The sequence below is a fragment of the Nothobranchius furzeri genome, chromosome 18 (assembly GCF_043380555.1).
Source record: "Nothobranchius furzeri strain GRZ-AD chromosome 18, NfurGRZ-RIMD1, whole genome shotgun sequence".
NCBI classification, from domain to species: Eukaryota; Metazoa; Chordata; class Actinopteri; order Cyprinodontiformes; family Nothobranchiidae; genus Nothobranchius; species Nothobranchius furzeri.
The window spans coordinates 30,901,704-31,187,122 of NC_091758.1; the positions used below are offsets into that span (position 1 = coordinate 30,901,704).

At 42.1% G+C, this 285,419-nt stretch overlaps 16 protein-coding genes and 1 long non-coding RNA gene across 36 annotated transcripts in view; 8 read left to right on the forward strand and 9 right to left on the reverse strand.

Moving 5' to 3' along the window:
• pkdccb (protein kinase domain containing, cytoplasmic b) overlaps window positions 1–4,580 on the forward strand; it is a 16,037-nt gene extending 11,457 nt beyond the window's left edge. Inside the window, exons 8-9 of the mRNA XM_070546781.1 lie at window positions 2,228–2,404; window positions 4,178–4,580. Of these exons, the coding sequence (XP_070402882.1) occupies window positions 2,228–2,404; window positions 4,178–4,278 (278 nt within the window). The 3' untranslated portion in view covers window positions 4,279–4,580. The remainder of the gene's footprint in view (window positions 1–2,227; window positions 2,405–4,177) is intronic.
• An 8,359-nt stretch (window positions 4,581–12,939) lies between these two features.
• eml1 (EMAP like 1) lies at window positions 12,940–57,059 on the forward strand. Of its 10 annotated transcripts, none has more exons than XM_054741621.2 (25): window positions 12,940–13,083; window positions 42,507–42,689; window positions 42,819–42,872; window positions 44,642–44,780; window positions 45,380–45,400; window positions 47,926–48,054; window positions 48,184–48,212; window positions 48,822–48,848; window positions 51,435–51,564; window positions 51,695–51,844; window positions 52,237–52,306; window positions 52,394–52,501; window positions 52,608–52,703; window positions 52,795–52,932; window positions 53,026–53,125; window positions 53,458–53,609; window positions 54,716–54,841; window positions 54,914–55,045; window positions 55,163–55,230; window positions 55,317–55,405; window positions 55,523–55,620; window positions 55,707–55,794; window positions 56,239–56,334; window positions 56,408–56,538; window positions 56,624–57,059. In XM_054741621.2, the coding sequence occupies exons 1-25, from the start codon at window positions 13,056–13,058 to the stop codon at window positions 56,747–56,749; spliced, it is 2,508 nt and encodes an 835-aa protein (XP_054597596.2). In that variant the 5' UTR covers window positions 12,940–13,055; the 3' UTR covers window positions 56,750–57,059. The 10 variants fall into 10 exon arrangements, with proteins under 10 accessions (XP_054597596.2, XP_054597592.2, XP_054597594.2 ...); XM_054741617.2 differs by lacking the exon at window positions 12,940–13,083 and adding an exon at window positions 26,786–27,252; XM_054741620.2 differs by lacking the exon at window positions 12,940–13,083 and adding an exon at window positions 41,322–41,489.
• A 3,140-nt stretch (window positions 57,060–60,199) lies between these two features.
• On the forward strand, window positions 60,200–110,238 carry evla (Enah/Vasp-like a). 7 transcript variants are annotated; one of them, XM_015970026.3, is made up of 14 exons: window positions 60,200–60,409; window positions 97,491–97,659; window positions 97,823–98,030; window positions 102,171–102,228; window positions 103,499–103,560; window positions 104,426–105,307; window positions 106,908–107,155; window positions 107,225–107,340; window positions 107,535–107,562; window positions 107,718–107,760; window positions 109,453–109,513; window positions 109,683–109,740; window positions 109,844–109,901; window positions 109,978–110,238. In XM_015970026.3, exons 1-14 carry the CDS (start codon window positions 60,405–60,407, stop codon window positions 110,013–110,015), a joined length of 2,034 nt encoding a protein of 677 aa, XP_015825512.1. In that variant the 5' UTR covers window positions 60,200–60,404; the 3' UTR covers window positions 110,016–110,238. The 7 variants fall into 7 exon arrangements, with proteins under 7 accessions (XP_015825512.1, XP_015825510.1, XP_015825507.1 ...); XM_015970024.3 differs by lacking the exon at window positions 60,200–60,409 and adding an exon at window positions 75,186–75,420; XM_015970021.3 differs by lacking the exon at window positions 60,200–60,409 and adding an exon at window positions 83,213–83,500.
• Window positions 110,239–113,824: 3,586 nt separating this feature from the next.
• degs2 (delta(4)-desaturase, sphingolipid 2) lies at window positions 113,825–118,490 on the reverse strand. Its single transcript, XM_015970029.3, has 3 exons — window positions 118,321–118,490; window positions 115,041–115,783; window positions 113,825–114,763 (listed from the first exon to the last, which is right to left on the reverse strand). Exons 1-3 carry the CDS (start codon window positions 118,400–118,402, stop codon window positions 114,620–114,622), a joined length of 969 nt encoding a protein of 322 aa, XP_015825515.1. The 5' UTR covers window positions 118,403–118,490; the 3' UTR covers window positions 113,825–114,619.
• Window positions 118,491–119,463: 973 nt separating this feature from the next.
• Window positions 119,464–122,622, forward strand: yy1a (YY1 transcription factor a). The gene is made up of 5 exons (XM_015970028.3): window positions 119,464–120,062; window positions 120,958–121,108; window positions 121,193–121,253; window positions 121,390–121,548; window positions 121,653–122,622. Exons 1-5 carry the CDS (start codon window positions 119,567–119,569, stop codon window positions 121,833–121,835), a joined length of 1,050 nt encoding a protein of 349 aa, XP_015825514.1. The 5' UTR covers window positions 119,464–119,566; the 3' UTR covers window positions 121,836–122,622.
• Window positions 122,623–123,635: 1,013 nt separating this feature from the next.
• tpp1 (tripeptidyl peptidase I) lies at window positions 123,636–131,900 on the reverse strand. Its single transcript, XM_015970030.3, has 13 exons — window positions 131,804–131,900; window positions 131,410–131,484; window positions 131,199–131,338; window positions 130,888–131,038; window positions 127,863–127,984; window positions 127,609–127,778; window positions 127,330–127,528; window positions 127,052–127,240; window positions 126,631–126,703; window positions 126,399–126,519; window positions 126,099–126,260; window positions 124,145–124,270; window positions 123,636–124,019 (listed from the first exon to the last, which is right to left on the reverse strand). Exons 1-13 carry the CDS (start codon window positions 131,812–131,814, stop codon window positions 123,867–123,869), a joined length of 1,692 nt encoding a protein of 563 aa, XP_015825516.3. The 5' UTR covers window positions 131,815–131,900; the 3' UTR covers window positions 123,636–123,866.
• A 2,428-nt stretch (window positions 131,901–134,328) lies between these two features.
• Window positions 134,329–141,153, reverse strand: mis18bp1 (MIS18 binding protein 1). 2 transcript variants are annotated; one of them, XM_070546750.1, is made up of 16 exons: window positions 140,150–141,153; window positions 139,938–140,060; window positions 139,558–139,856; window positions 139,240–139,313; window positions 138,954–139,075; window positions 137,395–137,485; window positions 137,204–137,301; window positions 136,980–137,122; window positions 136,836–136,905; window positions 136,180–136,756; window positions 135,933–136,114; window positions 135,728–135,861; window positions 135,504–135,646; window positions 135,337–135,421; window positions 135,203–135,248; window positions 134,329–134,607 (listed from the first exon to the last, which is right to left on the reverse strand). In XM_070546750.1, exons 1-16 carry the CDS (start codon window positions 140,949–140,951, stop codon window positions 134,510–134,512), a joined length of 3,087 nt encoding a protein of 1,028 aa, XP_070402851.1. In that variant the 5' UTR covers window positions 140,952–141,153; the 3' UTR covers window positions 134,329–134,509. The 2 variants fall into 2 exon arrangements, with proteins under 2 accessions (XP_070402851.1, XP_070402850.1); XM_070546749.1 differs by having other exon boundaries at window positions 134,329–134,610.
• A 238-nt stretch (window positions 141,154–141,391) lies between these two features.
• Window positions 141,392–145,013, forward strand: LOC107392303 (serine protease HTRA2, mitochondrial). Of its 2 annotated transcripts, XM_015970035.3 has the most exons (8): window positions 141,392–142,019; window positions 142,886–143,090; window positions 143,590–143,784; window positions 143,896–143,928; window positions 144,126–144,234; window positions 144,322–144,391; window positions 144,478–144,573; window positions 144,648–145,013. In XM_015970035.3, the coding sequence occupies exons 1-8, from the start codon at window positions 141,586–141,588 to the stop codon at window positions 144,811–144,813; spliced, it is 1,308 nt and encodes a 435-aa protein (XP_015825521.3). In that variant the 5' UTR covers window positions 141,392–141,585; the 3' UTR covers window positions 144,814–145,013. The 2 variants fall into 2 exon arrangements, with proteins under 2 accessions (XP_015825521.3, XP_054597589.2); XM_054741614.2 differs by lacking the exon at window positions 141,392–142,019 and having other exon boundaries at window positions 142,969–143,090; window positions 143,552–143,784.
• Window positions 145,014–145,196: 183 nt separating this feature from the next.
• Window positions 145,197–158,230, reverse strand: hif1aa (hypoxia inducible factor 1 subunit alpha a). Its single transcript, XM_054741612.2, has 15 exons — window positions 157,970–158,230; window positions 149,809–149,999; window positions 149,370–149,521; window positions 149,161–149,245; window positions 148,521–148,630; window positions 148,209–148,396; window positions 148,029–148,135; window positions 147,792–147,939; window positions 147,421–147,710; window positions 147,158–147,351; window positions 146,967–147,083; window positions 146,617–146,858; window positions 146,429–146,528; window positions 146,117–146,351; window positions 145,197–146,035 (listed from the first exon to the last, which is right to left on the reverse strand). Exons 1-15 carry the CDS (start codon window positions 157,999–158,001, stop codon window positions 145,872–145,874), a joined length of 2,355 nt encoding a protein of 784 aa, XP_054597587.2. The 5' UTR covers window positions 158,002–158,230; the 3' UTR covers window positions 145,197–145,871.
• A 2,644-nt stretch (window positions 158,231–160,874) lies between these two features.
• On the reverse strand, window positions 160,875–161,488 carry LOC139063850 (uncharacterized). The gene is made up of 2 exons (XR_011517175.1): window positions 161,351–161,488; window positions 160,875–161,011 (listed from the first exon to the last, which is right to left on the reverse strand). It is a non-coding gene; the product is annotated as an uncharacterized lncRNA (long non-coding RNA).
• A 2,514-nt stretch (window positions 161,489–164,002) lies between these two features.
• prkcha (protein kinase C, eta, a) lies at window positions 164,003–194,666 on the reverse strand. Of its 2 annotated transcripts, none has more exons than XM_070546752.1 (14): window positions 194,099–194,666; window positions 189,025–189,088; window positions 185,352–185,505; window positions 185,243–185,277; window positions 185,063–185,148; window positions 183,757–183,886; window positions 183,535–183,668; window positions 183,305–183,442; window positions 182,620–182,793; window positions 181,500–181,654; window positions 177,517–177,655; window positions 174,925–175,113; window positions 165,827–165,973; window positions 164,003–164,816 (listed from the first exon to the last, which is right to left on the reverse strand). In XM_070546752.1, the coding sequence occupies exons 1-14, from the start codon at window positions 194,447–194,449 to the stop codon at window positions 164,667–164,669; spliced, it is 2,046 nt and encodes a 681-aa protein (XP_070402853.1). In that variant the 5' UTR covers window positions 194,450–194,666; the 3' UTR covers window positions 164,003–164,666. The 2 variants fall into 2 exon arrangements, with proteins under 2 accessions (XP_070402853.1, XP_070402852.1); XM_070546751.1 differs by having other exon boundaries at window positions 183,757–183,889.
• Window positions 194,667–201,798: 7,132 nt separating this feature from the next.
• Window positions 201,799–206,325, reverse strand: LOC107392305 (PWWP domain-containing DNA repair factor 3B-like). Of its 2 annotated transcripts, none has more exons than XM_070546753.1 (9): window positions 206,105–206,325; window positions 205,976–206,023; window positions 205,747–205,830; window positions 205,484–205,534; window positions 202,789–202,807; window positions 202,619–202,695; window positions 202,291–202,470; window positions 202,052–202,140; window positions 201,799–201,935 (listed from the first exon to the last, which is right to left on the reverse strand). In XM_070546753.1, the coding sequence occupies exons 1-8, from the start codon at window positions 206,123–206,125 to the stop codon at window positions 202,102–202,104; spliced, it is 519 nt and encodes a 172-aa protein (XP_070402854.1). In that variant the 5' UTR covers window positions 206,126–206,325; the 3' UTR covers window positions 201,799–201,935; window positions 202,052–202,101. The 2 variants fall into 2 exon arrangements, with proteins under 2 accessions (XP_070402854.1, XP_015825524.3); XM_015970038.3 differs by having other exon boundaries at window positions 206,118–206,261.
• Window positions 206,326–214,789: 8,464 nt separating this feature from the next.
• slc38a6 (solute carrier family 38 member 6) lies at window positions 214,790–229,060 on the reverse strand. The gene is made up of 16 exons (XM_015970042.3): window positions 228,796–229,060; window positions 227,107–227,237; window positions 226,962–227,035; window positions 226,583–226,635; window positions 226,447–226,486; window positions 224,646–224,724; window positions 219,353–219,438; window positions 219,210–219,268; window positions 218,419–218,490; window positions 216,811–216,867; window positions 216,413–216,492; window positions 216,233–216,333; window positions 216,034–216,158; window positions 215,812–215,956; window positions 215,476–215,570; window positions 214,790–215,398 (listed from the first exon to the last, which is right to left on the reverse strand). The coding sequence occupies exons 1-16, from the start codon at window positions 228,886–228,888 to the stop codon at window positions 215,315–215,317; spliced, it is 1,374 nt and encodes a 457-aa protein (XP_015825528.1). The 5' UTR covers window positions 228,889–229,060; the 3' UTR covers window positions 214,790–215,314.
• A 76-nt stretch (window positions 229,061–229,136) lies between these two features.
• Window positions 229,137–233,914, forward strand: trmt5 (tRNA methyltransferase 5). The gene is made up of 5 exons (XM_015970040.3): window positions 229,137–229,196; window positions 229,587–230,149; window positions 230,398–230,522; window positions 230,705–231,344; window positions 233,716–233,914. The coding sequence occupies exons 1-5, from the start codon at window positions 229,189–229,191 to the stop codon at window positions 233,775–233,777; spliced, it is 1,398 nt and encodes a 465-aa protein (XP_015825526.3). The 5' UTR covers window positions 229,137–229,188; the 3' UTR covers window positions 233,778–233,914.
• Window positions 233,912–269,049, reverse strand: mnat1 (MNAT1 component of CDK activating kinase). The gene is made up of 8 exons (XM_015970043.3): window positions 268,843–269,049; window positions 261,767–261,919; window positions 261,407–261,480; window positions 259,840–259,943; window positions 259,603–259,743; window positions 258,715–258,846; window positions 251,239–251,360; window positions 233,912–234,137 (listed from the first exon to the last, which is right to left on the reverse strand). Exons 1-8 carry the CDS (start codon window positions 268,929–268,931, stop codon window positions 234,017–234,019), a joined length of 936 nt encoding a protein of 311 aa, XP_015825529.3. The 5' UTR covers window positions 268,932–269,049; the 3' UTR covers window positions 233,912–234,016.
• Window positions 269,050–269,979: 930 nt separating this feature from the next.
• On the forward strand, window positions 269,980–274,475 carry six4a (SIX homeobox 4a). The gene is made up of 3 exons (XM_015970039.3): window positions 269,980–270,851; window positions 272,270–272,952; window positions 273,641–274,475. Exons 1-3 carry the CDS (start codon window positions 270,118–270,120, stop codon window positions 274,252–274,254), a joined length of 2,031 nt encoding a protein of 676 aa, XP_015825525.3. The 5' UTR covers window positions 269,980–270,117; the 3' UTR covers window positions 274,255–274,475.
• A 5,584-nt stretch (window positions 274,476–280,059) lies between these two features.
• six1a (SIX homeobox 1a) lies at window positions 280,060–282,003 on the forward strand. Its single transcript, XM_015970045.3, has 2 exons — window positions 280,060–280,962; window positions 281,393–282,003. Exons 1-2 carry the CDS (start codon window positions 280,403–280,405, stop codon window positions 281,685–281,687), a joined length of 855 nt encoding a protein of 284 aa, XP_015825531.1. The 5' UTR covers window positions 280,060–280,402; the 3' UTR covers window positions 281,688–282,003.
• Window positions 282,004–285,419: the final 3,416 nt, after the last annotated feature.

Below are 285,419 nucleotides of genomic sequence, written 5' to 3' on the forward strand. Positions count from 1 at the left end.
GAGAAGCGAAGCGTCGTCAAGAATCCAAAGAAGTCCAGTTGCCTTCATTTGAACCCTTTTGGATTACCATAACCTGGATGACTGCGAACCTTCAGCAGCACATTTTCTCCATTCATGCACAGAAATCTCTCCCCTCTCTCGCTCTCGCTCTCTGCCGTCGCTCCACTCAGCCGTATGAAATATTAATAACAGAGCGACTGGCTGCGTTCCTGCAGAGAGGTTTTTTTCCGTTCCCCCAGATGCCGGACTGTTTATATAGCAGCGCTTTGTGAATTTAATCACAGGTTCAGAGTAAAGAGGCGGCCGACGGGGAGGGAACATTTCAGCCTAACGAGGAGGTGCCGGGAGTTGTCCGCCGCCTAGGCAGTGATAAGAGTCAGAAAAATGTGTCTGTTTATTATTTGGACATATTGCACGGTTAGCTGGAACAGAGCTATTTTCCGGGGCAGGCTAGAGGACAAGCTCGGTTTGTTTTTACTTTAAATGGCAGCTTGTTAGCTATGGCCTCCTGGTTTGGCTGTTAGGATGTGTTAACATTTTGTTTAAGCCTCCTAAAAACCAGAAGTTTGTCTCGTTTTAAAAAAAAGAAGAAACGATTTTAAAGTAGCAAAACATCACTTTTAGGGTCTTGGTTAGAATTAGGAGGGAAGTGTGTGCTGTGGTTAGGTTAAGCCTAGCTTTGAGTTTGTTTTGGTTCAGCTTAGTGGAATGTCCAAATAAAGAGCGAGAGAGAGAGCGAGAGAGCGAGAACTTAATTTAAAATTGCTGACAGACGAAGAGTCTTCAGAGATGTGGATGAATGTTTCTTTTCCACAGCTGAGATCATCTGGGACGTGATGGAGAATGGAGGCCAGAAAAAAAGACGTAGTGTCTTAAGTGAATAGAACTTTTAATTAATTGAGCTTTTTAGCGCTCATAAATTTAAATACAATAATGTTTCTGTGGGATGATTTGAGAAGAAGCCACACATTTTTGTCTTTGCCACCATTTAGCTCAAAAACAGGCCTCTGTTCTCTTTACTCAGACTTGAGGGCAGAGCCTCACACACACACACACACACACACACACACACACACACACACACACACACACACACACACACACACACACACACACACACACACACACACACCCTCAAAAGGCTACCGGTTTGTAAGCGTTTGCCTCCTGCGTACGGACGCACAGACGAGGCTTTTGTCCGTTTCTCGACCACGTTTGCGTGCAGACATACGTGTGCTGATGTGGAGCAGATGATTTAACGCCAGGTTCACAGGATGTCTGACTGAAAGAAATATAATGATGAATGTAACACAAATGTTTGGAAGGAGGGAGGTGAAGCAGAGTTCGCTTTTCTTCTTTATTTGAAGGTCAAATGAAGGATTTCCTTTTAGATGAATGCTTTAAACATTACTGATCTAAAGATTACTGTAACAGGAAACGTAAAACTGTAATAACCTAATTAATGTGTTTTGGGGGAAAAATAGATTTAAGTTTAAAATAACTTTTCTCAAACTGCAAGCTAATTTATTATCAATATAAATCCTAATATTATAATAATATCATTTAGTGTAATACATAAATAATAATCTGAGAACACTTGAAGGATTCTGGACTAGATAGTAGTTTGTTCAAACAGTTGCTAAACAGGGGCGGTTCTAGATGGGGACCAGGCTGGGCCAGTGCGCCCCCCCCCCCCCCCCCCCCCCCCCCCGACAGCCAGCTTGAACCCTTTATGTTCATGTGTCTTTTAATGGAGCAGGACCTAAAGCTGGGGTCAGGGCCCCTCCGCAGGTCACGAAACACAACAGTTAGGGTCTTGAAATCAAATAAATAATTCATAAAGTAGCAAATATTTCCTATAATTGTTACGAAAGGTAAAGGCAGTGGACATATATTAAAAATATAGAATAAAATTGGAATTAATCTAGCTTAAAAAATTTAAACATTCATAAATACTTGTCAGTTTTTTTCAAGGTAAAACTTGAATGGAAATATGTGCAGGAACATAATCATGTTCAGAATCCTGTTGAAATAATGCCAACATTTCATGCATTTCTGTATTTAATTAGGTTGTATTTAATTTTTTATAGATCCTTCTGTGTGATCCGTTGTATTTGTATCCCCCGTTGGGATAATTAAACTTTCTTCTCACCCTCAGAGTCCTTTAAAGTCTTTTTAGCAGCCTTGTGTATTGAAGTGGCTTCTCCTTCTCCTCCTGTGTGGATAGATTACACCGTGATGCGAGGAATGGGGACCACTGGGAACGTGGAGTACCGCTGCTGGCCGTCCTACAGCCTGCAGGGCTGCGTTCTCTCTGTCCACAGCGCCAGAGAGGCAGCGTACATCTGTAACTCTCACTCCCAGTGCAGCAGCTTCACTCTGACGGGACAGAAGACATGGACAGGTTAGTAAAACCTGTCACGTTGAGAGCAGGAGGTTTGGACCCAAGATGCAGAATCCCCAGAACGACTCGAGGCAGGAGTGGTTTAAGAAAATATGTCCTTTATTTAAAGGAGGATGCGCCAAAAGTCCAAAGGCACAACAGAAGCTCGCTCATGAGCATGAAGTTGGAGAAACTCGAGAGGGACAGAACAACGCTGACACATACAATGGACCGACAACACTGAGAGACACCTGCAGGGCTATATACACAGAGGGAAGCAATCAGGGAAACAGGTAGCTGGTGTGTGGGAAGTGTGAGCTGAAGGGATCAGGAGAGACTAATGAACTAAATGGGGAAGGAACGCATTGTTAAAGGAAAAGACTGACTGGATAATATAACTATACAGAGAACTGAAGATACTGTAAGAGAGCTAATAAACCTGAAACTAGACACCAGAAAAAACACTAAATCTTCAGCTTGGGGAACTAAAGAGACAGGAACCAGAAGAGAGGGGATCTATGGAGAGACTAGACTAAATTGGATGGGATAACTAAGTATAAAGTGACCAGGAAGAAACATGAGGGGAACCTGGAAGGGGCTGGGGACCACAAGGAGCACAAGACCTGAGGGAACACCTGGAGGGAGAATAGGAGGGCACTGGGGACCAAAGGGACACAGAACATGACAAAACCACTAAAAACTAGTGTAAATACACCACGTGTAAGTCTTTGATGGTGTAACTGGAACTCATTAGATTGGTATTTGAGCTCAAATGCTGAGCAATGAGCTGTACAATCACAGCTGCACTCCTAAATAAACACTTTTAATCTGTTGTACAACTTTTTAAAGCTGAAGTACACTGTAAAATCTCATTAGTGAACCTTACTCGAAAAAAGTATGCAAAACTTAAAATAGCAAGCACACAAGAGTAAGTTATTATGTGTTTGAGCTACTTAAATGTACTAAGAGTAAAGACAAAAAAGTAGTAAGTACATAGACATTTGCTTACTGTTTGCTACTGCTTCAGTAGTTGCAACTCAAGTTCAGTAGTGTACTGCGTGTTTACTAGTTTGTCTTAAGCCTAGTTTATAGTACTCTTTCTGCTGAGGTGCGGAGACACGCCACACCATTATATGTTGATGCAAAGGCATGCAAAGACAGACAGAGTAGAGCCCAGTTTTTTTAAATATCCATCGAACACAATGGATAGCGCACATCTGTGATTGGACGGCCCAACAACGGTGGCAACTGCTGTCTCTGTCGCTCCCATTGAATTATTTGTAACAAACGTTTTAATCATGCAAGATCAAGCAGTTCAAGCTCGATGAAAATTCACCCTCTGTAGCTTAGTTCATGCTTCTCCGTCTGCATCGGTATGGAGACATGCAACGCCATTATCCGTCGCGAGGGCTCTCCAGCAGGCATGCAAGGACGGACGAAGTTGAGCCTAAAATTTTCATTTTAACCCATACCTCCCTCCAGAAATTTGCTTTTAAAGGCTCACGTACAAAAAATTTGTCAGCAGGCCCGCCAGAGAAGGTCTACGCCCCCTGCTGTCCTGGTGGAGAATTTCTCCACAACACTAATGGAAAAGCGTAACAGGAAAATGCCTTCGTCTATTCTTGTGCGGAGAAATACAAACTAGGCTTTAGTTGTAGTAACTTTCATTTAAGAGCATTTTACTTTGCACGCATTAGTACTTAAATAACTATTACTGTGTACTGATTATTTGAAGTGCATCGGGTGAGAACACGTTACTGTAGCATGTTGTTTTTGTGTTCTGTGCCTTTGCAGGCCGCCTCCTGGCCTCTTTCAGGAGCAGCTTTGGTCACCTGGTGGCTGATGGGATGTCGGAGGTGTACGTGAAGAAAACCAAAGTTCCTGAGAACCCTTGATGAGCCTGAATCGCAGCTCGGTGAAGCAGAAATGCTGCGTTTAGGAGAACTGAAGTCTGTCTGTGAACACACCGACCTCAGCGAGGCTTTTTAGACGAGGTGCAGCGCGTTTGAAGAGAGCGACTGAATGTGTTGTATTTATAAGGCTTCTGCTCACTGACTGTTTGATCTGCCTGCCAGCTCCCTGCCTCTGCCAGCTACTATTTAAAGGGATTTCCCTTCAGGTACAATTAAGGAGGGAGAGCCTTGTACCCTAAACTTTTTCCCCTCCTAATTTGTCTTTATTTGCCATGTGTGCTGGCTTTCGCTGCGAGGCCGAGTCCCTGTAGTCAGATTTTTTTATTTTATTATTTAAGCCAGAGCGGCATGCTGCAGCTCAGCGTTTCAGGCCTTAGGAAGAAAAAAGAATACAAGCTCTTATACAAATATACTTTGATTAAACACACCATGGTTTGGACTGTTGATAAATATATTTTTTACGGCTGTCTGGCTTTGTTGCACCAAGAAATGGAGACAGCAAATACCGTGCAGGCATTTGCACATCACCAATGCGCAAAGATTATAAAAACCTTTCCAGAGCTGTCTGTTTTTTGTAAAATTAGCAAAAAATATTTATGCAATCAAGTGAAATGTAATTCTTCTTACATGTTACTGCATTAAGTGCACCTTGTGGGTGAAACTTTTATTTTTCAATGAAAAATGAATCACTTTACTGTTTTTTTAATAACACTTCACTTGTATCTGTGTAATTTGTACTTTTACAGTTTTTTAAAAACTATTTAAAATGTAACAGGAGCTACTAGTCTGATTATTTCTCATTAGCACCTTTTGTGTGTTTTAGAGGGGGGGGGGGGGGGGTTGCTTGAGTATGCAATGTGTGTTTGTGTGCTTTTAGTCCTTTATCTACTCCCATACCCCCACATCTGCAATCTCCAGCCCGTCTGAATGGCCCAAATTGCGAAACCTGCGGATCTCCGCAGAGTTTGCACAATACCAGAGGAATGCATTCAAATGCTCCACCATGCTGTGCTCATTATGAGCCTTAATTAAGACATGTAAAGGAGCTTACTGACCAGGGCTTTCTCATGATGGGGTTAGAAGGTCAATGATGGAAGACAAAGGCAGAGATCTGGAGTTTGCACAAGAATGACCAGCCAGGAGGAACCCAGAGGAGCAGGCCTGCAGGAAGGTGATGCTGAGGATAAAACCACCACATGCACAGTGAACTCTCAAAAAGAAAACATTGGTCCTGTTCCTTCTACACACACAAAAAAAGCTTAAAATTCCAAAAAAAAAAAGGTGCAGAGCTTCCTTCACTATTCAGTTCTGCTGCTGTCTGACTTGAAAGGACATGTTTCTGTCTAAAGATGATCTTTATAGGCAACACCAGGCCTCAGGGTCCTCTTTGCCTCATGTTGGCCTCTTGTTGTCTGGACAAAGACGCTGATTAGACTCTTGATGATACAGATAAAGAGTCTGAGAGAGATTAGATAAAACCAGTTTTCAGGATCAACTCAGGCTGACTGGAGAAACCGGTGTATTTCATCTGGGTAACTATAAACTTTGGCGACACAACTCATTGTAGAACAACTAGAAACTGAGTTGACCCGTTTCATGAGTTATAACTGGTTATAATCAAACTAGTATAAGATAACAAACAGACAGACAAATGGGCTGTTTGAGATCTTTTTAAAGGGGACGTATGACTTTTTCTCAAGTTACAATAGTTCACTTGTCCACAAAGAACATTTTTATGAAGTTCTTTGCACTAAATCCCTCCCACAAAAAGCAATTTTAGCAATTTTGTTTTGGGTATTCTTAGTACCTTCCAGAATGAGCCATTTCAGGGTTTTGTCATCATCTGTGGAACACTAAAAAAACATTTTAAAATCATTATTTCTGATTGTAATTGGCCAGTCGAGGCTGAACGTGAAAAAAGTCTCCTACACATATTTCCTGCATTCGCTTCTGATAGAAAACAGACTGTCACTACGTTTACATGCAGCCAATATCTGGGTTATGATCGGGTTAAGGTCGGTATTCGGGTTTCTGAGTTGATCAGAATAACCCGTTTACAAGCATAAATAGAAAGAGTTACCCCTAACTTGCATAACCCGGTTTAAATGTGGGCATTGGGGAAGCGTCAGGACGTATGGACTACGTCCAGACGCAATATGAGTCATTTCCGGTTCTTCTTGTTCCGGTATCCGTGAAAACAACATGTTTCCCAGTTCGGAAGAGATAGCGACCGCGTTTGTTTGCGCTTTAGTTTCCTCGTCACTCCAAAAGTGTGGTGCTGTGCGGCGACTCGCCATGTTGCTCCCAACTTGTTGTTTACTTCCGGTGTTCTGGCGGATACAAGACGTCTCGCTACTCAAAAGACCAAGATTCCTTGCGAACAGAGCATGTGCAGAACACACGCTTTGATGGGATATCCCGATATGCGTTTACACGACCAAACATTCGGGTTAGAAAAGGGTTACCCCAGGTGTAGTAACCGGGTTTTTAAAAACCCGGTTATGAGCATATCCGGGTTTTTGGTGGTGTTTACATGGACCTGCGGAACTGGGTTATTGTGAATATTCGGGTTTTAAAAGGGTTACTGGCTGCATGTAAACACACTCAGTGAGACTCTAGGATTTGAAATGCCTGACAGATCTACGTCACACTTTCACTTAACATTTATGGACTCACCCATCTTGGCTTGTGAAAAGGAAGGCTGTTGTTTTAGTGAAAACAGCAGAGAACATCTTGACTAGTAAAAGCGAACCATTAGCATTAGCAATTCCACCACACAGCAGAACTCCTTCAGGCTTGTGTTATTTGTTGAGATAAAACATCAACATTGCAAAACCAACAGAGTCATATTGCCATTAGCCAATCAGAGGAGAGATTTTCAAATATCATGACATAAGAGTCCAAATCCTGTCGTCTGAAGCTCTTCTCTGATGTGGCCATTTTTTACTTCCTGAAGCAGGTGTACCGGAGCTTTGTTCTCCCAGAGTATGACTTACAAGGCATTCATGCCGCCTGAGACCATTGCAAATATATTGATTAAATGAGTGATCCACACCAAACCAAGATGGCGCTGGCCACGCCCACTCTCCCCCACTCAGACTATAAGCTGAGAAGTTCCGATATCTGGAAGGAGCTCAAAGTAGAGCTGCTGCTCCTCCAGTGTTGACACACAAGTGGTTATTTTATCATAATTTTTCAGTTTGTGACATCACAAATGGGGACTTTTTAAAACAACTTGTTGTAGGCCCAAGAGAAAACAAATGGATGGATTTTCTTCAGGTTTGGAGTATTTAGGCAGTAGAGACCCACGTGGCAGCACAAAAGAATTCAAAATTTGAGTTTTTCCTAGTATGTCCACTTTAAACTCCAAATTGTCTTTAACAATAATTAATCTTTAAAAAAAAAGATACGCTTCAGTTAATTCATTTTTGCTCTGCTCATTCTTCATATCTGTTTCGAGGACGACTGCTCTGGCCTGTGACCGGGTTTATTTTGGCAGCCTCTTTGGCAGAACTAATGAATGTTTTGGCTTTGCACGGAGATTGCATATGTTTTCTTAAAGTTCAAATGTTTTAAAATAATTAATAAATGCAGAGCAGGCCATGACAGATTGCATCCATGCTCTCCAAATGGTTTAGATGCTGTGTAAAAGTTTGTTCAAACTCCAGATTTACTTTAAAAATGCTAAAATATGAAGACAGAAAGGTCTGCTGCATGTTTTAAGAACAGACATGTTTACATCTGTGTTGCATCAGCTCGTCGTCTAGCAGCACTTTGGAAAGAAGACAAATTGCTGCTGTGAAATGTTTCTCATTCCACTCTGATGCAAGTTTCAGCTCCTGGTTTTGGGGGTCTTGAAAAGTGTTTCAGAAGTGCAAAATATTTCCATTGGATGACAAATCCAGAGAGCAGGCATGCCATTATGCACAGAATGCGTCAAACGTTGCAAAATGACGCCATATTTGCTGGATTTTGCTTTTAAATGTTGACTTTGAGATTTTTTTTTGCCTTAAAGTATTTTTGTCACATTTAATTTTCCAAATTTTTGTGACAAAAGACGTTTTTTTAAATAATTTCTGATTAAACTCATTTTTACTCATGCACCCATCCTATAAAGGCTCTTTCTCTGCTCTCAGGTCGGATGTGTCTCCTGGGGTTTGTGAATCAGCGCCCTGCTCTGTAGTTGGTCCCAACATGTTTTTTTTTTGTGTTCTCCGCTGAAAGTATCACTTTCTATCCCAGCTTTTTTTGCTCCTAAACTCCGTTTGGAGCTTTAAATGTTGTCCACAAGCTTTTTTTGTGTCTGAAACTCTTTTTTTTTTCTGAGTGTTTGATGATGTTTTTCACATTTGCCGTGTGATGAAAGATGTAAAACACAATCATGTCCTTGTGTTCATGTGTGGCACACTGTTCCTTTGTGTTTAAAGCATGAAATTGACAAGCTGGTCTTTTTTTTAGAAAGGTTCAGGGAATGAGCGGGGGAGGAGTATGATTGTTTTTCTTTTTTCTCTTTTTTTTTTTTTACTCAGCTCCATGCCGCTCCATTTCTGTTTTTTTAAGTTTCTAGTTTCAGCCGACTTGTTTCCGTCAGGTTTTATTCATGACCTCCATCTGGAAATAATATCAGCTCATGAAAACAAGCCATCAGCAATTTTAGGAAAGAGTGTGTGTGTGTGTGTGTGTGTGTGTGTGTGTGTGTGTGTGTGTGTGTGTGTGTGTGTGTGTGTGTGTGTGTGTGTGTGTGTGTGTGCGTGTGTGTGTGTGCGTGTGTGTGTGTGTGTGTGTGTGTGTGTGTGTGTGTGTGTGTGTGTGTGTGTGTGCATGTGTGCGTGTGCACTTCTTCTTCTTCCTCTGTGGGGTTCAGGCTCCGTCGATGTGTTGGTGCAGTCAAATCGACACGTATGACTAAACTCCAAAGCCTCCGCCATCCTCTCCTAAAATCCCGCTCAAATACTTTTTTGTGGTCTGGCTGGAGTCTCTGATTCAAATGCAAACGTTGGAAACTTCAGTTGCTGGGAGAAATTACGTGTCAGGCAGGTCTTTGGCAAAACGTTTGACCTTGGCTCAGACTAAAAATATGCATTAACTCAGTGAAAGCCTGCATAGTTCCACAGGAAAGAAGATCTGGCTTGTGTTAGAGCTGCTCACGGGAGCGTACGCAGCCTGAGATGGGGGAGATAGAGCAGATATTCACTCCGCTCCAGGCTCGCTGAAACACCTCTCTGATGGAAAACCCTTCGGCGTTCCATAGGCTGTTTCTGTCTGCCGCCTTGGCCGTGGCACACAGGAGACAGGCTTGGTCACACCTGAGAGCCTCTGAAGACTAGCCAGGCATTCAGCATGTCCGTCCCCAGCACAGAGGCGTCTTAGTCTGCAGGCCCGTCCAACTGTCCAAGTGGGTATTTGTCTGTCTGCCCGAGTTGATACGATCTCTTTTAGAGCCATGATGGCTTTAGCAGCCCCCAAAGGAGAGAGCAAGTAGGTGTGTGAGAAGAGAGGTTTCATTTCTGGCTGTCTGCGTCAGGCGGAGCGGCTTTTTTTTATTTAAGGCCTTGAAGTTAACCTCCAGTCGAAAGGTTTATGCATGCCTCTAAAGCCACAAGGGCATCATGTAGGTGTAACAGCTCTGCACTGTATCCTGTAACAAGTGATTACTGCTCTGTGTTCCACGCATTTCATAAACAAAACCCTAAAAAGTGTCACTTAGTTTCTGCTTTAGTAAAGAAGTCTGGAAGCATTTCAAAAACTCTCTTTGGTTATGAGATCCCCACATGTTTTCTGGCTCTGCACAATCCCCCCTCCTGAACACACACCACTACATCACAGCAGCAGTCTGGGTCATTTTTCTTTTGAAACCGACCCCTTATACCCCCTCCCCTCCCCCCTTCTTCACCAGTCCATCCATCATACAGGCCAGAGTCTGTGTGCTCCCACCCCTCTCTCCTTGAGGCCTAAACCTCCATAGCTTTGCTGTTAAGCCTCCACCGCTGCTGCTGCAGCTGCATTGTTCCACTTTGTGCGTAACTTCAACCCTCCTGACACTCTTCTTCTCTCCCAGTTGCAGCCAACAACTTCTGCAGAGCATCTGCGTTTCCCCCATCCTTCAGCCGACCGAGACCCGAGGGCAGTGGCTGCTGAGGATCAGGAACTGAGGGTCCAAGTGAGTGAGTGTGTGTGTGTGTGTGTGTGTGTGTGTGTGTGTGTGTGTGTGTGTGTGTGTGTGTGTGTGTGTGTGTGTGTGTGTGTGTGTGTGTGTGTGCTCTGGAATCCCCTCCGTCACACCTTGGCTGCTTCTAGGGAGGGGGGCTCTGCCTCCAGCTAAAGGAAGACTTCCTCCTTAAGAGTTAATCCTCCTCCAAAAATACACCACAGACACCCCCCCTACACACACACACACACACACACACACACACACACACACACACACACACACACACACACACACACACACACACACACACACACACACACACACACACACACATACACACACACACCAAATTTAATTATTTAATTGAATAAATTGTTCATTTCTTTTAGAGCAAACAGGGTTTTCCTCCTTTTTGAGAAAATTTCTGTGAGTTAATTCCAACTATTATGTTTCTTTGAGCTTTTTTAATGACCAATTTAATCCCAATTCAAAAGTCTAGCTAATTTCCTGTAAATAAATTATTTGTGCACTTCCTCTTCCGTGCAGATTGAGCTTCCGTTGGCGGTTCAACCAGTAAAAAGCTGTGAACTGCAGCTCTTTACCTCAAGTCCTCAATTAGGGCTTTTCCCACAGAGTCATAAAACAGTTAGTGGAATCATTCAAAGGCTGTTAGATTCAACACCATTAAGAGTTCATTAGTACCTGCAGACACGGCCACTGTTGCAATTGGAGGATGATTAACAGAGATCATTATAGCCCTCGCATCCCCGTTGGCCATTGGGCACAACAATAGGAATCGTGTTTTATTGTTTGTTTTTTAAAATAATGTGGAAATTTGATCTATTCTAGCACTTATTTAAAATCCCTGATTCAACACAGACAATCAGCAAATAGAACCACGTTTTTAGTGTTTAATTTTAATAAATGTGGAAATGTTTCGTAAGCTGCATTCAAGTGTTCGGGATTGGTGAGCCTCTTGCTGTGGAGGAATTTCACTTCTTTTATTTTGTTTTATTTTTGTTGCTCCCCATCTTTTTCTGATGAATGGTGAACTTTGACCTTGACAACTAGGCCTGCAGAGTTCTGGTTTCTCTTGTTTTAAATATCCTGGCATGTTGCTTTTTGATGTCGCTTAGCCTGCGCCGTGGTCTCACACTGGCTCTGTTCAGGTGAGCTGGTCTGTAAAACTCAACTCACTTTTCAATAAATTAGAAACTTTTGATTTAACAAAGAGGCTATTACTTTTTCGGATTGATTTTTAGTTTATTTCTTCTTAATAAATGAAGTTTGGCTTTAATCCTGAAGCGTTTAATGCTGAAACACTTAAATTTAACACAAAATTACCTAAAAATGTTCATCAACCTACCACAAAGTGTAATTTGACAGAATCTGTGAGCCATCTTGGATTTTGCAGACCAGGCTGCATCACACAAACACTAATCAGATGGTCCACTTTCTGTTTGCTGGAGCTCGTGGGGTCAAGAGGTCATCATAGGGTGAAGGTTTGGGTTGTGTTTGCAAGATGGCCTTCGAGCTCTTCTCCAAACAAGAGCTGGAGATCAAACATCAAAACCAGACCTGGTGTGAAAGCTGGAGTGCCGCGGGGCTCAGAGGGTGGAGGGGTTACTGACAGGTTTGCAGGAAAGATAACAGAGCAGGAACCCCTCCAACACCCTCCCTACACCAGATAACCCTGACCCCCCCAACCAAATCCTAATCTCACTGATTCCGGTTTTGCTGGACAAGTCTAGCATCTGACCCCACTTAGTCACATGCCAAACTTTTCCCTCGTGATAATCCTTCCTGCCAACTGACAAAGGGTCAGCTGAGTGAGAAGGAATTCAGGACAAGCGTGCAGAAAGTTTGGGTGAGATTAATCCAAGCTGCACAATGTTAAGTACGCTCAGGGGGACTTTTGTGTGCTCAAGTGGACCAGTAATCTGCACCGCCAGAACTTTCCGTTGTCTCTTCATTCATAAATGAATTCAGATTTTATTCACCTATAGTTCTTTCAGCTTACTTGCAACAATTTGCTGCATCAAATCACCACGTGCTTCGCTTAAAACTAGTTAATTTGTCAAAATGTGCAATGACTGTATGTGGCATCCAGATTTCTGTGGACAACTGGAGATGAAGCTGCAGCTCAGTGATGCTCTACCGCCCCCAGCAGGCAGGGTGAGATACTGCACTCGGAGACGCTGAACTCCTCTGGGACTGTGCAGGGTTCTCAAGGAAGGAGGAATTTACTCGGACTGTGTTTGTTGTCCCAAAGGGATCAGAAGAAAATTATATGAAAAAAAAGTCAGTTTGAACTTTTATGTGTATGCTGAGATATGTATTAACACAACAAGTAATCATACCCGTGAAGGTCTGTCATGTCTGGAGGAAACAGTATTCTAAGGGAGGACTGCTGGTGATAAATTTAGCATCCAATAGTATCGTGTGATGTTTGATTGACTCGGTGTCTGTCCACTGGTCAAATCTTTAGAGAGAGAGGGGACAGACAGAAAGTAAAGTAAGAAAGCCTCTGAGAGAGCCTACGTCTGACAGCTAAGGCTAAAGAGCAGAAAAGATTTGAGTAAAAACTGGATCTCCTCTCTTAGCAGCTATGTCCGACTGTGAGGGACCACCCACGGGTAAGAATGACTCCTCTAGAGAAGACCAGTTCATGTTCAATATATCTGAGGGGACACATCTATGCAGGCGTGTGTGTTGGTTGTTTAGAGTTTGCCTTGTTTGTGTGTGTTTCTGGTGAAGAAAGGGATTGTGTCTCTGCTGGTCCGTCCTGTTTTAGTCTCCTCTGGGAACGGCTCGCCCTGCAAGTATTCAGGAGTGGCAAGGCTCAGTTTGAGGCCTTTTATGGAAGTGAGTTGCTTTTGATTTCACACAAAAGCAGCGCGATGACTCAGGTTTTATTTGGAGGTTCATGAAGTAGACAACAGAAAAATATGAAGAAAGGAGTTTTTTAACGTGTCCTGCTGCAGAAGAATGGTGCTGAAGGAGAAATCTGGAGCTGTTTTGAGCATGTGTGCAGGTGTTTGCTTGTGTGTGTGCGTGCATGCATGTGTGCATGTGTGTGTGTGTCTGTGTTGGGAAGTGATGGGCTGTTTCACAGGTGCAGCCAGGCTGATAGAAGTCATTAAGCTTTCCTAACAGAATCAGTTATAAATAGAAACCTTTCACTCACTAATGTTTCCTTCTCTATTTGCCTCCTTTTCTATCTCATTGCTGCCTGTTTCCTCTCCATTCAGATGTAATCCGTCCCTGATCCCCCTCCCTGGTATAATTAAACATGACTCAGCAGTCAGAAAGCCCTTTGAAGCAGTTTCCTACAATTATGATGTTGTAATTGTGTCTGTGAGCACCCTGCTGTCACCTGATCATCTCTCCTTAAAGGAAATTGGATCAGACAGAAATGGCTGAAACCTCAGAATCTCTGTATTGCTCATTTTTTATCCTTCCTGTCTGTTAATCTCTCAAGTTTTTGAAATGACACAGTAGAAACTCTAATTTTATTCACTCCGGCCTGATCTTTATGGATCTATATGATTAGGATATGTTAGATTTAGGCTAAATAAGGCGAGTAGAAACAATAAATGGATGGAAATTATACCACAACATGATAATCTATCAAGTTTTTTGTACTCATTCCATTTAGCTCAAACATTTAGCGTGAAGCTTTAATCGTTCAGATGATGGCAGAAATGTTTGTCATATAGGTTGAACGATGTCCTGAAAGTCTGCGACTGCAGGGAATGAAGATGTGATCAGTGGGAGGAAGTGCTTCAAGGGAAAAGAGCATTTGAGACATAAACAGTTTAGAATAGCGCAGCAGCTCTAAGTATGGAGAGGATTTAGAGGATCAACTTCGGCGCTAGAGAAAATTACAACAGGGGTTTTACGTTCCACTTTCTTCAGGAGTAAATTATTAGAAAACAACTAGATTTGAAATGGAAACATCTTTTTGATTATGTGCTCACTTTTAAATGGATGGGGTGCCATTCATAAAGTCAAACAGTCATATTTTAAGTTGTTTAGCATGTCATAATAGAACAAAGATGGAAGATAATTTTTCTAAATCATGTTTTCACCATGTCCTACATCTATAAATGGTAAGATCCCAGAGTTCACAAACTAAATATTTAGGTCAAAATTAAATGTTCATTCTCCAAAATAAATATTTAGATTTTAAACTAAATAATTTTATCCAACCTAAATATTTAGTTTGGAAAATAAATATTTAGGTGTGACCTAAAGATTTAAATATTTCGGTATGTCCTAAAAATTTTGCATTTAGTTTGTAAATTAAATATTTATTTTCCAAAATACATATTCAGATCTCAGGTATTTATTTAGATTTTAAACTAAATAATTTCTAAATCTGAGAAGAAGAAAATATATTTTCTATAGCGCCTCTCAAGATAAAAATCACGAGGCGCTTCACAAAAACAAAAAAATGTAAAAATATAAAAAAGAATTTAGAAAATGATTAAAAATATATTTAAAAAGAGCAAAAAATAGGCAATTGTGATTTAAAAATGTTAAGAAAGAGAGAAAGTGAATAGGAAAGAGGGAAATCAGTGGATCCTGAGGAAGGGTATGCCTTCTCCGGGTCAGGGATGAGGTCCTGCCTCAGGTGGAGGAGTTTAAGTATCTCGGGTTCTTGTTCATGAGTGAGGGAAAACTGGAGCGTGAGATCGACAGGCAGATTGGTGCTGCATCTGCAGTGATAAGGGGTGTTGTACCGGTCTGTCGTGGTGAAGAGAGAGCTGAGTCAGAAGGCGGAGCTCTCAATGTACTAGTCGATCTACGTTCCCCTCACCTGTAGTCGTGAGCTTTGGTAGTGACCAAGAGAACGAGATTGCAGATAAAAGCGGCCGAAATGAGTTTTCTCTGCAGAGTGGCTGGGCTCTCCCTCAGAGACAGGGTGAGAAGGTTGGTCTTCCGGGAGGGACTCTGAGTAGATCCGCTGCTCCTCCACATCGAGAGGAGCCAGTTGAGGTGGCTTCCTGGACACCTCCCTGGTGAGGTTTTCCAGGCACGTCCAACCGGGAGGAGGCCTAAAGGTAGACCCAGGACATGTTGGAGGCACTATGTGTCTCATCTGGCCAGGGAACGCCTTGGGATTCCCCCAGAAGAGCTGGGCCAAGTGGCTGGGTAGAGGGAAGTCTGGGCCTCTCAACTTAGACTGCTGCCCCCGCGACTCAACTCCGGATAAGTGGAAGAAAATGGATGGATGGTTGATTTTAGCCATCCTAAATATTTAGTTTTTTGGAAAATAAATATTTAGGTCTGTCCCAAATATTAAAATAATTAGTTTGTAAAATAATTATTCATCTCCAAACAACATTTTATTCTCCAAAATTAATTCTTAGATTCCAACAACAAAAAATGTGTTTTTAAGCTAAACAGTTTTTATCCAACCCAAACATTTAGTTTGGAAAATAAACATTTATCTCCAAATGAAATATTTAGCTAGCTAACTAAATATTTAGTTGGGAACTTTGAAATTGTCATGGAGTGGTACGGAGAGAGGCAGGACCCAAATGTAGGTGGACCATAAACAGGAGGCAGTCGGACAAAACTAAAGAGTTATTAACAAGAGTGCAGCACAAAGTTAAAAAACTAACTAGACAGGACAAACCAACTAAAACACAGCTGCAGATCCGACACACACACAAGACACAGAAGAGCTGTCGGAAAAGCGACGCTCTGGCGCAGCCTGAAACAAACACTTGGTCACCCTTTGCTTTTCGGGTGTGGAGAATGTGTTGCAACCCACGGAAAGTTGTTGTAAAACTGTTAATATCCTGCAGATGGCAGCATTACCACAATGACTGAACAGGGTAAGGAAAACTATCAGGGACACAAAAGTGGTCTCACAATAAATGATGCGGAAAAGTGGAGGAAATGAAGCAGAGAAACACTAAAGAAATGGAAGGAGTTGAAAATGGAGTGAGAGAAGGGAGAAATGAAAGTGGAGGGTGAAGAGGTGAGGGGTGAGTCCTTCCTGAGAAGATCACAGAGAGACAGAAGCAGGTCTGGATCATATGAATGACACTTATGGATATTTCAGGGAGTTGACATGCATTTATGTGACAGATAAAACATCATCAGCACCAGTTTCTGTCAGAAAACCGACCGTGTGTGTGTGTGTGTGTGTGTGTGTGTGTGTGTGTGTGTGTGTGTGTGTGTGTGTGTGTGTGTGTGTGTGTGTGTGTGTGTGTGTGTGTGTGTGTGTGTGTGTGTGTGTGTGTGTGTGTGTGTGTGTGTGTGAGACAGAGACCATTCAGGAGGATAACGATGTCTGATGTCAGGCCTCCATCTGTGACCCTAATATCAGGACAAGGAGCTTTGCTGACGTTGAACTCTTCGGTTTATTTTGTTGCGCAGGTTTCAGGGCGAACCGGCTGCAGTTTCACCTCAGCTTTATCCCATTTTGGTACATATGTGACACCGTCTTCCAGGCTGCGTTTTACCACGTGTGCATTAGCTGGTGGAGCTATGAGTGTTCAGACTATGACACTTTAGAGAGGAAAAGCTGCATTGGCAAGAAAAGATAATTAAAAACAACGAATCAAAATAAATATAAGAAAGTAAATGTTGAGTTTACTTAACCAAGTTGTGTCAGCTGTTGTTTACTTTAAGTACCGTAAATCCTCTAATATTAGCCTGTATTATGCCGGGTATCATATTTTGGCCGGTGTCGGAGTCGGCGGAGGTGAATAATGGCAGTTTTTTTTATTGTGGCCAGGTGGAATGTTGTAACAAGCAAGTACGGGGGACGGTTGTGTCATCCGTCTCAATTTTGATTTGCCAGTGATAGACCGCGAAGGTAACTTTAACTGTGCGGAGACGAAGAGGAGGCGAAAATTTGATATCAAGTTCAAGGAGAACGTGCTGATGATGCTGCAGAACAATGGGGAGCAGTAGCAGGGGTTGTATGAACTAGTCGACTTCACTATAGTGACTTTTTATGCCTGTCATCGACTAGTCGCTGTCACGTGATAATGACCGGCAAGATGCAGCCCTCGGAAAAGCCAGCAGCCTGCTGTCAGCAGGTGACAAGCTCCTGCGCGTCGGGAGGCAACGCGCTGTGCCAGAGCGTCGGCACTGACACCCGCCGTAATACAGACATTTAACCAAATTGTGACGTTTACCCTCTTGCAATTTAATATTCCCCTCACCCCCATCCTAACCTTAACCAGCTTGCGCATGCAAAGCTCTGATTGTTGACGCGCTCCAGACATCTGCGTCCTGAGCACGGCCACAGTAACATTATCAAATCAGGTGTCGCCACTTCAAAAACTAATTTAACACGCGATCGTTCATGTCGGCTCATTTCCTTTTATGTTTTCTGTCTTTTATTCTTTTATTTGTGCCTGATGCGTTTCGCTGCTGTGGATCGGGGCGCATCACCTGTTTTGTTCTCGGTGACGCACCTAACTGATGTGGCCGGGAGCACTCCGCTGTTTTAGCGGTCAGTAGATCTTTTAGAACTGCAGTTCAAAGGTAACTCATAAGGTGAATATATATGAACCCAGGTAGCAGTTTTTCTTTAGGATTGAGAGGAGATGCAGGAAGATAATAAACAGGCAGGACAGGAAAATAGTCAAATAAAAACAAGTTAGTTGTTGTACCTGGTGGTTGAAACAAACAGACACCATTGAAGGTAATCAGAAGTGAGGAACAGAAAATGAAATAATTATTTTAATGTTTAGAGCAGCAGGAACTCCGAGAGGCTGCAGGCGCATCAGTGAGTTTGCGCCTCTGCGCAGGGGGAGGGGGGAGAGGGCTGAAGCAGAAACTACCGTTGTTAAAAGAAATGTGTTTAACTTTGAAAATGTGGGCGCAATTTTAATTGTCAAAAACTCCAGCGAACCATTTGTTCATTTTGCTCAAATAGAAATAGAGGCCTGCCTCTAATTCTGGTCCTCCTTTCAATTAAGGCCTGGAGCTTGATGAGCTTGAGTAAAATACAGGCCCGGGCCTGTATTAGAGGATTTCCGGTAAGTATAATTTAAGTATGCATATGTACTCTATATTTAAGCAACTGGGTTTAGAGGAAACAGCTAACATAACTTGGTCAACTAACTTGAACATTTCCTTTCTTACAGTGCAGACATCACTATTCTCATGTTTGCATGCACAGTACAAATACTAGAGTACAGGGGGCGGTTGTGTCATCCATCTCACTGAGCACCTATTTAAATGTTGTGCATGCATGAAAAAGAACCAGAGTCGATTTCTTGTTTGACCAGGAAATGGGGGAGGGGTGGACATGGACTTTTCAGCACCAAGTCAGATGTGATTAAAGTTGTCCTTGCCTGAGACATCCAACGCCGTGAAACAGAGCGTGTGTTCATGTTACACACACCTTAGCACTCCTGGGTCTTATATCTGTGCTTCTCTTAGAATTTTTACATCATTTCTAGCTTGTTAGATATCTCCTGGTCTTTATGGACCTCACACAGCAGTAGTTTCATCAGCTGTCCACCTCAAATATCACATCTGTGTCCAGGTTTGCTCTCATTAACATATAAATTAGATAAATCTGATTGGTTTATTCACTCTATTTTCATGACAAGCAGAGCCCGGGTGTTTATGGTGACACGGTGGATGCGTGTGCAGAAAGAAGCAGATGATTCCCATTATGGTCACATTTTCTCACTTCAGCTGCTTTTATATCTTCTTGTAATTTTATTTGTGCCTGTTTCTGACATTTTTAGTTTGATCTCCATGCATGTATTGATCATTTCTTTGCTTAATTTCAATATTTTTTCAATAGGTTGTCCGTGCGCCTGTGGACAGATACATCCAAAAACATAGATACAGTTTACATTTGAGTCAAGGGCTCCTCTTCTTACCAATTTCTTCATTGGGGACTTAAACATTCACTTCAAACAGTCACGTTTGAGTTTTACTCCTGCTTTAAACTGTCAGTGTTTAAATGTCTGGGGTTTGTCCTTTATCATCTACCAGTACTGGAATGCAAACATTTACTAATTTTGTAAAAGTAGTTTAGGTAACTGCCAAATGTCTGAAAACATTTTCATCCTTTGCTAGAAAGAAGATAAGATTTTCCTTTTGTTGCAGGATAATTATAATTTACATAAAAATATTCAACCTCATTGCAATCATATTATACTTAGGTATAGTATTGTATACTATATTTTATCATACTTTACTAAATGAAACTATGCGATACTATACTACAGTTCACTATACTTTACTATACTAAACTATACTATGCTATAGTATTATATGCTATAGTGCGCTATACTATACTATACTATACTATACTATACTGTACTATAACTATTCTGTACTATAATATAGTATAGTATAGTATCATATGCTACAGTATGCTATACTCTATACTGTGCGATACTATACTATACTATACTATGCTATACTATATTATACTTTTCTGTACTATAGTATACTATAGTATAGTACAGTATTATATGCTATAGTACCCTATACTCTATACTATACTGTATTATACTATACTATACTATACTATAATATAATATAATATACTATACTAGACTATACTATACTATACTATACTATACTATACTATAATACTAGAGTTTATTTTCTCTGAAGGTCAATTTAGAACCACATCTCATATATCTGCAAACTAGATAAAGAGTTTAATCCAGAAACACTAATTTATGTGACATGTCCAAATTTACACTGAACTGAAATCAGTGCAGAGGAATAGGAGCTGAACTAGGACATGTGTTCTTGTTTACAGCCTCAGGATTCAAGTTATTTTTGGTTAAAAGCAGAATCTACCCAGTCACATGTTCTCAGAACTGTTAAGATTCAGAAACCTCAAAGAACAAACAGGAAATGTGTTTTTCTTTCATTTGTTAACAAAATAAATTAATTATTTAACTATAAGAGTTAGAAATCTGCTTTATAGATAAAACAAATCACAAGAAAGACTCATTTCCGTCACTGGCTTGCTCTTATCAGAAGTTCCTCCTAAATTCTTCATTGTGCATTGATTTGAAGCCTTTGGAGGTTTGACTGTCTGATGCTGATGTCTACATGCATAATGCTGTTAGAGTCCAGGAGCAAAAGAGTGCATTAATCACAAGTGGTGACCCAGTTTTCTGAGTCGTAACATCATCACTTGGCTTTGCTGCTGCTTGTTTGGCCCACAGCAGCACACTGCAGTCTGCAGCTGCGTTTCTCCCTCCGTTTTTTCCCTCATTTCTGCATTATACCAGAAAATATTCCACTTTATCATCTCTTAGCTCCGTAAAGTTCATCAGTTTGGTCTTATTTACTGAGTTGCATAGATTTAGAATGGCAAGCAGGATCTTTGTTGCCATTGGAGGTCGGATTTTCAGCTGGGTTGCAGCTTTTCTCACACAGACAGAGCTGCTATCGCTTTGCTGGATCCTTCTTTGACTAAATCTAGGTCAGACTCCCACCAAGATAGCAACGATTCCCAGCAACGGCTCGTAGAAATGGATTCTGGCAGCTTTTCCAGGTTAAAGTGAATGTCGTGTCTCCTTCTGACACATCAGGGGCAGCAGCTTTTTTTTCTCAGCAGTCGTCACTTTTTAGTCTGCTGACAGTAACAATATATAACATGTGGGGAAAGAGAAATCTTCAGGTGATATTCTGATCAGTGTGGATTAGAAATGACAGCTTATTTTTCAGCCATGGCGGATGTGTCAGTGGGATGATTTATTCTCTTTTCACATATCCAATCAATCTTTTCCTGCTTCTGATTCCCTGATCAGAGGATTTGATGTTTCTAATATGGATATTTGCTGATTTGAGAATGCCATCCTGATAATGGAGGAAGTTTGTCATCTTGACATTACAGATACAGTCAATGTATAACTAACTTTTTGCATCCAGACAATTATTTGACACCAAACAGGGTTTAAAATTATAAAAAGTCTGAAATGAACTCATGCTTGTTTACTCAGTTAAATCTAATCCAGAGTGTGAAAATCTAAATCCACCCCATGATTCAGCAGCTCGTTAGCAGCACTAACTCTCAGTAATCGCGTTAACATCACCCGTTTCTCACATCACTATGTTGGAATTTTGTTGAATTCTCACTTCAAACCTTTGTTTAGGCGCATGATCTTAAAGCAACACTCTTCTAGAGTTTCTCTGCTGAGCGTAAAATTATCTTATTTTTGATCAAGATCTTGAATAACGGATGCAAATTTGACTCTAGAAAACTGTGAAAGGTGTCAGCGGCTGACCTTAGTCCAGGTCATGTGGCAGCAAAGACGAGCCCAAATCATCAGACTTCCACAACCGTGCTGAGAGCTGGAATGAGGGGCTAATGATGACCATTACCGTATTTCTCCTATGTTGTTGGTGTTTTTGGTTTGTTCAGATTAATTTTTACTTATGCCTGTTTTTAATTATTGCATCATGGATTATTAAATTTAGCATGCCGATTGAAGCATTGAGTCATTAATGTAGTCTCCAATATCTCTGAGCATTGCACAGCCCAGCTACTAACCTTGGTCCACCTCAGGGAAGACTGATCAATGTCATTGATGCACTTTGTGAGCTAACTCCAGACAGAAGTAAACAATTTCAGCGTAGTTAGATCATTTTTCATTTATTTAGGTAAAATTACCCACATACATCAGAACACACCTATGCAGTCATCAATGTGCTGTCCAGATGTAAAATTTATCTGTAGATCACAGAGAAGCCTGACAACCGGGACAAGCACACAGATGGAGGCCGGATCACACCGAGGATTGACCCCGTTTCCTCCTCAGCTCTGGATTTGATTGTTTTTAATCCTGACCCACTGACAGACTGACTGATCATCTGCTGATAAAACTAATGTCAGCAGTTTTTTTTCCTGCGTTAAGAAAAGAACAGTTGGATAAATGCTGGATGTGACCTTCAGGAGCTGCTGCAAAAGCAGCATCAGCAGGGCAGATGGAGAGGTAGGACAGACACTGAACCTTTATTCTTGCTGTATCGTGATGGAGATTGCATGAATCGTTTTTATTTAATATGGTTAAATAATGAAGCAGAAGCAGCCCGGACCTCCCACTCGCCGAGCTGAAGGAGGAGTTAGCCCCCTCTTGGGAGAGGGTGAAGTTGCAATAAATTGAGGTTCTGTTTTGGGGGATGTTTAAGCTGCTTCTCCTCACGTGAGCCTGGAAAAACAGAGACAGACAATGCCAGACCTAATCTGTACACCTAATCAGTCTCACAATGAGATTTACAGTAATCTCAGTCTCTCAGGCCCAAAACAAAGCAAGGCTCCCAAACTTCAGAACTGAACACAAAGGACTTTTATGCATTTGGAGTTAAACTCGTGCACGGACCAGGATGATGCATGGAATTCCTGCTTTTATCTGAATCAAAACATTGGACTTCGTGGCCTTTTGATAGCACAGACGTGCACAAACCTCGATTCGTTGTTTGTGCAAATTGCTAACACTTGTGTAATATTCCACAGGACAAGTGGTGTGCAAACTCAACACCAGAATACAAAGAGCAGCTTGTTACCTTGATAATCCTGGCTGCTCTGAGCTTAACGTGTCTGTTGTTGTGTAATGAGTGCAGGGGAGAGTGACGTTTTCCTGAGAGCCTGCTCTGAGGTCAGCGACGTGGATGGACAAGGAAGGGGGGGGGGGGGTCTTGAAGCAATCAGCTGTTTAAAATGAGCTCTGCTGCATTTCTTTTCATCCCGTAAAGGTCAAATCGAAGGACTTCACCCCTGAGCCTCACAGAAATCCCGATCTAATGACAGAAACATGCTCACAAATAACTTCATTCTACCAGATATGATCTGTTCAGATGCTGAACCAGAGGCTTTCATGTTCCTCAAGGAGCTTTTGTGCCGCCGCCTCTGTCTTGTGATAAAAGAAGAAAAGGGGGAAGTGTTTCCAACATGAATATAGGCCACAGATTCTGATTTCCTTGGGCTTATTATTTCCCCCTTTCAGGCTCATAAATTATGCAAAGAGATCCCTCCTCTTGAGCATGTACAAAAGTCTAAGCTTCAGTTTTAAAAAGCGCCCAATCCTCCTTTTTTTCCTTCAGGGTTTCCCCCCGACTAAACTCCCTCCTCACTTTTAAATTTGGGTTTTCTCTCTGCAGCCCCCTCCCCCTCTACCCTTTTTTTTTTGTCAGTCTCTAGTCCTGGTTTCCCCCTCTCTCCTCCTCGTCCTTGTTGTGAAGGATCCCTTGGTCTCAGCATCTGCAGCAGGGCAGATAAAACCGACACACAGAGGACAGAGTGATAATCATGTTTAACCACAGCTGAGATCCCCTGGCAGCTGAGATGTTTGGCGTTAGCTTCTGGAGGGATATGATGTTGGTTTATGCTATGTGACAGGAGATGATGGGTGTACTTCTGCACTGAATCCTCACATTTCAATTGTAGTTTCTGCTTTCTCTGACATATCATTCTAAAAACACACTTGCCCTTTCCTGTAAAACGTTATTTTTAAACTTTTGGTTCCAATTTAATCTCCAGCTAAATCCAGGTTACCCTAAAACTCATTTAGCAAAGATTTTAAAAACCTTTTTCTCAAAAACATTCGCAGCAGACTGTTTCTAGCACCAATTTGTTGAGTTTTAGGGTTTGTAAACTTGTAAATTAATTTAAAAACAATTAAAACTTTGATCTAAAAAGGATCTGAAAAAATGCATTGCGTCCATTAATGTGTCCATGATGATATTTTGAGAAAATAAACAGAAAACAACAGTTTTTATCTGATAAAGCACATTTTAATTCATTTGAATTATATAAACACTAAGAATTAACATAAGAGGATTTTATTTATTTCTTTTTCATCATCATCATCATCATCATCATCATCATCATCATCATCTATTTCTACAGCACCTTCCACTATCTTCGCAGAAGCCCAAGGTGCTGTACACTATACAACAGCAGACAGTGAGACAAAAACATGGTAAAAGAACTTAAAACAGCAGAAATCATACGAAAAAGTATAAAAATCATATCAACAACTGAATAAAACAAGCAGGAACAATAAAACAGATAAACGAAACAAAAGAAAGTCAGAACAAAATCAAGTTTTACTGAGAACTCAACGCTAAAATAACAATAAAAAAAATTATCCAACCATCCATCCATCCATTTTCATCCGCTTATCTGGAGTCGGGTCGCGGGGGCAGTAGCCTAAGGCGAGAGGCCCAGACTTCCCTCTCACCATCCATTTGAGCCAGCTCTTCCGGGGGAATCCCAAGGCGTTCCCTGGCCAGATGAGAGACATAGTCCCTCCACCGTGTCCTGGGTCTACCTTTAGGTCTCCTCCCGGTTGGACGTGCCCGGAAAACCTCACCAGGGAAGCGCCCAAGAGGCATCCTGACCAGATGCCTAAGCCACCTCAACTGGCTCCTCTCGATGTGGAGGAGCAGCGGGTCTACTCCGAGCCCCTCCCGCATGACCCAGCTTCTCACCCTATCTCTAAGGGAGAGCCCAGCCACTCTTCGGAGAAAACTCATTTCGGCCACTTGTATCCACGATCTCGTTCTTTCGGTCACTACCCAAAGCTCATGACCATAGGTGAGGGTAGGAACGTAGATCGACCGGTAAATCAAGAGCTTCGCCTTCTGACTCAGCTCTCTCTTCACCACGACAGACCGGTACAATGCCCGCATCACTGCAGATGCAGCACCAATCCGCCTATCGATCTCACGCTCCAGCTTTCCCTCACTCGTGAACAAGACCCCGAGATACCTAAACTCCTCCACTTGGGGCAGGACCTCATCCCTGACCCGGAGCAGGCATCCTACCCTTTTCCGAATCAAGACCATGGTCTCAGATTTAGAATAAAAAAATTAAATCGCATAAAAACATTGAGACCCAGGACACACTGGAGAGACAATGTACCTCGCCCGGCCAGGGAACGCCCCCCCCCCCCACACACACACACACACACAAAAAGAGCTGGCCCAACTAGACCAAATTCTGGCTTTGCAAAGTTTTGTCTAGGAACGCTCCATTGAAACTCAATCACAGCTATCTAGAGGGGTTTCAAACACATAGAGAGCTGTGATAGGTCCATAATGGTGGGCCACTGATAGCGCTCTATCTGCTTTGTGAACCAATCACAGCACTTTATATGCTTTATGAGCCAATCAGGGCCCTCTATTCATCTGATCGGATGATGCAACATAGTGGAACAAGATGGTGACAGCGCAATTGAAACGGTTTTTACATAAATTTTGGACAGTTAGAACTTGGGCTTTATTAGAATCAGGAGCAGATATATGTATTTAAGTTATTTTTTTAGAAAAAGGGATGTATTTTTGCCTTCTTCATCAGCAGACCGCCTCGTTTACCGACAACCGTTGCAGTGAGTACGTCACGTTGTTCATTGTCCAGTAGCATGCGGAGATTGTTTGAAAGACAGTGGTAGAATCCACCTCATGACTGAGATGGAGTGTTGCCAGACTAAATAATATATTTATTTAGTCTGGCTTGCCAGGCTAGGCCCAAGTGGCTGAGGAGAGGGAAGTCTGGGTCGCTCAACTTAGGCTGTTGCCACTGCAACCTGACTCCAGATAAGAGAAAGAGAATGAATGAATGGATGGATGGATGGATGGATGGATGGATGGATGGATGGATGGAAGGAAGGATGGACAATAAAGGCAAATATGACTTTGGACTCAAAGAGAAAAGGCCAATTGGCAGAATTGTGTCTTTAAACAAGACCTAAAAGACTGGAGGAATGGGGCTTGCCTCACAAGCAAAGCCTCCTAGATGTGTATCTAGAGCGCAGCACTTCAGTGATCAGCATAAACGTAGAATTTCACATAGTGTGTCCTATGTATAACCCCTCATGGCAGCAGATGGATCACAAACAAAGGGGTCCAAGGACAGAGCCCTGTGGGACTCTCCAACTAACCTTCTCCCATATCGAGGGTCTCCCCTTTCTGAGCCTGTAATCCCAACCCACTGCTGTAAACAATACAGAAGAATTTTGGGGATCAGTTGTTTTGAAGGATGCCAGAGAAATAAAATAAAATCATCAAAGACTTCAAAATTCCCCAACTACACATCCAAGTACATTAAACTGCAGGATATATATATTTTTTATTTTAACACGGGACTTCCTCTCTCCTGCCTTCTTTTACCAGTTCTTTCCTTCAACATTTCTTCTTTTTCTTTTGGTTTCTTTTTCTTTTCCTCCTCTCTGAGCAAAGGAGGAGGATCTACCAGGCGGGCCCAGCCCCCTGTGCTCTGACTCGTCCACGCTGCTGTGTGACAGGAGGAAGGCTGGGCTGTCCCAAGCATTATCTAAACACTCACACGGCTTTTAGCACACACACACACACACACACACCCTTACACAGACCGCCTGCTGCCGTCAGCTCTCCTAAAATTGTTTTTTGTCCAGAGATCAGAGGGACACACAAATCCTGCAGCTGCTTCTGCTGAACAAGGAGGAAGAGAGAGGAGCATCATCTTCCTCCTGTGGGTCTCTGGTGGTTGATTTCCTCAGCTTTTCTTTTTCTGCTGTACTTCAAGACTTTTTGGTCGGAGTGGGTGTTCAAGAAGAAGAAAAGGGTTCACATGACATAATCAGAGTGAATGGGTTGCCATGGTGACTCACTCAGGGAGCCTGACCCGTGCAGAGTGAATGGAGGGAGCGCCTTGTGAAGGATAAACTAAACGGAGGAGTCACCGGAGGAGAGAAGGAGCAGAAGAAGGAGCAGAAGAGGAGAGGAGGACAGCGGGCTGAGAATGGAGGACGGGTTTACCAGCTACAGCAGCCTGTATGACACCTCATCACTGCTGCAGTTCTGCAACGGTAAAACCAAACAATCCTTTACTCCTCCTGCCGCTCCTGCATGTTGTTGACATGTCACCAGCTGACTGGCTCGACTTCAACCAGAGTCAGGGTGTTTTGGTTTCAGACCGGAGCTCCTTTAGCTGCTGCTGCTTCAGTTTAGGTTAAAGATGCAGTTCAAGGATGACTTTGACATTTTCTCCTTGAGTTTAACGTCAAACAAAACATTAGCACCCTAAATGTGACTTTTACCAGATGATTCAGGCAGAATAGTAACAATCTGACAGGGTGTGTCAGTCACAGCCAGGAGGAGGCAGATGCGTTGACATCTTCGTCTTGGTTCTGTTTGATCTAGTCACTGAAATGTTTTGATTGCAATCAGAACTGAGACTGAACGCTCCCAGCAGGAGAGTCCGGCTCCTGTACCCTGCTCTCTGCATGATTTATTTCCCGGTAGAAGGATGAACCATTCTCAAGGCTGTTGTGGGTGTGAGAGGATGACTCGGGGAAATGGGAAAACAGGATGACACATCAGTATTACTTCAGATTAAATAATTATTTCCTGGAAGGTTTTGATTTATCTCAAAACCACTCAGAAATGAGTCAGTTGTCCTCTCTGTACCAGTGATGTTTTGTTTTTGAACATGACTTGCCTGCAGGTGACAGTCAGACCTCTCAGATACAAAACATGCATTTCTGAGATTCTTCCTTCTGACTAAGTTTGGCAACCCCTTTGTTTAAAATCACATTGCTGCCACTTTCAGATAATGAAGAAAAAAAATCAATGGGGTTTATTGCACCGTGCAGGCGGTGAGATGCAGGGAATACCATCATCCATAAATCAAAGGTGTGGAATCACATGGAGGATTCTCCCACTGGGTGTCAACGGGTCGCTTATGTGTGTTTCCTAAAGTAAAGGGAGGGGAATGAAAAGTTCTCATGGTGTGTAAAAGCAGACACTACCAGAAGGTCGAAAAAAATCAGTTCTTTGTAAAAATCATCCTGTGGAATGTCAGCAGAGGTGTTTGTGTGTTTGAGTGACCTAAATAACAGATGTTCAGGTGTGAAGGCTGCGTGGGATTCCCCGAGGATATGACTGGCCTTTAAATCTCCTGTAAATCATAGTTTAATGTCAGCCTTCTCTCTCTCTCTCTCTCTCTCTCTCTCTCTCTCTCTCTCTCTCTCTCTCTCTCTCTCTCTCTCTCTCTCTCTCTCTCTCTCTCTCTCTCTCTCTCTCTCTCTCTCTCTCTCTCTCTCTCTCTCTCTCTCTCTGAGTTTCACTGTCAGGTGAAGAAAATGTTGAGTTTCAACTTTCATGTTGTTAGAAACAAGTTTATCAGCTTGTGAATTTACATGACATCAGGAGTACAAACAGACAATGTGAGGTTGAAATGTTCTTTGATAAAGTGCCTTCTTGGGTTCTACAACCCTCAACACAGGCGCCACCGCTCTCTCTAAAGCACTGCAAGCAAGGCAAGGTGTCTTGTCCAAGGAAACTGCAAAAGGTGGGGTACAAACCTGCAACCTTCCAGTAAACTTAACTTCTCTACTGCCTTTGCCATAAATTATTAGTAGTTGTAAATATAAATTATTATTTGTCATATTTTTCTTTTAGAAATAAGACTTATTCTGGGGTTTCAGAAATCTTAATACACACACACACACACACACACACACACACACACACACACACACGCACACACACACACACACACACACACACACACACACACAAACACACACACAGCCAGCACTAGGAGTGTGTGTGTGGTGGTGTGTATTTTTGTGTCAAGCCTGTATAGGCCACAATGACATCATGCGTCTCTGCTGCCCAAATCCACTCAAACTATGATGTCATTCAATCCCCTCTTCCTATGCCCCTGTCAGCGTGTGTGTGTGAGTGTGTGTGTGTGTGTGTGTGTGTGTGTGTGTGTGTGTGTTCTGAAATGTGTGTTATGAAGCATCCAACCAGACTAATATTCAGAGACTGGGTCAGCTAAACTTCAGAAACACGAGCAGGCTGCATGCTTTGTCCTCTGGAGGTCAGACACACACACACACACACACACACACACACACACACACACACACACACACACACACACACACACACACGCCTCTGCTGATTACAGCTGATGAAGGGAGGCTAAATCACATTTAGCTCGTGTTGTTTCTGGAGAGCAGCTTTAATTGAGTTAGTCTGTCTTCTGTAATGAACAGAATGTTTTTTTTAATTGAACACACAGATTCTCGTCCAGTTTATGGGAAAGAACCATGGAGTAATGCTCCAGTTGTTTCCTGTTGTGTCTGCCAGCACATTACAGCTCATGTTGTGCTGCTGTAAAACATCAGATTGGTTTCTCAGTAGCGAGGTGAACTGTGATGTCTCTTCTAGTTCTAGTTGTATTTATTATTAAGCACCTGGTATTAAGAGTGATTATTTTATCCTTTGAACTCTTTTGGTTTTCTTTTTTCGTCTTTTGCACTTTTGACTCTGGGTTTTAGCCACAAAGGAGTCAGTCGGTTTAGATAGGAGCTGTTTGATGTGTTTTTTTCTTTTCTGATGCAGAGTCGATGTGACACAGCTTCCTCTGCTCTGCTCTGCTGTTTCTGCAGGTATCTCAGTCCAAACTCTGATAGATGTAGGCACGTGGAGGGGGATTAGGATTAAGATCCAGCTCACGTTCCATCTCAGATTAAAGGAGAAGGTCATGTCTGAGTTAACGTTTGGGCTCTATTTTCTTTTGTTTATAAGTGTCCACATTTACCTTATTGTTGATGTTGTATACAGGCAGCTTGGGGTGTCTAATGTAGCATACCAAAGAGTCTGCGCTGCCTCTGACCTTCTTTACTAAGTGAATTATGTTGTAATGGTGCAGCGGTTCATTCTGAGCTAAGCTTAAATACACCACCTCAAAATGTTCATGTTCCGAACCTCTTCAACCTCAACAAACTATAGACGCTGGTCGTGGTAATGCTAACAAAGCTAGCCCATGCTACTGCTAATGCTAGCTGGAGCCACTGAGCTACTAATGTCCTTGTTGGATCAAAGGAAAACAAAAAAGGCAAAGGTTAGAGTACACATGTGACATTCCAGGATGAACTGGGAACTGGTACTTTCCAGACGTTGTATGAATGACAGTTAGATTAGTGATGTGACTTTCACAAATGAATCAAATCTTTTGAGCGGATTTTCAAAGTGAAGGATGAGAGAGCCAAGTCCTTGTAGAGAACCGTTCGCCTTGTCTTTGGCGGAATGCTACCCCCACCTCACCCAACACCACAGTCTCACGGACGTCGCCTAAACGCAACACATCCCCTCAAAAGCTGTTTTTACAAAGAAACACCGTCCATTTGCCGCAATACTGAAGTGGCATCAGGGTCATTAGAAATGGTCAGCTCGTGGCTGTAATGTTGCACAATTGTGTCCTTTTTCACAATGGCAACCTAAAGGGGGAATGGGGGCAGTCTCTGCTGCTGCAGACTTCCGTTTATCTCGGACATAACTTGGTTTTTATTGCAATCAAAGCCACACTTTTTTAACAAGCCACTCGTAAAGGTGTTTCTAGAAGTTTCTAGTTTATAGAACCATTGAGGCAAACTGACCAATCAGCATGCAGCTCATTTAATGTTCATGTCCTGGCCGAGAGGGCGTGACAAGCCTAGACTTTCTGTTGTAAGACTTTGTTACAGCATTAAAATTGGCCATCTGTCATGGCCCAGTTTCATGTGCTATTTAAAGGTTCAAAGAACGGTTTCCAGCTATTAAAAAAATGAGTCGTTGTAGGACACCTTTAAAGCTGTAGAACACTGAAAAACACATTTTTAATATTTCTGATTATAATCGGGCACTCCTGAGTTTTTCATGCAGGCTGAACATGAAGAAAGACTCCTACACCTACCTCCAGCATTAGCTTCTGATAGAAAATAGATGGTGAAACTCCAGGATTAGAAAAGCCTGACAGATCCATGTCAAACTGTCACTAACGTTCATGGACTCGCCCATCCTGACTCACAACGGGGACGGCTGTTGCTGGTTTAACACCCAGGAAACAGCAGAGAATGTCTCAGCTGATGGAAGCTAACTGTTAGCATTAGCAACTTCACCACACAGCAGAACTCCTCCAGGCTTATGTTATTTGTGGAGATTCAACATCAGCATTGCAAATCAGATATAGAACCAATGGTAGAATTATGTTGTTGTTATCCAATCAGAGGCAAGATGTCCAAACATCAGGAAATAAGACACCAAACAATGTCGTTTGAAGGTACTTTCACCTCTAGCTGACCATTCTGATTCAAGCACATCTGAGATTTATTCCCCACCCCACCCCACCCCCCACCCCCCACCCAAGTATGACTCACAAGGCATTCATTCCTACTGGACACCACGCCAAATCTAAACAAGTGTTCAACCCCTTTAAAAGGCTTACTGATCATTTAAGTCAAATTATTTTATTTCATTCTTTCTCCCCTTTTCTTCATTATTGTTTATTTTAGAATTATTCCCAACCAGAAAAAAACCTTCTGCAACCTGAAAATCCGACATTAAAATGACCATCGACATTACGAGAGAGGAGCCTCGGAGCGTGACATTTTCTCTATGCACACGCCTGCAACATGTTTCAGAGCGTCGCTTTGATAAAGATACACCTGAACTCATCTGGTTCATTTAACAGCTCAAATTGATTTCCAATGCACGTCAGTGAGGAGACTCAACTCTTTCTTTTTTTATTTTGACTCTCTTTAAATGTTAAAATCCTCCTCTTTCCCCCTCCTCACCATGTGTTAGACTCGCTGGTGCTCCTTGTTTGATCTCGTTTAAACACCCTGGAGTGGAGCTCTCAGCTCCTTCTGTTTTTATTTTTAATCTCTGGTCAGTCAGATATTGAGCTGGCTGATTCTGGCGGCCCTGCCCCCCATCCTCCAACTCCTTATCTGCCTCAGTTTTCTCCTACAACTCTACTGATAAGGCTTTCTGCACTTGCTCTTCGATAGTGAGTCATTATTCGTCAAAAGAAGAAACGCTTCATTATACCGTACAAAATGCCGTCAGAATTTGTTTTTCTACAGGTAACTAAAAGTTAATATTACAAAAACCACGTAATTAACATTTTTGTTCTTTTAAACACTGGAAATGATTTATGGAACATTGAAAAACGTAGTTTAAATGATTATTTCTGATTATAATCGCTCACTCTGAGTTTTTCATGCAGGCCGTACATGAAAATAGTCTCCTACACCCATTTCCTGCATTAGCTTCTAATAGAAAATGGACGGTGAAACTCCAGGATTAGAAAAGCCTGGCAGATACGTCGCACATTCACTTAACATCCATGGACCCACCCATCTTGACTCACAACGGGGAAGGCTGTTGCTGGTTTAGCGTCCACGAGACGTCTTGGCTAGTAGAAGCTAACTGTTAGCATTAGCAACTCCACCACACAGCAGAACTCCTTCAGGCTTGTGTTATTTGTGCAGATTAAACATCAAACTTGCAGAGCAAAGAGAGTTAGTGGTAGAGTCGAATTGCTGTTGTCCAAATATCAGGAAATAAGAGTCCAAATCCTGTTGTCTGAAGCTATTTTCTCCTTCCGCTAAATGCTTCGTGCTGATACAGGCGCTTCTGGGCTTTTTCCCCAGAGTATGACTTACAAGGCATTCATTTCTACTACAGACCACTGCAAATGCATTGATTAAACCTTTAAGCTAACATGTGGACTCGAGTCACATGACTTGAACTGGAGATTTGATGACTTGACGGTAACTTGGAATGGAGCCCAAATGAGTAAAAAACAAAAACATTGACATTTCTCAATGATTAAATGACGAATTTGTTCAAATAAGTTGTTTAGGACTTGTGTTTGATTTGAGACCTGCATGTTTTGGGAGTTACTATACCATACCAACTTTATTTATAAAGCACATTTAAAAACGGCATGGCAGCCGACCAAAGTGCTGTACAGAATAAAAAGTAAAAACACAACATAAAAACAAAACATGGTCTACAATAGAATACACAACAAAGCAGATAACCACGGTCAATAAAAAACACATAGTAAAATAATAAAAGTCAGGGATTTAAAAATGCCTGGTCGTAAAAGTGAGCCTTAAGTAGTGACTTGAAACGGAAGAGGGATGGTGCCAGCCTCACTGAAAGAGGAAGAGCAGAGTGTCGGAGCAGCATAGACAAAAGCACGCTGCACCCGCGTTTTGTATTTCATTGTTGGAACGTGAAGCAGCAGGCGATCAGCAGACCTCAACGCCCGGTTTGGCACATTATGAGTCAAAAGATCAGACAGGTAATCCGGAGCCAGGCCATTCAGGGCCTTAAAAACAAAAATCAGGATTTTAAACTTGACTCTGAAGTTTACAGGAAGCCAGTGGAGCTGCGCCAGTACAGGTGTGATATGGTCTCTTCTAGGGGTGTTTGTTAAAAACCTGGCTGCCGCGTTCTGTACGACCTGAAGCCTATTAAGAGCGGAGGCAGTTGTACCAATTAAAATGGAATTTGCGTAATCTAGACGGGAGATGATAAAAGCATGAATTACGGATTCTAGGTGCGCTCGTTTCAGGATTGGTTTAAGCGACGTAATCTACGCAGCTGGTAAAAACACGATCTGACCACTGCGTTAATCTGACAGCCCATGGAAAAGTGGGTATCCATTTTCACCCCCAGGTTGGTAACACACTGCTTGAGGTCATATGGGAGAGTGTCCAAATCAGAAGATAAGTGTATGGTTTTGTTAGGGGTAATGAGGAGTGCCTCGACTCGGGGTTAGAGTGAAAAGACGTGAGTGATTGTGACTTCCAAAACAGTGACTTTGTTCCATCTCTGTTTCTGCACACTTGCATGTCTTAGTAAAAGTTAAATAATCAGGTGAATCCTGCTCCCATTTTGAGATTAAGTATTTGTTTAGCTTTAATAGAAAATATTTAAAAGTCATAATTTTGCTGTTTAAAGACAGAAAATAGTTCAGCTATTGTTTGAACTTCAGAAATTGTCATTTAGTGTCACTTTTAATTAGAATAATTTTCAAATTTCATCCCCTTCTCAGAACATCTTGGGGTTTATTCCTGCCTCTAAAATGTGTTTGGGTCTTCTGACCAAAGCGTGCATCAAAGGCTCATTTCTGACATTACATATTATTTCCCTCTTTGTGTTTCCTTACATTTCACTGACATGCATGCGTGCAGCCTCGGCTCATGACCTACTAAAACAGTCAGGCATGTAAAGCAGCAGCGTTTGAATTCCTGAGCTAAATATACAATCTGGCTCTGTTCAGGGTGCTGAACATTAAAGAGCTTATGTGCATTATTTGCTCAAGGATTTGCATAAATGACTACATCCAAATGCTCAAGTTCACCTTGTATGTGTGTATTTGCGCATCACAAGTTGAGCAGAGACAGGTAGGCAGCACGAGACCTTGTGTCAAAGATGCTTAAAAATAGCACAGAAAAGAGCCAGAAGCAGAGAGTAGGATGCTTCCACTCTGCACTGAAACATCAAATGTGTTCAACTAAGCATGGAGAGTTACCTGTGGGGGAAGGCGACCGGTAATAAATCACGCAAGTCAGCACAACCACGGGAGATGCCATTATTTTTAGTTTCTATTTGATGTTCCGTCAAGTCAGAGACACAAGATGAGCACATTATCGAACCATGCAAACGTATAAATTTACACGCAACTGTTGTCCAGAACACATCATCTGTGCACATTTCATTCAGACGTATGCAGCTCAAATGTTTGATTTAGAAGAATAAAAGAACTGTGATCGTTTTATTTGTTTGCAAACTACTTTCCTAGAGTCATCTGTTCAAATCGGTGGCTTGTTGTGTTGTTGACAAGCATGATTAACCTCTTCCTGCTCAATGTGCAACTCTCAGAAGGAGCACTGCTTCCTAATTGGCATCCTTCCATCTGCTGTTAATAGAGGAGAAGCACAAGGAAAGCCCCGGATCTCCGCCTGCGTGTTTTCATCCGCTCTGTAACAGATGGGTGGGTGGGTGGGGGGGGGACCAATCTAGTTAGGAATTCCATTAAAAATAGATTAATCAGGGAGGACAGGTGCAGAAATGAAGCAGAAGATGATGCACGCAATCATCTTGCAGGGTTTAGCTACTGGGGGTGATTATTTATCATTGTAACAACATCTACGCTTGCTTAGATCTACCTGAGATGGTAAAGGTCATAATGGAGAATCAAAAATGTTGGCCGATGAATCTGCAACTGTCTCACAGCAGCTCTTTTATTTTTTTACTTGCAAATGTGTGTTTCCTCCATCTCAAACCCTGAGGTGTATTTAATTTGTTTCCTTTTTGCATTCCTGTGGCCACTTTTGCATTCTGGTGTGTTTTACATCTTAATTATGCAAAAGAAAGAAGAAATATGACACTTCCTGTTTCACTGGAATGGCCCAAATAGATTTCTTACATCAGACTGAATATGAGGGTTACGTTCTCTCAGCCGATCTACGTAAAGATGAGATGTCTTACAGAGCTAAAACAAGCTACGCCTGCTTTTACGACATTTTAGCACTTTATGAAACAGTCTCCTTCCTTTGCATTACATCTGTAACATTTTCAAAACCAAAACTGTGGATTTTTTTCCTCTATTATAATAAACTTGTTATTTATTTATTCATTTATTTTCCTTATTTTTGTTAGCAGATGATTTGCATAAAGCTCCTACTATTTTTGTCTTTAATACATTTGGAAAGTGTTCTGCATCAGCTCTGTAGGAAAATAAAGTTTTACATATTCTTGTTTATTAAGCCTTAGAGATTTTGGAGATTTTGGAGACTTTGGAGGTGTCGCTACTGTCAGCAGAAGTTTTTTGCAAAGTCAGTTTTCTTTGACTTGATAGAATTAATGAATGCTGTTTAGTTTTAAACTTTGATAGAAAACTGTAAAAACCTCGGATTTAATCTGTTCCTTTGTTGTGTTGAGTGAATCGGACGTTTTGTGTAAAGTCCTCAAACTCTTTTTTGTTTAAAGTGGCATTTGCACAAAGTAAACATCTATGAGGAGACAGTTTAATCACGGGGTCTTGTCAGAGTCTGTAATTATTCTGTGTAAACAAGGATCAATGCGACAGTGACTACATGTAGGAACCGGATGCTTACTTCTACTAAAACCCAGAAAACCGAAGAGAATAAAGTTAAAATGTTTTAAACACAACAGCGGAAACATGTTCTCCTCCTGAGTTGTGTTGTGTAATGATCTTGTCTGCTTCCAGCTGGACTATGGTCTGTTCTCTCCCTCCAGATGGCAGAGACACAACTGGCCGGCATTCTGCATGCGTGTCTGTCGCTGTGGAAATCTGGTTTCCTATAACAACCCCGCTGCTGGATGGAACACTGGTGCACAAACAAAGCGTGTACATAGGCTGGATGGAACAAGTACCTCCATCTTGGGGGACAAAGCCCTGCTTTGTGTAGATAAAGGTTGAGACTGAGCTGCTGCCAAGCACAGCTTGGTGTTTCTGTGGTCTGTTTGGTCTCTAAAGTAACAAAGATGTCCGTCTCCAGCTGTTTAATGTTTTGTGGATAAAAAGGAGGACATTAGGACTTTTTAAAATACAATATAATCGTCCTATGGCCGATTCAAAACATGCTCATAAAGTTCTTTGCACTAAATCCCTCTCACGTGAAACATTGTAAGCAGTTTTATTCTACACATTTTCACCTTCCGGAATGAGTCGTTTCAGGGCTCTGTCGCTTTAAGAAAACAAGCTGGAGATGGCCACACCCACCCATCTCCCACTCTGGCTGCTATAAGCTGAGAAGCTCCAATACCTGGGAGTGGCTCAGAGTAGAGCCGCTGCTCCTCCTTCCTAGAGAGGTGAGCCAAAGTAAAATAAGAGAGGTCACCTTATGGAAAATGGCATTTAAAAACACAAACTACATCGATGCATCACTGATTCTGCTTATTAATAATGACTTAAGTGGTGCTTTTATCTTTGTTTACATTTTCTACAAACTTTACAATGCTCTATCCTCCTGATTATCCACTCTGATGGGGTTTTTTTCTGTTCCTTACAGGGGTTTAGCTTCAGTAAAAGATAGTTTATGAGGTACAACATCTTTTTATGAAGATTTAATGTTTTAAATCATAAAAAGCCTCTTTTACAACGCCCATAAACCTCAACATGACAAATAAACCGGTTTTAGCCATCGCTAAAAAAGACCCCATGTTAGAAGCAACAGTATTCATTTTAACTAGCTGTTATTAATCTGATTGTTAAATTTATTTCCTTCTGAACTTTATATTTTCTAATTATAAGTACACAATTCATTTAATTAGTAAATTTTAATTATTTTCAACGACCTACAGAATAATCTCATCTGTTTGAGGATTTAGCACGGATCCACAGTTTCCCCGCTTTATTTAATTTCTTCCATGCTCTTTAATTGTAACGTTTCGGCCTCTCTTTTGTCAACCACCTTTAATTTATTTCAGGCGGACGGCCAAAAAGAGAGCTGAGACAGAGCCTGCTGCTAAACCCAAACACCCTTGAGTTTAAGCATCACCAACGTTCAACAAGATCTGCTCCACATTTTCTACATAATCCCTCCGCCGTGCCTTCAACACTTCCTCTTTGACAGCAGAGTGCGTTGGGATAATGGTCCATAGTCTTTGTTCCTGAGTTCAGAATGAGCTTTTCTGCCTTTTCTTTTGGTGCCTTTTTTATATTTCTTTCTTTCCTTATTAAAGCTGCTTTTTATAATCAAATTTTACATTAAAAAGTGGTTATTTGTGAAAATAAAGCCATGAGCTTGCCTCTGTTATGACTTCCTCTTCTTTCATCTTTTGTGCAAAGTTTGTTATCTGATGATTTAGCTGACTAACACAAGCAGCACTTAGCTGAATCTATTTTTAACCTTCTGTTTTGACTGCAGCACTTTTTTTCTTGAACAATGACTTCAGTGTGAAGGAGAGCTCCCATGTAACCTGTAACTGAGGAGGCTTATGGGAGAAGTTTAATATGTCCACATGAGGGCAGGAGGAGCAGCCATGGGGGTTGTTTGACCTCTTGCTGTCTCCTCCTTGACCTCTTTCTGACCTCTGGTACACACAAACAGCTCTGTAGTTTCATTTCAGTGCTTTGACAAGAAAGGCTCTTTCCATCTTGCTGCCTGTTTTCTCCTCTTTAATCATCCCTCATGACGCGTTTGAGGATTTCCTTCCCTCTGACCTACCTCTTGTTATTTATAACCTTTGTTGACTAAAACCTGTCCGAGGTAGCATCTAATCCAGGCACTTCTTTCTTAATCTGACCGTCTGAATGGCTGAAGCACCAGTCGGGTAGTGCTCTTTGGTCTTTAAAGGTACAATATGTAGGAATTTTACAGTGAAATAATCACAAAACACTCTAATGTCTCAATCATGTTGGAAGAAGGAAGGTGACGTTTAAACAGATTTCATTCTCAGCCAGCTGGGTGGAGGCCAGTTTTTCTTCTTTCAATAAAGCTAAAGAGGGGCGTAGTTTACGAACTCTGGCCCCGCAAGGTTGCCGGGTCTTCTCCAGCTAATGCAACTGCATTTGTAATTCAGCACTGGCTGCCAAAACACAGCAATAGTGACAGGAGCGACCCAGAAGTTATTTCTTGTACCCCCAAAGAGGCCACGCATATTTTTGTTTAATTTTAACGAAGGCTAAAGACTAACGCTGAGATATTAATGCTAATGGTGAATTAGAAAAAATAGTCTAGCTACTTTTTCAATTGTGCAGGCAACAGCCATGAAACTCATGGAACAGTAGTGAGAAAGTCATTCATGTGTTGAAAATGGGCTGCAGTACTCATATTTGACCATAGGATGTCACTCTTACTTAATTCTCACATAATGCACCTTTAACTCACATGGTCTCAATAAATGACCAATACATTATCAAGAACTAAGTAGTTTAGCTAATTTTTTGTTTCAAGCAAAAACTTGAACACTCATCACACAAATTAGCACAAATGTATTTTTTATGCACGTTGTTGTTTCTGCACACCGTTCTTATTGCAAAGGTTGCAATGAAAATAATAACATATATTAGTTTATTTTTCTTGTTTGTGTTAATACATTTTAGTGTGCAGATTTGTACTTTTTATAGTGTATTTGCAAATTCTACACAGAGAAAACACAACAAAATAGCTTTTAGTACACATTTTTAAATTTTACTGTTGCAGACATTTTTGCTGTTAATCTAACAAACAGTTTCTTGTCAAATATTCATATAAAATCATATTTCCTTACGCTGTTCTGCAGTTTTATTCACTGCAACAGCATAGTTCACTTTCATCCACTCAGTCTCAACTTTGTTCAACGTTTTCTGAGTTCCCTGTTAATTTAGGTCCGTTATGCCAGTCAGTTAGGATTAGCTCCAGATATTCATGAGTGAAAACAGCAGCAGGTCAAATTCACTTTTTTATTTCAAACAAGTGTGACTGGATGGTTTTTAGGAGCCCTCGAGGAACGATCTGCATCAGCTGCATTGGCACCGTGACGGAGCACCACCTGGTCATGTGTATTCATGTTCTGAAAATGAAACCAGCTGATGTTTCTCTAACAAGGACATGGAGGAAACAGCAGTGGTCACATCACTAGAGCCTTTGTGTTAAAAGAGAAAAAACAGTCATCCGAGTGTTGTGACAGGCTGTTTCCTGCAGCCAGTCAGATCCGTGGATTTCAGAAACCTCCCGTTGTGCCGCGCAGCGCATCCTGATGACTAAACTTTCCATCAGGTCATTTGAACTTTTCTGCTCTGCTGGGTGAGGATAAAACAGTCGTTAATTGCTCTGTTTGTGTTCCAGCTGGCGTTATGATATTTGAAGGACACATTCAATGTTTTGAGTGTATTTTTACATCCTTGCAAGTTTCACATTGTAACGTCACGAAATGGACTGATTTTAACCTCCTAGGACCCTGTGTCCACATATGTGGCCATTGACTCCATGCACTTTACATTTTTATTCTTTTCTACTTAGACCTTTTTGATATAATTTATAGACACGTTATATGACTTAAATTAACAAAAAAATTGTCTCTTTTTAAAGATATTTGACATGTTTATTTAATTAATTTTTATTAAAATTACATTTTTATAACTTTCTTTCTGTTAATTACAGTCAACTAATCTGTAATAGCTAGATACGTTTTTTCTTTTAAATCAGGCCAAATACAAATTTGGGTCCCAGGAGGTTAAAAGATCCCACAGGTCATATGCAGCCAGAGCAAATAACCCTGGCTACTACATGTCCTGCTGTATCTTTCCTTGTCAGGAGTCTGTGAGTCTGCACAACTCGGTATTTTAATCAGATGACTTCATCAGCTGAGTGCAGCTTCCTCAGATAATAAAGATGAACATTAGCATTTCTTTCCCCAAGGTTCCTCACAGGAGAACTCTTTAGATAACGTTTTTATTCTCCAAAAGAAAAGAAGATTTCATAATTAAAGTAATCATTTTATAATTCAAAATAATAATAATAAGTGAGGGGGTGAGTCAGCAGGAAAACTCAGAATGTTCCCTCTGAGTTGATCCGAGTCATTTCCCAGACTGTTTTTGTTCCGTTGATTGTTATGAGAATGCAGAAGCACGTGTGCTCTCATCCTTCATTACTGTCTGCAGTGAGGTCAGAAAAGGACTCAGGAACAGGGTGAAGATGTTCTGAGGAACTGATGATGCCTGTTTCCTATTTGCTCTCCATCTAGTTAGAATGACATTGTCTTCCACGGGAAGTTAATGGGGAGCAGCGTGTCTGAGTCCATCAAGGCGAGTAGAACGATCTGTCTCAAATCTGTGACCCGGCCACACGTCGCCCAGACCTGAGAGGGAACATTGGAGAGAAACTGACAGGGAGGATGTGATTTAACCTGATGGCTGGCAGGTGTGAACGCCACACGGGGGTGGGGCTTACATTTTTAATGGTGTTTAAATGAAAATGAGGCTAATATTACATTTCTGAGTGACCCAAGCCCTGAAGAATGCACACACACACACACACACGTTTCTGTGGACGAACACAAACATCTGACCTTTTTCTGAGTTCGTAGCCGTGACCGAGGGGTTAACTCGCCTCAGATGTTGCAGGAAGCTGTGTGACAGACGGAGGATGTTAGTCAGGGCCGTGACAGCCAGTGATTGTTCCTCAGCCAGCGGTCAGTGTCAGTGTTGTGGACCAGATACTGGGCGGATAACCGAATTTCTATCTCTGGAGGTTCATACGTCTAAACATGAGCAATGATCGCTTCAAAGGGATTGTTTTAGGTGAGCAGAGAGCCATTTTTGTACATATTTATTAACGGAAGAGATTGGAGCAGAAGGAAGGTGAGACTGTTTGAGAAAACAGAAATCTGTGAAGAAGGGAGTCAGTAGGTTTATGCTGTTGTGAAGTTTTAGGCTGATTTCTTTCATTAGAAGCTTTATTATAGAAAGCAAACATTTTCTTGTCTTAAACTGAATTATCCAAAATAAAAGGTTCGCATTTCAACCTGCTATCATTTATGTTCACTTTAAAATGAACTCTGCTGTTACTGATTTAATAAAAGTAGATTTAGCTCTGAGTTAGATAAACACCATGAGATATTTCTTTGTCCTCTGGAGGAGCTGGGATCTCTTGGTTGGCCTGAATAACAGACAAACAAAGAAAAACATTATTCTGACTAATTTAGAGGCGTCTGCATCATTTTGTTGCAGCTTGCAACACTTATTTATGTTTGAGACAATTGAACTAAATCAGAACTCCTGGAGATGTAGGGTAATTATTTGAGGAGAACCTCTCTCAGGGACGCTATGAATCCTTCAGGGAGTTTCTGTTTGCAGGGCGTCTCACCAGGTTCAGCTGCATGTCTGAAATCAAGCTCTGATATGTTCGCGTTGTTTGAGAATGTAATTTAGCGAGGTCAAGAGCTCCTTCAGGTTTTCATGATGTTGTGAAGCAGTGGGGGTCTAAACGCTGACTGCAGATCAGCCCTAATCATCTGGAGCCTTCACTCTAATGCATAATGCATCGGATGGTTATTATGAGTCTGCTGGGAAAACACAACAGAGATTTACATGAATATTTCATCAAACCACATCAAAGTCCAGGTGGGGGAGACCCCACACACACGTGTGTGTTTTCATTCATGAAGTGGACCCTAGTGGTGGGTGTTAGGCCTGTGTCTGCGTGTCAGGTGGAGACACAAAAATAATCTGTTAAACAAAAAGAGATCATCAATACATTATGAGGACGTGCTCAACAATCAGCTGTTTCACTTTTAGTTTTACGCGTTCCTTCCTCAGATGACAGCGCGTCAGCAGCCAGCAGCATGGAGGTGACTGACCGCATCTCCTCGCTGGAGCAGAGAGTCCAGATGCAGGAGGACGAGATTCAGCTGCTGAAGTCCGCTCTGGCCGACGTGGTTCGCAGACTGAACCTGTCTGAGGAGCAGCAGGCCATGGGGCCCCGTAGAGGACCTACCAAAGGTATGGGTGTTCATGATGCCTCCTTCTAATTCAGCTCGACTCCTCCCCTCTGACTTGTCATCGATCTCTTCTCCTTCCTGTCCCGCCTTCACCTGGACCGCTGTTAAACACGTTGTATGTTATGTGTAGACCCCGCTATGGTGAGAAAATTTCCCTCAGCAGACAGCAATGTTGGGAAGTCAGGTAGGCTGGCTGTGTTTACAGGAATGATGTGTTCACATGCACATTTTTATTCACTCCTGCATGGCGGACACAATAATAACAGGTGTTTCGATAGATATAGTAACGGCTTAAGAACAATTAAACTTTTAACCTGGTTTATTTTTGGTCTGCTGGTTTGAAACTTCAAATAAATAATTTTAGCTCAATTTATTTGAAAAATGAAAATTTGAACATGCAGCAGGAAGGAAATGTTCCAGATGTTTCATTTACCCATAAACGAGACATCTGAATGTAACAAGGAAGTAGAAGCACCCCCTAGTGGATGGCTGCAAAGTAGGTTATAAGTCCCGCCCCCTCTTTGTAAATCATTGGGACATTTTCTTGACTTAAAAACACTTTAAAATTTTTTTCCAGGTGTTGACTTCAGTTAAATCTAGGAATGCAACGATACCACTTTTTCCAAACCGATACGATACCGATACTTGGATCTGAGTACTCGCCAATACCGATTACCGATACTTCTACCACACAAAAAATGCAACCAATAGGAATACAGGTTTAATTTTCTTGTCCACTTTCAAAAAGGAAAAGACTGTGAGATAGATAAAAAGTTAAATATTTGAATTGAAATCATTACAAAACTAAAATATTAGATCAACATAAATGACAAGTTACAGTGAAGCCATTTTCAAGCAAATGCATCGGTATCGGTTAACTTTTACCGATACCGATACTGTAACTGGTATCGGCACCACCGGTATCGGTGCATCCCTAGTTAAATCTTATTTTTTCACCTTCTTGCTGATTTTGAATGTTATTTTTTGATAGTTTTGTAATTAGTTAATTGTTTCTTTAACAATAATCCTCTGATCTTTCTGAATTTTGTGAAATCAGCCCCTCTTCATGAGTTTTATGCACCTTTAAGTGCTTTCGAGGATGGAGCAGAACCCGATCTGAGCTGCTGAGATTCATCAGTGTTAGGAGTTGACGTGTATGATTGAAACTCCCACATTCACATTGATCTGCACACACACACAACCAGGGACGCACACATTCATCTTCTTTATGCTAACAACATTACAGCTTGTTCCTGCTGTGTCATGAACACATGAGGGATAAGTGCATAGGCTTGAGAGACAGAGAGAGAGAGAGAGAGAGAGAGAGAGAGAGAGAGAGTGGGGGGGAGGGGGGGGGGTCATTTAATATTTATTACTACAGCTAGAGTCAAACCCTGCGTTTGTTACTCTGTGCTCATCTAGCTTGCATGTGTTGTGTGCATGCACTTTCTCAACGTTTTTTGTGCAAACACTTGGCATCTAACATAAGGGAATTACAAGAAGATGAGACTACAAGTTTAAAAATGTCGCTCATGAATGAGTGTGATTGCAGAAAAGAACAACAGGTCACAAACGTTCAACAAACACTTATGAGTCACATTTAGTTTTGGTGAGAAACGTTTTTTTCACTGGACACATTCAAGATTTGAAAATTTATTTTTTACTTTACCCTCCACTAAAGAACATCACATTGTAGTTTGTACTAAAATTAAGTTTTTTTAAGAATCTAAGTTTTGTTTGGATAAATGTGGATTTAAAAAAATTTGCACAAGAAGTAAAAAAAAAGAAGTGCATGGTTACATTCAGAGATAAATCGTTTCAAGATTATTTTCTCCCTCCAGGACTCCTCAGAACTTTAAATCCTCATTAGTTATGACCAATACATTTATAATTACCTCACATACCTTCCTGTCTGATTATTTATAGACGTCCTGTTGTGTTTTTCCCTTCCAGCTAGGCCAATGATTGCCACGCTGCCATTAAGGCCCACAGTGAACAACGGGACCGTCCTACCAAAGAAAAGCACTCTGCCCTCTCCATCTGGATCTGGATCTGGATCCAGGAAGGACGGCAGCACAGCAGCCAACAAAAGGTGAGTAAACCAAACACCCACCCATCTGATGGAACGCTGGTCTTTACTCTTTGTCTCAGCAGTTCAGAACATTTCATGCTTTTTATCAGCTGGAGCATTTGATGTTTTTACATAAACGATACACTCAGAGTCAGCATTCTCACTGGTGTGTGTGCATGTATATGTGCAAGTGCGTGTACACATGAAGGCTGAGTTATAAATCTGCTCTGCCAGGAGAATACTAGGACACTTTCTCACTCCTGAATGATATTACCATAATCAGATGAGGCCTGCAGACATCAGAAAGCTGCACCAGCCCAAACAGTCTTCCTCTTGTGTTTATTTGTGCTTCGGGGATTTTGTACGTGGCTCAAAAATGATAAGTTTTTCCATGTTTAGAAGATTGCTGCATGAGTTGTCCCATTTAACACTGGAGAGGATAAGTTTGAGCCTCCAGTGTTTATCCTCATGCATTGTTATTGGTTTATTCCCCATCTCCCGTCTCTCAGAAGGATTGTTCCTTTCCGATAAACAGTCCTAAACATCTCTGGTGTTTTGTCTACCTGTCCGATGGGACATCCTGCCACTCTGTTTAGTTTTCTCCTCTCTGTCTCCATTAGATTTTTCTACCTGCCCTTCAGGTGAGAGCGACTCCAAGCCAATTATAATAAAACATCGATAACAACGTAAAACCACTGCTGCGTTGCTCTGATAACCATTCATCTTAAACCTTTCACTGTCCCTTTCTCTCATCAGCATCATTCATTTCCTCATGTTGATTTATTTTTTCTTGTGTTGGATCAGTTTTAAACATATATATGTACAGTCTATGGTTTTAAACTGCAGCTTGGTTTCGATCCCATTCGCGCCGCCGAAGTCACAGCTGTCGTCAATGCCCCGTGGCCCAATTAGGACCGAACCACTCCCCATGGGAAAAACACCAAACTGTTGTATTTTTCATCTGTGCTGGCCTCCAGAGAACAGATCCCCCCCCCCCCTACACACACACACACACACACACACACACCATAGAGTGGATTAGATGACTTACAGGCCCAATGACCATCGAGCTGCTGATGGAGCTTTTTCTTTGTAGTGAGTAGTTTGGCTGCAGATGTCCACAGCTCTACTGTTGTTGCAACTATAAACATAAGGGCTAAAAAGAGTGAGAAAAATAGCCTTTTTCTTTACAATTACATGCAAGAATCAGATTTAAAGGGTCATTATGGAAGTTTGACAGCCAAAACATGTATAGAAATAATACATTTCTTCTTCATACATTCTCCTGCAATGCCCTGGTCCTGTAGAATGAGCCCTGGCATTTTTACTGTGATTGCCTGTTTTTCTGTAAAATCACAGAAAAAGAGAGCTGCTCGGGTCGAGCATTCACGCTCAGGCATTGCCCGTAGCATTTGCTATCTGTAGCTTTAGCAGCAGAGAGTGAGGTAGGGCCAACTCAGCGACTTTGTTCCTAACGCCTAGTGACAAACCTAGCTACATTTCTGAGGACCCTTAGCTACTTTCTTCTAGATATTTCCTGCAAATTAGCAACAAAATAGCCATTTTTGCTCCGAACCGTTCTTTGAACGTTGTTTCAGCTGTCATCTAGCATATAAAAGTTGCAGATACAAAAGATATTACTGGCGCTGTAGCTCACCTAGTTAGACGTCGGACTTTTGTGCTGAAGATCTGGGTTTGATTCTTGATGTGAATGTTATTTATGTAGAGTTTATTTTTTACATTAATGGTATATTTTTTTTACAGTAAGATGCCCAAATTTTGATTTGAGACTCGCCGAACTGCATTGAATTCACAGATAAAAGAAATGTGGGTTCAACTCTCATTTTGGAACAATTTTTCAAGCAAGGGAAGGGAAGCTCTGTGAAGCTGACGGACTGACCCATCTTAAACCTTTGTCGGCTGTGCTGAAGAGAAATGTACAGAACCAAATTATGTAATTAATTAGCTGCGCGTTCTCCTGTCCTCTGTCCTAAGGGCCACACACACACACACACACAGGACTGTCTCAGCTGTATTTTCGTTAAGGAGTGTGCACGTACAGCATGCGCGCCTCTTGCACAAGCCTACTATTGAAGCTGCCGTTACGCTTTTGGCCTGAGGGGGCAATCGCGAGCATAAAAATTCAAAACTCCGTAAAGTCCCTTTAAGCACACATTTTAGGATTTGAAGCTCTGTAAGCCATCTTTGTGTGGAAAAATACAAAAACACTAGTTACGTTTTCCACCCTGTTTCATGGAGATAATAATCTGGCTGATCGGTTTTTGCTACATATTTCTGTAATCTCTTTCTCAGAAAGGGGAGTCTTCTATCTTGTGTGCTGCCTCTGAAAAAACAACAATAAAAACACCAGATCTTAAAATCACTCGGCTGTTTTTCCGAATGTAATCATTTCTTTCCCTGCAGATTGATTTTAAAACAAGATGTTAGAGCAAAAATAGCAAGCATTCTTGATAATTCCCAAATTTATCAGATTAAAAGAAGGTCAGATGTGTGAAGGTCTGCAAGACATTTTTTGAAAGTTTAAAATATTTTCAGCATTTAGTCATTTACTTGAAAACATCCCGACTTCACATTTTAACAAGAATATCTGCAACAATTTAGGTCAGTGGTTGGCAGAGTTGAGACACTTTATTGTGCTTAAACCACAATTATTCACATCATACTAGTATTTAATCTATATTCACTTAGAAAAATGACAACATTGAAAATATATCTGCATCACAGGGTTTGTGTGTGTGTGTTTTGCCTTTGTTCTGCCATATTTACTTTACTTATACTGACTTTTAAACACGTCAGACTCATACAGGAGTAGAAGGAGCGAACGTGTGCATCACGCTGAAGGAGCTTGGTTGCTAAGTGACAAGTTATCTTTAATTATACTCAATGTTTTGATGATTGCATAATTTTTGTGATTGCTTGGAGCAATCAGCTGCATATGAGTGCAGGACTCCCTAAACGTTATAGTGGTTTTATTATTTGCAATGATAAAAGAAAGGTATTTGCAAAAAAAATGTTTTAGAACTTGGAAAGCTGGAGACTGAACTAATGACCTTGTTATGAGATGAAGGTCATCGGTTCAACATCAACACATAAAAACAAAATTTGTTAATTTGAAGTAAGAAAATGCTTTTGTTTTTGACCGCAGCACTGTCAGGAGAACCAGCTCTAACGAACACGTGGGGACTCTCACTCGAAAGGACTCAGGCGAGTCTAAGGGGAACCGAGCTCGGGCCGGGTCCACTGGCAGCAGCTCCAGCAGCAAACGGAGCGACAGGTACCTCGTCTGTTTTCCCTCCTCCTCAGATGTTCAATCTTCCAGTGTGATAGAGCAGAAAACAGCATTTTAAAACAATGCTTCAAATGAAACGTACGAGGTAATTCATGTGTTTGTTTACATTTGCAGCAAACAGAGAGATCCAGTATTCAACGCAGGTAAGAGACTGTGGCTCTTCAGCCAGAAAACTTTGAGTTTTCTGCTTTTGCAACATTTTACGAGCAAATAAAACATAATCAGTGATTCTTATACATCTTAAGCCTTATTACAATAATGACATCTCATGATAACAAATCCACCTCCTCCATCCCTGTCTTCATGGTCACTTAACCCCCCCTTCATATTAAATAAACCCCTTTCTTTATTGTTTACATTTTTTATGCTTTATTTTCATTTGAGATTATTGGACAAATACTTTCACAGCAGAACTATGAGTTTATCAGATTTGGGTTTTTTATCTTTTAGGCAGGTTTGGTTGATTCTTTACTCTTAAATGTCCACGCAAATAGAAACGCAGTGAAAAACTTTAATTTCTGCATTTTTGTTTCTTGTTTTCACTTGTAGTTTATTTTTAATTCGATTGTAAGACAAAGTAGTAACACGGAACGGTTGTAATCGGTTTTGGGGCTCTGTAAGGCACCAAAGGTGAGACAGGGTCGCTAAAACCATCGTGGACAGAATCAATGCCAGGAAGCAGGAAGTGCACTCACGTTAGGACAGACCAAGAGGCTTCATCTGCTGCTTGTGTGTCTCTCTGTGACCTTAAGGGATGCGACGTGTGACCCACTGCAAAGGTAGGCCACGCCCCTTCTACCCACAATGCCCTAAGCCTCCACAGCTCTCTGGGCTCTGAATCATTTGCTCTGTTTTTCTAAAATCTCAGATCCTGGTCGGAGAGTGGGGAGAACATTTTAGTAAAAGAACTTTTGAATCTAAATTTATCACAAAGAGCAGAGAACTGTCTAGACGGGGTGACGCTGGGCTGACATGTTAGAAAGTTGTCAACCCCCCCCCCCCCCCCCCCCCCAAAATATCCCCCCTAACCTCCACCGAGTGCTGCATCCGAGTGTAATTAACATGAATTTGCTCTTCACGCATTGTTTGACTTAGTATCACAGTCCGCTAACAGGAAGTTTGGTTTTGTCACTATGGCAACAGACAAAGATGTCTGACTCTTGCTGCCTGGCTTTTGGGGTTTTCTGCAAGTCCACCCCCACAGCTCCTGTCGTCACCCTGCATCACAAACACATTCTCTCTTGTTGCTGTTGGGTTTATGAGCTTTAAGTCTTCCTACATGCTTGTTGTGTCACTTGTTTGTGTGCTGAGCACTTAAAGTGTTCACAGAAAGTCAAAAATGGTTGTTTACTGTTTTACTCGGGGGATTACCCCATCTGTGAAGAAACCTAGGACGATGCTGGTGATTTGTGTCAGTTAGTGCTCAGTCTCCCAGTTTTACCCTAGACTAGTTTTTGTTTGGCGGTTTTAAAAACCAAGTTCACTGAGAATCTACTTGTACTTGTCATTTAAAAAAAATAATCAGTCTGAGTTTCACACGGTGTGGGTCTTCTACCCCTATTTCCTGCTTTAGCCGCCGATAGAAAAATAGATGGTAAAACGTTTGGATTAGATAAGCCACACGGATCTACGTCACGCTGTAAGTTAAAGAGAAAGTCACCCCCAAATAAACTTTTTTTTGCTGATAAACTAAATAAACGAGTGTCTAATCGTGCTGCAGACACGTGTCGTCAATAATTTGGCACTTCAGTGCATTTTAGCTAAAATTTAAATATTCTGCCTAAAACTGGCAGTGTTGTGCCATTGTCAGGTAAAAACTCTGCACTGTATTCTAATTTAAATCTGCCACCGCTATTGGCTAAGAGGTATGCTATGATGTAAACTGGTACATTACGATGTCACAATGCTGTCGTGAGCCTGTGTGAGTGTATTTGTTAGCAGCTCCGCCCTCTTGGTCTGCCAGGCAACAGCATTTGTTGCATTTTTCAAACATGAAGTGGGAGTGGAGTTAGAATCTGGTAGGGGTTGACTTGCTCTTTAACATTCATGGTATCACAATCTTGACTCGCGACGGAGAAAGCTGTTGTTGTTTTAGCATCCAGGCAACAGCAGAGAACGTCTCGGCTAGTAGAAGCAAACCACTAGCATTAGCAACTTCACCACACAGCAGAACTCTTCAGTGATTGTGTTATTGGTGGAGATAAAACATCAACGTTGCAGAGCGAACAGAGTCAGAGGCAGAGTTGCGTTGCTGTTGGCCAATCAGAGACGAGATGTTAGAATATCAGGAAGACTCCAAATCCTCAGTTTTCTGCTTCCCTCTGCTCAGGCTCACTTCTACTTCCTGAAGCAGGAGCGCCAGAGCTTTTTTCACCCAAGAAGATGACTCAAAGGGCATTTATTTAAACCCGAGAACACTGCAAATGTAGTGAAATAACGACTGAACTTGGTCTTTAAATTTTCGTCGCTAAAAAGCAAGCATCATACTCTCATCTAACTTTTTCTTATTCTTCTGTGCTCCTCCCAATCCTGCTCCTGCTTCATCCCGTTTTGCCTGCTCACCTCCAACCTCCATCATCATCTCCTCCTGTCTGCATCGTAGTCACAGTGCAGATTTACCTGAGCCGCTCGGCCAAACAAACGGCGAGGACCAGTGGCCCCTCGGCTTTGGTTTTAACGGCTCCTTCAGCCACCAAACGAGTCTCAGAGAGCGGCACTGTCAGGGCGTCGTCAATCAGAAAGATCCCAAACTGTAGCCTCCAGCTGAGGAGTCTGCCACCTCCTCTTGATTCTCCCAGCTACCGCAGCCCTAAGTCCCCCAGCCAGTATTTCCAGATTTGTTATTAGAATGCAACATCAGTGTTTATTCTTTAGTTTTAAAACTGCAGATAGAAATTTGTGATTTTGACCTCACCAATAAGTTTATTAAATACATGATTCATTTCTAATGAGTGTTTAAAATTCAAATGTCATTTATTTTATTATTCTTTGCATTTAACATCTTTTCTTGTCTTTTTGTTCCTTCTCTGAGCATTTTCATCTGCTTTTGTCTGCATTTTTCTGTTAATCTGCTGAACATTTAGGGGATTTGGGAGTTTTTTTTAACTGAAGTGTTTGCTGTTTCTTTTGTAACGCAATGTGTCTGAAATGAACTAATAAAAGCCAGATTGAAAGAAGATTGTTGAGTTTGCACGATCAGTCTCCTCTGTTTGGTTTTAAGTTTGTTTTCCTCTCACGTGGCTTCATTAATCATCCCAGACATTCATGGTTAACTCTCCTAATACTGTAATCATGAGATAATCTGGTTAAATTCACGTATGAATGGTGTGTTTCTGATCTAATGATGCTTCTGCTGCACTTTTCAGAGGAAGGTTATGTGAAAATGTACTTGAAGGGCCGTCCCATCACCATGTTCATGCCCAAAGAGCAGGTGGACGCCTACTGCCTGGAGTCCAGAGGCGAGCTACCCAGCAACAAACTCAAACTGGACTGGGTGTATCCTTTCACCTTTTTATTTCCAGCAAAAAAATTAGAAAGCTTTGTAAATTAAGTAAATGTGGAATTGACTGAATAAGGTAGCTTCCCACCTGTTATTTATTGAACTTCCCTGACCCTCGATGCTCAGCTACGGTTATCGTGGTCGAGACTGTCGCTCCAACCTCTACCTGCTGCCCACTGGAGAAACGGTGTATTTTATTGCCTCTGTGGTGGTTTTATTTAATGTGGACGAGCAGCTGCAGAGACATTACACCGGACACACGGACGACATCAAATGGTGAGGGAACTTCACTTTTTTTCTTTGCGTCATTGCAACATCCTGAAATTTCTGGCCCTGAAATGTTCTCAAGAGGAATTAGACTTTCAGGCAATTTCAGCGCAACTGAAATCCTGTTTTCACCCTTAGAGTGTAATAGAGTTAAACTATTTGCATCACAGATCAAAGGAGACAGACGCCTCTTGCGTTAAAGCTAAAGTGTTTGAACTTTTCTCTTCCTGGGAGGCTCCTTTCACTGCAGAGGAGGTCAATTAATTTTAGCTTGTTCTTCAAGCATCCGTGCAGACGTCTTGTGGAGCTGCGGCTCCGTCTTTCATGTTCCTCTTTTTTATTTAAGTCAAAAATGCTTCAGGTTATGTTTATTTTTTCCTTTTTTTTAATGTCTTCACCAGCCTGGCTGTCCATCCTGATAAAATCACCATAGCAACCGGTCAGGTAGCAGGCACCTCCTCAGATGGAAAGGTAAAGTCAGATCTGTTTCTTTACCACCCAGCGTTGAATTTGCTGTTTTAATACTGTCTGTTGCGTGTCTGGGTGTTTTTGTTCCAGCTGGCTCCTCACGTTCGCGTCTGGGACTCCGTCAGCCTCAACACCCTCCACGTTCTGGGCGCCGGCTACTTTGACAGGGGCCTTGTCTGCTTGGCGTTCTCTAAGTCGGTACGGGAGCACAGACCATTTCCACTCCACCTGCTGCTGGTTTTCAGCCTTTGATGTTTCCTGCGTGTGAATAAACACTCCTTCTACCTCTTCATTTTTATTTTAGAATGGAGGAAACACTCTTTGTGTCGTAGACGACTCCAACGACCACGTCCTTTCTGTCTGGGACTGGCAGAGGCAGGACAGGCTGGCTGAAGCGAAGGTGTGTGCATCTTTTTTTTTAATTCCTTTATTTGTATTTCCTCAAATGTTTCTTCCACTGTACTGAATTTTCTCTCTGTGCATCTGCTCAGTGCTCCAACGAGTCGGTGTTTGCTGCAGACTTTCACCCGACTGACAGCAATGTGGTGGTGACTTGTGGCAAGTCTCATCTCTACTTCTGGACTCTGGAGAAAGGAGGCTCACTGGTCAAGAAGCAAGGACTATTTGAGGTAAGAAAACAGCAGAATGAGGTTTGACATAAAGGATGGCATTGTGCAGGTTTAACATCTAACTCCTCTTGTCGTTTCTTGCGTTTGCTGCAGAAACAAGAGAAGCCCAAGTTTGTTTTGTGTGTGACCTTCGCGGAAAACGGAGATGCTGTCACCGGAGACTCGAGCGGAAACATCCTGGTGTGGGGAAAAGGTGACGATCATGTGTGGTGGTGATCGTATCAGTGAGTTTTAGAGGAAGTTGATTAAAGACAACAACAACAACAAAAAATAACCGTGTTTAAATCTGATCACAAGTTTGTCTCATTGTGGAGGAGCAGTCAGGACATCAGAGGTCAAACCTGGGTCAATCTAAAGATAAACCAGATCCGGATCTTGTGAGCAGGGATGCATAATCTCTGTCTCTATTTTATCTATCGATCACCCTTCTGTTTGACCACCTTCCTCTTGGTTAATCGACCTTCATTAAGCAGTCAACCTTTGCGCTCATCTGATGGAGCCGTCTCATCCATCTCTGCCGAGCAGGCACTAATCGCATCAGCCACGTCATCCAGGGAGCCCACGAGGGCAGCATCTTTGCCGTGTGTATGCTGAGGAATGGGACGCTGGTGTCTGGAGGGAAGGATCGCAGGCTTGTTTCCTGGGACAGCAGCTACCAGCAGATGCAAACATTAGAGGTAAAACCTCTGTAGTATATAAATTAAACATGATTTGTAGGATAAGATGCACTAATCATGCTGTTGGAACTGCACGGCATGCTAATGATCTATTCTAAGCTATGTTTAATGATGAAACCCTGAAAAAAATGGCAGAAATATTTTTTTGATACTGTGGTGTTGAAAATGTCACGGTGTGGAGTTCATTCTCAACATTCAAATCTAGTCAAACTTCTAACAATAAATAGATTTTTAAAAAGGAGGTTCACTGACAAATGTTTAAGACTTGTTTGTTTTGAAATGCGATTACAGGCTGAATGTAAAAATGGTCTTCCACTCCCGTTTCCTGCATTAGCCGCCGAAAGAAAATAGACAGAAAAACGCTGTGATTAGAAAATGCCACACAGTCAGTTAGCATTCATGAACTCACACATCTTGGCTCATGGCCGTGGAAGACTGTGTTGATTTTGCACCCAGGAGAGAGTAGAGCATGCCTCGGCTAGTAGAAGCTAACTGTTAGCATTAGCAACATGGCAGAACTCCTTCTGGTTTGTGTTATTTGTGGAGATAAAACTTTAATTGTTGCAGAGCAAATGGAGGCTGTGGAAGAGTTGCATTGCTCTTAGCCAATCAGAAGCAAGATGTGTGCACATCATGAAAACCAATGAGTAAGAATCCTAATCCTGCCCAACACTCTTCCGACTAACTTCTACCTCCTGAAACAGACTCACAGGACATTAATTCAGAGACCAGAACAGGTTTGTTAAAGAAACAAGCATTCGCCCTCATTATCTTTGTGTCCCATCAAAGACACAGCTTGACTTTCCTTATCTGGACTAAAGAAACATCATCGGGGGGTAATGACAATGTTTCTATTAAGAAATAAATCAGATTAGAAAGAAAGAAAATGTTATGTTATGTTTAATGAGCTGCAGACAGCAAACCAGTGATGCATTATTGAATAAATCTCACTGAGGCTGAGATAAATTTGGTTTATTTTAATGAGCTCCATGGATTTTTATGGCAACAATGCTTATGTTTTCTTAATAACTTGCTTCGTGGAAGCCAGATGATGCCGTCAAAGTCTCCCAGGTGAACAGCCGGATGTCTGATGTTTGCATCTGCAGGTGCCTGAGCTGTTTGGTCCAATCAGAACCATCGCAGAAGGCCGAGGGGAGACGGTGCTCATCGGGACCACCAAGAACTTTGTTTTACAAGGCAGTTTGGATGGAGAGTTCATGCCGATTACACAGGTGGATGCAACAGCCTAAAGGTCACAGCTTTGTTTTCCCTGTTTTCTTGTTTTTTAAAATTCTCCTCTCCAGGGTCACGTCGATGAGCTGTGGGGTCTGGCTGTGCATCCCTTGAAGTCTCAGTTTCTGACCTGTGGATACGACCGGCAGGTCTGTCTGTGGGACTCGAACACCCATCAGCTCATCTGGACTAAAAGTCTGGAAGTAAGTTGAGCCAACACCGCCCTCTGGGGTCTCTTATGGGGAATTACAGCTGATGGACCGGACTCTGGATGGGTTAGGGTGCAATTTGCCAAAGGAATATGCAAATCTGTTTTACAGGATACGGCCCAGTCAGCTGGTTTCCACCCATCAGGAGCTGTGGTTGCCGTGGGAACCCAAACTGGCCGGTACAAGAACCATTCAGCTGCTTAATCTGGACTGTTAGTATTTGTGTTAGCATGGAGCTGATAAAAGTCTGTCCCCAACTGTGCAGGTGGCTGGTCCTGGACACGGACTCTAAGGATTTAGTTACCGTCCACACAGATGGGAACGAACAGCTGTCCGTTATGAGCTACGGGCCAGGCATGTTGCACTTCTTCTGTTTGCCATCATCTAAAGCGTGTCTTCTGACACCTCTTATCTAAATCAGGAGTGGCAACGACTAAGCCATGCTGTCCTGTTGCTCCTCATCTTCTTTAGATGGTAGCTTCCTGGCTATTGGTTCCCATGACAACTACATCTATGTCTACGCTGTGGCAGAAAATGGGAGGAAGTACAGTCGAGTTGGAAAGTGTTCTGTGAGCCCCATCTTTTATTTTTATTATCATACCGTTTTAAAAAGGGATGTGAATAAATCCTCTAAACCTGTTGTTTTTATAATCAGGGGCACTCCAGTTTTATTACCCATGTGGACTGGTCCGTGGACTCTCAGTACCTGGTGTCCAACTCAGGGGACTATGAGATACTGTACTGTAAGTACAACCGCTAATCTGGGTCCGTTCACTGTGCTGATCACAGATTAAATCGTTAATAAGTAGCAGCAGGAACCAGGGTTGGTGGTGATTTTTCTTGTGAAACTGAAAGCTGAAAACCCAACATTATAAATATTATAATATTGACTGAAAATAAATATCTATAAAATAAAAACATATTACAAAAACAATAAAAATCAGCATAAATTTCATATTTTCTCCTGATTAAATCTGTTAGATTATCAAGTTAGGATTTAAAGTTGCATTAAAGTCTGGTTGACAGCTTCTGTCTCTAACAGCTCAGTTCTTGTTTGTATTTTTTATTTTAAATCTTAATCTATTATATTTTTAAATGTTTATTTTCATCATTGTTTTTATTTTGTAATTATTTCTATTGTGTTTGAAAGGCCCTAAATAAAAACGTCTTCTTCTTCTCACCTCCAGGGATCCCATCAGTGTGTAAGCAGGTAGTGAGCGTGGAGACCACCAGAGACATCGACTGGGCCACCTACACCTGCACTCTGGGCTTCCATGTCTTTGGTGAGTGACGCTTCAGTTCCTGTCCCTCTTTTGTGATCCTGTGCAAACTTCTGATGATTCTGTTTCTTCTCAGGCCTGTGGCCCGACGGCTCAGACGGAACCGACGTTAACGCAGCGTGCCGGTCCAGTGACAGGAACCTCCTGGCTACTGGAGACGACTTTGGGAAGGTCCATCTCTTCTCCTATCCCTGCGCACAGTTCAGGGTAAGAGGCCACTCATGCAAGAAGAAGAAAAAAGTTTAAATTGCAGGTTATTTATTTAAAGATCTGATTTACGTTTCCGCTCCAGGCTCCCAGCCATGTTTACAGTGGCCACAGCAGTCATGTGACCAACGTGAGCTTCCTGTTTGATGACAGCTTCCTGGTGTCGACCGGTGGGAAGGACATGAGCGTCATGCAGTGGAGGGTAGTCTGAGGGAGCGGACGCTGACACTGAAGCCCAGCAGAAGCAAAACTGTTCTGAACTGCACTAAAAAAAACCAAACTGATGTGAACTCTAACAGAAACGGATCGGAATAACTGAAGCGGTCTGAGGTTCTGCTCACAAACTAGATGAAAAGCAGGAAGTGTAAGAAGCAGCAGCTCGAAACACAACGATCCTCCTTTTGTTCATCTTACTTGTTCACACTACATGTATAGAAAAATCCTCTTCCTCTCATGTTTTATCCTCGTCATCAGCGACACAGAAGGAGTCCAACTCAACAGAACCAAAGGCAAGCCCTAACCCTCAGATCCTGGATCCAGACTGACGGAGAACCAAGAACGCTGCAACAAAAACTGAAGCACGGCACATTTTCTAACCTTTAAACTTCCTTTTAATTTTATAATGAACAACTCAGGAAAGCAGCGGTCAAGCAAAATCCCCTCCCTCTTATAAAACATGTCAGAAAAAAACACCCAAATATTCAGAAGCATCGATCACAGCTAGAATTAGACACGTTTAATAATCTATTATCACTTATTTGTTTAGGTGATCTTAACTAAAACTGCCTGTATTGTCCATAAATAGTTAAATTAATAAAGGTGTGTAATCCGGTTTTTTTTTTGTTCTTTTCTTACACAGTTTAGTAAAAGTTATTTGTTTACCTTACATGTTTGATGCCACCATCATCGACAATCTCTGATGATGGCTAGAGCTACTAGAAGAAACATGTAAGGTAAATAACTTTCACTAAACTGTGTAAGAAAAGAACAAAAATATGGAGTACGGCCAAAAACACGGGACGAACGCACAAAAGAGTATTAAAGGTGTGGTTTACCCATTCATTCAACACATTTGCAGTGTTCTCTAGTATAAACCAATCCCTTATAAGTAATTTAAAATAAAAAAGCTGTGATGCTCCTGTTCTGAGATGCAGAAGTTTGCTGGTGCTGAGGTGGGACAGGATGGCTCATTATTAATGATGTGAACGCTTCTGATTGGCTAACAGAACACGAACGTGTTCGAACGTGTTCTGTTAGCCATGTTGCAAAGTCACCATCACCCAGACACTCTCCGCTCTCTCTCCTGTGTGAGGATTTTCCAATCCTAGCAATTCATCATCTATTTTCTATCAGAAGCTAATGCAGGGGATGGGTGTAAGAGACTGTTTTCATGTTGAGCTTGCATGAAAAACTCAGAGTGACCGATTATGATCAGAAATAGTCATTAAAAATGGGTTTTCAGTCAACCACACCTTTAACACTAATCGTGTCCCCACAGCTAGACTCCATAATCATGTGGAATATTTACCTTGAGGCCTTTTTAATAAATTACATTATTTGCACCAAAATCCTCTAAACATTCAGACTTTTTGTGCTTCCAGTTCTTATTTATTATCTATAAATCAAATTCGTCACTGCCAGTTATTTCTTCCTTTGATTTTTCTTCTGCAAAATGTCCATTTAGTTTCAGATGAGCAAATGTTTCCAGAAGCATGAAACAAATCTGAGGAAGATGTGAGTGAATATCTAGAAACTGTGTTGGTTTTTTAGAATGAAATCTTTGTTTAATTTAACTTTTTTGTCTCAAATGTGTCAAAAATAAGTGAAAACTGAGCTTTTTAAGGTCTCTTTCATGTTTCTGAGACCAGCTTGTGAAGAGGAAGTACGAGACCATTGCACTGTAACTGTCTGACATGAGAATATGTAACAGAACTGAACCCTGTTGGTTTTTATTAATGCACTGCTTTCACTTGGTGAACATCCAATACTGTTTAGCTCTAGTCGGATCTTCTTATAATTCAGTAGAAACAGTTCACACTCTTCTTGTAGTCAGGTTTCCTCCCATAGATGTGATGGGGTGTGTCTAAGGTGATACTTGATCAGACCTGAGTGTGTTTAAGGTGGACATCACCTCCTAAAGGTGGTTTTTATCAGTAAAACCACAAAACAGCAGAGTTTCAACAGTCTCCAGCATGGATGCAACATAACCTGTCTTAACGCTTGAGGCTGCGGATTCAAAACCAGTAAATATTTGTCATCTGAGTTGCAGTAAATGAAACCTGAATTACTGTTTCCTGGTGTTGTTTTATTTCCACATTGATTGCTGCTTTTTTGTGTTTGAGCTTTTATTTTGGAGGGGGATTATCGTGCCCTGGGAATCAAAACAACAAACACCTAAAAAATACAATTTCTAAAGCTCAATATCATGAAAAAAAAACCCCTGCAGATTTATCATTTTACAAAATGGCAATCAAAGAAATATTAAGCAAAATAATTATAAAATTTTAAAAGCAATTTTTTTAATGTAATAATCATCCATTTGAATGATCATTTTACACAGTTCAATGCAACATCTTTAAATAAATACAACAGTTATTTCCAAAATTTTCCCTGAATCTTATGTTGAAAAGGCCGTGATACCAGGGGAAGTTCTAGACTAGCATTTAAGGGGGGCAGCTGTTTCGTTAGACAAGCTCATTTGTAAGAAAAAAAAACTTTAAGTATTTTATTATTATTATTAGAATATGGAACATTTTGATACAACGCTATATTTAAAAAGAAACATCCATGAGGCATTTAGAGGTGTGCAGAATGAATGTACAGTTTCTCCTTTAAAAGCTATATTTAAAAAAATAAATAATCACATTTTCATTTTGTCGGGCACAACACTGGGTTTATGTTTACATCTACCAGCCACTAGAGGGCACTGTTGCGCTAAAGTCCGCTCAGCAAGGCCAGGCTGGGACTGTGTAAAATGGTGGGGTCCAAGCTTGCTATCAGATTGGCACTGGCCCACCCAGGAAATGTTATTTACCATCAACCACCCTGCATGTTTTAGATGTTTCCCTTTTAAAGCAACACTAAAGACTTTCTAGCAGTTAAGCTGTTGCTTTCAAAATGGTTTCCGTGGTTCTTGAGCCAGAAACACCAGCAGCTTCGCATCGAACAGCACTCTGTAGCTTATTTGGTATCAGATGGTTCGTTAGCGTTAGTTTGGTTTTAGCACAAGCTACTGCAGGCTGCAGCAGGGTTGTCTACACCATTGCAACTCCACTTTCAATGAGAAAGAAACAGTAAAGTGTGTTTTACTGGTTGAATTACTTCTTCTGCGTGCAGCAAATAACCTGTTAATTTATATCAGATGTGTTAAATTAGTAAACCATCTAAAAGCTCACGGATATTGGACCTTCTTCACTAGGATTGGACGATTCTGTTTTAGACCATTAAGGGTGGGGGTCATCAGCGAGCTGTAGATGCGCGTCTTGACCGCAGGTGGGCAGCCTTGAGCCGGTCATGGTCCCCCTCCTCCTCCTCGCACTGAAATAGCATTTCCCCTCGGAACCTCTCTCCGTCTCACCAAAACACACCGAACGGGAGGAAAATATGGCATGAAGGAGACGGCGGCCGAGCACCAGCGTTTACCGTCCGACACCGAGCAGAACATGGACCCACGGAGCCGCAGCTGCAGCGCGTCTGGACCGCAGAGACAGCGGAGCACAAAGCGGCTGCAATAATCTCATCTAGAGACGGAGCTAAGAGGAGGCTGATCAGAACCACCCAGCGGGATTTTATTTCAGTTTTACACCGAACAGACACACCGATCTGGTGAACTTCCTCCCCGGCTGGATAAAGGAGGAGAAAGGAAAATGAGGTAAGCTGCGGCCAGCGCCACGCGCTCTGTTTGACGAGTCATGACAGATGCGCACCGACACGCGCTCTGCCTCCACACTGCATCTGCTCACACATTCAGTAAAATGCAAATAATCTCAAATTATGGCTCTATTTATCCCCATCGTTGGGGGGTTTAAAATCCAGCGCGCGCGCACACACACACTCACACACCCGGCCTCGGGCTGCTTTTGGCCTGTCCTTTCTGCCCCTTCATGTTTAAGGGCCAGTTTTTTTAATGCTCTTTTCTTTTGATTGTCATCACCGGACCCGCCCAGTCTTTGGAACCCGGACTCAGGCCTGAATTATGTTGGCATGGAAACGACAGCATCATGTATTTTCCACATGAGCGCTCCTGGTGAACTAAAGAAAGAGCTAAATATGACGCTTTGCGGCGTCATATGTGAGTTTTTGCGGGGGGGAATGGGATAAGTGAGGGCGCTTATGGCAGCAGGAGGAGGAGGGGGGTGTTTATTCTGGTGGTTGCCAGGCAGGTTAAGAGACCACCCCCACCCACCCAACACACAAATACACACCCCTCCATGATGCATCCTTTCAGTCTGAATGTTTTTTTTTTTTTTTTTTTACATTTTTTCCTCCTACTGAGCTGGTTTCTAAGGTTGCACACCACCTTAAATATTCTGCATTCTAGCCTATTTGTGCAACAGCCCTTTTTATGTGTGCATGTCACTCCTGTGTCTGCAGCCTGCACCATTCTGTTTTACAGCCTCAGATTTATTTTGACAGCTCTCCAACCTCCTCACTCAGCTTTACTTCAGCTACTGGCGTTTTGGATTCCTTTGGAAATAGCTCTACTCCATTTGTGTGAAAAGAGAAAAGAAAATCAGAAAATGTTGTTAGGACGGTTTAGAAAGAAAGAAAACCAAAGTTGTTGCCACGTAATGTAACATCAAATCCAAATAGTTCACCCTTTTCCTGCGACATCAAGTGAAAGTAGCTGAGTTGTGTATTTTTTCAGAGTCATGGTTCAGCCCAGCTGGAAGAACATGCAGTTTCCTCTCTTAGCTACTTTTGCCAGAGGCAGGTCTGGTCTCTGACTTAAATTCAGAAGGAAAGTCTTAAATCTCCATCAAGCAGCTACAGGGTGACCTTCTTTTTCAGAAAATAATGATTTTTTTTCAGCTTGGCTGCTTGCAGAGTAGCATTTGTGTCATTTGTGCACATAGAAATAATCGTGTGTATTTTTAGTCATTTGATGCTTGCACTACACAGTGCCTTTCCTCTGCTGTCAGACCAAATGCAGGCACTCGGTTGGCTGATAATGGTTACTTTTGGATATGTGTGTGTGTTTTAGTGTGTGGGAGACAGAATTCATCGGAAGCACTGAAACAACGAGGCATCTGTCCTGTGAAATCATTGCAGCGTGATTTCTGAAGCGCTTGTTTTTGGTGACTCATTGTTGCAAAGGTACGAGGCAGAGGAAGCATAGAAGTGAGGCATTCTGCTGGCTGCTGATCAGAGAGCAGCTCCACGTGAGCCGGCATCATCCGGTTTTTGACTGACGGATCCACAAGGAAAACTGGAAGTCAAGAAAAATTACACTTATTGTGTCTTCCTTTTGGTTACTATAAATGAGAGAATAATCCCAGACTAATTCTTCTTAAAATCACAAATTTGGATGAATTATCTGCCGTTTTTCTCCTTTTAGCATAAAGGATGTCAAAATTTCCTGTCAGGTCAGGAAAAACATTACAGCTAATGAAGTAATTCCTCCCAGCTTTTCACTTCTTGATCAAGTTTAAACATGCAATGACTCATATTTACTAATGTCCACATTTTTACTTCTTTTTGGATAAACACTGTCAAATACTTACTTAATAGCAGTTTTCAAGGTAAATGTGTGAAATAAAAATTTCACCAGAAAATGCTGCAAATTGTGGTATGAATTTTTGGGGGGAATGCTTTTTTTGGGACACTTAAAAGTCCAATAAGTAAGAATTGTCCAGTGAAATAATCACAAAACAGTCCTAATGTCTCAGACAGCTGGGAGGTTGTCTGATTTTCTTCTTTAAAAAAAACCAAAGAGGGATGCAGTCTTTGTTTACAATCTGTTCCAACTCCATACTTCCAGAGGGGAATTCAAGGTGGCGGAGTGAGCAGTTGGAAACTTGGCAGGTCTGATAAAATGGCGGGTTTTAAATGTCCTGAGAAGTAATTCTCTGATAAACAGTTATTCAGAATGAAACTGAAAGGTAAGCGTAACTCCTGGAACATAGTTTTTGAAGAGTTATTGGACAGATGAAGTAGCAAACGCAAAACATCAAATGACTAACATGGCGGAGCTAATAGGTAGCCTTTCCGACCATGGCTACAACCTCGCGGCAATGAAAGAAGCATGTGCAGACGAAGACATAGAGTAGATGGAGCATCAACAGATAGAAGCAAGACCCACTGGTGATCACACTCCAATAAAAGGCCCCAATCCACAAAAACTGAAAAATAAAGCTACCGGGAAACAGGTGAGCAATCAAAATATCTATGAAGCCCTGCTGGCCTTTACAGAAAGATTTGAAGAAAGATTTGATCTGCTGACAAAAATCTGAAAGCTTTTGACCTTAAGATAGAAGCAAATACAAAGGCAACTGAAGAAAACAAAAAGGAAACAGACAAGCTCAAAACAAAAATGGAGGCTTTAACGAAGGAAAACAAAGAACTGAAGGAAAGATGTCTGGAAAACTCAAGATACCGAAGAAGAAGGGACCTCAGACTACTTGGCCTGGCAGAAAAAGAGGATGAAAATACATGGGAGAGAATGATTGGCATCCTGGCGAGAGTGATTCCTGTGTCAGTGGAAAAGCTGCAGCCCATGGTGGATACAGTACATCGAATCGGGAAGAAGGGCGACGCTGCGAACAACAAGCTGCCAAGACCGATCCTCATTCAGTTTAGCATGAGGACAGTGAGGGATGAAGTGTGGAGGAAGTCCATGGAGGCCAGGGTCTGCAAAGAACTGCACACAAACTTTAAAGAGGACAAAGAGGATAGGGAAGCTCGGATCAAGCTGTGGCCCAAGGTGCTGGAGGCTCGAAACAACGGCAGAAGAGCATTCCTGAAAGATGGGTTTGCTATAACAGATGGTAAAAGAATCGACCCGTAAGGTACATGCAGAAATAATAAAAGTGGAATGGCATAGGTAAATCTGGAGGTAGAGATGGGTACCGAATTCGGTACTTTTTAAGGTACCGACCGAATTCCACGGTACCGACTGAGCACCGATTCATGTCATTTGAAACGGTGCCTTGTTTCGGTACCCGTCCTTCATAACGAGAACTTGCCTAGACAGCTGCGCATGCGCAAGAGCGTTATGTTGTCGGTCGCTGCGAGCCAGTTGTAAACAGAGCAGCATGGTAGAAAGAACGCATGCTAAAGCTTGGGTCCACTTCACTAAATGTGATGGGTAACTGGGTGATGATGAAACCAGCGACAACGATCTAAGTGAGACATCCTCATCTTAATCTGCTCCGGTTGGTAAATAAAATATTTAAGATAACGTTAGCTTAATATGTTAGCTTTTGTTCCACTAATGGTGCGTTCGCTTTCTCCTCTGAACTTCGAATTTCCGACTAGAAGAACATGAGCACGCTCTAAAGTTTGGCTTCACTTTACTAAATGCGACGGGTGAATGGGTGAAGATGAAACCAGTGACAACGATCTAAGTGTGAGGTATCATCGTTTTAATCTGCTCCAGCAGTTAAATAAACTGTTTAAGATAACGTTAGCTTGATATGTTAGTTTCCATTGCCACCATTGTTATCAGCTAATGGTGTGTTTGCTTTCTCCTCGGAAATTCTAACTTCCCAGTAGGAAAATTTTTTGAAAAAGGACGGCAAAAGGAATGAAGATAAACAATAAATGTAGTTCACAGTAAAGATGTTTGCTTCAGTTTAATTATCAGCTTATAAAACTACAAGGACGATGTTAAAATACAAACATATATATTGAGAAAATATATAGATTTAATTATAAAAGAGAATTAAAATATTAAACACTCAAAAGTATTAAAAATTGGTACCGTTAAGTACCGGTATCGATTCCTAGGTACCGGGAATTAGTACCGAATCGATTCAAATGTCAAAGGTACCATCCCTATCTGGAGGTAGATAAAAAGTTCTGGCTCCTAATTATAAAATTAAAAAAGAAAAAAAGATGTTTTTTTTTCATAACTACAATCTAAATACTGTATTTACAAGATAAGTAGGACTTTATGCTTACTCCTGCTATAAACAGTTCTTCATTTTTCTAGAGAATAAGAGTAGAAGGCCCGAGACATGGGAGGAGTTTGGTGGGGCCATGGAGAAAGACTATCGATCGGCTCCAAAGAGGTTCTGGCAAACTGTCTGGCGCCTCAGGAGAGGAAGGCAGCAACTCGCTCAAACTGTTTACAGTGGGGATGGGGAGCTGCTGACGTCAACTGGGGCAATAGTCGGACGGTGGAAGGAATATTTTGAGGAGCTCCTCAACCCCACCTATACGCATTCCGACGAGGAACCAGAGCCGGGAGACCTGGGGATGGACTGTCCAATCTCGGGGGCAGAAGTTGCTGAGGTAGTGAAACAACTACACAGCGGTGGAGCCCTGGGGGTGGATGAGGTTCGTCCTGGGTATCTCAAGGCTGTGGATATTGTAGGGCTGTCATGGTTGACACGTCTCTGCAATATTGCGTGGTCATCAGGGGCAGTTCCTGTGGAGTGGCAGACCGGGGTGGTGGTCCCCATCTTTAAGAAGGGTGACCTGAGGGTGTGTTCCAACTATAGGGGGATCACACTCCTCAGCCTTCCTGGAAAGGTCTACTCCAAGGTACTGGAGAGGAGGGTCCGATCGATAGTTGAATCTCAGATTGAGGAGGAGCATTGTGGTTTTTGTCCTGGCCGTGGAACTGTGGACCAGCTCTATGCCCTTGCAAGGGTGATGGAGGGGGCATGGGAGTTTGCCCAACCAATCCACATGTGTTTTGTGGATTTGGAGAAGGCTTATGACCGTGTCCCCAGGGGCACCCTGTGGGGGACGCTCCAGGAGTATGGGGTGGGTGGCTTTCTGTTAAGGGCCATTCAGTCCCTTTATCAGAGGAGCGTGAGTTTGGTCCGCATAGCCGATAGTAAGTCGGACCTGTTCCCGGTGAGGGTTGGACTCCGCCAGGGCTGCCCTTTGTCACCGGTTCTGTTCATTACCTTTATGGACAGAATTTCTAGGCGCAGCCGTGGTGTGGAGAGTGTCGAGATTGGTGGCAGGAGAATCTCGTCTCTGCTTTTTGCGGATGATGTGGTCCTCCTAGCTTCATCCAGCTCTGACCTTCAGCTCTTGCTGGGTAGGTTCGCGGCCGAGTGTGAAGCGGCTGGGATGAGGATCAGCACCTCCAAATCTGAGACCATGGTTCTCGACCAGAAAAGGGTGGCTTGCCAACTCCGGGTCGGGGGAGAGGTCCTACCTCAAGTGGAGGAGTTTAAGTATCTCGGGGTCTTGTTCACGAGTGAGGGTAGGAGGGATCGGGAGATCGACAGGCGGATTGGTTCAGAGCCGATCTGTCATGGTGAAGAGGGAGCTGAGCCAGAAAGCCAGACTCTCGATTTACCGGTCGATCTATGTCCCAATCCTCACCTATGGTCATGAGCTTTGGGTAATGACCGAAAGAACGAGATCGCGGATACAAGCGGCCAAATTGAGTTTCCTCCATAGGGTGGCCGGGCTCAGCCTTAGAGATAGGGTGAGGAGCTCGGATATTCGGGAGGGACTCGGAGCAGAACCGCTGCTCCTCCGGATTGAAAGGAGCCAGTTGAGGTGGTTTGGCATCTGGTCAGGATGCCTCCTGGACGCCTCCCCGAGGAGGTGTTTCGGGCATGTCCTGCCGGCAGGAGGATCCCGGGTCGACCCAGGACACGTCGGAGAGGTTACATCTCCAATCTGGTCCGGGAACGCCTTGGGGTCCTGCCGGAGGAGCTGGTGGAGGTGGCCGGGGAGAGTACAGCCTGGAGCTCCCTAGTTGGGATGCTGCCCCCGCGACCCGGACCCGGATAAGCGGAGGAAGACGACGACGATGAAGAGTAGAAGGAAAAAGCTTAATTTGTTCTTGTGTTGTGTTTTCTTGATCTTTTTTTTTACCTTTAAATGTCTGTTCAAATAAGTTCTTTAAATGTTCGAGGTTAAAAAAACAAAGTGAAACGCAAGGCCATTTTTTTACTTTGCAAATAAATAAAGGCAAACATTTTGTTTTTACAAGAGACACATTCTAGTAGTGATGATGAAACTTTCGGGAAACATCAATGGGGAGATGGTATTCTTTTTTCACATGGTACTGCTCACTCTGCGGGAGTAATGATTTTATTTAATAATTTTGCTGGCAACATTATGTAAACCCGAATAAATTCCCAGAACTAAAAAATTTTGAGGCAATCAATTGCCTCATTTTTTTTTGAGTTTTGATACTGAAAATTTTAAGTTTTCATGAATTAAATTTCCTAATAAATTTTACTCATACCTTTGAAGTTTATTAAATTAAAATTGCTCATCCAATCAACTCAAAATATTTAGTTTTGTGAACAAAAGCTCCTTCTTATCAATGTATATGGGTACAATAATAGGTCTCTAAATAGAAACATGATGACAAATTTAAGTAAATTATTAAACAGTGGAGAATTACACATAGCACTGATCAGGTTATAACAGGAGGTGATTTCAATTTGGCACTTAACTCATGGCTGGATAGGCAACCACCGAGAGAGAATCAAATGGAATATGACAGTATCCTTTGTGATTTTAGTATGTCAACTGATTTGCTTGATTACTGGTGAATGACTAACCCAAACATGAAAAAATATACTTGGTTCAGTCCAACAATCAACAGATTATGCTCAAGATTGGATTATTGGCTTGTCTCTCAAAAAATAACTACGTATATAACTAAATGTGAAAATCAAACAACCCCACTTACGGATCATTGTTTAATAAATCTTTCATTAGTTGTAATTAAACAAGAAAAGTAAATATATGGACATTTAATAACAATTTATTAAAGAAGGAGAAATTCTGTACCCAGATTAAACATATTCAATTAGAAATTAAAGATATGGAGATGTCGAACGTTAGTAAATGGGAATGGTTCAAATTTAGTGTTAAACAATTAGCTATAGAAACCGAAAAGAAAAATTGGCATAAGTAAGAAAAATTAATAGAACAAATCAATTTAATAAGCGGCAAGATTGATGTAACCACAGAAGAGGCAGAAAGCTTAAAATCTTTACAAAAACAATTAGATGATTTTTACCTGGAAAAGGCGAAAGGCGCGCATGTGAGATCTAAAGCAAAGCAGATTGAGCAAGGGGGAAAAAAATCATCATATTTTTATAGCCTAGAGAAAAGACAGAAGAAAAAAAGAACCAAATTAAACAAAGATGAAAACATAATAGAAAACTCAACCCAAATAGCTAAAGAAATTCACTTATTCTATGCTATTCTATAAAAGCAAAAAGTTTCGAAAGAGAATACGGAGATTTTTTTAGACATGATTAAAGAACAGATAAAAAAATTGAATGAGGAAGATAAAAAAAAGTGTTAGAAGAAGATTCAAATTTAGCTGAAATAGAAATTGCTCTGAAACAAATGAAAAATGGTAAATCATCTGGAATAGATGGCCTAACTATTGAATAGGATGTTCTGGCAAGATATTAAAGATATGTTATTTAATGCTTTTGTGGATTGTTTAAAAAATTTGCAATTATCTCCAACAATGAAAACAGGTCTAATAACTTTACTGCTGAAACCAAACAAAAATCTATTTTTGTTAGATAGCTGGAGTCCCGTTACACTTCTGTGTAATGATTACAAGTAGCCTTATGCAAACAGGATCAGGGACATCTTAGCAAAATTAATTGATGAAGGTCAGTCAGTGTTTATTCAGTAGACAAATTTATAACACTCTAAGACCAATATTAGACATGATTAATTACCGATCCTTTATTAACACAGAAAGTTTAATATTATGCATAGATTTTTTTTTAAAGCATTTGATTCAGGAGAACATGATTTTTTATTTATAACTATGGAACTTTTTAGATTTGGAAACAAATTTAGCAAAATAATTAAATTATTTTATAATCAGATTTATAGTTACATTTGTCTCAACCCAGGTATTACCTTTAGAATAGATGTATCCTGCGCAATTAGGCGAGGTTGCCCACTTTCTCCAAAATTATTTATTCTTTGCACGCAAATGATAGCTCACCTTATTGTGAATCATCCGGACATTGAAGGCATAAACATATTTGATACAGAATTTAAGATAAGTCAATTTGCGGATGACACAGTAATTTTTTGAAGGATAAATCAATATTGGAGAAAGCCCTAAAGGTGATTTCAGTTTTTTCAAAGGCATCTGGTTTGAACCTAAATCTGAAGAAATGTGAAATTTTACCTCTCTATGATTGTTTGGAAACCAATATGAAGACATTTCCAGTGAAAGGAGAAGTATCTAGGAATTTACTTAAACAAAGATATTAAAATTAGAGAGACAAAAAATGTGAAAGATCAAATTGATATGTCTAGAAAACTGAATCATTGGTTAACAAGAGATCTTACAATTTTTCGACAGAATTTGTTATCTAAATCAGAAGGTGTTTCAAAGATGGTCTATCCATTATATTCTTTATATGTTACCTTGCAGAGTATCAAAACGATTAATTCAATAATATATCATTTTATTTGGTGCAATAAAACTCACTTTATTAAAAAATCACAACTGGTTAAAGACTACACTAAAGGAGGAATTAAGACCATTGATTTCCCATCTATGGTAGGAGTTTTCAAAATAAATTGGCTAAAAGCTTATCTTTAAAACCTGACTCAATATGGTTCCATATCCCAAGGAATATATTTAAAAAGGTGGGAGGGTTGGAGTTCCTTTTGAAATGTGATTTTGACAAATCGAGGTTTCCTATCAAGCTGTCAGAATATCACAAACAAATGTTTTACTGGAAGATGTTGTTTAATCATAACTTCACTCCCCATAGCTCCACCTTGTGGAATAATAGAACAATTACAATAAATAGGAAATCATTATTTACGGATAAGTGGTATGAAAAAGGAATTATTGTTGTTACAGATTTACTAGATTCAAAAGGTCAGATTCAAGCTCCTCCTTGAACCGTCACCTTATCGTGGTGGAGGAGTTTGAGTGCCCTAATGATCCTAGGAGCTATGTTGTCTGGGGCACTTAGTGCCCCTGGTAGGGTCTCCCATGACAAATTGGTCTTAGGTGAAGGGTGAGACAAAGAACGGTTCGAAGGATCTTTCATGGCGGTTAAAATGAAGAGTCGGAGTACCCGGCCCGGAGGGTTACCGGGGTCCCACCCTGGAGCCAGGCCTGGGGTTGGGGCCCGTGAGCGAGCGCCTGGTGGCCGGGCTTTCGCCCATGGGGCCCGGCCGGGCCCAGCCCGAACCGGATACATGGGCTCGTCCAACTGTGGACCCACCACCCGCAGGAGGAACATGAAGGGTCCGGTGCAATGCGAATCGGGTGGCAGACCAAGGCGGGAGCCTTGGCGGTCCAATCCCCGGACAAGAAAACTAGTTTTTGGGACATGGAACGTCACCTCGCTGGCGGGGAAGGAGCCGGAGCTTGTGGCAGAGGTTGAGCGGTACCGGCTAGATATAGTCGGACTCACCTCGACACATTGCATTGGCTCTGGAACCCGAGACCTGGAGAGGGGTTGGACACTCTACTTTGCTGGAGTTGCTCCGGGTGAGAGGCGGAGGGCTGGGGTTGGCTTTTTGTTAGCTCCGAGACTCTCTGCCTGTGTGTTGGGGTTTACCCCGGGGGACAAGAGGGTAGCTTCCTTGCGCCTTCGGGTCGGGGAACGGGTCCTGACTGTTGTTTGTGCTTATGGGCCAAATATCAGTTCAGAGTACCCACCCTTTTTGGAGTCCCTGGGACGAGTGCTAGATAGTGCTCCATCAGGGGACTCCATTGTCCTGCTGGGGGACTTCAATGCTCACGTGGGCAATGACAGCTTGACCTGGAGGGGTGTGATTGGGAGGAACGGCCCACCTAATCTGAACTCGAGCGGTGTTTTGTTATTGGACTTCTGTGCAAGCCGCAGTTTGGCCATAACGAACACCATGTTCGAACATAAGGATGCCCACCGGTACACTTGGTACCAGGGCAGCCTAGGTCACAGGTCGATGATAGATTTTGTAGTCGTATCATCTGACCTGCGGCCGTATGTTTTGGACACCCGAGTGAAGAGAGGGGCGGAGCTGTCAACTGATCACCACCTGGTGGTGAGTTGGATCAGATGGCAAGGGAACATGCCGCGTAGACCTGGCAGACCCAAACGCATAGTGAGGGTCTGCTGGGAACGCCTGGCAGAAGAACCTGTCAAGACGGTCTTCAACTCCCACCTCCGGCAGAGCTTTGACCACGTCCCGAGAGCAGTGGGGGACATTGAGTCCGAGTGGGCCTTGTTCCACTCTGCGATTGTCGAGGCGGCTGTTGCTAGCTGTGGCCGTAAGGTGGCCGGTGCCAGTCGTGGTGGCAACCCCCGTACCCGCTGGTGGACACCAGAGGTTCGGGGAGCCGTCAGGCTGAAGAAGGAGGCCTACAGGGCGTGGCTGGTCTGTGGGTCTCCAGAGGCAGCAGACAGGTACCGGATAGCCAAGCGGGGTGCAGCAGTGGCAGTTGCCGAGGCAAAATCTCGGGCGTGGGAGGAGTTTGGTGAGGCCATGGAGAAAGACTATCGATCGGCTCCAAAGAGGTTCTGGCAAACTGTCCGGCGCCTCAGGAGAGGAAGGCAGCAACTCGCTCACACTGTTTACAGTGGGGATGGGGAGCTGCTGACGTCAACTGAGGCTATAGTCGGACGGTGGAAGGAATACTTTGAGGAGCTCCTCAATCCCACCAATGCGCATTCCGAGGAGGAACCAGAGCTGGGAGGCCTGGGGATGGACTGTCCGATCTCGGGGGCAGAAGTTGCTGAGGAAGTCAAACAACTACACAGCGGCGGAGCCCCGGGGGCGGATGAGGTTCGTCCTGGGTATCTCAAGGCTATGGATGTTGTAGGGCTGTCATGGTTGACACGTCTCTACAACATTGCGTGGTCATCGGGGGCAGTTCCTAGGGAGTGGCAGACCGGGGTGGTGGTCCCCATCTTTAAGAAGGGTGACCTGAGGGTGTGTTCCAACTATAGGGGGATCACACTCCTCAGCCTCCCTGGAAAGGTCTACGCCAAGGTACTGGAGAGGAGGGTCCGATCGATAGTTGAATCTCAGATAGAGGAGGAGCAATGTGGTTTTCGTCCTGGCCGTGGAACTGTGGACCAGCTCTATACCCTTGCAAGGGTGATGGAGGGGGCATGGGAGTTTGCCCAACCAATCCACATGTGTTTTGTGGATTTGGAGAAGGCTTATGACCGTGTCCCCAGGGGCACCCTGTGGGGGACACTCCAGGAGTATGGGGTGGGTGGCTTTCTGTTAAGGGCCATTCAGTCCCTTTACCAGAGGAGCGTGAGTTTGGTCCGCATAGCCGGTAGTAAGTCGGACCTGTTCCCAGTGAGGGTTGGACTCCGCCAGGGCTGCCCTTTGTCACCGGTTCTGTTCATCACTTTTATGGACAGAATTTCTAGACGCAGCCGTGGTGTGGAGTGTGTCGAGTTTGGTGGCAGGAGAATCTCGTCTCTGCTTTTTGCGGATGATGTGGTCCTCCTAGCTTCATCCAGCTCTGACCTTCAGCTCTTGCTGGGTAGGTTCGCGGCCGAATGTGAAGCGGCTGGGATGAGGATCAGCACCTCCAAATCTGAGACCATGGTTCTCGACCGGAAAAGGGTGGCTTGCCACCTCCGGGTCGGGGGAGAGGTCCTACCTCAAGTGGAGGAGTTTAAGTATCTCGGGGTCTTGTTCACGAGTGAGGGTAGGAGGGATCGGGAGATCGACAGGCGGATTGGTTCGGCGTCTGCAGTGATGCGGACGCTGAGCCGATCTGTCGTGGGGAAGAGGGAGCTGAGCCAGAAAGCCAGGCTCTCGATTTACCGGTCGATCTACGTCCCAATCCTCACCTATGGTCATGAGCTTTGGGTAATGACCGAAAGAACGAGATCGCGGATACAAGCGGCCGAAATGAGTTTCCTCCGTAGGGTGGCCGGGCTCAGCCTTAGAGATAGGGTGAGGAGCTCGGACATTCGGGAGGGACTCGGAGTAGAACCGCTGCTCCTCCGGATCGAAAGGAGCCAGTTGAGGTGGTTTGGGCATCTGGTCAGGATGCCTCCTGGACGCCTCCCCGGGGAGGTGTTTCGGGCATGTCCTGCCGGCAGAAGGCCCCCGGGTCGACCCAGGACACGTTGGAGAGGTTACATCTCCAATCTGGTCCGGGAACGCCTTGGGGTCCTGCCGGAGGAGCTGGTGGACAAGGCCGGGGAGAGGACGGCCTGGAGCTCCCTAGTTGGGATGCTGCCCCCGCGACCCGGACCCGGATAAGCGGAGGAAGACGAGACGAGACGAGACAAAAGGTCAGTGTCGTGAAATAAAGGCTTTTAATGGAACATATAATATCCAATGTTCACTTAGAGAATACAACAAAATTTGTAAAGCGATTGCTTTGCCCTTGTTGCATTGGATGCAAAATCGTTTAATATATGCTCAAAGTCAAATAAGCTTACCTTTGTTGCAGTTAAAACAGATTCCTTTAATGAATAAAAAGTGTTGTAACAAAACCATAAATAAACTGTTTAAAGAAATTTCATTTCATGAATTTAACAAAAACATAAAACTAAAGGGATGTAATATTAAGATAAATCAGAAATATATCAACTTTTTCAAATGGCCTATCCCCCAAAAATTAAGGAAATGCAGTTTAAAATAATAAATGGCTATTACCCAGCAGCTCAAATGCTGAAAAACGATTCAGTTTTGAGGTGAAACCATATGGTTTTTGTTTACAAGAAGAAGACAGTTTTGAGCATTTGTTTTTTTCTTGTTCTTTAACATCTAACTTTTGGGTGGATATGGTAAACTGGATGGGAATAACAATTAACAGAAAGAGTCTGCTGACAGTAACACAGGTTTTGTATTATGATGACAGTCTGTCAAAATAACTTGAAATGCTGAGTAATATTGTAATACTTGTTGGAAAATACCACCTTCATAAATGTAAATGGCGTAATGAAAATCCTTCCTTAAACATCCTAAAGGTTGAACTGATATCACTGTATGCATCCTTAGCTCTTTTAAAAGACTAATGCAATTATGCTGACCAGATATATGAAAATATGAACCAGTACTTATCCTTTTAAAGAATGTGTCAAAACTTTGATACCCAGAAAGCGTTTTTTTTTTATAGAATAGATTCACACTGCTTGAAAATTTTTCGAAATAAGTGAGAATATGTCCTTGAAAATGTTGGTTTTTTTTTTCTTTCTTTAGGGCAGTTTTTTTGTGTGTGACAACTTTGCTTTGTTTTGTTGAATTGTAGTTCTAAATTCTGGTTTAACACAAGCGATGTTGTACTGTCGTTTCCCTGCGAGAGTTTGTATGTATGTAAACTAATAAAAAAAAAGTCTCCATACTTCCTGGTTCCAGAGCCAATATATTCAAGTTCATGGGGTTGCCAAGTCTGCGTCGGCATGGGTAATACTACAACGCCAGCAAAAAAAACAGCAGCGTTGTTGATAGAACCGAAGGTCTTTAAATGGAGCAGCCCAGACGTTATTTCTTGTACCCCCGAAGAAGCTACGGCATCTTTTTGTTTTATTCTTATATAGGCTAAAAAAGGCTACAAGCTAACAATGAGCTAACAATGCTAACAGTGAATTAGTTAATGCGTATTACTCGTCCTCACTCGTCATCTAGAATCTTCTGGGTTACAGTTACTGCGACCAGACTCGTTTTTATTGATTCATGGACTGCAGTACCCAGATTTGACCACAGGATGTCATTCTTAATTAATCCACCTTTAAAGCAGAAATCTGGAGTTTGTTTTCAGAGGGCACCACCTAGAGGCAGAGAAATATATTGAACAGAGGGAACATTTTAAAATCGGGCTTGAATCACTCATAAAAAATCTGTTAAAAAATCTGTTTAAATACAACAAGTGACTAAATGTTAGCTCTGTGGGAAAGTTTGCTTTAGATCATGCACTTTCAGTAATGCATGGCGGGGGTTCTATCATGAAATGTAGCAGCTCTCTGCTGCTAGCTAGGATCATGAAAAATGTCTGAAATCTCCATCTCCAAAGTCTGTGCTTCCTCCCATTTGTATAAGATCACAAATCCTTTTTAATCTTTTCGGTTGCTCTCTGTTTCTTACACCTCAGCTTGTTGCAAAGCAGCTTAATAATCTGTTTACCAAAGACAGGTGGAGTCCTGGCTGGGGATAAAACCTGATGAAGCCACTCATAATGAGCATTCATTGTAAAGGAAATACAAATATATTCCACTTTTTTGCCCTCTAAATGCAGATTTCTGTAAATACTGTGGTGTTTTTCTCGCCTTCTACTTACACGTATCTATTTTTAGAATACTTCTTCATATAGAAAAGCCCGCCTGTTTTCTAAAAAGACTAACATGTAATTTCCATCCTGTGGAAAGGATTTCTCGGAGGTTGAAAGGCGGTGGTCCAATCCTTTAGCCAGAGAGAGAGGGGACTGGTCTGCAGTGATCACATGTTCTCTCCCTCTCTCTCTCTCTTCTTTACGTTCCTTTTCTTCCTCTCTTGCAACACTCATCCTCTCCCTCCTACTCTCTCTCTCTCTCTCTGGGTCACAGGCTTTGCTGGCATGTTGGATTGTTTTAAAAACTTTTTTTCTCTTTGAGAGGACATGAAAAGGGAGAGTGAGTGTGCTGCAGCAGCGTTAGACAACATGTGCAGCCCTCGGTCTTCTCAGGCTGACTCTTCCCCCTCTCCTCCATAATCTTTCCCTTCTTTTATCTCCTCTCATCCTGTGCTTAAGGACGCCGTTGTCTCCTCCGGCGACATGTATTCTCTGGATGATTTCGGGTAAGGCGTCGCTCTTCCTCATCACCCCTCTTCTTGACTCTTTCTGGAGTCATGTGAGTAAAACCATGATTGGTTATGGAATGTGAGCAAAAGATCTCAAGTGTTTTTTTTAAGGCTGGCTCAACTTTCACACCAAATAATCTGTTTTCTCATTGAATAAGTACTTATAAGGTACTTTTTCAGCTAGAAAACCTGGATTCGGCTTGTTTTTGTGTGTTTTGTCCCTGATTTTCCAGCTTTACAGGCTTGAGCTAGATAGAAACTGAGAGGGGGGGAAAATCTCCCTTTTGGAGTTTTTTCCTCGTGTCTACTTCTTTCCAGCTCTCCGCTTGTGTTTATAAAAGGTTTTGCTTTGATTGGATCACTCGAGATATTTTTTTTTCCTGCAAGTCAGTAGCTTTTGCTCACTCAAGGCAGCAATCTGACTCATTGCATTGTGTGTGTAAGAACAGAACAAAAAGGGATAGAGAGCGCTAATCTAGGATGGCTGAATGAGCCAGATGATGTTTAGACAGAGTTCAGTGCATGGTATGGTTTTGGCAGATTACAACGGGTCGTGGTGATTTGTTTCAGCTCAGATGCAGATGTGGAGCAGAGTGAGATGGAAAGGATAACACCGAAGGGTTCAAATTTGACCTCATGGACTCAGTTAATCTGCTGCAAAGGGCAGAACATCACACTGAAAACCTCAGAGCGTGGTCATAAATCATCTTTCAGATTATAATTTTACACAATTAAAACAGGGGAATCAATCCGTTTCAGACGATCGTAAGAATAATAATGAAATAGTCTTTAAGGTGTTTTTCCATGAGAGTGGAAGAGTCGGTTCCCTTTAAGGATCAGGATTAGTGACTGCAACTCTGATGAAGTTGGACTGACGAGGAAGAGGAGGAGTTGTGGGTGGAGTAACTGTAGCAAGAGGCTGCTGTCCATAACGTACAGCCTGATCCCTTTTATTTAAAGAGCTATGTGATAAAGCATTGATGTCGGAGAGTCATTTGTGCTGATTTGACTTTGTTTTGGTGTTTCTTGAAATCGATGCAGTTACTTAGCTTTAATTCTAACATTTACTCATTTCAATTAAATATTCTAAGAAAGGGTATGTTGCTTTGTTCTGATTAGACAACCAATTTTTTTTTTACGTTTTATTTTGAATACATTTTGTCACACTGAGTTTGACATGCATGCAGAACCTCAAACATTGTCTTCTAGACAGGTTTCCTGCATTAGCTGCTGAAAAGAAAACCCTTAGGTCTAAAAAAGCCAGACAGATACGTCACACACTCAAACTAACATTCATGGACTCGCCCATCTTGGCTCTGCGATGGGGAATGCTGTTGTTGCTGAGGACGTCTTGGCTAGTAGAAGCTAAACATTAGAATTAGCAACTCCACAATATCAAGTTTCAATCAATCAATCTGGCAGAACTCCTCCAGGCTTGAATTATTTGTGGAGATAAAGCATCAATGTGAAAGAGCAAACAGAGGCAGCAGAAGAGTCACATTGCTGTTATCCAATTAGAGGTGAGATGTCCAAATATCAGGAATATTAAAGGCTCACTATGCAACTTTATCATATTTTAAAATAATTTCCCTGTGCCAGTATGTGCTAAATGACCCTTTACTGAGTTAATGAATAGTCCCTGAGACCCCCCTGGCTGGTTTGTGACACTCCATAAACTATAATGGATTATGTTTGAAGCAGTGACGTTCCGTTGATGTTCCGCGCCGCTGAGGTTTCCAGTGTGCTGTAGGAGTTAGTGATGAACCGCTCCTGTAGAAGCTAATGAAGGCTGAGAAGACATTTCAGCAGTTAGATTAAGATGTTAAAAAAAAAACGCAGAGTTAAGAGATAAGTTTCACTTTCGGTTTTATGAGAGTGAATTAATAACGGACTCTAGGGGGTGCTAAAAGCAAGCTAAAACTACTAAACGTGCCCTTAACAAGTAAGATCCACCCCATGGGCTAATTTCTACTTTCTACCAGAGAATTTTTTCCACAGAAACGACTCCCAAGGCAATCATTTATAACAAAGACCACAGCAAATGTATTGAAAAAATGTGTAAATGAGAACTTTAAATAAAATAAAAAGACTCACTTATCTTCCTTCACTTTTGATTACGTAATACTGGTTTCCTCAATTGTATTAAAACGTTTTATTTTAGCTAAATAAAAAGGCTGTTTTACCTCATTTAAACCTTTTAGAATGAATGGAAAAGTGACCTTTCACACTGTTAAAGAGGCATTTGGCATGTTTGACCCTTTTTTAATAATGATTATTTAGATTCACACAGCAAATGATGGCAAATATGTCATTCTAGCTAAGAATACTTTATTTATTTAATTTTAGTAATAACAAATCGGCTGATGTCAGGTCATAGTAAAATATTTTAACCACCACAGCTTTGAATTACGAGCCAAAGGTTACAGTAGATAAACTGTAGGAAATGGAATGTGGCCAGAGATTCTTTAAAGAGCAAGTCACCCCAATTCAACTTTTTTTTCTGATAAACTATATAAATGCGTGTCTAATCATGCTGCAGACACGTGTAGTCAATAGTTAAGCATTTTTGTTAAAATTTTAATTTTCTGCCTAAAATTGTCAGTGTTGTGCCGTTGTAAGGTAAAAACTCTGCACTTCATTTGAATTTAAATCTGCCATCACTATTGGCCCTAGGACGTTAGCTGGTACCATATGATGTCACAATATCGTTGTGAGCCTGTGTGTGTGTATTTTTTAGCAGCTCTGCCCTCTCGGTCTGCTAGGCAACAGCATTTGTTGCGTTTTTCAAACAGGAAGTGGGAGCGGAGTAATACTCTGGTAGGGGGTGACTTGCTCTTTAAACTACATTGTCAAGCAGCTGAGACACAAACAGGGACACTCCCATTTTAGTGAGGCTGTAATCAAACACAACTGAAGCTGCAGCAGAGTGAGACCATCGATGTAAACCTGTCAAAGGGTTGCAGCCTGGAAATGTTTTCCAAAAATATTACTGTTCTTGAATTGCAGCCTTGAATTTAGTCTCCACTTGATAGGTTCTAGTCTTACACCCATGTCTGTCTGTGATGTCATCAGAACTTAACGTTGATGCGATCGTTTTTTCTTACATCAAAGATAAAATCAGAGCAATTCACCAGGGAGTTTCCAAAATGTTTCCAAACATTTGCGAGGGTCTCGGATCGCAGGAATGTCCGAAACATCTAAAATCTGGAACCTGTCTCAAACTCGTGGATCAGAAAGTGTGAGACTTGTTGGGGAGAGCTTGCAAAGCTGAAAACCAGAGAAAATTTCTGTGAAAACCTGCTCCGTGAATGAATAATCAGCTGAAATTTTAATGGAAACATATAATGACTTTTTTTTTGTTATAGTACGGTTGATACAAAACATGTTCATGAACCGGGAAAGGTTTAGGATTAGAGCCCTGCACGGGCCAAAAATCTGAGCCCGTGTCCGGCCCAGCCCGAGGGGGGGTGGAGCCCCAGCCCAACCCGGGCCGAAAAGGTTTTCAGGATTCTCTGGCCCGACCCGAGCCTGACTTTTTTTTTTAACCAACTAAATGAAAACAAAGTGCGTCAATCCTGACCAATGTGTTAAAAGACGTGCAGGGTCCGATCAATTTGTTTTTCCCTTGTTTACCGTCACGGAGATAACGGCGCACTGGCTCTGGTGTTAATCAAGTTAAATTTTATCTCTTTCCAACAATTTTCACAAGAAAACAAAACAGTCAAAAGCAGGGCTTGTGTTGTGTTGACCGGATAGTTCCCGTATTTGACGGTTTATTTTGACAGAGAAAGAATAGAAAGAATTACCCCGACGCAAGCAGACGAACTGACATTTTATTCATTACGCACATCGCAGATGTAGCTAAATCACCCAAGAAAAGTTTCCCATCTGAACATCTGAGCTGCTCAGCGCAGCTCGCTGTCAGCGCATATGTGCACAGTGAGCTGAAGTTGTGGAGATTGGCTTGGGGCGCGTTGCAGAACCAGAGCGCATGCGGGAAGATTCCTCCCACTCAAGCGAGTGGTTTCCAAACCCTGTCGCTCAGAGAGACTAGTCACTTAGAAAATGTTCCCTGATTATGAAACTTTGGCTGAATAGTGCTTGTTCCTGTCTCCATTGTGGCGACACATCCAGGAGCCGTCTGAGGAGAATCCCAGAATCTCATATCCTCTTCAGCTCAGAAAGCGCCTATGATTACGCACAAGCGTGACCCGTCAACCCGGTCTCACAGTAAGACTGGGTTGGGCCTGTTCAGGTTTACGCAGACAATCTTTACATAGAATTGACTTACAGATATAAAATTAATTCAGTAAAATATAAAGCATTTTATTTAAATATCCATTCATTATTTTACAAGCACAGAGAGCCGTATCAGATGGATGGAAGAGCCGTGGGTTGTGACATGTTTTCTCCAGGACCAGAGAGGACACAAACTCAATACATCTCTTTTATTGTGAGGTAATAATTTCTCCGAGTTTTGCGGTTGCGGGCGGGAGTAGACATGCACGCTACGGATGCGGGCGGGAGTGTAACACACACGTTGCAGTTGCGGGCGGTAATGGTCAGAAATTCAGCAGGAGCGGGATGAAGAAAACAGTCCCGCGCAGGGCTCTACTGCTGCATTTGTGTTTCAATTTTTTTAATAAATTCGATTAAAAATAAAGGCGCCCGGCCCGTGTCAGAGGTAATTACACAGTCGTTGGCCCGAAGCCCAGCCCGAGGGCCGTCGGGCCGTGCCGACCCGAGGGCCTAGGGATTCAGTGCAGGGCTCTATTTAGGATTGAAGACGTTCTGGGGCTCAGCCCAGAGGAGTGATGGATTTTTTTTAGCACATCCAAGAAATTGGATCTTTCTTTTTACTATGCAGAATCTTGACTTTGACATTCTGACCACCTTAAAGCAGAAAAACACTGGATTACACTTGTGATTTAATCTGATATAATAATGTCATCGTTGACAACTATGAACTATTCTGTAGAACAATTTAAACTGACTCAAGCTCATATTCTCAACAGGAAAAATCATAACATTTAAATATTTTCTAAGCGCTGAACAAACACAGCTGAGAGGTGCATCGTTACTGTGGGTGTTTCCTTTTTCGACACTTATTACCAGTGGGTGCGCAAGTGTTTTTGATCAAAGATCAAAAACCTTGAAAAGGCAGTCATTTTAGAATGTTATGCAAACATAATTATGGTTTTGTGTGTATTTGCATGTAAGTGAAAACTTCACACATTGAGTTAAATGCACATTGAAACAATGTTTGTGGGTTTGAAACTTTGACCCATTAAAATGACTCCTGGTGACATCGAGGTGGTTAAGCTGCTGGTAACATGAAAACTCCTTGTCACACACACGTTACTGCTGCTGTCGTGTGTGGATGTGTTGGTGGCGTTTCAACTCAGATAGATAACCAAAGTTCTTGTCACAGCAGTGGAGCTTCTTTGCTTTCTTGCTAGGTCCATCCAACGGTCTGACACTCAGTTTCTCTTCCATTTTCTCATCTTCTTTGCTGGTCAGGTTGTTTAAAGAAAAAGAAAACAAAAAACTATGAATCCAATTATTTCCAGAAATATCCTCTCACACACATGTTTACATTTGGGCCACTCCTCCGCTCAGGCTGCTATACGCTTAGAAGATCAGAAATCCAGGAAGGGCTTGGAGTAAAGCTGCTACTCCTCCAGCAGCAGCTCTCTCGTGCACATGAGAGGTGGTTTCAAGCTGTTTTAGCACATCTATGCAACGTAAACATGGTCACGAACACCCCCCCCCCCCCCCCCCCCCCAGGCATCTTCTGCCAGAACAGGATACCTGCAAGGTAACAAGAGAAGGCTAAACACCAGTCGTCATTTCCTGGGTCTGGTTTGTCTTAAAGTTGAAGTGCTAGCGGCCAGCTGTTTCTCCTCTGATATTACTGAGTCGAGAACGTTGCTAAATACGCAAGTGCATAAGTTTAGCGAGATCAACAACCGGATGATTCAATGGTTGCGTTTGGTCCGACCATTTTAAAGGCGGAGATGTTTAGACAAATGCAAATTATTTTCTTTTTTTATCCTCACAAATTATGTATAGCTATACTATGTTAGAACTTTGATGAAAAACATCACAATTTGCTATAACAGCTTTATATCTAAATTCCGTGTTTGTGACATCACAAACGGAGACTTTTTAAAACTGCTTGTTTTAGATACATAATTCTTAACCCTCTCAGGCGTAAAATGTCATGACTTGCGGGAGGCGTCTAACCCAAGGCACGCAGAATCAACACGACAACTCGGGGTAAGTAAAAAATAAAGTCTTTTATTATGAAAACGGGAACTAAAGATGCACTAGTAAGTCCGGTGAGTAGGGTGCCGTAAGGCGTTAGTCCAGAGTTCAAGTTCCGCAAACAGCGGGGAAGGTGGCGAGCCGAGGTGAGTAAGGATGGGGGTCCAGTTGAGTGAGGTGGGTGAGGAAGCGGAAAGAGGAAGGGCAGGAGCCATGGAGGAGGATGGGACGAAGTCCTGAAGATCCGGGGTTCTAGCGGCGAAGGTAATGGACATGGTAGCGGGTTCCTAAACAGGGCAAAGCAGACAGGGGTTCAGAGACGAATCCAAAGTCATAATCCAAAACAATCCAAGGTCAGAGATCCAAATAATCCAATCACGAATACACAAGCGAGCAAACAGGCGAATACGAGTGGCAGGGGCTAACCAAAATTGTAGCAATCATCCGGCGTCGAGTGGTGTCTCCATCCTCCCTTTATACCAGAGCCTCTGATTGTGAATCCAACTCAGCTGGTGTCCCCTCCGCTCCTCACCTGTGGAAAAGAACCTCATAGATGGTTTATTGAGGAGGAGCACTCACCTCGGCTCGTGAATCATGACACAAAATAAATTTTGATAAAAGGACGAACAACCAAGTCCTTCAGGGAGACTTCTGAGTGAAAAAATGCTCATGAAATACATATGTGGAGTAACCAGGTAGGTAGGTTTTAACGTTGCAAATCTGCAACGCCTGCCTCCAGAGGGTTAAACAAACTAATGTTTTTTTCATGTTTGTTGTGTTAATAGAGGCAGTAGAGACTCACAACACAAAAAGATGCGAAAGGGGACTTTTGCATAATACGTCCACTGTAAAAACACATTCATTAATGAAAGTAAAAACTACAGAATGAACTGATATTTAGATGGTTTACGTGAGACAAAATAATAGGAATTCCCATAAAAATGTACAGCAAAAGACTGACGGAAAACTGTCGACTAAATTGTGCCAAGAGAATTTGCACGACTGTTTAGAAAATGTAATAGTTGACTTAAAAAAAATCCCACAACTCAGTCAAATATACCAAATGTCTCTTGCTATTCGCCGACTGTTGGGTCAGAACTCTAATATTTAACCAGGAATTCCCTTCTCGGGTGCTTAGGGCATCCCGATCAAAAGCAGTTTATTACAGACTGGGCCACTGGTTGTTCAATATGGGGTCACAACAACAGATTAGTCTGGAGGTGGGGGGTGATGCCAACAAAACCCTTCAACCCACTCCCCACCCCACCCCCAAACACACACACACAAAGTGTACCACGTGTGGATTGTGAGGAGGTGGGGCTTTGAGGGTTATGAGGTAATCTCCCTTGGGTTGACATAATGACAATAGCTCTGAGGTTCAGTGACACACGCACGCGCACACACACACACACACACACACACACACACACACACACACAAACTCATCTGTGATGCAGACCAACAACTGGCCAGTCAATGACTTCATCTCTGCCCGTCTGTCACTCATCTCTTTGTTGCTGAAAGGATGGATTATTGGTCTTGTTGTGGACGCAGAAGAATTTGGAATTATGGGATGTTTTTAGGCTCTTTTCCTCTTTATTTGATTCTAAATTATTTTCTTTTTTAATCACTCAGCAATTGATTGTAATTTGTTAGTTCACTTATCGGTTTAAGTCCAACAACCTGCTTTAGAGGGAGTTTTTGCACGCCGATTTACCAAAATGGATGCGCATCGGGTCCAGGTCATGCGCTACTGCTTTCCTCAGAGTGTCAGTGACTCAGGATTGTTTTACAGCCACATCGCTGCCAGGTTTGTGCTGATTCTTCTGACTGTGAAGGAGCTCCATGAGTAAATGTCACCGCTGAGTGAAGTAAAATATCGAGCAAAGCGAAAAATCAAGTTGTGGATTTTTTATCTGTTTGATCAGCGAGGTTTGATTTTTGGAGAGCTAAGAAATCGTTGGTATTCTGGGAGCACAGATGGACAAATCTTTCTGTATTTTAATCTGAGCTAAAATACTAATCTGTAATCTTTAATCTGCCCTCTACAAACTGCTGTATAGAAGCAGAAATGGGGTTATTTTAGGATTTAGTTACTGTTCGCATAAATAACACAAATAAGTGCTTGGTTCCTATCAGAAGTTTTAACTTCGATCTTTGTGAATTTTTAACATCATCCAATCGATTTCATCTTTTCAATGAAAGCCAGAGATGCAGCCCTTTGAGTGTCTTCCGCACCGAGCTCCTTCGTTATTCTGCACACTCCTTAGCTTCACATTGAGCATTTCCAAAGAGCGGGGCTCTTTAAGGCCCTCATGCATCTTTAATTCACACATGTATTAAACACAGTTCAGCTCCTGGCTGAAGAGACAGCCTTTCAGGCCACTGCCTCTTTTTTCCCTCTTCCATCTCTCTGTGCATCCGGCTGGCATAAAGCACGATGGAAAGTGGCTGCTGCTGTCCCACATGTGAATTTGCAGAATCAAAGAGTTGGACGCCTTTTTAATCATTGATTTGGGTGTTTTGTTTAATCATTAACTGGGACATTCAGACCCCATTAATGTGGTTTTCATTAATACCATTTAAAAGCATGGACATTGATCTGTGTGTCTTGGTTGTTTGGGGCTTAGCTGTGTGCCATTCTGCTGCTTTTCCTGTTACTTGTTTAGATTATAATGGTAACGCAGAGCTTGGATTAACTCGCTGGAAACACTCAGGACAACATGTGGCATGGATGCTGGGATCTGCTTATTCTTGTAGATTTAAAAGCCCTGAGCTGAAGTGTTTGCAGGAAGGAACCTTTGATGATGGACTTGCTCGTGATCAGAGTGGAAATCTCTGAAGTGTGGTGGTGACTGTCTGCAGGTGTCCGAGCTGTTTCTCTGTCCCCACACTCGACTGCTTACTGTAAACAACTAGAGACACACTTCTCTTCTCATAGTGTAAAGCTGCGGTCAGGCATATGATCCATGGTGGGTACTATACACAGATGCTCACCTTTTTATGCTTTTAAAGATAGATTCTTAAAATTTTAATACCCTGACCTTGTGTTCACATCTTTTAGGGTATAAATGATCAATGAGGACAAGCATGTGGAGAATCCAATGTTATAAGCACGAGTCCATACTCTTTAGATGGAGTAAACCTCAGTTTTAGCTATTATATATTTTTAAATGTCTCTTTTTAGTTAAATTGTTTATATTCTGGTCATCAGTTCAACAATTTTTCTTAAAGGAATGCCTGATTTTAACTTAAAGAGATACTATGCAAATTTTTAATATTTCAAAATCCTTTTCATGAGCCAGTGTGCACTAAAATGACCCTTTAAAGCAGGGCTATTCAATTCCAGGCCTCGAGTGCAGGTATCCAGCACGTTTTAGTGGTTTCTCTAGTCCAACTCACCTGATTCAGTGGTTGAATCACCTGTGCAGCAGCTCATCAGGCTCTGCGGAAGCCTGTTAATCTCCTTCTTATTGAAACCAGGTGTGTTGAAGCCAGGTTAAAACCAAAATGTGCTGGATACCGGCCCTCAAGGCCAGGAATTGAATAGACCTGCTTTACAGAGTTAATGAAATGTAACTCGGAACACTGCATTTGCAACTTCAGAGTGGCAGACCGACACCTGAGGGCACTGCAGTCTGCTTCCAGCATGTTTCCTGCATGTTATTGATGTTGAACTCAGCTGATTTGTTTTATTTAGTGATAAATCACTCCTGTCGAAACTAATGAAGACTAAGGAGACATTTCAGCTGTTAGATTAAGGTGTTAAACGCACAGCAAGGAGATAAGCTTCACTTTTGCTTTGACCACAAATAATTAATAATGGACACTAGGGAGTGCTAAAAGCAAGCAATACTACTTAGTATCCCTTTGAAGGTAATTTTTTAGCAAGTAAATAAGACGTTTGTATGTTTGATCTAAACAAATAAACTTCCAACTAAACCTCACTAAAAACTGAACCGCCAGTCATCTGGGCCAAAGCAACCAAACAGAATAATATTTGCATCCAAGCTGAATCCTCTTCCTATCTAGATATCTCATCAAAAAGACTACATTTTACTTACTACTGGTGATAATTATGATTTAACCACAGAACTTCATGTAGAATAATCTTGCATCAACTTTTATGAGATTTTTGTCGACAGGAGCTGCTTACAAGTGACAATGTGTAGTTTTTACCACTAATCTGTGGAAATATCCATCAGAATGTTGTTGTCAATTAATTAAAAGATGCCCAGTTGCTGAAAAATATTGGCAGTTTCATAACATATAACTATAAAAATCTGTTCTAAAATACATGGGAGCGAGTCTCCGGGCGACGCCATTTTGGATGCCGTATTTCCTTCTACGGAAGCCCGTGAGGACAAAACACATTTACTGATTTGCAACAAATGGTTACAAAAGTTTCACCAACAATAAACGCTTTGTTTTACACATTTACCTCTTCACTCATTGCTAGTGATGAAAGTGATTGGGATGTTCTTGTCATCTTGCTGGAGGTTGCACTCCCAGGAATTTTTTACCCTAATGGCCATCTGTTGGTAAAGTCTACTTGAACACAATAATAATGCTTGCTTGCATTGATTTAGGTATGTACTGCTCCCATCACCAGGGAAAATACACACTGTCACTTTAAGATGGCTGCCATACACTTTGATTTTAGCTGCTTCTAAACTAGCTGTTAGCTTATCAGTCCTAATAGATTTCGGGTGTTTCTCAATGTCAAGGCGCCTTGCCTTGCGAGGCAATGTCTTGCAAGGCCAGGCGCCTTGCTTACGAGGACACTGTCCTTCCTTGGTCAAAGAAAACGGTTAAGTGGAACAGACTTGCATCACGTGACCGTGGCTTCCACGGCGGTCACGTAACGTCACGTTACACGGGAGATAACGTTATATTTTATATGTATTAGTTTCAATATAAATATATAACGAGCCTTTTACTTTTTAAATTGTGTATATGTTTATTAAATAAAAAATATAAGCAAGCTACTACCCGCTAGCCACCGAAGCTGCAACTATTAAGCAACTAACCAACAATAGATAACTTCTTTGGATCTAAAAAAAAAACATTTTAAATTAGCTGACTTACTTTTAAACTTGAAAATTGTACCCGAAGTAGCTGCCGGCTTCTGATCCACCATCTTTTTCAAAATACTGCGGCGTATTGTGGGTAAATTTTGACCAAGGCTAGGCTACAAGCCACCTCCCGTGTATCCTTGCCCCGCTAGCTAAACGGCTAACAAACGGAGAACACATGCCTCAGTAGAACGTGAACATTGGAACCGATTGGAACACATCTTGGCAGCTCCCGATGACGTATCTCCTAGGCAAGTGGGGCGGGGCCAAAACATCAAGGCAAGGTTCCTTGGCATTGAGAAACACCCTTCATCTCTGTTTTTTTTCAGTATCTATTTATAATGTACTCACTGTAAAAAATTATCTAAACTTACTGATGACTAAATCATTCAATAAACACATAATTATGGCAGAAAAATGACACTGCACACGTTTGAAGGATCTTGTGAAACTTTGTTGGGAGGCTGGTGCTAGCTGAAGTTGTAGCTGGGTGTGATATACCTTGAACTGGGTGAGTGAGCGTTGTCTGAATCACCATTTATAGCAAGATGACTGGCTGGTCTCAGAAGAGCAGATGACTATTTTTTCCTGCTGAAGAGTAGAGGTCGCTTTTCCTGCTAAAGTTATTTTCTACATCTGACATCACCACGTAAGGAAGCATGAAAGCAATGCAGAAAGTCCTTCATCCTCTTTGAATGAATATTAAATATTAGACACTAGTTTACAGCGTGTCAAGCATCATACAACCCTTTGCAGTTTAGCGTGTTTCTTTTGTAACACTCTAACATACTCTGTAGCAGATGACCTGGCTTCACTCTACTCCTCAGTAATAAAGTTGGCTTGTGCTGTTTTTAGTTCCCGGGGCCCCCTTTCCCTCCCGGTGCCTGTGAGCAGTACTTTCCCCCATGAAGCAGATTAGAGGTCTAGTACAAGACTTAAGTCCTGGTTAATTTGGGTTTAAAACTGCAGTGAGGTAATGATCCACCCGCCTTGGCTCCGTCTCTAATCCAACCTGTCAGTCAGGCCTCTTCCATGTGTCAGCCCAAGCCCCACACCCACTTGGACCCTCTGCTGTAAATAAATAGATTCACCTCCGCCCAAAAAACACAAGAGGTGGAGGCTTTGCCACTGAATTCCCAGCGAATCCTCGAAGTTACAATCCTCGTGGTGAACACAGAAATTACAGACCGCTAACTAGATCCATACGTCCTTACACATCTGATCTGTGAATACATTTGTGTTGTTTTTAGGTGTTTCTATTTTATGAAAGCTTTTATCTGTGTTTAATGTGTATGTATGTGTATTTTGAATGGCTTTTAGGTTTAACTCTGTGCAGTGCTTTGGTCAGCTGACATGCTGTTTTTAAATGCGCTATATAAATAAAAATTGGATTGGATTGGATTGTGTGAGCTAGGCTTTATTGTCTTTTGACCCTGCTTATGCTGCTGTGTTTCACTGCTTATTTACAAAACATTCCCCTGGATTTAAATCCTCCTTCACGCTGACTTTATGTCTCTATTAGCTGCAGCAGCAACCAGGGATGCATAAAACTGTGTAATTATCCCCGCTGCCTCTCAGCTGGATTCTGTTGCACTGGAGGATTGTGTTTAAGGCTACTTAATTAGCTTGAAATTAAACTTAATAACTGAACGAAATCATCTGTGTGGCCCTTGACAGTTGATAAAATTATTTAGTCTGATTTATTATGGAATGACGGCCGTAAGGTGGTTTAGATTGTATCGATTCTCTTTTCACTAATCAGATCAGCCTGGTCCTACGTGGACCCAAAAAACCCCAAATTACTTACTGGTTTTAACACACTTGCAGGCAAAGTGTTTCATGAGTCTCCCACATCATTATGGAGGACTTCAGTCCAACTTTGCTTTGCAGAATTGTTTTAATTCGGCCACATTTGAGGCTTTTCCTACATCAACAGCCTGTTTAAGGTCAAAGGTCAGATAATGTCCTTCAGGATTCTCTGCTAGAGAGACGAAATCATGGTTCCATTAATTACAGCATGTCATCCAGGTCTTGAAGCTGCAAAGCAGCCCCACACCATCACACTTCCACCACCGTGTTTGTTTGTATGAAGATCTTTTTAATTCAAAACCAGATGTAACGGGACACAGAAAGTTCCATCTTTCCACAGAAAATTACCCTAAAGGTCATGGGGTTCATCAAGATGGGTTTTTAGTGAGAGACAGGCATTGGAGTTCATTTTCGTCAGAAGAGGTGTTCTCCTATCAAGACCATTTATCCTCCATCTCTTTTTTTATTTGTTATTGACCCCTGACCTTAGCCTGAACTAAGATGTTATTTGGGTCATTGTGTTCTTGAATTTCTTTTGTGTATGCAATGATGTGTTACTCTTTTAGATCTTTTAGCCTATCTTATGGTGTTGGACTGGTTCTAATGAAACTAAATTCAGTTAATTCATGATTAGAAATTGGTCATCGATGTGTATAGTCTGGGTGGTTTGGATATCACATTTTCCTTAATAAATTAAAGGAATGCTTTGCTATTTTTTATATTTTTTTAATATTTTCCTTGAGCTTGTATGTGCTAAAATGACCCTTTACAAGGTTATTTAAAAGTTACTCAGACGCCGCTCCTGTCGCCAGAATACCGCACTTGAAACTTCAGAGTATCAGGCCAGTCCCTGTTAGTCAATAGTAAAGTGGAGCTGACATGCCAGCGCTGGAGTTTTCTGCATGTTTTAGATCATGAACACAGCTGATTTGTTTGATTTAGTGATGAACAGCTCCTCTAGAAACTAATGAAGGCTGAGGAGACATTTCAGCAGTTAGAATAAGGTTTTAAAAAGATGGGGATGAGCTCTTGCTTTTACAACAGTGATATAACTCTAGGGGGTGCTAAAAGCAAGCTGAAACTATTACAGTAAGTGTGCCTTTAGATCATAATTTGAAAAATGATTTTGTCTTTTTATGAGAATATTTTTATGTGAAAGGAGACATATTATGCAAAATGCGTGTTTTGCATCCTTTTGTGCTGCCATGTGGGTCTGTACTGCCCTTTTAAATACTCCCAACAGGGGAAAAAACTTCCATTTTCTGTCAGTGTTTGGTTTTAGGATTTGTGTCTAAAGTTCAGGCTTAAGTCTCATTACTCATAATCACACGCTGGTGAAATTACATCCCCACATTTGACCCTTCCCTGTGGGGAGGGGTGAGCTGTGGCTGTGCTCAGGAACTATTTGGTGGTTCAACCCCCAATCCAACACCTTCAAGCTGAAGCAGGGAGTCATGCGGTCCCATTTTGAAAGTCTTTGGTATGACCCTACCAGGATTTGAACCCCAATCTCCCAGTCCCGGGGCAGACACTCATACCACTAGGCCACTGAGAAGATTAATGACCTATATAAGCTGTTTGAAACAGTGACAGTGTTTGATGTCACAAATGGGGAAATTAGAAAACAACGACTTTTCATGTGCAAGAGAGAGGGCAGCAGCTCTACATCAAGCCCCTCATAGATATTGGAGCTTCTCAGCTTATAGTAGCCAGAACCTAAATGGGTGGGCGTGGCCAGTTTCAGGTTGCTTTGTTAAAGGGCCAGAGCCCTGAAATGCCATATTCTGGAAGGTATTGAAAATGCCAAGAATAAAGCTGCTAAAATGACTTTATGTGAGAGAGATTTCCTGCGAAGAACTTCATAAATTCATATCGACTGTAGAACAACTATAACTATTTTATTTTTGTAATAAAAGTCATAGTATACCCCCTTTCAGATGTTTGTTGTTCTTACAAAAATCAAAATCAGTCTTTCGTCGTCGTCGTCTTCCTCCGCTTATCCGGATCTGGGTCGCAGGGTCAGCATCCCAACTAGGGAGCTCCAGACCGTCCTCTCCCCGGCCACCTCCACCAGCTCCTCCGGCAGGACCCCAAGGTGTTCCCGGACCAGATTGGAGATGTAACCTCTCCAACGTGTCCTGGGTCGACCCGGGGGCCTCCTGCCGGCAGGACATGCCCGAAACACCTCCTCAGTGAGGCGTCCAGGAGGCACCCTGACCAGATGCCCAAACCACCTCAACTGACTCCTTTCGATCCGGAGGAGCAGCAGTCCTCCCGAATGTCCGAGCTCCTCACCCTATCTCTAAGGCTGAGCCCGGCCACCCTACGGAGGAAACTCGTTTCGGCTGCTTGTATCCGCGATCTCGTTCTTTCAGTCATTACCCAAAGCTCATGACCATAGGTGAGGATTGGGACGTAGATCAACCGGTAAATCGAGAGCCTGGCTTTCTGGCTCAGCTCCCTCTTCACCACGACAGATCGGATCAGCTTCCGCATCACTGCAGACGCTGAACCAATCCGCCTGTCGATCTCCCGATCCCTCCTACCCTCACTCGTGAACAAGACCCCAAGATACTTAAGTTCCTCCACTTGAGGTAGGACCTCTCTCCCGACCCGGAGTTGGCAAGCCACCCTTTTCTGGTCGAGAACCATGGTCTCAGATTTGGAGGTGCTGATCCTCATCCCAGCCGCTTCACACTCGGCCGCGAACCTACCCAGCAAGAGCTGAAGGTCAGAGCTGGATGAAGCTAGGAGGACCACATCATCCGCAAAAAAGCAGAGACGAGATTCTCCTGCCACCAAACTCGACACACTCCACACCACGGCTGCGCCTAGAAATTCTGTCCATAAAGGTAATGAACAGAACTGGTGACAAAGGGCAGCCCTGGCGGAGTCCAACCCTAAATCAGTCTTTCATGGACTAAATACATTTTTACAGCACTCACACATTTGGGTTCAAAATTAGATTTTGTATATTTTCCTGAACTTCTCGACTAGAGCCTAACATATTTTCTACACTTTGTTTGTTTCTTTATATCTTTGCTGTGAAAATTGTTGCATTTTTCTCATTTTAAGCACATTGCCTCAATTCAACACAGAATTTCCTGGGAATTTCTTCAATAAATAGAAGTATCAGACTGCACTGCCTTATTTTTGTCACACTGCCTGGGTTGTTGGTGTACTAAATACACACAAATGCACACGGGGATTAGTGTGTTTCATAATTCAGCCTCTAACATTGCACAAGGAATTTTAGAGCTGCAACAATTGGATTTAAAGCATGTGTCAGGGCAAAACGATCAGTAAAATTAGAAATTAAATCCCGTTCTTCAGAATTAGTACCAGTTTATGAAGCCAAAGGTGCAGTTATGCGTGTATTGAATCACATCTGAGTTTGTTTAGTGTGCCACTTTGGGTGAATGTTATTTATTGGGAGTCTGACTCACAAAGAGGAGTTTCATGTGGAAGCACGTTGTTTATGCTAAGCAATTGCATCCGATTCTGCTGAATTCCAGTTTAATTACCTTCATTGCATTTCTGCTTTCATAAAAAAGGATAATTCCCCAAAAATCCATTTTTATTCCTGCAGCCTAATTATGAGGGGAAATAACAAACTTTAAGGATTCTTTGTTCAGTTTTTTACTGAACAAGCTGGATAACAGAGACGGCTGCAGCTCACTGATGTCACTCACTGATGCTCACTAACCCTAACCCACCAACAATAAACTCCCACATCTGCAGAAGCCCTAGAGAGGACACCTCGCTGCAACCGTCTCCTCTAGTTCCTGCTGGAAACTCTTCAAAAGCAGAACAACCAGGGATTGAATCTGGGGCAGCAGTAGCTCAGGTGGTAGAGCGGATTGCCTCTCAATCTGAGGGTCATGGGTTTGATTCCAGCTCCCGCCAGGGGTATCCTGCTGTTGCGTCCTTGGGCAAGACACTTCACCCAACTTGCCTGTGTTAGTGGTGGTCAGAGGGGCCGACGGCGCCAAATGGAAGCCTCGCCTCTGTCAGACCTCCCCAGGGGGGCTGTGACTACAAGCAGCTTACCATCACTAGCAGTGTGTGAATGTGAGAGTGTGTGAAAGCGTCTTTGGGTGTCTAGAAAAGTGCTATGTAAGTTCAATGCATTATTATTATTATTATTATTATTATAAAGCTGCTCCACATCGACATAAACTGAGTTTCCTTTTGTGTGCTTGATCTTAAGAGCTCAGTCCACTTGAGGCGCTGAGATTTCTGCTAATGGACTGATCTGTTCTGGGAGGAGCAGCTCGGACACACTGACTGTGTATGTAAGGGATTTGTGTTGCAGGAGGATGGGATGGAGGAGGCACATATGTCCAACCATGTGTGCAGAGAAGTGCTTTACTTAATTCAAAAGCCTGGGAATGTGGCCTCCTTTTCAGTTCTCGCTTTGAGGCTTATTTGACATGAGGAAGTGCTCAGAGCGGCAGAAGCCTTCATATCCTCTATGCTCTTGTTTTTCTCTCGGTTATTTTCTCCTTTTTCCCTCCAAATATTCTCAGGTTGCATTTAGCTTAATTTAATTCAGCTTCCACCAAAAAGAATCTGCCTAGTCGGTAAAATATGAGATTATTCTTATAGATGGGCAACACATATGCTATACAACTCTCTTTATAAATGTAAATAAATATATATATATACATATATATATATATATATATATATATATATATATATATATATATATATATATATATACATATATATATATATATATGTATACACTCACCTAAAGGATTATTAGGAACACCATACTAATACGGTGTTTGACCCCCTTTTGCCTTCAGAACTTCCTTAATTCTATGTGGTACTGATTCAACAAGGTGCTGAAAGCAGTCTTTAGACATGTTGGCCCATATTGATAGGATAGCATCTTGCAGTTGATGGAGATTTGTGGGAAATGGTTCGAGCTTCATGACATGGTGCATTATCCTGCTGGAAGTAGCCATCAGAGGATGGGTACATGGTGGTCATGAAGGGGTGGACATGGTCAGAAACAATGCTTAGGTAGACCGTGGCATTTAAACCATGCCCAGTTGGCACTAAAGGGCCTAAAGAGTGCCAAGAAAATATCTCCCACACCATGACACCACCACCACCAGCCTGCACAGTGGTAGCAAGGCATGATGGATCCATGTTCTCATTGTGTTTACGCCAAATTCTGACTCTACCATTTGAATGTCTCAACAGAAACTGAGACTCATCAGATCAGGCAACATTTTTTCCAGTCTTCAACTGTCCCAACGTTGGTGAGCTCGTGCAAATTGTAGCCTCTTTTTCCTATTTGTAGTGGGGATGAGTGGTACCCGGTGGGGTCTTCTGCTGTTGTAGCCCATCCGCCTCAAGGTTGTGTGTTGTGGCATCACAAAAGCTTTGCTGCATTCCTCGGTTGTAACGACTGGTTATTTCAGTCAAAGTTGCTCTTCTATCAGCTTGAATCAGTCGGCCCATTCTCCTCTGACCTCTAGCACCAGCAAGGCATTTTCGCCCACAGGACTGCCGCATACTGGATGCTTTTCCCTTTTCACACCATTCTTTGTTAACCCTAGAAATGGTCGTGGGTGAAAATCTCAGGTACTGAGCAGATTGTGAAATACTCAGACCCGTCTGGCACCAACAGCCATGCCACTCTCAAAATAGCTTAAATAACCTTTCTTTCCCATTCTGACCTTCAGTTTGGAGTTCAGGAGATTGTCTTGACCAGGACCACACCCCTAAGTGCATTGAAGCAACTGCCTTGTGATTGGTTGATTAGATAATTGCATTACGGAGAAGTTGAACAGGTGTTCCTAATAATCCTTTAGGTGAGTGTATATATATATATACACTGTTTATTTCCTATCGGCAGCTAATGTAGAAAATAGGGTAGAAGACTATTCATCCAATTATTTTCTTCCGCTTATCAGGGGTCGGGTCACAGGGGCAGCAGCCTAAGCAGAGGCCCAGACTTCTCTCCCCCAGCCACTTGGGCCAGCTCCTCCGGGGGACTCCCCAGGCGTTTCCTGGCCAGTTGAAAGATAGCGTGTCCTGGGTCTTCCTTTAGGCCTCCTCCCGGTTGGACGGGCCCAGAAAACCTCACCAATGAGGCGTTCAGAAGGCATCCTAACCCAAGCCCGAGCCATTTCAGAGTGGCCGATCACGTACCATAAAAAAGTCAAAAATGGTTTCTGTTGGTCTTTAATTGTTCTTTTTGCACCTTTACCTGAATATTGATTCTAGCTTGGATATGCTGATCTAATCTATTCTAAAAGCAATCATAGCTAAGCGTCCATCATGCTGCTGCTGCATCCTTCTGGTTGATGTATTCGGATCTGAACCACCAACTTGTATCACTCTATCAAAAATGTATTTTCTTTTGTCTGCCTGTCATGTGAAGCACCATTCTGGTACCAAGTAGGAACTTTATCTCTACTTCTCAAAGAGAACCAAAACCTTTATCGTGGAGCTTGGGGGGCGTCCAGCCCTCTGGCCCAAACTTCTCCAGAAATAGGGCCTGTTTTTGTAAGGAGAGATGCATCCTCCTTCTTCTCCATTCTTTGTATTCCCAGTGAGACTCTGGTGGTCTGTCGGATCTCTGAAGTGGGGAGAAGTGTACTTTACGTGATTAGAGACTCTGTTAAACTCATTCAGAGAGGCAGGAAACATGACGTCTGGAGCCATCCCACATTGTTTTGGTTTTCCAGCAGGATCCTCTGCAGCTTGCAGACAGAAATGAAGAATACTTCCTACAAATACTTTGTTTACGTCCCATCTTTTACAGGAAATCTGTTTTTCAGAGGATGCCACTTTGCATCAGATGAAGTGTTTGTTTTGGTTTTGGAGTTCCTGTTCATCCCATTGGTGAGGAATATTTTCCAGCCTTCCCACTTGTGATATCCTCAGCTGGTCCACGACATTATTGTTTCTGATTAACTAAATGTCGTCAAACCAGCATTAAAGACTCACTGAAACATTATTAGAAAGAACGTAAGAGGGAAAAAACCTTACTAAACGTGATTGTGATGGTTCTGAAGTGTGTTTGTTATTTTCTGCATTAAGGTTTCCCACTGGGGAGGTCTCTCAGGTATCATGCTGTCCTCCTGCAGAGCTGCACGCAAAGGTTGTCAGAGAAGGGAGCAGATTTTTCACTTGTTGGCATTTTGGTTCTGCAGTTGCTTTCATAACTTTAGGCCAAAACAAACGCTGCAAAAAAGTTTATTTTTGCATGTATGTTAAGTTTTTCATGCAGCTGCACATCACCTAATGATTTACTGGTTTCTAAAGAATACACTGAACAAATTCGTAGCAAATTTCAGGAATTTTCCCTCTTTATGGGGACGCGTTTGCAGCTTGGTGGGAGTGCTTATCAGATGAACTGAACACTGATGGCTGTAAACAAAGTTATATGTGAGCTTTTGCTTAACGTGTGGCAAATATTTGAGATTTTTCTTTCTTTTTTAACAAGAAAATCAACTTTACTTACTTGGCAAAGGAATGTTTGATCAGTTTTAGCCCTCAACTTGGGGTTATCTGCAGGTGGGATTAGGGTCAGAGTTAACCCCATCTTTAAATAAGACCAATTGTATTTTGCTTTCAACAAACCTGAATAAAATTACGGGCTAATTTTAAACGTTTAGATCTGAAACATGCAAGATAGTGACCAGTATCGGACGACACTGGACTAAGAACTTCTTCTGAACAGTTTTTTTTTATTTAATTTATTTGTTTATTCTTTTTTTAACCAGGAAGGACCCATTGAGATTAAAAACCAATATTTCAGTGGAGTCCTGGCCAAAGTTTGGCTCCACTTTGCATAATTTTTTTTTCCATTGTGCAACAATGTGAAACTGTTAGACATAAAAATGATCTGATTAAAAGAGGAAAGCATCAAACTGTCAAAATATATAAGGGTAGAGTGGAACTAAAGCAACCTATAGTTAAAGCAAAAAACAGGAATGCATAGGTCGATTGTAATTAAAAATAAAATGTTTCACTTTTGAGCAGGAAATAAAATCTGATTGTTTCAGGTTTTTGCGGGTTGTGACGCTGAGATTCTGACACATCCTGGAAATGATCACAAGGAGATGCGGGGAATTATAAAACCTTGAACCCTTAGCCTTGATCCTCGGGCCTTTCCTTGGTGGTTTCTGGTGTAGGGCGGGATGCGTTGTCAGCAACAAAGGACAATATTCCCAGTACGGCATCTGGGAATTCTGCGTCTGATACACATTTCAGAGCCTTTACTATAAAATAAGAGCTCTTCAGTTGTTTTTGGGGTGCTGAGGTGTTAAAAGTAAAACCTTGAGAGGTATTGAACCATTTCCAGTCTCGTCTCGTGTTTAAAATGTTGGATTTATTCAGATTTTTTTTTTATCATTATTGATAAGAAAAACTCTAAAATGAGTGTTTTATATCACTGGTTCTCCAGCTGCTTTCTGATCAAACACTTGTGTTTTTAACACACAGTGCCATTGTCCCACACACCACACACACACCACTCTGTGCCGAGGCCTCCACACACTGCTTAATGCTGCTGCACCACAACACAAACTGGGATTTTCCAGGGTTTGGTCTGATTACAGATTTTAAAAATGGCAGCTCACCCTCAACTTTCTAATCATTACATGTGACTCTTAAAGGGACAGTCCGCCGTTGCGATTGTTTCGTTTAGATTTTTGTATCTCTGGTATGTTCGAAGCTGTGTGGGGAATTTAAAATGTCAGGGTTAAGCTGTAGGCCTCAGTATGACCCGACTTGACAGCTGAGTTTTATTGACACGCGTTCGCTCCAAAAGCAAGAATCTGAGCAAGCCTGAGTTTCATGTTTCTGCTTTGTGCCAACAGAAATAAAAGAAATGCTTTGAAATGGACAGAATTAATCTGGAGCCTTGTCTCCTCTTCCTCCCACCAGTGAACAGAGCATCTGCCAGGCGCGGGCCTCTGTCATGGTCTACGACGACGCCAGTAAGAAATGGGTGCCCATCAAGCCGGGCCAGCAGGGCTTCAGCCGCATTAACATCTACCACAACACTGCCAACAACACCTTCAGAGTGGTGGGCGTCAAGCTGCAGGACCAGCAGGTGGGAGGGAATCACTGGGATTAAACAGGAATTCTGGTGCTTTTCCTTGAGATTAGGAAAGTTTGAATTAAAAAAAACTTTATTTAAGGAGCTTCCAGTTATTTTAATTATGAAATCTTCACCCACATCATCAGAGAAACAACCTTTGTTCTCATCCTGATAGGTAGTGATCAACTACTCTATAGTGAAGGGCCTGAAGTACAACCAGGCCACCCCGACCTTCCACCAGTGGCGTGACGCTCGCCAGGTATATGGGCTGAACTTTGCCAGTAAGGAGGAGGCCACCACCTTCTCCAACGCCATGCTGTTTGCCCTCAATGTCCTCAGCTCGCCCGACAGTGGAGGTAAAGATCTGTCACCGCACAAGTCAGGTTTGTTTTTAGTAAGTACAAAATACAGGTAGATGATGGAGTCACTAAAAACAAGTGTTTTTGAAATAACTGCTGCTGAAGGGATTACTTTAAATATTTTTCTATTCATGTCAAATGCACATAATTTATAATCAGTAAAAAAGTTTAGTGACCTCTTTAACACATCAAAAAATGCTGATAGTTCATATTTTAACGACACTGCAGAGCTGAAACCTACTGGTGTCGTAAACTGAGCTCTACCGCCTCCTGCTGGTTGCTATTCTGCTCTGCTCTCCAACATAATCAGCAGCGATGTTTATTTTTTAACATGCAATATGATATTAATCAAGCAATTTTTGAATTTTAATTGTTATTTATCACGTTAGTTCTGGTGAATTAAATCATCTATAAAAGTAAAGCAGAGGGTCTGCACAAATGATTGTATTCATGTTTTATTATGTGATCGGTGTGTTGTGCATCTCTGGTTACAAGCTCCTTATATGTTTGGTGTGTGTGTGTGTGTGTGTGTGTGTGTGTGTGTGTGTGTGTGTGTGTGTGTGTGTGTGTGTGTGTGTGTGTGTGTGTGTGTGTGTGTGTGTGTGTGTGCGTGCATGTGTGAGAAAATATCCACGTTTAACTGCAGTGTCATTCCATCCCATCCTTGTGACCCTCTCTTCAGCTGCTAAAATATCCCTCATGGAGCCTGAATGTCGAAGCCCAACACGCTCCTGCAGGAACGTTTGTGGCATCTTATCACTTTCACATCTGCAGAGTTATTTCTTGTTGAGAGCAGAAACCAGTAGAGCGCGTTGTCAGTAGCTTGTTGGAATTAGGAACATTTCCTCATCATGCTGACTCTTGAGGTTCCTCCTGGTGACCTCAGACGGATCTCCTCAGCCATCATCCTCCTGAGTAAGTGTGCTGCTGCAGCACAGACCCTCATGAGTTACCAGGAACTGTCAGGAGGTGACATTTTTGCATTTAGAGCTCTTTATGCTGATGTCTTCCCTTTATTCTTACTTATTTTACATTCAAGTGGAAGAGTTCACTTCTTCGCACAAGGTACAAAGATAAGAGTATTTGCAGAGTTGATCCTTATATTTAATCCAGTTTATCGACACACTCTAATCTCAAGGTTATCTTGCAACAACAGCTGTGTTTTTTACGTTCACGTAGTCGAGATATGGGTTCATTTTAAACAGCGTTGTTAATCTGACATAACATCTGAGGTTAAACATTTCTTATAAAAGAGGATGAAGAACATGTTTGGCTGTCTGTAAAGGGGAGCTGATGTCATTCCCACCAAAGCTTGCTGGATTCTTTAATAGCTTGATGATTGTTAGAGAATTACAGTTTATTATGGAAAAATAACAGTAATCATGTCTGCCTGTTACTGTCTGACTTGTCATAGACAATACTTTTTAATCATTCACTTTCAGGCGTGGTTCAGGGGAGAGAATCAAGTGAGAATGAAAATTATTAACTGTTCTTCTGTCACAGATATGCATCACTCTCACACACACACACACACACACACACACACACACACACACACACACACACCTATTTTGGTTTCTGGGAATCGGCAAAATACTTAAAAGTGATATCAGGCCCAGTCGCCTCAGCTTCCTTCACCATGGCAACAGCCCGTATCCTGCACATGTTGTGTGCAGTAGAAACACACACACACACACATAAATAAACACATAGAAGCACAGAAGTATGAATAATGCTTTTCACATCTTAATCATTAACAGCTGCTGAGGGTTTGTTTTGAGTCTAGTAGATTTTATCGGGTTTCATGTAACAAAGATGTTTTTGCCTCTTTTTTAAATAATCAGAAAAGATTTCTGTCCGTTCACGTCGTGTTAGACTCTTTCTGTCACGTCTGAGATGTTATCAGGACTGTGGGTTTTCTAAAATTAGGCTCAGCTGGAAGAAGGATTTTTTCTGCCTTGTTTGATTCTTTGCCACTAGAACAGATAATTGGTGCGAGCTGACAGGAAGATTGTGGAGATCAAGGAAACAAGGCACTTTAGAAGCATCATGGTTTTTTTTTCTTTGCATCTTTCGTTGACAGAAACCCACCAGTGATATAAACACTGATCTAACACCGTAACAGGAGTTATGGACAAATACAAATTAAACTAGTACTTTATAGTTTTGAATATTGTCACTTTTAAGGTTAAATTGTTTTAAAAATGTTTTTAAAGATTTCTGGGAAAATGTCTTTAATTTGTCAAGAATGTCTGTTTTAAATGGTCAGAATTATGTTTCCCAGCTGGATTCAGGACATTGAGTCGATATGAATTTATTTGGCAGCAACATTTTGAACTTGATGAATATACTTACCTTCTGGTCTTTTAGAGACATTATTTAATTCATTTTTCTAAATTTAACACTCAGGCTGTTTAGTATTGATCTCTTGACTAGGCTGAGATTTCTGCAATGCATTGTGGGTAGGACGTGAACAGTACTGGATCAGTATTGCTTGAGAAGCAAGGCGATAGTTTACAACCTGTTTATTGATCTCTATGTGGAAACGATTTAGACTAAAACATTGTAGCAGGGATTTCCAGTATTTGTGGCTGAAGATGCAGCTGTAATACGATAAATTAGATCTGAACACAAAACAACACAAAAAAGTTTCTAATATTGATGTGTTGAAAAAAGTCGTTGTTACATTTTCTTTAATTTTAGCTGTTTTATAAAAAATGATTTCCTTAGATTTTTACCAAAAATTACATCAAATATATTTAAAATTTATGTCATATCAGACATTTTGGCAGAAAAGTAAAAGCAGAAGCTCTTAATGACAAAAGGTTACATAGGATGGTGTCTGCTATTGACCCTTATTGCCCCTCCCTGCTGCCCGTATTGCCCCACCCCCTGCTGCTCTCATCACCCCAGACACAGCGAACAGAAATATCAGCACACGTGTGACACTGATGTCACAGTGGGTGTAAGAGTTTAATGACCGGTATTCTAGCGATACGTGATGAGTGCTCTTAATAACCACCCCAGATTTGTGTGTGTGTGCGTGCGTGCGTGTGAGAGAGAGAGAGAGAGAGAGAGAGAGAGAGAGAGAGAGAGAGAGAGAGAGAGAGAGAGGAACCAAGCATATAATGTGACACTTTCCTCACTCAAACATTTGACACCGTCTTCGTTTAACTAGCAGAATCTTGGGTTTTCCTGGTGTTTTCTCTAGATTTCAGGCTTTTTGACTCCCTGTGCCAAGGCTAAAGTTCCATGGCTGGCAGCTTGGAGAACAATCTGCTCTACAAACTGCTTTGAGCCAAAGTCACATTATTTCACATGATTCCAGCTGCTTAGGCAACTTCTCTTCCCACATTAATTTTTTTTAACTTATTTTCTTCTATGAATCAGTTTCAGGATCACTTACTGTTGCATGTTGAGCAAGACATACTTTAAAACAACTGTTGGCAGGTTTCAAACTGTGAAGTGGCAGTGGCGGCCCCAAGGGGTGGCAAAGGCTCCCCTGGAAAACTGCATGCCACCCAAATGGCCCCCTCAGGAAAGACCTCCATCATTTTTAATAAACTCTGTTCGTGTTCACATGTATCTTCTTTAATAAGGACATGACTGTAAAACCATTTTCTTTACCCACTTATCCACGTAGGGTCGTGAGGGGGCTGGTGCCTATCTCCATCTGTCTTTGAGCAAACTGGCATACTATAAAATCTAATAAATTAATAATAAATCTATAATTAATAACGAAAAAAATAGTCATCCAACATATATTGCTACTGCTCACTGTTTTCAGAAAGAAGTATAAATATCAATAGTTTTTGTGGATGCTTTTGTTGAGACGTCAACAGGTGAATTAAAGTGTTCTAAAATGCTAAAACAGCAAATATTAAAAGAAAAATAATTGAAACAACTGAAATAGTTTTATGCTGAAATGTTTCTCAAATTTAAGGTAAATAAGTTTGATGCATTTTTTTTAAAGAACCAACCACCAACTTGGTGTCCCACCCTAAAATTTTCACTGGACCCCCTAACAAAATATTCTGAGGGCACCACTGTGTGTTGGAGAGTCCTTCAATTTTCCCACACCTCTTATTGTCTTTATGTTTATTTATTATCAAGTTTTTTATTTTTATTTTTTTGCTTTTTCTTTTTTTTCTTTTCATCTTGCAGGTCCAGTAGTTCAGCGCCAAAATGGGCCCTCCTCAGAAGAAGGTGAAGCACAGAGGAGGTACGACTAAAGCACGAGAGAAATAATAAACCAGGATTTAATACATTGAGTAATTATTTTAAATATATATTTACATTAAAAGCCTCTTTCTTTCCATTTTTATCAGCCTTTGGAGGATGGGAATAACCAGTTGTTATAGGTTTCTGCTGAAGAGTGTAGTTAGCGCTTGCTAAATGAGTCAGAGTCAGATTAATACCTCCATCTGATTTAATGGATGTTGAATCAACATTTGAACAAAATTAAACATTTATTAAGTCAATATAGACAGAACGGTACATGCAAAAGGACAAAGGTTTCAGACTTCACTTAAAACCTTGGCAAATCTCTACGTTATTGAGTCTTGTGTGGTATCATTTATTGGATTGGATGACTAAAGTCTGCGGGGCAAAAGCATATATATATATATATATATATATATATATATATATATATATATATATATATGTATATATATATATATATATATATATATATATATATATATACATATATATATATATATATATATATATATATATATATATATATATATATATATATATATATATATATATGTATATACAACAATCCAGATTCTGGCTACAGCAGATTGATTATCAGATCACAGTGTGGAGAAGATCAGGAGAACGGTGTTCTGATTGGTATGGTTTAGGAGGAGACAGTAAGATCGAACAACCCAACGAGGTACGGAGATAAGACTCAGCACTCCGTGGCATTCCCATTTCTCCACACTCCATGACCAAACTCTGTCCTCCGAAAAGGCGACGCTCTTCCCCACAGAGTGGCTTCATCATGGATTACCTCCAGGATTAATCTGCAAGCATGCACGGTTGGCTGTCCCACAGCTGTGTGTGGCCGATGACGGCACGAGGAGGAGGAGCCAAGCTGTTGTGGTTGTGTGTGGATCTCCCACAAGCTAACGAGACCCCGTTACTTCAATTAATAAACCGCTAAATTTATAATGTGTCTTGCTCCTTCAGATATTTAACAAATGACACCAAATCAGAGTCAAGTCAGAAGAAGCTTGTTTTGGACTTTGATCTTTGTGTCGTAATAAAGTCGTCGAGGTCATCTCATCCACCAGAGCTTGACTTGCTCGATCACTTTGTGTCTGCTAACCAACGAAAAGCCAACTGGTTTTGTGCCAAATACCAAAGAACTTCCATTAAACACTTTATTTAAAGGGATCATTCAACCCAACCACAGAAACCATGTGAATGTAGACACTGTAGGCCTGATTTCAGAGCAGTGACATCCTTGCACTTGATAGGATGATGGAGCAGCATCAAATGCAGGCGCACAAGGAGAGAGAGCGACGGACATCAGGATCAGGTGAGGTTTGAACAAACACACCCACACCCCGCTGTATAAACATTCACCCTCCCTGCCTCACACTCTAACACACACACACACACACACACACCCTCTGTGGACCATTGAAGACTCTGATCCTAGCTACGCAAACATCCCCTACAAAGCTAAACATCCATCCATCAATAACCAGTCTTGGCAGAAGCACATTCATATTTGCTCAGCGTTTTGTTTGATGAGGGAAGTTAACATTACCAGGTCAGGCAAACGGTTGACTTCACCAAATACCAGAAATTCCTTGATGCAACAGACTCCTCCCCCCTCACCGCTGTGGTTTGTTTTACTTTTTTCTGCCCGGTCTTTATGCCTTTTTATCCATGCACACATATAAATGTTCAAGTCTGCTTTTTAAACACACACAGAATTAAAACATCCTCCCCTGTCCCTGATGTTAAATCAGCCCCCCCCCCCCCCCCCCCCCCCCCCCCCCCCTCCCGGTCCCATCCCTGCAACATGCTCTACCGCCATCTCTTTCTTCCAGCTACTGTTGGGGAGGGGGGTGTGCCACATGCTTTCTGGTCATGGCTCAGTCATGTTGCATTCTGCTGCTTGTTCTGTTTATGATGTTTTTGATTCTTTCTTATTTGCAGTTGGCTTGTTTTTTGGATTGCTCCTGATTTTTCTCATCGTTACTTGCTTGAATTGTTCAGTTGCTTTTCATTCTTCTCACGTTTTTCTCTTTTCTGTTTTCTTTTGTTTGTTACCCTCCTTCGTCTGCATCTCCTCCTCTCTCTGTCTCCCTCTCCCCCCTCTCTCTCTCTCTCTCTCTCTCTCTCTCTCTCTCTCTCTCTCTCTCTCTCTCTCTCTCTCTCTCTGCCCGTCACAGTCGTTTCCACTCTCCAATATAAAGTGTCCAACCCTCCCGTCCACCCAGACACCCCTCCTGAGTACAGACAGTTCAGAGCTAACACTTTGCCACCCTCCTATGTCCGCGTGGCCTCCTCCTCCTCCTCTCCTCCCTCCTCCATGTCTCCCTCTCAGGAGAAAGAGGTGGGGGCTGCTAGGGACAAGGCCCAGCTCTCCTCTCAGCTCTCCACCTCGCTCGCCTCAGCCTTTTCCCCAGTCCAGGCGGGAGTGAACACCCAGGGCCGACAGGTCCGTCAGATACCCCTGTCTCCTCCCACGGCGGTCCGCCACCTTCACCAGCACCAGCAGCAACAAGACATCATGCTCCCCCCTAAACACGGCACCTGGTCTGCCTCCCACTTGCAGCAAATGTACGCCCAGTGCCCCCCATCCTCCTCCCCACCAGTAATGATGGCCATGCCTGTAAAGCAAGTTTTGCCTCCACAACCAGCCCTCCCGGTAGCTCACTCCCTCCCGCCTGTGAGCACTAGGATGAAGCCCCCACCTCTGGATTCAGGCGCTGTGACGGGCCCTCACCAGTACCCCCACCCTCACGCCAACGGACAGCCAGACGATTCCTACTCTCCTCACTCTCAGCATCTTCCACTCACCCCGCAGTACTGCGAGTCCATCCCGCTGCCTCCTCTGATAGGTCAGACAGGCCCCGCCCCCAGCCACCAGCCCCAGAACCAGTCCACCTTTCACCCTCAGCAGCATCAACAGCAGCAACAGCAGGCCCTGACCCCCTCCACCACTTCATCCTCCTCCTCCTCGCCCCCCTCTTACACCGCCGTCTCTGACGGGGGCTCTCCCAAGAAGAGCCCCTCCCCCGTTCCCCAGCAGGCCCCCGTGGCCAGCAGCAGTAAGTATAGAGGAGGAGAGAGGAGGAGGTAGTCTCTCAGCAGAGGGAGGCTACATGTGTTGGGTTTGTACCTATGGTTTGTACACAGGACTGTTTCTAGCTTCTCATGAATGCACCACACCTTCACCGCTCAGCACATAAAGAAATAAATGTGTCACCTGCTGTAAATAAGAACTCAAAGGCTGCACACGCCCTCAGTTCTCCCACACCCGGGCTGCAACCCCCATCAGAGATTCAGGGCGAGAACCAGGAAAACGGTCCGGTCGTCTGTCTTAGGCAACATCCGAAAAGTTGTTTGTGAAACTTAAGCTCAGAAAGCCTAGGAAACCTTTTATTGGTTAAACTGGTTTCTCCTGATCTGTAGATTTTCAGCTGAACCAGTTTTGTGTCAGCAGCTTATTTAATCACGGACCGTCTGCTGAAATCGTTTTTCACCTTAATAAGTTTCCACCGTGTTTTTGGTTTCTGTTAAAAAACATAATTTTACATTTTTCATGCCACAAAACAAACTATTTTGTGTTTTAAGAAGGAAGTTCTTCAGCGTAAAACCTAACCTCTACAAAGAAAATAAACTTTATAGAACTGATTAGCTGATTTTTCTTTGTTTTTGCTCATTTAAAGCGCAAATAAAACACTGTTAAAAATCCAACTTGCAATTTGTTTGGAGAATTTAAAGTTTTAAGTCAGTTGAATGTTTTAGCTTGCAAAATGTTAAGTTAATACAGAAAAGCAAGCACCTAAAACGTTGACTGAACTTAAAATTGTATTGCAACTGGTTGCTTTACTTTTTTAAGTTCACTGGACTTTTTTTTTTTACAGTGAAGTTTTAATGTAAGATTTAAAGTTGTTGTGATACACGTAGCGTTTAAAGCAGCTGCACACAAATCTGATCTGAAATTATTTAGTTGTCTTTTTTGATAAACACTCTAAAAGAAGACAAAGCTGTAGAAAGTTAAAGTCCCGTAGTCACCACACACACATCTCTGCATGTGACCCAACCCGTGGGTGTGCTCAGGAACTGATTGGTGGTTTAACCCCCCAATCCAGTGCTGAGTGTCGAGCAGGATTTGAACCCTGATTTTCCGGTCCCAAGGCAGACAATCTACCTCTAGGCCAAGGTTGATAAAGAAAAATCACCTCTAAACACATTTAGGTGATTTACAAGATAAAAGTTCTGAGAAATCAGACATAGAAGTAGCTTTTTTTGTATTTTAGGTTTGTTTTTTAAATTTTTTAATCACAATTCTTAGCAAATTGAAACAAAAATGTACAAAAAAAAAAAAGGACAAGAGCTTGCAGGGACAGGAGGCATGCACTAAATAAAACCTTTTTCACATCAGTTTTATTTATTTTATTTTTTTTGTAAAACCTAAGAAAAAAGTTAATTATGTTATTTTTACTTGTAACAAACTGCAGTTTTCTATTCAAGCTGCATCTCTTACTGTGATTCCCAGTGTCCTGCAGTTCTTAATTATGTGTTAAGTATTTAATATATTTAGATTGAATTTGATTTAAGTCATCACACAACCTTCCAAGAAATACAAATGATGCAACTCAACCCACCGACCCAGTAACAGAGCTCTAACGCGGCCCGTCCCAGGCGGTCCTGTTTCTGCAGGTCACCCATCTGTGCTTTCTGTGGCCCCTCCTCCAGCTGCAGCCCCAGCTCCCATGGCTGGTCCTCCAGCTCCACCACCTCCGCCGGGACCACCGCCCCCGATGGCAGTTCCTCCACCCATGCCCCCTCCCCTGCCCACTGGAGGTGGGCCTCCTGGAGGCCCACCTGGTGTGCAGCCCTCAGGACTGGCTGCTGCTCTGGCTGGAGCCAAGCTACGTAAAGTTCACAGGGTGAGCAGCTGATCCAGTCTCTGGTCCATTTGGCTGCTCAGTTCAAACCCGAGTCACTCTGTTCTGCAGGACGAGAGCAGCCCTCCCGGGTCTGGAGGGAAAAGTGACTCCAACCGGTCGAGTGGGGGGAGCGGCGGAGGTGGGGAGGGACTGATGCAGGAGATGAATGCCTTGCTAGCTCGCAGGTAAAAAACATTTACATGTGTGCACGCTCACACACGCACACACACATGCATGCACAACTATTAAGTTGGTGAAAGATAAATTTGTTTGAATACAATGCTTCCTGGTTCTATTATTTATCTGAAAAGGCAAAGAGTTGTCTATTAATATTTGATCCACCTCTCCTAAACTCTTCTTATTTTCTTCTCTTCTTCAGACGGAAAGCTTCAGAGAAACCTGATGAAGTAAGTTCTGCCTTTTTACAGAGGACATAAATGCATAAATCTCTTCATTTACCGCGGGGTTTTTTTTGTGTGTGTGTGTTTGTCAATGTGTGGAAATATTAAAATTAGTAAAATGAGTTTTCTTCATCGTATAAATCAAGGTGACTGTTTTGCAGGATGATTCGAGTGGTCGGGGAGCTGGACAACAGAACTCAACAGGTACACGATTTTGATGCATCTCAGTTGGTGCATGGAGACCTGCGTAAATCTTCACAGGGCTCCTATATAATAGTAAAAATAAAACCAAATTTGATAAATAAAGTTGTAGGGCATTTGTCTTTCTCTAACATAGAAAGTACTACAACTAGCTAAACTGGTTATTGTTTAGTGTATCTGCTTCTTCTTCTCAAACCCCAGCGAGTCGTGTCAGATGGCTGCTCCTACTGATCCAGGTTCCGTTGGACGTTTCTCCCTGTTAAAGGAGAGTTTTCCTCTCCACTGTCGCTACGTGCTTTCTTAGTATGGAGACACAACAAGTCAGTGATTTGATGCGATCTGCTAAGTCTCCTTACATCTGTTGGGTTTCCATACATGAATTGGCGTGATATAAATAAACAGAACTGAATCATATTGTAACAAAAATCAGTTTTCCAAAAGGTTCAGTCGTGTTTCTCAGATTAAAAAAAACTGTTTACCTTTCCTATAAAAAGTGTAAATAAAGAAACTAAACTTTTTTTTTCTACTGTTGCACCATTGAGGGAAATAGTTGTGAATTCATAAAGGATTTTAAAGGCTCCAGAACATGCTTTTTCTTTCTTTTTTTTTTTTTTTTTTTACCAATGGCACTGTTGAGATGTCATTTATCTAAAATACATGTTTTCATCAGCCTGAATTATTAATGAAACGGTTTGTTTCAGTGAAGCTCCGCCCTCCTACAAAACGCATCTACAACAACATCTTAGGCCAGCCTGCTGTTGCATTGGCCTTGGTAGTCCAATGGTAAGTGACCAGTCTGGCACTCAAACCACTGGACTACCAAGTCTGCTACATGACCCCAGCCACCTAAGTTGCATATCCTGTGCTGGCCAGGAGAGGCAGCTTTTGGGAGAGGAGCTAGCAGGGACTAGTTTCCACTGACACTTTTTTAGGATTTTCAAAATAAAACTCAAATTTTGAAACAGGAAAATTCTTGAATGTAGCCAAATACAGGGTTTATTTTTTGTTTGTTTGTTTGTTTTTGTTTTTTTTTTCCATGGTAAAAAGCTCCAAAAATGTGGATTTTCCATGATTTCCCTTTAAGTATAAACTTGTTCAAACATAACAGACGTGGCCATCTGATGGCTTAGCTGCTCTTTCAAAGCATAGATTTAGCTAAATTTTGCTTTTTAAAACAAAAAGTAACCACATTTTATTGAAAATTAAAGCAGACAAGTGATGACTGAAAGCAGTTTGGGCAGCTGTAGTAGTCTGAAAGTGCAGCTTTTCTTTAAATTTTCATTTTTTTAAAATAAAATTCATGTTTATTTGACTAATTAAAGATTTTAAATTGACTTTAGCCGTGAAACTGAAATCTATGGGCACGTTAACATATTTTCTCTTCAGTCTATTTTAATTTCAGTAAATAAAACCGTTGCCAGTTTACATTTCATAGTAGAACGCGCTTATCTTGCTTATCACAGCAACAAGCAGGCACATTGTTGTCCACCTCTGTCTTTGATCTAATCAGCTGGAGCTGCTCATGACTCCAGCTGTGTGTCACAGTCCAAATATGTGCCTGATCTGCCTGTAAGACCACATGCTGCTGCATGCAGTCACTGTGACAAAACCTTTTCAGTGTGTTAACATGCAAATATTTAATTATTCTCTTCATGTTGGCGTTTGTTTAATTGAATATGGTTTTTTGTGATCTAGATGCTGTGAAGAAGCCGTGGGAACGATCCAACTCTGCAGACAAGTCCTCACTGGTGTCCAGGTGTGCAAAAGAAATGTTTTAAAATAAAATAGTTAGCAACTTAAATAATAAATGTATGCAGCGTTTCTGGTGCTGTCTGCAATAAAATGCCCTCTAGCAGAAAAATAAGTTGAGTAAAGTAGAAGAAACTTTGTGTGTTTTAATGTGGAACTAATTTGTTTTCCTTTAGAGTGAGACCGATCGGCAGCACCAGTGAATCCGACACAGAATTTGACAGAATGAAGCAGGTCAGTTCATTTATTTTATCACCTAATTAAGATTAGATTGTTTATTTCTCCCGGCTGAGTTTACTTAACATTAACTATGTCATTCTTGGCTTTTGCGGTGCAGGAAATTTTAGATGAAGTCGTACGCGAGTTGCACAAGGTCAAAGATGAAATCATTAACGGTAAGCAATGCTTTCCATGCGCCGACAGCCTGTTCTTCCACTTTTTTAAAAAGCTGTTTTCCATTTTTTCTCGCAGCCATTAGACACGAAATCGGCAGAATCAGTACATCCTAATCTCATCTGAGCGTGCAGATGAAGGAGCTGGTGGAGGACGGAAACGCGGATGCACAGACGCGAGGACCGGGGAATGTTCTCTCAACGTTTCTGTGACCCTCGCGATGCCACAAGTTGCAGAGACGTTGTGCCAACATTTAAGTCTGCAGGACAGCACAAACGAGAGCGCAGGGCTTTGTGGGAAAGCAGGAGCGATGAACTAGAGGATGAACTAAAAGTGGATATGAACAGGCATTTATACTGAGTTCGGTGTCGTGGTCCTCTCTGTGCACCTAGACTCAGTCAGCCCAGTGTTGCAGCTTTTTGTTCTCCATTAAGTCCACGTCTTAAGAAGAAAATATTTTGGTTTTCTAAGTTTTTACTGTTTTATTATTTAAAAACTGTGGTGATAATAATGATAACGCTGTTGGTGAGTATTTTATTGATATTAGAGAAGGACAAAGGAATCTTGCACACTTTTAATGTCATCCTTTTATATTTTCTATTAATGCTTTTTTGAGTTGATCCCTGTTTCATGGTAACAAGCACAACAGGGGCACACTGGTGCAGCAGACCCACCTGCCCTCAAAAGGCTTTTTTCAGAACTTTTTTCTAATCATCCTGGTGTTTTACGTCTGACAAATGGGCCATTCCTTTCTGTACCGGGTCGGCCCAGGCCGGGTAGCCCCAGTCGGCCCCAGCCTGGCCCGGTTGATTCCACACATCCTTGTCTTAAGCCCATGTGGGCTGATTCTACCCACCAATCAGAGGCTTGCTCTAATGGAAGGTGTGAATTTGCTGTCAGCAGTGGGTGTGTTGGCCCTGGTCGGCCTGAAGCAGACCCCCTCGAGAAGAGGGCTGAGAATGAGCCTTGGTTGGCCCGGAAAAATACCAGGCCACCCAGATATGTAAACAACCTACGCTACCCGGCCCGGGCCGACCCGGTACAGATGGGAATGGCCCATTATTCTCTCCGGAGAAGATAGAAAACCACGAGCTTCAGTTGCCTCTTACCCCTATCATCCAAGGCAAAGAGCATCTCTCTACTCACTGAAATATGTCAGGTTATGGAAATTTGGGGTTCATTCAGAAAACAAGCTAAAAACTGTAAACGTGCCACCTGGTTTTACCTTCATATGGAACAATGTATTATCTATTAGTCATCCTATGCTTTGTGAACCTCTCAAGTATGCATGAAACCCCTGTCTCTATGAATTTGTTTTCTATTTGGTTCAAAACAATTAAAAACTGAAATAAAAATATATAAATGGTGGTACATTTATTAAAGTGGTTTGTTTCTGTAAGGTTTTTACTTGTGAGATGTTGATTTTAATCATGTCGGAAAGCAAAACTGGGGCCTCATTCCAGATTTCTCCTGTTTTTGCCTTTTTCTGCCATATCTGAGGAAATGACAAAAACTGATTTTAAAGAGATTAAGGGAAAGAAGCTATTCAAACCAACATGGCTCCTTTAGAAAAAATAACCCTTCCTGTGTTAAATCACAAATGAACTGATTAATCAGAGCAGAATTCTGTTCCACTTGCCACACCCAGTCCTAATTACTGCCTGACTTAAAGTGACAATGTGTAGTTTTTACTGTTAATCTCTGGAAATGTCCATCAAAATGTTGAAAATTAATTAATGATGCCCGGTGGTTGATAAATATTGGCGGCTTCATAACATCTAATCATAAAAATCTGGTCTAAAATACATGGGAGTGGTTCCAAGTCTCTGGGCGACGCCATAATGGACACTGTGTTTCTTTCTACGGGAGCCTGTGAGGATAAAATGCATTTATTGATTTGTAAACAAACATTGATAAACATTGTTTTACACTTTTACCTCTTCACTTGCTGCCAGTGATGAGAGTCTGGTGTGCTTATTTAGCTGAAAGTTGCACTCCCATTGATTTTTCACCCTAATGGCCATCCGTTGGTAAGGTCTTACTCAAACACAAAAACTGCTTGCTTGCAGTGATTTAGGTATGTACTGCCCCCTATTGCCAGAGAAAATACCCATCGTCACTTTAACAAATTATTTTAATATAACCTGTTTGACGACATGAAGTAGGCTAAAGGATCTCAAAAAGCAACAGTCTGAAATATAAGAACAGAACCCAGGACAATTAAGTACTGCAGGCTTCACAGGTTAAGGTCAAAGGTCAGAAAGAAATAGGGGGACAGATACCGCATCCGTGGGAAAGTTCCAAGGCCAATTTCCTAAAACTCATCTCACATTTACTCAGAAATCTTAATGAAAACTTAAGCGAAAATATTCAACCAACTGATAAGGTGGAACCTTTGGAAGGTCTGGTGTAACAATAGAGAACATCCTACAGCAGACAGACACAGTGGTGGTAGCGGCATGGTCTGGGGATGCTTTGCTGCTTCAGAACCTGGACGACTTGTAACTGATGATGGAACTATGAATTCTGTTTAGCGGAAAATCACAAAGGACAATGTCTGACCTTTGACCTTAAACAGGTCCTGCGTGCTGAAACCCTCTGATGTCGCTGAATTAAAACCTTTCTGTAAAGTAGAACAAAATTAATCCACAATGAAATGAGGCTTTTTACCAGTTACCAAACAGGCTTGAAGTAGATGTCAAGATTATCATAACCAGTTACTGTTTCACATGGGGCCAGTTTGGTTTGGATAACTTTATCCCCTTAACTAAATCATTTGAAATCTGAATTTTGGATTTACTCATTTTTAAAATGGTAAATTTCACAGCAATCTATAATCATACTGATTTTTGTGACTATGGGTAAATTTGTCTTTGTAGGAAGGATTTGGACAAATCAGTTGTTCTTTTCTCTCTGTACTTAGCTAAATTCTGATTGACAGCTGGAAGTAAATTTTATCAAAGACAACATGTCAAACATCTTAGCTATTTTCTAGAAAGTGCAAGGACTCAGATAGGATTAAGAAAACTACATTAGTAGATTAAACCGTGGCTTCCGTGAACTGGTGAGCATAGGTCAGAAATGGAGTCCTCTCCTTTCTATGATAACATCTCTTTTGCTCTCTCTCCAGCGACGGTGGATCGGGTGACGTTCGACGGTCCGACCGTGGTTCGCGTGGGTGTGGTGAACAGAGTGCTGCGTGAGCTGTCGTCGGATCCCGACCTTCAGTTTCGACCAGTGTCTTACTCCTGGTCCTCCGCTGACTCTGTGGTGATATTCATTATAGGCATAAACATCTGCTTAACCTGTACTATGTTCGTTTTACAACACCGTCGGTTCTTTGCCGAATTGAAACTTCTGGACACATCGATCGGTGATGTTAATGGACGCCTGGCTCAGGCTTTGGCACAGCGTCGTGAAACACCGGCTGCCCAAGCGACTGCACCGGGGCCGGTGAGTTCCTCTCCTCCTCCTCCTCCGACAACCGAGACGTAGAAGGTGGAGGATCCCGGTTGCCAGACTCGGTGGTTCCACAATTTCTATCTCAGGTTACACAAATTTGTTTGTTTGTGAGTGTGCATGGTTGTCTTTCATGTTATACGTCACGTGCAGACTTAGAGTGTGTTGAGACGGACATGCTGGCTACACAAGGCATTCATTCCTACTCAAGACCACTGCAAATGTATTGATTAAACGAGTGATCCACACCTTTAAGGTCTGATACATAAAACAAAATGGATAGCAGTATTACCAATTGAAAATTCTCCTGTAGTATGTAAATCCTCCAGCAGAGGGCAGAAGACGTGTGATCCAGACAGGTGTTGGAGGAATGTACTAATCACGTTAAGGAAGGAGAGCAGTTTGAAATAAAGGATTTATTTCTGACTCAGCTCAGTGAACAAGAGGTCCCACTTAAAACAGATGATGAAGAGGAGAATGTTTTTATTTACAAGTGCTGAATTGCTCCTGGGCGTTGACATTGTAATCTCCATGACCTGATATAGGTGCGTCTTTCATTCCTGCCAAACAACAGGTGCAACAATTCAGACATTTAATAAACATCTAAACTAAAAAGTGGGCTCCAGCAACAGAGACTCAAATATTTATGGGTGTTTTTTACGTAATGCAAAAATATTTTTTATTCCTGAGGACTTTTTAAGTGTTCTAGCAGCTACAGGGGTGTTTAAAATGATTTGCAGCACGAGGGGCTCTGGACACGCAGAACAGGGCGTCACAGAAGAAAAAGGCTCCTCTTAATTTAAAATAAGCTTCATTGCATTTTCCTCCTCAGAGCTGTTCAGCGTGATGAATGTGAAACTCCATTAAGTAATCGGAAACATCATCTGATTCTCACATTGGGAGTTTTTAATGACTTGGCCTGACGTCAGTGACATCTCATGATAATGTGTGTGACCTCTTACTCTTCACTGCTGTGGAAATGTTAAGATTTTTGTTGTTTTTTCTGCCCATGAACAAGCTTCGATAATACAACCAATGAATCACAGCGATGGGTCAGTGTTTGTTTAGAGCAGGCACACAAGCACGAAGGACAGCTTTAAGATGCCATAGAATCGTGTACGTTTGGATCCATCATGAAAGGTGAAAAGTGTTGGTGTCAACATCACAGCATGTAGTCATTTAGAAGACATTTGACATTTTAGTGTTTGAGGGATGCTTTAACAGCTGTAATTCACTTTTCTGTACAAATACGATCACAGGCTCATTCCTGCTTGCTCAGCTTGTACTCCCGTTTGATCCGAGCGTACGGACCGATGCTGTCATCAAACACAAAGTCCCATAGTACCCGGCTCCAGGAGGTGTGCTGGGGCAGGGTGTCATAATACTCTGCTGCAATCTTTTTGACCTAAAAGTCCCAAAGAAATGAGGTTAGAGATCACACCTATCAACTGTAAGTCAGGGTCAAGGAAAACAAATATCTTCCCTACAATGTCATTTAAAAGGCCTTGCTGTTATGATAAACATGGTTCATGTTGTTGGGTCTCTGGAAGATAAGAACATTTTCTGTCTGCTCTGTCACTAAAAACAACCGTTTTCATTCTAATTGGCTAAATTCTTGGAAAAAGTAATGACTGAAGTCCAAAGTTTAGACGTTCGTTACGATTTCTGGCACAAGCACTCACCTGAGGAAGTTTACTCCCAGGTATGCTGGGGAAGTCATGGTGCTCCATGTGGTACCCGACGTTGAAGGTGATGCAGTTCAGTGGTCCATAGTAGGAATACGTCTCGTGTCCTTTCAGAAACATGTAGTGCTCTGCTATGAAATGGCCGGATAAGGGATGTAGTCCCATGCACAAAATAGATCCAGCAATGAGGTAAACAACTGGCTTCAGCCCCCAGTAATAGAATAGAATCGCATCTGCTGTGAGCTGAACTAAGGTATTCTGGATTTCCAGCAGGCCGACTGGTTTTGGGTTGACCACCAGTGGTCGTAGGGCATAGAAGAGGGGCTGGAGAAACAGCCAGAGGACCTTCCTTGCAGGTGAGTTAAAGAACCATCCCTCAAAGTCCGTAGGGATGTCCACATCCAGCTTGTCATCGCCCAGATACCGGTGGTGATCGGTGTGGTACTTCTTGAAAGCAGCGGAGTAAGGCAACCCGATGGGCAAGTTGGCCCACATGGCAAACCAGCGGTTCCACTTCGCCAGCTTGTTCCCAAACGCCACATTGTGGGAGATGTCGTGAATGGCCAGAGTCAGGGAATGGTTAATGCAGCCTCCAAAAGCGTAAGCCCAGAAGAAAACCCACTTCCAGGAAAGATTGTGGACCAGATAGCAAGCCAGAAGCTGAGTAAGGACCATGCCGGATACCACCCACTTCAGCTGGGGATCTGGACCCATCAGGGACTTGATCTCTGGATACTTGGCTGGAATGAGAAAGACGGGGAAAGGTTGGATAAGCAACACCAGAGCCTGGGGAAGAAGAAAGTCCATCTGGGTGTACATTGTGCTGACTCTGGACATGGCACTCCTGAGAATTTAAAGGAACACCAAATATTTGTAATGACAGCCTTAGAGACAGCTCCTCCTTAAGAATAATTTACCAACTTTTTCAAGATCTCAAGAAACACCATGGGACACCTGTTACGGTACCCTGTCTTCTCCTGGGAAGAGCCTGCTGACAAAAGTCAAGTTTAATTGGCAGAGGTGTTGTTTTACAGATGATTACAAAGCAACAGCTTGGATTGCTTCATGAGATATAATCTCATTAGGACAAACGTGTTCCGATTTGTCCCCATGACCACACCTGCCTTACACAGATTACAAAAAAAACAACGCATTGGATACAAGGGGGTCAGACAAAAGTCAGGTTTGCAGGGGAGGTGCTGATGGCAGCAGGTGGGAGAGCATCCATTGACAGATTAGAAAAATGGCTGCAATACGTAATAAAACAAAAGGCCCATGCAAATCTGGACAGCCACTTTGTTTACAGCTTTATCGGTTAATGCACCTAAGCAAATTCAGTTTGCATTGGTAATAGAGGGCTGAAAGGCAACATTTCTGCAGCTTAATGCCTCCTCTTTAAAGACCAATCCCTCATTTTTTGGGTTAATGTTTAGCTAGGTAGAGTTCAAACTCTTTTTACAGCTGCAAATTCCAAACCGCATTTACAATTTGCAATGTATTGTATTCATTGTTTTATTCTACTGTACGATATAAACGTATCACTAAATGCTATTTGCATTAAACACGTTTTTGAACATTTTGAACAGTTGGCTCAACCCACGTGAGAGGCATAAAGTTAAATGAATAACCAGGTCCCATAAAAGGCCATTTAAGCTGCTTAATGACTCTGTGCTAATGTACAATGCAACCATTATTGGATTTCATCTTCACCATGTTAGAGGAGTAACCTTTCATTCAACTACCTGTTATAATTTATGAGGTGTCAGACTCAGATTTCATCTGAAAATATGTTGATGCTTTAACAGAAAAAATAATATTGCTTTATTTTGAGATTTGATGAAAAATTCAATAGTTGGTAGAAATGTAAAAATATCGCCAGCGTGACTGTAATGTTACAGCTTCAGTCGGACGATTTAAAGTGTATTATCTGAGAATAAAGATGTGAATCCACTCAAAAAAAAAACTAAATATCTTGACTTTTTCCTTTGGGAACGACCCGGAATCATCAAAACAAAAGACATATTCATAATTAATGACTCTAAGGTGTCAAAAAACAAACACACAGCAGATCAGATTTACATCAGCATGTCACCATCTTGAACTCTTTTCCATTTTTAACAAGAAATCAAATTAAATCAGAAATTTGTCCGTTTTTTTTCTGACAATTCAAAAATAATCCCAGTCTCTTTAAACCTCACAGTAAAGTGTCTAAAACCTAAACTTACACTCATGAAACTTTCTACTGAAATCTAAATTCTGATTTAAGGACAGACCATGAATGAACACATTCTTTTGATATCCAATTAACTTTAACTTCGATGAAAAAGGACTGCGACTATTTTCACCTTCTTTCTTTGAAGGGCTTATTTTTTACTAAACAAACGTCACTATATGTAAATATAGTTACAATATGGCGTGTCATTGGTGGCAGCACGAAGTAACCTTGAAAATTTTTAATTGATTTAGACTCCAAACAGTGTGACTTACACTTATTTTTATTTAAATGTATGTCTTATTGGGTTTAAATTGTTTTACGTTGTTTATGACCAAGCTGAAGCTGTTTACATTTCTGAAACCCTGAGCATGTTTAATCTGCTATTATAGAAAAAAACACCTAAACTCTTCAAACCTGGGCTAGATTATTTTAAATAGAGTCCATTAAACATGGTTTGTGATTTTTGAAACTTTTCTTTTTAAAAAAAATTAATAATTTATTTGAATCTGGACTCCATTTGAACTAGTCCAGCTCCCAACACTACTCTTCAAACCTGGATTTATTCTAGACTAATAGCCTTTAATTCCATAAAACATAGTTTGTGATTCATGAAATCTTTATTTGATTTTTGCATCTGGATTTTTGCATCATCTATTTTTTATACGTAAAAAATCAAACTGAGTCTGTAAAGTCGAGAATAAACCAGCCCATGTTGTTGGTGTTGTAGTTTTATAATAGGAGCAGTTTAAAGATGCTCAGGAGTGGGCACTTTGGATGGACTTGTCCATTCCTAAACGGAAACCAGGAATGAGAACCAACTTCAGTTTGGCGTGTTGTGTTTAGATTATTTAAGTCATTTAGAAGGAAAAACACCTTTCAAATTATATTTATCTATGCAACACATTATTGTTGGACTGAGAGCCCGTTAGGCAACAGCTAGTAAACAGGTTCAACCGGATATTTTTTATAGTCTACACTCACAAACACAGAAAATGTTTTTTGCCAGAACGAAAACCGCACATTCACGCATGGCACTAAGAAATAAAACTTGCGTAGTCTTACCCAAAATTTCCTTCCTTCTGGAAGTGTGGGGCTGGTCTGTGTAGACCCATTCAAAGTCCACCCTTCCACCTGTCTTCTCCATTGTTCTCCTCTAAGCGCCTGGAGCAACTGCTGCTGGAAAGTTGCTTGTCATCAAACCTTGGTAGTATCGGTGCACACCCACTGGGCCCAGGTTGCCGAAAGAGTCTACCTCATTTAAGCGCCGGCGCAGGGTGGAGACATACCGAACGGTGCATCCTCCCAACCGGACAGAAACACAGCGGTGTTTGGGGAGGTCAGCCGTTAGTTTTAGCTGCTGTTAAATCACCAAGTAAACCAACTGAACCCCTGCCATATTTTCACTTTTTTCATGAGATTTTTAAAAAATAAAATTTCTTCTCAGCATTTTTGTGCGCCAGGAGCATCAAAAGGAGCGGACTCCCTCAGAAGGTGTAAGGCGTGAACTAAAGCCCCTCCTATGAGATAAAGGAAGGAGGGAGAAAGTGAGATACACCTGTTGAAATTAGTTTAACCGTCTGTTGTGGTTTTTTCCCAGAGTTTTATCAAATTTAAAAAGCACTCCTGTTGGAAATGTTGCGGGAAATAGTTTATTTCAGAATTTAAATATTAACCAGAGGGGTTTTGACTCTTACATAAAGCGTGATGATTTCGTTAGAACATGTTTGATTACAATAAGTCCCTACTTGTTTGCTAAGACTGCTTCTTTTCTTGGAGTCTTTTCATGGAGTCTCTTCTCGGTCATTATCTGATATATTTAATTGTTAATTTCTGTATCATTTATGTGACTGAGAAATGTAACATCAGGAAGATTTTAAATGACGCAAATAATCATAACTTACACATTTTGGTAAACAATTTAAAATTTTCATTGAAACGATTGTTTTTAATTAATGATCTCCTAGGAATTATGCATATCTGTTTAAATAAATGTAACTTTTGACACATTATCACATGTCACAAATATGCAATTTCTTCACAACGTCTTTATGAATCTATGAAAAATACAAAACACAAAATTCTGACAGAAACAAACATGTTAATGGTTAATCTAAAAAAATTTCATCTAAAATCATTCAAACGGGAATTGGTTCAAATCACGCGAGACTTCAAAACTGGAGCAGAGTGGCGACGAGATTTCCGTTGTGAAGCGTTGTTGTCGACGAGGGAGGAGGAAGGCTGAGAGTAGGTTGGAGCAAAGTGTGAAAAAAAAACTTTAAAATAGGTTGAAGGAAAAATAAATACAGCCATGGCGTCGGGGGACACCCTGTATATCGCAGCGGACGGGTGCGAGATGCCAGCCGAAATAGTCGAACTGCACGAAATTGAAGTGGAAACAATCGAGACCACAGTCGTCGAAGATGACGATGAACACCAACCCATGATCGCCCTGCAGCCTTTGGACACGGATGATCCCCACTCGATCCACTCGCACCAGGAGGTGATTTTGGTGCAAACAAGAGAAGAGGTTGTGGGCGAGGATGACTCCGAGCTGCACACGGACGATGGCTTCGAGGATCAAATCCTTATCCCGGTGCCTGCCGTGGAGGAGGACTATATCGAACAGACTCTGGTTTCTGTTGGTAGAAGCTCGTCAACAGGCCGGATGAAGAAAAGTGGAAGCGGGAAAAAAGCGGGCAAAAAGAGCTACATAACCGGGGGTGACATGGGCCGAAAATGGGAACAGAAACAGGTCCAGATAAAGACTCTGGAGGGGGAATTTTCAGTGACTATGTGGGCATCGGGTAAGTTCACAGCCCTGTCTGTGGCTTTGTTTTGTGTGTGGTGCGACTGGGCCCCGGCTGGCGCCTTGTCCTCCGCTAAAGTAGGACCGTTTCCCCTGCTCCGAGCAACTTAAACTACATTTGAAATGTTTTTGTTTTTATTAGAAGCCATGTTTTATGTGTCAGTGGGCGCCGCCATATTTACCCGGTCTAGAAAGTATGGCGGCCCGAAAAAATGGCGTTTATTTGGCCGACGAACATGGCGGCGGCGACGGTGGGAGCGAAGCGCTGACAGCTTCGCTGGGCCGCTGTGGCGCAGTATTCATTTAGCCATATAGAGGCAGAGGTGCTGCCTTCAGTGGCCCCTCGGACTTTACGCCTTTATGGTGTTTTTATTCATAAACACTTAATTAACAGCTTCTGAATCCAATCTTTTTTATTCTACTGTAAAATAAGGACATGCAGCTGTAAAAATATAGTGGCTTGAAATCCGATTGTTAAAAATCCGGATTTTGTTTGTGCTATTTTAATTTGTGCACCAAGGTTCATGAATGCACCACCCATTAATTCAATCAAATTGTAAAGAAATCGAATGTTTTTATATTGATTGTTTTTCTCCTCACATCAATTAGTAATTTACCCTCAAGAATTTACAATAGACCGCATTATGGTCAATTAATTCAACCCCAAAGTTAATATGAATTTGAATATTATTGATAGATTTATATCTTGCATGATATAAGTTTTGGCATAAATAAACAGTTTATTTCATTATCTTCATTATATTTGCTACATTTAAAATTAATTTAAATAAAACATTTGTAATTGAATGTAAAAATACTGTGGGGAAAATGTTTTTTTTTTACAATCAGAAATAAAAATTGTTGATGTCTTAAACCATCCCACTTCCATTCAGATGACAAGAAGGATATCGATCACGAAGAACAGATAACAGGAGAGAATTCTCCTCCGGATTATTCTGAATACATGACTGGAAAGAAGCTTCCTCCAGGAGGCATCCCAGGCATCGACCTGTCAGATCCCAAACAGCTGGCAGAGTTTGCGCGGTAAGAAGTCGACTCAAAAGACATCTAGGGTGTTTAAAGTTAAAAGGATCCCTAAAGTGACTGCTTTTTCCTTCATTGCTGCAGAATGAAGCCGAGGAAGATAAAAGAGGACGATGCACCTAGGACGATAGCCTGTCCACACAAGGTGAGTTTAATACTAAATCTGCACAAATGCCTTGTTCCCAGTTGCAAACAGGAGTTTGAGTCACGTTTCCCAATTATTATTACAAGGCAGTGTGCTAAATGACCCCATGTTTACTTTGTTTTTCTCTCCTTTTAAGGGATGCACTAAAATGTTCAGGGACAACTCAGCTATGAGAAAACACTTGCACACTCACGGACCTCGTGTGCACGTCTGCGCGGAGTGTGGCAAAGCATTTGTGGAGAGTTCAAAACTGAAGAGGCATCAGCTCGTGCACACAGGAGAGAAACCGTTCCAGGTGGGATGCTAATGTGCTTCTGTTCATCGTTATTATCAAACATTTATGCGTCAACTGTATTTAGAGTATTTCACAAACCACTTTCCTTTCATTTTTATTTCCAGTGTACATTTGAGGGATGTGGCAAGCGCTTCTCCTTGGACTTTAACTTACGCACTCATGTGCGTATTCACACTGGAGACCGGCCCTATGTGTGCCCCTTTGATGGCTGCAACAAAAAATTTGCCCAGTCCACCAATCTCAAATCTCACATACTCACACACGCCAAAGCCAAAAACAACCAGTGACTTCTTTGTGAATGAACCAGGCTTCAAACAAGAACTGGTATGGGGTCGTGACCCCCGTCATTAGTTATACACAGACTGAATTATGGTCCTTGGCCTGCTTTGTTGTGAGAAATGCCCCCTTTGTGTTGCTTTTAGGTCAGAAGGTTCATACATAAAAATAATAAAAATACAGTTTTGTGTGCGGTTTTTGAGAAAGACCCTGTGACCGCCCGACTCTGCTCTGGCTGTCTCCCCTCTTCGGCTCGACCTGGAAGGAACTTTTCTATTGTGTCTTCTCAAGAAGACATTTATCCATGATTCTGCACTTGAGAACTTATTTATACCTTTACACAACCACTTTTTTATTTTTATTTTTTTGCAGTATTGGTTGAAATGGGCTTTTATCCTCAGAAACCGTTTTGATTTTGTAACCTTCCCCCGTCAAGTGTGCATATTGTACACAGTTTAATATAAACCTTGTGATGTATGCGTGAAGACTTTTGTAGAATTGGTTTCTTTCATAGTTACCATTTTTTGAGAAGATCAGAAGTTTTTTGCATACTTTCCTTTTCTACAACAATTTCAGATGTAGATGGTAGCCATGATTTCTTTTTTTTTTTTTGCATTTTTTTCCTTTCATTAGTGATCACTGATTAAAATGTTTTTCCTCTATTGCAATGCAAGACACAAAACATGTGATTTATCTTCTTACATGTCATGAAAACTGATTTGAAGTCATTGTAATTTGTCCTTTTAGCTCCTGGAGCTGCTCTAAATGCGGTGAATAAAGCAACTCAGGTTAACACAATTTAGTTCAGTGTAGTCTCAAACATACTTCATAAAGTTATTTTATTGGCAAGTTTCATGTTCATTCAGATTTATTTTTTACACTTGGAAAAAGGTTTCCGTTGTTGGCAGGTAAAAGGTGTCATCCTAAAGCTGGTGTGTGTGTGTTTGTGGACAAATGAGTCGCCACGTGCAGACGAGAAACCACAATGCATGTCAGAATTTGCTTAGCAAATCAAGTTCATGCCATTTACCTGCAGGCTTTTTTTTTTTGTATTCAGGTCCTCGGGAAAAATTTTAAACCTGTAGATCATTTTTTCTACTTGTTTAAAATAGTAACACACACATATATACATACGTTATATGTGTATGTGTATACGTACGTGTGTGTATATATATATATATATATATATATATATATATATACGTTATGTGTATGTCTGTATACGTGTGTGTGTATATATATATATATATATGTACACACATACGTCATGTGTATGTATACGAGTGTGTATATATAGATACACACACGTATACATACACAACGTGTGTGTGTATATATATATATACACACACATATATACATACATACGTTATGTGTGTGTGTATATATATATATATATATATATATATACGCACACACAAACATACGTTATGTGTATGTATACGTATGTGTGTGTGTATATATATATACAAACACAAACAGGTGCAACAACAGCAGGTAAAACTGCTGCATAATTTTAAATGTCTTCTTAGTTTATGAGCAGATAAAACCAAAACTATGTTATAGGAAGTTCCTGTTTTGTTGAGAGTACATGAATGTCACCAGAGCTGCATGCAGATCTGTTATAAATGAACATTTGTTCCAAGCTCATCCTGATAAAACATTTAATAGAAAAAGAAACAAAACCCCTAAAACATTCTCATTAACTACATCCAGTATAGTGTTCATTTATAATCCAGTTCTCATTAAATGATCCATTGCATAGTACTATCCCGTTCCCAAAAATCTAAACACGAAAATTTAAAGCCTCAGATTTCTGTTTATGCTCACTTTTCTGTAGATTCAGGAGAAAATTCAGTGCAGTAAAAAAAAAGATGTTTCAGTGATGATTAAAGGGATTGGGAGAACCTGGAGTGGGTTTCGGAGGTGAACAAAGCAGCAATCATCCAGAGTTTTTCTAGTGCCACTTGTCTCATCTTTTGGCACCAAGAACCTGATCAAAAGTTAAAATTTGCACATAGTAGCTGCTCTCAGAGCACACACTAGAGTTCCGGTCGCTCATTCAGGAGTGCCTGCAGCAGTGCGGGGTAGTTAGGAGTTCCCCAGCCTGTAACCGGGTCCCACGACGGTGCAGAACAGAAACCCTTCCCCTGAACCTGCTCATCCAGACAGGCCTGTTGACACCCTTCAGTCACCTAAAGAACACAAGAATGAACGTTACTTAGGGGGCAGAAGACAAACTGAGCTGCATCATGGATCGTTTTACATTTTAGACAGTCCGTAGGGAATAATGGGGAGTGTGTCTGCGGCTCTTACTTACGTCAAACAGACCCTGTCCCTTCAGCTTGTAGAGGAGCGGGTTTAAGAAGCCCAGGGCAGGTAAGCCCTTTGCAAACCGCTGACCGTTGATGAGGGACAGCATGCCCCCAACCACAGGAGTTGATGCCTGGAGGGGCAGAAATACCACTAACAAGCTCAGAGAACAACAAAACCGGAGGTGAAAATACTTTAAAAAATGCCATGAATGTTATCTCTGCTTCTTAGAAAAGCAAACATTTACTTAATATTTCACCGCTTCTGGATTTTTGCACCAACTAAACTCTAAAGCAAGGCTCCTAAAAAAACCACCCACACTACTAGTTTACCCGTTTAATTATAGATTCACTAGAATAAATACAATAAAGTTTATCCCTCACCAAATAGAATATTTACTAAGAAATCACAATGTAACCATAGAAACACTACTTGGTATATATATATGGTGTGTGTGTGTGTATCCATGTGTCTGCTCTGTCTTCTTGATCCCCATTGAGTCGTGGTGGATGGCTGCTTATACTGAGCCAGGATCCTCTGGAGGTTTCTTCCTATTATAAGGGAGTTTTCCTCTCCACTGTCGCTACATGCTTGCTTAGTATGAGGATTGCTGTAAAGACACTGACACCAATCAGTGACTTGATGCAATTTGCTGGGTTCCTTATGTAGGAAACGTTTTTCTGATTGGCTTAATGAACAGGGGTCTCATTTATCAAACATTGCGTAGAGTCCTTACTAAAACCGTACTTCAGCTCAGCAAAAAAATGTACTTACGCCAAGTAGGTTTGTGATCTATCAAACATGGACTACGCATAGCTGCATGCAATCTCCGCTTCATAAATCAGAAACTATCTAGAAAGGTTCTCAGCTGCATTTTAGTCACATCCCGCCCTCACCACGCCCACTTACTGCCATAAATAGTCAATGCAAAGTGCCTTGTGGACCTCATGCATATACATAAGCCGGCTGTTGCAGTGCTCCGCCAATGACGATGGCGACCGTAGATCAAGGCAGATCAAGGAAGCGCAATTTCACAGAAGCAGAAATTGAGGTAACTGTGGGTGAGGTGGAGAAATGAAAGGAAGTGCTTTTGCAAAACAAATAAGAGAAAATCCACGGAGTGGCACAGCGTTGCTGAAGCCGTCAATGTTGTGAATTCTTCAGAGAGATCTGTGGCGGATATAAAAAATGGTCCATTTGGGATTGGAACCCCAGACCCCCAAGTGAAAGTCACGCGCGCTAACCAGTCAGCCAAACGGAGATCTCCCCTGTCCAAGTAGCCTGTGCGCATGATCAATCGGGTCACAGTGACAGGACACACACTGTCACAGACGCATGACATTCTGTCTCAATCTGTCCCCCTGTTGATATTCTGCATTCCATATTCTGTGCTACAGGCTGTGTGTGTGTGTGTGTGTGTGTGTGTGTGTGTGTGTGTGTGTGTGTGGGTGGGTGGGGGGGGGTCTTGTTCTGTGTGAAAACGAAGCAGTACAAGTGATAATGCTGCAGGATTTCATAATTTTATCCTTCTCAGCAGCAGCTCTGCAGGTGCTCTCCATGTCCAACATGTGCGTAAGCCAGGTCCTTAGTCAACTTAATGTTGCTCACATTTTTCCGCTAAGTTTTCTTTCATAAATCCCAAAGTTTGCGTGGAAAGTTGCTTACGCAGCTTTCCGACCCCGTTTTGTGCGTAAGCAAGCTTGATAAATGAGGCCCCTGACCTGTATGGGCATGTTTACTGTGTGAAGTGCCTTGAGACGACTCTTGTCGTGATTTGGCGCTATATAAATAAACTTGAATTGAACTGAATTAAATTGGTCCGGATCGTGTTTAGACAACTTGAGGAAATAGTTTTTACCGTGTAAACATCAAGAACGGCATGCTCCAGGACCAGTAAGGAAAACATGCATATCATTTAAATATTTATTCTCAGAGAAATTATAATGTTTGAAATACTTTACCGAAGTCCCAGACACCCAGGGGATGGGCACTCTGTCCATGACCACCCAGTAATTTTTGGACAGGGCCGCCATGTCTGGGTAGGCCCGGCCGCTGGTGTTGAAGTAGGACGCAGGAGGGAGAGCTGATGTGCCGGTCTTCAGATACGCCTCCACAGCGCTGGCCTGAGGGGAAAATCAGGAAACCACGACATAAACACCATTTCCTAGTATCAGTACTGAAAACCCTCAGCACAGTTAATGTTGACACAAAACAAGTAAATAATGGTGGGCAACTGAAGTCTGCTTGTATTATATCTGCACCTGGTAGTCCGGCATCTTGAAGACGTTGCTAAAACCTCCTCCGCTGATGTAATCTGTGACTTCATAGGAGACTTTGAACGGATTCTTGAAGGACGTTCCTCCAACTGTGGTCACGTAAGGGCTGCCGAACAGAGAAATCCCCTTATTTCTGACTTTTCCGCCAGATTAACACGCCAATAATGTAGAGGTTTAATAACAGAATGCAGTTTTAGTTTCAGGAATCTGAATTTACCTTGAGGCTGGAAAACTGGGCCTGAAGGTGTTCTGATCTTTACCCATGTGCCTGCATCCTGCACCGTTGTCACCTGAACGTGACACAAGATCAAAGAGATAAAGAGCGGTGTAACAGGTAGCATACCTCGCACACATTTGTCAGATGCTACGGATAAAGTTACAGGAAAAGGCCAACGGATCCTCGGGGTTGTTGTTTTTCTTTTTTGTTTTGTAACAACAACCAGTCGTAGTTCATTCATCATTGTGGTGTTGAATCAGAACTCTGGGTCAGGAAATGAAAGCTCACTCTTCCTCTTCTGAACCACTGAATCATTCCTTTTGAGGAACATCAAACCTTGCTATGTGAATCTCAAAGAGTCACACGTTTTGAATCTGTTATGTTGGTGATGCAGATCGAACGTCTGTAAGGTGTGACTGACCAGAAGCAAAGAGCAGAGAGATCCCCCTGACTCCAGCCTTCATAAACTCGGTGTTGATGCGCATCATGTAGGCGGTGGACAGGCTGTCCTCGTCGTCCCCGTAGCTGATGGTGTGAACCCGGGGCAGGTCGGACATGTTGCTGAGCAACAAAATCCACTGCAGGAAGGGCTCCTGGGACTCGTGACGACCTGGAGACAAACAGTAAAATGAGACATGAGGGAACGTGTTAAGGGTGAATCTATTGAAGTTTTCCTAAAAAATAATGACTCACTCTGACCTGAATTAGAGAAGACCCATGTGGAGATGTTTGCCCCTGTGCTCATGATGTACTCCACATCCAGACTGGCCTCTATACCAGCTTTTCCTTCACCCTGGGTGCCTATGACTTGATCCACCTCGGACAGATGCTTGAACGTCCGACCAAATATGCTCATGAACTCGGCCAGGTCAGCAGGGTGGTAGTACTGCTCCAAGAACTGAAGGACGAGGCAGAAAATGTAAAAACTGCAACGATGTGAAACATAACATCAGAGGGAAACATCACACGTCCACTGACTTGAGCTACAGCCTGTCTGTTGTCCTGATCTGATCCCACATCAGCTGCTGTCAGATTGTAGCGCTCCCTCAGGATGGCGGGAGTCACTCCGAGGTGCACTTCTCCTTTAAACTTCTGCTGCTTCCTGTTGCCGTCTTTCTTTGTAGGCGGGAGGCGGTGAAGTCCTCCAACTGTAGAAGCAGAAAAGCAGCTGATTTTTGTTGACTAGAACGTGACTTGGATGAAAAATCAGCTGAAAATGAAACAAAGCTCACCAAAATCAAGGTGTTGGTGAACATTGTCGCTAACAGCGTATGGACCTGAGGATCTCACAATAGACTGGCCGTCTCTGACGTAATGGTGAAACCTACTTCCTGGAAGAAGCTTCTCAGCAATCCTTCAAACGAAATAAATAATATTAAAACCAAACCAACTGATTTCTACTCAGAGACTAAGGTCTCTGTTTTTAGGTGGTTTTAGTTTCATAAAGTTGACAGACATCCACTGCTTCACATCTGTTAAGCAGTCCAGTAGAAGCCAACTGAATTAAGAGATGAGTGTAAGATGGATCTGAAGATCATCTGCAAAAGTAGAGCTCAATGACGAAATGTATAATGAAAAAAGTGTGGGCCCCAAAATGGAACCTTGTGGAACACCGCTGGTCACAGGTGCTGTTTCTGATGTGAAAAGACCCACGTTCAGGACCTACCCTGCAAGTAGGACTTGAACCATTTAAGAACAGTGCCCCTACCAACACGACTCCAGATGAGACAGCAGAATGTCATGATCAAAAGCATTGAATGCAGCAAATAAATCCAATAACAATAGAGCAGCCAAATTACCAGAGTCACTGATTACCAACAAATTAAAAACCTGTAAAAGAGCACTTTCAGTGCTGACGTGCATTGAAACCTGATTGAAATTTTTCTAAAGGTAAAATAATCTTGTAGCTGATAAATGAACCACTTTCTCCAGGGCCTTTGACAGAAAGCTAAGCTTAGAAACAATCAATCAATCAATCAACTTTTATTTATGTAGCACTTTATCGTACAATACATGCAACTCAAAGTGCTTAACAAACCCACATTCCCTCCCATCCCCAGAATTTTAAAAACAGTCTGACAATAAAAACCCCTTCACAACACTCATCCTCCGGCACACACGCACACACATGCACACGCACGCACACACGCACACACACACACACACACGCACACACATGCATACATGCCCCCTTTCCCATGGTAAAAAAACACGATTGACTGAGCTCAGATGAGCCAGACCAGCTAAGATAAGGATAAGGAAACACCATCAGGGGAGCCATCTGCCCCGGCAGCAGCAGATCCACAGCAGCAGCCGAGGCACTGACACAGGGCGCCCACCTCCATCTAGGCACACCTGGAAAGCACCCAGGCCACCACAGCCGACCACCGCTGCCGGGGCAGAGGGCTCCCACAGAGGAACCACTGGAAAAAGGTTAAATTAAGGTTAAAATATACAATCAAAAGAACTAAAATGAGATTTGTAATATAAAAAGTTATATAGATATTAAAATAATGTTGATCATAAATCATGGTAAAAAACTGTTTAAAAAGCAAGTATAAAGAAAGAATACATTAAATAAATTTAAAAATAGATAAATAAATAACCTAAGTAATTAAATAATTTAAAAAGTGATAGTAATTAGTTAAAAGCTAAGCTAAAAAGATGGGTCTTGAGCCTGTTTCTAAAAACATGAACGTTCTCAGCAGCCCTGAGGTCCCCTGGCAGCTCGTTCCAGAGGCGAGGACTGTAGTACTGGAAGGACGCTTCGCCGTCAGTATGAGTCGTGACTTTAGGGATGACAAGGAGACGGCTGCCAGAGGAGCGCAGAGACCGCGTGGGTTCATACGGTAAAAGCAGTTCTGAAAGACAAGAAGGCCCAAGACCGTTAAGACACGTAAAAACCGTTAAAAGTATTTTGAAATCGATCCTGAAACATACAGGGAGCCAATGCAGTGATTCTAAAACTGAAGTGATGTGCTCTCGCCTCCTGGTCTTCGTCAGGACACGTGCTGCTGAGTTTTGTAATAGTTGTAGACTTGAAATCCTCTTTTTAGGAAGACCAGAAAGCAGGGCATTGCAGTAGTCTATCCTACTGGTGATAAAAGCATGCATCAGCGTCTCCGTATTGGCCCAAGAGAGAATGGGGCAGACTCTGGCGATGTTCTTTAGATGATAAAAAAATATTTTGGTGATATTTTCAATATGATGGATAAAACTCAGCTCAGTCAAAGATGACACCCAGGTTCTTCACTTGTGAAAATGGATTACAAGACAGTGATTGTAATTTTGGTAAAAGCTTATCTCTGGGACCGATAACTAAAACTTCAGTTTTGTCTTGGCTGAGCTGGAGAAAGTTTTCTGCCATCCAGGATTTGATGTCAAAAATGCAATTAAAAAGTGTTTCCATTAGCCGTGTGTCATCAGGAGACAGAGATGTACAGCTGTGTATCATCAGCGTAACTGTGGAAATTCACCCCGTGTCTCCTGATGACACTGCCGAGAGGGAGCATATAAAGGTTAAAAAGCGCTGGGCCTAAAATTGAACCCTGGGGCACACCACATGTAATCCCATGAACCCTCAAGAAACAACTATATTTAGAAAGGTAAGTAGGATCTAAACTTGGCTATTTTAAGAGTGGAGGCTAGTTTAAAACACTGTAGGACTTAACCTGAGAGGAGGGAAACATTAGAGGTGGAATGTAGTCCAGAACACAGAGAGAAGGCCTCTAATGATGGGTAATGACCAATAGTTCCTACAGAGGGACTGGTTGAAACAAAAGGGGAAAGAACTTAGATCTAAAACAGAAGATAATGATCTAATAAGTGAGATTTTATCTGGGAAAAGGTTTAGGGCAGGGGTAGACAACTTCCTTCCTTGAGAGCCGGTATCAGGTATGTTTTAGTTGTTTCTCTGCTCCAGCAGCTGATGAAGCTCGGCAGGATTAAAATGATTAAAATCAGGTGTAATGAAGCAGAGAAGAAACTAAAGCATGAATGATACTGGTCCTCGGAGAAGGGAGTTGTCTACCCCTGGTTTAGGGTTGAAGGCATTTGGTCAGACTATAAAAAAGAGGAAGACTGCTGCATGATGCCTGATTGTCTTTAAAACCGCAGAAACAGGAACTGCCTCACAAGATACTATTTTCACGAGATTTACGAGACTAAAGCAGAAAAGTCACCAGGAGCCTTTTTCCTGTTTTCACACAAAAGAGAAGAGAAAACAGGACAAATGTTACCAAATAAAGAAACGCTTACTCTGCAGTCATGGTGCACTGTAAAAAGTCCTGAGTGTGAACAGTGTGACAGCTTGAAATCCCATGATGCTGCAGCCAGCTATGCACCGTTTTCTGGGTGAGTTCAGACGGACGAACAAGAGAAGCGACTTCTTCAAGACTGAGATATTTTCCTGGGGAGGAAGTTTGAAGAATCTCATAAAGTCACACTTGACTCCTTTCTGTGTGTGTGTGTGTGTGTGTGTGTGTGTGTGTGTGTGTGTGTGTGTGTGTGTGTGTGTGTGTGTGTGTGTGTGTGTGTGTGTGTTATCCAGTATGTGTAGTGTTGAATACCATAATGAGCTGAATCTGGGTCTGACACCAGCCTGAGTCTTTCCTCCAACAGATGAATGTTCTGCTGCTTCAGGGCAAAGGTCAGCTTCAGCTCATCTGAGGCATCAGCTCGACCAACATGAGTCCAGTCCTTAGAAATCCTAAAAAATAAATAAATAAAATCATCCTATCATAACAATAAACTACACCTTAGATTCAAACATCTGCTTACAGGACATCTTGGTCATATTCAAGATATCCACACCAGACCAAGGAGGTGCATAACAGGGGGATGGAGAAGGTCAATCTGATGGAGACAGAAAACAATAACACAGCTTTAAAATTCTAGGTCATCACACCCGAAAGTAGTTTGTGGTTATGACAACAACTAGTGATGCATATGAGCTCAAAAGGTAATTCGAGGTGAAAAAAACAATTTTAAGCAACATTTTAGCCATTTTTAAAAATGTAACATGGACAGAAGTTATTTACAGCCGCAACATTAGCCACGACTAAGGTCAATGCCAAAAGGTAAACAAAAGCTTAAGACGGGTTAAGATATATTACATTTTATTTTTTTGGTGGTGCCATAAAAATAAAATATTTCATCTTATTCAGGTACTCACAGTATCTTCATGGTGTCACGGCAGTGACTAGCCTGCTATAAAGGCAGCTCGTTTCGCTGTTGTCGCCGGATACGTCATTTGGAATCCTAGGATGTCCAAGGAAGGTCCCGCCTTTCTCACCTCTGATTGGCTGGAAGGGCTCTCCTACGATTGGCTATTTCATGTAAGACGTTTAAATGATATATTTATTTAGTCTGGCTTGCCAGGCTAGGGTTTTTATGTTTACAGCCAGATCTTCAGGAGTGTTTTGAAGAAAATAGCTATAATAAACATCCTTTCCTGTTTTGCAACAAACCAGTTTTAGTTTCATAAATGAACGTGGAAAAACGTCAAATGTGAACTTGTAATAAATCTTATTGCATTTTATCACACTGTAGACTGACTCCATATCTGTTGGCTCTATAGGGGTTATCTTATTATTTAGTTATTAGGCTATCCTATGTCTTCACTTTAATAAATTAAGGGTGTTTACAAGTTAGAGCACATCTCTCATCATCAGATTAAATGCGTGTCATTTATCAAAAATCAACCGATTATGATTTAGACCAATTTTTCACCAGTTTTCATTATTCTAGAAAAGAAAAAGACCTGATGCACACAGCTGGGCAGAATATGGCAGTTTTCATAAATTTCATACCCAGATAAGGCACATATGTTTATCCTATGTACTCTAACACTTGAGAGCCAAGAGATACGAAGTAAGTCCAACAGTTTGATAAATGCAACAAGATTCACATTTTACGTTTTTCAGTTTTTTATCAAACATAAAATATTTTTGCAAAACAGGACAGAATGGTTATTAAAGCACTAAGTCCACATTTTCATTACAAAACTCCAGAGATGTGGACTCAAGTCACATGACTTGGACTCCAGGCAGACTCGAGTCAATATTTTAATGACTTCTGACTTGACTTGATAAAATTTATAAAGACTTACGACTTGACTCGGACTTAAACGCCAATGACTTGCGAGTTAAATCGACTTGCATCTGTTACTTGATGATGACTTGAGCATATTTGATATTTTAGCACAAAAGTGGCACGACATGGACAAAAATCAGAAATCATTCTTGTTCTGCAAAATGCAGAAGCACTTTATTTAGAATCAGTTTCAGTTGAACTTTCTGCTTGTTTGAGCAAATAAATGAAGCTTTAAGAAGCTTTATTTCTGGAATTTATTTATTATCATTGTCATTAAATTGAAGTTGGACAGATGACTTGATTATGACTTGAAAATTCAAAGCTAAGGACTTGGACTTCCTCATAATTGACTATGGATTCGACTTGGACTTGATTGTCTTTGACTTGGACTTGACCGGAAAGACTTGTGCTTTGCACAGCAGAGACTTGGTCACACCTCTGGAAAAACTCCCCAAACCAGCTTTATGCTGTTAGCGAGGACAGGCGGTTTGCTGCTAAATGAAATAGTAGTGGAGCCTTTCTAGCCAATCAGAAGCGAGAAAGGCGGGATCTTCCTTAGACATCCTAGGATTCCAAATGTCGCTCCCGGAGTCACGTGAGAGGCGTTCACGTACTCTTAACCGCGGTGGGGTTTTACAGCTTTATACTGGTAAAAGCTTCCGTCATCCAGGTCATGGGAATCCAAAGGGTTCAACTGAAGGCAATTAGACGTCTTTGGTTTCTTGAAGATGTTTCGCTTCTCATCCGAGGAGCTTTGTCAATTCCAACTGGAATACGGGAGAGTCAAGCTTATAAGCTGTCTATAACAAAAAGGAAAACAAAAGGAAGAAAAACACATCAAGAAAGTTCCCCAAAATTGCAGATACTCTAATTGGGCCTTTGTGAAATCTACAAGATGTCTGGAAAAGCATCCAAAGCAGCAACCAAAGGCCAGCATTCGTGGCAGGAGTCTGAGAGAAACTTAGAAGAATCTTCTCCAAACACAACATCCCAATAAACTTTACACCCAACAACACCCTCAGACAGAAACTGGTCCATCCAAAAGACAAAACACCCAAACAGAAGCTCTGTAGCATCGTTTATGCAGTCCAGTGTAGTGAGGACTGTCCAGATGTTTACATTGGAGAAACACATGGCACAACACAGCAGAGCCACCGTTTCAGGTCAAGACTCTCATGTATTTATCAGGATTGTGCTCATTTTATTATTTTTTCATAAGTGAAAAATTCAAAATTATCCTTTAAGGTAAATAAAATATTCTAGTAGTACATCTTTACAGTGATGCCGTTAAAAAAATCAACTATTGATCTTACTATACCTTTTATTATCTAATCATACATTTAATTAATTATTGATTAAAAAAAAAGAGTAGCTTGTACCAAAATACAAAAGCCATACGTATCTAAATATTTCTGGTCTATATTAAACCCTAAACTCCAAAAACCAAGCACATTTAAATGAGATCAAACAAAAAAGGTTTATTAAAAAGACATTTACAACTAGATCTTTGAGAACGCACTTAAGGTAAAAAACCATATTGACAAAGAGCCAGTCGGATTTACAAAATTAAGGACTTTAAATTTCTAACTTAACAGATCTTCCAAGCAAAACTTCTAGTTGAAATTCTATATACATATATGTAAATATATATATATATATATATATATGTGCGTTTGATTGGTTAAACCTGGTAAAAATGTATTTACATCTTCAATCTGTTCTTCTGACTCCAGTTCATGTGGACTATTTCCTAAAAGAAAATAAAACATTTAATCTTTAATTCCAATCAGGTGTCTGAGAAGTAGAAGTCCTGCTGCTCGTCGCTGTCAGACAGACAGTCAGTGTTTCCTGGGAACATCTCCCAAACTGCAAAGTTGTTGTTTTCTACTGAAGGAAAAAAGAAGATGTTAATAAAGGTTTGGTCTGATGTAAATTTGTGTAGGACAGGGTTATCTGCAGGTTTAAGGGAGCCAAATTTATGACTTTTTAATACCTTTTTTAAGGCCACTTTGACCAAATTTATGCAATTTTTTTATTTATTTTAAGCTACAATTTCCAGCAATTGCCTGGAACCGGTGATCACCACGTCGAGGATGTGGGATTAGCCATCCAGTTACCATTAAACTTGCACATCCCCATGGCGCAAGCTCCCACTAGCTTAACCAGCTATATGTGCTCATCTAAAAACAGCCCCCTTTCACAACCAACTGAATGTGTACGGTTCCGCTTATATCACACAAAAAATCCTGAACACTAACTAGAAATTCATGAACATTTTATAGAAATAAAAGAATCTTGTTTGTTGGGTCTTTGGTAATTTAAGACCTTTGGAAATTGTTTTCAAGGCCTTAAATTTGGAAAAGTAAATTTAAGACTTTTTAAGGACCCGCGGATACCCTGGTAGGATAAAAACTTTTACATGTATTATTATACTACAGTAGCCGAGTGTATTTTGTAGTAAATGTAATTAGACACCAACCTGTGCATCTTTGTATTGAGCGTTTAACTGACGGCGTTGCAAATTTCTACAAGAAACAAAGAGACTCTTCAATGTGAAATCAGACGACTTAAATGAGTCAGAAATGAAACCATCAATCCTTCAAAAGCCCGTACCGTTGGCTGTGTCATCCTGGAGGCGTTGAACTGATTCTTTTTCATTTTCTTCTGCAGTTGATAAACGACCTTGTTGTCGTTTTTGCTTTGAAAATGGAGAAAACCACAACGGCGTTATTTGTCTGGAGTCAGCGAAGAAAATAAAAATGCAGAAGTCGAGCTCTTACGTGTTGGGAGAGCCGATCATGCCCGGAGTGATGGGCAAACACTGAGGCGTCTTCGCTTCGGGGAAACGCGACAACATCGGGGTCTGAGGTGCCAGGCTCGAAATCGTGAACTCGTGTTCGTCGCTCAAACACACAGAAGGAACCTGATCATCAACGGGTCAAAGAGTCAGTTCCTCATCTCGTCACGAGTCGGATTTGCACAGAAAAACGTGAAGCAGACAGACCTCGACGCGCTGGTTCTGCATGTACGCCGAGCTGAAGGCGTCGTCGACATCTTCTCTGGCCACAGCCTCCAGGAACTGACGCACCTGCTGCTTCCTCTTCAACGTCCCCACTCGGGCAGAAACCACCGGGCGCTCTGTTATCACATGAATTTGCTCAGTTCTGGTTTTATACCACAAACATTGCTAACAGCCGGTACTGATCTACCTGGAGGTTTCGGTTCTTGCACCTTCGTCTTCTTCTTGGGTTTTGCGGTGCCTCTCTCTGGACTCTGGCGTGCTCCCTTTGACACGTGCTGCTTGTGGCATTCTTCTGCTGAGCGGGTTCCCACCATCCTCGCCACCTTGGCCCAGAAGCCCGTTATGTTTCGGGGATAGAAAGACACGGCTCTGGAAAACAAAATCAGATATAAAATTCATGCTTATAGATTTGACTTCTCACCGCATGAACTTACTCTTGAAGCTTACTGAGCTCCATCTTGGTCCACCCGTTTTCATCTTCCTCTTTCTGTTTAACTTTGTCGCTCAGTCTTGTTCTGCCCATCGTTTTCGGTTCTTCCTCCCTCTTCTTAGAGGACAAAAGGCTGCGGTCCGGTTGTGTTTTGTTGGAGATGCTCACACCTACCTTACTAGCCACCCTTTTCTCCTGCCTTCTTTTCTTCTTAGGAAACTCTTCATCTGACAAAGTGGGGCTTGATGAATTCTCAGTAGAAGGTGAGATCCGATTTCTACTTGATGCTTTCAGTGAATACCGGATGGTGCCGTCCGTCTGCTTCTGTGACCTCTGTGTTGAAGATGCTTCAGGTTCACCTTGTTTTTGTAAGCCACCGTTTTTGTATCTTCTTCTCGTGTGTGGAAGCCTTTGACTGGAGGTCCTTGTGCTACCAGACGGGATCTCAAACATCTCTCGGGTGGGCCCAGATGAATTACCGGGCTTCTTGTCACGGCTAACGCCAGTTTTATTCTGATTTTGAAACGCTCTAACCTTCCTCACCAGCTGTGAGGGCTCCTCTTTTTCTATTTTCTTAGAATCTAGAAGAAAAAATAGAAATCTGTAAATAAACTCTGCTTATATCAGCACCAAAGCCTCCACCTCTCCTGAGAGCTTTACCCTCTCTCCTGGGCTGGAGCGCATCTGCCGGCTTCTGCGACTGTCTCAAAGATGCTATTGAAGAAGTGTCCTGTAGGAAAAAAATGATTCATTTCATTTGATTATTTACTCGTAGGATAACCGAGCAACGTAACTTGTGCTTACAGAGGTATCGTAACAATCGTGGATGGTGACGTTCATGTCTACATCTAGAGTGATTCTCCCTCCTCTCCAGTACTCCAGAGGAGGCTTGATCACTCGGCCGCTTCGAGAAACTTTAGTAGAGGAGGCAGGAGGACAAGAATCAGCTGGAAAGGAAACAAAAACAGATAAAATTTTAACGCAGCTGAACTAAATGAATAAACAAGCTAGCTAAGAGTCTCACTTACGTGTCCTGAATGAATCTCGTCTCCATCTTTTCACAGACTGGCTAGCAGAGGCTTTGGGGGGCGTGACGTCCTTCGCTTTGTTTTTCCTTGTTTCCTTCCTGCAATTCAAGGAAATTTAATAAAAACTAAAATTAAAAATAGCTTGGAAGAAATTATTTTCTGTAAAGGTTTGGATTCAGGAATATTCTCACGTTTTGCACTCGGACGTCATTTTCTCATAAAGAGTCTTCCACATCGGAGGAAATCCAGACTCAAACTTCTTCAAAAAGCTCTTTGGAAGATCTAAGGATGAAAAAACGAGAGGTGAAAAAAATGTTGTTAGACTTTTTAATGTTCAAAGGTCTCTGTCGCTCATTGTTATGCCTTAAGGGTCATTTTCTGTGGTAAAAAAAAAAAGCTCTGGTGCTTTTGTTTCAGAGGGTAGAAGTGTGTCGAGAGAGAGAGAGAGAGAGAGAGAGAGAGAGAGAGAGAGAGAGAGAGAGAGAGAGAGAGAGAGAGAGAGAGAGCGAGAGAGAGAGAGAGAGAGAGAGAGAGAGAGAGAGAGAGAGAGAGAGAGAGAGAGTGTGTGTGTGTGTGACAACAGGATTCGCATCTGCAGGTGTTCCACCGAACTCGTAACGTAATGAGCGTGTTCATTCCTACCAGGAACATTTCAGATGTGCAGCAGCTGCAAAAGCGTTCCACACAGCTGGCCCCGCAAGACCATGCATGACTTCATCAGTTCATGTGATAACAAGCAAGGACAAAGACTGGGCTGCATGCTGGCGCAGTGGTTAGCACTGTTGCCTCGCAGCATGAAGGTTGCAGGTTCGAAACTCGGCTGCGGCCTTTCTGCGTGGAGTTGCGTGTTCTCCCCATGCATGCGTGGGTGTCCGCCGAGTACTCCGGTTTCCCCCACAGATCACAACATGCCCTATAGGTTATAAATTGTAAGTCGCTTTGGATAAAAGCGTCTGCTAAGTGAATAAACATAAACAAAGATGATGGCTTGCTTCCAAAAGGTCTGTAGTTTATTCTTCTGTTTACCTCCACCAAGGAGGCGTCACAGGCAACTATGTATTTTATTATATAGTTAGGCAAACTGAAATCTGCATTTTATTTTGAAATTCGCCAGAGATGTTTTAAAAATCCCCCATGTTTGATTTCCAGTCTGGCCTGATCTGAACTGCTGAGCTCGACGTGCTCTGGAATCGTAGAGCGTTAACTGGAGGGACGGGCCGCTGCACGTACGTTGAAAACAATCCCATTGACTTTAGCTGCACTTATTAGCTTCCCATTATACTTCACAGACGTTTCACGACACTCATGCATTCAGTGGAGAGTCAGGGTCACTCATTAATATTCATGACATGATATCTGAACAGCTCTCTGATTGGCTAACAGCAATGCAACTCTTCCGCTGTCCCTGTTCGCTCTTGGTTTGGGTAAAAAATGTAACATTGATGTTTCATCTCCACAAATAACAAAAGCCTGCGCATGTTCCACCATGTTGTGGAGTTTTAATGCTAATGTTTAGCTTCTACTAGCCAAAACGAGGTCTGCTCTCCCCTCACGGCTGCAAAGTCAACACAGCCTTCTGCGAGTCCATGAGTCAAATCGTTTTGCCATCTGGTTCCTTTCTGCGGCTAGAAAAACATTTTCACGTTCAGCAAACATCTGAAGCTCATTGTGACTCAGCAAACGAGACCTTTAATTCTGGCTAATGCAGGTTCCCATTATTATTTGATCAGGTGTGAATGATAGGGCTTACCAGAATCACGATGCATTTTAATTTTCCCAACCAGTACGTACACCCGACCGGAGGCGGTTTTCAGCACCCTTGATGAGACTCTGTCCACGATGAAACTACTGTTCCACAGAATGTTGTCGGTCCTGGAAGGTCAGTCAAGTACAAAACACCAGAGTTCACACACCACCACACAGGATCTGAAAAGTCCCACGTTTATGACTGGAACGAAACATTATGTCTGTATGTTGATGCTTTATTAGTACAGGCTATGACTTATAAAACTGTGACTTTTTGTTGACACACTTACCCGTGAATCCCGGTGACAAACAGGCCTTTAGGATTTCTTCCTAGGGACCACTTTTTAAGATAAATCACACTTTCCTGTAGACAAAAACGTTAGTAAGGAATGCTAAACTAAAACTTTCATTTTTAGTCAACATTAATGAGAAATTTATTTACCCCAGACTTAAAGACAATGGTCTTTTATTTATTAATTTACTAATTGTGTATTATTTGTGTATTTATTTGTTATAGAGATGCATTCCAAATGTTTTCTATTCTGGATAGAAATAACAACAAAAAAAACAACAACATGTCAACAGTGCTTGAAATATATTATACTCACAGCTGGGAATTCCTGCTGATTGATCCAAAGGCTGCGTTTGGACTCATCCTTGTCCCTCTTCGGTATGGAGATCTGTGGAGTGTTCAGCACAAGCGGATCTTCCAGCAGAATAGGCTGTTCGAGTGTAGCGGGAACCCAGACATCCTCTGCTCCACCCGTCTCTGAGCGGCTGCCAGCTGAGTCTTCTCTGTCTTGGTTTACTGGGTCTGTGGTTTCTGGAGCATCGGCCGAAGCATCTTCCTCCATCTCTTCCATAGAGCGAGCCGTGGAGGGAGAAGTGTCAGAGTCCTGCATGCTTCCTTTGAAAGAGAAAAAGTCATTAACTTTAGCACAATCTTGCTGTGCAGCAAAACCACACGATGCTTTGCGCTCATCCCCACCAGTCAGCGCTCTTCTGCTGTTGTGAACATTTGTCTTTCCCCCTTTGCTCTCCCTCTCCTTCATGTAGGCAAACATCTTGGCAGGGGAGGCTGTGGGTAATCTTTCCAACACAACAGTGCAGCCTGTTGACAAAAACAATAAACAAAGAAAAGCCCTTAAAACTGTTTTTCTCTTAATGGGACAAAATGCAGAAAAAACAGACACAACTCACGTTTGTTTACGACTGAGCTTGACTGGGGGGTCTTGGGTTGTTGGAGCATCTCTGACTGATCAGCAGGAAGTCCTCCAGCCAGTATGCTAGAGTTGTTGTGAGTGTGATCCTCTGTGGACAACGACCTTCTCATTCCTCTCGCATCTTCCACGCGCTCCTCGGTGGTTCTGATGACACAATTACACTCCTGTTGATCTAGTTTCTTCCTCAGCCTGTTCTTTATGGGGGTAAACATCCTCCCCTGAGACACAGGACTAAGAGGGGTTGCTCTCTTATCAGACACACTCCTTCCCGTGCTTTCTACTGACTGTCTCTTCACTGGACTCCTGCTGGACAAAACACGTGACTCCCAGATCTGAGGTGTCCTTTGGTGGATCTGATCTCTGGTGACCGAAGAGAAAGGCTGAGACACAGCTGTTGACTCCATTAAAGTCCCGTCTCTCAGCTTTCGTTTGTATCCACACAAATCAGTCATTGGAGATGTTTCCCGCAACGATGAGTACCCACATTTCTTCTGGGGACTCGAAATGGGCGAAAGAGTCAAAGCCTGCGCTTCGTTGTAATGAGAATCAACCGTTTTGTTTTCCTTGTGTTTGTCGACCGTGTTCGTAGATTTCCTCCAGGGAGAGAGAAAAGCTGCCCCATGTTTCTCTCTAACGCTTAACAGCGGATTGTTGCCTATAAAATCGTCCAGCTTCGCGTTCATCGCCTCCATCTGCACTTTAGATTTGAGCCTCGCAAACACCTTTGCGGGAGATTCGAAGTAGGAATGTGTGTGTTGTAATGAATTAAATGACGCCATAGTTTAACACATTAAACGGGACCTAATGTATCCGGTTTCCAGACTAGTAGCTAGCTCGCTAGCCTAGCGCGCTATTTTCGAATTTCTCTGCGCTGCTGTCTTTGGCTGGAATTCTCTGACGTACACCCAAAACAAAACGTCAGTACAGTTTTACGTCCGCTACGCACGCTTCTTCGCGTTCTTCTTCAAAAGACAAAACTTCGCAAGTCTCGATCTGTTAAAATGTGTAGCTAAAAATTAACAACTGAAAAAGTGGAGGTTAAAATGCCTATATCTATAAAAATAAGTCCTGTTTCGAGCCACTCTTCTCTGTACATGTAGAGACAAAGAGGGAATGTAGAGGGCGGTAAAACAAAAAGGCCAAAAAAAAACCATAGAAGAAGAAATAGGACGCGAAGAAGACAACCGCGCGTGCGCAGTTTAAATAACTTTCCCGAATAAGCTTGTTGTTAGACGCGAAGTTGAGAGAAGCAGTTTTGAAAGAGAGTATTTGTGTTAGATTTTTTAAATTCGATATAGTCTAAGTGGTTGTTTACACCAGTAAGGGATACACGCTTTATTTTACAGGTTTTGGGATATAAAGTGTTGTTTTCTGTGTGAAAACTAGCGAACCAGTGTGGCTGAGTGATGCAACATGGCAGCAAGTGCTGTCACTAGATGTTTTCTGTCAGCATTGAGGACACAGGCTCGGAGTCAGGCTGGAGTTCACCTTTCGGGACAGAGTCGGGTGCTTTCTACTGTGATGTGTAAAAACGGAGAGTCGCGGGGGAACACGAGCCTCGAGAGGAGAGCTCCAGCTCGGGACGAGGGACGAGGTCGGAGACTGAACCCTTCCATCTGGAAGTCTGTCGGTTTGGCGATATGCGGTGCGGTCCTCCTGGACAGGGATAAGGACGAACACGGAGACGCTAAAGTTCTCAAACCCGGGAGCTGTGTTGGACTCATTCTTGCCTCGGCTCAGTGCGCTTCTCCCTTTAAACCCGACAGCCCCAGATTCAGATACAACTTTATAGCGGATGTGGTGGAGAAGTCCGCTCCAGCTGTGGTCTACATAGAAATCCTGGGCAGGTGAGTTCTTCTGGGGGCTTGAAAACTTTTAAAAATGTTGAAATTGGAATTGGGTATCTTCAAAGTTTGGGAAGTGCTTTAATTTGTTTAAATAGGTACTTAAAAGGTGCATGAAACTAACTTATCAGACCAGGAAGTAAAATAACGGTAATCATGAGCATGTACATACATTGTTTATGCACGTGAAAGTAGCATCAGCTTTAAGATGCTGGAAAAGCTTGAAAACTTTCCTTGAAAGTGCTTGAAAAAAAGCTTTAATTTAAAAATTGAAACCCTTACTCAGATCTGGTGGCTCATGAAGAATATTCATTTAACTGGTTTAACATTTAGATTAGCAGGAGTAATCTCAGTGAGATTCAGAATCTCCTTTACAATAGAGTCTTGGCCAAGACAGCAGCTTAATTGGTTTCAAAATAAAAGAAATCTAATAAAAAAGAAGAGAAAACTAAAGCCAATACATTGGCATGATCACCAGCAGTGTCCATTAGCAACACATGTCCATTTAGTCATGGGAAAAATCCTTAATCCTAGATTTGAACTGTGCCATTATTGGTAAAATAATCTAAATTGAAGTGACTGTGCTACTTAAACCAGGATGGGGGTGTAAAAACCTTTAAAGCATTTATTTTGTAGAAGAACAAGTCAGATTTCTAACAGTGCTAATAGTAGATACATATTATCTGTTTAAACGTGACATTGTGATGAGAAACTGAAATGTGGTATTTAATCTAATTGAAAGTTGTTTATTTCTAATGTTTGGTGATTTTTACTCTCTTTTATTTTCAATTATTATAAATATGACCCAAAAAAATTATGAAAATAAACATGTTTTTAACTTCAGGCTAAATCTTGCGTTTGTTTCACAGACACCCGTTTTCAGGAAGAGAAGTTCCTGTTTCGAATGGTTCCGGTTTCATCGTCAGCAGCGACGGCCTCATCGTCACTAACGCTCATGTTGTGGCCAATAAGAGAGCGGTCCGTGTGAAGCTCCCAAATGGAGACTCTTATAACGCTACTGTGCAGGATGTGGACCCTGAGGCAGACATAGCTACCATTAGAATCACTCCAAAGGTGAACAAACACTTAGAATATAACAGGGGGAAGCAGTCTAGATCTGCTGCAGACTCTGGATGAAGATTTATTCACATTAATGGAGCCAGATGGAGATTATTATTTATTTTTGGACAGTTAGGCTGTTTAAAATGATGCTTAAAATTTAGCAGAAGTGTGGCGCACACCCCCTTCTGTCATTTTCTATTTTAATGAGTCATTTCTTAATATTTTTGTGATTATTTGAGTTTTGCTTAATATTTTCTGTCAGTATTTAAGTTGTTTCTGCTAATTAGTTATTGAGAAAATACAGATTTGCTGAATTTTACATAATCGAATAATAAAAGTATCATAATAAAAGACTGTGATCCAAATATTATGAAAGACAAGGATTATGAAAGGTGTTGTCACCATTTACCGAGCAGGCACCAGTGATCTGGTTGAAGAACTCAAGAATTACCTCATTTATTTTTGTGTAATAGCTCCTGAAAGTCCTCGTTTCCCCCCTCCTGATGTGCAGAGTCCGTTACCCACGCTCACACTCGGTCAGTCATCGGACGTTCGACAAGGAGAGTTCGTGGTTGCCATGGGAAGTCCGTTCTCGCTGAGAAACACGATCACATCCGGGATCGTCAGCTCAGCTCAGAGGGGCAGCAAAGAGCTCGGCCTTTCCAACTCCAACATGGAGTATATCCAGACCGACGCCACAATCGACGCGAGTACTTTTTCTTCATTTTACATAGTTTAACCCTTTTTAGGACCAATATTCCTGAATGTAGATTTCCCATGACTCAAGTATTTTTATTATTACTTGTTTTCTTTGCAGTTTGGAAATTCTGGAGGTCCTTTGATTAATCTGGTGAGTTGAGGTTCCTGCTCAGTTGAGCTGTAACACTTCTACCTGGTTTGGATTATTGTGAAATGACTAAAACAGAGTTAACTCTTCTGTTTCATTTCCTGAAGTGAACTAATACAATTAGAATGAGCTACGACCACCAGATGAACACATCCGTGCACCATCTTTAGATTTCACTAATACTCCTTTTTTTAAATCAGGATGGAGAGGTGATTGGGATCAACACCATGAAGGTGACTGCAGGGATCTCATTTGCTATCCCGTCTGATCATGTGAAGGTTTTTCTTGAAAAAGCAGCAAAAAGAAAAAGTAAGAAAAAAAAAAACTTTTATGTTTAAACTCTTTAGATTTCCAAAAGCATATTTATTTATTTAGCATCTCACCTCGTCTCTTAAGCTTCTTGGTTTGGCGAATCGGGATCAAAGCCGCGCTACATCGGCGTTATGATGCTGACATTGACCCAGAGGTGAAAAACTCTTAAACAGACCTGCTGCAGGCATTTTAAGAGCTACCTAAAATCTGATGGGTTTATTTGTGCTTTGTTCATTTTAGCATCATTGCTCAGCTGAAAACGAGAGACCCGTCATTTCCAAATGTGACCCACGGAGTCCTGATCCACAGAGTGATTACCGGCTCACCGGCCAGCAGGTAGCCAGCTCAGGTTAATCCCAGTTTATATCCTTTTGTTACGAGGTAACGTAACCAGCAGTAAACCGTTTCAGAGCCGGCATGCTTCCTGGAGACATCGTGGTGGAGATAAACGGGGTCAAGGTGTTCTCCGCTGAGGAGATCTACAAGGCCATTCGCAGCAACAGCAACATCGCTGTGATGGTTATGAGAGGAAACAACCTGATTCAGCTTCAAGTGACTCCTGAAGGCATCGAGTAACGCCACCACTGCTGCGACAGAGCCGCTTCAACAGGAAAACTGTGAAACACGACTGGGTTCAAACAGATTTCTTTTTGCGACGGTTCATCCGTGTTCTCTGCTGTGATTGTTGCAAACATTGTAATTTTTTAATCTTTGTTTAGCCACAAAAATGCATTAACTGTAAAACTAGTAATAAAAATACAAATTGGTGCACTTTATTAAAGCTATTTATTGTTAAACAGCACAAAGAGAGACTCAACACTATGGCAAGGAGGGATGGTACTAAACAGACTACCATTGAGTAAATGTCCCAAAACGCAGCCATGAAATAAGATCTGATGTTTTAAAAACTGCTTTGAGGATGTCACACAGCGTAGAAGCTGAAAGCAAAGAGAAATCTCCACATCCTGCATTAAAGAGTTCAATGTCCCTGGTTTAAGTACAGTAACACACACTTACAGTAAAAGAATAAAGACATGTACTGGACTGCTACACAATTAAACGTATTTATCTCAGACCAATCAAATGGAGAACATTCAAACCACTTATGGTTTAAACACGTCTGGACTAAAGACATCTTGTTAGGTACGAGTACTACAACATACAAGTATGGGAGGGGGGAAAAAATAAAAAAATGTTCATTTTCCATCAAATCTACTTTTTAAAAGGCTTCATATATATTTTTATATATTGCTGGTAATGTTTTTTTCTTTTTAAGAAAATAGAAGTTGTGCGACTGAAGCTTACAATACACCGCTGGCAGCAGCGCCGGCGTCTGGTGACCTGCTGGAGAGACGTCACCTGTCAAGGTGCCATGTGCTGAGACTCCCCAGAGGAGAGGGAGGGAAAAGTAAAAATAGAAGAACTCAAACTTAGGATGGCTGAATCCCTTCCACCAAATGAAGATGCTGCTATGTTTGTCACTGTGGAATGCTGCAAATATCACAAAATGTGCACAAACGGCAGCCAAACTCAAATAGATACATAAATAAGTGGCAGTGGGGTTAGGTAGGCGGAGCAGGGGTTCTGGGAGAGGGAGGGACTAGCTGTAGTGTCCAGTCTAGACCAGCTGTGGCTCAGATGACATGGTCCAGAGCACGCAGCAGCTCCTCCCCCTGTAGCAGGTACTGACGACCCTGTAGGGGTGCGTTCACCTCGCAGTCGTCCCTCGTGAGCTGTGGCAAGGTGAAGAGAGAACCGGTGCCCTCTGATGTGGTGCCAAGCAGCCGGCACGCCAAATCTGAAACAAAAACACCAAAGCAGTTAGGACTATATAATGTGAAGCAATGCCAGAAAAATAAAAGGTTTAGTTTTTTATCACCTGAAGGCAGCAGAAGTACAGCCTGAGCCCCTCCCTGATCCGTCACCTTCAGCACGGCCTGAGCCCCTCCCAGATCCGTCACCTTCAGCACGGCCTGAGCCCCTCCCAGATCCGTCGCCTTCAGCACGGCCTGAGCCCCTCCCAGATCCGTCGCCTTCAGCACGGCCTGAGCCCCTCCCAGATCCGTCGCCTTCTGTTTTTTGACCTTTTCCAGTTGTTCTGAAGGCAAAGTTCCCTAAAAAACATTACATGTGATTAAACTCTCATATCTACAAGCTCCACAAACTGATGTTATCGGTGTTCCAGACGAACCAGTTCAATAAGCTCTTTGAGCTCGCTCAGTTTTCTTTTACGCTGAGTGTTCTGAGCTTCCAAATTCCTGATGGACACAGCCTTCTCCGACTTTGGAGCGCTGCAACACAACAGCAGGATTCATGTAGCTACCCTGGTACTTGATGTCAAACAAGCAAAACGTAAATCATGTATTTTAAGGACGTTACCTATTCACAATGATGGTGGCTAGAGGGGATGTGCTGACAGGTGGTGTTGGGGGGGCTGTGTTGCAGCTGAACATGGAGCTGGAGTAGCTGTGGTTTTCCTTTGTCACGGGAACTGGGGGGTTCTCAACTGGTTTGACTGGTCTACAGGTTAGAGGCTCCTCTGGGATGAGGCAGTTCAACTGGAAGTCGTCGTCCATGGGAATGTAGGGCGCCAACATCTCCAGATCAAAGTCCTCCATTGGCTGAAAGGGAAGGAATCAGCGTCATCATTCCTCCTTCAGCCCGTTCACGGATGTGGAGCGGGAATGGAATTGTTCCCAGCAGAACCAATAAGAAATGCAGTATCTCACCTGTGTGTTAAACAGGGTTTTAGACTCTGGGTCTAAAAGCTTCTCCACCAGGTCCAGTTTGAAATCTGAGTTCAAGTCTGAACCCACGGAGAAAGGAAGGCCAAAAGACCCGCCTGCCTGAAGAGAAAACAATTAAAATGTTCATTCCTGTCAAGAAAAGTGTTAAAAGGCACAAAATGATCCATCTTTACCTCTGAAGGCCCGAGGGGGGGTGTTGTGGACGGGGTCGGAGCAAAGTCTTTGGACTTTGTCTCCTCAGAGGACGTGTTGGGGACAGCAAAAGACTCGCAGGGCGACAGAGGCAGAGTCAGCTTGTCGCTCGTGGAGGGCAGCATCACGTCGTTGTACAGAGGAACCTCCAACAGGTCGGTATCTGATTCTTTACCTGAACAGGAAAACTGATCAGTTTCATGTGCAGACGTATAAACACATGCAAAGCGAAGAACCCACGAACCAGGACTGCTAAAGTCCAGGGAGATGAAGGTGTCTCCAGCTGCTGGAGCCAGCAGGGTGAGGGCCTCAGAGTTATCCTTTAGCTTTTCATACAGGCTGCCCACCGACCTGGGCTCTACAATCTCTGTGAACAGCTTGATCACATCGAGCTCTGGAGTCTTCTCTGCCTTCACCGGGATAAGCTGCGTGGTCTCAACTACGAGCTCCTCTTCCTCCTGCTCTTCCTCCTTCACTGGCTTCATGTCCTCAGTCTGCCCCAAAGACAGGATTAGTTTGTCCTCTTGGATCCCACTGTTGGACAACCACAAGATGTCAGTATGCTACTTTCTGATCCGATATCTCCACATGACATGACGATACTAGTGCAAGTACCTGAGGACAAAGTTGACACAGACGACACACTGTGGCTGTGAGTTCTTGTTGTTGTAGATAACGGTGGCCTGCGTTTCCACCCAGACAAAGCCTCCTCTTTTGGCCAACATCCGGTACTGACCTGTGGTGACCTGGCCCTTCGCAAACACTGCAAACAGCAGAAAACACGGTCAAAAGTCACGAAATAAACAGCGACGTTTTCCAATTTTACTCTAGATCTATGCTCTTTGTGCTTACAGTGGTGGTGAGTCTTTGTGAGGTGGTCAGAGTCCAGAGCGTGATAGTACTCGTACACAGAACGATTCAGCAGGTCTTCTGGATCGTATCCCATCAGCTCAGTGATCCTGGGAACAGAAACAATGTTGTAGTACCCACACTGAGCACTAGGTGTCCCCGTGGGACTCCAGATTCTCTCACCTCTCATCACAATATGTGAACTTCATGTCCATGGTGTGGCGGCTGAGGAACGTCTTGGTGTCCAGAGGGACCTCGATGTTGGAAGGGTGGGGGATGGGGTCACAGATCAGAACCAGGTAGGGGAGCAGTGGCTCCATCTGCTCTGCTCGATGGTCATGAACACACATGTGACCCGAGCAGTGAAGGACCTACAGAAACACGTTTTCAAACCAAGAGGGAAACTTTAATCTTTCTGTAATTATTATTTTTTACTTTAAGTAACTTTTTTAATTTAGGAGCCCGAGATGCTCCACAGCTTCAACACTTCTTTACCTTCCATGTAGCCGACTTGACATTAACCGTGCGACCTCTGCTTGTGAGGGTGCATTTCATCCTCAGAAAGAAATTCCGTTCATTATTTGGTTCCTTGCTTTTTTTGGAGCCTGGAATCACAAAATTAAACAGATATGAATCCAGAGTGAGGCAGAGTAAGCCAGCAGTAGATTGCTCTTTTTTATTGGTCCCAACTCAACAATCTACAAACTGCCAACTGATAAAATTTGCATCAAAAGGAGACATTTGCTCTGATGCTGTGGCCTTGTGGTGAGCTAGAGGATAAAATGGAAATAGCTACCAGCAGTTAGAGCCGAGGCGGTATCAGTGAGCAAAGAAATAACAAAAAACACAGGTCCTAAATGTAAGAGTGAACCGAAGCAGAGAGAAGATTCAGCAAAACTTATCTCACTAACGAGAAGCAAAGCAAAGATCTGTTATTGATGATTAAAAGGTCGGAAGATTACTCAGCCACTGCTCAAAACCGGAGTGGATTTTTGTGTCGTTACTAAGCAGAGCTGACCACAGAGTGAGTTGGACTTTCTACCATCTGGAGCACCAACACACCCGACAGAGAGCTCTGTGTGTGCGCGTCTCGGTTTCTCTACACATTTGTACTCTTCAGTGCAACACTGCTCACCTGTTCTACAGAGGAGCATCTCTCTCAGCTCCTCCTGGTCGCAGGGATGTGTGAAGTCAAACACACTGTGGCCAGTCAGGTCAAACTGCAAAGGCAAACAAACAGAAATATACTTTTAAAACACAAATATATAAATAGAGCTACCAAGAAGTATTCATTTAAAGCTTAAAAATGTGCACTTATTTTTTAATTCCCTGCTTCAGACCCACCTGCGCCAGCCCAAGACACTTGCTGACATTCTCCGAGAGATAAATCATATCGCCGTCTTCAGACAGCACCATGAGGAAGCCCTCCAACGCCTTCAGGTAGGACCCGTTCAGCTGAACATCAAGCTCAGTTTCCCCCTCTTCCATTGGCTTATCTGGAGCATTGAGAGAGGGAGCAAGGTGGGTGATAAGCTAAAGGACAAATAACCGGTTCAAACAGCTGCAGACACAGAAAAACCACTCCTCTAGCCCCAGGTGTTTCTGCAGAGAGATTATGGCAGAATACGCAGTACCTCCTTTGTGTTTTCCACTATAGGCTACATGTAAATGAAGTGAATTACTCTGAAGTCAACAAGATAACAAATATGACAAGCATACTGCAGGTACATGGTTAACAGAGCAGTGGAATGGTTTATAATCATCTGTCGCTACAGATGCTGACCACTGCAGAGAAGGTTCCTCATGCGCAGGTAGCTGATGGTCAGCCTCATGATGGAGGCCTTGTCCAGGCTTGAGCTGGTGCTGTGGGGGAGAGGCAGCTGCTTGGCCAGCTCATAGAACACCTCCGACTCCTTCCCACGGCGGCATCTTGCTGCATCCCTTGATTTCTCCTTCCTGCGCTCCGAGCTCACCCTGCAGGAGACAGGAGGTGGATCAGCCTCATGCTGGGTTTGTTAAACGTAAAAATCCCTTTTCCCAAAACTGAAACATGTCTGCAGAGGCCAGCGCAGCTGGAGCATTCAACAGGCTGTCTCAGCCCAGCCAGTGCAATGCAAGCGTCCTATTGGCTGCTGAACAAACGAAATAGGACTCGCCCACTCAAATGACTACACAGGAAAGAGTCAGAGCTCAGCCATCCCCCCACCCCCATCCCACACACTGATTCAGACATTTTACAGTGCCATTTCGGCTAATGTGACCACCGCTGAATCAAAGCAGGGCTATTGATTCTTCAAGTGACTGAAATCACTACACTATAAAAACTTAATGAGACAAAATTGTTAGATTCAAGGTAAGAACAAGAAGGGGTGCATCAAATGGCCGCTTTCATTCAAAAAATGGTTGTGGGTTTAATATTATTTTGAATGATGTTTGCTGTTGTCTTGATTCAGAATCAAAAACAAAAGAAAAACAGACGATATTTGGAGAAGGAAGGCCTTTTGACACAACACTGGTCTCGCTCGGCGGCCATGTTTAAAATGTTCACTTGTTCACTCTTTTTATTGCTCATTGTCAATGGCGTGTCCAGTGAGTGGTCTGGAGCAGCATTTGCCACTCTTGGAATCTGACTGGCCACCCCAATGAGTTCCACTTAAATTGACATTAAGTTGTCCACAAAAAAATAAGGGTTAACCCCTAAAACAGTAGTCGACAGTATGGACTTTTAACATTAGTTTCTAGTCACAGGCCTACAGAACATTTGTGTATTATTAATTATTGTTTTCATATTGACAAAAATAGTATTCATAGTCCTGGTCCAAACTCACTCCAGTAGATGGCGGTAATGCACCAAGAAGTGGCTTGCTAACCACCTCAAAACAAGAAGTTGAAGAATAATGCAAAAATGTATTATTTTGTGAGGGGTGACAACCCCGCAGATCAAAACAAAAAGTATAACTATAGGTGCCACCCATGCATAAATTAGTGCCCCACTGGAGCCACCCATTTTAAAAGGCCTGGACACGCCACTGCAAATTGTGCCTCCATTATGTGCTTATAAAAAAATTTTTTTAAAGTCTGTGCTGTACTTCCTGTTCCACCTTATGTTGCTCAACATTGCGGTAAATAAACATAAACAAAATCGATTTAGAAAAACCGCGATGCCTCAAAAAACAGATTTCATCTCCCATTCATATGCCATAAATTTATATCACCAATCTTTGTTGCAAACTGCACCTCAGTAAGTTGAAATACATTTAGATGACATGTGAGCAGCCAGACGACCAAATGAACAGCTTAAAAACCCACAGCTATGAAATGCACACCTGATTGAAATTGATCTGGCACGCACTTACAGCACTGAATAAGGCCCTTTTGTTTTTGCCAGAAAATAGACCAGATAATGTAATTTGCAGGAGGCTAATTTTAGTTAACAGGCAGGCTGTGTTTCACACGAAAGCTTTCCATTACACACACGTGATGCACAAACCGATCCACGATAAAGCTAATTGGTCCTCTGCGGCTGGAAGATTTTCAATGCTGAGCCGAATCACCGTCCCTCGGGAAATAGGCTAGGTGCTGATTTAATCTAGCGAAAAGCATGTGGGTCAAAATTTCTATTCGGTGACATGAACACACAAACAGAAAAACACTCAGTGTTGCTGCTATTAAGTTCCATTTACAATTGGGAAGCTACAAAGTTATGCCAACGTAAATACTTTCTTCCTTCAAAGTCAGCGTTCACATTCGGAGGGAATTATATTCCAACTCATCCCAAAAAATTATTAGCATCCCATCCATGAGACACACGGGAAAACCATTTCTGCAAAGTGACGAGTCCAGTTTTATTCGCCACACCGTTGTGAACCTCGCACTCACAATAATGACTGATAAATACTCGTCTGTAAAATAGTAGTGGCTGTTCAGTCCCTTTATGGGAGTCCTGTAACATCTGACTAAAATACAACTTCATGTAATGGAGACAAGGTTCATGTGGAAGACAAAGCCCCCCCCCCCACCCCCCCCCCCCCACACACACAGGTGGTGAATGTATTCATACTAAACAGCAGATTGTCTAAAGTAGGGGTCTGAAGCCCTTAGTACCTTCCACAATGGCTGCTAATAACAGAGGCTAAAACAATAAAACAACTAACTCATGTTTATATCTATATTAAATTATCAATTTGCAGGTTTAAACAATTTTTCATGACAAAATGTACCAGTAAAATGTTTAGATTTCAGTTTTTCACCCAAAAATTCCCATAAACCAATTAAATAAAGAATATCCACATTGTAAAGGTTTTATTATTTTTCTTAACTTTAAGAAAATAAAAATTTACAATAAATCTCATGTAGTATATACACAGTATTTATGGGAGAGAGAAAAAAAAAAGATTGATGCTAACCCTTCATTCTAAGAAAATAAAATGTTCTTTTCAGTGTCCCTAATCCTTTCTCCATAAATTGTAACAGCTGCAGTTCTAAACATTTCTTTTGGTGGACTCTTTGGATTGTAAATGCTGGTCTAAAGAGATAATCCATAGATTTAAAACGTATGTTCCAACACAAATGTAGAACACACATCTTTTTATTATTGGCACAGTGGTGTTTAGTTTGATGTAGGATGGGGAATGAACCAGATCTGTTGGGGCCACTGTTACACAACTGATAATCCACAGAGTCGTGCACGCACAGCAGTTCTCTGCCACACGGCTTTTAGTTTACAACTCTGTTTGCTTCAGTGTATTATTTATTATTAATGAGGGTTAAAAATATAAATAACTGACTTTGGGTTATTAAAAAGGAAAAAAAAACATAAACCGCTCACCTTGACCAGAGCTAACAGAGTAGCCTGTGTCTTTAGTTACTGGGAGCTGACCCATTTTACACAGGGAGGGCTGTTTCATGTGACCATAAACACGGCCTTATTATATAACCCAACTTGGAGAAGAACATTACACTCAAAAACCAGGAGATACTGTATAAGCTCCTTCTAAACTAATGAAAGCTCTGCTATATGAATTAGATGTTTTTAAGTTTTCTAAAATATTTTGGCTAAATATTATGTGAAGTGGATTTAAATTTGAAAACACTCAAACAATAAAGCTACAGTTAAAGGATTTTGAGTTTTCCTTCTTGGTAAATGCCACTAAATAACTTCCAAGTGACCATGGCATGAACGGTGTTTGACTGCACAATTATTTGCATTTGATATATTTAGTTAAATTGTCTATCCCTTCAATTTGCCTAGTTTTCACCATCTTATGCATTTGTGTGTAGTACAGACTCAAATTTTCCAGCAGACCAAAAAGTTATAAATTCAGAGCTGATTCTAATGTTGAGAGCCAACCCATTACTAATTCTTGTATTAATTACATCCTTAATCTAAATACACCCCCTATTAATGAACGATATCCCTTCTTCACTAATAGCAGTTGATGGAACACAGAAAGCTCCCAAAAATCACACTTAATGTTGGGGTTGCACGATTTGTCACTTTTTACATTTCAGAATCAGTCAAATAGGTTAGACTGGGTAGATAATAACTAGGGATGTCTGATATTACCGGCTGATATTGGCCTTAAAATTTAATATCTGAAAATATTGGTATCGTTTTTACTCCTTTAGTGATCCAACTTTTACATACAATGCACATGTTACACATCAAACGCTTCGGCTTCATCTCCTCACTCAAAATGCCAAAATATGACAGAACTGAGGTTTCGTTTGAGATATTTTAGTTTTATTTAGCACAACTAGTGAATAATTAGGAATTTGCCCTGTGTAATAAGGTTATGATGTCCTTAGAGCGCGTAGCTTTTGGTAGGTAGTAGCCAACTAGCAACTTCTAAAACCAGCACAAGAATAGTCACCCCAGGTTAGCCTTTCTTAAATGAAGATCTTTTTAAATGTATTATCAACTTAACTACTACTACTACTACTTAATACACAGAAACAGAAAAAAATACATTACGGACAAACACACATCTTAGCGTCACGCAATGCTCTCAAACAGTGATGCACCGGTATGAAAATTTTGGGCTGATACAGATATCAGATATTAATATCACTGTTATGGCCGATAACCGATATTTGCCGATACCAATATACTGACATTAATGCTTCTACAATCAGCAGATTTTGTATAGACTGAAAATTATTAAAGCTGAATTTACATTATTATGTACACACCACACACATTTACGCTTCTGAGATGATTACAACCACTGTCACATGACACATCACCCCCTCACCCTCTGTAGCAGATAAATGGAAACAAGATATCGGTTGTTAATATCGGTCCACTTTTATTTATCGGACCGATATTGATATGTTAAAAAATGACATCGGCCGATACAGATATCGATGCCGATATATTGTGCATCCCTACTCTCCAAGGTACGAATGTATAAAGCAAAATCATTGATACGTTTATTTTATTTATTTATTTTGCCGTTTCTGCCTAAACGTAACATGTAAGCTCACTGGGAGCAGAGGAAAGGAAAACTATGTCAGTGAGAGGTCTGAGTTAGGAGCGCTCACTCTGTCACATTTCGCACAGACAATACAACAAAGATTGTAAAAACGATGATTCACTTTGATCAGTTTTCAAAGCCTAAAACATTTTAACCTTTTTTATCATCAATTCACTTGTACTTTGTATTAACTCATTAATCAAACATTTTCTCATAACGAACTTAATAATTATCTAACGGCATCCCATAAATTAAACATTTCTATCACTAAGTTGTTGCAATTTTGCACAGATAATGTTTAAAGCAAATGAATGCATGATAGGAGATATGTGATGTTCGCAACCTAAGTGATTTATTTATTTTTATTAAGGAGGACCCTGCATGCTTTGGTTTATATCGGCATTGAGCATCCCGAATAATAACCAATGTTTATGTATGTGTTTATATATGTGGAGGGGAAAGGCAGTGGGTTAGCCAAGCGGTATTTGTTTGGGCGTGTGACAGTGATTTTGATTTCTGCCCAAATGTTCACATCGGTCCATCCCTACTCTTAAAATGAGCCACATTATGAATTGTTTAACACTTGGCTGGAATTTACCTGGTGCGATTCTGTCGGTTTAGAACAATTTCACAAAAAATAAATGTCTTAATAAGTAAACTCAATCTGACAGACTGGCTAATATATGATTTTATACAATGGGCGCAAAAGACAGAAAGGATATAAGGCTGAATGTGTACGTTTTTATTTATCAGACTCAAACTGCTTATTAATGCAAGGAAGGATAGTTTAATATGTACAGAGATAAAAAAAAAGGTCATACATCCTTCCTTGGATTGTCTGACATGGTAAACTCCTAAATACTGTGCTAAATTTATCCATCAAGTGGAAGAAAAAGTTTCCAGATTTTTGTGATTTTGGCATCTGGGAAACTGGCAGAAGTTCTCTAATCATTATGTCCTTGTTCTTGTTTACCAATTAAATCTAACAAATACTTGCCTTTTTCTAAACATCACTACTGTGTTTTCTATTTAGTAAAATGTGTGATGTTATATTTTTAAATAAAATTTAATACATATTTAAATATAAATTTATAAATAATAAAGCATTTAGCAGTGATTCACGTGCCGAGTGGAAGTAGGTTGTTGGCACACATTTTCGTTATCAACCACAAACCAAAACACATCCGTGGTTTGTTTAGGCAAGTGCCTCGATTCTTTTTCAAGTTCCAACTGACCTGCGACTCAAATGCCTCAGAGCAACCTGCTAATACACAACCAGTGAGTCGCTGCAGCATTTGGCTCCTAAGTTATTGACGTCAAGCCCCTTGTGATTAAGGGACGAGGCAGGAGACTTAAACCAGCCTGCAACACAGAATTAACCTGAAGTCATATTTATTGCAATCAAAGACAATAGTGACCCTTTGCCAAACACATCTAAAGTGCTAGGTTTCAAAAGAAGCACACAAAAGGGTGAAGTCCCAGAGGGAAGTTGGATACAGTTGACAAAACATCGCTGAGGAAACAACATGATCAGAAAAGAAAGGGAACGCGGGTCAAGAGACTGGAACAGGTTTTAGATCGAAGTCTTCTGCTTCGAAGGCTTTTGTCCCATTGCCAGCTCATAAAACAACCACTTCATTTGTAGAGCCATTTATGTTTGTACAGAGATTTCACAATAAACTGCCACTCAGTGAAAATAGAACTTCATTTAAAAAGACAACAAGGCTGTTTTGGGATGCAGCAAAACAAAAATAAAAAATAAATAAAACCTAAAACATGGCAGGTAAATTTTCCAAAAATCATCATAACCATCAATTATATATGATCTTTTCTAGTTTCTGAATACAACATCACTCAGAGCCAGCTCACACTAGAAATAACTGATTCATAACATTAATGTTTTCACTTTCAAAACCACAAATTTCAAGTAAATTTGATTTTTTTTATTAATTGCAGTTTGAGATAAAATGAAATGGGACCAAAATGGTAGTGTCAGGTAAAAGCTGCCCAATAATCAATAATCATTACTGACCTTAAACCAGAATGAGTGAATTTCTAATAATCTATCACCCATGTCACTTGTTTAAGTAGATCATTTCTATGTTTTGTCATGGCACTAACAATACAGCCATCCTCTTCCCAATGTGCATAAATTGTGCCCTTAAACAGGAACAATAACTAATATTTGGTATAATATGAGCTTTGTGTGTCTCAGTGCACAGTTTAATGCATCTCATTTAAAAAAGCCTAAATTAGTGATATATTTGGAGCAACTGTTGGAGCTATTCTTGTAAAGTGATTTACACATCAATTACGACACATTATTTTAAACATGACAACATTTTTAAATGATTTTTCCATGGACAAAGTCTGTTTGATTTAACACTAGAATACTCTTTGTCAAGATGTCTGGCTATTGTTTTCCAGTAAAAAGACCAAATCATTTGATTAACCAAATGAACATTACAAAAGGAGTGTATGAGTGAAACACCAGATCAGAAAACCTAACAATAGAAAGTATTAATATAACCAGAGTGGTCATTATACATTAAAAATTAGCTTTAACGTTACCCAAAATTTGGGACTTGGGATGAAATCTTAAATCTGTTTTGCCTTACAGTCTTTAAAATTAAAGCAATCAGTATTTCAACAATCCAGGGGCATTTGACTTTATAAGCTTCAACTCTCAATCAAAAGGTTGAGCAAAACCAACTGCACATTGCCTGGAAGTATTTGTTGTGAGGATTAATTAAAACATTTATTTTTGGTAACTAGCTTCACTAATCATCTGAGGTCAACATCCTGGCCTAGAGCACTGTTAGAGTTAGCAGCAACTAATAAAATGTGGAAACATTTTCCTGATGAGCAGAGCTCATCTCCCTAGTGAATTTAGTTACCGGTAAGTGCTTTTCAACACAAGTGCTGACAATGAAGCTTATAATTACTGTGACGTTACACCAAAATTATTTCTGCTAAAACAATGGATCACTTAATATTTTTACTCAAAATCCAATATTATTTTCAGACCGCTCACATAGGTGCCAGCAACTTTTAATTCAACACTATCAGATTAAAACAAAACCTCCCCTGTAATGTATTATTTAATAATGTGCCAAAGACAAAACAAAGGTAAATAACGACCATGTGGCATCGAGGAAATCTCAGTGCCAACCACACAAAATCTTAGTAAGCATCAGCTGTTGTGATCAAAACAAATTAGATAAAAATAAAAGCAGTTAAGTTAATAAAGCTAGCTCAAACTGGCTACTGCTGGTTACTGAAATGTATTAGGTGCTAGCTAACGATGCTAGCAGCACTAGCATGCAAACGAACACAGCAAACTAGCAGTTAACCTTGAAATTAAGGCCGTAATGTCAGTGGAGTTATAGTTATTTAATATAAAATAAACGCTTAAGTTGTCTAGCTAGTTTTAAAACAACATGTCAAAAAACAAAACTGTGACGTTACCTTTTCTTTTCGGGTACAATTCCTGTGTCCATGGACGATTGGACTCGGGTTGAGCCTCTATCTGTGTCAAGCCGTATCCGGGCGCGTCGAGAAATGAAACACAATCCCGCGATTATTAAAAGATGTTAATCCGTAGATCCACAAGTGGTTTACATAAGAGCTAGTGCTGTTTGACTGCTGTCCCAAATGTGAGATCAAACGCTCCAAAACAAAAAAACTTAACTGCTTCTGGGAAAAATAGTGCCACGCTGGATAAGTGCTTCTTTACCGGAGACAATGTTGCCTCAAGAAGGACCGCGCTGGCCCCTCCCACTGTCTCCGCGGGTACGCGCAATCACATGATTTTTTTTACAACAGCGCGCATGTGCACAGGAAACCCAAGCAGCTCATTCACAATTAGGAAAATAAAATAAAATAAAATAAAATAAAATGAAACGAAATAAAACGAAATAAAATAAAATAAAATAAAATAAAATAAAATAAAATAAAATAAAATAAAATAAAATACACGGGATTTAAAAGTAGTTGTGATTTTTTCTTTCCTTTTCCCAAACATAATTTTATTTTATAAATTTAAATTCGCAAACGTGTTTGAATGCCTTAAATTGTCTAAAATGTTGCATGAAAAATTAACTCAAGTAAATTATAATAAAATAATAAAATTTCAGTTGGATTATTTTACAATTTTAAAGAGCAAGTCACATCAAAATCAACCTTTTTTTAAGCTGATAACTAGTATAAATGAGTGTCTAATAGTGTTGTTCAGCCTTGTAGCAGTCGAGGCTCGGCTTAGCCGCAAGTGAGTTGTGCTGTAGTTTGAACCGGGATAGAGTTTGAAGAGCATTTCACAAATTAGTCTAAGCCGTAGTAATTAGCCTGATCCCGCCGACTGCTGCTTCCTCAAAACGGAGATTTTGGGCCCAATTTCAGGTGAGTAAGCTAAATATTTAATTTAAACTGCTTCTAAAGATCATTCTCTACCTGTAATTTTGCAGCTATATTTATAATTACAAAGAGACTTGGACGTGGTTCACGTAATTTAGACAATCAGTCCACGCTGCCGCAGGCTCGAAGCCAATGTTGTGTGTGTTATAATGTCAGACTGGTTCGTGCTAAGTTTTTGTGCCAGTTAGTAATATCAGTGCTGATGCAGAGCAGGAGGTACACTGAAGAGTAGCTCCTCCTTCTGCTAAAAAGCTGACCCGGTTCTGAACTGGTGCTGAGTCTGGTTCTCATTAGAACATGTCTGATTCTGGACCCTGAGTTAGCTCTGAGAGCAGTCCGATCACTCACCAGCCATGTTATAAAGCACATATATTACACAGTTTGTTTTGTACATGATCTAAGTTAGTCAACTCCCACAACAACTTGATGTTATTATAATTTTCAAGCTAAATCTGCCCAATAAATCTTATGTCAGACTGATGTAGTCCTCCACCAGCCTGCACTGGCCCAGACTACAAGCCTTGCAGGTGAGTTATTTTTAACCATCTGTCTTTCTTTACCTTCTAGTTTTAACAACATATAATTATTTTAGCTTGTTACACACACGTGTGTTACTGCTCTTAAAACCAACTATAAATATATTTGCTGTTTCTTTATATTTCACATAGCCTCCCAGCAGCTGTGTGTCTGACATGGGCCCATGATGGGAATTCCACCTAGAGCAGCTTCTACACTCCTGAACAGATCCAGGTGTGGTGGAGAGCTTCTGAGCAGCTTCCATTTGAATGGCAGGACAAGCTCTATGAACTGATCCAGGTAAAAACATTCTAAATAATAATATTGTACTCTGTATTCTGTTTATTTCCTTACACTTCAGCCTGACTGGTCACCACTGGAGAGGAGCATCTTCCCAGACTCACACTAACATCCCGTTTTACCTCAGGACCTCCTGATCTAACAGAAAAATTTGTAGCTCCATCCTTGCTCTGCTTTCCACATGTTTCTCATCATCTCTGAAAGCGACCTCCCATAACACTGTGATGTTATTTTTTTTTTCAGGCTAAATGATCCCAAGAACTCTGCTGTCAGACTGATTGTTGCAGCTACAAATGGCCCAGACTAACATTGCAGGTGTAGTAAAGATGAGTTGTTTTTAATCATGTAATCTTCATTACAGCCTTTGAGTTTTTACATCATCTATGTTTTTGTTTCATAGCTTATTGCTACACGTGTGTTGCTGCTGTGAGCTTGGAGCTAGATTACATCATGACATCATGAAGGAGGCGACTGATTCTGGTCCTGTGACACTTGGTGGTGACGTGTGAGCTGATTCACCTGGTAAATAACTTTTAAATAAAATATTTTGTTTTTAAGCTATCAAAAGTAAATTAACTAGTAATCTGCATTATTGTAGGGCACTCAGCAAAATATGGACGCTACACCATGAGGCAGGCACGCGTTAATATTCTATAAGAGCACGAGGTGAGCAACACCACAGATTATTGTACACTGTTTTGGATTTGTTTTCTTTCTGCATCTCATTAGCCTGGCTGATCACCTGATAACTCCTGTCATCTGGTTACGACAGCATGAGGACGTCCTCACACACCTGTAACCTATCAGCACATCTGGCAGAATAGAGAGAGAATAGACAACACCACATCTCCTGTTCCTGGAAAGCCTTCAGCCATCCTTCGATGACTGAGAACCTCCATCAGCTCTGTCTCCTGCCTGCCCACAATTATTATAATAAATATTGTGTTTGACAAGTTTTTTGTGCTGCCAAAATGTCTCGTTTTAATTCCAGTTTTTATATTTTAATGGATATTTATAAATTATATTTATTGAATTATCACTTTGTTGCACATTTAACTAGCACTATTGTGATGAATGACTGTTAAAAGCTCGTTTTAAACTCAGGTGTGTTTAAATATTTATGGACATGAACAAAAACAGGAAATATATAAATTGAGATTTATTTAAATATAACAAATAACTTTAGAGGGGGAAGGAATCATTCAAAGGCACATTCTTCTGGAAGCTCCTGATCCTGACGACACCACCGGAAGAAAACAGCTGTAGACACTTGAGGATCACCTACGACCAAGAGAAAGCTGGTATCAGTAAATAATGAAATCAGGGCAATTTTAGGTGGATGTTTGATTGTGTAACATAAATGAACACATTACAGATTTTTCTCATGGGGTATTTTATAACTCTACAGCAGACAGTAACTTTAGCCCAGGGTTCCAGCTAGAAAGCTGCTATCCAGCACATTTCAGTGGTTTTCCTGCTTTAACATGCCAGATTAGCTGTTTAGCAGCTAAAATAAGGTGAGTTGAAGCAGACAAACCTCTAAAACATGATTGATAACAGTTTTAAGGCCGTGGAGCCAAACCCTGCAGCTAATCTGATTCTATGGCTAACGGCTCTTACCATTCAGAGCTGGTTCTGTTGGGTCGGCTCCGGTGGTTTCAGGCAACTCACGAGCTCAAAACAATAAGGCTCAGGTCCGCTTGTCTCCTCCAAATAGACTTGGTCCCTTTCTTCTCGATTGTCTGGGTAAGTAGGAGGAGAAACGTCCTCCCTCCACTTCTAATGACAGCTCAGAGTGAAGGGAGCTAGCTTCGACTCGTTACCCATCCGGCTCCGCCCTCTCAGTCCGCCAGGCAACGCCTACTAATGTTGCAATTTTCAACACTGATATGAGTGAAGGACTCTGAGGCAGGCTTGACCCGCCCTTTAAATATTTATTATAAAACTCCACTGCTGTACATAAAATAAGTCAAATAAAACTTCCTTTATAAAGTCTAAAATAAAGGGGCGCTTTGAGTGTATTCTAAATTTTAAATAAATATGAAAACTTTCCTTTTAGTGCCTATTTATTACATTTTTGCCATATCTCAGCAGAAAAATATACTTTGTCAGAACATTTACATTTAAAGGTGAAAGTTAATTTTTTTATTAGCTTTTAATCTGCTAGTTTGACATTAGGCACATGAATACAGTTTTACAATCTGTACTTATGTGAGCAAACATTATTGTGACTAATACGATAATTTCCACTTCATATTCAGGGTTACAGAATGAATGCTTGTTTGGCACATGCCAACATGCAAGCAGTTATTTTCTATTACATTTTTATAATTTAACATATTCGTTCAAACAGCCATGTAACTGAGTGCATTTGTGTGTGCTTTAACAAAATAGAAACCAAAAAAGCCAAACGGAAATACTTCAGATCTACATTTGTGTGATGTCTGGAATAATGAGCTGAGGTGCTAACCATGACTTTTCCTAAACTGATCCCACTTCTGTTACAACGTCCATGCAAACACAAGGCCATCATTTAGCAACATTAAAGTTAAAATAAGCTTAAACCACATGTTGTTTAGTTTTATGGCTGTTCTTAATATTTGTGGATTGAGGAACTCTGGTGTGTAATATCATCCTCACTGTGGATTTGAAGGGAAAGTGTTGAAATGTACACAGAAGATTGCATTGTCACTGTAATGATAGTAATAAAGGGCACTGTTTAACTGGAATTTACCTTTCACAGGGAGAGAAGATCTGATGCAACATGTAGAGACATGAAGATGCAACATTCTAACTGAAACAAGTCATAAAATAAAGATTTAATCTGATTTATAAGGGATTAGTCGTGTAGCTTCTGCTTGGGTCATTATTTGGTGATGTAACATTGCTGGGAGCAAAGTCTTAACAAAAGCAGAGACAAGAGTCAGAAATGTTGTTTTCCATAATCAGGCATAACCTGAGATAACCTGGGGAAGCTGCCAAACAAGCTTCATTGATGTTCCAACAAGTGTGTTTATAGTAAAGTACACACCCTCCAACATGCAAATCTGAAAAGGACCACTGGGCTATTGCTTTGTTTGTTAGATCAACTCACTTCCTGATATTTAGTTCATCCTTAGGCGGCTTATGTGAATAATAAATATGACGAGATTCCTGTAAAATAAAATAATAAAAATGCTGTAAAATAATTCAGTTGGAAAAACGCATCTGGTTTTCATTTCAAAATGTGCAGAGGCTATTTATTCCTCATCAGGACATGTGTTTGGGAGATGTGGCGCCTGAACACTTCCTCATTACATACAGGATGTATCCATGTCCTGCAAGGTTTGGTCAAGATTTGGTCATGTCTGAGCAGTTTCACCCCCAAGAGCTCCATCTCAAGTTTACTTCTCTTTCAATGCTGTTTTATTTATTTCCATGCTGCCAAAAGCTCACTGTGTACTCTAGCAACACTAGCACTGAAAGGCCCCGATACAAGGCTCCTGTCTTCCTGTTTCGATCAAAAGGTGACAGTAATGACGTAGTGTGTGGTTTCCTGTTTATCCTCAACTGGTTTGCAGTGAAAACAAATTGCCTCCCCACACAGAATGACTGATTATTGTTACTTTAAAGAAACAATACTGGCTGCCTGGCTTTGTTTTATGTCTCACACTGGTGGAATTGTCTTTTTTTCTTTTTTTGGCGTTTTTATATTTCTAAAAAAATTAAATAAACAGCCTCGTGATTTCCTACTACTAATGTCTGCACACAGAACTGGATGCTTTCAAAGGTTGTGTGTTTGCTCAGAGAGAACAGTGACTGCATTATATTGTTCTAACAAACCGCTGTAGGCAGTTTTGCATTGTTTTTGATCAGAGTGATGAAATCTACAGATTTTTATATCTTTTACAATCAGCATGAGTCAGCAGGATGCGCTTGCCCTCAGTGAAATGTTGCATCATCTTTAAAGAGCAAGTTACCCCCTAACAGAGTCTTACTCCACTCCCACTTCCTGTTTGAAAAATGCAACAAATGCTGTAGCCTGACAGACCAAGAGGGCAAAGTCCCTAACAAATAAACACACACAGATTCACAATGGCACTGTGACATCATATGGTACCAGCTAACGTCGTAGTGTACCTCTTAGCCAATAGCGATGGCAGATTTAAATTCAAATGTGTGCAGAGTTTTGCACTGAAGAGGGCACAACACTGAGTTTTAGGCAGAATATTTAAATTTTAACTAAGATGCACTGAAGTGCCAAATTATTGACTACATTTGTCTACAGCACAATTAGACACTCGTTTATATGGTCCATGAGCAAAAAAAAGTTGATCTACGGGTAACTTCCTCTTTAAAAAAACCTGCATGATCAAATTACACAGACAAGTAACATTTTTGTGACCTAGAAATTGTTTATACACACCTGTGCTTATTCTCGGAGTGCAGCTGTTAATTAAATCTGATCACATGAGGAACTTAAACAGCGGTTTCATTAACTCGACAGAGAAAACTTCCCTAGCCAATTTGTCTGTGTGAATTTATATTTTTCCAGTGTTGGATTACATCAGCGAGAACGTATTTCATCTGCTCAGTCAGCTTTTCCACGATTTAACTGGTATTTAGACTTTACTGGGAATCTGGCTGGCTCTTCTATAATGGACAAATACAGTGAAGTATCTTTTTTAAAAAGTGCTTTTTCATTTGGAGAAAAAAGTAAGCAAAACTAACAAAGTTCAAAACATCTCTTTGGCGTGCGCGTGTGTGTGTGTGCTCAAAATTTGGTAAACATGCAACATCATAGATTACAGTTTGGTTACAGCCCCGTTATGTTTGTTTTTTTGAGCCGTGTTCGACTTTTTTCAGAGTTCAGCACATTTCTGAGGAAAAGTAAGTGTCTTTCAGCAATTAAATAAAAATGTGAAGAAAGACACAAGCGGAATGAAGCTGGAGGCTCTTAGAGGTCAAGCAGTTCAGGTGAGGTGAAGGAAAACATCGTAAACTCTTCCTGGTTGATGGACGGGATCACAAGCTCATCGATGGGTGTGAGGGTGGGCTCCTCCCGAGTGAAATCTGGGTCGAAGTTGTTGACGTCTTCTGGTGCTTTCTGGGGAGAACAAATAAAATAAATAAAATGCAGATTAAGCAAACCCAAAATTGATGTATTCTCATGTTTTTTGTAATAAGGGTGAGCATTGGCAAGAATACGATAATTATCACAATACTGGGGAAACGATACGATATACACTCACTGGCCACTTTGTCCAACCGATCGTTAACGCAAACTACTAATTATCCAATCACATGGTGGCAACTCCATGCATTTAAGCATGTTGACATGGTCAAGACGATCCACTATAGTTCAAACTGAGCTTCAGAATGGGGAAGACAGGGGATTTAAGTGATTTTAAACGTGGTGTGGTTGTTGGTGCCAGACAGGCTGGTCTGAGTATTTCAGAAACTGCTGATCTTCTGGGATTGTCACGCACAACCATCTCTAGGGTTTACAGAGAATGGTCCAAAAAGGGGAAAACATCCAGTGAGCGGCAGTTCTGTGGATGAAAATGCCTTGCTGATTCCAGAGGTCAGGGAAGAATGGTCAGACTGGTTCGAGCTGATAGAAAGGCAACAGTAACTCAAATAACCACTCGTTACAACCAAGGTATGCAGAAGAGCATCTCTGAACGCACAACACGTCAGACCTTGAGGCAGATGGGCTACAGCAGCAGAAGACCACACCGGGTGCCGCTCCTGTCAGCTAAGAAGACAAAACTAAGGCTATGGCTCATACAGGCTCACCAAAACTGGACAATAGAGGATTGGAAAAATGTTGCCTGGTCTGATGAGACTTGATTTCTGCTGCAATATTCAGATGGTAGGGTCAGAATTTGGCATCAACGGTTCAGGCTGGTGGTGTAATTGCGAAGGCAGTAAAAACCACTACCAATTAGCAGTTGGATTTTGGACTGTGCCACATAAAATAAATAGTGTAAAGTTTGTTTTTCACAACTGAAAACTCAACACACTGCTAGTAAATATCGATTCAGTATCATAACATCCAGCGTATCGATATTTTCTCACAACCCTAATTAGTGAAGTCGTTTTTTTGTGACTTACAATCCTCGGCTTAAAAGGTGGCTCTATTTCTTTGCGATTTAGTTTTTCCCAGTCAATGCTAGCGAAGAAGGCATGGTTGACCACGGCATCCTCGCCACCGTCTGACGCCACACATCCGAGACGCCGCGCCGGGTTTCTGGTCAGGAACTGTGGAAAAACATATGTATTCAGAAATGATAGTGATTATAATAATAAAAATAAAAGTTTGTATCTCTAGAACACAATGACAATGATTTAGGCTCAGTAGTTCTGAAAAAGTGACACGCTTTTAGTGGATGAATGCCATCTACGTAATCAGTCCCTGCCTCATACACTCTATTTCTCTCTCTCTCTCTCTCACACACACACACACACACACACACACACACACACACACACACACACACACACACACACACACACACACACACACACACACACACACACACACACACACACACACACACACACACACACACACAGAGTCTGGAACTTCCCACGTTGTTTCAGTAGGACAAAGTTTAACCACACACGACGTATGTGCTTCCACTTGTCGGCATTGCTCACACTAACACAATAGTAAATTCCCGGCTGAATTCCAACCTTTGCTCTGACAGTAGTCTGGACATGGAGGGTGGAGCAATGAGGAAGTGAAGCCACCAAAATAAAAACTTCGAATGCCTGTTTGACCTTGACTCAGAAAGTAAAGGACTTCTTTTGGTTTTACAAAACTTTATCGATTTTCTGTCTCGGCTGGAGTCATTAGAATGATTGATATTACCTGTAAACACTAAACTACACAAAACCTGAGTAAACAGAAGTTAGAATGGAAAATGGATTTCGCTGTAAAAAATGAACGTCTACCAGTCACAAATATACATTTTTTTATTCTTATCACCAGCAGAAAGATTATTAGGAGCTAAAGTGGTAAAAAGAGATATCATTCCCAGTTTTGAAGTAATTTACTAGCAACAGAAACACCCAAGATTTAGTGTAAATCAAAACTCGCCAAATTCTTTTATCTTTCAGAAAGCTACCCTGAATGCAGTTAACTCAGGGATGCTTAAAATATAAAAAATCTATTGAAAGGTTATTAAGGAAGAGGACTAAGGTGCTAATCTCCAACTGCACCAAACACACCCCATCCAATTTAGATGACCGTGGTTAAAATGCTGAAGCACATGAACAGATATTTATCACAATATTCAGCAAAAATATTGCAGCAGCATGTTTTTTAATGCATTTCTAAATTGCATTGTTGAACGCCTGGCTCCAGATGTGTTCACAGCTAAAACACAAAAACTCAAACTAATGAGTTTTAGATAACTCGATGGCTAGTGACAGATGGAATCAATAAATCAGTCAATTACTGTAATAGTTTTACCTTCTTTCAAAAGTACGCTCAAGGCAGAAGCTGATCAAAGCAGATAGAATTAGTTGCTTCTCGTTCTCGAGAGGTTGAAGGCTCTCAGCAAACAAAAACACAATCAGGAGAGAGAAGAATCGAATGGTTGTGTGCCTGAAGCAACATCACATCAGGGATCAGAGCAGCTGGCTCCAGTCAGACACTGTTGCAAACATTTAAAACCAACGGTGCTGCTTTCTGCTGCTCAAATAATCCAGGATGGATGTTCAGATTAGTACCAGACACTGAATTAAATGTTCTGAAATGACAGATGAAAGTCAAATGAAATACTGTGACTAGTTGGAGAAAAACATTGTGGAAAGAAATGGAAAATTTTTGGTTGGAATCACACTGAATTGATGGGAAGGTTCACATACAACCAGATCAGCTGGGGCCATGTTTTGAAAATGCAAATAAAATGCAACAGTCAAGAAATTTTGTTTACGGTTTTCCCTAATTTTATTTGCAAACTGGTCAACAAGTCATCCTAAAGACATTACGCATTTCTTGCCCTTTCTAACTTATTGAAGAGTTAAAAAGTTGCTCCCTGCCACTTGTTCGGTGCGAAACTCCGCAACATACTGTATAGATGACATTTTAAGTCATGACCGTTCTTGTTACTACAAGATATTAAACACATTATTGGAAGAAAAATGACTTTTATAAGTTGTTAAGAGATATGGCTCCTTTATTTTTTTCTTGCACTGGCAGCAATAAGCTTCTGTACAAAGCACAAACAAAATTGTTTTCTGGAAACTACTTAAATTCTGATAACTGTTTATATATTTGAAACCTGTGTATTCCATTTGATCCTTATTGCGGCAAAAAGTAAAAAAAAAAACAAATGTTTTTTTGAAAGGAATTAAAAGAATTTGAAAGGAGTTCAAAGATCTATGTAATGTCCAGAAATGGTCAGTTTTCGTGTACAGTTTGACCCCTTCAGTATTTGGTCATATGGAGACAGGAGTCTACATTTGTGGCCTTTAATCTGCCGGATCCTGCCATTCCATCAGCTGGAGCCCGGGCCTCTCTGCAGCTCGAAGCACATGATAACATATTGTCAACAAACTGTTCCCTTCTCAAGGTCCTTCTGTGCCAAGCCTGCCTGGTTATAGGCCGGACTGGACTGTTATAAGAGTGACTATTTTCAGCTCATATGTGTTAATCAGTCAGGAAATGGAAAGAACAAATGTTATATGAAATGATCAATAATGTTTTGATTAATCTGTGCTTGAACTACTGAAAGTTTGAAATGAAATGAATTATTACATTGAATGATTTATATATATGGTAATCAGTAATGTTTGATATCATCACCTACACTCAGACACAAGGTCCATTAAAGTTAAGTTAAGCTCGTGACACATATATATTTCCTTACCCCAAATAAGAGCATCCGGTATCTGAAAGAAGATGTTCTGAGGTTCTTGGTAATATCCCGTAACATGGCACGTTCCGGTTGGCCAAGAAATCATAATAATGTGAGAATATGAAAACAGAATCACTTACAGTCTTCTTTAAGAAGGGTGACCTGAGGGTGTGTTCCAACTATAGGGGGATCACACTCCTCAGCCTCCCTGGAAAGGTCTACGCCAAGGTACTGGAGAGGAGGGTCCGATCGATAGTTGAATCTCAGATAGAGGAGGAGCAATGTGGTTTTCGTCCTGGCCGTGGAACTGTAGACCAGCTCTATACCCTTGCAAGGGTGATGGAGGGGGCATGGGAGTTTGCCCAAACAATCCACATGTGCTTTGTGGATTTGGAGAAGGCTTATGACCGTGTCCCCAGGGGCACCCTGTGGGGGACGCTCCAGGAGTATGGGGTGGGTGGCTTTCTGTTAAGGGCCATTCAGTCCCTTTACCAGAGGAGCATGAGTTTGGTCCGCATAGCCGGTAGTAAGTCGGACCTGTTCCCAGTGAGGGTTGGACTCCGCCAGGGCTGCCCTTTGTCACCGGTTCTGTTCATCACTTTTATGGACAGAATTTCTAGACGCAGCCGTGGTGTGGAGTGTGTCGAGTTTGGTGGCAGGAGAATCTCGTCTCTGCTTTTTGCGGATGATGTGGTCCTCCTAGCTTCATCCAGCTCTGACCTTCAGCTCTTGCTGGGTAGGTTCGCGGCCGAATGTGAAGCGGCTGGGATGAGGATCAGCACCTCCAAATCTGAGACCATGGTTCTCGACCGGAAAAGGGTGGCTTGCCACCTCCGGGTCGGGGGAGAGGTCCTACCTCAAGTGGAGGAGTTTAAGTATCTCGGGGTCTTGTTCACGAGTGAGGGTAGGAGGGATCGGGAGATCGACAGGCGGATTGGTTCGGCGTCTGCAGTGATGCGGACGCTGAGCCGATCTGTCGTGGGGAAGAGGGAGCTGAGCCAGAAAGCCAGGCTCTCGATTTACCGGTCGATCTACGTCCCAATCCTCACCTATGGTCATGAGCTTTGGGTAATGACCGAAAGAACGAGATCGCGGATACAAGCGGCCGAAATGAGTTTCCTCCGTAGGGTGGCCGGGCTCAGCCTTAGAGATAGGGTGAGGAGCTCGGACATTCGGGAGGGACTCGGAGTAGAACCGCTGCTCCTCCGGATCGAAAGGAGCCAGTTGAGGTGGTTTGGGCATCTGGTCAGGATGCCTCCTGGATGCCTCCCCGGGGAGGTGTTTCGGGCATGTCCTGCCGGCAGAAGGCCCCCGGGTCGACCCAGGACACGTTGGAGAGGTTACATCTCCAATCTGGTCCGGGAACGCCTTGGGGTCCTGCCGGAGGAGCTGGTGGACAAGGCCGGGGAGAGGACGGCCTGGAGCTCCCTAATTGGGATGCTGCCCCCGCGACCCGGACCCGGATAAGCGGAGGAAGACGAAGACGAAGACGAATCACTTACAGTGACTCAGCACTTATACTTCCAGCTTCCAGCCTGTGAGATTCAGCATTGAGTTCTAGAGAAAGCTACGGAATGGCCGTCCGCAGCAAAACCTCTTTGACCCAGAGTTTATTTGACAAGCTGTCAAACCCTGCTAAAAGCTGCCTACCGCTGACACAGCAAGAATCCTTAAGATCCATTCGAGACGCAAACTAGTTCCAACCTGTCGTGACCTGGAGACGACTCTGGACTGACCTGGTCATACTGCGGTTTTTCCTACGGACTTCGGTACCTTGGGGTCAACCGACCCCCTGACATCTCGGATCATAAAGAGAGTCTCCACTTGGGGTACATAGACATGACAGATTGTGTCTGATGCCTTTCTGATAAGAACCAACTTCATAGTTTAACGCAAACCAATTATTTGACACCCAGAACTCAGTCCTTCTAGATACAAAAGTTCTGATAACCTCACATTCACATATAATTACCATAAATCACATTCCCTTCCCATGGGCTCACCACTCGTGGGAGGGGCCAAAGGGGTCAGGTAGTGCAGTGCTCACGTGGGCAACGTCAGTGAGACCTGGAGAGGTGTGGTTGGGAGGAACAGCCCCCCCCAATCTGAATTTGAGTGGTGTTTTGTTATTGGACTTCTGTGCCAGTCATAGATTGTCCATAATGAACACGATGTTCAGACATAAAGGTGTCCATATGTGCTCTTGGCACCAGGATACCTTAGTCTGCAGCTCGATGATCAACTTTGTTGTTTCATCTGACCTGCGGCCGCATGTCTTGGACACTTGGGTAAATAGAGGGGTGGAGCTGTCAACTGACCACTACCTGGTGGTGAGTTGGCTCAGATGGTGAGGGAGGATCCCGGTCAGACCAGGCGGGCCCAAACGTATTGCGAGGGTCTGCTGGGAACGTCTGGCAGAGTCTCCTGTCAGAAGGAGCTTCAATTCCCACCTCCGACAGAACTTCTAAAATGTTCCAGGGGAGGCGGGGGACATGGAGTCTGAATGGACCCTGTTCCGTGCCTCCATTGTTGAGGCGGCCGACCGGAGCTGTGGTCGCGGATCGTCAGTGCCTGTCGTGGTGGCAACCCCCGAACCCGCTGGTGGGCACCGGTGGTTAGGGATGCTGTCAAGCTGAAGAAAGAGTCCTATCCGGTCTTTTTGGCCTGTGGGACTCCAGAGGCAGCTGACGGGTGCCGGCAGTCCAAGCGGAATGCGGCTCGGGTGGTCGCCAAGGCAAAAACCTGGGCATGGGAGGAGTTCAGTGAGACCATGGAGCAAGACTTCTGTACGGCTTTGAGGAGATTCTGGTCCACCATCCAGCGCCTCAGTGGGGGGAAACAGTGCGCTACCAACACTATCTATAGTGGGGACGGTGTGCTGCTGACCTCTACTCAGGACATTGTGGATTGGTGGGCAGAATACTTTGGAAACCTCCTCAATCCCACCGACAGGTCTTCCAGTGAGGAGGCAGAGTCTGGGGACTTTGGGTTGGCCTCTCAAATCTCTGGTGCTGAGGTCACTGAGGTGGTTAAAAAGCTCCTCTGTGGCAAGGCTCCAGGGGTGGATGAGATCTGCCCGGAGTTCCTTAAGGCTCTGGATGTTGTGGAGCTGTGTTGGCTGATGCAGCTCTGCAATATCACGTAGACATCGGGGGCAGTCCCACTGGACTGGCAGACCGGGGTGGTGGTCCCCTTATTTAAAAAGGGGGACCGCAGGGTGTGTTCCAACTACAGGGGGATCACACTCCTGAGCCTTCCTGATAAGGTCTATTCAGTGGTTCTGGAGAGGAGGGTCCGTCGGACTGTTGAACCTCAGATTCAGGAGGAGCAATGTGGTTTTCGTCCTGGCCATGGAACACTGGACCAGCTCTATACCCTTAGGGGGATCCTGGAGGGTGCGTGGGAATTTGCCCAACCAGTCTACATGTGTTTTGTGGATTTGGAGAAGGCGTTTGACCACGTACCTCGGGGGGCCCTTTGGGGGGTACTCCGGGAGTATGGGGTACCAGGCCCTCTGATATGGGATGTTAGGTCCCTGTATGACCGATGTCAGAGCTTGGTCCGCATTGCCAGCAGTAAGTTGGGCTCGTTCCCAGTGAGAGTTGGACTCCGCCAAGGCTGCCCTTTGTCACCGATTCTGTTCATAACCTTTATGGACAGGATTTCTAGGTGCAGCCAAGGTGTGGAAGGCATCCGTTTTGGTGGCCTGAGGATCAGGTCTCTGCTTTTTGCAGATGATGTGGTCCTGTTGGCTTCATCAGAACGTGATCTTCAGCTTTCGCTGGAGCGGTTCGCAGCCAAGTGTGAAGCAGCTGGGATGAGAATCAGCTCCTCTAAATCTGAGACCATGGTCTTGATTCGGAAAAGGGTAGAATGCCTTCTCCGTGTCAGGGATGAGGTCCTGCCCCAAGTGGAGGAGTTTAAGTATCTCGGGGTCTTGTTCACGAGTGAGGGAAAACTGGAGCGTGAGATCGATAGGCGGATTGGTGCTGCATCTGCAGTGATGCGGGCGTTGTACCGGTCTGTCCTGATGAAGAGAGAGCTGAGTCAGAAGGCGAAGCTCTCGATTTACCGGTCGATCTACCCTCACCTATGGTCATGAGCTTTGGGTAGTGACCGAAAGAACGAGATTGCGGATACAAGCGGCGGAAATGAGTTTTCTTCTGAGAGTGGCTGGGCTCTCCCTTAGAGATAGGGTGAGAAGCTCGGTCATCCGGGAGGGGCTCGGAGTAGACCCGCTGCTCCTCCACATCGAGAGGAGCCAGTTGAGGTGGCTCGGGCATCTGGTCAGGATGCCTCCTGGACACCTCCCTGGTGAGGTTTTCCGGGCACATCCAACCGGAAGGACACCTAAAGGTAGATCCAGGACACGTTGGAGGGACTATGTCCCTCACCTGGCCAGGGAACGCCTTGGGATTCCCCCGGAGGAGCTGGCCCAAGTGGCTGGGGAGAGGGAAGTCTGGGCCTCTCGCCTAAAGCTTGGTTTATGCTTGACGCATTCACTTTCCGCTTGGTGATGCGGCTCGCGGCTGGAACGCGCTTCACAACTTGCAGCATTTATGGTTCATGCGGCTTGTCTCTGCGATGAGCCAATATTCTCTCAAACTGAGCAGGGCAACATGGAGCTCTACGGCATGCATCCAACACTACACCATAGTAGAAGTAGTAGTACTGTTTACAACATGGCATTCCAGCATTTTTTAACAACATCCTCATCTTTTCCGACAGTGCGAGCTATTTCTCTCCAAGAATTATTAACAACATGTTGATTGTGGTGATCTTTGAGAGCTGAATCCTACAAATGTCTGTATTTACGAACCTCTGCCATACTAATTCTTGCCGGTCCGCCATGTTTTTTCGCGTCCGACCGTCCGCGTGGTTACAAAATTTCCTAGGTGCGCGGTGCGGAAATTTTGGGCCGTACGGAGGCGCGGTGGAGGGGCGTTGTTGTTAAAATGACGCAATTTCGCCGCGCGGAGCCGTGCGGACCTCGCGGATGTGTCAAGCATAAACCAACCTTTAGGCTGCTGCCCCCGCGACCCAACTCTGGATAAGCAGATGAAAATGGATGGATGGAGTGATGGATGGATATCACAATCCACCCTCCTAGAGCCATCCATCACGGTAATATTAGTTAACTTGTTGTGTTTTCAATTGTTTGGAAAATAAATTCTTACTTTTTTATAAACCTGACTCTCTTCTTGAATTAATACGAAGTGTTCTACAATCCCTGAATAAACAAAGAATTCTAAATCTTCTGGTTAAACATTACAGACCAATCAGACAGGATTTCCATATTTATATGGAAATTCACATCACATTGGTCAAAGTGTAGAGTAGTATATTAAGCTTTAAAAGCACCCAAATACATACAATAATTACCCTCTACATCTAACATCCATAATGAATAAGTGAAAACCAGACTAGAAAGGGTCAGTCAGTTCTGAGAAACTCAGACCACATATAATACTAAATTCCACTCCAGCTGATGCCTTTTTTCCAAGTCTACATGTCAGCTGTGCCATCCTCAGAACCGGACCTGCCGTGTCAGCAGAACCACAAATGGAAAAAGCTGGTCTCCCCTACCGCAGCAGAAAAGACGACGTGTTTGGATGTTTTTATTTGGGCAAAACCTCAGGATTATTTAAAAAAATATATATAATAAAAAAAAACACAGAACAGCTCTACATAAACCATCAGAATACAGTAAATACTGAATAAATTTACTCCAGAATCAGTTTAGCTCACAAAACCCCAAACTTAAGGATTACTGGTCTCCATGAAGTTGCTTACAGAACCAAAGAGGACGAGCCTTCAGTAAAAATAGAACTGCAGCTTATAATCCACTCACACCATGACACGGCACTAATGGCACATCAGCTGGGAGTTTGGCCTGATGCCTCCTGCAGCATGTTAGGACAACAAGATGAACAGTGTGCACAGAGGGGAGGGGGGGGAGGTTGGTATTTATAGCTTTTGGACTGTAACTGGCCAGTGAATCTCGGCTTACTATAGTTATGCAAAAGGCCCGGGCCAAACAGCTGGCTGGTGGACTTCCTGCAGTTACAAGTTATTCTGTGTGATGGACAAATGCTGATCCAGAAATCTATAAAACCGATCTGAACCTCGTTACATCCCGTCCAGCTCTGCAGGACGGACCTCGAGGTCAGCGTTCTTTCAAGCATCATTTTAGTTTTAAAGATAAGACTCCCAGACATTTTGTTGTTTAGTAATAAGCTGATCTGAGGGAAGCATCTCTCTGCCAAAAGAGAGCTGCATTTTCTGCCGTTCTTCCGGCTCCATTTCCCGTTTGTGTTTCAGCAAACTGAGCACGGGCGGACTCACCGCTTTGAGAATGTCCACGGCCTCCGTGCTGAGCCATGACGCGTAAACGATGTCTTCATTGAGGATGGACTCGAACAAGTCGTCTTCGTTCTCTGCCTCGAAGGGGGCGTGTCCCGACAGCATCTCGTACAGCAGCACCCCAAGCGCCCACCAATCGACGGAGGCGCCGTACATCATCTCCTGCAGGATCTGCGGGGACGTCACATTGTGCGTATGAGGTTAACCATTACAATATCAAAATCATTAAAGACTCACCAGCAAACAAATCCAAAGTGTGAGCTTTAGCAAATGTCGGATTAGTGCTCTGCCACAACCTGGAATTTTCTAAAGAAGCCTTTCATAAATCCAGACACTCAGACATGAGGACATATTAAAGCCCTCAAATGGAAAACAAACAGGACTCTGAATATCCATGTTGATGAGTAAATCAGGTCTTCTCGAGTAAATACTCGAGTTTACAAGCTGAACTAACACGTTATTTTTACGGAGGAGCCTGATGGAGAATCTGTCTGCTGCATCATAAACATCTTGGTGTCCAGAAGGCTTCCATTTTTGGTTCTTTTTTTTTTTTTAACACAGGAAAGGTGAGTGGAGAGCGAGCCGCAGAGGGCCCTCTGCGGCTCGCTCTCCACTCACCTTTCCAGTGTTTTAAAAAAGAACCAAAAATGGAATTAGAAACTAGACACAGTAAGAACACACCAAATATCTCCAGAAGGCTGAAAATGCAAAACACAATAATTAATTATGTGGTGTTTAGATGTTTAGCACACTGTAAACCAGAATTTCTTTAAAATAATCAAATGGTCACAGTAGGTGAAACTCAATATTTCTAAACAATTTTTTCAAACTGAAACGTGTTGAGTTAGATTAACACTTTCGGTAATATTTTACAATAAGGGTCCCTTCATTAACATTGCCGTTATTGTAAACTATTAAGTGTCCTGGGGGGGGGGGTCTGCTTAGTAATGCATTACATATTATGGTTAAGCAGTTGTTAATACTTTATTTAATAGTACATTGTCAAGCATCAATAAACTAAGTAATGTTAATAAAGGGACTCTTCTTGTAAAGTTTTACCAGATTTACTTAACTATACTTAACTCAAACTTTTCAATTAAACTGAAACTGAACTGTGTGTGTGTGTGAATTAAGCATAACTTAAACAACTTAACTGGAAATCTCTCTCTCTCTCTCTCTCTCTCTCTCTCTCTCTCTCTCTCTCTCTCTCTCTCTCTCTCTCTCTCTCTCTCTCTCTCTCTCTCTCTCTCTCTCTCTCTCTCTCTCTCTCTCTCTCTCTCTCTCTCTCTCTCTCTCTATATATATTTATATATATATATTTATATATATATATATTTATATATATATATATATATATACATACTCCAGTTTGTGTATAAACAAAAGGCCAAGAAACTTCTGCTCAGCATGTTTATAATTTTGTCTTTTATGTATGTGCTTCTTGGTGTATTTGAGGCAATCATCTTCAATTTTTTTATGTTTTTGCTTTGAATGCTTGAGTGGAACGATGTCAGTGTTTTTGACATTTTGCACTTGAAGCAATGACGACAGAGGCTATTAAATATTGAGTTTTGCTTTGTGTGTGTGTGTGTGTGTGTGTCTGTGTGAGAAATTTGTTAAAATGTTTGCGTTATGGTAACTTATTCGGGTTTATAGTGCATTTGTGTGCAAAATATAGTTCTGCGACATTTTCAGCCAGCTGCCAGCATAACTGTCCTGATTTGGTTATTTAAAATAATTTCTAGTATTCTTGAGAATTATTATGAATAATAAAATAGATTAAAATTCATTTGTTCAAGTATTTTGACCATGGGTGACTAGAATGGTATTTGAGGACAAATTTTATCTACAGTATAATTAGCCTTTTTGAGATGTTTTATGACTACAGTAGAGTCCATTTGTGTTTGAGTAAAGCACAGAGCATCACGCCACAGGCAAACTCTCCAATAGAAGTTTCATTCTGAGAGGACCATAAAATCACTCAAGACAAAATAAAAAATGGATGCAGACAATCAAAAAGCAACCTAAAGTGCTCCAGGCCTCGAGCCATGGAGGAGCTTTATATTTCAGCAAGATGCTGCTGTCAAGAGAGCCTGAGCCAAACCTGCATCTGTGTCTTATCACCAAACACGTTGCTGTGTGAACTAACCAGTGGTGCCCCCAAGGGGTGGCCAGGAAAATGCTGCCCCCCCCCCCCCCCCCCGAAAAGACCAAAACCATAAATGCATCTTATTTATTCAAGACATAAATATAAAACACAACATAAAATTTTAAAATTAATGAATAAAATAATAATCAGATATTTGTTTCTGCTGCTCACCATTTAAAAAAAGTTTATATCTCCATAGTTTTTTGTGAAGACAGCATCAGGTGAGTTTATATATATATACAAAATTTATTTTTCTGAAATGTTAGTGTTTATCAAATTTGAGTTAAGTGTTTTGGATACATAATGTTTTTTGTTTTTTTTTTAAATAAAAAGGAGCAATGTAAGGACCAATTACATGTGCCAGCACAAAATTTTCTGTCTGGCCACACTTCTCAAAAATTTCTGGAGGCGCCCCTGGAACTGACCTCTGGGGCAATATAATCCGGGGTCCCACAGAACGTTCCGGTTACCGCACCGTCACGTATTCCTTCCTTGCACATGCCGAAGTCTGCCAGCTTACAGTGACCGTCTTTGTCCAGAAGGACGTTGTCCAGTTTTAGGTCCCTGAAAGTCAGAAAGAACCAAATGATTAGATCCTAGTTATATCTCATGATCGTGTAAATTTGTGGTGCTTTTGGGGACAAGAACATTTATGCAGCCGTTACACAACTGGTTTTACCTTTGGGACACATCGAATACAAAACACACACACACACACCCTTGTTTCCACAAGGAACAGAAATTCAAGCCTTCACGACAATAGTAAACAAAAAATGGTGTGTTTATTTGGTGCTGCTTTGTGCTCGTGTTGGCCAGTACTTTGTCATCTGACAGGGAGATTAAAGCTGCTGAGTGTTGGGTCTGGAGTTAAGCTCTGATCTGAGATCAGGTGACCCAGATTCATGCAAAGGTCACAACTGAGAAGACTTGACCTGACGCAAGGCCGAGGATGAATTGCAACACGGGCTGATGAAATAATGGAAAGCTTAATCGATGTGTTTGGATTTAAAGATTTCCTGTTTCAAGTTTTGCGAATCAGGAAGACCCAACAGCTGATTGAGCATCGGTTTGGGTGGATTCATCTGGTTTATTGTTCTCCACTTTGAGCTGATTGTGTAACTCTCGGGTTTTATGGACCACGGTGGGTTTAATCAACCAATCAACACAAACAGCTCAGATTTTAGTCCCCCCCGAAACAGAAGGCACTCTTATCAGATGTTTAACGGAACGAATGCAACTAGATCAAGATGCTGCTCAGCAGGGCATTTTATCCTTTAGGTCAATTTCTGCAACTCTTTCAGAGTGAATATGTTCAGCATGAGCTGCTTTAATACGATCTTCTATCCCACTTTGAATATGAAGATGCTCTAAACATTAATCAAACAGCCTCGTTAGATCTCAAAGTTCGACTTTGAGCCTTCGTCTATGTGAACCTGTGAACTGGGTCACTTGAACACTTTGGGTGAAAAGCAAACAGACTGAGCTCTGACATTATTTTTCAGGCTCTGAATCACCACCAGACAAACGACACTCATGTGCAAATTTCCAAAAAGAGGAAATGATGACAAATGCTGTGACGCAGAAAGATGGACAGATGTTAGATCTATGTTTTTTTATGTAGATCTGTTTTTATCTATATCTCTACACAGACAAGCTGTTTTATTTACATGACTAGATGTCGAATTTTTAAAATCTATTTTGTAATTAATTCTTTTAAAAATGCATCAAAAAGAGATTTTGTGAAGCAGCTGCAGATCTGTTGACTCAACCTAACGACTTCTCCAGTAAAGTGAATCAAAAGTCTGATTTCTTCACCTCATTTCCCCCCCAGATGTCTTTCTGAGATCAGGAAGCAAGGACACTATGTGACATCGCAGGAACACATAAACCATGGCCACAACTTTTATTATTCCAACACCAAATCACGGTGAAATGGACAGCTTTGGCTCAGTAAACTGCAGTGGCATTACATTCACGCAGGCTGTCAAAGGACACATGAGCTAAATATAGCTGAGAGTTTACTGTTAGCTCACATGATGGTCCCTATCATCACGCACTGGCAGGGAGCCATGCAGCCTCCTGAGGGCACACGGTGTCACAAACGGTCTAAAAGTAGGATAAACAATGATTTATGAGGCAGAGATGGAGGGAAAACGCCCAAATCCTAAAGGTACCGATACGTCCTCTTAATATTCATGCTTCATATATAAATCCACATCTTTTAAAGTTACATTTCAAAGAATTAAAAATGCTATTTGAGCTTTTATTATGTAGGCTGATTCTCACCTTTGTCACTATCATAACCAGTAGACTAGACCAGTAAAGCATAAATCATCCTTTCAGTGTTTTATTGAGCAATCTAAGCAGTAATGGGAAAAAAAAACGCCATCAGCATTGGATCTTGGTAACCATGGTTGGACTTCGGTTCTTAAGAGAATTAAATCAGCGTCATCCTTTTCTTTTTTCGTTATTAATTCAGTCATCTTACACCATCTAAATGGAGTTGAGATCTGAACTCTTTTGTAGCTAAGATCATTTTTTGTTCTAGTTTAGTCTTGTTGCATTAACCATCACCCGACTGATGACCGCTATTTGAAATTACCACATAATTTAAACATAAATTCTCTTTAAATTGATCAAAACACCCATTTATTCAGAAAAGAAAGCAGCTTCAAACCATGACTCTCCCTCCACCGTGCCTTAAAGCTGCTATCTGGCGTGGTCCCTTTCAGGAATTCTGTATCATTTTTCAGAGACACATAAAAGTGATTGTCTTTTCATGTAGTGTGATGTATTGTAGGAAATACGCACGCCCCCATCCCACAGAGCTCAACGCAATATGAACCGAGTGTCGGTCAGCACTAACCAATAGCGTTAGACAACCGCTTACGTACAGACGTCATTCACAAAGTGTGCTCAAGCGTTTAAGGATGTACCTCAGTTGATGAAGGTTGGCGACCTTTCTCACGCATAAGTAAGTCTTTAAAACATAAATATATGAATACACAACATAACGTGAGCATAATGATTGCAAAACAACATGTTTTGACAGCTAGAGGAGAACATTCACGAAAAGAGGCGTTGCTTTTGGCCTTAAATGCAGAAATGAAAGTAGGTCATGATGTGGTACACTTGTCAGACACTAGATGGCGCCATCCCAGATAAAAGAAAAAATACGGACAGCTACTTTAAAGTTGGAAAACGGAACATAAACACCAAAGTGACATCTAGTGTGTGGAGGTTGTAAATGCAACAACAGAACAAGATTTCCAGCCGTCTGTTGTAGGCTTCACCTGAACTCACTCTGGTTTTAGAGCTTTTATGGTAGCTCCTCTTCTGAGAAGAATAACTTCTTCTGGGCTCAGAAGCGGCTGCTTGACTCGCAGAGTCTGCCAATTTCCACAGTTCCAGCCTCGCTATGCCAAGCGGACTGTTTACCATATTTAGCAAGCTGCAATGGTGCCCTCTAGTGGCTGGTAGATGGAAACATCAACCCAGTGTCGTGCCCGTTTTTATTAAAAAAATAATCAAAAAATAGCTTTTAAAGGAAACACTGTACCTTCATTCTGCACATCTCTAAATGCCCCGTGGAGGGATTATATTTTTAAATGTAGAGCTATTTATTAAAGGGGAAAAAGACATTTTTTATTGAATTGTTTCATATTCAACCCTTAAAGCTGGGAGCAGATAGTGATTTAGCTCATTTTTAGTAAAAAATAAAACATTTCTCATCTGTTAACAGAACATTGTTTAAGCTGGGATCTAGTGCACATCAGTGGTTAGCTTTAAAATGTTTATAGCTGTAGATTTCACATCATGCTCCTAACATGACCCTTGCTGGGCAGGACATGTGCCCTTTCAACACTCCTGAATTTCATCCATTTGCAGGAACGTTCATGTTATTGAAGGTCTGACGAAACACTTTGTTTTCCCCGTTTGTGCAACTCTGTAATGCTCCTTCTCCAGTGAAAGTTGTGAGAGCAGCTGAGGTCATAGCCGTTCGTTTTGACAAGCGCAGACTGGCAGAAACCATACTGTGTGTGTGTGTCCCTGCAGGGAGGGCGTCCTCCCACATTTCAGCCCATCAAAAGGAACACAACTCGGAAATTGAATTGGAGAAATCCATCCAATTAAAGCATCGACTAACTGAACAATCAGACCCAACTCACAAAGAACCAAAACATTATGACACCGTCTGCATTGGTTGGTTTGTACTTCCCTCGGCTTGAGGGCGATCAAGAGGATCCTTTTTAGAAGAAAGTACAATAATATTTATAATTCACACTAACTTTATTGTGTGTGTGTGTGTGTGTGTGTGTGTGTGTGTGTGTGTGTGTGCGTGCGTGCGTGCGTGCGTGCGTGCGTGCGTGCGTGTGTGTGTGTGTGTGTGTGTGTGTTTGGTCCAGACCTGTATATGACGCCTTTGCTGTGGAGGAACATGAGAGCAGAAGTGATCTCCGCCGTGTAGAAGCGCGCCCTGCCCTCTTCGAATTTCCTGGACTTCTGGATGTGGAACATGAGATCTCCGCCATTAACGAACTCCATCACGAAGAAGAGTCGGTCCTGATGTTTGAATCAGAAGATGACATATAACACTTGGTGAACTCAGACCACGGCTGAGGTGAAAAATAAGCTGTGACCATGAACAGAAAGAAGTTACTGATTTCAGTGCAGCCAAAAGGACGCTTCTTTGCGTCATTACACGTAAACATCAAAAAGTGATTTTAAAAACAAGATGCATTAAAATGAAGACATCCTGCAATATGAAAGGATTGTTTTGTACATTTCTATTAAAATTATCTATCAACGCTGATGCTGGGGGTTTTGTGTTTGTATATAAATTAGTTGAAAGCTTAAAAAAATAAACACAACAGGCAAAAAAGTTGGATTAAAGGCAAAACCTTATTGTTTAACTGTAAAACAAAACAATCACCTACCCCCTACACAACAGGCTAAACAGCTCTTGTTTACTCCTCTGAACACAGTTACCAAAACTATTTAAAAAAAGAGAATTTCACACTTTTGTTACAATTTTAACAAGAAAACGTGGTGATGAACCACTGATAAGAATAAAACTGTGGAGAGTTGGTGAGAACAACCAATCAGGAGGTGTTTTACTCTTTCTTCTCAATCTCGCACACAAGACTGAGAATCTGCTGCTACCTGCTGGGCAACTGAGGAACTACATGCTTCAGCTCCACTGCAGGAACACAAAACATCCCTGCTGTGGGTTTCTTTTACACTATTAGCATTCATTACACATGCACATAATGTTAATTATAAATATATGTGCAGAAATGATTAAATGTCTAATATTAAATAGTTTTCCAGATTTTAAACATCTTCAAACAGGGAAGAGTTATTGTTGTTCACTGTTTTCTAATTCTGCAAGTCACAATGTTACCAGCTTTGGCTGAGGAAGTATCAAAAATATATCAGTTACACAGATCTATGTGCAAAGAAGATAAAAAAATGTAAATAAAGTGAGAAGAAAACAGAAACCGCCCCTTTAGTTGAGTAGTACTGACCGGTGTCTGGAAACAGCAGTAAAGCTCTGTGAGGTAGGGGTGCAGACGCGCCAGTGAGAGCACCCGCTTCTCAGTCATGGTGCACTCGACGTCATCGTCCTGCAAAATGATGTCCTTCTTCAAAACCTTGATGGCAAAAACGCGGTCTTTGCCGTTAAGTCTCGCCAGCATCACCTGCACACAAAACATGCAGGCGGCGTTACTCAGCTGAACCAGCTGTTTAATCCTGTAGCTTTCAAAGTTCAACTTTTTGGGTTAATTGCACTTTTATAATGATTATTTTATCTCTCACTTAGAGATAATAGACAGTGCATCAAATCTGTTTTATTTCTGGCTCCATAAAAAACTGATCGCTTCAATTAGAACTGGTGGTGATAAAAGCCTGTTAGTTTCTGGATGCAGCATCTGATTAAATCAATGAATTAATACAGCTGTATGAAAATAAATTGTGAGAAATAGGCTCAAAAATATTTACCAGGTCAGTGAGTATTGGGAGAAGATTTTGCACACAGGCTCTAGTCTACCCTCTGCAAATGCATTGATACGGAAAACAATGTAACGTTTTATTTGTTCCCCCAAATTTTTGTATTTTCTTTACATTTTTTAGAGAATTGCAGCTAGTCTAAATTCCACTTTTCCCACTAGCCATGAAACCAACTAATCTGTCCTCATTGGTCATTCCCACCTTGCCAAAGCTGCCTTTTCCAAGTACTTGAAGAAATGTAAAGTCTGAAATTCCCATACGAGGGATCTGCTGTCGAGTTTCCGAGCATGTACTCTCCCTCCTCTCCGAGGACTTTGTCCTCGGCTCTGAACTCTTCACCTGCAAATTCACCAAAAACATTATTGCGTTTAAAAATCACACTGAAGCAACAATTACCTCAGTCTGTGGGGGGAGAAATGAATCGTTCATACCATCGTGTTTCGTTTGGAAAGCCCTCCAGCCTGCAGACCCATCTCTTTGAGCTTATTGGCCAGCTCCACACTGTTGACCCCACAGTTGGGAGCGATGTTGTCTTTGCAGCGGATGTGAACGTTGATTTTACAAACTGCAAAAAACAAACCAGACAAATGCAGCCTAAAAACAGAGCTGATCTGATGCAGATTTTGGGAAGCATGTTTTGATGCGGTCCTTACTCTTGCAGTGCAGCCCCTGCCTGACGATCCCCCACAGCAGCGAGCCGCAGTGATCGCAGAAGGTGGGCGACTTGTAGCTGTGGATGTTGAACTTGTGAGGGATGTTGATGCTGAAGCCCTGGGTTGCAGGCTGCTGGAATTAGACACGCAATCTGAATTATGATGCATAAAAATGAACACATTTTGTTTTTATTTTAAGTGTGACTTTTATTTTTATTAGTTGCTGTGCTTGCTTGGAACTTTCCAGAGGAAGGAAAATTTGTGCTGTTCTGGCGAAATAAAGAAAAGCAGAATGCTGAAATGCAAAAATGAGTAAATATGGATGGATGTGTTTAAAGATGCACGCGGGCCGGTTCAGTGGTAGACTCATTCTGAAACAGGAAGCTGTTGGGTCTACTGATCACTGCAGGTGTGTGTGTGTGTGTCTCAGGGGGGCTGGTATTCCTGCACTTCCTGAACTAGAAGAAAATAACCAACGTGGTAAAATAGTGTCAGTCAACACTGCGTCGCCTACAGGTTGTGCAGAACAGCGCTGCCAGGTTCCTGACTGGGACCAGGAAACGGGACCACATCAGTCCAGTTCTGGCCTCCCTGCACTGGCTTCCGATTTCCTATCGCTCACAATTCAAAATACTCGTCTTTGTTTATCATTTCTTCCAGGGTGGTGCTCCCCCTATCTGGCCACACTCCTGAACAGACATTCCCCATCACGCGCTCTGCGCTCCTCTGACCAAGGCCTGCTCGCTGTCCCTCGGTCTAGGTGTCGTACCCGTGGGGACCGGGCTTTCTCAGTCCTAGTACCGTTACTCTGGAACCAGTTGCCACCCTCAGTTAGGCTGTCCCCTTCTCTGCCAGTCTTTAAGAATCACCTAAAAACACACCTCCTCCGCTTGGCGTTTCCAGAACATGTTTGATTATGGCCCTCTATTATGTTGAATCCATTCCACAGTTTTCATTGGTACACTCACTCCATCCACTCAATCCAATTGTGTTTCACACATTTGTATTTTACCGGAATGTTTCATCTATCTTGTTATTTCCATTTTGTATTTTGTAATTTGTATTTTGTAATTTGAATTTCTTTTATTGTTGATTTATTCAGTATAATTACTTACAACTGTACCATGTTCAGCGCTTTGGGCTTCCTGACAGGGTTGCGGAAGGCGCTTTGTAAATAAAGCTTTGATTGATTGATTGATTGATTGAATAAATTAGATTTTCCAAACATGCTGATGATTTTATTTTTGAGAGAACCTAAAACCTGCTGTTGCAACCCTAACCCTAACAAGGTGTTAGCTGCAGATACCTGCTCTTTTGCTGATTTCTTCTTCATGCGCGGACACTCCGTAACAACCAGCTCGTGGCATCGTTTATGAACCACACAGGTACACACTGGAGAAAAGAAAGCATGTCACCGCGGTTGCTTTTATGATCAGGTGGCTGCAGCATAAAGCACATAATGAGAACACACAGGAGAACTGCACACCTTGACACTGGTAACCCTGTTTTCCAAAAGCACCCCTGCAGCAGAGAGAATGAGAAAAGATCAGTTTTATCAACAAGTCAGCAGGGATTTTCTGGTTTGACTTTCTCACCAAATGAACTCTTTGCAGTGAAAACAGAAGGTGAACTGGCGAAGGTACGTGGACATGAACTTGTGTCCGTTGACTTGGTGGACCCTCCGTCTCACAGCGCCCTGCCGCGTCCTGGTGAACTGCTTGTGGCCGTTTTCTTTCAATAAGGCATCATCTGTAAACAAAATGAGAGAAGAACAACAACAAGAGATTTTACTATCAGCTCTGCTGTTGTTTACATCAAAATAATAAAAGTTTATTTAACTTGTTTTATGATTTATGAAGCAAACAAGCTGAATTACAACATTAAAAAATCAACACCAAAATGAACAACAGCAGAAGAAAAATGTGGAAAATGTGAACTTAAACAAATAAAAAGTAAAACAGTAGGGAGTATACATGCCATTTGAACTTTGTGCACATTTATATGGTTTACCCGACTTGTTTTACATTCATTCTGCTAAGTGTGAGCTCACCACTGTGTAAATGTGAGCTTAAAACCACACTGGTGTTATGGAAACCTTTGTGTAGAGCCCACGCTCTGCCCCTGCAAACAGCAGATAGATGGGTTGTAATGGTATGAAAGGGGTGTGAAACCAAGCATTAAAAGTTCCAAGACTGCTATATTTAAAATGAGTTATTTAAAAAAAATGATGAATGTTGTGTTGTAAATTTAATTCAGTGATCGTCAACGACATCCTGATACATAGTTTTGGTGTTTGTTTTTTTGTCATGTGATTTTTTCCCCCCTAAAAATTTTTTTATTCTGAATGTTAAATATTAACAAAGGGATATAATCATATTTTTTACTAAATGGATGCAATCATATCTGACCACTGACGAAATGTCGATAAAAGCGATTTCCTGACATGCCTGACCTCTTTTTGTGGTGGCGATAGAACACCTGATTGCTTCTTTTCTTGTAATGAAGATCCAGCCAAGTTTAATCAGACAAAATATTTCATACTATATGAGGAACAAAAGAAGCGCTGATCTATCTAGAGTCAGAGGTCTTTTTGCAAAAGGTGTCTTGTCTCTTGTGGTCACGTACCTAAACCAGCAAGCATTATATGAGACGTACAACTACAGAGACGGATGCTTAATATCGGTATTTTGTGCCTTATTTGCCCTCTCAAATGTGTAATAATAGCTGATGCACAACATTTCTGAACATTAATTTGTTTTTGAACACTGAATTTAACCAACTGTTGAATCTTAATATTTTTTTTGCCCTGTATTAAAATCAAACATTTACCCAAAGTTAACAGGTAAATAAAAACAAACACCAGTTGACAATAATGTTTTAGAGCATTTATCAAGCAGATGTTTTTCATGAAAATAAATGTAAAATTTAATATATTTGGTAGCAGCGACATGGCTGCCCGTAGATGTGCCTGGTTTTAAATTGGCTCTAATAAAGAGATATGTTGGCCGATCCTTAACTCAAACCCATTTGTTTATCTTCAGTGGTGCCCCCAGAACATTTTCATGGGGGGGCCCAGATCAGGCTAGTGAAAAATTCTGGGGTGGCACACCAAACAGGTCTATGTGGTAACTGCAGGAAAGGTTACCTTTGTTCTTTTTCATTAAAGGGGAACTAGGCAGTTTTGGCTTGCTTTTAGCACCCCCTAGTGTTGTTTGTAGGACTGAAAGCATAACTTATCCTCTTGCTGTGCGTTCGTCGTCTTAACGCCTTAATCTAACAGCTGAAATGTCTCCCCAGCCTTCCTTTGTGTCTACAGGAGTGATAGATCACCAAATGAAACAAATCACCTGTGTTAATGATCTAAAACATGCAGGAAACAGACTACTACAGCCCCAGAGTACTGCCATTGATGACAAAAGTTGTCATTTTAAATCCAGCCGTTCAATGCAAATGATGACTAAAGTCATCACTTTCTTTTACAGCAGCGGCCCAAAACGATCTCCTAACACGTGGATTTTCTGCTTCCTGATCACGTGACGTGTGATATACGCAGATGAAGATCGGCTTTAGAGCTGAGATGTTTGTTCAGATGTTTGTTCTGATGACTAAATTCATCATTTGCATTTTTTTACTGTGTGGGCATCGGAACGAGCCCCCGCACCGTGAGAACAAACATCTCAGCTCTAAAGCCGATCTTCATCCGCGTATACCACACGTCACGTGATCAGGAAGCAGAAAATCCACGTGTTAGGAGATCGTTTTGGGCCGCTGCTGTAAAAGAAAGTGAGGTGTGAACTGGAAAAGCTTCTGTTGATCAAAATTTGACAACGGATTATGAAAGAATGGATAACGTTCCAAACACGCGGATTCTTCCTGATGTAAGAGACGACTCTACTCTTTGTTAGGTAGTTTTGGTGTTGACATCATCATAGTGCATAACGTTATGTGACTCTTGAAAAAAACTGTGAAACATTGAAAAACGCTGGCAAAGAAGGGCTTTTCTGATCAGAAAACAGCTGGCAGTTAATGAGTTCAGGAAAAAGACAAAATTGATTGCAGCATTTTTATTATTATCATTATTTATTGTTTTAGAATTTTTGAAAAGTGTAATTTTCCTGTTGCTGTCCACAAATATCCACAAAAGCGATTGAGATTTATGCTTTTTTTTAAATGTCTCTGTGACATACAAATATACTTAAATTATTAGTGACATTATTTATTAACATTTTATTAAAATAAATTTACTCATTGGAAAATGTATTATAATATAGATGATTTTTTAAAGGGAGGGGGGGCAAAGGGGTGGACATGGCCCATCCTGGCCACCCCTCAGAGGCACCCCTGTTTATGCTGTCATATGTCTAGTCTTTTTGTTGGCCTTCTGATCATCACTTCTTAGGTTGGTGTAGTTAGGGTGTAGGTGTTTCTGTCCAGTAATTACAACCCTGGTGTTCTACCAAGAAATGTACTAAACACAAGCTTAATTGGAAATTTCTGACTTCTAGGCAGCAGTTATGTAACATGAACCTTTGAATCATCCCTTATTTCTGGAGCACAGCTGCTATTTTGCTCATTTTCAGAACAATGGCACAAAACTAGAAACATCTAGCTTAAAACAAATGTTCAAACTTTACATTTTCTTATATGTGGGAATCTGATTCTGCAGATTTTAACCAACACAAGAAAGCTGGGAGTAATTCAATTTTGACTATTCATAAACTTGTGTTAGAATAGCAGATCATTCAACTTAAAATGGTAACTTTAAGTACAATAAAACTAAACAAATTGGGGCTATAATAAATGTTGTTCTTTTGCAGAGTTGTTCTTGTGATAAGACTATTATCTCTTCTGATATTATTTGTGCAGATAATAAAAATGCAAGTAATGTGTAAAACAGGAAGAAGATGTTTAATAATATTAAAACATTGGAGAAGAATGGTGCAACTAACATGCCATCTCCAGTCTGTAGGCCCAGCTTCTCCTTAACTAACCTGTAAGTGAACTTCCTCATCAGATACTAAATTCTGATCATGATGACTAAAGATGATCTGTGCACACACGAACAAACGCAAAATGAACTAGTTCCCACACGAACATGCATTCACATGTTCTTCTGCACATCCTGCAGGATCAAGCATGTATTTGTGTGTTTTGGAAAGACAAGACATGGCTGGATTTGCTGGCAGTTTCACCCGAAAGGTCACAAAGCTTGAATATTGACATGTGCACATGCAGAACAACAACATCCCCAGGGAGCAGAGTTCATACCATCCGTGAATGATCCGGTGAGCGTGATGATGACGTAGACTTTTCCCTCCGGCTCCAAGTCCATCTGGAGGAACACAAGCAATAAAGCACAATCATGTCTAAAACCTACGAGAAACATGAAGGAAACATGACAAAATAAACAATAATTAATGCACTTAATGTAAGTTAATAGTCAAATTAGTTGGGACAAGGCAGGATTTAAGTGGTTAAAAACGGAGATCTTTGTCTCAGACTCCCACGACACCGAAGGTGAATATAACTGCATAGTTTTCATTCCTTTGCTTCCACACAACGTCTAAAGAATCTGAATACGTAGACAGAGCAGCCAGTTGGGCAGGAAGGGTAGGCTGAAGTGATCTCATTATTATTTTGATCATCCCCGGCATGAGAGTGGAGTAAGGACACTCAATGGCAGTCAGACAAAATCGACTTCCTGCTGAAAACGGCTGAGTGGAAACTTAGGTCACTGTGTGCTTAAAACCAAGATCTATTTGTGTTTCATACACCCTTCCTGGAAAATGCTGACACGGCAAAACTGAGACATATTTAAATAGCATTAGAGTGAAAAAAGTGCCTTTAAGTGTCCTTTTCCTGTTTGTTTTCAGGCTCAGTCTATAGTCCAGACTGTAAATGTCCACCGTGAGACGTCCTTTTCGGCTAAACTTTGGCAGTTTCACTCTGGCACCGCAGTTTTAGTCACTTACAAGAACATCCTGCCTGAGCATTTAAGCTGTCAAGATGCTTTGTTTTGTTACCCTTCTGCAAAAGAGAGCAACGTTCAGACTGTTAAATCTCTGGATTTTAGACTTAGCAGCAAAGAAGGGCCCCAATTCAGCTGATTTATTACTTTAATTTTATTTATATAGTCTGTGAGTTTCTGTAAAAGAGAAAAAAGCAGATCTTATCAGGAGCGTCCTTCTTGTGAACGTTTGATGCTGCAGCAGAGAGGAGCGCTTTAGCTCCAACGCAGGATGATGGGAGAGTTGGAAAAGGGTTTAATTTGAACCAACTTTTATTTTCTTAAGTCTGCATTGCTTTTGCATGTGTTCACAGATAGTTTACTTCGCACACAGCAGAAAATAAAGCGAAGCATCATCATGCAGAGTCGGCGGCGAGTAGGAGGCAAAGGAAGCTGCCCTAAATATCATGAGTGTGTCATCCAGATCAAAATAGAAATTGAGTTAGTTTCGGAGACAAGTTGCAAAAGGCGACGTCACGGCTCACTAGACAAGACGCCCCAGGTGATCAAACTGAATCTGCGAGCTCAACTCTGAGCACAAACACCTAAAAGTCAGTGAGGAAGACGAGCAGCTGGATAAGAGCCAAGAGAAAATGAGTCTGCTGACGGACAGAGCACGGATCAGCTAGTGGGAACAGTGTGATAAACAGCCGTGTGGGCGTGTGGAGGCCTGTGTGTGATGTAGGCAAGGAACCAGCGCAGCACTACTTCTGCACAACAAAGATTCAGAAAGAAAAAAAAAGTCCTTAGTAGTTCAGATCTAACGGATAACATCGCAGAGAGAGCTGCAGGCCAAGTTCCACTTTCATACCACTTCCTCACAAAGCTTGGGGTCTTGAGTGCATGAAGCCGTCTTTGGTGTTTTTTTTTTGTTTTGTTTATTTATTTTTTTTTTTTTGCCATCTGTTGCAGCATCAGGCTGCAAGACACTCACGTCAAACGCAATTAATGGTAAAATGTTAAGATGCACTCAAGAAAACACCAAATTCTTCTGCAGCGAAATGCAAAGCAGCTTTTAACTGAAAGAGGATGACTGACAGGAAGTGAAAAATGTCCAAAAATATTCATTATTTGTGTGCGATGACAGTGAGGTGGTACATGGCAAAAAAAAAAAAAAAAAAAAAAAGCGGCTTCATGTCCAGGCCTGAACATGTTTGGGTGACATTGATCAACACCTTCGAAGTCCTGGAGGGGAGAAAGTAAGTCAGAAAGGAGAAACTCCAGTCTGAAGGGAGAAGCTTTAGTTTCCAGAGACGAGAGAGACTGAAGCATCAATTTAGTCTCAGAAATAGTGATAAAATAAATGGACTTATGCAGATTTGGATGCATAGCTGACAACTTGCATGTGTGGCCGGTTTCTACTGATTACTGTCAAAGCTTCAAAGCCAGAAGCTGTGAGACACGTTCAGTACTTGGCGAGAGCGCGCGGCCCGAGAAGATGGAGGAAATGACCTGAAAGAGCTCAGAGAGATGGACTCGTTCTGTTTCCAAGCTGAGAAAAGGTGCAAGTTAGTGGATCAGCTTAGATCAGGTGGAGGCACCACCAATCAGGTGCACTTGTGCCACTTCCTGTCTGCAACCAGAAATAATTTATTACAATATAGAATAACATCATTTATAACTTCCATGTTGGGATGATTTGCTAAATGCTCAAGTTTTAACATCTCATTTAAAATCAATATAATAATATTAAATACTCACTTTGGCCAAACCTTACAAGACAAAGGGCTAAAACTGTCAACTCAATGGTCCTCGCGGGCCACGAAAATGTAATTTTGTTAGATTTACAAAGTGTTAAAATTATTTAACCTGTTTAACCCTAACGCCCCCCCCCCCCCCCCAATTGGGGGCCTCTACAGTTTCATGTCCCAAACATCTACAACTGTCCACATTCTCCAAACACAACTAAAACCACAATCAAACAGCCCAGATGGGAAATAAGGTCATTTTAAATTGTAATAAATTAAGATACAATGATATCTGAAAATTATTTTAGAAGAGCATGTGACCTTCAGTGGTGTCTGCTGGGAAAAAAAAACCTTGAGCAAATGTAGTTGAGGACCCCTGGAATAAATAAAACAATTGACTACATTTCCTAAATGGAATTTGAACTCACAACCTCCATCCTGTCAGCACTTACACACAGGGCAGCTCTTCTAAAATTAAGTTCAAATATTATTTTATCTTAATGTATCAAAGACCAAAAATTGCCTTGTTTACAATCAAAACGGTTTTGATTGTAGCTGTAGCTGTGCTCGGGGAATGCAAACAATCACTGACGCTTGGGGCATGAAACTCCAAAGGCCCCCAATTGGGAGGCGCCTGGGCCCAAAGAAAAAAAGGCCTAGGGCCTAAAGGGTTAATGGTCACGTTTTATTAATCTGTGCTTATCAAGAAAAGTTCAATGCAAGTACTTTAGTTAAATACGAGGATAAAAATGTTAGATCGACACCAACAGCCCGCTGGAGAGGAGAAAAGTCATTATTCTAGAAATGTAAATGTTTGAGATCATTTGAATGACTAATTTGACTGAATTTACGTGGAAGCCATTTTTAAACGTATGTGTTTTTCTTTTTCTTTAAACATATACATATATACATATATGTATATATATATATATATATATATATATATATATATATATATATATATATATATAACTATATATATATAACTATATATATATAACTATATATATATATATATATATAACTATATATATATATATATATAACTATATATATATAACTATATATATATATATATATATATATATATATATATATAGTTATAGTTATTTAGTTGGATTATTGTAGTAACTCCATGCTCTGGTCTTGTTTAAAATAAATACCTCACCGTGTATCTTCTGCATCAAAAGGCAACTTCTGAGCTGCACATGCAGGGGTGGGTGTACAAAAATGTGGTAATGGTAGTACAAAGTACAAGTACTTTGTAACTGTACTTAAGTACAATTTTTCTGTATCTGTACTTTACTGAAAAGATTTTCTTAAGGCTTATTTTTTATTTTTACTCCACAGCATTTTAAAGCAGCTATATGTACTTTCTACTCCACTACATTTTCTAAAACGTTTCAAAGGTGATTTATTTCATTTCGTCTGCCCTCCAGCCCACCTTCTGTACAGTGGAGAGCGGCAGCACATCCCCTTGTCCTTGTTCCAAAGGTAACTGTAATTTGCAGTCTGCCCCCTCCCCTCCAGTCTGACAGTACTCTTCTACACACAATGTCTAGTAAAAAGTTAGCTGAATACTTTTACTTTTTTTTTACTTTAAGTAAATGCATACTTATTACTTTATTCTTGGATAATTCCACTTTTACTTAAGTAATATTTTATACCCCTTTGTACTTTTACTTAAGTGTCGTCTTTTGCTGTGGCTGTAGATCCCCTACTGAAGAAGCCAGGAGCAAGCTTGTAATGATCACACCTGGCCTTTGCCACAGGGGCGGTGCGGAGCAGGTGGGGAAAACGACAAGAACGTAACACTGGAGCGCAAAGGTGCATGTTTAAATGAGCAACACGGAGGGACAGAATGGTTTTGAATGTGGGTAAAACACCTACATCCTCCACAGGTGCGACACCCATGGTCGCACTGATTTACTCTGGGGGCCGCAAATGGCCGCCACGCCACACTTTGGACATGTCTGTAATAAAGTGGTTCAGGCATGGACGTAATTTTCACTTTAGAAGTGGGGGGACACGGGGGCGGGGGGGGTATCTTTACAGTATGCTCTAATGGGAAACAGGCTTCAACACAAATGGTTGTTTTCTGCTTGGTCCTAGAGCTCAACCAGTGTCCATTTAATATAGCGTAATACTGTTTTTGGATGGTAAAATGTGCAGGGGTCAAAACTTGACTTTGGAAAAATTGGGGGGGGATATGTCCCCCCTATCCCCCCCCCCAAAAAAATTACGTCCATGGGTTCAGGCAATGGATGGGTTAAATATTCAGATGAAATGCATTTACTGGAATATTTTGTGATGTGTAGAAGAAACTTTTAACTTAAATTTAAGTCACAAAAGTCAGATCTGTAAATCTCTAAATCTAATTGCGGTACAGAATGACGGCCATCAGTAATTGCTGATAAGTGAGGTTGGAGATTATTATATTTTAGGGATTACTGACTAGAAAGGGTTAAAATCCCAGGATGCTGGTTCAGACACAACCATTGTCTAGACAGAAAACAGGTTACATCCCTGGTTCCTCTCTGTGGGATAACAACACCGGTCCCTTTAAAATGGGAACTCGTCCCTGTTTTCCAGTTGGTTCCCAAACGTTTTGGACATTTTCAGCTGACAGGTTTCTGCTGACACTCACCCATCCCTCAAAGGTCTCTCCCGTGTTGGAGGTTTTGATCAGGTCCACGAACTGGATGGTGCAGTTGGCCACAAAGTCATCATAACCGATGGGAGTGTCGTGGAACACCGTCAGCTCGATCTGTTTACCGTTGTTGACGTTCAGGCAGAACTCCTCGTTGTACGTGGGCATGTTGGTTTTCTGCTTGGTGTGCGTCTGTCCAACTTTGAAGTCGTCCACCTTCACCATGATGTAAGGGTCCAGGGCTGGAGGAGCCTTGTTGAAGATGACAGTGTGGCGGGTGGAGAAGGTTGTGGGTTTCAGATCCAGAGCCTCCCCGATACGGAGCTTCAGATATCCATTAAACTTCATTTTTAATCAGCTTACGTTGGTAAAAATAATGGAAAAAAGCTAAAAAAAATTAAATATTATTAAATCACATCCACTTCATTATAAAAACCGAACTGTGTTGTCGTTGTTAGTCATCCTGGCGTGAACCTTTCCTCCCAGCGCGCACAATCTACTGGAAACCAGTTCCACCAACTCTCAGTAAATGGGAAGCTTCAGCGCTGCCATGCAGAGCATTAAGCTCAAGTTCCGCATTATTTAGACTCACTAGAACAGTCAACCTGACACTGACGGGTTTGGTTTGTCACGTGGTTTCAGTTGTAGTTGAGTTTCTCTAACGAGAGTACTGCACTACCCAGCATGCTTCACTCCATCAAATGAAAGTGTCCTGCTGCTCACCTGTTGCGCCTTCTTTTGGGAAACGCCGCGCCCTGCTGGTGTTTTTGTAAAAGTGCATATGAGGACATCTATGTTTATGTCAAAAGATTTTTTTATTTTATTTTCTTCCTTTAGGATTCCTCATTAAAAGATAAGCAAAACTTTCTATGGGCAGATATATTAACAATCTATCAACAGTACTCTATGAGGAGGAAGATAATAAAAGGGGGACAAATAAATACATTTCAAAATAAAACATAGTGACATGAAGTACAAACACGGTAGAAAACTAATTTAGATGAATAAAGCTTATTGTTATACACCACGATAAAGAGTTCTTACTGAATGGGGTCATGAAAACGTGTTACAATTTTCATTAACTAAGTCTCTTCCATCTAATTTGGCTTTATATGTTTAAACTGTTTTTATTGTTAGGGTGATGACCTTAGTGATCGGAAACACAGGAAATCTGTACTTTTGTATGTGTGTATATACATTTCCCGCCCTCTGGCAAGAGCATCTGGCTGCAGACATCAGCTGGCGTCCTTGCCGTGACAGGAAATGACGTATCCGGAAAAACAAGTGTCATTACCTTCACCGGAAGTCATTACCTTTGCCGGAAGTAGTTTTTTTTTCGGGTCATTACCTTTGCCGGAAGTAGTTTTTTTTTCTTGAATACGCTTTATTGACAAAGCACAAAAGTAGTTTGGATTTGTCAAAACCATACCGTGTCGTTTTTCTCTTCGATTTGTACACATTTAAGAGAAAAATTACACAGTGGGTCATTACCTTAACCAGAAGTCATTACTTTCACTGGAAGTAGTTTTTTAAAAAACAAAACTTACCGGATAAAGCTTTTTATTTCGGATTTTTTTTTTCTCTTCAGATCTGGACCGGCAAACTTAAGTAACGTTACCTGCGTTGCATGAAAATTGAATATTAAATCCCTTTGTTCTTCAGACAGGGAATTTTTTATGACAGTAGCACATACATACATACGTATACATATATATATATACACACACACACATATATGTATATATACACACACACAATAAAAGGCTGTAAAGTGAATTAAAAAACATATGGATAAAATGAGAACACGTTAAACTAAGACTTTTCAAAATGTGCAAACAAAATAGTACTGGCTAAATATTCAGTTTTATTGTTAAGCCCAAGATGAACTTTTGACCTACACCAATTGCTAAAGTACAGAACTCCCAGAAGCAGTGAAAAACATTTCAGCAACACTCCTCTCTCACCAGCAACAAAAATTAGTTATTAAATATCCATAACACTGTCCTATTGTGTATCACAGCAGCTCATTGCAACAGAATTTAACTACTACAGCTGATAACTATTTAGCTAGTTGGTATTTATTTTGAGTGAAAGACAATAAAACCAAAGAAACACTTGATTTCACAACCATTTTATTTTGGGTAAAAATGAATTTGCTGAAGCATGGCTTTCTCAGCTGCATATCGATTCATCCCCTCCCATTTTTCCAACACTTTTATTGTTACCTGAAAAACATGCAGGATTACTTCAACGTCGTCGTCTTCCTCCGCTTGTCCGGGTCCAGGTCGTGGGGGCAGCATCCCAACTAGGGAGCTCTAGACCGTCCTCTCCCCGGCCACCTCCACCAGCTCCTCCGGCAGGACCCCAAGGCGTTCCCGGACCAGATTGGAGATGTAACCTCTCCAACGTGTCCTGGGTCGACCCGGGGGCCTCCTGCCGGCAGGACATGCCCAAAACACCTCCCTGGGGAGGCGTCCAGGAGGCATCCTGACCAGATGCCCAAACCACCTCAACTGGCTCCTTTCGATCCAGAGGAGCAGCGGTTCTACTCCGAGTCCCTCCCGAATGTCCGAGCTCCTCACCCTATCTCTAAGGCTGAGCCCGGCCACCCTACGGAGGAAACTCATTTCGGCCGCTTGTATCCGCGATCTCGTTCTTTCGGTCATTACCCAAAGCTCATGACCATAGGTGAGGATTGGGACGTAGATCGACCGGTAAATCGAGAGCCTGGCTTTCTGGCTCAGCTCCCTCTTCACCACGACAGATCGGTTCAGCGTCCGCATCACTGCAGACGCTGAACCAATCCGCCTGTCGATCTCCCGATCCTTCCTACCGTCACTCGTGAACAAGACCCCGAGATACTTAAACTCCTCCACTTGAGGTAGGACCTCTCCCCCGACCCGGAGTTGGCAAGACACCCTTTTCCGGTCGAGAACCATGGATTTGGAGGTGCTGACCCTCATCCCAGCTGCTTCACACTCGGCCGTGAACCTATCCAGCAAGAGCTGAAGGTCAGAGCTGGGTGAAGCTAGGAGGACCACATCATCCGCAAAAAGCAGAGACGAGATTCTCCTGCCACCAAACTCTGTTAAGGATTACTTCATACACTGTCAAATGTCGAAAAGTAACTTTTATACCAACAACTGCTGAAGACTGCGTTGTACCTCTGGAACAAGGACATCAAACACCAAGTCCAGAAACTGGAACTCTCTCTTCTTTATTAGTTTATCTATTCCTGAGCATGAACCAATCCGCTCTGTCAGCTCGTTAACCTATAAAACACATTAACATAATAATGAACAAAACGTTCCTCTCAGCATTAGACAACGGACCCAGGTGGCCCACTGACCATGCATCCACATAAATAAATGTGATGCAGCTTATTGTAAGTCAGTATACATTTACCTGTGCATCAGCAAAGTGGAACATCAGTGGCTTTAGGCTTTGCTTTAATTTAAGCGAGACACCTGGATTGTGCCAGATACATGAGGCCAGACTTCACTCTACCGCTGCAGAGATCCTTATACAGAGTCTGAGTAGAGACAAGAGTTAAAAATAAGCAACATTACCACAGAAAACAAGGGATTACATTATCCTATGTCCAATTTTAGAGTCTTAATTTATTATAATTAAACATTACCTTGATTTCCCCATCTGAAATCACTGCCTGGGTTCCATTTTTCAAAGCCTCGATTGTCCTGTAATTTAGATAAAAATACATCTTATTAGCAAATGAAGAATACAAGCACATGTAAGGAGTTTTGTCAGTGTCACTTGAAGAAGTCCGATATTCATTTTAGATCTATATTTAAGGCCTGCAACTCCTGAATGATTTGCAGCTAAATGTGCTTAAATCCGGTAATATTAATATAAACCAAACCCGATGAAAGCAGTCAGTCGACAAAAATATCTATTTTTTATAAGGATAGGATTATTCTGAAACAGAATCAGAAGGAGGGCGGCATTAATTAGAGAAGCGGCTACTATTTCAAAGTTATTGTACCTGTTGCAGGACACCTGATTTGTGCAACCACAGTAGAATGACCCAGCACACCACACACAATAACTGAAAAATATTTAGAGATATTGAAAGCTAAGCTTGTCCAGAAAATACATTTTATTTCTGGGTGCACAGGACCAGTTCCAGTGTGGGCCAGATGCTGAAAAATAAATTGATAAATCTGTCTTTTTTGAAGTTTCACAAACCAGAGGAAGGTTTCACAAATCACAAACTATGTTTTATGCATTCCTACAAGCCCAGAATAATCTAAAATAGGTTTGAAGAGTGTATGTATTGTAGGTTTTGAGCTAGAGCAGAATAAAAATGGACAGAGTAGAGAAAAATTGGGTGTATTAGCCCTTTAGCCATTTCCCGAATCGGAAGCTAACTTTAGCCTCGTATGAAAACTAGTGATTGAAACCACTTACAAATCTCTGAAAATCTACGCTTTTTAATTAAAAAAGGGCATTAATAACGTTTCAGTCAAGTCAGTATTAGAAATCGTGGTCTTTATATCATATCTAAATTATATATATTATTACTTTAACTGTTTTAACAAACAGGGAGACCAGAAAAATCAAATAGCTAAGTTAAAGCTAAGCTACAATTGCTGATAGCTTTATTTATGTATCTTTTGTGTTAGCTAGCTTGTGATCTCCCTGCATTCGTTTTAAGACTGCGTGTTAATATTGATACAATTAGCTAAGAAACACGGTGCCTTTGCAGTAATTCTCTGGTAAAGCTTTAAAAGCTACAGTGCCTACATTTAAGAACTAAGAACGATTGCAACAATTAGTTATTTTCATCCTTATCCTTCTTTCTTTATCTATCATCCTTACCCTTACCTTTCCTCAACTGAAACCCGCCGAGTATGGTTGAAACAAAAACAACGTAGCGGCCGCCAAAAAAAGACCAACTTCCTGCCGAGGTCTTTCGCTCGTCGATTTTCCGGTAAAAGTAATGACACGCCATCTATCTTGTTCTCGACACACCAGCTGATGTCTGCAGCCAGGTCCTACTCCCCTCTGGCGGCCACACAGTTATTGTAAAGCTAAACAAGATACAATCCACCAGATTTTCCTGTAGAATCCTTCAAAATAAAACATACTACTTTAAAAATTGCCACAGCTTTTAAATTAGCGTTAACAGCATAAGTACTCTAGGTATTGCTGAAATGTCTTCCTTTAAACAAATTACATGAACTCCTGAGAGTCACTTTATCTATTTTATTTATTTGTGTTAGAGGAAATCGACGTGCTAAAGTCTATATCAAGCTCCCACAATGCGGCTTTAAAATTGAAGCCAACCCGGAAGTAGCAAAAATTGCAGTTCCACCCTCATCCGCTGGGGGCTGGTGTCAGAAACGAGCAAATCCTCATTGACTCCCATGTTAAAAATACCAATTTCACAGCAGAAATAAACATGTTTACAGCCTGGTACCAGAACACGTTTTTTGTTTAAATTATCTAGTTTACACTCATGACAACTCTGAGGGGGGTGAATTTTTTTCTCACTCTTCTGTTTAAGTGTATTGAAAGCCTACAATTCTGTATAATTAATGAGCATCCGACACATGTGACTGCCGCCTCAGACCCACGTGACCGCAGAGCTAGCTCCGTGGAAAGGCCTCAGTAGAGCCTCGGTCTCTCCTGGAAACTGCTCAGGGATTTTGAGTCTCTGTGTTTGTGTATTCTTTGTTGGATATTATTTGTGCAATTGTTGGACAAAATGACTTGCTGTGGCATTAATTGCACTAATAGAGCGTCCAAGGAGTCTCCACTTCATTTTTTTCGGTAAGTAAAATTGCATTTATGTATTTTAGATCACTGCCGAGCTGAGCCTAGATTTTAACATGTACTGTTTAACCATGAAATTTAAATGTAATAGGGTAAAACCCAGTGCATTTAACGTAATGCTGCACTTTAGAAAATGGGTTGAAATATAACATGTTGGTGGAGCTGGGTTCCGACTATCGGATTGTGGAGCTCTCGGGAGACCGATGTTTTCCTCCCGGAATGCCGGCTGCTTCTCCCCGCAGCCCGGTCCATCTCTGATCGCGGCTCCTTAGCTGCGCGGGCTGATGGCTGGTTCTCCCAGCAGCTCGGCGTATCTGTCTGATCGCGGCTTCTGTGCACTGCGGCAGACTGACGGCTGGTTCTTATGGCAAGCCAGAACCGCCAAAATACGCTACTTCTTCCTGCAGCTCGGCGCATCTCTGTCTGATCGCGGCTTCTGTGTGCTGTGCGGCTGCCGGCTTGTAGAGGTCTCGGAGACCTCTGTGTTCCACCCGGTTTTACCCAGCGGTCAGCCCGGCGCATCTCTGACTCAGAAGCTCTGGTGGTGTGCACAAACTCCGGTTGTAGCTAGGTTGCTACCTCCGTTAGCTTAGCTCCCACCTCCGCATTAGCTTTGGGTTAGCTTCAGGTTAGCTTGTAGCTAGTTCGACCGGGTGTCGTCAGTCGATCCCAGCCTTACAGCCCCACCCTCAGCTCCACCTCTCTTCCCTTTTTTGGAATTGTCTGGGCTTGACGGAACCTGTGACACGGTCAAGATGGCGGTGGTGGCCACCTCCCATTTGACCTCAAAAAACTGATATTGGAGCCTATGGAAACTAATTGTCCAGTATATATGTCGCTGGCTAAAGCTAACGGCAGCTAGCTACAGTGCTACAAACAAATCCAATAATACCTAGCTGCAGCCGCAGCCACTACAAACCACGTCCCTACAAAACACTCCCCCATGTGTCTGTGGAGCTCCCCTGGTGGTCAGAAAAGGGAAACATATCAATAATGGCAGCCCTCCCAGCGGGCGGGGAGAGCTTAAACCTGGGTCGGATCCGGACCGCAGCATCCCGCCACAGGCTCCAGCAGGTGATTGGGGTTTGATTCATATCATTAAACGCCTTTCAATGTGAACAATACAATTGAAAGAATACGTTTCTACAGAAATAGTAACAATGTAATTAAACAGACAGGACTCCAGATTTAAATATGAATATATGGATATTTTTTGTTTCTTGCATACACACTTTATGGCCATCCCCAGTGGGATTATAAAACACAGATACCACCAACAAATAATCAGTTGCCGGACAATAGGCACAACATACATATTCTTATTTAAGTTAGCAGGTGAATAATGTATGTGCAAGTGTTTATTTTAAATGCAATAAAATAAAATATCAGAAAAAGTAATTAGTGGTAATCATTTTAATTAACCCCTTAAGCCCACTAGCCCCCATTTTTGGGAGCACGCCTCCTACAGTAACATTTAACTTTCAACCATTTGTTATTACAGGCACTAACAGTGGTTCTAAGTCAATATGAGTGAGTAGTTAATATTTGTTACTATTTATGTTTTTTTATTGCTTCTTTACAGTGAAAAGCTGCTGATGTGTAATTTTTAGGCATATTTATATGTGTATATATGTATTTCATATATTCTGTTAACAGGAATAATTGCTGGCCCTTTGACACAAAACGTATTGATTTAGAAATTACTGAACTATTTTGAATTAAGTATACAATTCACAAGACTAGTAAACTGATATTGACTATACACTAATCGTTAAAAATATGCTGTAAACACAAAAGCAGAAAAGTTTTGCTTTAGAAAAAAGTTCAGACAACTGAAACAACCAGCAACAGCTTTTATTGGCCTTACAAATACCTTCCAAAAAAAAAAAAAGAAAAAATGTCAACATAATACTACAGCCTCTTCAAAAATTCAGATGAGTTCAGAGCTTTTCTGAGTTTGTCCGTGTATATGAGCAGTTTTTGTTTTGCCTCCTTGCTCATGTTTTTTTCCATGGCATAGGACATCAGCTGCCTCTCACTAATGAGACAAAGATAAATAGCAATTAGTAAAAATGACATTGATTCCTAGAGGCTGTCATAAACAATGTGAAAACAATACATATAGGCATTAGCACTGTTGTATTTGTAGAATACCTCCAGTCATACTGCAGCCCATTGCTGTACATTTCTGTGGATTTGTCCAGTCAACATTTATGGACAGCTGAAAGCGCATGGATGGTTGCCTGAGTAATGAGGTGAACAAAAGGACATCTTTCATGTAGACATTAGTCTGTCATGTTGCAGGTAACAACATATTAAACACGAGTTATAGACTGACAACAGTAATGCTACAAAATATTTTCATGTGATACATAAAAATTTTCTGAATGTACCTCTGGCAGAAGCACATCCATAGTGAATGCCACTTGATTGTGACATCTGGTTGTCTGTGCTTCAACCAGGCTTGTCAAGAAGCCCATCACTTTGTCCAACTGCTCATCCTCCTCAAAGAAAATGTTCACCCTGCCCTTTGATGAAGCCCAGGTGGATGACACTTTTCCTGCGATGATCGCCTGTAAATAGAGATATTTTTGGAGGATGCTCAAAGTAAATGTCCAAACACTAGGTTAGCAGAAAATGTTTCACTTAAATAATTCATGACTCATGTTTTGACTGATATTGGTTACAGTGTGCAAATTTAATTATAAATTTAAAACTCACTTCCAGATGTAGCAGTAGGCCTTTATCCTGAGTGATAAATGATATAAGATCACTGCTGACTCTTCTTTGGTCTTCAGCTTCAATCAAGACACACAAAAACATGACTTCATGCACAGCAGTTAAAAATAAATTTATTTTGTTGTCATGCAATAATCTTCACTCATATTCACCTGCTCTCTGGGTGGAAAGCTGAAAAATACACATGGTCGGTGTCCTGTGGACTCAGAGGAAAGCAAATAATTGTATCAGTTTGTTTTACAGTTATCCAAAGAGGATTGACATTTACACTTATTATACCACCACCATTGAAAGTTGACAACATATCAAACTTTCTGCTTTTTAAAATCAACAAATCAACCAAAACACATTGGAAAAGCTAAATACAACAACTGATAATTGTGGGACAACTGCCATCTCAGAATCATTCCATCCCTGAAAGTGGTGACCTATTTTCAAACAGGCAGGAGTAAGGTCTTCACTGACCATGGTGCTGCTTTCATGTTGTCTTTTTCTTTTTATCCTGAATACTGGTGGTACGAAGGGTTGCCTGTCCCTCTTCTGTAAAATGGGCAAACTTCCTTCCATACCTGTAATTTACACTCATTTTCATGAGCCAGAATTAAGATAAGTCTGACCATTAAAAAAAAAAAAATCATCGTTCAAGAAGCCCTGCAGCGTACCCTTCCAGGCCAAGGTTTTCTAATAGGACAATGCACCACCATCTTCTCAGAAGACACGTCATCCTAATAAAGACCACAGGTACGCTATGAGGACACATTCGTCATAGTATATTAAAAATATTTTTAAAGTAGTGATAGAATTTTTACATTTTTCTTTAAAAATAAAAAAATAAAAAAGCACAGATCGCATTTAAAATCTAACTCCCGACACCGGAAGACTCTAGCTGTTGGAAAAAACGGTAAAAATCCACCACAGACTTAAAGGGGCTTGTCTCACAAAATTCAGAGCTGCTCTTGTCCTCTGAATGGATTAAATTAGAATATACTTCTATAAAATAAATGCTTTTATTATTATTGATGTCACACTGGGTGCTTTTTTGGGCTGATCAGTGAATCACTCACTGCCAAAGCAGTTGTGATATGCTGACGTCTGTGGAAGTTATGAAAGGGCTGAATTTGAATGGTGTAACAGAATGAAATGACTGGTTTTTTCCCTCCTCTGCACAAGCTAATCCATCAAAATGTTAGTCGATGAATAAGATGTGACCGACCTGTGAAATCAAAATATTAATTTCTTTGTTATAATCCTATAGAATATAAAGGTACTATGACTTTAAATGTTCCAACAGGACTCATTTCACGTAGCATTAAAAAGACATGACACATTACTTTCACTGATCCAATCAGAATCTTACAGATCTGACGGAGGCGTGGTTTTGATGGTGTTTGGTCATTTTCATTCGACCATAAACCATAACATCCGAAGTATAAAACTATGCCACATCATCTCTAACGCCAGTTCAAAGCGTTCCAGAGAAAGTGACGGAGTGGCCAATCCTGAACTATACTCTTCAACCGAAAGAACCAACGACAAGCTGAAAAATTTGTTGCTATTCCAACTGCTGCAACAGTTCCTTTCAGAATAAAAGCTGAACCATCAAGACCCAGGCTTGGGTCTCACCAGATGCCAACAAAATTGTCGCGACCCGGAAGTAACTCACAGACTGGACTGGTCGGCAACCTCTGCTTTTCCTACCGGCTCGGTTCCAGAGAGGGTCAAGCTGGACCTCGGCATTCCTGATCTAAAGAGGACTTCCTGAAGGGTAGGTAGACCGGCAAATGGTGTCTCATGTGTTTATGAACCTCCCAACCAAAGCTTAATGCGAAGACATCACCTTCAGTTCCCATCAGAACTAATCGCTTCTTCGGATTTGCTGGTTCTGATTAACATCACACGTCATCCATTCACCGTCTCATCCACTTTAGTTACACCATACATTTAGTGTTTAAAGTCAGTCTAGTTTAATTTGTTAGTAACAAAATTCTTAACTTTTAAACTTGACTCTCTCTCTTCTGTTGTCTCTGAGTGAATACGAAGCGGTTATCTAATCCCTGCAACAAAAAGGTCCAATCTTCTGGTTTAAATAACTCACCGATCCGTAAGGTGGATTTCATATTTCCTATGGAATCCTACGCCTTATGGCTTATTAAATAACATGTAATCTAAATCATTACAATGGAGACACAACAGCTGAGAGGACTGGGACATCCTATCTCCTGGTCAAGTTCCCCATCCCAGGAAGTACCCTGGAGTTCTGCAAATGGAAATATGCCTAATATCTGTAATCCACAGAACAGGGAACATGTCCAAGAACGGGACCATGCAAATTGGTAAATATTCATAATTTCCTAAAGTTCAACAAGGAGGTTTTCTTTCTGTCTCCCTTCCCTTTTCATTGCATTTAAAATTTGTCTGTTTTCTTCAGTTTCAGCTATTTGAAGCAAATCTCATCTGACCCTATAACAAATGTACAGAGCGTGGTACATTTATTATCACATTGCCTCCTGACTGAACTTATTTTAGGAAATATTTGTAAACATTGGCAGGTCAGGATAACGTGACCACCAGGACACACAACACTGGCAACCTCAACAGATCCCTGTAGGCCTGACTGGAGAAACCATCTGCTCTTCTGAAATAATGGGAATCCAGAAATGAAATTTCTTTCTGGAGTGGCCTCATTATCTATAGAAAATATAACATCTGTACAATTAGACCACAGGAAACTCACAAATGACTTTAAGGTTAAAGCACAGACATCATCTACAACATATGTCCCAACATGTTATGTTGATATTGTATGCCACTCACAAAATTGTTCTGTAAATGGTGTAATGTTCTTACACTCAGCAGAAAATGCCCTGGAATCCATAGTAGGATGATGATGGCATCTTTCTGTAAAAACAAACAAAAAAATAAAGATTACAATCATTTTGCATGAAGGGGGACTTCATGATATTGAGTAGTGATTTGTTAGCACCGCAAGGCTAAGGGACATTTTATTTAGTTAAGTATTAGAAGTATCCTGGCATTAAATTATCCTTGATACAGTGTTTAGAGCCAGCAAAAACATTTCACAAAAATCACATTTTATGTTTTTTAATTACTGGGAAATGGAGCGGGGGGTCGCAGTTGGTGGGAGGTAGCCACGTTCGTGTCACATGCAGGTCAGCGATAAAAACACCCCGTCCCTGTAGATTGAACGCATACAAAGATTTTGTAAGTGGTGGGTATATCACCTATATATATATTTATATACACACACATCTATGTAATGCATGCAAGTCTAGTAATTTCCTTTTCCTCCAGCCACTTATTCTTAAGTTTTAAACCAACCTGCATTTTTGCCATCTCCCGGACTATCCTGAGACATGCATTCCCTATCTGTTGATGTAGCATACAAACAGCATCAATTAATTTTTTATGATCATTTTTATGAAAAGAGACTTCATCAGTGAATTGTACATTTGTTAAGCACCATTGCATCCATGTCTCTCTGAAGTCCAAGGGTCAAGATGTCACTTCTGGAAAGGCAAGCTGGTCCGTCTTTGATGATGAGCTCACTTCCAGGTCTTGTCACATCCAGGACATAAATGATCTAGGGTAATGAGTATTAAAAAAATAAGCTGCAAACCAAATTCTACCACCCAGAACGCGTTTTTCTCTCTCAAATATAAAAAAACCTTCGGAGACCTACATTCACACATCCAAACACACACACTTCATTTTTTGTTTCATCCAGACACAGATTGCTTTAATACCAAGTTTTAATACCAAAGCTTTTATAAATTGTCATTTATGAATTGTCTTTTAAATTGTCATCTTTAAATTGTTAGTAATAAATTCTTAACTTTTTTTTAAACCTGACTCTTCTTTGAATAAAACACAGAGTGGTGTATATTTGGTCATTGGACGATCTCTTTAGATTTGCTATTAATTTAAATCTCTTAAATTAAATATTAATCTCTGGATTAAATATAGACCAAACCAGTTGGTGTATGAACTTCAATCGATTATATAAATATCCGTGGAGATATATATATATATAAGTTTTATTACCAATTCATTTGATCTTTCTCGGAATTTAACAAAGCTGGATAGCAACAGCTTAAATTCTAGTTATGTAGATTAACAACGCTACATTAGTTTCATGTTGCTCATGTTTTACTGAAAACAACATGGTGATGAAGTGTGTTACTTTCTGATTCATGTAGTGACATGCTGTCTATCTGAACATCTTTGATGTGTGACCCACAGGAGGGACTCGGACTGGAGCTAATGACAGGACTGGTACAGACATCCAACACCACAGACAAATAGACCAATAACAATAAACCCACCTTCCTCCACCTCTCTCCCTCTGTAAGCTTTTCTCTTTCTGGAGATCTTCATCTCTTTCTTTCTGCTCCCTTTGACCATATATGGTATTACCTTGTTTGGGTTGAATCATCATACCTGGGACCTTGTGTTGTTTGATGCTGACGGGAGGTTGTGATTAAAGCCACATAAACGTGAAGGTGAGAGGTTTAAGGACACGGTCTGAGGTGTTGGCTTGTGTTTGTTTCCTCTGCGTGGCCTGGTAGGAGTTTTGTATCATGTTTCCACACAGCAGCAGCAACAGCAATGCCACACCACGGCTAGCCTAGTAAAGCCTCCCAGCTTCGTGGTTGTGTGTGTCTGGAGTGTGTTATATTTTTGCAGAGGGCAACTTTAGCATAAAAACCTCACATTTAATTTCTAAATAACTCCAGACAAATCTCAAGTCCCATTTAAATCACTTTTAGACAAATGATCCAGCTTTAACACTTTTTAGAGAGTGACAGAACCTACACCGTAGAAATGAAAGTCCCGGCATTCCTTGCAGGACCTCACATGTCAGAGCCACATAAACGTGAAGGTGAGCGGTTTAAGGATGAAAAGTGATGGAATTGCATCCATTTGGTACCAACCTTGAAGACGGCATGATCCTACGTACCAAGATCTTAAACAACTAGCACTCACACTATCTGTTGTGCACGACTTTCAGCTGCTAATGTGAATATTTAGCTCTAAGGTAGTCACTGTTTGTGTGGCAGCCATGTTATCTCAGTTTCAACAGTGATTCAGCGAACAGACAAGCAAACTGGGACAGATGAGTCTGAAATGGATCTTTTTGCAGAACAACGATCGGGAACATTGAGGTGGAGCAGCAGGAGATTATGTAGAGGATTAGTTCTTCTGCAGAAATCTTTCATTGCGAAAAAAGCTAATCGGAGTCTTTTATTTTGACATTTGGAATTGATGGACTTAAGTTAGAACCCCTTAAACAGAATGGTGTCAGAGCTTCCAGCTGCTGCAGATGTTTCTATGTGGACTCCATCAGAAAGGTTTAAGAGTTTTAAATACTGGGACTGACTTTTTAAATGTATGCCCATTTAAAAAAACTTTTTTGAGGAATTTTTGCGCAGTACGAATGTCACAAATCACCATAAATTAAATTAAGCATTTTTAATAAAACAAAACCACATTTTTGAAGCCCATCGGGAACAAGAAAAAGGGGCTCAGTGGTTTTTATTACCCAGCTCAGTGGCCTAGTGGTAGAGTGTCCGCTCTGAGACTGGCAGATCAGGGCTTGATTTCTGGTCGGGTCAGACCAAAGACTTTGAAAAAATGGGACCCAGTGCCTCCCTGCTTAGCACTCAGCATTAAGGGTTGGATTGGGGGGTTAAACCACCAAATGGTTCCCGAGCGCGGCTGTGTCTGCAGCTCACCGCTCCCCCAGGGGATGGGTCAAACGCAGAGAACAAATTTCACACACACATCAGTGTGTGTGACAACTAATGGGACTTTAACTTGAACTTTATGTCTCATTTGAATATTCGATGTGTGTTTTGGTGCACAGAGGTTTGTTTATACAATGGCGGTAATCATTCAGCTGCATTTATCTGGCAACACATAATTTGTTTCTGTGTTTTGTGATTTATTACATTCACCAACATGTCTAAAAATAAGTTAAAAGTGAGAGTTAAAAGCACCCCTTTGCAGAAACCCCTTCCGTGTTCCGTGATGCCCTTGAAAGCAGCGTGCGCAGCGGCAGCCAGACCTTCTCACAAATCAGATCATGTGACCTCTAGCAGCGGAAGGGCAAAACTACATCCACGTAAATGTGAAGAGATTTTTCTCCTAATAAATTATAAGTTATTAAAAGGTAATCCTAAATAAAAAAAAACAATATTTAAAAACAGTAATAGATCATAAATTTCTAATGAAAGATGTCAGATGCAAATGAGTTATTAGTTCAAGACTACTCCAACACACACACACACACACACACACACACACACACACACACACACACACACACACACACACACACACGCACACACACACACACACACACACGTGTGAATTAATCTGATATAACATAAAGTTGACCTGATTTTATTGACAGCTTTGAACTATTCTGTAAAACATTTTTCTGACTCAAGCTCAAATTCTCAACAGTAAAATGATATTTAATTATTTCTTTGCGCTGAACAAACACAGCTGAGAGTGTAGCATCTTTACTGTGGGCCGTTTCCTTGTTCAACGCTTATTTTCAGTGGGTGCATGAGAGTTTTTGATAAACAATGATCAAAAACCTTGTAAAGACATTAATTTTAGTAACAATCTTTTTTGTGTGTCAGATTTTCAGTTATTTTCTATCTGCATCCTTCGAGATTAATGACGCCATTATTTTGTCAACTAAGGAGAAGTTTTAAAGTGAAAATGTAAATCTGTCTGTAAATACTTTCTCTTTCCTCCTTTTAATGCCATGCTCTCCCCTTCTTTCCCTCCAAGGGTGCCGTGCCTCTTCCATCCATAAACGCCACGATCAAAGTCTCCACTTTATTGGTGTTAGACTTGACCTATCACCCCTCTCTGGCAAATGTCAGCACTCCACATCCCTCTGCTCCAGCTGGTATAAATAAAGAGCCGAGGTCCCACTTCTTGCACATCCCTCGGATCCAGACTGTCTTGTAAACAACCTCTCAGACATGACCTTACTGAGAGGAAAGGGTCGTTACCATAAAGCAGGCCCATTGTGGATCGCATCGGTGCAGCCGAGTGAAAAAGCTCATAGCAATCGGCGGCTGGGATTTGTGTCAAACGTGTCAGATTAGAAGGAAAACACTTAAAAACCTAAAGTTTAAGCTGCAGATGACCTGGACCAGGATTCAGACATGTCAGCATGAACTCATAAACACTGCTTAGTTTGTGTTTTTTTTTATTCAGAGCCTCAAAGTCAAGGTGACTGAATTGAATTTTTATTCCTGACAGGTCACAAGATTGCACGTCTGTCTAATTAAACTGTCCAGCAGAGGGCAGACACACACTATTGAATTCACCCTGTTCCCCTTTGTCTGGAAAAAGTTTTTGTTCTTCTGTTAAATAATTCTGGAGCTTCCTTGTTGGTGCCACGTCCTCCTCAGACAAGAGTTTTACTGGATGGCATTTACAAAAATCTGAACTTGTGACTCATTCTGTAACAATGATGATAAATGATAAATGACCCGCACTTGTATAGCGCCTCTCAGAGTAAGGACTCCAAAGCGCTTTACACTACAGTGTATCATTCATCCATTCACACACACATTCGCACACTGATGGTGATGAGCTACAATGTAGCCACAGCTGCCCTGGGGCGCACTGACAGAGTCTAGGCTGCCGAGCACAGGCGCCACCAGTCCCTCCGACCGCCACCAGCAGGCAAAGTGGGTTAAGTGTCTTGCCCAAGGACACAAAAAGCCTTTGCACAGTCCTGAAAGACACAGGGCCGGCTCCAGCCTTTGTTGGGCCCTGAGAAAATTTCCCTTTGGGGTGAGGGGGCCACAAGCAGAAGCTCAACTCACTTGAGCCTTGGGCCGGAAAGTTGGCAAGAAATATAAAACCAGACAGAATGTCTGAAAGTAAAATGACACAAAAATCAGATTTTGTTTTCTGAAACAAAATTTGTTTCATCGAGTTTGTTTTACAACATTTTTATTGACATTTTTTTCTTAGCTGTTGCATTTTGTCAAATCGTTGAGCTTGTCAGCATGTCGGAGTTAAAATTGTGCATGAAAACAAACCTCTGATGTAAAATTTCATGAAGATGTGATTCACTCTGTTTATATTTTGCAGCAGTCTGCTTTTCTGTATACAAATTAATTCCAGCCACCTGTAGAGTTTCTACATCAGCTTAGTTTAGGTCTTTGTAACTCAGAACAACCCAGTGCTGCTGGCCTCCTGCCCAGAAACACCCTATATCTGCAGCTAATGAAGCATAGCATTGGTGCCACACCGGGGAGCAGAGCAGAAGGAGAACACAGCAAAGATATACCAACGCCCATTACTTTTGACCTCGGTGAGAGAAAAATCCTGAGGGGCCAGTATTCACCCCCACCTCACCTCCTGCACCACCGCAAACTCAATTACATCCATCAGTCACTGGGTCCGAGTTCTGGGGTTCAGTCTCAGGACCCCTCAGGTAGGACTGGGTGGAAATTCACAAAATGTGGGAACAGAGGAGCTCCATAAATCACACCTGGTAATGAATGTGCTTCTTTCACAAGTGGTGTTTACGGCGTGTGCTAAGTCAGAGGAAAACAAGTCCGGATGGCACTTTTATTCAAACTGCAGCAGGAAAACTGAAAGGATGCAGAAACGAGAGGAAAATACAAAGAAAGAGAAAGCGCGGTGCTGTGAAAACTGGAGGAATGTGTGTAAGAGCGGTCAGAGCTGCTTCGGACGGAGGAGCGGCGGGTTGAGGGTGTTTGAGGGGTGGGGGGGCTCTGTCACTGCCCCTTCTGGGTAATTGGCTCCAGATGTGAGGCAGCATGGCCCCTGCGCCAGAAAGGCGTCAGGGCCGCATTAAGAGCTCAGCTCAGGGCTGATGGGATCGCACTGACACAAGCTCACCCCCTCACACATGCACGCACGTACACACACACACACACACCAGCATAAAACGTAAACTGGATTCCACAGAGCTGCTGATCTCCGCTGGGCCTCAACCAGAACAACACGGTTTCCTCCCGGAGAGAAAAAAGAAGCAACCTTCTGACCTCACATGTAAATAATAACAGCCTGTGAGGATTTAGACATCTTTAAAACACAGAAATCATTCTGGAGAAAAACAATAAGTTCTGCTCATGACGTCATTTTGTGTCATTTTTTTGTTCAGTCATTTCTCTTTTTCAAGAGTCTCTGATTCAAACCAGCAACTTATTTGCTGCAGTTTTTATGTCAGAGTTGTTTGGACGACATAAAGAGGTGAGTTAGCCTGTAGACTCGAGTGACTCAGCTATGCAGCAAACCACTCGATCAAGTTTCACCCCAAAAACACCTCCACTTTGCTGCTGCATGTTTATATCAGGATTTCTTTACCAACTTTGGCAAGACATTGGTGTATTTATTCAATATCCTTGAAACCAATAGGTCTGTATCACTAGTTGGTGTCTACATTACACCATTTAGATATTTCGCCACACTAGAACATTTACTAGTATCTAATTTTGCCAACTAGCGACAAGTTGTACAAGTCAGCCAAAGTGAGTTACTAGTGCCCGCAAAGCCCTAACTAGTTGGAATTTATGCATTAATGCATGTTAACTACCCAACACAAATTCTGCCTAATTGTGGACTAATGCAAATAGAAATATTAGCTAATCAAATAGTGAAGCCAAAATGCTCATTAGTCAACCAGCTGATGCTTCTTTCATTTTTACTAGTTAATTAGTTGAGCTACAAATGTTAACAAGTGCTTGTAAAACATAAACCTAACTAGTTGGGCTTAAATATTCACTAGTTGACCAGTGTAACCAAGTTTGATTTTACTAGTAAGGTTAAAAATAAAAGAGTCAAAGTGACTAGTGAGTGTTTATGACTACTGGTCAACTAGTTAAAGGTGTGGATCACTCATTAAATCAATACAACTGCAGCGGTCTCCAGGAATTAATGTCTTATAAGTCGTAGTCAGAGGGGGAAAAAAACACAGGTGCACCATTTCCAGGAACTAGAAGTCAGCCACATCACAGCCGAACTTCAGACGGCAGGATATGGCTACTTCCTGATATTTGGACATCTCGCCTCGGATTGGACAACAGCAACGCAATGCTACCACTGACTTGCAACGTTGATGTTTTATCTCCACAAATAACCCAAGACTGGTGGAGTTCTGCTGTGTGGTGGAGTTGCTCATACTAATGGTTAGCTTCTACTAGCTGAGATGTTCTCAGCTGTTTCCTTGACGCTAAACCAACAACAGCCTTCCTCGTCGTGAGCCAAGATGGGTGAGTCCATGAATGTTAAGCGACAGAGTGACGTAGATCTGTCAGGTTTTTCAAATCCTAAAGTTTCATCATCTATTTTCTATCTGAAGCTAATGCAGGAGATAGGTGTAAGAGACTGTTTTCATGTTCAGCCTGCATGACAAACTCAGTGACCGATTATAATCAGAAATAATCATCAAAAATGGGTTTTCAGTGTCCCACACCTTTAAACTGTTTTAGCCACATTAGTTGACAAGTTGACATTTTTAGGTGCACTAGTGATCTAGTAAAGTCAAAATGGTGTCAGCTATGAAGTTTTTGGATCTTAGTTGACTAGTTAATCTGACTGTCAGCTGGTTAACGTGAGGGTGAGGTAGTTTTACTACTTTGGTCTGGTGGTCAACAAGTCCATGAGAAAGCAGCATTTAGGCTTACTAGAACAAATTTAGCTCCAACTAGCATGCAGAAAGTGTCTCACTAAGTGTTTTTGTTTAACTAGTGCAGCAGTATGTCCAGCTAGTGTAGTGGAGTCACAGGCAGTACCACAAAATGATGAATAAACATACAAATGGCTTGCCACATTTACCAGGAACCGTAAACTTGCCTTTCAATCTGATTTAATACAAAGATGAGATAAAGTGCGTTTTAGTGACGAGAGCATCTGGTGTCTCAGAAAGAGGAATGCCGTGACTGTGACACAAAGAGCATGTTTACTGATAAAGCGTGGAAATTGATTCAAAGCAGAAAAGCAGCATGGATTGACGGTGGACAGAGACAAAGGGGAGGACGGTGGGGAAAGACGACACCAAGAGCGCTTCATCAGCGATGGCACTTGCATATTGATGACATTTGTTGAGTTGCGGTCCGCACCGTGACGAACAAGGAAAACCACTCATCATGCCAGCCGGCATTAAGAAGGCTCACATGCAGAGACCCTGGAAGTACCTCTGGGTTGGGGAAGCCTATTGGACGAGATTATGCGGGTAAACAGAAAGCAGATGTGTGTGATTTTTAGCTCCGCTGCAGTTTTTGACATCAACAACCTGTGACAGCACACTGAACTAATACAGAAACACCAACAGGAAGAGGAAGTTAGACTGTTGCATTACTGACTTGGCTTTCTGCAGGTTTCCACCTTCCACGTCCCCACAAAGGCAACACCAGCAAACTTAAACCATGTCAAAGGTCAACCTCTAGACACTTGGATCAGAAGAGCTCCAAGAACCCATCTGAGACCTCTTAGAACAACAGCAGAGGCTTCCAACAGGATCTTAGATGCGGTCCACCATCCTTCCGTCCTTTAACCCTGGGAGACGGTGTTGTCATGCTCCTGGACACGGGCCCGAGGTGTGAGCGAGTTTAACCAAACAAAAACACTCCCACCCTGGGCCGAGGGCCGCGGCCCCATCAGGCCTCCATGAAAACACGTTTATTACACACAAACAGAACTCGGAGAGAAAATCGGTTTATTTCTGACTCGTTTTATAAAGGAGGGAGATAATAATGTCCGTGAACTAGAGCTGTTAAGAGTTGGACACTAGGGGGTAATCTTGTGCTACGAACGAAGCACGCTCCTTAACAACATACTTTACATTAGACACCCTACTTGTTTTGTTTATATTAACCGATTTGCTCCCTCACTTCTTTAAAGAAATGGATGAAAACGAGACTTCTGCCTGGATGGCAGCCCGCCCGGTTCCTTAGATCAAAAGCAGAAGTCAGAGAGCGGCTGAGGGTTTCAGAGGCGGCGTAAAGACAACCCGAACAGCGTCGCGTTCAGCGACGTGTAGAGCATGTGGTTTTCATTAGGGTTTGCATCCCTGTCTATCTAACATGCAGACAGACATCTCAGCGGTTAAATGAGCAAACTGACACGCCGTTACATAAATAATCTCCCTTTTCATTTAATGCCAGCTTTCACGCCCCTCTGCATCACCAGTCGTTTGAAAAAAAGCAAAACAAACAAAATAAAGAACTGGCAGAAACAGAAATACATCAAAAACAGAAAAACAACAGCGGAAGGATTTAGGAATAATTAGATTGTCCAACAAATTCACACACATGTAGATTTCTATAAAGTGCTTGATAAAACAATACAATAAAGATTAAAATACACACTTATGGTTTTTGTTTTTTCTTTTTGGCACCAATAAGATAGTAAAACATTCCCTAAATTAAGCAAATAAATTCAAAGATACTTTGTTAATCCCAGAGGGAAATTAGAGTTTCAGTACACACAATTCTGAGATCAGACATGGGCATAGACACATGACAAGAATTGGTGACTGTGGTCATTCGCAACCCGAGTGTTTCTGAAGTGATGCTCCGGCCTGTTTCTCATTTCTCTTTCTACAAATTCAGTTTTTTGTAATTTCCCCTTTGCTTTTTGTTGTTTTTGATGCGTTTAGGGAGTCATGATCCAAGTGATGATGATGGTAGAGAGGCTGATAACTCCCATCATCACCCCAAAGATGACAAGAAGAAGTGCCTAGTGACAAGAAGACCAAGAAAAACAATGAGTGCAAAGAGTTAAACGGATCACAGTGTCGGACTGTGTGGGTTTACCCCGACTGAGTCGACAGATTTGAGGGACGATCTGCTGATCTTGAGGTAGAAGATGCCCGGAAAAATAAAGAGGAGGCAGGTGGACGTAGTTGATCCTGAGAAACAAACAGGAGAGCCTTTTTAATCTGCACAGACAACAAGCTGCATGTCTGATAGCAGCTTCATAAACCATTAATGCTGCATCAATTATGCAGAAGCAGACAGTGTAATTTCAGAAGTGGAAATCGATATCTGTGGAATATTGAAATGTTAGCTGCTTTTACTGTGCCTTTTGCATTAAAAACTGATTAACCAGCAGAAACTTGCAGTTCTTCTCCATTATTTAGAATTACACACCTACGATCCCAAACACAGTCCTGATATCTGGAACAAAGATGGCCAGCATCAGCACCACGCTCAGGATGATCAGGGTTGAGATGATGTGGATCCGCCAGGAGAAGCTGCGACCTCCAAACAGCAGCAAAATCATCGCCTTACGGGCCTGCAGGTTTCACTTAGATCAAGCTCGTTTGTTTCATCACACTTATAAATTAGAAAACGTGTTTTTCGGTCACTCACGGGGAAGTGTATGAGCGGTACGGTCAGCAGCACCGAGAGGAGGATGGCCACCCGCACAGACATCACCATGATGTCTCCCAGCAAATAGTAATCATAGCCAAGCAGCAGCTCAGATTTCACATGACCTACAAGCGGTGATGAGATGAGCGAGGGCGCAGACGGAGCGGGAACCTGGTCGTGTGTGTCCCTGCAGGCTTACCGTAGAAGGTGAGGTACCCAAACAGAGCAGAAATGAAGTACAGCAGAAAGCTGAGGCCGATGCCAATGTTGGAAATGTTCTGCATTTTAGACTTGGAGGGTCTGAAAGACACCAGATGTTCACTGAGCGTTGGTCACCAGCAGGTTCTTCCATTAAAAAATTTTTAAAAAAGCTGCGGACCTTTGCAGTTCGCAGTAGATGGGCAAGATAGCCGTGTGGCACAGGAAGGAGAAGGCCATGGTGGGGATGGCGTAGGCACTCTGCAACAACCGTCAGCTGATCATTTTTAAAACATGCTTATTTATATTATTTAGTTAATTATTTTATTTTATATTTATTTTCCACAGAAACACAGAAGGACATTATTTCTGCCATGTGCTAAATGCAATAATGTGTACATGTGGCCCCAACGTGCAATATAAATGAGTGGCAGCTGTACGGCGCTCCACTCAGCTTTCTCATAAAAACACACCGATTCCTCGTGGGTGAGAGAGTGATCTGTCAGCAGAGTCAAATAAAGGGCGTTCAACAACTTCTCACTGCCACCGCCGAAGGTAAAACACAATAAATCCAGATACCTTAACGGAGACGACGAAGAGTTTGGGCGTGCAGTCTGACGCTGAAGAATTCGATACCTGCAGAGACACAGAAAAAGCAAGAAAATGGTTTTGTTTCTTTTATTGTTTCCTGACCTTCTGCAGCAATTAATCGTGCAAGTCCACGGTTTATCTTTTATACTAAAGGAAAAAATGAAAATTGTTCCATGAATGAATCAATGTAAGGTCTGGAGTTGCAGCTGGGTGTAGAATTCCTAAAAGTCAGAGTTCATTTCCAGGATCAGACAGGGTCACCTGGACTTCCTTCCCTTTAGGACTGGCTTTATTCACCGTGCACAGCTCTCTGCAGACTCTGGTCCTCATCAGCCGACCCTGACACAATCGGTAAACTCAATATCCTGAGTTTTTCCCCTGATCCCATGGCCATGGCCGTCTGGTCACAGCTACAAACCTCAGAACAACACCTTTTTTAGAAGCAGCAAAGGGCTTAGTCACCTCCAAACCTTTAAAATGAGCCATGATGTAGTATCACTAAGGAGTCAAATGATGCAAATGTGCACAATACTCATTATTAAATATTTTGAACTTGCAGAATATATTCCTTAAATTAATCAAAGGAAAACTTTGACTGATACAGATGAATAAACTTAAATGAAAGAGGCTGGTGTTAAAAATAAATCTTTTAAGTTTTTAAGAGCAAACATTTCTGTGGAAGGAGACCAAAAATTGCATTCATATCTGGGGAAACAGAAACATCATAAAAGCAATAAAACAAAGTATAAAACAACTTTGTAAGCAACATTCAATAGAAAATGACAGTTCAGCATGTTTGGTGGACCTGAACGCATCACAATAACAACACACTGAGGCACGGAGGCGGTAGCATGATGATGTGAGACTACATAAGGAAAAACACCAGGATGACAAGTTCTCCTGATTTTCAGAAATGGAGAAGCTGAAGGATAATCAAGGAGTATGAGTAGGAATGTGCGATACGTCAACATCGGTACTGGCCCGTGTTAGCCTTTATTAAACATTGATATAAACCTGAAACATAAAACAACCAATCTTTTATTTTTCATCTAGTTGCTGTTTGTGTGTCTGTTTTGGGAGGGATGGGGTTGTCATGCCATACACACACATACACACACACACACACACACACACACACACACACACACACACACACATATATAAATAATTTTTTAATGTATATATTTAGATATTTACATTATAAAACTGGTAAATTCGGTTATCATATTTATATCCAATTTATATCCTGACACTAATATCGGATCTCAATATCAGTTCAAATATTCACAATGGTGAATCCCTAATTATAAGGGCACTACCAAAATCCCATAAGGACGCATCCTTGTGGATTTTTTTTTGTTTTTAAGTGAAAAAGACAACTGAACAATTCCAGTAAAACAAGATTGCACAAAAACAGCTTAAGCAACTTTGCGTATCGCTCTTCCACAACAAGAGGGACTGAGAATCTTCTAAATCGTCTAAACTGTTTTCTAAAAATGCTACATTTGAAATTAACTCTTTGAATTTACTTTTCCGTTATGAGAAAGACCCCGACCCTCCACTTTCCTTGTGTCGTAGTCGGTACTTTAAACCTACCTCGAAGGTCCCTCTAAGTCTTGTGCCATTTTGAGGCAGGGGACAGGGAATGGACCATTTCTTGACCACGACCTAGAGACGAGGCCACGTAACAAGTCAGCAACAGAACAACAATCAACCAATCAATCACTTTATTAAAGACACAAGAAGGTCCATAACAGATAGTAAAAAAATAGATAATTAAAATAAGTAAAATACATGCAAGCTATTTTAGGCTCACATAAAGGTAAAAACGCCAATAATTCAACGTTAGAATAAAACATGACCGAACTCTGTGTAGGGTTTGTCGGGGACTGGATTATACTGTTCTTAGAGTCCCTTAATCTACACATACAACTGTCCATGAGATACCGTCTCACTGCAGGGCTTGTAGGTACTCCCACACTTACGAACGTTGTGCTTGCAGTGCACCATCTTGGCAATCTAAGCATTGTCCTTAACCCATCATCATATGCAACAGTGAGTTGCTGCGTTGCTTGTAGCGCCTCCATAGGTGGGCAGTGTACGGGTACAGTATACTTTAAACAGTGCAGTTTGCACAGGTACAGAACACATTCCAAATCTACGTATCAGTGTGTTCGCCTGTGCATACAGTCGACGGCACTGTCTGTAAATGTCCACATCGTCTGTCAGGTCAGCAGATATGTGATGTCCCAAATATTTAATCACAGTACATTCATTTAGAACACCGGATAAAAGGAAATCTGGAAAAACCAGCTTACTGTCCTCCTTACTTCTCACAATTAAAATAAGACAAACAGTCAAAAGATTGTGTTTAGGCCAGAACTTACCACGACAGTAAAATACAGTATGAAGATGAAGGAAATACTGCTGGTGTAGCCCAGGAAGCCTGTGAAAGTGACATCCAGTAAGATCCAGTGAATCACACCAGTATGATGTGAACATCTGAACGCTTGCTGATCTACAAACTTACCGATTTTAGGCAGCAAAGATAAAGGCAGAACAACAAAGACTGTGATCATGACCAGAAGCAACTTGCCATTTTCATACCACACAGTCCTGAAAGGCATAAGAGAACACATACTATTAAAGGTTTACTTTAAATAAGCTATATGTCTGTCATTATTATTACTATTATTTCCTGTGTGTTGAAATGCTTTGAGACGGACCAGCTCTGGGAATTTGTCCCCATTTTGTGCTCAAATAGGAAGCGACAGATTCATCATGTGGTACGAATTAAAGGCTTTAGCTCTTGCAAATCATAACAATTATGTAATTCACATACTAACGTTGTGTCGCTCCGTCAGATGAGACCAGATTTCTCTTTCTGGGTTTTTAGAGAGGAGAATAATATTTTCATTTTGCTGAGGAGCAGCCTTGGCGGTTTATTTGGGAGTAGACGGCGTAGGAGGAGGGGCGGTGTCCAAGTGACATGTGGAAAACACGCCGTTCCCGCTGGGGTCAGGGTTGGGTAAGAAGGGTGCTGCCTGTTGCTGTTTGTTGGACCGCAGTGTGGGGTCATAAAGGACTGGCTCCGCTTCTCTTTATGAGGGTTTCCAGAGTCAGCAGCACCTGCTCCGACCACATCAACACCCACTGACCCCTGCTTGGCACTTTCACAGCTGTGGCGTTACCATCGGCGCTGATGCACTCGTCTCAGAGTGTCTCACATACTGCCCCATAACCGGATGCCAGGGAGATATCCAGAAATAGGTTTAAAATAAAGCAGCTTCAACAGATTTGCTAAAAAAATAAAAGATTTCCACTCAAGAGGTTCAGAGTTTATGGCGGGCGGAGGCTGGACTATGATGCTAATTAGTCCACATGGCGCTGACGATCTAAATGAAGAAGATGCAGTTCTCTCCTTTAGCTGTTTGTTTTTGTTCTGGCTGCACTCTAAGAAATGAAATGTAGAATTTACTAAACCAAGTTATGTCAACTGGTTCCACTAAACCAAGAGTAGGCAACCCTGGTCCTAGAGAGCCACAGTCCTGCTTGTTTTCAACTATCGTTGTTCCTGCTGTTGATTACCTGGATCAGGTGTGTTCAGCTAATTAGAAGCTGCCAGTCCATGCATGGCTGGAAAACATGCAGGACTGCGGCTCTCTAGGACCAGGATTGCCTACCCCTGCACTAAACCTAGTTGGCTAAATGCAAAGAGTACGATACATAGATGTGTAAAAAGTAAATGTACTTTCTAGTTCAGTGGTTCTCAAAAGGCGGCCCGCAGCCCCCCCTCTTTGTCCCCTCCACCTCCCCTTACCCTAATAGCGGATATTTTCTAATCCGCTTTGCCTTACGCCCTGGATCGCACAAATGTTGTACTGCAATTTAAATGAAAAGTAATGATGGGTGTTTCAACCACGCCAGTCACATAATTTGAGATTTATTAGCTTGTAAAAGTTCGTAATTAGCATGACTACACACTAGAAATCGGCACGTCGCATATGTGGCGTCACCACATAATCTCCCCTCCCCTAACGTAGTTGCTACTTACCAAATGACCAGATTTATGGTGGTTCTTTCCTCCTGTGGGAAGTTCGCTGAACTTACAGCCCTTTTCCCTCAGTTTTCTCTGTGTCTGGTTCGATGACGTCACTTTCGTGAAGCACATTTGTAGTCCTAGACTTATTCTCACGCAAAACCTAAGATAGCGTTTCCCCCTGTTCGAAAATAAACGTGTTCTTCGTATCAAAATGTGTCTTTAAAATTCACGGACATCATATGTGAAATCCTTGGCACAAAACAAGCAGAATTAGAAAACAACGTTTTTAGTCCCGTTGACTTGCATTCATTTTCTTTGTTCTTCCGGGGACCCGTGGTCCGGAAGTGACTTAGGCTCCCTATTCCAGCAGCAGCACCCCCACCTGGTCCTGCATGTTGAGTGGCCCTCGGACCACTACAATTGAGGACCCCTGCTCTAGTTACTAGGTTTAGTGGAAGCAGTAGTAAATTCTACATTTCATCTCTTAGAATGTGTAGCATAAAAAACCCATAAGAGAACGACTGTTACTACAAATTGGGGCTGAACGATTAATTTGATTTTGCCGTTGAGGAAGATTCAATGTCTGGAAAATCTGAAGTTTTTCCACTCTCGGGCATTCGTAGTTGAGTACCGTATTTTCCAACTATAAGCCGCTACTTTTTCCCCACGCTTTGAACCATGCGGCTTATAATGAGGTGCGGCTTTACTGAAGATTTTCCTTCACCTGCAGGGGGCGCTTTAGCAGAAAGTGAAACAGGTGGAAGTCAAAAGTGGAAATTGAAGAAAGTGCTCATTTTAATTTAGCACATGCAAGCAGCCGGCACGACAAATAATTTTTTTCAAATCCATACCCCCTCATCATGGTAACTACACGTATGAGTTCATATGATGCCGCATTTAAGCTGAAGGCCATCGATCTGGCAGTAAAGGAGGGAAACAGTGCTGCCGCACGTGAGCTTGGCATGAATGAATCCATGGTTCGGTGCTGGGGACGGCAGCAGGAAGAACTCATTCAAGCCAGCTTCACCCGGGGATGATGACAGCAACATGGACAGCGACACTGACATCGCCACAGAAAAGGTATGTGACGAAGCTCTTCTGAGGCTATTCAACTCCGACACTGAAGAAGAGGACTTTAATGCGCAAGAGGAAGATGAGAGCGAATGACTTCTTCTGGTAGGCAAGTGTGTTTTATTTACTAACCAGGCATGTTTTGTGTGCAGTTTTTATTTTCTAATCATCCAGGGCTTATTAATGCTGTGTCAGCGCTGTTCTTTTCTTCTAAACATGCAAATTACCGGTAATAACGTGTCAGTTCTGTTTTTATTTTATAACCATCCAGAAATAGGAATGCTATCAGTGCTGTTTTCTTTTCTAAACTTGCAGGCACGTTCACCCGTGTTTAAAATTCATTTTGTTGAATTAAAACAACAACGAAAAACCTCCGTGTAGCGTCTTTCTGTCTAATTATCTTATGTTATGGCCGTACATGCGCCGTGCGCCGGAGACCTGCAAGTGGCTGCTGCGCCGCGGCTTGTATTCGAGTGCAGCGTGTGTGTGTAGAAAACCTTTTTTTTTTGTTGGTGTGGCTTATATTGAGGTGCGCTCTATAGTCCGGAAATGACGGTAAGTTCAGCCTGCATGTCTCTTATAACGCATACAACACTGTTCAACAAATGTTTTTCCCACAAAAACAATTTTTTATTGTTTAAATCTTAGTAAAAAGAAGTTGGAAGTTACTTTCGAGTTTTCAGTCATGCTGCCATTAAAGAAACATGTCCAGACGTTCACTGAAACCCAGCCAGTAAGCGCTGCTGCTAGTGGTTAGCTTTCAATAACCAGTAGCATTAGACATTCACTTAAGCACATATCAATCACAAAGCGTGCATTTGTGGAAATGCCTTTTTGAAAGTACAGTACTGTGCAAAAGCTTTAGGCAGGAGTGGATAAAAATGATATAAAAAATAATTATTTTGGAAATATGCATAATGATTATTTAATTTGATCAATTTACAAATTGCAAAGTGAGTGACTCCAAACATCCAGTCATTAAGAATGATCTTTAGCATAAAGAAGAACAAGAAGTCCTGGAAGCGATGGCCTGGCCCTCACAGAGCTCTGATCTCAACATCATGGACGTTGTCTGGGATTACACGACGAGGCCGAAGTCTAAGTTCACACTTATGCACAGTAATGTATAATCTGTCATTCATGAATTTGTCATTCATTTGAGAAAGAAAAGGGAAAACATTGATTGAAATTGAAAATCGGATTTGAAGCGAAAAAAATCCATCCATCCATTTTCAGCCACTTATCCGGAGTTGGCTCGCGATGGCAGCAGCCTAAGCCGAGACGCCAAGACTTCCCTCTCCCTAGCCACTTGGGCCAGCATTTCCAGGGAAATTCCAAGGCGTTCCCTTGCCAGCCGAGAGACATATTCTCTCCAGCGTGTCCAGCGCATGGGTCTCCTCCCGGTTGGACGTGCCCCGGAAAACCTCACCAGGGAGGTGTCCAGGAGACATCCTGACCAGATGCCCGAGCCACCTCAACTGGCTCCTCTTGACGTGGAGGAGCAGCGGATCTACTGCGAGCCCCTCCCGAATGACTGAGCTTCTCACCCTATCGCTATGGGAGAGCCCAGCCACCCTGCTGAGAAAACTAATTTTGGCCATTTCCGCTTGTATCCGCGATCTCGTTCTTTCAGTCACTACCCGAAGCTCATGACCATAGGTGAGGGTAGGAGCATAGATCGACCGGTAAATCGAGAGCTTTGCCTTCTGACTCAGCTCTCTCTTCACCACGACAGACCGGTACAACACCTGCATCACTGCAGATGCAGCACCAATCCGCCTATCCATCTCACACTCCAGTTTTCCCTCACTCGTTAACAAGACCCCGAGATACTTAAACTCCTCCACTTGGGGCAGGACCTCATCCCTGGCCTGGAGAAGACATTCTACCCTTTATCGATTTAAATGAAAGAAATCTGGGATTTTATTTTTAAGCCACATCGCCCAGCCCTACCCCAAACAGAAAACAACTGCTCTGCCTCCGCTGCGTTGTGATAAACGAGCCGACAATAAGCAACATGCTTTAATATAACACGACTCATTCATTCAGGCTTTGACGGAACCGAGAGCATGCCTGTTAACATCCCAGAGCCGCTCATTAACAGAAATGTTTCGCTCCCCTCCGCAGTGATCTGTAATTAGAATGGCAGAACTGATATCCCCTTGTATCAGTCTGATTCTGGGGAACATGTGGGAGAGATTTGGGGTGGGAGTGGGGGTGAACAGAGCACTAATACAGAGCAGCTGTGTGTGGAAGAGTCAGACGTTGACAGATGGGGGCTGAGAGCTGCTACAAGTCTCGCTTAAACCAGTGTGGCCAATAATAAAGTGATATACGTTACAATCTTGGCTGTGGACTCTTCTGTGTGTGGGTGCTGCTGATCAGTGATGAATGGCTCCTTTTGTCAATAATACATTTCCTTTAGGCTCCATTTATGTTACTCAGCGGAGATACAGCTCAGAGGCTTTCTTAAGTGGAACTATTTATCTATTCTGCATTCCTGTTTGTGTAATTTTGAGGCGCAAAAGTGTCAAATCTGACTTATTTAAAGGGCAAAAGTATCATCCAGAACATCTTGGGAACAGGAATGACTCATTTGTTACTTTAGCGCAGCTAGTTTAGAAAAATGGCTCCCCCAGCAGCTGTTTTCTTTGTTTTATTTTGTTATGTTTTGGCAAAAGATGGAGCTCACAGTGATTTATGTACCCACCCTGTGTTTTCTACACCGAGGAGGCTGCAGATGGCTGCAGGAAGCTCCGACTTCAGGATGAACAAATAGGACGACATGGCTGAGGGAAGAAACAGATTCAACAAATAAATGAACATAGAAGAAAACACAGACCATCATACCAGACTTTTTTAAATGCTTCAATGCTAGCTCAAGCATGTGATGTGTTTTTTTTTCCAGAGAGGAAAAAATGACAAAACACCACAGAAATGGGTGGATTTAGTTCAGTAGGATCATGGCTAAAGCCGCAAAGAGTAGAGAAGCCCATATTTTTTAATGTTTTCAAACACTGGAGAGCAGCCAGGATGGAGATCTGTGAGAGGAAGGCTAACAGTAATGATCTCTGACACTAATCCAGGTACTTCCACCCTTTCTCCACCTCACTAGGAAACGAGATACTTCCCCTGAATGCTCAGGCAGCCAATCAGAAAGAGAGGAATGGGGTCCCTTCCTAAGGGTTGACCCCAAAAACACTTCAGGAGGAAGAAGAAAACAGAACACGTTTAAGGATGTGTCAGACGCAGCGTGTGGTCAGTCATGAGAGGACGTACAGCTACAGGATTTAGGTCTGTGAAAATGGGCAAGTGCAGAGTTAGCTGGGGCCTGACTGCCCCTGGGGGCAGGTCTTGCACTCTCCCTTTAAATAATCCTAGCCATAATCCCTCCAATCCTGTATTTGTTTATAAATGAGAATTCCTCCCACAGCCCCTCCAGCCCACACAGAAACAAGCATGTTCTGTCTGAGTGGGACTACTGGCATTAACGAGCGCTCAAATCTGTCAATAATAAGTTCAACTGAGGCAGAAAAAGCTCCTCCATCCATCTGAAACACACCAACGGGGAGGAATCACACAAAACAGGCATGATGCAGTGGTTTAGTTTCATGCATCTGGTTACATTAAACACAACAACACGTCTACGGGAAATCCTGGTTGCAATACTTACATCGCTAAACACAAAACAGCCCTTGGGTGAATAAAGAAGATTGAGAAAATTGTTATTTGCCAAGTGGTTAAAAACAAAACAAGACAAGAATCCAGTAACAAATATGTGAAGTTCAAGGAGAAGTGAGGTAATTCCTCTGCGTGTGGTCAGCAAATAGCTGGAGAGCGTGTCCAACAAAAGACCGAGCCACTTTCGTTTCATTAAGAGCCAGGAGAGAGGCAGGCTGTGAGAGCCAGGGGCTGTTCAGTAATTAAGGTCAATTGGCCCGTCAGCCTTCGGTGGTGCAGATGAATGTTTACCCAGAGAGAGGCTAATTGCAGTCTTTTAAAAGAAGCTGGGGGTATGGACAGATGCTAGCTGGAGAGCTGGCTCTGAGTGTTGCACATACTGCCCCATGCTGGGAAAACCGCAAACACAACAGAGTGCATGGTGGTAGCCTACTCAGCGTGCCAGTAATGATGGTGTAAGAGCGATCGCCTCTGCTCCCAGCTGCAGAACGAGTGGCGGTCTGAGTGAAAGATACACAAAAGGTGGGAGGGTTTACTGTTGGTGATCAGTTTCAGGCCCAGCAGAGAGGTTTTGGGGTCAGAGGTTATCAGGGGATCTAGGTAATAGCCTTACAGGGACTGGGAGGAGAGGGGAGATGACGAACCTGAGCAGAGGTTCCCGCTGTTCACCAGCAGGAGGCAGTATCTTCCCCAACATAAACAAACAGGCCCTGCAGCATTCCTCTCCCACTCAGCTTCTCATAAAACCACATAATCTGTTTATGTCGAACATGTCAGGAATAATATCTGTGTGTGGTGGTGGTGGGGGGGGGGTGGGGGGGCTGACTTACCACCAATATTTTGGATGAGGATGGTGACTCCAACCAGAACCTGGAGGAATTTTTTAGAGTTGTTAGCAGGAATTATCTTCCTGATTCCTGGTGTGAACTGAATGGGCACATTTTCAGCAGTAAAGAAGAGACTCACTTTTCCTGGTTTCTGTAAGGCTTTCTCTCCAAGGCCTTCATATGAGTTAATGCCTAAAGTATAAAAAAAAAAAAGCAGTTTTAGTAACGCTTCAGGTGCTGAGGACGTCCAGAGTTGGACTGGAGGTTTTGTTTGTGGTGTCTGGAACTCATAGATTTAATGGAAATCAATCACGTTCATATCTTGCCATTGTCTTTCTTTAACCAAATCATCATCTGACACAAACAGTTGGAAAGATGCATCAGATAGTTTTGCAACAAAATGATTAAATCGGAAGTAAAAAAAAAAAAAAGGAAAAGGCAGAGTTCAGGGTGTGAAGTCTAACAGGATAGTTTTGGATGAACCTGCAGGAATGTGTTATCAGGAGCTGGACTCTCACCTGTTTCATCACAAAGCTTCAGAAGGAGATGTAAAGAGAAGGCTGCCAGGAAGGCCACCAGCACCAACAGGGTGCTAGAGAGGAAAAGCAGCTTGTAGTTTTAATGTGAACACAGCATAAATCAAAAGGAAAAGTGCATTCTTACCAAAAACCTACTATTCCTGTGCCCGCCATGGCATAGGCTAGACCCAAAATCCCGCTGCCCATGATGGCATTCATCAGGTTAAAGACAGATGAGGCGAAGGAGGCTCCTGTGGTTCTGGGTTGCACTGATCCCTGCACACACAGCAAATAAAAAATACAAAGAAGAGTCAGCCTTTAGGTATGAAAAGAAGCAGCTAAAGAAGGTTTGTAGCAGCCTTAGGTGGATTTCTTATGACAGTAAGAACAACTGGCTGGGCCTGATGATGGAAGTCATAAAACAACATAGCAGAGGCTTGCAGGATCAGGGACTGGAAATGGGAATGAACAGGCTGGGATTTGAGCTGCTGGCTGTGGGACAGCTGCCTGAGCTCAGGATAAGGGGAGCTGCCCGAACTGCTTGACCTCTCTAATGGGGGATATCCTGGATAGAACGACTGGCAACTCTGGTGTCACAACAAGCTTGGATTGACCTGCAGGCCGCTCAGCCAGATTCACTCCGTTACAAGACAGGAAGTAAACTTAAACAACTATGGAACAAAATACAGACTGGCAGCAATGCACAAAACTACAGCTAGTAAGACGTTAAAAAGAACTAGATTATTGTTTGTATATCCTTGTTGGGTAACATTGGTACATGTGTTTTTGTTCTTTATGTCTTGTGATTGAAGTCACATTTATTATAACCTAATAAGAATAAATGTATTGTCATGCTTTCTTTTATTTATATGAGGGTTTTTGGGGAAGGGGCTATCATAGAAAGCACTAACAATGCAAATTTGTTCTGGAGACATAGTCAGACTGCCTTATGCTCGTAAATAAACCTTAAAATAAAAACGCATGGATCCAGATTTTGCAAATCCTCTCAATGTCTAATGTGAAACTAATGTCACATAACAAACATCTAAGCATAAAACATAAAAAATGGCTATTTCACTCATTAATTTTCTAGCATGTGACTCTGCTGCTGATTCAACTTCATTGGCTCTGGGTTTATAAAATGTTATAACAGAGGAATGTTTCAACCTTTAGTCCCCAGCAGGTCTCTGGGTTCCTGTGGTCAGGGCATGCTGATGGAGCCACATTCAAAGTTATAAACTAAAGAAGCTAAAGCATTTTCTATAGTGGCCTTCAGGATCAAGCTTTTAACCTACTTAAGCTCAGATTTGTTTCATGTTTTTGCTTCACTAATGCTGATGAGTTCATTCTTATAAAGGAGTATAGTGTTACAGGAATCTTAAATGAGAATTTTTTGTCAAAATAATTGCGGAAAGTAACTTAAAAAATTCTACAGATGAATGTAGAGATAAAAAAATAGTTAAAAATTACCTCCTCATTAAAAGTCTAACTAAAATGGACAAAGATGAAGGAAATACGTTTAAGACGTTGTAGTGTACAAACTGGTTTTACTTCAAATTTGCTGAATTTCATGCTGGTATTCTTGTCTATTTGCATCAGTAAAATATTTGATGTAATTGTGAGTGTAATCTCTTTTGAATACAACACTTTATGAGAAGTCTGACACCCATTTTGCCTCCATCAGCAGAATAAAAGCTGACAGAGGTAAAAAAGAAACTGAAAATGTCTATCCGCTCACGTGATCAGGCTCACATCAGGAGTTTGCCAATTTAAAAACACCATTCTCCAGCACTAAGGTGTGAAATAAAAAACCTACATCTGTATTAATACTCACATTCCCTAATAAAGGTGTCGTCTCACTGCTCTCCGGGTTTCTGGAAGCGCGATCGGTGTAAAAATCCGTCTGCGTGCTGCCGTTGACGCTCATTTTAAACAATATAAAAAGAAAACAACCAGTCTGGGGTCAAAAACCAATACCTGCTGTCGGCGGGACAAGTAAAGGTCTCTTTGTAAACATTTTCTCCTTCGGACACGTTTTAAATCTGCTCTCTTCTTATCAGTTTGTCAGCTGTTGTTGTTGATATAACCACATTCCGTCACTTCCGTCGCACATTTTAGAGGACGGAAAGAAACAGTCCAATCAGAGGCCGGTCGTCTCTCTCGACCAATCAGCAGTCAGCTTTGGTCCAACATTGATGACGACATTTCAGCACGTTCTGAACGGAGGATGTGGAGGTGAGGATTCGAGGTTTCTTTGTTTAAAACAATTAATATTTGCGTTTTATTAATTTAATTCTGTTGTTTTCTGAAGCGGTGTGATAACAGATGTTTTTTCGCTGCCCTGGCCCAGAATGACGAACTTTAAAGAAGCACGAAGCGCTCAAACTTCACGGTTAAATAATTGTTCTCCAGTGTCAACTCGTTGCATGCATTTATTCCCAAAGCTCCTGGTTGTGGCTTATTAAGACGATAATAAACCAGAACGTTGGAATCTAACTTAATCTACTAATGAAACACGGTTTATTATTTAGATTTTATCCTGCAGGACAGATCGTTGTCCTCTTTTTTGGTGGAGGCTGATGAAAAAGTGGCTCATAAATAACATGCATGTTTTTGTTCTACCAGAAATCTCACCAGAATTTTTGTTCCTGCGCAAACTCAAAGAAACCTCATTTCTGCTGCTGCGCACTGGCGTCTCTGCGCCACCATGAATACTGAACTGGAGCCCAAACTGTATTGTCCCCCTTCAGGGGTCAGGGGAATGACCTCTCTGGACAAAGATGCCTTCACACAGACCATCACAGTCCCAGCTCTACAGGTTCCCACTGGGGTCCTTAATAAAGTAGTGAAGAGCCTAAAGAAGTCCACCATCCAGCGCCCAGGTGTACCCAAAATAGTTCAAGACAAAGAAGGAAATGCTGACTTTCGTTTAGTTCTGTTGGACCCCCACAGAGTGTCCTCCATCAGCTCCTTGAGTGAGGCTGAAGCAGAGGCCCTCAGGGCGTTTGGTGTTTCAGAGGAGCTACAAGACTATGAGGTGAAGCTGACTTATGACAACCTGAAGAGTGAAGAAGTGCTGGAGGCGGTGCTTCCTCAGGGTCAGGATGTGACCTCAGGGTTCAGCCGGGTGGGACACATCGCACACATGAATCTAAGAGACCACCAGCTCCCGTTCAAAAACCTCATAGGTGAGACAAAAACATAAAAAAAAGGCTTAGAAATGAATGTGAGAACTTTAGATTGATAGTTTTTTTTAAGAGCTGTCACAAATAATAGAAATATTTTCAGGACACAATTTTGTCATTTTTATATTTGATTCTATCACTTTTAAGCTTCTCCAGTGACTGCTTTAAAACCTTTAGATAAATAAACATTGATTGAATATTTTGCAGGTTACATAGAAAAGTGTTAGTATCTGACAAATTTTCCATTTTAGGTCAAGTAATTATGGATAAAAATCCCGGAGTCACCTGCGTGGTCAATAAGACAAACATCATCGATTCAACTTACCGTAACTTCTGTATGGATGTGCTGGCTGGAGAGGAAAACATGGTCGCCAAAGTAGGTGTAAACAATCAGCCGTTACATTATGACCACCCTAACTTCAGTGAGAATCATGGAAAAAGAAATCTACTCTTTGTATCACTGTATCCCATTCAACTGTGTTGGTCGTGCTCTGTTTATGAATGTTTGCTTTCAGAACTTTGATCAGCGTTTCTCATACCTCTGTTTGCCCGATGCAGGTGAAGGAAAATGGGGTGAGGTACGAGTTTGATTTTTCTCGTGTTTACTGGAACCCCCGGCTGAGCACAGAGCACCAACGTGTTGTGCAGCTCTTCAAACGAGGCGACGCCGTGTTTGACGTGTTTGCTGGCGTTGGACCCTTTGCCGTCCCAGCCGCCCGTTTGGGTGCCAACATTTGGGCCAACGATCTCAACCCAGAGTCGTACAAATGGCTGCAGCACAACTGCAAACTCAATAAGGTGGAGAGCAAAGTCCAAACCTTTAATCTGGATGGCCGAGCCTTTATCCAGGGGCCTTTAAAGCAGGAGCTTTGCACTCTGCTGAAGGGAGAAACTAGTGTTCATGTGGTGATGAACCTGCCTGCATTGGCCCTGGAGTTCCTGGATGCATTCAGAGGCCTCCTGCAGCTGGAACCTGCATGTGAGCAGAACCTCCCCACAGTGCACTGTTATGCCTTCTCCAAAGAAGATGACCCTGCAGCAGACGTGGTGTTGAGGGCTTCCCGCAGCCTCGGCTTCCCTCTGGAGAACCAGTGCTCCGTGCATTTTGTGCGCAATGTAGCACCTAACAAAGACATGATGTGTATACGATTCAGGATCCCAAAAGAGGTCCTCTTCTGCAGGAATGAAGAAAAAACTGGTAATTAATGTTTTCTTTTATCTTGAGAAATCTGTAGAAGATGCATACATTACTTTAATCCTATATTTTTGTTTTTGATTTTAAAAATAGGAGAAATTAAAGCATACAATTTTATTTGCTTGTCACAATGTAAAATTTACACTATTTTCATGTAATTTGGAGCATGGAAACAAACTTCTCACTCATAAAGGATGTTTTTTCTAGTAAATTTATGTCCCCTTTTCTCATTAGGCCACCTACCTAAACATAGCTGCCTGATTATTTAAAGGGACTATAAGGAAGTTTGACAGCCAAAACATGTATAGAAATAATAAATTTCTTCTTCATACATTCTCCTGCAATGCCCTGGTCCTGTAGAATGAGCCCTGGCATTTTTACTGTGATTGCCTGTTTTTCTATGAAATCACAGAAAAAGAGAGCTGCTCGGGTCGAACAGGCTGCTTCATGCGCGTTCACGCTCAGGCATCGCCCGTAGCATTTGCTATCCGTAGATTTAGCAGCAGAGAGTGAGGCAGTGCCAACTCAGCGACTTTGTCGCTGTTCCTAACGCCTAGTGATGAACCTAGCTACATTTCTGAGGACACTTAGCTACTTTCTGTAGAACTTTCTTCTAGATATTTCCTGCAAATTGGCAACAAAATAGCCATTTTCGCTCCGAACCGTTCTTTGGTTTGACGTTGTTTCAGGTGTCTTCAAGGATATAAAAGTTACCAACACATTCTCACTCCCAGCGCATCAAAAACAAACGCTTGGTCAGCCACCCTCTACGTCAGACCCCTGACGCCAAAAGTGCCCCTTTTCGTAACTTATGTGCGAAAAGGGTTTTTTCCCTTTTGTAACTGCAGATCCAATGCAGCGTAAAACTGACGTGATGAGATATCCGCTGATGCGGCACAGAACCAGCTCATTTAACCGCACCTAAACCTTAACGTTTCACTATTTATAACCTTCCCCTCTCCCTCATCCTAACCTTAACCCTCTTGCTACCTAAGACGTTACTCTCACTGTGATCAAGCGTTTGTTTCCCATGCATTCTGACTGTGAATTTTCATATTTGCCGCCCAAGGGGAACGTTAGAACATACCATCTGGCGAGGGGGAGGTTACAAATACCCTCTACTTTTAACCTCCACCGTGGTAGTTGAAACCTCCCCCTCGCGTTGGCTCGGTCCAAACTCGACCAATGACGAGGCGGCTCCCGCCGTTCACTTCATAGAGCCGGCTTTTAGAGCGACCAACACATTACTAACGTGTTCGCTAGCAAGATGGTTAAGGTTAGGATAGGGGTGAAGGGAAGGTTAAATAAGAGGATAAGGTTAGGTGAGGTACAATGAGCTTGTTTGGTGCCCTGGCTGCGGACATCCCATGGCATCAGTGTATCGCTGCATTGGGATCTGCAGTCAAATAAGGGAAAAACCCCGTTTCGCACATAAGTGACGAAAAAGGGCACTTTTGGCGTCAAGGGTCTGACGCGGAGTGGCTGACCAAGCGTTTGCTTTTGACGCGCTGGGAGTGAGAATGTGTTGAAGTTACAGATACTGTGAATGCTACTAGAGTGTAGCTCACCTTGTAAGATGTCTGACTCCCATGCAGAATACCTGGATTCGATTCTGGATGTGAACATAGTTTATTTAGTTTCTTTTTTACATTAATGGTATATTTTTTTACAGTAAGATGCCCAAATTTTTATTTGAGACTCGCTGAACGGCACTGAATTCGCAGATAAAAAAGATGTGGGTTCAACTTTCATTTTGGAATGATTTTTCAAGCAAGGGAAGGGAATGATCTGAGCATGCAGGAGGACTGACCCATCTTAAACCTTTGTCGGCTGTGCTGAAGAGAAAGGTACAGAACCAAATTATTTAATTAATTAGCTGCGCGTTCTCCTGTCCTCTGGGCCACACACACACACAAGGGACTGTCTCAGCTGTTATTTTCGTTGAGTGTGCACGTACAGCATGCGCGCCTCGTGCACGAGCCTACTATTGAAGCTGCCGTTACGCATTTGGCCTGAGGGGGCAATCGCGAGCATAAAAATTCAAAAGTCCGTAAAGTCCCTTTAATCAAAATCAATTTGAATCTTTTCTGTCAACATTTAAAAGAACTATTCAGATGGTCTTGGCAGTGAACATTTTACTGCCCGTTTATATCATTTCCCGTTAAGACGTGTCTTCATCTAAACTTGAATTGGATTTTGTAATGTTTTGTACAGGATGTGGTTATTTTATTGAAAATGCAGATGTTTTAGAGCTATTTTTCCACATTTAGGGTGTAAAACATTATTTTGTTTTAAACTGATTGTGTGTGTGTGTGTGTGTGTGTGTGTGTGTGTGTGTGTGTGTGTGTGTGTGTGTGTGTGTGTTTTCTCACAGAACCCACAGAAGAGCCAGCCCCGAAGAGACAAAAGTGTGACAAATCCACAGATTCAACATGATGAACCTTTGGAGTTCTTCACAAAGAATTATGACTCTGCTTTAGTTCAGCTCCACTAAAATCTGATAAAAATGATAATGATAATGCTGGGTTCTAACATGTGCATGTTTAATTTTTAAATAAATCTCAAATCAGAAAGATTTTTTTTATTTAATGAAAAAAATAAATTTCGCATAAACATGTTGATAAGACAGCAGGAGAGCTGCTTCTAAAGTCTGTGAGGAGCGGCTGTGACTCGATTCAGCCTTTGGAAGGAAACAGTCCGCTGAAAGCGTCCTGGATGGCTCGATGACACGCCAACGCTGAGGTGTATCCTCCAGCTGCTTCCTGAAGCGTGGTGGCCCGTACGTGGTTCAGATACCTGAGAACACACAAGGATTTGCTCAGGTGAGACGTTTAGTTCACTTTCTTGAGAGTTGGTTTTAGTGGAAATCTAATGGGTGAAATGTAAACATGTTTATTAAATCCACATTTTTAAAATCTTTTCCTTTATTATTTTTTTTTCTTGGATGTTTTAGTGAAATAAATAGTTCCTAAAAGCTTCATCAAGAGGTGCTTTATTTTGTAGGAGCTTACAGGTTCTAAACAAAACCAAGAATCACAATTTTCAGGTTTGTGTGCAGACTTTAATCGTTAGAAGCTCAAGCAAATCTGGCTTTCTTATTAACACTGCCTCCATCTGGATCTCCTGTCTGCCACTGTCCTCACGAATCGGTCTGAAGCCCTCACACAAGTCTGACTTTGCAGCCCCTGTTCCTGTGAGCTGGGGAAACTTCAAAGGGAAACGAGCATCAAGAGCACAGACAGCACTTTGTGATTTCTGAGGCCATTCAAGCTTTTTCACCACGTAACCCAACACCTGTGGGGAGGCTCGGAGAGACCGACAGAGCTGAGGTGGATGTGAATCGATGACAGAGGAAAATAGGTGTTGCTGAGGCGCTGTTGCCCGTGAGCTGCTTTGTTTTTGTAACCCAATTAAAAACCTCCGCTTAAAAATGAGAGAATACAAACCAAGATCTTCAGGATAAGATGTGAGAGAACAGATCGGACACTCATCAGCCACTAGAGAAACAACGCACAAGTTCAAAACAGGAGGCCCAGTGATTAATAATAACTTCATTAGGGCTGAGCTGCTGTAGCCTGTCCTTCAGAGCACTTGAGGGAGGTCTTCTCATATGGCTTCCTGCATCAGATGAGTGCTATCTATTGATTATATTGTACTCGGCCCTTTTTAATGGTGAAAAAAGTGGGCTATTTACGGCCTGGCTAAGTCTGCTCTTCCTGCTAATCTAATCCCCAAGCTACTCATGTGGTCATTCCTTCCAAGAAAGCTGAGAGCTCTGTGTAACTTTATACCTGCCTGCCCCTGAGGAGAGAGAGAGCATGAAGGAGAGGGAGGAAGAGGCTGTAGTTGTGGGGGGCTGGGATGTGGAAAGAGGAGGGGGTATTGAAGGTGAAATCAACTTTTGATTTCATCACAAGCCCTCATCCCTCAAACCAACCCTGTCCATCCGCCGCTCACCCTGAACGCCGCGGGTTAGTTCAGTTCTACTCCATTAACTCGGCGCCTGTGTCCACGTCTTCCTGTAAAAGACATCCTCACGATGTCTACGGAGCTGAAGAATTCACCCTGTTCGCACACCCGTCCCAGAGGATAAAACAAGCTGCAAAAGTCGCCCTCCTGAAATCGATGAATCATCTCCCTCATGACACCGTACCCTCCCTGCCCACCAGCCACCCCTCCATCCCCTCGTTCTCCCCTTCCCTCCTCTGGACAACCTTTTGTTCGCGGGGCGCTGAAACCCAAGACGTTTTGGCCGGTTACATCTTTCACTCTCCGGGCCCCATTGGAGCATTAGCTGCAACTTGATATGGGTCTTTTCAAAGCTTTGTATTATTGGGTAAATATGGGTCACTTTGCAATGGCCCATTATGTTGCTTGGGGGGGGGGGGGGGGGTTGGAAGAGACGAGTGCAGGTGATGAAGACAACTGAAAGACACAGTGTGTGTGTGTGTTAATGTATTTTTTCTCTAATAAAAATCCCCCACTAGCTCGTACTCTTACGTAAAAGTCACACCAAATAGGGGAAAAAAAGTTGCATTTTTCCTGTTGGAAAACTGAATGCCTGGGCACCGTCTCTCTCTCTCTCTCTCTCTTGCTAATAAGAGTCACAGATTTTCCTAAAAGTATTCCCAACTCCTGCTGCCTGGAAAATGCAGCAAGCCTCATCTCTTAATTCAGACTGAAAGGATAAGTGGGCAGAATGCTTTGGCAGGTTGGGACTGATTTCCAGCTGAGAATGTTTGGATCCACGATGCTGCAGTGAGATGAAGAACACTTGGGTTGTGAAGAGAGATGGCAGCGAGGCTGGAGGGGAAAATGAGAGATACAGGCTGTGTTGGGCCTCTTGTCTAGACTCCTGTGTGTTGGCTGGAATTAGATTAGGAAAGGCTGTGGAAGTCGAGGCTAAATTGAAAGAAAAGAGGCCTGTAATGCTACAGCGGTAATTTCAGCAAGTAGACACTTAATCAACATGCAAACCACAGGGTAGACGCACCGTAACGTACAGCAACATCACAGAAGTATCAGCACTTTCAGATTTGTCTGTTTTAATATGTCCTTATCCAGATAGTGTAAAAATGGATTTTTATTATGAAGGGAAGGATTAGCTTAAATCTAAGACATAAAACAGCACAAATTATAATTTAAATAGTTCAACTCATTTTTGGAAAGATTTATGCTATTTCTAACTTCATTTTTATGTTTAATTTGCTTTCAAAGTGCTGTATATTTTTACAATCAGGATTTATGTTTATGTATTTAGCAGACGCTTTTGTCCAAAGCGACTTACAAGTGATAATCGGCATGTTGCCCTTGAAGCTAAGAATAACAACAACAACAACAACCAATTTCCAGTCAGTCGTAGGTGGCAGTGAGGCAGCATGATGAATCGTGGAGAGGAGGGAACAAGGAGAGGACAGTAGAGAGGGGAGACGGGTGCAGGGAGGGTGTTAGTTTAGAAGATGCTCCCTGAAGAGCAGGGTCTTCAGGAGGTTTTGAAAGTCAAGAAGGAAGGCCCTGTTCTGGTAGTGCTTGGTAGCTCATTCCACATTTGTGGAACGATGCATGAGAAGAGTCTGGATTGTCCTGAGCGTGGTGTAGGCACTGCTAGCCGACGATCCTGTGATGACCGGAGCGGCCGGGCCGAGACGTAAGCCTTTGCTAGAGGATTCAGGTAGATGGGAGCCGTACCATCTCGGACTTTGTATGCTAGTGTTAGCAATTTGAATTTGATGCGTGCTGCTAGCGGTAGCCAGTGGAGCTCAATGAACAGAGGGGTGACGTGTGCTCTTTTTGGCTGATTGAAGACCAGACGCGCCTCTACAGGCTGGAAGACCAGTTAGAAGGGCATTGCAGTAATCGAGGCGAGAGACGACAGTACACTTGGATGGATAGATGGTTTTGCTGGGATGACAAGTAGTTCAGTTTTAGAGAGGTTGAATATATATATAAATATCGCTATCTTACCACAAAAATGGCTCCTAAAACACCAAAATGGTGCCAGCTGCACTTCTAACACAAATGAATAAATGCCATCACGGCGATGGTAAAATGTCCCGAATTGCTTTTTTCATCCTTCAGTATTGTGATAAGTTTGTGTTATGATGCTGAATTTGATATTTACAAGCCGTGTGTTAATTTTATAGTGAATTCTCGTGCAAACATTTACCACATTTCGAATGAGGACACGTTTCAAGACACATTTTGAGTATTCTTTGATTTTAGACAGCCTTGTCGATTCGCTGCGACGTGATCGGCCTTAGAAAGCACACTCAGGAAGACGCAGCCCCTGGATTTAGACATAGCTGATGTGTCTTGGGAGCATCTGGCCCAAGTTTTCCAATCCAGGCCTAAAAACATTTAAAATTTCGCTTTTGGTATCACAATACATCGTATCGCCTCCCCTGTACCATGATTACAATTGCATCACCACATTCTTACCACTTGTCTGCTTTCACGTCATCCACAAGGATCCCTATCATCACAATAACTCAATAATGTGCAAAACTAAACAAACCCCTTATCATCTTGCTAAGTTGATTAAGGACAAGGTGCATGAAGAATGCAACGGACACGCTGACCAGAGCCTATCCCTTCTTTCTAGAAGTCATGAGCCATCTGGAAGATAGTATGAATGCCCGGAAATCTTCCTTTAGCGCTGTGCTTCAGCAGCAAAAGAAGATTCCTGGACTGGGAATGGCGGAAGCTGGATGAAGGGGGGGTACAGAGCCACACACCTGCCAGATGATTTGTCATTATAGAGGGGTCAGCACTCAGCTGTCACCCCCTAATCACCCGTCCTACCCCTTAAGTCCCCCCCCCCCCTCCTTCACCCTTTAAACCCCGGTTCCCCCCCCCCCCCCCGCATTCCTCAGGCGGCTCCGGTTTCACTCGCAGCGCTGCCACTCCATCTGCCCCTCCTTCCTACACTCTACCCTGGGAGAAAATGTACCCCTGTGAGACACAGCACACTGAGTTCACTGTTTGGATGTGTGATGTGTGCTTATGCCCCCCCCCCCAATCATCAATTCATGTGTTTATCCAAGGGCAGAGCTGTTTGTAGCGATACCAGAGAGAAAACCTGAATCGGTCCAGGCTGCGATCCAAAAAACAAAACCCCCCGCAGACAAGCCAAACACGGAAAACTCTCACAGGTATACCATATCTGTCAATAGCACTCTTTCACCACCACAGGTCAAAGGTCACACTCTTTTCCACTGAAAGCTGCTTCCTCTGGGACACACAAGTGTGTTAGGTAGATCCTCAGCCGTCAGTCTACCCACCGCCCAGCAGATTATCCTAAGTTGTAGTCTGAGTGAGCCTGAGAGGGGGCTCAGCGTGGTTACATCATATCCTCAGAAGCCTACAGAACCCCCTCGTCCATTATCGTGGAGGGAGGCGAGCGCTGCTAACACATTTCCTACTTAAGAAGAAAACATGTTTAGAGTGTTAACAGAAGTGAGAGGTGACGCTTGACATCAACACCCACAGAAACACCTTCTGACTGTCCTCAAGAAGGCAGCGAGCGTGCTGGCATCAGTGATGAAGACGCATGCCTGTATTGTGTGTATGAAAGGCAGGACGGCAGATGCGACTCCGATAAAGGTGTTTTGTTTCCTCCAGGCCTCAAAGCATCACCTGTCATCGCTTGTTTGGAGCTTTTGTCTCTTTGCCGTGCAAATCTCTCGTCTAGCCTGATGGGGGCAGTAGAGGCTGGTTGACTGGCAAGGCAGCTGATCACAGCAGCCTACAGGCATCACACAACCAACCCTCTAACCACCTGACATACAGAGCATCCTTCTTTCATCTGCTGAGCTGCCACTTGATCACTCAGCCTCCTGGAAATGTTAGGAGGAGGAGGAGGAGGGAGGATAATGACATGACATCAGTGTCTTCTTCGTTCACCAAATGGGGCCGTACACAATAGGAGGACATATGCTGTCCAGTGAATGGCTGCTAATACTAGGCACACCCATGCGCACGCACACACACACACACACACAAGGCAACAGAGCCTTGACAGTGAGATGCAACATTCAGAGAATAGATCGCTGATACACCAAGGAAGAAAAGGGTTTTCCCAGGGGGAATTTGCCTCCGCAGATATCAGTTACTAAAGCATCTGAAGCAATGGGAAAAGGCAACAAGAATTTCAATTAGGGAGAAAAATGGAAAGGGGTAAAGAAAAGAGGAGTGGAGCACAACAAAAGGCAGTGAAAGATAACGCGGGACCAAAATTCATTCATTAGCGCAGAGAGGTGGCTCCTGCGCTGAGGTGTGTGCGTGCGTGCGTGCGTGTGTGTGTGTGTGTGTGTGGTAGCTCCCTCCAGCTTAGACCCATGTGAGAGGAGTTTGTTTTGTTTCTTCTGCCATTAAGAAGAGAATGAGCCATCTAATCCCTCTGTGTTTATCTGGACTCTTTGCTCCTCGGAGGTGAGGAGCAGAAGAGACTAGTGAGTATGCATGGTTATGCTACTCCCAAAGGCTAAATGCAAACTTCTAAACAGATCAGTGTGTCAAAATAGAAACCATATGTCACCCCGCCACCTCTACAATGAGATACAAATAAATCTGAACACAAATCAGGCTGTAGTCGCTCATGTTCCTCCACTAGTGAAGGGGGAAAAAAAATCACATTCCCCTTATTCTTAAAACCTCCCTCTGTTCCCCACTTTGGGTCAAAAATGACTCGCCCACAAGTAAAAAGCTTCTAGTCAACTACACAGCGAGCTTATTTTGACTCATACTTCAAGAGAAGATCAATATTTGCGCAGATCTATGGGAGGGAAAACAATAGTGATGTGGCCTCCACCAGCCCCGTCTGTTAATGGTCTGTTTACTGAGACAAGACGAGATAATGGCCTGGGTGTTGGCTGGTGGAGAACCAGACAGAGGCCACGCTCCACTCTGCTTCTGGAATAGTTTCTGTGGAAACAGACAGAAAAACAGAGAAAAGGCTTCTATACTGCAAAAGAACTGAGTATCATAGACGCTCTGCATGAGGACGGTGCATCCTGCTGACACAGACAGGTTTGCAAGTCAAATATCTGGCCTCAAGCCTCCACACTTTTGTAGAGCATGCACACTCTTTTGGCTATGCAAATGTTAAATCTGTGTGCCTCCATGACTGCAGTCAGGCCTTTAGAGACAATTAAATGGTTGGCGAAGCTCTCCCATTATATATGTATAAGGAGTGTGTAAGGAGTGTGTGGCGTGGAATAACGAGAGACATCGGATATCTGTAAAACCATCAGCTGTAGGACTTGGTCATGGTGCCAGCCTTTGGAGAATTTGTGATGCGTTTTTGGTTGTAAAAGCTGAAACAAACATCTGCTCTTGAAAAAGTTCATCTCAGGTCACGCTAACGGCGCTTCGATCTCCAGCTCACAACTTCAGCATCAAAGCTGTGAGTGTGAATGAGTGTGAGACTGCACAACTATCTGCGGCCAACAATACAAGAGTCGTCTCTCCCAGGTGCCATCATTCTGCTCCTGTCGGTCCGGGCACTCTGACATCCTGCTGCTTTGCCTAAGGTCCCTTGTGGTCAGCGACCTCTGACCCATCCCTCCAACAGACCAGTCCTGCTCATCAGATGAATGTGTGCCCTGCAGGGATCAGAGAACCTGGAGTACACGGAGAAGCCATGCATGGCTCTTTCTAGAGATATTTTGTTGGCTCCCTTCTGTGTGTTGCAAGAAAAGGACAAAAATCATGTGTGACTTTCATCATTGAGCTAGCAGGGGCAGGAACGAATGACTTGCATGATATTTAAATCTTGTAAACCCCTAATTCAGGAATTAATTCAAAGAGTCCCCAAGCTAAATCCAGGGTTTCTGCTTGTGCTTTTGGGCCAGTGAAGCAAAAAAAAAAAAAAAAAGCCTGCTAGCTAGCCAGGCAGGCAGGAAAAAGCTAGCAGAGTTAGCTGCCAGGAACTGAGGGCTGTGATGGCATCAGTGACTCCTCTGGATTCCTCCCTCCCACCAAAGCACTTAACATGCAGCATAAATCAGCACACAAACAAACAAACAGATGCTGTTCAAATAAACACGCGGGCTCTAAGGGATGCGTGGAAAGCTAAAGAACACAGAGAGGAGGGGAGCATCACTCAGAGACCCATTAACCTCTGGCTTCCAACCAGAACAGTGAGCAGGCGTCTTTTAAGTACATGTTAAACATAGCTAGTCTATATGTGTGTGCACAAGTGATTTATGTCTTACTTTTTTAGTCCATGAACACGACGACTCCCCTTGAAGGCATGGGGGCAGTTGTGAACGAGGAACTCATGGCTTATGATCCGTTTATGGGCGTTTGTCACAGCAAACTACACATCGCTATTCAACCCCTCAGATAGTGACTTTGTGAGAGAAAGTCGTCTCAGAAGAACTTCCCAACGCATTAAAGCACATCCCCGAGAGAGAAGCTCCAGACTAAACACACATTCATTCAGCTGCTACCCTTCACCCCGGCGACAAGAGACGGATCCCTGACAAGCACCAAACAAAACAAAAAAAACTCACTTTTTCCAACAATTACAGAAACAACGCAGAGTGGGGGAGGAAGAGGCAAAACTTCAGAATATTATACACACTGGCATTTGGCGAGGCGCACGGAGCAAGCTCTGTCAGAGAGAGATGGGCTAATTTCAGAGCGACGTGCGCCAACACAAACAACTGTTCTGGCTGGCTCTCATTGTCAGTACTTGAGGTTTGACTCAAATTTTTCAACGCTCCGCAGCAAACTTCTCTTTACCCCATTTCCCCCCCTCCCCTTGTCTGATCTGTCCACGTCTAAGATCCCAGTGAGTGTTTCATCGCCTACACACTGAGAGCTTCAAAAGTCTTCTGGTAAGAGAACAAACTCAGATCCAGATGCTAATCTACATACAAAATTGACCTTTTTTTTATTCTACTCCTCCAACTTTGCAGATTTATTTCAACTATGAAGTAGGCGTGACTTTGAAGTGTGCGGTATTTTGATGTATGCAGCTTCAGCTGGTGCGGGGTCGGCGCCGGCAGTTCAGCGGCTACCGCTAGGCTCTCTAGGTGATATGTGCTGAGATTCACATAACAGCCGTGTGAATGTAAACATCATATGTTTCTGTTTGTGTCTCCACAGCACTATTTACTTCTGCTTTGACTTTGTTTATTAAAGGCCTTTACTGCTGTAACATAAAAGCAAGCAGCCATGGAAGGACATTTGGAGTTGTTACATTTGCAGCCTGCTCATAATTCTCACGGCTCACGCACAGTTCTGGTTCTGCGCCAGTCAACGAGACAGCCAGCGCCATACCGCCACTAGAGAAACTTCATCAAGTTGGGGTCGTATCCTTTGTTGCAAATCACACACACCTTTACACATCGGGAGAGCCATTGGATGCGAGTGTGTGTGTGCAAATGGAGTAGATGCTGGAAGCTGAACGGGCACCTTTAGAGGCCCCCGGTGCCTGAACGCTCAGCCTGTAGTCTGCTCCAGTATTGAAGCAGCTGTCTTTAATATAAGAGCCCCGCTCGGTCCATATTTATTCAGGTACAGACAGTGGAAGGGGTGTGGCCTTTCTTTTTCCTGGCAGCAGTGGAGAGCTCCTGCGGTTTTCTGGGGGCAAAGGGACAAGGGAGGGGAAAAAAAAGACACCAGTACTAAAAGGATGCAGGGGAAAAAACGGCTCCAGTCAGCTCAGTGTTGACTGGACGTCCTGTGCAATGGACAAGCCTCAGGGGCCCAAGGCTCACCATTGGTGGGGGTGGGGAGTGTATGATGATGGTCGTGTCTAAGACAAATCACCGGTGGAGCTGCTGTCACAGTAGGCCTTGACCAAGACAAACAGCTATGTTTTAAAATAAGTACTTGCCCCCTCGCAGCCTCCGATACCTCATCCGTGCTGAGACACATCCATACCTCCACACTAGTTCAAGCACATCCCCTCCACAGGTCACAGGAGTGGTGATGCAGTCCAACAGTCCACACGGAGGACCACTTTTCACTCTCTGGACACTTTTCTGCACATTTATGTCACTCGTGTTCCTCTGAAGCTGGAGTGCTACCGCTGCATTAAAGCAGGTGGACATTGTTGTCTCTGACAGCATATTGAAGCGTATAGGTGAGTTTCTGTGCCAACACAAAACCTTAAACATAGCTGCCTGGTGTGCAGAAGTGTCAGCAGTATTCCTTGCTTTTACCTAACAGCACATTGCATCTTGGGACTTGTGGTTTGTCTGAACTAGCCTGTCTGTGTCGCTGCCTGCAGCCTGCACCGAAGGGACTGGTGCTCCTCGCTAAACAGAGCCTCATTTATCTCTGTGGCGGAGTCCTTTCCTCTCCAGCAGTGGTCCTCCTGGACCCCTGAACTGCTGACAGGGGGGCCCCCTCCTCCTCCTCCTTTGAGCTCCAGCATGCGGCAAAATTGCGAGATGTTTCATCTGCATATTGATTAGCCTTGCCGAAAGAAAGCAGAACCTCAGCACTTCACTGACTACATAATGTAAAAAAGTATCAGTAATTCAGCTTGAATTCTCCTGAAAGGCTAAAAAAATAATGTATCTAATTAGAAGAATAACAAACAAATAAGAAAAACACAATTATAAACTTTTATGTTTTTCTGCACATCTTTCTAAAAATAAACGCTTCTATTGAGGAAAAGCTCACAAAGAAACAAACTCGTGTCGCCCAGTAAGGGCCGTCCTCGGTGAGTGGGCAGACTAGTGCCAGGCAGCCGAGCTGCAGACGGCTGGGCGCTGCAGCGTCTGATGGATGGCTTACACTCAGTAAGGACTGGACCAATGGCGTCCCGGATTGATTGGCCCAAAGGGGCCGTCGGGGAAAGCACTTCCTGTGTGTGTTAATGGACGCTCCAGCAGATGCATCGTGGCGGCTTGTGGCAGGGTGATGGTTGTTACTCCCTCTCTCCCTCCCAGACCTCCTCCCCCATATTTTTCTTTTCTCAGTTAATCAGAGGAGAGTAAAGTGAGACGAGCCAGGCCGAACAAGCGGCAAACCCTCTGAGCTGCTCTCTAACAAAACCCTGGTGAACGTCACAACTCAAACATTTATTTATGTTTAATTTGGTCAAATTTAAAACAGAACTTTAGAAATTCTAAATCACTTGCAGCTATTTTAAACTCATTGCTGCTCAGGTGATTTTTCAGCTCTTTTTAACTCGTTACTATCTTGTTTCTTTCTGTAAAAATAAGAAACCCTCCCAGGAAATCACCAAATGACTCATTAGAAAAATATTTCCAGTTCATTCTTCAACAACCTTGTTTGCATGGCGTTTGGATCTCTGTATAACAACTTAATAAAAACAAGACGCTATTTTTTTAGACGCCTTATGTTAAAACAACACAAATTGGAATATGTGTTTAAATTGAACAAATAAATGTCAATTTTGACAATGAGGGTCACTAAATCTTGTTAGAAATCGAAAAGATTTAGAAATTAAAATGTTTTCTTCCGGTTTGACTTTGCATGAGAGGGTTTGGAGCTGCAGAAACAAACTTTTTCCACCAATAATGAAACTTCTACAACTATTTCCCATCCGTCTTTGACAGAATGGTGATCCCACTCTCCTCATTTGCATTGTGTAACATTGTGGTTCAAACAAAACTGTTTTTAAAATCTATATCCCATGTTTTCATGTCCTCACCATAAATAAATAGGTTTAAACGTCACGGGAATGTAGTGCCTGCAGTTCCTCTAATGGCCACATGGTGTGCTTTCTCTATACATTCTGATGAGAATTAAAAAGAGAGATCATATCTCTCCTGTCTTAGCTTCCCTACATTGGCTACCTGTTAAATTCAGAATAGATTATAAGATCCTTCTTCTCACATATAAAGCTCTTAATAATCAAGCTCCATCATACATCAGTGATCTGATTGTTCCATACGTTCCTAACCGAGCACTTCGCTCTCAGACTGCAGGTCTACTGGTGGTTCCCACAATATCTAAAATTAGGATGGGAGGCAGATCTTTTAGTTATCAGGCTCCTCTCCTGTGGAACCAGCTCCCAGCTTTAGTCCGTGAGGCAGACACTTTGTCTACTTTTAAGACTAGGCTTAAAACATTTTTATTTGATAGGGCCTATGGTTAAAATTTGATGTTAGCTTAGATCTGGGCAAGTGGGGGAGTACAGGGAGGTGGAGTGTACAGTCGTAAAGACGGCTATCCCTTGCCCTGCCTCCTACATGCCTCCATCTAAATAGGATAGACTATCCAGAGTTATCTCTGTAGTTATGCTGCTATAGGCTTAGACTGCTGGAGGACACACTGACCACTTTTCACACTCTACTGCTTTATTCTACAATCTGCTCTTTAACTGTATTGTTTTCTGCAATTTCAGCTGTTAACTTTATTTTCTCTAAGTATTTTTCTCCCCAGAAGAAGCTACAACGATGTTCTGCTGAGCTGTGGTGGCCTCATAGAGAGGGCCATCGTCTAGCACACTGCTGCTATTACTAAAACATTATCCCTCTCCTGATAATAACTTTTTGCTTTCCTTGACGTTGGATGTGCTACTACTAGTTTATCCGTTTAATTATAGACCCACTGTGTGTGTGTGTGTGTGTGTGTGTGTGTGTGTGTGTGTGTGTGTGTGCGTGCGTGCGTGCGGGTGTGTGTGTGTGTGCGCGCGTGCCTGCTCTGTCTTCTCGATCCCCAGTGAGTCGTGGAGGATGGCTGCTTATACTGAGGCAGGATTCTCTGGAGGTTTCTTCCTGTTAAAAGGGAGTTTTCCTCTCCACTGTCGCTATATGCTTGCTTAGTATGAGGATTGCAGTAAAGTCACTGACACTAGTCAGTGACTTGATGCAATTTGCTGGGTTCCTTATATAGGAAACATTATTTCTGATTGGCTTAATGAACTGACCTGAATTGGAATGTTTATTATGTGAAGTGCCTTGAGACGACTCTTGTCGTGTTTTGGCGCTATATAAATAAACTTGAATTGAATTGATTGAATTTAGTACTTTTTGCCACGATATAGGTAGCAGTTCCATTCATCTTGAAAGGGTTTGGGTCAGTACCACCTTGTGAGCACAAGTGTTGAGAAGCATTTGCTTTCACGAGGAGTGTGCTCCTTCAATTAGCTGCTAGATACGCTAAGGTAGTGGCTGGAAACATATGTTTGAAGATGAATCTCGCCAAAATTCATGCGTGGTTCTCTTCTTCTGACCCAGGCCCCTCCTCCTCATGGTTCTGGCTCAGAAACCGCCCTGAAGGCTGACAATTCCAGCCAGGATCTCTGCATATCCTAATGGTTCTCCCTAGAGTCGTGAAACACTGTTGGCCCGCACTGCTGCACATCTTGCTTGGTACTAAGCTCCAGGACAAAACATTTTTGAGGTCCCAGTCCCCAGTATAACTTACCACAATTACCTGCCATATCCCCTTGTTCTTCAATGCTATCCCCTACCAACCCAGCAACTAATATTGGCCTTTTCTCTCCCTGACAGCTTTTCGATGAGATTAAGACGGTGGTAAATAACAATAAACAGGTAAATAATAATAAATAGGTTTAAACGTCACGGGAATGTAGTTCCTGCAGTTCTTCTAATGGCCACATGGTGTGCTTTCTCTATGCAGAGCAGCATTAAAGGTGCAGTTTGTAAGAATATAGTGAGAACTTTACAGTGAGAAAATCCCAAAAGTCTAATGTTTCAGTCATTTTGGAAGGAAGGTTATACTGAAACATAATTCATATCCAGCTGGCTGCGGGGATAGTCAGTTTTTCTCCTTTCAAAACACAGGAAGGAGGGACGTAACTACTGTTTACCATCAGTGAGTGTGTGGTTGCCATGTCTCCTGTGAGCTAATACTGCAGCACTGGTAACTGTAATTTGACGACGGCATGCAAAAAGCTACAGAGTTGTTTAAAATGGTTGCAGTAACTACATTTTACCACAGGATGCCATTTTTACTTCATTTCTACATAATGCACCTTTAATCTCCAGAAGAAACTAGTTTGGTAATAAATTAAGCTGCTGATTAGATTGACTATAAAATTTTGGATGACTTATTTATCAGTTGGTTCTTGGTTGGTTCAGCCTGAGATCAGTGGACTCAGTGGTCTCCTTTAAAATACAGCTGAAAACTCACCTGTTCAAGCTGGCTTTTGCGTGATCTTCATCACCACCTTCTCCTTATTCTGTTCTTTCTACCCATTCCACCTTTCCCAGAATCCACTGATTTCCCTCTTTCCTATTCATTTAATTTCTCCCTTTCCTTACTTTTTTCTTTTCTCCTTTTAAACATATTTTTTAATCATTTTAGAAACATTTTAATACTTAAATTTTTTTTTGTTTTTGTGAAGCGCCTTGTGACTTTTATCTTGAGAGGCGCTATATAAAAGATTGTTTTCTTTCTTTCTTTGCATCATTTTTCCTGGCAATGATACTCACTTCAATCATAAATTATTTTAAAAAATAATAAGTGAGGAGCCAGTTGAGGTGGTTTGGGCAGGATGCCTCCCTGGTGAGGTTTTCCGGGCATGTCCAACCGGGAGAAGGCCTAAAGGAAGACCCAGGACACGCTGGAGAGACAGTGAGTGCGTTTACATGCAACCAGTAACCCTTTTAAAACCCGAATATTCACAATAACCCGGTTCCGCAGGTCCATGTAAACACAGCCAAAAACCCGGATATGCTCATAACCTGGTTTTTAAAAACCCGGTTACTACACCTGGGGTAACCCTTTTCTAACCCGAAAGTTTGGTTGTGTAACGCATATCGGGATATCCCCATCAAAGCGTGTGTTCTGCGCATGCTCTGTTCGCAAGGAATCTTGGTCTTTTGAGTAGCGAGACGTCTTGTATGCGCCAGAACACCGGAAGTAAACAACAAGTTGGGAGCAACATGGCGAGTCGCGGCACAGCACCACACTTTTGGAGTGACGAAGAACCTACAGCACAAACAAACGCGGTCGCTATCTCTTCCGAACTGGGAAACATGTTGTTTTCACGGATACCGGAAGAAGAAGAACCGGAAATGACGCATATTGCGTCTGGACGTAGTCCATACATCCTGACGCTACCCCAACGTCCGTATTTACATCGGGTTATGCAAGTTAGAGGTAACTCTTTCTATTTATGCTTGTAAACGGGTTATTCTGATCAACTCAGAAACCCGAATACTGACCTTAACCCGATCATAACCTGGATATTGGCTGCATGTACACGTAGTCTATGTCTCACGGCTGGTCAGGGAACACCTTAGGATTCCCCCAGAGAAGCTGGTCCAAGTGGTTGGTGAGAGGGAAGACTGGGCCTCCCTGCTTAGGCTACTGCCCCCACGACCCGACCCCGGATAAGCGGTCGAAAATGGATGGATGGATAACAAGTGGAGGACGTTTTCACACTTTCTTGCAAAACCATTCAGGAACTAAAGTGTTGAGGTAAACAAGCAAATGTCCAAACTACAGCCTGTTTTTAGGCAGGGCATTAAAATCACAAAAAGGTCAAGAAATTTTCTTGCATTTTAGACATCAAAACATCAAATCCTGGATGGCAGAGAACTTTCTTCAGCTCAACCAGGACAAAACTGAAGTTTTAGTCATTGGTCCTGAGGCCCAGAGAGAGAAACTTTTACTGAAATTACAATCTCTGTCTTTTAATCCTTCTGAACAAGTGAAGAACCTGGGTGTGGTTTTTGGCTCGGAGCTTTTATCCCACACATTAAAAACATCACAAAAATAGGTTTTTATCACTTAAAGAACATCACCAGAGTCCGCCCTATTCTCTCTCGGGCCAATACGGAGATGCTGATGCATGCTTTTATCACCAGTAGGATAGACTACTGTAATGCCCTGCTTCCTGGTCTTCCCAAAAAGAGCATCTCAGGTTTACAACTTCTATAAAATTCGGCGGCACGTGTTCTGATGAAGACTAGGAGGCGGGAGCACATAACACCAGTTTTAGAATCATTGCATTGGCTCCCTGTATGTTTCAGGATCAATTTTAGGGTTCTTCGAATGGTTTTTAAGTATCTTAATGGTCTTGGGCCTTCTTATCTCTCAGAACTGCTTTTACCATATGAACCCTCACGGCCCCTGCGCTCTTCTGGCTGGTCTCTCCTGGTTATCCCTAAAGTCAGGACACACACTCACGGCGAGGCGTCCTTCCAGTATTACGGCCCTCGCCTCTGTAACGAGCTGCCAGAGGACCTCAGGACCACAGAGAACGTTCATGTTTTTAAGTCCAGGCTCAAGACCCACCTATTTTGGTTTGCTTTTATCTAATTATTTACAATAGTTTTATTTCTCATTTTACATGATTATATTTTAATACTGGCTTTGCATGTTTTAAATGATTATATTTTAGCCCAGTTTCATTATTTAATAATATTATTATTTTACTGTCCATATAATTTTATTTATTATTCATTCTCTAACTTTTGTCATTATATTAGCTTTTATTTTCATATTTTTACTCATTTTAATTCAGTGTTGTCTCTGTAGGGGCCCTCTGCCCCAGGGGCGGTGGTCCACTATTGCTTCCCAGGTGCTCTACAGGTAGTTAGAGTGGAGTTGGGGGTCTATGCTCCCCCTCCTCTGAGCGCCCTGACTTGGTTGCTGTGGAAGACCTGATGCTGCCGGGGCAGACGGCTCCTCTGATGGCGTTTCTTTGCCTTACCTTACTTGGCTCATCTGGACTCAGCCGAATATAAACTTTTACTGGTGTGTGTGTGTGTGTGTGTGTGTGTGTGTGCGTGCGTGCGTGCGTGCGTGTAAATGTTTTCAAACTGTTATGGGAATTTAGGATCATTTTTATTCTGTAAAGCACTTTGAGTCGCACTTTGCTTGAAAAGTGCTTTATAAATAAAATCTGATTGATTGAGTGCAAATATAAAAGAAAAAGCAGTAGAACACCGTGTGCACCACATTGCAAAGCGCTTTGATTTGAATGACGATGCTGAATAAATGAGGTTCATTTACAGTTTGCTGCACGCCAACATCGAACACACACACAATAATAATACATTTCAGTCTCTTTTAGATACCTTTTCTGTTTGCATCTAACTAAAAAATGCAGTTAATGTTTTCTTCTTGTGTAAGACAAACAGCACTTCTGAAGAGGAGCCAGACCACATAAGAGTGGGTTCCCGTTATGATCTTAATCAGTGAGCTTCCAATAAGCTGCTAATTTAGCCAAAGATTGGTGGTTTCTGACTGCCTGGCCACAGTCTGAGAGGCAACGAGAAGCATCATTATGGAAAGAAGATGGGTGAAAGCCACATTTTGGTACTGGTAATGGGAGTCGCAATGACAACCCAGTCCCTAGATCAGGGGTGTCAAACATGCGGCCCGCGGGCCGAATCCGGCCCGCAAGCAGGTTAAATCCAGCCCGCGAGATGGTTGTGCAAACTTTATTTTCATACTTTACAACGTAGAGTGAAAATAAACATATCTTTGTGAGCAGGTTTTCTCTAATGAGTATAAATAAAACAAAGCTGTGCTCAAGGCTCACACAAGAACTTGAATCACATCCTGAAGTTGGCCGCCACTCAGGATGTGACTTCTGATATTGATGTGCTGGTGAAAGCTAAAAGATGTAAAGAAAAATGAGTCAAATATACTTTAAGTGCTGCATGAAACTGATCTTGCCATGTGATCTGTAAGCTCTTTGAATCACTAAGGAATGTTTTTTTTATTTGTTGATTTTTTTTTTTCTCCAAATTTTCAAGTACACTTCAGGTGTTGTACTTGTACTACACTGTCTTCAGGATCCAGCCTTGTTTTATATTGATTGTATTAAAACAAAGAAAACAATCTGAAGTTTTTTTTTTTAATTTACCGGTCCGGCCCACTTGGGACTAGATTTCCCTTAATGTGGCCCCTGAGCTAAAATGAGTTTGACACCCCTGCCCTAGATGAACAACAGACCTGCAACAAGGTTGAATAAATAAATGTATACCCAAATCTGCCCAGCTGCTCCAGTTCAGGCACCGGGGGGCCGTAGGTTTCAACTCGAATGGGTTTGTACTGGTACAGGACTTCCTCTATCCTGGGCAAAGGCTGGAGACACACGTTCTGACGCTGAAAACGAAGCACAAGCAGAACAATATTGATTACTATCAGCTCTGAACAGTAAAATACTAAAAGGCTGTGTAAAAACAGATCAGAAAACACAAGAATCAAAGCTTTGTCTTTTTGATTTTCCCCTGACACAATGGTTTGGTGGAGAAACCGAAACGAGCGATGACTGATGTTTCATCTCTTTGTTAGCAACAGAGCAAATAATCCCAACAGAAATCTAACAAATCTCTGCTGGGTCTCTCCAGCAAAACCGATGAATGGAGACTACTGTTGGCTCTTTTAAAAACCAAATCTGACATTTCACAAACTTTCAGCTGCCGCAAACAGGTGAGACATGAGAGACTCCTCGAGGACAGTGTCTTTGATTTGAGCCTGAACCATCAAAAAAGGGAATTTCCACACAGACTTTTCTCTCCAGCTTTAAAGAAACTGCTCCAGTCCCAAAACAATCCTGGAATTAAAAAAAAAAGACGATGTTTAAACAAGCATTAGCTATTTCAGAGGAGAGCGGAGGAACTCTGGGACAAAGAGAAGATAAAAAGATAAGAAAGAAGAGAATAAGAAGTGGGGGAGAATAAACAACAGAACACAGAGGGGAGCTGATGAAAACCAAACCAAACAAGCTACATGTGCCCTGCGGCCACACACACACACACACACACACACACACACACACACACACACACACACACACACACACACACACACACACACACACACACATACACACACACACACACACACACGATACAAAGCATGAAAGGGCTCAAATGGGTGAGTTTTTTGATACAAACAGAACAAAAAGTTTTAATTGTCCAGGTGAAGAAGTGAGGCCTGCAGGGGCAAACTGGCATACAATGAGTCTAACTTCATAAATAATAGAAAATGTTCTGCAATCTGACCAACGTTTATGGCTAAATCAGCTAAAGGAAGATTTATGCTTCAGTTACAGATGTTTTTTAGGTTCTAGATGATTTTGCCCTCATAATCCAATTGTTTCTCTCAGAATGACTTTCAGCTATCTAAACAGAACAAGTCAGAACCTGCAACTCTGTTCAGGAGCCTTTGGTTTGTGCAGGTGAGAAGAGAGTGACACTGGCAGCCAATGATGAGAGCTTTGAACCAGGATTTCCTGACTGATGACGACGTGACGTCATAAAGTTTTGCATTTTTTAAGATGGAAAAAAAACATTAAAGATGAATTTTGATGTAACTGCATAACTAAGAATTACTGGTTTATAGTAAAAATGATAAAATACACAGATCTGTGGTTTTCCCCAACTTAAAGCTAAGCCAAGACACGTTCTGCTCTCTTCTGACTGAAAAACCAATACAGCCTTTGGAAATCACAAGCCAAGATGGCCGAGTCCATGAACGGTTGTTTTCTCCGTGACGCAGAAGAGACTAGCGTTTTATGACCTGATCGTTTTACTTTCTGCGGCTCATTCAGGCAATGGAGGTTAAAGATTTTCTGCATGCGTATGCAGCTGAGAGACCATGTTTCGGTATGAATGCTTTCTCAGAGGTGGGGACTTTAACCTAAATGTGTCCTAGTGAACGCATACAGGAGCACCGCCACATCCTAACAAAACCTGATAAAAAAAAACTTTGTCCACATCATTATTTCTCTCTTTCACACTCCCTCAGTCTCCATCCATCTTCTTCAGACATTCAGCACCGTTTGGGTCACTCAGAGGTGCACTGGGACCGTGGGGTCCAGGGAGAGGCTTCAGTCCACAGCTAGAGAGAAAGTGAGCCGCAGACAGCCGGACTTCAGTAAAGCAGATTTTTAAGTGACGGATATCGTTGCCCCCCCCTGCATTCTTCAAGAAGGGCACCTTGAAAACTGGCATCACTCCACATCTGCACATAGGAACAGCTCAAAACATGTGTACACTGCAGCCGGCAGGCATAGATGGGCCCTATATGGATATATGGACAAACCAGATGGGTGCCAACAGGGTTTGTCCAAATAAAATTTTACAAGCTCATGTCTGAGATAAACCATCTAGGTCTCTCTGAAAACCCATGTAGGGCCCGTTAAAATCTATGTGGGCAAACCCCTGTGGGGCCACAGTGGAAACCGTGGCCAAACCCTGATGGCATCCATATATATATATATATATATATATATATATATATATATATATATATATATATATATATATATATATATATATATATGGGGACAACCTATGTATGCTGGCTGGGCACAAAACATTAGGAATCAATTCATTAAAAACACCACACCACCTAATGATGTTTCTGACTTGTTTAGCAAAAATGATGCAGAGAAACAGCCCAAAATCCAGCTGACGAGACTTCTGCAAAGCCTCAAACATGAATTCACCCCCTTCCTGAGTGAATTATGGCACAGAAATGTTATTTTCAAAATACTCCAGAGAAAGAAAGCAACAAAGAGAGGGGAGAGAGGGGACCCCCGGCCAGGCCCTGCGGAGCAGGGGTCTTTGAAACAACATGACTCAAAGAGCCAATGCAAACATCTGCTTTCATCATCACGGAGGCCCATCCAACTACCTACACAACATAGTGTGCATTGTAAGTGTGTGTATGTAACTGGTATTTAAACTCTTATGATACCCCTGTGGCACAAAAGTGAACCTCTGGGGGCCATTAATCCTAATAAAACCGCAGGGGGCATGATTTGAGGACATCACTATCGCGCCACCGGGAGTACCCCTGCATCTCCAGAGTCTGGGCCTCCTGCTCAGGTATAACAACAAATTATGGCGTTCTGGTTATACAGGCAAGCACTGGGGCTGCTAATGGAAGCGGTCACGTGTACAGATTTGTGAGCAAAGAGCTGCGTTAAACTGGCTTGCATTCAGCTTGAGACGAACAATAACATTGCTCTTTTTAAATTCTTACAAGTACAAGAAAATGTATCAGGGGGAGCGCATCTGACTGAGTGATGCACCAGACAATCATGAAACTTTTATGGGACAGAGGTCTCATAAAAATAACATTACCTTCAGGCTGCGAGGGGTTTGTGTCCGCGGCACAGCACTGAGACAATTCAGTGATGGTTACAACGAGGACTCTCTCACCAGCAGAAATAAATAAACCCATCAGTTCCTAAAACTTTTATGTCGTATTATTAGAAAATTACACTAAAATTAAGTTTATGTTAAATAAACGATGGCCAACACGAAGAAGGAGGCCTCGTCTGTTTTTTGAAACACCAATCTCCATGCTCGGGCTGCCGCTCTGAGCAAAATTGGAAAATTACAAAGACACGCACAACACAAGCATCAGCACTCTCCAGCACCCCCATGCCTCCCCTGACTTTGCTGCTCAGCAGGATGCATCAAGGTTGCAGAGCCTAACCTCTCCATCAGCACCTCCCCACCACATCTGCTGGCAAACAAACAAACCCACATAAACTCCCTCGGATCCCAGGAGCTTTGGGAAACCTTCTTCAAATGCACAAAGTGACACCAACAATGGTGGGGTGTTGAGCAGCAGTGTATAGAGAATAAAAATGATGAGCCTGGTTGGGAGCTAAGCTGGAGTTTCTGTACGGATAAAGAGCTTTAAGCTGCCCACTGACACACGGAGCAGCAAGTAGCAAGTGTAAAAACTGCTGGCACCCTGCGCCTTACAAGTTTAAATATATCTGGCTGACCAGTGGCAGCTGCCCCAGCGCAAAGCCCCTAAAGCTGACAAGTCCTTTTTCCGCTGGGACAACCTGCATGTGGGCAAGGTTTGCTGAAGCCAACCTATACACAGAGAGAGGCAGAGGTGTGAATGCCCACATGTGCTGATGCCAATCAGGGTTCTCTTAATCCTCTTGAGGTAAATCCCTTCATTCACCCCTTTGGACCTGGAAGCACACCCGTAAAAACGAGGTGGTTGATAAATCAAAGGGAGATCATTCGGTTGGTGGCTGAATCCAAATGAGACTAGAATCTCAATCCCTGTCTTACTTGAGAGTGTGAACATGAGATGTGAAGATAAGATGAGGAAACGTCTGTGGGGGTTGCAGCGAGTGCGCGGCAACAATTCTCAGAGAAAACTGGTTAGACAGGTCTGGGAGAGCACAACAAAGCAGAGCTCAACTGAGCAGAGGTCGCCGTAGAGGACTTAACCAAGTAAGCAAATACACTAACAGTGTGTGTGTGTGTGTGTGTGTGTGTGTTATGTCGTCTATGGTCGTCAAATTCCACAGCCTAAATGTAGACTGGACTAAAGCCAGAAAGAACCCAGTTATTTCTGCCAGCTACACATCAATGTTTAGGGATAAACTTTCCACCCACATTGAACTGATCGTGTGTGTGTGTGCGTGCGTGTGTGTGTGTGTGTGCGTGCGTGTGTGTGTTGCACTTTGTTTATGTGCATGTCGGCTTCCCGTTTCATCTGATGCCCTCAACAGCCTCGCCAGGTATGCCAGCTGCTCATGTCAGCCTGAGTTGTGGGACTGGGACTCGACAGAGCTGGAACCTGGGACCTTTCATCTACGATGGTGCTGAAAGCTGCCTAAAGGTGGAGAGATTCTCCATCGGTCAGCTGCTCTCAGGAACGGGACACAAACACACACTCTTAGCTGATAGAGAGCAGCAACACCAGCAGAACAATCATTTTTACTCTGCTGGAAATGAACCAGATTTATTAAATACTCATCAAATATGGACGCAGGTGCCAAGCAGAGCGACTTCTGTCATCATGGAGCTTGACGGTGAGGTTGGTCTTGTGTCAGACAACAACAAGCGTCCTGTTTAAACAGCCTCACACACACACACACGCACGCACACACACACACACACACAGTGTCTCTTTTGAGATCAGCAGACTTCTATTTTAAAAAGACACTTTCTTCTTCAAAGGGTGTGTACTCAGGCTGGGTGGAGGGGTAGGGGGTGTAGTTTTGTGTGGGTATGTGTGTCTGGGTTCAATAGAGTGCCTACAAAGTGAAGGATTAGTGAGCGTTTCCATACCATTCCTGAGGCAAGACCAGGCCCATCCCACCTCACATCACACCTGGACTAACACCGACTTCCTCATCAGTCCACTAGAACAGCCGGATTACATCAGGGTTGTTCTGGACTCCTCCTCACCAGATCTAAGGAACATCACTCTGACACAGACTGATGACAACAATCCTCTCCTGATTCTGGATGTTTAATAAATTGGCAGCGGATGCTCACCTCGACCCGGGCCGAAGCAGCTGACTCAAAGTACTGAGCGGAGGCGAGGGGAGGGAGCGGGTGAGGGGAAAGTAAAGCTTCTGTCACAGCAAAAACACCCGATAAAAACATGAAGGGAGACTCTAGATTTTGGTCTAGAGGTATTTTCTGCTCTATGAGAACATTTATTAATCTGACATTCTGATACTAAATCGTGCTTATTCCAGCACTGTGTCCCCATAATTCTAGTGAAACCCACTGATCTGTGCTGAAGCCAAACAAAAGTCCTCAGAAATCCAAACCAACACATTCCCCTGACTCCCGTCTCTCCGTCCAGCCGAACAGAAATCTGCTCCACCGACAGCGGCTCGGATGAGAAGATGAAGAAAGAAGAGTGAAAACCAGCTACTAAAGAGGCCAAGAGCAACATAATTATGCCGTTTCTCTTTGCATCAGCGAGTTTGCCCTCACACTTTGTGTCAAAGGCGTGACTTTTTAAGCACTACAGGCTTCATCTTGATCAATCTGGAGCGTTTAAAGTGGAAGCAGTTGTCTCTTAAGAAAAGAGAAATTTTATTTATACGTGCGTATGTCAAAATCTAGTTTGGAGCTTTAGGTGAGTGTGAAGCAGATATCTCTCCCACGCATCACTGAACTGTGGGAAGACGACTATGCCTCATGAGGGCTGCTATGGAAGGGGTGGAGTTGATGACACAGCCTATCTCATCACAGTAAAATGAAAATAAATGACTGAAAACCTGAATGCCGACCAAGTAGGAAGGTCTCTCCAGACGCAATAAGCAGAAAGCTGCAAACTCAGAGCAGCTAAAGTCCTGAGCCCACATGTGGGACCCTCTTCTTATGGAGAGGAATGTGGTGAACAAAGGTCAGGGAATACTAAACATTACCTGCTCCAATTTTCCTTACCGCCAGTGGGCTGGCTCTAACCTTAACCAGCCACTTCCTTTTGTTAAAACAATGTTAAAGTTTACAGAGATTAAAAAAAATCATTCAGTATCGCTCACTGAGTAATTAAGCCCCTCTACGCGTTTGTAACTTCCGGGTAACTTTCCCAGAGTTTCACAGCATGAGCGTGTCTCAATTCCACAAAAGACCATTTCAGAACCCGACTGAGAACCTGAACTGGGGTAGATCCTCGGAAATGGTTGTAAATAAAAAAGAAGTGACATCAGTAAAGTTGCCAAACAACCGGCATTTGTAAAATTGGAAAAGAAGCTGATGAAGCAGAATAGAAGTAAAAGAAAATAAGCAGCATTCACACAACTTTTAAACTCCCTAACCTGAACAAAGTGGCAGTAATCCCTGACAGCGACAGAGTGCTGTAAAAAACTGTGTTTCTTCTGGTTGTTGAACGCTGCTTCTATGTCACACAGCTGACAGAAAAAAACTTCAATGTTATCGATGTTTGTGTGACGTCTTAGCAAAGTCCTGAACGGGCCAGTTGAGTATGGAGGCCCAACGGCTGAGAGGACCACGCCAGCGTATTCGCCACCATCCTAAAAATTTCCAGAACTCCTGCAGTAGAGATGCAGAAGTACAACTGGTAACTCTGAGCTAAATATTCTTCTGCCCCATACGCCTGCATTAGCCACAGAAAGCTAATAGAAGGGAATCAATCGGGTCCGAAAAAGCCAGACTCTTCCTCGTCACGGAGTAAGTTAGCATTCATGGACTCATCCACCTTGGCTTGCGACTGTGAAGGGCTGCATAGATTTTGCAGCCAGGAGAGCTGAGCGTGTCTCGGCTAGTAGAAGCTAACCGTTAGCGTTAGCAACTCCACAACATGGCGGAACACATTCAGGCTTGTGTTATTTGCAGAGATATAAAACATCAAGGTTGCAAGAAGACCAAACAAAGGCTCTGTTAGCCAATCAGAGGCGAGAGGTTTGCATATGAATTTTTCCACCAGCCATTCCTCCACTCCTACTTCCTGAAACTGGAGCACCAGCTTTTTCATACTAGAGACCACAGCACATTTATAAACAAACAAACACACAAACAAACAAATCATTCAATCAATCAATCAATAAAACATTAAACTGTTATCACATCAAGCAAAAGCACACAGACACATAAATAACCTACAAGCTCTCTTAGGATGAGATTAGAAGATTAGGATCATCCGGTTTTTATCATAAAACCTACAGAAATCATAAAAGCAACCCATGAACAAATAAATGAATACTCACTATTTGGATGCCGGTTGAAAATATACTGGTAGGTTTGACGTTCTGTTTTTGCTGCTCGATCTCAGTCTCCAGCTGGGCAGCACGAACCTTGTGTTGGGCAAGTAAGAGTTTGGCGGGAACCTGAGACTTCTCCTGGAGAAACAACAGGAATTCAAGAGAATTAAAAGCACGTCAAAGACCTTCATTAAGAAGTTTTTTCTCAGAGGAGTACACAGACGGCAGCTCCTGCCAATCATTCATCGCTGTTGCTAGATAACCATCAGCAAATCGTGCTTTTAGGCAAGCCGTCACCCACCTGACGCAAGCTTTATTAACAAAATCCTAGAAGGGCATGAAAGGTTGCTTCTAAACCACCTTCACCTCTACCCAAGTCAAGGTCAGGAGTGATCCCTAAGCACATAAGAAACGTGGAAAAAGTGAACAAGTCAAGAGTGACAAGCTAGTATGGAAAAATGTGTGAATGAATGTTGTGTGTGCAGACGGTCGTGGGTGTCAGAAGTTTCCCTCACAGGGAGGTAAGAGCTGATCCCATCTGCCAACAAACAGGCCCTGTGCCTTAAACAAACAAACACACAGCTTAGCCTGCTATCTGTGATGGTCCTTCAGCGGGCCGCTCTGCAGGAACAATAACTTCCAAAGCCCTCGGCTCAAAACAATGGTGCCAAAAAGGCTCTGGAATCACAGAGCAGAACAATGTGGCCCACAGCACAATGACTGCTAATAAGCTCTTAATGACCACACAGCCACGAAGCCTCAGGCTGATGGAGAGAGCTGAAGTGTGTGCATCAGACACACACTACCTATGATGACGGGACCTCCTCTGTGGTGGTGTTTTGCATCTCCAGACATGTCATCCTATGTAAATATGTGTACACATGTGCTTCTCACCAGTTCATCCAGCAGAGCCTGTTTGCTCTTTCTCTTGGCCTGCAGCTGCCTCTGCTCCTCCTGCAGCACCTCCAGCCTCCTCTGCTCGCTGCTCTGCTGTTCCAGAAGCAGGAGCTCCTCCAGCTCCTCCTGCTCGCGCGTCTGAAGAGGAGAAAGAAACAGGAACTTAGGGGGACTCTACAGCACTCGTGTGCATTCTGTTGGACGCATTTTAGAGCTTAAATGTAATTAACATACGAGCTTGGCCTTATTTCTCTGGATGATGTCTCTGTTTTCTTTCTGGTAATGCTCCATCCTCAGCTTGGTGTTCTCCACATCAGTGTTGTTGGTCAGGTTGTACACTGAACGCGACAAAGACAAAAATGCATCAAAACCAAACGGAAGCTTCAGTGAAGCACCAGATTCACTCTAGTGTTTCTGCAGATTAAATAATAACACTGATTAAAACATCTATCTTACTTTTCATGTCTGAGGATTTGATGCATTAGTCACATCTTAACCCAGCTGGAAAATATTTCTAATTTTTCTTTTGGTTTGCTGAGAATTTTAATGACATCAATGACCTGAAATTAGTTTTTAAAAAAGAAAAACTTAACTTTGTTTCAAAAGGCTTGATGATCTTCCTTTATCCTTACGCAGCAGTGACAGTCTAAAGACCCTTTCATTTAAAACTGCTTTTACCTAAACCTTTTATTTTCTTATTCTGAACTGCAATTTTTAATCTCATTTGTTTATGAAATTTAATAATTTTATTATTTTATTTTTTCTGATGTTAATCTATTTCTGTTTTGAGATCATTATGATTTCATGACTTTGTTTTGATTTATGTGAAGCACTTTGTGATTCTATGTCTGTGATAAGTGCTCTATATACAAAATTTACATACTTAAAATGTTTTTCAAACATGACATTTTGGAACTTAAAAAAATTATTTTAAAGACTTGTGCAAATAGGTCAAGTCATCCTACAGTTTTATTTCGCTTTGTAGATTTTCTTAATTTTGTAACGTTTCATTTGAAGTTTGGATGAAGACTCTGGATGATGATATTTGTGCATTTGCGAAGACGACTCGTTTCTATTCAAGTCGCTGAACATTTACAGATGAATACTTCCTCATTTTGCTTGTGAAGCCACTGAACTCTGACCCCTGATCATTCAGTTGGTCCTTAAGGCACCTAAACTCTATGAACAAGCAAATTAGCAAAAAAAAAACACAATTTAAATTTGATTTAAGCACTTTGACTGTCACATTAAAGATATTAATCAATCCCAAAAAGTGATCAAAACCCAAAGATTTACAGTTTGACACATAAAAAAAATAAATTAGCTCCAACAAGGTGGATCTGTGATTATCGATTAGCTAAAAGCTGGCACAAGGAAGGTGCATCTCTCATTTGTTATTTACAAGGATACAGGCTAATAATAATAATTATTATTTTTATTATTATTATTATTATCAATTAAGATTGAAAGTAGATAGAAAAGCTGACAAAGTTGAAAAAAATCATCATAAAGTCTCATAAACTATTGATCAGAACCATTTTAAACAGTTAGAGGACATTGTGGCTTGTTAGATTATTTAAATCTGAGAGTGTGTTTGAATCTTTGACACAAGATTGCATAAAAACCTGATTTATTTATTTGAAAAATACTTTTATTCCCATTTCATTTTGGTGTGAGCTTCTTAGGATGGACTGTTTTCCCCTCAAGGTGCTAATTAACAGGACCTGATTAACATTTGACAGGCCACACCATGTCCACCCACACTTGAAGCTTTCAGAAGAATTCCACCTGGTGCTCCTACCTATATCCTCCACTTGCTCCAGGTAATCGTTGTATTCTCTCAGGCTTGGAAAGTCAAATTCTCTCTTGTTGTATCTGCAGAGAAACCAGATTTAAATAGTAAAACCTGATGAGACCATCTCTGCAGCATGACTAATACACACATTAGATGTCAATTAAGAGGCTATAAAAGAACGGATGAGATGGAGAGAAAGATGGCAGGGAGGGGTTTGCGAAGTAAAAACCTGGCAGAGAAAGAGCCTTCTCCCCCGGGGAGACTCATTGTCTACAAAACAAACAGTAATGAGAAGGACAAAGGCAGCTTAAGAAGTGGGAGGAGGCATGACAAACACACAGAACCACACCCCTGACCCTCACTCACATTTTCATCACCTTCTTGCGGATCTCCACCTCCTTGTCGATGGCTGCGTCCTCGAAGAGCTGCACGCGAAAGTTGCTCTTCCTCAGGGGCGTGTCGCATTGCAAGCAGTTGCCCGAGCCGCGCGCGAACAGCATCTCCACGCAGTTCTCGCATCTGTGCGTAGCAACAAAAATAAAATTTCAGTCAATCAGCGCTTGTGGTCGCCTCATCAGGCACATTAAGTGATAATGAGGCATAAGAATATTCCCTCTGAGTGCTGCGAGATGGCTGGAACAGCAATCGGAATGTCGATTAGGCTGCCTCGCACTCTCCGACCAGAGGAAATTAGTCCAACACCCCATCAGCTGAGTGTCTGTCTGCACTGGAGAAACATTTGCTTTATTATTGCAACAAACCTCAACTATTTCGCCATGTCGCAACATGAGAAAAAATCCTGCTCAGTCACTCGTGATGCGCTTAAAGAAAGGACTACTTCTTGCATCATTTGGGAAAAAACTGCATGTTTAATTACTTATAGAGAGGTCTTATCGTGATGAGCTGTTTCTATCGGGTAAATAATGGCAAAATTTCTGTTTAATGGAGTTCCTGATTAGTGTCTAACACAGGAGGTTTAAAAACACGACGGGGAACCACAGGTCAAGCCCTGAACTGGAACCTCATGGACCATCGACACAAACTCCACCGCTCAGCGTTCCTTCCTGAGGGCACAGCCCTGAGTTCAGCCATCAATCACACCTTTACCCAGGTAGGCGTTTACCCATCAGTCAAACTCCAGTGAGGAGTGGACACCACAAACAATGGGAATGTCCCTTTGTGTCCCCTGATGGGGAGAAGGGGCCTGGATAAACGTTTGCGCAGTGCTGTCTTTTAATTAAGTCTCCGTGGAGCTTTATTTCCACGAGAATCCACCATCCAGCTCATGACCACCTTCACAAAAAATGAACATCTGGTTTTCTAACGGCGCTAAATTGAGCCAAGTTGAAGGGAAAAGGCAGATTTTGCAGCTGATGGTACGACTGACTCACTTCTTTCCCAAACCGACAGGATCCGGGAGAAAAAGTTGCCCAGGAACAGAACAATAATGAGAAAGTCAGGCAGAAAAACATTTCACTCCATCAGCAAAAGAGCTGAAGAAGAAACTGCAGAGACACCGGATTTGACTGTTTACACCTAACGCCTCCAATCAGGGTGAAACAAACCCGACCGGCCAAGTCCGACGCCAAGCGCCCGCTCTGACACAACATGAAGCTGATCACATATCAGCTCAGCGTGGCTATGAAGAAGCAGCGATACAGAAAATGAAAGATGAATGACAGAAACATGTGCGGTGTCCAGTTGTTGTCTCAGAGTGTGAGGAGCCCCCGCTCAAGTGCGCCCTGGAAGAGGCAGATGTTCGCTGTGGCCTCGGGCTACCAGAGATCTATAGGCCTCGCCATATGGAGGTAGATGGAGGGATTCGGCTTGTTTCCACAGGCCCACAAAGAGACCATTCATCAACACAGGGTAAGGAGTGGGGCGTAGCTTGCCCCCTGCCCCATAAATGGACCACACAACAGAACTCTCTAAAGGGCAAATACTGTGTAACTGTAGAGCAGAGAGGGGGACCATCTGAAACAGAGGGAGGAGACTTTTAGAGTCCATTTTCCATCCTTCTGACGGTTGGTTGGGGTTTCTAATCAAAGAGGGACACAGGAACTTATTGCTGTTGCGACTCTAGTTCACATACAGAGGAGGCATTTAAGTGAACAGGGGGAGGACTAACAGCTTGCCATCTCTGTGTCCCAAGGCAGTTGTTGCTGAGTGAGTGCTTCTGACTCCTCCCTTTCTCACCTGTCCCACTCAGAGCTCCAGGCTCCTATCTCTCTATCTGCAGCTGTCAGCAGGCCGGGGGGGGGGGGGGGGGGGGGGGGTGCTAATAGGAAGGTAAACAGGGTTCTGGCTCAGCAAAGACAATCTGCCACCAACACAACACACCCCTTGGTGACACGGCCTGAATCTCGCCTCTACAAGGAAGTGAGAAGCAGCTCTGGAATAGAATTTGAGTTTTACTGATGCGTGTTAAACTAAACAGATAATTTAGGACTTTTTTTGTTTACTGAGGAGAATCGACTGTGTACGATTCCTAAAGTCCCACCTGAGCTTTGCTCTCAAACACCAATGGGCCTGGTTCTGGTGCCACCCTACAAAATTAATAAAGAAAAAACTTCTGGCCTAAGGGAACAGCCATCCAGATTATGCTGTTGTGGAGTTTAAATATAGATGCACAGAGAAGCTGGATAGAAAAACATACCGTCACTGTTTATCAGCTCAGAGCTAAACACAACATGAGGGCTTACATATGGCTTTAAAGGTCAACTTCACTAAAAAAACACATTTTTAATGATTATGTTTTATTATAATTGCTTACTCTGAGCTTTTCATGCAGTCTGAACATGAAAATAGTATCCTACATCTATCTCCTGCATTAGCTTGTGATAGAAAATAGACAGTATAAAGCCTGACAGATCAACGTCACACGGTCACTTAACATTCATGGACTCACCCATGTTAGCTCACGATGAGGACGGCTGTTGTTGGTTTAGCGTCCAGAAAACAGCAGAGAGCGTCTCGGCTAGCAGAAGTTAATAGTTAGCATTAGCAACCCCACCACACAGCAGAAACTCTGTCCAGGCTTGTGTTATTAGTGGAGATAAAACATCAACGTTGCAAAAATAATCAGTGGTTGAGTTGTGTTGCAGTTATCCAATCAGAGGTAAGATGTTCGAATATCAGGAGATAAGAGTCCAAATCCTGCCGCCTGAAGCTCAGCTCTGATCCGGCTCATTTCTAGTTCCTGAAACAGGCACACCAGAGCTTTTTTAACCCCAGAGTACGACTTACAGGCATTCATTCCTACTAAAAACTACCGCAAAATGTATGAAAATATTAGCTACAAATAAAACTCATCAAGGAAAGAATGATGAATTCAAATCATATTTTGCAACTGAAACGCATATTCAGTGCTTAGCTGTGATGTGACTAGAAGTGAGCCACATCACAGCTAAGCTTCAGACGACAGGATTTGGAGTCATATTTCCTGATATTTGGTCATCTCGTCTCTGAATGGATAATGCAACGCTACTCTACTACCGACTCTGCAACGTTGAAGTTTTAAATCCACAAATAACACAAGCCTGGAAGAGTTCTGCTGTGTGGTGGAGTTGCTAATGCTAACTGTTAGCTTCTACTAGCTGAGACGTTCTCCGCAGTTTTCTGGACATTTAAAAAAAACAACAGCATTCCCCGTCGCAAGTCAAGTTGGGTGAGTCCATGAATGTGTGTGTGTGTGTGTGTGTGTGTGTGTGACATGGATCTGTCAGGATTTTTGCTTATCATTAATTTTTTCTTGTACCAAGTACTGCAGCAATTTCCTAATGTTGTGAGTTCTCTCACATCTGGCAATAAAACCCTTCTGACTCTGATTTTCAAATTCTTGTGTTCCACTGTCTATTTTCTATCAGAAACTAATGCAGGAGATGGGTGTAGGAGACTGTTTTCATGTTCAGCCTGCATGAAAAACTCACAGTGACCGATTATATTCAGAAAAAATATTTTTTAAATATGTTTTTCCAGTGTTCTACACCTTTGAAAAAGTTATATTTCTTGTGATTAGCGCCCTGTGCCACCATCAGTCCCAATATATCAGGAGAACCAACCTCCTTTACTAGACCTACAGTACATGCTATCTGCCGTGTACAGTAGTGGTGTCTGGAGAAGGGACTGATTTTTATTTCTGCACCAGTTTGACAGAAATATAAATAAATGCCACTTTTTCATCAGTGAATAAATTATAACTTTAATAACATTAAGTGAACAAACTATTTTGACTTGTTTACATTTAAAAATGTAAACCGTCGAAAAACGACGAAAAATGTGTAAAACGTTGAAAATAAGCGCATTCTTCGTATTAAAATGCATCTTCACAGACATCACATGTGAAATCCATGGCACATAACAAGCAGAATTAGAAAATAGCGTCTTTAGCCCCGTTGACTTGCATTCATTTTTTTGTTTTTCTGGGGACCCGTCATCCGGAAGTAGATGGGCGTGACTTAGGCTCCCTATGGAGCGCTGTCTGTCACCTATGATAGACTGTCACTATGGTAAAGCTATGGAATCTTGCGTTACCATAGTTACAGCTCAGGTGCATCATTTAAAATGCTTTAATGCTTTCAGACTTCAGTTAACGTTCCATCTCGAGTGAGTAGGACCTTTTCTCTGCGGTCTCTGTGTTTGCTGACTTTAGTCTTCCAGAGAGCAGCTCTAGCAGGTAATAAAACTACCCACAAACAACCCAGCCCAACATCTGACATGTTTAGACTTTCAGATTTATCTGAAGTGTTTCCTGTGCTTTACTGGGAGACTTTAACATCCCTGAACGTAAACTGGTTTTATCATTTATATAAAGTACACCTGCTGGGAAAAAACAAAATAAACAACAACCCCTTAAGCAGGTCAGATTACAGATAAACAGTCAAGATAAAACTCATTTGAATCTGAAATATGAGTTATAAACGTACGTTTCTATAACTAGACCTACATGCTATCTGCCGTGTACAGTAGTTGTGTCTGGAGAAGGGACTGATCTTTATTTCTGCACCAGTTTGACAGAAATATAAATAAATGCCACTTTTTCATCAGTGAATAAGTTATAACTTTAATAACATTAAGTGAACAAACTATTTTGACTTGTTTACATTTAAAAATGAATCCATCAGCTAATAGAAGAGTCATTTGGCTTGATTTAGCAAACAGAAAATTCAAGAGGCTCAACTGCAGGTTATCTTTATGTACATATTTAACTTCTAAGTAACTTAGTTTTTGTCACATTGCTCTTTGATTAAACACTACCAGGAAAACTGAAATCTCTGTTTATATTTATAACCTTTACTGCTATATGAGCATCAAGACCAAAGAGAAATTTATTTGATGTCAAACGGTTTGTTATTTGTCTGAAGAGGATCGTATCATCTTCTTTAAGTGCTGATATCTTTTTATTAAATATATTTCTACGTCATCAAACATCTGGTCTGTGATCCGATCATTATTATGCATAAGAGGTACACCTGATGATGGCTCCTTTTATGTTAAATCGCGTTTAGAGGGACAGGATGACAGAATTTAAAATGCAAACAAAAATAAATCTTTTAAAAAGTAATTAAGTTATTGAATATAATATAATATGTAAAGCTTTCTTTATTTGTACTTTACTTATTTTCTTCAGGTCTACTTTTTACTTTTACTTCACTAATTTTTAAAGCCACTATCTGTACTTCCTACTTCACTACAATAAGGAGCCTAGGTCTCCTCTTCCCGGTCGGCTCATTTGAATCTGAAATATGAGTTATAAACGTACAATTCTATAACTTGTTCTAAAATTAAAGCGGATCAATACTTTTGGAATCGAATCCGGAACTGCGCTGCTCTGGGTGACTGCATGTTGGAGTAGCTCTGTTGACTATATGTAAGTTTAGCCTTTTTTTGGACATTTTTTTTTCTTCTAGTTTCTCAAGAAAAACTGTATTTTTTGGACATTTCACTTTTCTGTTTCTGGTGCTGTGAAGCTTAGAGGATTTTTACTGCTATTTTTTCACTTTTTGAGCATTTGTTATGATGCGTAACCATGGCAACAAGCTGGTTTATAATCGGGAGCAGCTGATTAACATTGGAAAAGCTGAAATAATCCCTCAAATGAAGCCACAAATCCCAAGATTAATCAATTTCCCTCTGGGATTAATAAAGTATTTTTGAATTGAATTGAGACATTCTCCATCAACAGCAGATGCCTTAATAGCTCAAAAGTTATAAAAGAAGGGAACAACGTGTGAGTTTAAAGGAACGGAGGTTTCAAAGTGTTGCATAAATTTTGCCTCACACTGGCTTGCAGGACCAAATCCAAGGTGACCCAAGAGAGGAGGACATCGCTCCAAACTGCTTCACTGCAGAATCATTTTAATTTTCAGTGTGCGTCCAAACAGAGGTAATGAACCTGCTGACCTGATGACAAAGCACGACCACTTCCCGACGTGGCGGTCAATGCACAGAAAGGGTTGCAAAAATTCACCTTCATCAGGTTGCCACCTCAAGGAAGACATGTTCCTTTAATTTAATCAAAAGATGACATCTCTGCAGTTGTGTTGACTTTTCCCTTCATACACATATAAAAACACTAAACCAATGTTTTATGGTTGTGTTGTTAAACAGTTTATGCAACATCAGAATAGAACAGAGAGCAACTAATTCCAGCTTGTGATCAAATGATCAACTAAAACATTATTTACAGGGAAATAATAATTCAATTTAGCACAGAGAGACAAATTAGTAAAACTTTAACAAGTTAATGAAAATCATGTGAGTATCAGACTTAATTTGAACCTTTAGAAAATCACTATTATGAGTTTTATATCATCTGTATGATGACATGAACAAATAAACACCATGCAAACATACAACGCTTGAGCTTTATATATTTTGATGACAGACCCTTTATTATCTGGCATGTAGCCAGTTTCCAAACATGCATCTAACTACACACACCAGTAAAATATCTTTCAGATATTCTGTGATGCAAATTCAAACCTAGACTCAGCTTATGCAGCAGCTCACCCAGACGTCCTCTCAGACCACAAAAACCATTACACTCCTCTTCTTTCCTTTACTTTGATTTCACTTCACTTTACAATACATTAAATGTTTTTGTTGACTAAATTCGATTTAAATTTAGATTTTTCTGATTTGCTTCACTTATATTCAACTTTGCTCTCTATATATGAGGTCTGGCTTAAGTATAAGTGACTTTTTACAGTTTTAGTTGTTTTAAAATGTGTTGTTTATGATAAAAATGATGCACGCAGCTGTGTAATGTTAAGAGGACATGACAGTTTGACTGTTTTAAAGCGTTAGCTCCTAATTTACAAACCAGTAGTTGCTTATAGTCATCCTGTGGCGTTTTATGCAGATTAAAACCGGGCTGCTGCCTCTTGTTTTGGGGAAATTAGCTTGAATATTTCGCTGTTTAGCTGAAAACTGATACTTACAGCGTGTGTCCGCAGACGTTCACCATCAACTTCAGCGACGGATTCCTGTATTTAGTTGTTTTGCACCTCGGACACCCCTGGTCATCCATTTCTGCCTCAAACACACAAATTTACACGTTTAAACAGAAGAAATCAACAGCTAAATGCTCTCCTGACACATTAGAGCAACGAACAACTGCGTTACACTGAGTACGGTCCGACCGGAAACGTCTTTACTAAGAATGGTTCCTATTTCATTGTCGCAATTGTGTTCCAGAAGGAGACACATAATAAACATATTAGGACATATGTTCACATGTTCCAGGTAAAAATGAAATGTAAAAACAACTTCCATGCATTTTGCGAATGGAAATGTACATTATCTTCTCTTTGAGTGGCATCTGTTTAATGAAAATAGTGATAAAATGGACTGAAACTAAACTAACTGATTTTTTTTATTTCTAATACATGCAAAAGGGATTCTGATAGTGATCATGATTTTAATATTTTTATGAATATTTTGTTTATAATAAGGAATTTTCACACTTTATTCTAGACCTATTTGTTACATTGGGATATAAATTAAAAAAAGTTGACAGTTTGGACAGCAATTGATTTGAATGTTAAATTATCATCAAAAATACTGAATTGGAGCTTCCTAATTGAATAAATGGAGGGCGGGTGTTGCATATCATTAAGAGTTCCTGCAGGAGAGTGACTTTTGATTCCATTATAAAACGACTTCATAAAACTTGTTTTTTGAAACTTGAAGCAGCATGCCCTCCGCGTGCGTAAAATGTTCTGATTTAGCATAAATGAGATGTTTTTATTCTTCCTCTCAGATGAACCGAGGGTGTTTTCGGACTGAGACAATAAAACACCCAAGACAATTTCTCTCCTGTAGGGATAAAACCCCTTACGTGCGTTGGAAACCACTTAGAGAGACGAAAATAATTTCCCGTTCCCACGATCCCGAAAGCACTCACCTTGCACAGGTGAGCTCCGGGAATAAAGCCTACTGGAAGTTCCATGACTGACAGCAAACATTCGCATAAGAGTCGCTCCTCCCCCGTGGGGCCCTCAGCGGCCAATAGCGTGGCTCTCATGCAGATAGACCCCAGTGTGTCTCCCTCCAGCTCCAGTCCCCGCAGAGTAAAAGTCACGTTGGGAGGAAAAGTGGAGAGAGATATCTACTTACAGCTGCTGTCAGATATCCGATCGCGTTCGCATGGCGAGGAGGTAACCTGATCGAGCTGGGAGGAGTGACTCTACCAGGGAAGGCTTGAACAAAAAAAAATGTCTTCTTCTTCAGCCGGAGAGGTCATAATACCAAATGACATCAAGAGGGAAAATGTGAAGGAGGTGGATACGCGGGAGTGCATCAAGCTTGTGGCGCTGGACGCGGCTGAGCTGTCCATGGAGCGCACGACTCCCAGCGCTGACGCGGTGCGCACGGAGCTGCTGGTGAGCGCCGCTTCCTCTCTGGCTTTCTCCCCCGAGCAAGTGGCGTGCGTCTGCGAAGCGTTACAGCAGGGAGGTAACGTGGACCGTCTGGCGAGGTTCCTGTGGTCCCTGCCCCAGAGCGACCTGCTACGCGGCAACGAAAGCATCCTCAAAGCGCAAGCCCTCGTTGCTTTCCACCAGGCTCGGTACCAGGAGCTCTACAGTATTTTGGAGAACCACAACTTCAGCCCGTCTAACCACGCCTTTCTGCAAGATTTGTGGTACAAAGCCCGGTACACCGAGGCAGAGAAGGCGCGGGGGAGACCCCTGGGCGCCGTGGATAAGTATCGGATCCGGAGAAAGTACCCTCTCCCCAGGACTATCTGGGACGGCGAGGAGACTGTTTATTGTTTCAAGGAGAGGTCACGAAACGCGCTGAAGGATCTCTATAATCAGAATAGGTACCCATCTCCTGCCGAGAAAAGAAATCTCGCAAAGATAACAGGACTCTCCTTGACCCAGGTCAGCAACTGGTTCAAAAACAGGAGGCAGAGGGACAGAAACCCGTCGGAAGCGCAATCTAAAAGGTGAGAGAACAAAAGAGGACACACACACCCTGCGGACTTTCTAATTCGAGCCTCTCTTTTTTATGTTATCCAAAATATTTTGCGCGCAAAAGTTGCACAAAAATATTCTGAATTAACTTGAAACTTTTTATTTAAAAATAAAACGATGCCGCTTTGTGCGTCATCCTCTCGACCGTGTTTTATAATAATCCTGCTCAAAATCATTTGGAGAAGGATTTTAAAACATTTTATTATGCGTTTGTTGTTATGAAACCCAAAAAGAGACTCAGCAGCACGTTTTTAATGTTTTGAAATATGAAGCAGCTGCCATTCAGATCTGGTTTCAAGCGAAGCGGAGCGAAGAGTCATGGAAACCATAGACAACAAAATCACCCAGTGCCTCCAAAACCCAGGAGAGAAAAACTTTAATGAAGAGCTTAAAAGGAGACGTAACCTTTTTTTGTTCTTCCCTCTAATTGTCCACGAGCGCGCACGTGCGTTTTTTCAGACCATAAATCATTTTCATGAATATATTTTTCCCTTTTGAACCAAAGGATCTCAGAGCTTCAGCAGCTCCTGGGCTTTATTTCATGATCCTCACTCAGAGATGTGAAGGCTGTTCTTTCATGTTCCTCTCTGTGTGAACAAAGATGACGCACACCTGGTGGAGGTGACCCCTCTGTCTCCTTCACACACACACACACACACACACACACACACACACACACACACACACACACACACACACACACACACACACACACACACACACACACACACGTACGGGCTGTTATGGCATTATTTAGAACTGATAGAAATATATCATTTAATTAAAAAAATATTTATGTGGATTTTTTTCTTGCTTTTCATATTATTTTCGAGAAGGAATGTGTGTGTGTGTGTGTGTGTGTGTGTGTGTGTGTGTGTGTGTGTGTGTGTGTGTGTGTGTGTGTGTGTGTGTGTGTGTGTGTGTGTGTGTGTGTGTGTGTGTGTGTGTGTGTGTGTGAAAGCAGCTGTTTTAATCCATCTTTATGAAGACAAAAATAAATTACAACCTGTTAGATAAATTTCTTTTTAAAAACCGAATTTAAACTTTCAGTTTGACGTTTAAAAGCAGCACAAATTCACCCCTGAACCATTTGTTCTGCTGGCATTTTGTCACGCCAGAATTTATTGTGCCAAATGGTCACAAGGTTGTTGACTGGTTGTTGTCAGCTCTTCATGAGTGCCCCCTGCCCTCCAGCCTGTTTTCTAAAAGCTGAGGAACAAATGTGACTTTGGCTGCTCCAAAGGCAAATTGACATAAAACAAATATGCTTTTATTCTTTAAAGAGGTATAACACTTGGAGAAAATGTGGAGACGGTTTTGATATTTGATTTATTGAGTTAATTTTTGTTTTCCTACTTTCAGAGGCTTTATCAGTGTTTTGTCTTTCCAGTGAATCTGATGGGAACCACAGCACAGAGGACGAGTCCAGTAAAGGCCAAGAGGAGCTGTCTCCTCGTCCTCTCTCCAACTCTTCAGATGGAGTCATAACACACGGAAGCATCCCAGTTCAAACAGGACCTCTGGACAGTGGGGTCGTCATCCAGCAGATTGGGGACATTAAGATGTCCACCGGATCCAGCAGCGGCCTCTACAATGGGAGCCTGGTGACCAGTAACGCTTCCACCACCATGTTTCACAACGGTGGCTCGTCCTATCTCCACTCACCAGGAAACATCCTCTTCAACAATTTGGCAATCCAGCCCCTGACGTACAACCCTTTGAGGACACCTGGTGGGGTACTGCTGGGGGGCTCCGGGGCAGAGTTGCAGATGCAGGCTGAACAGGAGAAAGGACTGGGCGGTGCCGAGGACTCCACCTTGCAGTACACCTCGTACAGCGGGTGCGTGAATGGGGCTGAGGTGAAGCTAGAGGGGGTTCATACCCAGAATGGGGGCTCGTCCGTCCTCACCTTCAGCTCACCATCGGGCACTCTGCAGGTGGGAGGCTACAGCCTGGTCCAGGTACCTGGGGGGGTCTCTGACAATGATGGCAGCTCATTACTCAGCAACGACACAGGTCTTCCTCCCCTGCAGCTTTCCTCTGCATCATCTTCCTCAACAATTACGCGACAAGGTGGGTTCAGGGACTCATGAAACAACTCTAAAATAAGTTTAAATACAAACAGTGATGCAATCAAATTCAAAGACTTTATCACTTTTATTTAGCTTCAAATTTGCCATGATGAAGTACTTAAGATAAACATTTTAATCCATTCTTAGATCAAAATCTAAGCTCTACGGTTCTGCCCTTAATCAGATGCTATTTTATTTGCGTACCGGTTATGGTTAGGGTTAACAATGCCTGTTATGCTGCCCGTCTTTAGCGGTTTGTCAACAAGTCTGTTCTCCTCACACCCAATCCATCTGAGCTGCTTCGTTAGTTTATCTGAGAAGCTGCACATAGTGAAGGAACACACACGTGTACATATTTATAGAAGTGGTGGTCCTTTTAGAAGCCCCCGAGAAGAAGAAAGTCCTGAAGTCACCATCACTCATCATCAATACACTCTTGATCTACAGAGCAATATGTTTCAGCGGCTAAGAAATGCATTCACATGGGAATAAGCACTTACTTTGACATAAAACAGAGAATTGAGACCAGAATATGAGAAGAAAGAAAGTCTGCAGCGTGTCTGTGAGTCCCGCTGCATGGGACATGCATCAGACACTCAGAGGCCAGGATCTTTTGTAGAAGAAACAGCAAGAGTTTAGGAAAGGCTCAGCTAGTCAAACTAATATATTGATCTGTTGTGTTTCCACAGGCAACATGTCTCTGAATAATGTAGCAGTGAGTTCCTCCGGTGATGACTCATTCCAGCAGCAAGACAAGCTGACCATGACGCCTCTGCACCACAGCACAGTCCTCTACAGCATGAACAACGGCCAGACGCATATCAAGAAGGAGCCCCTGGAGGGCGGGGTTTACTCCACGTACCACCACGGGCTCCACATGGACCCCAACGGTCAGATCAGCTACACTGATCCCAACTCCGAGGACATTTCCCCCAGCCGCGGACCCGCTTCCACCACCGAGGTCACCGCTGTCAGCTCGTCCAGCACCGAGTCTGAAGTCTACACCACCCTCGCTAACAGCGCCCCACTGATGGCTCAAACAGACCTTGACAGCCCCCACCTCCATCCCACGGAGTACCTCGGTACCCACGAGGTCCCCAGTGGGGCCCAGTCATCACACCTGATGGGGCCTGGCATGAACAGTGACTACCTGAGCCTCACACGGGACAAAGGTGACGGCTCGGGGTCGGGGGGCATGAATGAAATGGTGCGAGCGATGTGCAGCGAGATGGAGGCTGCAGAGGGGAAGGAGCTAGCCAAACTACAGACAGTGCAGATGGATGAGGACATGTCCGACCTCTAGCCTCAAACCTCCCTGAAGCACTCACGCTCACCTGAGCAGTGATACCATGAACATTTTATACTCTTTTGTGTGTGTGTGTGTGTGCGCGCGCGTGTTTTTTTTAGCCAATAATTTCCTTTAAATTATTTACTTTGTTTGACTTTGTTTGTGATGCACTCTGGTCAGAGAGGACCCCCGTCGGTGGGCTTGATCAGTTAATTGTGAAATTATGTTTAAAAAAACCTGTGATCGTTTTTAAAGAAGCCCTCGTTTGTGAGACAACACAAGTCGACTCGCTAACCAACAGAAGTAGTGGCTGTCCGCGTTTGAGCCTTGTTTTAATGTGCATTTTTATAGCCAACACCTGCTACTTCCTGTTGAGAGGATTTGATCTGCAGAAGCAGGTGCTGGAATGTCTGGAGTCACGTGACCGGGATGTTCCTCCAAACTAAATGCGTCATCTGGGTCAAACCAAAAAGGTCATTCTGGAGGGGGAAGAGGGAGAGAGCCTCTATGGAAGGAGTCAGTTAAAAAGCTTTACTGAAGGATAGCAGAGGAATAGTAAACAAAAACACAAGGTTTAGGGGAAGAAAACTAAAAAGTGTCCTTCAGTATAAGCACTTTAGCCTCTCAACACCTCTCAAGTCCCTGCAAAATGCTGCTTTTTGTGCTTTTTATCATATAAAAATAAATTAGGAATCTTGAATGTTGGAAGAGAGTGAAGAAGAATGTGCCTTTCTGCTACTAAAAACTCTCAACGGCATTGGTCTGTTTTGGCATTTGCACTACCACGATGACATTACGATGTTTCAAACACAACCTCCACGTTGAAAAGGTTTGTCATGCGTGACAAACCCAAACAGAGAACGCTACTGCAGCGATGGCTCCTATTCCAGGTCCCCTGTGTGGCAGAGGCAGAAACACTCATCACTTGTGTCTTTCATTGTGACTCGTTGATGAAGCTGCGCCTGACGGGAGGATACCGGAGGTTTCATTTTCACCGCCAAATGTTGGAGATCATGAATATTTCTCAAAAACAAAACTGGAATTTAGATATTTCAAGTGTTCATAAAATGAAGGGAAACAGTTTCAACACGACCAGAAGGGATGCGTGTACACGCCCACATCTAAACACGATATTCCTCGGTTTTTCATGGCCTCACAGCATTTTGAACACAAGTGCCTTTTACATTTGTTGTGTGGGCAACAATAAAAGTTGGGGCATCAATGATCAGAAAGCAACTTCAGAGATTCACCGCCGTCGCCTCTGCATTCGTTTGGTGTCTCACACACACACACACACACACACACACACACACACACACACACACACACACACACACACACACGTAAAAAAAAGCTCAAATCCCATTTGTCAAAGCAGTCTGAGCTTTTCAGGAGCCCAACATCTTCATGTCATCCCATAATAGCACATGTCAACCATCACATGCATCCATCATGTGTGAGTGGACCTTTCAGTGAAAGTTTCCTCAGTGCTTTAATGTAATAAACCAAAAGAATTACAAGCAAAAAGTTTTTTTTATTTTATTTTATCTTAGTTTGAATTATACGTTTGTTATCTGAAATTATGTGAATGTATTTTTCTAAATCTGTGTACTGCAATAAAAGTTTATATTTATAAAAATGCAAAGCAGACTATTTTTCATTCCGAGTCACAGATTTAGCTTTTAAGAAGAGCGAAAACAACACAGTTTTTAGTGATGCAGTATTCCCGTCAGGAATTTACAACAGACAAAAAGCACATGTCTCTCTTCCCAGATTTAAAAGTCCCATGTAAGTCAGATTGTTAGGGGGGGGGGGGGGGGGGCTGGACGCTGTAATCCAGCGAGTCTGCTGCAGCTTTCAGCAAACCTGCGGTGATCGTTTGCACATGTCCGACAACCTGGAGTTCATTAGGCCTCCTTTTCTCATCTCAGCCCCTGTAATTCAAATAAACAGCAATGAGATTTCCAGAAGTAAAGCTCCTTTTGGGTGGGGGGTCTGAAAGCTCACCACAGTTCAGTCCAATCCAAAAAGGGTTTTTCTTCCCCCCCTTAAACGCATGCAGGCCAAAGCCCCCCCCCCCCCAAGCGTTTGGGACAAGCCAACCCGAGGGGCTATCGCTCACTCAAAAAGAAAAAAAAAGATTTCAGGGAATTCTCTGTACATTTGTGAATTTCCATCCCTGACGGCTCAGTGGGCATAGGCAGGGGATTTTAGTTGAAGTCTGTCTCCACAGCGGACTGGACTTTTATGTGATCTAACCCATGACCCAAATAAACAGAAGCTGCTTGTCTGTGCTCACTGTTGAGGCACAAAGAAAGAGGGAAGAACAAAAATGTCAGAGTCTTACGGGAAAGGCAGGCGACTGGGATAAAGTTACCTGTGCACAGGTGACCTCGTCGCCATGGGCAGTGGATTAGTTGATTGTCGGGTATCGGGTGACTCCTCCTGTAATATTGAAGAGGGTGAAAACAGCTTTGTTGGAGCCCAGAACAATATCCCATTTGCAGCAAGAGCCCACAGGTTTTTTGGCTCTCACGGGGAGGGGGGGCCGGGGAAAACTCCAAATTCCACTTTTGTGTGTGTTAGAAAGAGCACGACTACTGCATGGTATTTCCTTCTATTGGAATAATTCCAACAAGTGAATAAAGTTAAATGTGACTGAAAAACACCAAAGTGTGCTGGAAGAGGAGGAACTCCCCCAGAACTCTGGCCTTATTAAAAACACTGACCTCTGATCTTTCAGATGGTTTCAAAGCTGATATTTAATGCAGCGCAGCAGACTGCAAGCCACATGTAACATGACCTGGGGAGCGAGGTACTCCACCACTCTACGTCCCACTAATGAGAGGGCAAAGGTCAGCGAGGACCAGCCGGGCTGCAGGCCCACCGCTTCTGACCGAAACATTCTGCTCTATCTGAGCTTCATATTTGAGCTCTGAGTGATGAGCTCGTCTGCTGCAGTCCCTTAGGTGGTCCACAGGTTTGTCCTGCAGGACGAGGACAGAGGATAAGAGGACAGCTTTAGACACCAGCCGCGAGACAGCAGTGGTGGAAGGTATGGAGTGAAGAGACATGGACACATCCTCTCAGCTCCACTCTGACTTGTGTGACAGCTTTGTCACAGCGCCCCCTCCCTGCCAGAAGGCACACTGAGCTGAGATTCTGTTTGTTTGTTTGTTTATCTGTTTATTCGCCTGCCTGGTTTGTTTGTTTATCCAGAAAAAGGAGATTACTTCAGACGAACGTCCTCATCTCTGTTCCCTGAACTGTGAAAGCAGAGGCCTTATTTGCGTATTTGTGGAGGTGGTCCTCAGAGGAAATGCGTAATGATTTTGATGGGGTTGGTGTGTGTGTGTGTGTGGGGGGGGGGGGGGGGGGGGGACCCGCACTTGTACCAGGTCTAATTTTCCTACATGACAGGAAACTCTGTTAAGCTGATAATTGCAGCTCCAATTTCATTTAACTCACTCATGTCAACAGTTGTGTTTTGTTTTGAGAGAAGGAGCTGTTTTTTTTTTCTCCCACCACCAAATAAAACCTGCTTCACTTTAATCAAAAGCACATTTGGGGACATCTTACACTCATCCGCTGCTTTTCTGAATAAAAGGTTGTGTTTCAAAAGTTTTCAAATTCTTCTCAATAAATAGAAATAAAAGAAGATCTGAGGTTTGTGCGGAGTCCCTTAGAAATAAGAAATAATTTCCCTCAATGGAAAATTAACATTCTTCAAATTGATTAAACACCCAAAAAAATAAATGAAATAACTTTGGTCCAGAGAAAACAGCTGAAATACCACTTTAGAGTGAAAACCATCTGTGGTTTCAGTTTTCCTCCATATTTTCAACAAAATAAACTCTAAAACAGCAAAAGGCTGTTTGATGGTGACGTTTTTATGAAGTGTTTCATCGGTTTGACTTGAGATTTTTCTTTCTCAGTGGTCTGATGTCTCTCTCCTCTGCTGCTCTAAGCCCATATTTCTCTGGCGACACATTGATGGGTTTTGGTGGGAAAAAAAATCCCCGAAATCCAGGTCCAGATTAAATTAGCGGTGTGCACATGGCTGGATTTAAATAAACACAGAAGAATTCTGTGCGTAAAAGCTTCAAAGACGCAAAATAAACGAACATTTTCTGCTCCTTTTTAAAATGGGTTGAGGAGTGATAGCCTATTGCTTTACTTGTCGGGTTATGAGGAGCCCACTGGCCGTGGCAAGGAGGTGAATGAGGAGGAGGAGGAGGAGGAGGAGGAGGGGGAGAGTCCACATCTTGAAATAATCTCGCCCCCCGGGCTGCTCGGGTTAAAGGAGGAGGCGCAGCGCAATGTGGTAGAGATATTAGAGAAACCTGAGAGCCGCTCATCAGACAGCTCATTTACTGAAGCACTGAGGTTTTACACAGGCCGAGAGCAGCCCAGGACCCGGCCTGTGGCTCCACTTCCACATCTAACTCACACAGAGACAGAACTTCATAAAACAGATCAAATAAAGTTAATTCATCACTATATCACATCATAGCTGTTTTTGTCACCCCACTGTATCCACACGCTGGGAAATGCCTTTATCATAAGGTGTGCCAATAATCTGAAGTTTCTTGTAAATTAGATCAGCAGCAATCAGGAAATTTAGCTTCATCTGATTCATTTCTCTGCTTGTGTTTTATTATTATCATTATGCATCTAAGATGATATAAATAACGTCATCAGAGATTTTATCGTCCTCCTTTGGCAGAAAAACTTTTAGATGATAAAAAAATTAATTTAAATATATTTTTTAATGTGCGCCATAAAACCTTGAAAGAGAGTTTAGTTTCAGACTTTGGTGCAGATAAAGAAACTTGATCCAAGCCCAAACCAACAACTGCACCACCAAGAACTGGTGTCGCGCAGAACTCATTTACTAATGGATTGGTTTTGTGTTTCAGCCCACAGAAAATCACTGGAGCCAGTGTGGTGCCCGTCTAATCTCTGAAATATAAATGCGGAGACAACAGGCCAAGGTGCTCTGCAGACACGTATGTGATGACGCAGAAATTAACTGGAGACTTTTTAATTATGAGTCATCGGTTTCTAAAAGATGAATAAAATGAGCGCTAATGAAGAAAATTCATGTAAAAGTTAGTCTGGGTAAAACTTTGACGATAAGTTTAATAAAAATGTTTAATTTTAAGACGCACACACACACACACACACACACACACACACACACACACACACACACACGCACACGCACACACACACTCAAAAGTGGCTGATTTCATACTGGTGGTCTATGGCCCATAACTTGGCAGGTTGTATTGTCGCTCATAGGTGCATAATGGCGCATAATGGACCCACCCATCATCAGAACCAATTAGATCAAAGCATCTCATAAAATAAACAACTTCTTTAATTAATCCAGTATCAAAGGCGAAGGTGAAACTATTTTTTAACCAGTATCTGTTATGATGATCTTTTATTACAAATAAAATGTAAAAAAATAAATAAATAAAACACCCCTTTCCAAAACAAACATATTTACAATATTATGCATGTGTGTTTTGTTTATTAACGTATATTTAATCAGTGTTTTGAAGTTTCTTCTTTAAGTACAAACGTGTTTTTGACTCTTGAGGTATTTAAATTTTCCAAATTTGCGTTTTTGCGCCAAACGTTTGGAGAAGAATCGCACTTTTCAGGGAGTTCCACCAATTTCAGACGACATTCAGAACCTGTCGATGTGCTTTTTTTTAATAGCGCCGTAATAATTGATTAGTGGTTGGTGCTGCTCTGCTCCCTCAGCTGAAGCGGGAGAGGGACTGTGGGGGCGGGAGGTGGGAGCGCTCCTATTTCAGCCCCTGACGCACTGCCTCTGGGGAGGAAACGGAGCTGCAAACTCAGTCCTGCTCTGCTGTACAGGGTGCAGGGCAGAGGGAGAGCCAATCACCGAAACGCACAGGCTCCCTTTAAGCCTGACATATCTTCAACAGGAACAAATTGTCCCAACAATCAACATCCCAATCTGCTGCGCGCATCAGGAGGTTGGAGAGGAGTGGACACAAACAGGCCTGTGCTGCGCGGACGGACTGCGCCGGATTGCACCGCGAGAAGAAGCTTCAAAACACCTTTTCAGACCATAAATCACTTTGGATATCAAGGTTTTGTCGCTGGAGGAGTGAACGCGGACATCATGTCAATATTACCGTCCTTCGGGTTCACGCAGGAGCAAGTGGCGTGCGTTTGCGAGGTGCTGCAGCAAGGAGGAAATCTGGAGAGGCTCGGCCGCTTCCTGTGGTCTTTGCCCGCCTGCGATCACCTCCACAAAAACGAAAGCGTCCTGAAAGCCAAGGCGGTAGTCGCTTTTCATCGGGGGAACTTTAGAGAGCTTTACAAAATCCTGGAGAGCCACCAGTTTTCTCCGCACAACCACCCGAAGCTGCAGCAGCTGTGGCTGAAGGCGCACTACGTGGAGGCGGAGAAGCTGCGCGGACGGCCGCTCGGTGCCGTGGGGAAGTACCGGGTGCGGAGGAAATTCCCGCTGCCCCGCACGATCTGGGACGGTGAGGAGACCAGCTACTGCTTTAAGGAGAAGTCCAGGGGAGTCCTGAGAGAGTGGTACACGCACAACCCCTATCCATCCCCGCGGGAGAAGAGGGAGCTGGCGGAGGCCACGGGACTGACCACCACGCAGGTCAGCAACTGGTTCAAAAACAGACGGCAGAGGGACAGAGCCGCAGAGGCCAAGGAGAGGTAGGTTCAGATGTCACACCGCCACAAAAGAGCCTTTATTTACTTTAACTAAACACGTGGAACAGGGGAGTGCGAGGGATGTTGGCAGAAATTAAATCAAGACGCGTTTCTTTATTTCAGAGAAGAACAAACCATTTTTGTCCGGATAGTTCCATACAAAATATAAGTTTATTTAAGTCGAAACTCTTTATTATTAAAAAAATGCAAAATTTCCAACATAATGTTTTCTTTTTATTATTTTGGGGGGAATTTGAGTGCACGTTAAACGATTTACACACACAGCCAATCCGAATTTTACGCAAACACAATCCACTCCAAGAAAATAAAAATGGAGATCTTTTAAATACTTTAGTTCTTTTTTATTCTCGTCTGATAAATGTTTATTCCTTGAGAGACTTATTTCCTGATCTGTCCTTGTGTTCATCTGCAGAGAGAACAGCGAAAACAACAACGCAGGCGGCAACAAACAGAACCAGCTCTCCCCTCTGGATGGAGGAAAGTCTCTCATGTCCAGTTCGGAGGACGAGTTTTCTCCACCCCAAAGTCCCGACCAGAACTCAGCGCTTTTGCTTCAGGGCAACATGAGCCACCCTGGGGCCTCTTCTTACCCTATGTCCGGCCTGGGGGGCCCTCAGCCGGTGCACGGCATGCACGGACACCCACACCAGCTGCAGGACTCCTTGTTGGGACCTCTAACCTCCAGTCTTGTGGATTTGGGCTCCTAAAGAAGCTGATTATTATATTTTACCAAACCAGAAAAAAGAGAACTGATTATTGTATCAGATTGAACACGTGTATGAAACATTGTAGTCTCCTTATTATATATAGACTGACTTATCTGTCGTTAAAAATTGGTTAGAACTAATAATGCGCTTAATCCAAATGCAGCCCTTCGTTTCTGCAAAACTAAAAACACAAACTGTGATGAGACTCCATGGAAACAGGATTACACTTTGCTTTATTTATGAGATTTTGTTAAAACAAACACTAAAATATAGAAACCTCCTGCGATGGAAACTAATAAATAACGTTTTCATTAGAGTCATGGTAATTAGTTTCCAATAAAACTAAAGTAACGCGTTTGTCTCTGTGTTATTTGTGTATTTAATAATAAAAACCCATAATGCATTTCGTTTTTTAGCAATTCAGATGTTAACTCTGAACTTGGAAAAACATTTTGGATTTCATGTTTCTGTTCATATTGAACTGAAATTTAAAATATGTTTTTAAAAATCTAATTAAGTAAACAAATCCGCCTTGGTGGGATCTTTTCTTCTTTTTAAACAATAAACAAAAAGGAAATCTTAGATTCACAAACAAAAGTCAACATCAGCACCTGTCTGTCAAGAGGGAACTGTTTGCGCAGCAACCAATTCTCTCCATAATAAATATGGCTTCATGTGACTTTTCTTCTTTTTCTTTGCGTGATTGTTAGCCCGAGTAATGCGGATCATTGGCTTTTTTGTTGACATGTTTTCTTTTCTCCTTCTGAAAGTTTGTTCTGACGGTTCCGGGCCATGGGAAAGATCCAGAACCTCCGGAACCTCCAGCTCTGGATTTTTAAAGGGAAATATTTAAAAAATATACCCTACCACCCCTAAGACAATGAGGAATATTAAAGTAATCCAAATTAGGTTATAACGTGCTGTAATAATAATAATAATAATAATAATAATAATAATAATAATAATAATAATAATAATAATAACAATAATAATGTATTTTTTTTGTTTTGGCTGTGGTGCCCCCCACCCCACCATGCTCTCTTCTCAGCTCATGTCAGACTAAATTGTTTTGAGCAGAGAGCACCGAGGATTTCCTGAGCATAATCTGAAACAGTCGCTGCTTGCCTCACTGCCTGATTGCGAAGATTGCAGAGCTTCAGGGGCTGCAGCAGCCACAGCTTCAGTAGAGAGACCTGGAGGTTATTCTGCATAGAAGCCCCACTTTTTCCTCTTTAAAAGAAAAATAAATCCCCCTGATCCTGCTGTTTTTGACCCAGCCCATCTTTTCCAATTAGCTTTTATAGAGATGTGTGTGATGTCTGGCAGACGTCCATTGACAAATATGAAATTATTATTATTATTATTATTATTATTATTACAAACGTTTTTAATGATTTTTTGTTGCATCAAGTTAATCTGGACAGTAATTTGTTTTTACTTTAATTAATTCGTACTAAAAGGAGACTTTTTACATAAAATTTGTGGTAAAATACATAAATATTGAAGAGAGAAAATAATCATAAAGGGAGTTACTGCAAGAAAAAGGTGGCTGAGAAATGATGTTTTGAGTTATATACTTGTCACAAAATAGATAATAATGTTTGCATTACATACTGGAATATTTCTAACAATTTAAGCAGTAAAGTGTTGTGCAATGCAGAATTTGGAGAAAAACAGCTAAATCAGTGACAAAAAACAGAAACAGTCTCCAACCTTTTTGCTTCTACAAGATAAAACAAATTGACATACAGTGTACAAATGAAACGTTAAGTTCACTTATCCAAGTTACCTCACCCGATTCCACTCAACCTACTTCAAATAATGTGTTATACATTATGTTAAAAGTATGGCATAAGTAAATTCAACAATTCATTTCTTTGAGTGTATGACTGCAGCTGAACTGTGTATGTTTGATCTGAACTGTGCATGTTCAGGTGTTTTATCAAAGTTGTTATTCATTATTTCTTGAACAGAGAGCAGAAATGCCCATGTAGATGTTGTACAGTTCTAAGAAAACTACTTGTCTTTGACTTGGCTTCAAATGTGGCTAAATATTTACAAATTAACAAACAGGTGACCACGGAGCTCCTCATACCTGTTAATCTAACAACAACACGGCAGCAGACGCTGCAGGGATTAAACAAACTACACCACACGGCAGGGAGATGCAATCAGAGTCACCTCCAGGATGTGCAAGCACCTAAAATCAATCCTCCATGGAAACGTTTACAGTGTTTTTAATCAAGGCTAAAGGCTCCACTTCCAGCCTCATTCATCTGCTGTTTTTGTCTCATCAGTCCAGCAACAAGTGCCTGATCCAGCCTACAGGAGACAAAAGATGGAGGTAACGTCAGCCTGAAGCAAGCTGGTGCCAGTAACAACAGCTGCTGATGGCAAACAGAGCCCGAGTCATCAAAAGGGTATTTCGTTTGTCAGAGGTGTAAGTGGCAGTGGCTCTAAATCAACAGCAGGAAAGGCCCTGACGTGTGCAAATAAACATGGAGAGAGTAGCCCACGTGAGCCTGGGCCGCCCTTCTGGGGCTCTTGGAGTGTGTGAACATCAGACGAGAACAAAATACAACTGTGGGGAATTTCCTGCTTAAAATGAATGTCTGCATGGTCCGCTGCTTTCAGGTAGTTTTACTGAGGCTTTTGCAGGTATACAGGTATACGTGTGTGTGTGTGTGTGTGTGTGTGTGTGTGTGTGTGTGTGTGTGTGTGTGTGTGTGTGTGTGTGTGTGTGTGTGTGTGTGTGTGTGTGTGTGTGTGTGTCAGAGGAGGTGGGTGGGGGGTTAGGCGGGTGATGAGGGACAAAAGGATCTTTTTAGGTCTGCTTCAGAGGGGTGGAGGTGGTGCAGAGGCAGGGAGATTTTCTTACCAGTGATACATGGATCTGACAATGATCCTGCCTGGATGAAGCCAGGGGCGTGTGTGTGTGTGTGTGTGTGTGTGTGTGTGTGTGTGTGTGTGTGTGTGTGTGCGCGCGTGCGTGCGTTTGTGTGTGTGTGTGTGTGTGTGCAGATTCCAGAGAGGTGTCAAAAGAAAGTTAAAGTTAAATAAATATATTTCTACATGATAAGCCTGTAGATTTTGCACCGTTCTGCCTCACAAATGCTAATTACACTGATCCGGGGCTTGCAGGCCGAAGGACAGCCTCCTCTCTCAGGAGCAGGAAGCCATTCAGGAAGCTTCTATGTGACAGAGCTGAAAGAAACATTTATCTCCTTCTTCCAATCCTCTGAGTGATGCATGACCCAAAGTTCAGACAGCAGCAGGAGGAGGAAAGAGAAAACTCTGAGGGCAAACACAACGTATCAGGGTGTTAAATAGTGTGTTATGTGTCAAATGAAGGCCAGCATCATATACGTTATCCGATGAAGGGGGAGGTGTTGTAATACATTACAAAGGGGGAAAAACAGAAGACAAGATAAGACGTGCGTGAAGTGTCAATAAGCGTCCTCGGTAGAAGAAATATGTCCAGGAGGCAAAAGATCACATAACAAACCCTCTCGGAGACAAAAGCCAGCTCTGGTTTCTGAGAATATTTTGGACAGAAAGATGATATCAGCTGGTGTCATTAGTCTTGTGCATTTGGTCAAAAGAGTGACTTCAACTTGAGATGGCTCTAAATGTCACTGTTAGCTATGATGAATGAGTCGTGGAAAGTACAGAAAAAGGATGAAGGACGTGGCTATGTTTACAGAATGTACAGGAGAGTAGGAAATAATCCGA

Coding starts and splice junctions, on each gene's coding strand:
- evla (XM_015970021.3), top strand. CDS start 83,412: ATGGATGCGCATCGGGTCCAGGTCATGCGCTACTGCTTTCCTCAGAGT. Junction 105,308..106,907: donor GGCCCCCGTGGCCAGCAGCA/GTAAGTATAGAG, acceptor GGCCCGTCCCAG/GCGGTCCTGTTTCTGCAGGT. Junction 107,341..107,534: donor AATGCCTTGCTAGCTCGCAG/GTAAAAAACATT, acceptor TCTCTTCTTCAG/ACGGAAAGCTTCAGAGAAAC.
- tpp1 (XM_015970030.3), bottom strand. Junction 131,039..131,198: donor CCCAGATTCAGCTCATTATG/GTATTCAACACT, acceptor CTTCCTCCCCAG/GAAAATATCTCAGTCTTGAA. Junction 127,779..127,862: donor TCACCAACACCTTGATTTTG/GTGAGCTTTGTT, acceptor CTGCTTCTACAG/TTGGAGGACTTCACCGCCTC.
- degs2 (XM_015970029.3), bottom strand. CDS start 118,402: ATGGAGAAGACAGGTGGAAGGGTGGACTTTGAATGGGTCTACACAGAC. Junction 115,784..118,320: donor CAGAAGGAAGGAAATTTTGG/GTAAGACTACGC, acceptor TTCTCATTCCAG/CCAAGTATCCAGAGATCAAG. Junction 114,764..115,040: donor CTGGGAGTAAACTTCCTCAG/GTGAGTGCTTGT, acceptor TGGGACTTTTAG/GTCAAAAAGATTGCAGCAGA.
- trmt5 (XM_015970040.3), top strand. Junction 230,150..230,397: donor CCCGTTCAAAAACCTCATAG/GTGAGACAAAAA, acceptor TTTCCATTTTAG/GTCAAGTAATTATGGATAAA. Junction 230,523..230,704: donor AGGAAAACATGGTCGCCAAA/GTAGGTGTAAAC, acceptor TGCCCGATGCAG/GTGAAGGAAAATGGGGTGAG.
- hif1aa (XM_054741612.2), bottom strand. CDS start 158,001: ATGGACACAGGAATTGTACCCGAAAAGAAAAG. Junction 147,940..148,028: donor CACAAAGACTCACCACCACT/GTAAGCACAAAG, acceptor TGCTGTTTGCAG/TGTTTGCGAAGGGCCAGGTC. Junction 146,036..146,116: donor TGTACTTCTGCTGCCTTCAG/GTGATAAAAAAC, acceptor TTTTTGTTTCAG/ATTTGGCGTGCCGGCTGCTT.
- prkcha (XM_070546751.1), bottom strand. CDS start 194,449: ATGAAGTTTAATGGATATCTGAAGCTCCGTATCGGGGAGGCTCTGGAT. Junction 185,278..185,351: donor CACTGCAAAGAGTTCATTTG/GTGAGAAAGTCA, acceptor TCTCTGCTGCAG/GGGTGCTTTTGGAAAACAGG. Junction 183,669..183,756: donor GCAGGGGCTGCACTGCAAGA/GTAAGGACCGCA, acceptor TGTTTTTTGCAG/TTTGTAAAATCAACGTTCAC.
- yy1a (XM_015970028.3), top strand. CDS start 119,567: ATGGCGTCGGGGGACACCCTGTATATCGCAGCGGACGGGTGCGAGATG. Junction 121,254..121,389: donor CGATAGCCTGTCCACACAAG/GTGAGTTTAATA, acceptor TCTCCTTTTAAG/GGATGCACTAAAATGTTCAG. Junction 121,549..121,652: donor CAGGAGAGAAACCGTTCCAG/GTGGGATGCTAA, acceptor TTTTATTTCCAG/TGTACATTTGAGGGATGTGG.
- LOC107392303 (XM_015970035.3), top strand. CDS start 141,586: ATGGCAGCAAGTGCTGTCACTAGATGTTTTCTGTCAGCATTGAGGACA. Junction 143,785..143,895: donor AGACCGACGCCACAATCGAC/GCGAGTACTTTT, acceptor TTTTCTTTGCAG/TTTGGAAATTCTGGAGGTCC. Junction 144,574..144,647: donor ACCGGCTCACCGGCCAGCAG/GTAGCCAGCTCA, acceptor AAACCGTTTCAG/AGCCGGCATGCTTCCTGGAG.
- LOC107392305 (XM_070546753.1), bottom strand. CDS start 206,125: ATGCAATGGTGCTTAACAAAT. Junction 205,535..205,746: donor ACCCCCCGCTCCATTTCCCA/GTAATTAAAAAA, acceptor TTGTTTTTACAG/AAAGATGCCATCATCATCCT. Junction 202,471..202,618: donor GCCTACTGCTACATCTGGAA/GTGAGTTTTAAA, acceptor CTCTATTTACAG/GCGATCATCGCAGGAAAAGT.
- eml1 (XM_054741617.2), top strand. CDS start 27,186: ATGGAGGACGGGTTTACCAGCTACAGCAGCCTGTATGACACCTCATCA. Junction 52,307..52,393: donor GCACCTCCTCAGATGGAAAG/GTAAAGTCAGAT, acceptor TTTTTGTTCCAG/CTGGCTCCTCACGTTCGCGT. Junction 55,231..55,316: donor GTGGGAACCCAAACTGGCCG/GTACAAGAACCA, acceptor CCAACTGTGCAG/GTGGCTGGTCCTGGACACGG.
- mnat1 (XM_015970043.3), bottom strand. CDS start 268,931: ATGGATGACCAGGGGTGTCCGAGGTGCAAAACAACTAAATACAGGAAT. Junction 261,481..261,766: donor CGCAAGAAGGTGATGAAAAT/GTGAGTGAGGGT, acceptor GTTTCTCTGCAG/ATACAACAAGAGAGAATTTG. Junction 234,138..251,238: donor GAGCAGCTGGGCAGATTTGG/GTATACATTTAT, acceptor GTGTGTTCTCAG/GTATCTGAACCACGTACGGG.
- slc38a6 (XM_015970042.3), bottom strand. CDS start 228,888: ATGAGCGTCAACGGCAGCACGCAGACGGATTTTTACACCGATCGCGCT. Junction 219,269..219,352: donor ATCTTTGCTGCCTAAAATCG/GTAAGTTTGTAG, acceptor TCACTTTCACAG/GCTTCCTGGGCTACACCAGC. Junction 215,399..215,475: donor AATCTGTCGACTCAGTCGGG/GTAAACCCACAC, acceptor TCTTGTCACTAG/GCACTTCTTCTTGTCATCTT.
- six1a (XM_015970045.3), top strand. CDS start 280,403: ATGTCAATATTACCGTCCTTCGGGTTCACGCAGGAGCAAGTGGCGTGC. Junction 280,963..281,392: donor GCCGCAGAGGCCAAGGAGAG/GTAGGTTCAGAT, acceptor GTTCATCTGCAG/AGAGAACAGCGAAAACAACA.
- six4a (XM_015970039.3), top strand. CDS start 270,118: ATGTCTTCTTCTTCAGCCGGAGAGGTCATAATACCAAATGACATCAAG. Junction 270,852..272,269: donor TCGGAAGCGCAATCTAAAAG/GTGAGAGAACAA, acceptor TTGTCTTTCCAG/TGAATCTGATGGGAACCACA. Junction 272,953..273,640: donor CTCAACAATTACGCGACAAG/GTGGGTTCAGGG, acceptor GTGTTTCCACAG/GCAACATGTCTCTGAATAAT.
- mis18bp1 (XM_070546749.1), bottom strand. CDS start 140,951: ATGGCGTCATTTAATTCATTACAACACACACATTCCTACTTCGAATCT. Junction 140,061..140,149: donor AAGCTCAGTCGTAAACAAAC/GTGAGTTGTGTC, acceptor TTTTGTCAACAG/GCTGCACTGTTGTGTTGGAA. Junction 135,862..135,932: donor GCAAGAACCGAAACCTCCAG/GTAGATCAGTAC, acceptor ATGTGATAACAG/AGCGCCCGGTGGTTTCTGCC.